The sequence below is a fragment of the Mustela nivalis genome (assembly GCF_964662115.1).
Source record: "Mustela nivalis genome assembly, chromosome: 3".
Lineage (NCBI taxonomy): Eukaryota > Metazoa > Chordata > Mammalia > Carnivora > Mustelidae > Mustela > Mustela nivalis.
Genome location: NC_139022.1, coordinates 79,901,047 through 80,142,103, shown reverse-complemented (window position 1 = coordinate 80,142,103; position 241,057 = coordinate 79,901,047). Strand labels below are relative to the sequence as shown.

The 241,057-nt window shown below is 36.5% G+C and overlaps 3 protein-coding genes across 12 annotated transcripts; 2 read left to right on the top strand and 1 right to left on the bottom strand.

Moving 5' to 3' along the window:
- The first annotated feature begins 20,053 nt into the window (after positions 1–20,053).
- Positions 20,054–47,480, top strand: HMGCR (3-hydroxy-3-methylglutaryl-CoA reductase). Its single transcript, XM_082724938.1, has 20 exons — positions 20,054–20,336; positions 27,871–28,058; positions 28,508–28,619; positions 28,903–28,990; positions 29,896–29,980; positions 30,891–30,996; positions 33,780–33,886; positions 33,995–34,111; positions 34,631–34,791; positions 34,911–35,158; positions 35,338–35,516; positions 36,559–36,753; positions 37,786–37,944; positions 38,094–38,251; positions 39,382–39,487; positions 43,805–43,975; positions 44,555–44,695; positions 44,777–44,935; positions 45,374–45,528; positions 45,675–47,480. Exons 2-20 carry the CDS (start codon positions 27,894–27,896, stop codon positions 45,727–45,729), a joined length of 2,667 nt encoding a protein of 888 aa, XP_082581064.1. The 5' UTR covers positions 20,054–20,336; positions 27,871–27,893; the 3' UTR covers positions 45,730–47,480.
- Positions 47,481–55,117: 7,637 nt separating this feature from the next.
- Positions 55,118–168,347, bottom strand: CERT1 (ceramide transporter 1). 2 transcript variants are annotated; one of them, XM_082724961.1, is made up of 18 exons: positions 167,815–168,320; positions 162,348–162,482; positions 131,963–132,079; positions 109,255–109,362; positions 108,325–108,463; positions 103,131–103,214; positions 94,778–94,935; positions 90,484–90,576; positions 81,255–81,341; positions 78,779–78,871; positions 78,202–78,279; positions 70,836–70,931; positions 68,122–68,254; positions 67,074–67,144; positions 63,987–64,115; positions 63,312–63,441; positions 61,808–61,944; positions 55,118–58,176 (listed from the first exon to the last, which is right to left on the bottom strand). In XM_082724961.1, the coding sequence occupies exons 1-17, from the start codon at positions 167,908–167,910 to the stop codon at positions 61,817–61,819; spliced, it is 1,875 nt and encodes a 624-aa protein (XP_082581087.1). In that variant the 5' UTR covers positions 167,911–168,320; the 3' UTR covers positions 55,118–58,176; positions 61,808–61,816. The 2 variants fall into 2 exon arrangements, with proteins under 2 accessions (XP_082581087.1, XP_082581088.1); XM_082724962.1 differs by lacking the exon at positions 78,202–78,279 and having other exon boundaries at positions 167,815–168,347.
- On the top strand, positions 167,777–235,505 carry POLK (DNA polymerase kappa). Of its 9 annotated transcripts, XM_082724942.1 has the most exons (18): positions 168,539–168,607; positions 174,045–174,173; positions 176,758–176,851; positions 182,699–182,881; positions 191,879–192,040; positions 199,075–199,194; positions 206,523–206,675; positions 210,185–210,316; positions 213,158–213,311; positions 216,959–217,198; positions 218,364–218,488; positions 220,065–220,231; positions 223,231–223,263; positions 228,071–228,167; positions 230,349–230,520; positions 232,198–233,154; positions 233,952–233,994; positions 234,177–235,505. In XM_082724942.1, the coding sequence occupies exons 5-18, from the start codon at positions 191,906–191,908 to the stop codon at positions 234,259–234,261; spliced, it is 2,613 nt and encodes an 870-aa protein (XP_082581068.1). In that variant the 5' UTR covers positions 168,539–168,607; positions 174,045–174,173; positions 176,758–176,851; positions 182,699–182,881; positions 191,879–191,905; the 3' UTR covers positions 234,262–235,505. The 9 variants fall into 9 exon arrangements, with proteins under 9 accessions (XP_082581070.1, XP_082581072.1, XP_082581065.1 ...); XM_082724944.1 differs by lacking the exons at positions 174,045–174,173; positions 176,758–176,851 and adding an exon at positions 168,722–168,843 and having other exon boundaries at positions 167,777–168,607; XM_082724940.1 differs by lacking the exon at positions 176,758–176,851 and having other exon boundaries at positions 168,534–168,607.
- The last annotated feature ends 5,552 nt before the right edge of the window (positions 235,506–241,057 follow it).

Below are 241,057 nucleotides of genomic sequence, written 5' to 3'. Positions count from 1 at the left end.
GAGGACCAGAGGGGGAAGCAGACTCACCATTGAGCAGGAAACCGCACATGGGGCTCCATCCCGGGACCCAAGCATCAGGACCTGAGCCAAACGCTGCTTCTTAACTGACTGACCCACCCAGATGCCCCTGGGCTCGGGATTTTCTTTGTGGGCAAGTGTTTAATGGTAGACTCAGTTTCCTTGATAGATATTAGATTACTCAGATTTTCTATTATACTTTCATTGTGTTTCTCAGAAAAATTATCATTTATATAAATTGTCAAATTTATTGGCATAAAGCTGTTTATGATACTATCTCATTTTTAAAATATTAACATGTTCTAATGATCTCCTTTTTCACCCTGAATATTGTTAATTTCTATTTGTTCTCTTTTTTTCCTTATTCAGTCTTGTTAGATTTATCAATTTTCTTCATCTTTTTTTTTTTTAAGATTTTATTTATTTATTTGACAGAGAGATTACAAGTAGGCAGAGAGGCAGGCAGAGAGAGAGAGGAGGAAGCAGGCTCCCTGCTGAGCAGAGAGCCCGATGCGGGACTCGATCCCAGGACCCTGAGATCATGACCTGAGCCAAGGCAGCAGCTTAACCCACTGAGCCACCCAGGCGCCCAATTTTCTTCATCTTTTTAAACACCCAACTTTTAGCTTAGCTTCTCTATTGTATGTTATTTATTTTATGGATTTATACTCTCATCTTTATTATTTCCTTCTTTCTACTTTCTTTAGGTTTAACTTGACCTACTTTTCCTAGCCTCTCGACAAGGAAATTTAAGTAACTGATTTTTTAGCATTTTTTTCTATTCTAAATATATGCATTTAAAAAAATATGCATTTAAGAGACAAATTCTCCTCCAAGTGCCACTTTAGCCACATTTCACAGGTTTGGATATATTGAATCTCTATTATCATTCAGCTCAAACAATTTTTTTAATGTTCTTTGTGATTATTTCTTTGACCCATGGATATTTGAAGTGTATCATTTAATTTTTAGGTTATAAGGAAATTTTTGTGATTTCTAGTTAAATTCTACTGTGGTCAAAGATACTTTGACTAATCAAACATGGATTGACTTCCGCTTGCTAGGAAATACAACAAAATTGTCAGTCTTATTGTATTGATTATGTATTCTTTTTGTTCTATATACCCATCACCTTATTTTTCTTAGTTACATTATTTTTATATTATTGGAGGTTATAGTAATGGTTAAGTGTATATTTATATAGTTATATAATTATAATTTTTGCCAATCGATTAGTCTTAATTCTGTTTAAATTGACATAAATTTACTAGTCTTATTACTGTATTTTCTCCGTGGTTGGGCTCTCTATTTTCATTTGTTTCTTGGCTCACTGAACTTCTTCAACAATAACATATCCAAGCACACTCATGAGTGCTGTACTCTGTGTGTATCTTCATCCTAATAAAGTCTGCCTTTTACCTTTGTACCTGAAGGACAACTTGCTCAGTTTCAGTAGATTTTGGTCATATATATTTTCCTTCCAGCAATGTGTAAATATTCCTCCATTTCCTTGCAGCCTTGGATTGCCTTTTGTCCTCTTAATATTGATTTCCAGATCCTCTCTTCATTAGCTGGATTTATCATCTATACATTTTTTTATGAAAGACTGAGTGTTACATTCCTTAAGTAATTCCATGTTTAGGAATTTCTGTCTGCTGCATTTTCAATTACATTCAACCTGGATGCATATAGTATTTTTGCGTCATACTTTTTTTTTTTTAAGATTTTATTTATTTATTTGACAGACAGAGATCACAAGTAGGCACAGAAGCAGGCAGAGAGAGAGGTAGAAGCAGGCTCCCCGCTGAGCAAGAGAGCCGGATGTGGGGCTCGATCCCAGGACCTTGGGATCATGACCTGAGCCGAAGGCAGAGGCTTTAACCCACTGAGCCACCCAGGCGCCCCATACTTTTTTTTTTTTTTTAAGAGCTTATAGGCATAACTGCAATGTCTTCTGGTATTAAATGTTTCTATAGAGAAATCTAAGTTAAATATTTTTTTCTTATGCTTTTTGTACCTGGAATCTAAAGACTTCTTTCTTGGGATGCCTGGGTGGCTCAGACTGTTAAGCATCTGACTTCAGCTCCGGTCATGATCCCAGGGTCCTGGAATCACAAGTCCCCCATCAGGGACTTGGCAGGGAGCCTGCTTCTCCCTCTATCTCTGCGCTTCTCCGTGCTTGTCCTCTCTCTCTCAAAATAAATAAATAAAATCTTTAAAAAAAATAAAGACTTTTTTCCTTATATATGAAGCTTAGCAACTGAACCAGACAGTGTCTTAATTGCAACATTCTTTCTTTCCATTTTTTTCTGATCCATTTAATGTCCTTTCACTTGGTATGTCAATATATTGAATTCACAAATGTTTTTCTAGTATATTTTTTGTTGCTTTAAAACACTTTTAATTATAACATACATAAATACAGAGGAAATAGTATAATGAAATCCCATGTATACATCATTCAGCATCATCATTTATCAACATCTCCCATCTTGTTTCTGAATACTTGTTTTGTCTGATTTGGAGAGTTCTTTACTTCAAGGATATCAACTTATTCTTATGTTAGCTAATCTTTTTATGCCCTACATATTTATATTTTATTTTCTCATTGCTTTAATTGATTTGTTTTTTCACTTTTCATTGTCTATGACATCCCAAACCTTTCTCTTTACCAATAACTGTATATTTTAATTCTATCTAGCAAATTCATTGATATTTAAAATTTGTTAGTTCTCTAATGGCATTATTTTGGAGCCCAATTCATTTCCTTAGTGCTGCAACTTCCTTTTTCAGTCCATTCTGTTATTTAATCGTCTAGTCTTTGAATTTCTGTTCTATTGAATTTATATTAGTATACTATTCTTATAATGAGAAAGCGTTGGGAGACTGTTCTTTTCCTTGAGTTGTATTTTCTTCTAGAGTGAATTCACTGTCTATATTTTACTTGCTAGCTTACTTAATTCATTTATTGTTTTGGTATGGTATGTTTCTCTAGCTGCCATGCCATTTTTTTCTCCTCTTGCTCATGGTTAAATTAGGCTGCCTGTCTAAACTCTGAAGCAATGGTTTTCAACTTAAGGTGATTTTGCATCCTAGAAAATATTTAGTAATATTTGGAGACATTATTGGTTGTCACAACTAGGGCAGGAGTTGGAGTGGGGTGCAGTATTTGCTATTGGCATCTAGCAGAGAGAGTTTAGGGACCTGCTGAACATTCTGTATTGGACAGGATACTCTCCATCCTCAACAACAAAGGATTATCTAGTCCCAAAATGTTAAATGCTCAGGTTGAGAACTCCTATTTAGGGCCATCTGTTCATATGTGTATGCTCTATGATATGGAGAAATAATCCTCATTACTCTTCAAAATATATGGAGAAATCCACAAACCTCTGTGCATCAGAGTTCATCCTTTCTGCCCTCAAATGTTTACTCAAGGCTGTGTACACAGTATGTTTTGATCACCAATGAGAGCTCTGTACCTTCAAAACACTTAAGCTCACTAATAATCATTTATTGAGAATCACAGGGTATAGGGCACCATTTGTCAATAGATATAGTCTTCCCATCCACAGAATGCCCCAGGGAAGAAGCTTGCAGAGACAGATGTCTCCACATGGACAGCCCAGTCAAGAGCCCAAATCCCATGTCAGGAAGGAGCTACAAAAACACTCTGCTCTTCTGTAAGTACTGCATTTGGAACTTCTCCGCAATGTCCTTATTCTAGGTAAACACAGAGCAAGCAGCCAGACATAAATATCCATTTCTCACATGCAGGAGGGGGCCAACTCTACAACTTACATCTACACCTGCCTTTGGCTTACTGTCCACAGCTATAGTTCATGAGGACATAAAGCTGGCCTAACACAGGTGGGAGACACTCCTAGAGTGTGGGCCAGAAGGGAGCAGAAGATAAAAAGGCAGAAGATAAAAATGTATCAGCACTTTTCTCCCCAGCTACTTCCCAAGCACTGATGGTCCTAGAGGCTGTAAAAAACTTTCAAGAAACTCTGTGACTATCTCCATCTGTTTAATTATATAGCTAAATAAACTCCCATTAAATGGTGGGAAAATAATTTTGTAACTATGCATTTCTTGGAGTTCCATCAGTGACTAACCCACTTGGTGTAGGTTGAGAAGTTCTAACCAAATCAGATGGTCAGATCCCCAATAGTCTTGGAGTTAGCTCTGGTTTCTGAAAGTTAGGAACCTGACACTGTTGTAGACTCATTTAAAGTGCTTGGCTGCTTTCATCAAATTGGTCAACTGGTAAATTGGCTTTTGAAGCAATTCTTCTCAGGAACATGACCTGGATCCAACTTGTCTCTAGTCCTGTACCACTTACTCCAGCCCTTAATATGTCACCCTTCCTGAGCTCTGGCACGGCCAATCTGCTCTCAGGTCTTGGACCTCAGCCCTATAGCTGGCCATAAACATCAACCATTGAGCCATTAATCAACTTGCTGCCATGCCTGAAGTCCTTCTAAACTCCTTTTTATCCATAACTCTCATTCTTGATCTCTCTGAAGCATTGTCTCTTTCTGTGTTGAAGCTCACTGTTCTTAACTCTACCATCATCTGTCTTTTGAACTCACTATTACAGGTCAAGGGAGATTCCTTCTCTTGGGTAAGCTGGTCCTCCTGTATTATGGTGGGAGGCCTCCAGAGTGGTTTAACTCATCCTCTACATTTTTTTGCTCTGTTGGTATCTCCAAGCTGTTTTTTCTCCTAATATTTCTGACACCAAATGTGTGATGTCTTTTCTGACAATGCTTCTCCAACTCTCTGACACCAACTGGGTAACCTATAATTCTATTCAATACCAATACTATTTACTGGGCACTTGAGTCAGATCTCTGCAAGTAAAGGGCACAGTCCCACAAGATTGCCCCCAATTCAGGTACCAGTCCTGTGTGCTTCTGACCAACTCACTATTAATTTGGGTATTCCTATTAACCCCACCCAGGTCTGATAATTCACTAGAATGACTCGTAGAACTTTATATCACCAGGTTTTTTTTTTTGTTGTTGTTTTAAAGATTTTATTTATTTATTTGACAGAGAGAAATCACAAGTAGACAGAGAGGCAGGCAGAGAGAGAGAGAGAGGGAAGCAGGCTCCCCGCTGAGCAGAAAGCCCGATGCGGGCCTTGATCCCAGGACCCTGAGATCATGACCTGAGCCGAAGGCAGAGGCTTAACCCACTGAGCCACCCAGGCGCCCTGTTTTGTTTTGTTTTAATAAAGGATACAGTTAAGGAATAGCCAGATGGAAGAGATACATGGGGCAAACTATGGGGGAGCCTCCATGACCTCTCAGGGCACATGACCCTCTCAGCACCTTGATGTGTTCAGCACCCCAGAAGCTCTCTGATGGTCACTGTTTAGGGATTTTTATGGAGATTTCATTACATAGATATGATCAATTATATCACCAGCCATTGGTGATTAACTCAATCTCTAGCCCCTCTTCCCACGTTGAAGGTGGGTTGTGAAGGGGGGCAGGTGCTGAAAATTCTAACTTAATCATACCTCGTTCTTTCTGGTGACCAGCCTCTATCCTGATGGTATCCAGAGGCCTCCAGCCGCTAGTCATTCATTAGCATACACAAGGCTCATTGCTCCACATATTCTGAAAATTTAAGTAGTTGTGTGCTAGGAAGCTGGACAAGAGCAAATATTTATTATTTTTTAAAAATATTTTATTGAATTATTTATCAGAGACAGAGAACACAAGTAGCAGGAGTAGCAGTCATAGGGAGAGACAGGCTCCCCACTGAGCAGGGAGCCTGATGCGGGACTCGATTCCAGGACCCTGTGATCCTGACCTGAGGTGAAGGCAGATGCTTAACTGACTGAGCCACTCATCCTTCAAATCTTTATTTATTTATTTTTTATTATACCACAGTATCCCAAACAGTACAAAACAAAACAAAAACTAAACAACTCAACTGATGAGTTGCTAAATTTCTGAAACCAGGAATCAAGATATTCCTACTCAACAGCAAAAAGATTGCCCTAAATTATTTAAAGGGGAGTTGTCTTTGCGTTTCTAGATCTGACAACACCATCAATGATCACATACAAGTATATTACATTGTTTACATGTTTATATTACTTATACTTACATACACTAAAATATGCTGTCTCTTTGCCTCAGTGTCCCCAGGAATAATCCCACAGCAATCAGGCTTGTGCTTGCAGGATGGTTCCCTGCCTGTAACCTCACTAGGAGTGAGCAGCTAACCGACACTGGCCCAGCTAGCCTCTCTCACATGAACTTGAATTGTGGGGTATAGAGCCTGCAGTTGGGAGCTGCCGGCCATCCCAATACTTCTCCATCATCTGCAGTTTTGCTTTCTGAAGTTTCAGTCTCCCCATAGTCAGCCTGGATCAGGATCCCAAAGCAGATGAGCCTCCTTCTCATGAATCATCAGATATCACAGTGCCTATTCATTCATTCACCTCATGGCATCTCACCATGTAGGCATTCTTCATTTCAGATCACCACAAGAAGATGAAGGTGGGTACAGTATAAGATATTTTGAGAGAGAGAGAAAAGCCACCTTCATATAACTTCTATTACTGTATATTGCTGTAATTGTTATCTTTTATTTTTAGTTATATTTAATCTCTTACTGTACCTAATTAATAAATTAAACTTTATCCTATATATCTATATATGTATATATGGGGAAAAACCTGGTATATCCAGGTTTGTTACTACCTGCATTTCAGGCTTCTGTTGGGGGTCTTGGAATGTATTTATTCCCTGAAGATAAGGGGGGACTACTCTCATAACAGAACTTGAACCAGAAGATCCCTGAACTCATGCTGTCGAAGTTCTTACTCTCCCTGAAACCTACTTACTTAAACTTTTTCTTAGATTTTACAAGATCTGGCCTTGCATTTTCAGATTTGTACCATACCAAGCACTGCTTTCAGAAAGCAGAAAAGAGATCTTTCATTGTGGCTGACTCCTCCACTGACTGGCTGACTTGAGTAGCCATACCTAAATCCCTCTCCCTTGTATCTTCTCCTGATAAGAGTTTGCAGAACTTATTCTTTTCCCCTGCTTCTCTTGCATCTGACAGTGGCCAACTGATAGAGTTCTGACCAAGGAAACATAAGCAGAAGGCTTCTGAAGAAGTATAGGGCAAGTTTTTTTCTTATAAAAGAGATAGCTGCAACTGGCATTCCCCTTCCCATTTGAGGTTCTTCCTTTAAGCTGTAGGAGAGGCAAAACTTCTCCATTCTTTTAGAGTCTCTGGCTGGTCTCTTCAGTTGATTAAAAGGAAAAAGGCATGCAAATTTTGTATTTACATATGCAGGGAGACTTCATAGGAAAATGAAGTCTCAAAAAGTGGTTGGAGCCCTGTGGTTTTATACTAGGTTGAAAAAAGAGTAGTGATGGTGAAAAAGTAACTAAAACATATGGGAAGGCTAAAGCAAGATGAGGGTTATTTTAACAAGGTCTGTTTTACAGATTTTCCATGGCCTCAGCTTCCCATCTCTGGTCATAAGAATGTTCTTTTCTCCAATATCACTACTGAGTATGGATGCTAAGATTCTCAACAAGATCCTAGCAAACAGGATCCAACAGCACATTAAAAAGATTATCCACCATGACCAGTGGGATTCATCCCTGGGCTACAAGGATGGTTCTACATTCGCAAATCAATCAATGTGATAGAACAAATAAGCAAGAGAAGAGAGAAGAACCACATGGTCCTCTCAATTGATGCAGAAAAAGCATTTGACAAAATCCAGCATCGGTTCCTGATTAAAACGTTTCAAAGTATAGGGATAGAGGGAACATTCCTGAACTTCATTAAATCTATCTATGAAAGACCCACAGCAAATATCATCCTCAATGGGAAAAAGCTCACAGCCTTCCCGTTGAGATCAGGAACATGACAAGGATGCCCACTCTCACCACTCTTGTTCAACATAGTATTAGAAGTCCTAGCAACAGCAATCAGACAACAAAGAGAAATAAAAAGTATCCAAATTGGCAATGAAGAAGTCAAACTCTCTCTCTTCACAGATGACATGATTCTTTATATGGAAAACCCAAAAGACTCCACCCCCAAACTACTAGAACTCATATAGCAATTCAGTAACGTGGAAGGATACAAAGTCAATGTACAGAAATCAGTGGCTTTCTTATACACTAACAATGAAAATACAGAAAGGGAAATTAGAGAATCGATTCCATTTACTATAGCACCAAGAACCATAATACCTGGGAATACACCTAACCAAAGAGGAGGATCTGTACTCGAGGAACTACAGAACACTCATGAAAGAAATTGAAGAAGACGCAAAATTCCATTCCATGCTCTTGGACCGGAAGAATAAACATTGTTAAAGTGTCTATACTGCCTAGTCTATACTTTTAATACCATTCTGATCAAAATTCCACCAGTATTTTTCAAAGAGCTGAAGCAATTAATCCTAAAATTTGTATGGAATCAGAAGAGACCCCGAATTGCTAAGGAAATGTTGAAAAACAAAAAATAAAACTGGCGGCATCACGTTATCTGATTTCAAGCTTTACTACAAAGCTGTGATCACCAAGACAGCATGGTACTGGCATAAAAACAGACACATAGACCAGTGGAACAGAGTAAAGAGCCCAGATATGGACCCTCAACTCTATGGTCAAATAATCTTCGACAAAGCAGGAAAAAATATACAGTGGAAAAAAGATGGTCTCTACAATAAATAGTGCTGGGAAAATTGGACAGCTATAGGTAGAAGAATGGAACTTGACCATTCTCTTACATCATACACAAAGATAAACTCGAAATGGATAAAAGACCTCAACGTGAGTCAGGAATCCATCAGAATCCTAGAGGAGAACATAGGCAGTAACCTCTTCGATATCAGCCACAGCAACTTCTTTCAAGATATGTCTCCAAATGCAAAGGAAACAAAAGTGAAAATGAACTTTGGGGACTTCATCAAGATCAAAACCTTCTGCACAGCAAAGGAAACGGTCAACAAAACAAAAACACAACCCACGAAATGGGAGAAGATATTTGCAATAGCAGTACAGACAAAAGGTTGATATCCAGGATCTATAAAGAACTTCTCAAACTCAACATACACAAAACAGATAAATGGGCAGAAGATATGAACAGACACTTCTCCAATGAAGACATACAAATGGCTATCAGACACATGAAAAAATGTTCATCATCACTAGCCATCAGGGAGATTCAAATTAAAACCACATTGAGAAACGACCTTACACCAGTTAAAATGGCCAAAATTAACAAGACAGGAAACAAGGTGTGTTGGAGAGGATGTGGAGAAAGGGAACCCTCTTACACTGTTGGAGGGAATGCAAGTTGGTGCAACCACTTTGGAGAACAGTGTGCGGATTCCTCAAGAAATTAAAAATAGAGATTCCCTATGACCCTGCAATTGCACTACTGGGTATTTACCCCAAAGATACAGATGTAGTGAAAAGAAGGGCCATCTGTACCCCAATGTTTATAGCAGCAATGGCTACGGTCGCCAAACTGTGGAAAGAACCAAGATGCCCCAAACATGTAAAAACCCAGGGTTCTAGAAATACAAACTCAATTCATTCAAATTCAAGCTTGTCCAGACCCTGGTCATAAACCCTTATGAGGTGCATGTGAGCACCAAGTCAGGGAGGGGGGAAAGGAGTGAGGCCAAGAGAAAGGGTGGAAAGAGGGCCCCCACAGGCCCCCTAGGGATCACCCTCACAGTGGTACCTCCACCTTCCCAGTGACAGTGAAGACCTACTAGAAGATCAAAACAATGTCAGAAGAAGACAAAACAAAATGTCAGAAGAAGATCAAAAACAAGACAGAAGATCAAAAGAATGTCCTTTTTTTTTTTTTTAATGCAAAACCAAATTTATTTCCACGTATAACAGTGAAGATTGGGATACTAGATTAAAAGGAAAGCAGTCTTCTGTCAAACAGATCAAGATTCTTAAGTAGCTGCCTTAAGAATAAGGAATACATGGATAAGGAAGACATGGTCCATATACACTATGGAGTATTATGCCTCCATCAGAAAGGATGAATACTCAACTTTTGTAGCAACATGGACGGGACTGGAAGAGATTATGCTGAGTGAAATAAGTCAAGCAGAGAGAGTCAAGTATCATATGGTTTCACTTATTTGTGGAGCATAATAAATAACATGGAGGACATAGGGAGATGGAGAGGAAAAAGGTGTTGAGAGAAATTGGAAGGGGAGGTGAACCATGAGAGACAATGAATAACAAACTATCTGAAAAGCAATCTGAGGGTTTTGAAGGGGCAGGGGGTGGGAGATTGGGGGAGCCGGGTGGTGGGTATTAAGGAAGGCATGTATTGCATGGAGCACTGGGTGTGGTGCAAAAACAAGGAATTCTGTTATGCTGAAAAGAAATTAAAAAAAAAAAAAAAAGAATGTCCTTTTCTTCCTGGTATACCTCCTGCTTTCAGGAAGAAAATGGAAAGTCACAATGTCCTTTTTGATCTGCTATATTTCAAATGTCTTGAGCTCAAAATAATGTTTATGCCAGAGGGATATATTTTGAGCTCGCATATTTTACTACTCTTTAGGACATGGATGTAATGCCTAGAGCTTCAGCAACCATCTTGGAACCATGTGCCAAAGGCCAACACAATGGTAGAGGCGCTATCCCTGACACTGAACTAGTGAACCAATGCTTGTAACCACTTACCTACAAATTTCTTGATATAAGAGGAGAAAATATGTTTAAGCCTGTGGGAGTTACCTTCTCCATTACCTGCAGCTGAAATGAACTCTTCAAAAGCAGCTCCTCCATAAACACCCATGGTCTTAGTACAGAGAAATACCTTCTGGTAGGAGGCAGTAACCAAAATGTAAATTCCACTTTCTATGTTGCTTTTGATTGTTTTCTAATCAGTCCACAAGTGCTTCCACCAGATGAACTCTTTAAAACATGGGAACCATATCATCCACCTTATTTAAAATTTCCGCAATCACTGAGCAGGGCTGGACCATCAGAAAAGTGCTTTCCAAACACAGTATTCTGTTCATGAAGCACAAGGACTCCAAATAAGGGACACCCCTAGAATCTATAAACAGTTCTAGAGAATAGTACCCTTTGAAACCAAACAAACAAAAAAAATGAATGTGACTCACTATTGGGAGAGGTGACTCAGCCTATGAGAGAACTTATGAATGCGTGACTGAAGAGAACACAGTGTTTTGTGTATAATAAAACCAGAAATATAACCACTTGACAGAAGATAAAATTGTATCTACATCTCACACTACACACAGGAATAGACTCCAAAGGAAGTAGAGATCTTGATGTAAAGAATAAACCCAAATAAGTACTAAAAGAAAATGCAGATAAATTCCTTTTCTACTGGGGTGTGAAAAAAGGATTTTTACCTAATATTCAAAATCCAGATGCAAGGAAAGAAAGACTTCATTAAAAGGTTTTTAAAGATCTTTTTGTATGGAAAATATCACCATAAGCCAACTCAAAGGACACATGACCAACTGGAAGAAAGTATTTGCAGAACACATCACCAGTAATGGGTGAATACTGACAACAACACATCTCAAATCTAATAGCACAGAGTGGAGTGACACAGCTTTGAGCCATCCTGTAGACAAGCAAGTGCATAGTAGCCTTCACCAACTACCTCTCATTCATTTTAGGATTTAATAGTTGAATCTTAAAGGCAGAAAGATTGAACATACTTAACTATTTTTAGGTAGACTCTCCCAATATTCAAGGGTTTCACACCTAGTGTGCATAAGAATTTCTGTCCAACCTGTAAAAACAAAATATGCACACTGTTTTTTTTTAATGAAATATAAAGAGATTTTAAGAATTTTTGACTCTGATATTTTCCCTCCCCACACTGTTAAAACACACACACACACACACACACACCCCTGATATTTTACTGGAATTTCATTTTTACACTGATTTTAGAACCAACCCCCCACCCCCGACCCCACTCTGCCCCTGAGATCAATATGACTCCTCTGTCTGGTAAGGTGAGATTTTAGATACCAGAAACATTGTAACTCCATCTGTGCATGAAAGTTCCATGAATTTCTATTTAACTGCCCATCTGCTCTCTTTTCCTTTTTTTGAAATACTTACTGCAAGAAATGTTTGTTGATTTTATATGACTAGACAAGTTCCTGCTTAACAGTGTTTCTAAGAGTTAGAGTTTCCCTGTTAGAATCATCAACAAGTATATATTGATCCCTTTCCATCGGTAAGCTAGAGCACTTGCAAGCTTACAAATGTTGACTGTTACCAGTTACTGGGGCCAGGTCAACTCAGAGGCCAAGGATAACCAGAGTGAGAAAATCAGACACTTTTAGAACGTGATTGATGAATGGAATACTACTGCCTAGCCATGAGGAGGCAATCATAACAATTTCAGTGGGAACAGTTTCAGGCCATCTCTTAAAGTACCTTAGGGATGTACCCAATGGGAAAGTAAAAGAACAAGAAGACTGGTATGGTAACTCATAATGCAGTCCTCATAGCAAATGAGTTACTTGTCACATCTCTTACCTATGTGCCACCTTCAGCTGCAAGTGTGGTCAAAAATTTCTGGCAGGTTGAAATCTTCTCTCTTCAAGTGCCCACCATCAGGTCTTTCAACTTTTTTGCCTCAGGGTTTTTCCATAGCCTCAGTAGCTGAGTCCTTGCACACACAAACACACAGCTGAAAGTATGCTCCAGAAGGCATTTCTCAACCAGAGAGGGACTGGGTTTGGTGAATAAATGTTCCCACCTCACCCAGCCATCCTTCAGAGGTTCATTCTACAAGGCTCCTCAGAGGGTCCCCAGCAGGATTGAGCCCCACTTGCCCACAATGGTAACTAGCTGGATATTGGCCCTTCTTTCTTCCCTTCTACACTTTGTATTCTTATTCTGACTTTCCAGGGTCATCCCCCAAAGAAGCCATTGCACTCCAGATTTTGACTCAGTCTTTACCTTTGGGGAATCCAAACCAAGACAGTCCTACTCCCTTCCTATGGTAAAGGAGGGAAAAGATTTAAAAAATATGTAAATAAAAAAATTTTTTTTAAATTTAAAAAATTAAAAAAAAAAAAAAAAAGGGAGGAAAAAGATCCACTAAAGAGGCAGGTTGAAGTTTTAGACTCTGCTGGGCCTGCTGGAGAAGAGTGGACCAGATGGTAGTGGCTTATTCGGGAGGAAAAGAGTGGAGAGGAACGCTTCACTGTACCTGAGGCCTGTCAGAATCGGGATCCCTTCCTTCTCTGTACCACACTGTACTTCTCTATTTTTCTTTTCATTGCCTTGAGAAGGCCACCTAAAGACAGAGACCAGTCAAACAACTTTACTCTCACTTTATTCCCTATTAAACATAATGTCACACAATGGTCAGGTATTGCCATCCGTGTTTTGAGTTCTTTACCGAAACTAGAATCATTTTGTAGTCCAAACAGTCTTAGATTCCAGAAGAAAGATGTTTCTCTTGGTGAGAAGTAAGGCAGAGACATGGCCTAGAGCCAAGCACCTAGAATTTCTAGAACAACTCTGTCAAAAAAGGGTCAGGGAAGGAGAGGGGTTGTCCTGCCTGCTTTCATTACCTTTCTGAGGGCAAAATTATTAGCCCATGGTGACATCAATTATAATTTTAAAAAATATTTTATTTTTTTATTTGACACAGAGAGAGAGAGAGACAAAGAGAGAGAACACAAGCAGGGGAAGTGAGAGAGGGAGAAGCAGGCTACCCACTGAGCAGGGAGCCTGATGTGGGACTCAATTCCAGAACCCTGGGATCATGAGCTGAGCAGAAGGCAGACGCTTAACTACAGAGCCACCCAGGTGCCCCCCAGTTATAATTTTCTTAACTTTTCTGGGTGAATATGGGTCAGATTTCTTCCTACATTATTTATAGTAACATATATTTCAGAAGAACACTAAAGAGGTAGATCTAAAAGAGCACTGAGCAGAATATTTGCACATGTTTTATGTTTTCCTTTGGGGAATATGAGAAACCTATCGTGCTAAAAGAAGCAGAGAGACCTTGGCAGTACCTTTCCTGAGAACAGTGGATAATTTGCTAATCCTACTCACTTTCTATGGGAAGGGAAAAATTAGCTTCAGACATGGTCGGACCCAACCAGGGAGAGTTTACTGAGAACATCACATAACATGCTGTCATTGATGTAGCACAAATTACCCAAAGCCTAGAAAGTGCAAAATGGAAGGATAAAAGTCAGATTTTAGGGATGAGCCAAGACTGATTTATCAGTGTTTACTGGACCTCCAAAGGAATGGCCTTTGGAAGTACCATTAACTGTAGCTTTAGTTTATTCCAGCTGAGACATACATGGAAAGAGCTGGAAACCTCCTCAGAGAGGTAAGATTCACAGGCAGAAGAAACTTCAGAGTGGGAACCTATTGTTGTGCAGAGTTAAAATCACATGGAGAACATGCTAGGTATTTAAAATGCACAGGAAAAAGCAGGGAGTCTGTGTAATGAGAAAATCAAGACAATAAACTGTTTAGAAAGTTGCTGTTGTTAATTCAGTCATTCAGTGTTATAGGTGCTGAAGACAGAGCAATGGATAAGATGCCCAATATTTTTTCTAAAAAGAGAGCCTGTTTTGCTAGTTTGTCAGATTACTTCTTTACACTGGACCATTTGTATCAGTGCACATTTTTGGGGATTTAGCTAAAAGTCAAGTCTAGGTGTTAATGAGAGTTCCATTGACATTTTAAGCTCATGTTTATAAAATAACATGTCTTTGATCTTAGGTTTATGTCCTTTCCTGTGCCCCCATACTTTTGATAGCAAAGTTGTTCCCTGTTTCTGAGTTAGCTAGTTAGCAACTGTATTCAGTCCTCAATGTGTGCTCACCCTGTATAGGGACAACAAGAAGACAGAGAAGTGGGAGCCTTTCTTCAGGTTTGAGCTGGGCACATTGCTGCTAAAAATAAAGATTATATTCCCAGCTGCCTTGTTGCTAGACATGGCCGCGTACTCCTGGTCATTGAGATAAAAACTCTGAAAAGGGAGTGCACTCCACTAGAAAGGGCCCCTTTTTCCCTTCTTGCTTTTATTATGCTCCTTCCAGAGAGTTGAAATGAAGGTATAAAGGCCAGAGCTCCATCTGCCATCTTGAACCTCAAGGTGACCATGAGGATGGAAGACATGCTAGGGATGGTGGAGCAGATAGATAGATAGAAGGGTCCTTGGAAGCATCGGCTGCCCTGCTATTCTTAACACTACTTGTCTCCAGTTTCCTTTACCCAAGAAAGAAAGAAAAATGCTTATTTGGTTTAAGCCACTTTTAGTTTAGGTTCTCTGCTACTTGTAACCAAATTTATTGTAACTTGTGGCAGATATAGTTAGGATCCCATACACTGCTTGGACTACTTTTACCTATGAGTGACAGTAATTTTGTATTAAAATATTACTTACTGTGTGCAGCCCTGGGCAATTGCTCTTCAACTTCTCTTTCAATGGGGTTGCTCAGAAAAGCTGAGGAGGGCCTCCCTGGGTCATTATTCTTTGTTTTGTTTCACACTTGCCTGGTGTGATCTTATCTACCTCCTTCCAAGCTCTTCCTTTCTCCCCTCCATTGTCAATAAATTATTTTCTGCTGTGTCTCAACTGGCAGCCATTCAAAGCCAGAAGGGGAAGATGGCATTGGGAAGATGAAGGTAAACAGAAGGAAGATATGGGGACACAATAAGAGAGCTGGCTACAGCCTGTGTTATAAATAGTGCACTCCCTTCTTAACAACAGAGACTACGACCATGTTTGTTACCGAGGGAGAAAAAATAGTGCTCATATTTGGTCGAAATTCACTCTTCCTTTTTTCCTTTCCCCTCCTTTCTTGGTCTTTCATCGACTCCTTTGTGAACCAGTCACCTCAGCTAAGATCCCTAAGAGTCTCAGAGATAGAGAATGCTCACTCCTGATTATAGATAGACTGCTTCTACATTGCGTGAGCATTCTTTTTTCCTAAGGTGAGTAACTTCCTTTAAAAGAAAAACTAATTATTCCAAAGCACATACCTACTTCCAACTGGTTCTACAAAGCTGGGGAGGCCTAAAGAGGGGGATGGGGAACTATGAGGAAGAAAACAAACAAAAACACAGACAGTAAAAGCAGTTTCAGTGGGCAGAAGACAACTTGAATCACATGCACCCTTTCCTGTGGAGACCTTAGCTCCTAACTTTATAAGAGAGGCTCTAGCTGCTGATTGCAGTTCTAGGAAGTTTTAGGAACAAACAAGAAGCAGTTTCCCTACTAAACTAAAGCAGCAGCAGAAGAGGAGTAGCTGAGAATTTTAGCCCCTATGGGATGTCACCTTGGGAGACAGTAGAAACTTGGGATTTTCTCCCAACGTGTTCATGACTTTCCCCACCTTTTAAATCTCTCATATTCCACAGTACTTTAAGATTTCTGCTTAATTAAACTTTGCGCTCCTTCCATTTTACCACCACTCGTATTCTCACAATCTTGGTCCTATTAGCTTGATAGCCTTTCACCTCCTTCCCTTGTTCAGAATATATGACATCCAAACTCCATACCTTATCCCTTTTCTCAGTGGACCCTCTGCAGATCTCACTCAGAGCACTGACTATGTTATCTGGAAGGGTTCTGCTTGTATCTGCTTTCTTTTCTTTTCTTCTCCTTGCCTTTTTTTTTCTTTTTCCTTTCATTTTTTTCTCTTTCCTTCTCTTAAGATTTATCCATTCATTTGAGAGAGAGAGAGAGAGAGAGAGAGAGAGAAAGAGAGAGAGAGAGAGAGAAAACCGCAGGGGGAGGGAGAAAGGCAGAGGCAGAGGGGGAGAGAGAGAATCCTAAGCAGAATTCCTGTGGAGCACAGATCCCAATGAGCCTGACCCCATAACCCCAAGAGTCAGATGCTCAACTGACTGAGCCAGCCAGGTGCTCCAGGTGCTTTCTCAGATGCCTTTTGCCTAGCATAGAGTAGGCCCTCAGTGACTATTTCCTGACCTTGGGCAGAGAGGCAATCAATCAAAGTATCTGCCAAAGTCTAAATGGCCAATTATCACTTACAACATACTAGTTAAAAAATTATCCCTTAAAAAAAAAAAAAAAAGTTCTGTAAGACAAAGAGAAAACTGCTTAAGGTTGGAAGATACAAATTTGGAACACAGCTTGGAACTGTGAATGAGAAATAAATAAATACATATACACACATACATATATAGATACAGCTCTTTGCTGATATTATGAAAGGTCTTTTGCAATGGAGTGTCAAAAGCTTAAACAAGCACATGTGTCATACAGTGCAATACATGTTACGTTAATGCAAAAGAGAGTCCATTGGAGGTGTTTAGAGCATGTACTTGGGAATCAGATTTCAAAGTTCATTTCCCAGCTTTACTACTTCCAGGCTGTGTGAACTTAGGTCAGTTAGTCTTTCTGTTTCTGTAGCTTCATCATTTGTAAAATGCAGATTCTCCATGCCCTCCTCATATAAGTGTTATGAGAATTAATATAAATAATATTAATAATAATAAAAATAAAGCACTTAAGAGAGTGGCTGAGACACAGTCACTTAAGTATTTATTATTATTCTTATTTTTTTGTTGTTATAATTCTCTGTCTTAAAGTGTGACAGCATGAGCATGACCATAAAAAAAGGGAAAAATGAAGTTTTACATATATAAATGCTTAATGTAATGTGGATTAACTTGGCAATATGGGCTATGCATTACTTTAAGGAGGCTCTTAAAATTGTACTTTTATAAACTCCTGGTTCTGCAAGTAAACCCACAACAAGACACAGATTCCCTTGGCCCCACTCCCCTTGTTCCCCTTCTATCTTGTGTCCATGCCAAATTTTGTGATTTATCATTAAGTACAAATACTAGTTAAGTGCAATAAAGATTCTTTGAAATACATTTTGGGACCCAGATAGTTATTTTAAATACATAAAACCAGAATTAAAACTTTCTTTATTGCTTGCTTTTGAACTCATATACTCACAGGAATTCTCAATTAAGCAGAATTTGGGAATGAAAATTTCCAAATCTTGGACTAGAGTCTTTTGTGGAAACACCTTCATAATCTTTATTTGGATTTATATTAGTATGCATTTGTGTAAATGATAACTTCAAATTCTGTAATAATCCGGGGACATTAAAAGTGAGACAAAGTTTCTGGGCTGTCAGTACTTACAGATTTTTCTTCCTTCGATCCTTCATTCCTTCCTTATCTCCTCTCTTCTTCTCCCCCTCCTCCTCCTACTGCTTCTTCTCTTTCTTCCTCTTCCACTTCTTCCACTTTTTCTTATTCTTCTCTCCTTCTCCTTCCTCTTCCTTTTGGTAAGATTCAGAGTATTACAGTCATTGGTTAGTTCACCACAATCTTCTTTACTAAAAGCTGTTTCCTTCTACTATAATTAATTAAACAAATATTTAATGACCGTTTATTCTGTGAAGGGATGTAAAGTTCATAAAGGCAGTTTCTACCATGTTTGTCAATGCCAACCATGGTGCATTGCATATAAGGGGTGACCCAAAAGTATTAGGTAAAAAGAGGTGAATAAAGGACCTATACTAAAGCAGTGAAATATAGAAGAATCAGCATAAGTTTTAGATGTGGGCTCAAATATCAGTTTTCCTAATTATTATCAAGTGATCTATAGCAAGTTGCTTAACTTTTTTAGGTAGGTGGAGATAGCATCTGTTTTATGAGGATTATGGAAATTTAGCAAGATGGTAGTTTCCTAAAACTCCTACTGAGTGTATAGTACGTTTCACGGACTATATTTCAAAATATAGGACTTTAAAAATTCAGTGATTAAATTCCTGTTCTTTTAAAAATTTTTATTATTTTTTTTGAGAGGGAGAGAGAGAGAACAGGCAGGGGGAGTGGCAGGAGGAGAGGGAGAAACAGGCTCACAGCTGAGCAGGGGCTCTATCCCAGGACCTCAAGATCATGACCTGCACCAAAGGTAGATGCCTAACCGAATGAATCGCCCAGGCATCTCTATAATCCCTGTTCTTAAGAAATTTACACATAATAAAAAAAGACAAGTCTCAGAATATTATGGAAATATGAGTGTTCAGAGGAGGGAGGAATGACATGTATTTGAAGGAATCAAGAAAGGAGGTGGCATATGAAAAGGTCCTGAAAGGGAAGTTAGAATTTAAACAATTAAAATGGGTAGGCATATCCAGATTAAACAAGGAGAACATTAGCAGAGAGGTAAAAAGTTACTGAGTGTGACTGAAGAAAAGGCCTGTTAGTCTTGGCTGAAATGTAGGGTTGATATAGGTAAGTAATGAGAGATACACAAGATATGTGGGGTGGGGACATATTGGTGGTGTCAGGTTCTTTAATCCAGTAGACAAGGAGCAATTCCAGGGGGCAGGTCTCTGGAACAATCAGATGCTAAGGTGGAAGTGCCTAGGAGGGGAGAGACCTGATACAAGAGGCTATTGCACTATTTCATCTAAGAGACAATAAAGGCCTGCAGCGAGGGGAGGGCAGAGAGAATGAAGACACGGGATAGGCGCATTTCAGAGTCGAGGGAAGGACAGAGAGAAGGCAGAAGACACAGGAGAGGCACATTTCAGAATCGACTGTTGAGAGACTAGTGCTCCACGCAGAAGCACTGTGCTGAGGGGCGCCAGTGACTGGACCTATCTATACGCATGGGTAAGTCTCAGGAAGGTGTCGTTTTAGATTTTGAATATGGGTCAGCTTTGAGATTTGGGTTACACCTCGCTGCCACCTTCACTTTTTTCAGCTTCACCTCCTCTCCATCTCTCTCTCTCCATTAAGTAACTGGGCTTTCTACCCCCAACCTGACCCTGCGTTTATCGTCACCGTACAATGCTGCTTCCCACTGGTGCTTCCCATAGTAGTCTCGCAGCCAGGATGGTCACAGGTCAGGTCCTGGCCTGTAGGACACTCCACCCGCCCGATCCCCTATCGCCTTCGCCCGAGCAGCTTCCATGCTGGCGCCCCCATGGCCCTCGGACCAATAGGCAGGCCCTAGTTCTGGGACTCGCCTGGCTATTGGTTGGCCGAGCCATGGTGAGAGATGGTGCGGTGCCGGTTCTCCGCAGCAGGGAGAGCTGTGGGAGGTTGTTAAGGCGACCGTTCGTGACGTAGCCCCGTGAGGCCGAGCCGCACCCAGCTGATTGGCTAGACGATCGGACGATCCTCTCTCATTGGTCGTAGGTTCAGCCGGCACCGAGTGTGCGTAGGTCGAAGGTTCCTTCCGCTTCGCGTCTCCGTTGACTGGAGACAGGCGGAGCGCTGGCGCCCGGGTTCGGTGGCCTCTAGTGAGATCCGGAGGTGAGGTGGTCGGTGGCAGCGAAGGAGACCGGGGGCAGAGGGAGCGGGGCGGTGGTGGGTGGGAGCGGGATTAGGGCCGGGTTGATGGTGGTTCTCGAGCTCCTCCTGGCCCTGGGAAGGGGCAGTTTGCCCCTCTTGCGGACCTGCCAGGAGCTGCAGTGGCGGCTTTGCGGGTGTGGCAGCCCGGTCCCGCGGAGACTCTAAGGAGAGACGTCCTGAGGCGCGGCCAGCCGAGTGGCGGCCTGCACCAATGCTGGGGAGCCCGGCGGCCAGCCCGGGCCCGAGGGGCGGGCGGCGGGCCGGCTTCTTCTTGGCTGCGGTGGTCATCGTAGGTGGGCCGGCGAGGGTAGCTGCGGTCACCCTCCAAGTCCCAAGTAGTCCGCGTAGGCTGGCAGTCGCGGTCATCGGGCGGAAAGGGTGCCAGATAGCATGACCTCAGAAGCCCCTCGACTCGAGAAATGCTGGGGGTGCGTGTGTGTGATGGGCTGGGCCCGCAGCTCGCGGAGAGGCGGTGAGAAGGTCTATCAAGTGCAGCGTTCACGCCCAGGCGCTGCTGTTCGTCAGCATCTTGCTTTAAAGTGATGGGGAAGATTTCCATAAATGCTGCTGACTAACACAGAGCCGTGAAGAAGAACCGTGGATCTGCAGAGAAGTGTCGGGTTATTTCCAGGAGAGACGAGTTGAGAGGATACTTTTAAGTCCTTGGGCAAGTCCCAAGGACTTAAAGTATTCTTCTACTACTACCACGGCCCTCCATTTTTTCTCTTTTTTTTTTTTTTCTAAGGGGCTTTAGTCTCTTTAGAGCTGATTTAATTGAGTTCAAACCTTGTAGATTTTCTGGAACTATTTGGTTTGGGTTAGGAAAGACGTACCTTGGGGGTTCAAATACAGAACAGTCGGTTTGCGTCGTAGGAGAAGGCGGATGTACTCCATCTTAAATGATCGTCTGAAAATATTTCATAGCTTGGTTGATATTTCAGGACCGCCTTAGGGTTGGTCCTGAAAAGTCATAGGAAGCATTTGTTTCTGGGCTGTACTAAATAATCATGCATGATTTCAGTATCTTAATGCAGAGAATGTTTTTTTGCCCATGAATATATTTTACTGCCCATGCAATGAAAGACATTTTCTGATTTAGAGGTAATGTAGCAAAGGCCTGGTGTGTACAGTGGGATCGACTGGTTTTTGAGGGCCTGCTTTGTTCTGTCTTTCCAGGATTTGCTTGTGATAAACTTGGTAATAAGGACAAATGGCATTTAGTAACATGAAGGTTAAAAAAGTTTACTAAGATTAATCATCAACATATGAGGCTCATGTGTGGCACAAGTCTTCAGGATGAAGTGTATAATGTGCTTGATTGTGCTCATTTTATTCTTACATGATCTACTTTCTAAACCATGGATGGATAACTACATGTTTATCAGTATGTATTTAGGTTGACCCATATGAAATTGCAGGTATTTGAAATTTGACTTTTTTTTTAACCTACAAAAGTAGCAGTTTCATATGGTTCCGCTTAATACCTGTCTTTGTCAAAGAACTTTGGAGCTCTAGCTTAGTAAGTTACCAAAGAGAGATGTGACTTAGAAGCGTGTAATAGAATGGGGGGAGGGGAATCCAGGTTTCCTGATTTCCAGTGCAAGATTTTTTTTCCCCCTAGGATACTAGGTTGAGCAACAGAATGCCAGATCCTGTTGGAACTAAGGATGATTCAATATAAGATGTGGTTCTTGTCTTCAAAGAGTCAAAATATACACAGCAATTAATTTGAGAGCTGTGTAAAGTAGTGTATAATCATATGCTAGGACGTACAGTGCAGGAGGAGTGCAGGGTGGGGAGGAAATAGTGTTGGATGCAAAAGCATCCTTTTCTGCAGATGGCTATGGTAGGTAGTTTCTGTAACATCTTGGATAGGAGTTTGAGGTGTCCATTGAGTTTAAATCATCTTTTCTTTTGAAGAAAATGTTTGTGGCATATTTCATTGTGCATAAGCAAGGCATACACTGCCTATTTAGCTTGATTTTTTTTTTTTTTTAAAGTAAAGTGTTTTTAGTGCAGCCTGGCCTAAATAGTGTCCATTGAATTTGCATGAGCTGTCCTGTAGCCTGCTAATGCCACTTGTAACTGCTGATGAGGGTGGAAGACTGGATTCTCTGGCATTTAAGTACTTTGCATAATCACAGGGAAATGGGCAGGGTGCTCATGAGAAATGAGATGGTGTACAGTTATGGTTACTTTTGACACACCTTGAACGTTTTTTTACCGACTTTGTATTTCCAAATAGGTGGGCTTCTCTGTGTTTGGGGTTGTTTCACAGAATCATGTGTAATTTTTTCCTGAATGTTGCAAAGATGAGTTTATATCTAGGAAAGAAATTTCCCAGAATTGACAATGCTACCATGAAATCTTTTAAAGGGACCACATAATGCGTCTAATAGGTAATTATGGGTTAATGATGCTAAATCAATTTGTGATCAAATTGGGGTGCCTTCTTGCTGGCAGCTCAGATTACAATTGAACTAACTTTTTAATAATGAAGAATATATCAACTTAATAGGGAATAACCTAAGTTGAGAGGTTTTGTTTGTTTGTTTGTTTTTGGTGGGGAGAATCATTTTGACCTAGTGTTGACATGTATTTTTAGTTGATTCACTTTCTGGAACATTGATGCTAGTTGATCCTTTAGACCGGTTTGTAGAGTTTTGTTTTTGTTTTTGAATATAAGAAGGATGTTATGTGATAGAAAACTGTCCTGAAAATCTAGGCTCTTATGAGGCTTTTGGTTATAATGAAGTAGGATTCAAATCTAAGATACTCTCCAAAGCTTTAAGTCCCAAGTCCTTGCTCATCTAATAGAAACTATTTTTGTTATTGTCCATTTTTGAAAACAGTGTATAGACTGTAACCTCTCTTCCCTACCCCATTCCCCTTTAATATATTTCTTGAATGCTCTACATTCAGCCTTAACCAAGGGTGGGCAGCGTGGTGTGCTAGCAGGTGAGCAGTTATATTTATATCTTTTGGGCTAAAAGTCATTTTTAGGCCATTTCAAGATGGGTCAGTAAAGTACATGCTCCTGTAGTTTATGAGATTTTTGATTAATCAGGTATTTGTTGAGTAGCTGCTGTGCGTGGGTACAAGGTTCTGGAGGATAAAATGAGGAACAAGACTCAGGGAGGAAGGTTCAAAAAGCATGAATAAACACAGGCAGATGCATGCCACATTTGTAGAACTTAGTGATTTTTAAAATTGAGACCCACAGTAAGTAATACATGTTATGTTGGAACTCTATACACACACACACACACACACACACACACACACACACACACACACACAGTTTCATGAAACATCAAGCTTTAAGAAATAATATCTACCTATACTATATTCTTACCTACAGCAATTTTTTTCTTTTCTTTTTTTTTTTTAAGATTTTATTTATTTATTTAACAGACAGAGATCACAATTAGGCAGAGAGGCAGGCAGAGAGAGAGGAAGGGAAGTAGGCTCTCTGCTCAGCAGAGGCTTTAACCCACTGAGCCACCCAGGCGCCCTACAGCGATTTTTTCTATTTTATTTTATTAAACCCTGTTTGTTCTTACTCACAAAATTGATTTCATGATTGAATTGATCCAGTGAAAGATTGTCACCTGCAGTGGGAAAGCCAGCTGTCCAGTTGGGGCCTGGTGTAGCTGAAATAGGGAGAACATCTTGTGACATGATGGGGGATGATGTTCTGGAATTGCTTTGGTTCCTAAAAGCTACTCTTATTTTCTTTCCCTTAACCTTTTAGATAGAGTAATTAACTTTCTTTTTCTTCATTTGTTGCTTTTTAATTTTCTGTCTTCAATAAATGAGTCATTTTCTTATTACTACCACAAACAAGAGATTCATTTGAATTCTTGCTAGTGTGTCAATCAGTAGTCTTACTTTTTCTTTCTTTTTAACCTATATATTAATTGTTTCAGGAGTATAGGTCTGTGAATCATCAGTCTTACACAATTCACAGCACTCATCAAAGCACATACCCTCCTCAATGTCCATCACCTAGCCACCCCATCCCTCTCCTCCCCCTCACCTCCAGCAACCCTCCTATTGTTTCTTGAGATTAAGAGTCTCTTATGGTTTGTCTCCCTCTCAGGTTTCATCTTGTTTCATTTTTCCCTTCCTTCCCCTATGATCCTCTGTCTTGTTTCTCAAATTCTTTATATCAGTGAGATCATATGATAATTGTCTTTCTCTGATTGACTTATTTCAGTAGCCTTACTTTTTTTTTTTTTTAAGATTTTATTTATTTATTTGACAGAGAGAGATCACAAGTAGGCAGAGAGGCAGGCAGAGAGAGAGAGAGGAGGAAGCAGGCTCCCCGCCGAGCAGAGAGCCCGATGCGGGACTCGATCCCAGGACCCTGAGATCATGACCTGAGCCGAAGGCAGCGGCTTAACCCACTGAGCCACCCAGGCGCCCTAGCCTTACTTTTTAAATCTTAATTTGAAATAGATTTTTTTGGGCAGTTAAATATGCTTTATTGTGAGCATTAATTTTAGTTTAAGAAGGCTTACAAGTTCCTATTCTAGAGACCAGTGACTGTATCAGATTTTTTAAAAAATGAGAATATAAAAATTATTGTAATTTAGCCAACAGACATGGGGAGGTTTAGTCATGGTAGTTGTTAGATCAAAATTACCTGTATGTTCTCCAGGGGCGCCTGGGTAGCTCATTTTGTTAAGCATCTGACGCTTGATTTCACCTCAGGTAGTGAACCTCAGGGTCATGAGATTGAGCCCTGTGTCAGACTCCATCCTGAGTGGGGAATCTGCTTCGGATTCTCTTTAAAGATTAAATTTAAAAATTACCTGTACGTTCTGTTGGGAATTTTTTTTTTTATTTTTAATTTTTAATTTTTTATAAACATATATTTTTATCCCCAGGGGTACAGGTCTGTGAATCACCAGGTTTACACACTTCACAGCTCTCACCAAGCACATGCCCTCCCCAATGTCCATAATCCCACCCCCTTCTCCCAAACCCCCTCCCCCCAGCAACCCTCAGTTTGTTTTATGAGATTAAGAGTCACTTATGGTTTGTCTCCCTCCCAATCCCATCTTGTTTCATTTATTCTTCTCCTACCCACTTAAGCCTCCATGTTGCATCACCACTTCCTCATATCAGGGAGATCATATGATAGTTGTCTTTCTCTGCTTGACTTATTTCGCTAAGCATGATACGCTCTAGTTCCATCCATGTTGTTGCAAATGGCAAGATTTCATTTCTTTTGATGGCTGCATAGTATTCCATTGTGTATATATACCACATCTTCTTGATCCATTCATCTGTTGATGGACATCTAGGTTCTTTCCATAGTTTGGCTATTGTGGACATTGCTGCTATAAACATTCGGGTGCATGTGCCCCTTTGGATCACTACATTTGTATCTTTAGGGTAAATACCCAATAGTGCAATTGCTGGGTCATAGGGCAGTTCTATTTTCAACATTTTGAGGAACCTCCATGCTGTTTTCCAGAGTGGCTGCACCAGCTTGCATTCCCACCAACAGTGGAGGAGGGTTCCCCTTTCTCTGCATCCTCGCCAGCATCTGTCATTTCCTGACTTGTTGATTTTAGCCATTCTGACTGGTGTGAGGTGATATCTCATTGTGGTTTTGATTTGTATTTCCCTGATGCCGAGTGATATGGAGCACTTTTTCATGTGTCTGTTGGCCATCTGGATGTCTTCTTTGCAGAAATGTCTGTTCATGTCCTCTGCCCATTTCTTGATTGGATTATTTGTTCTTTGGGTGTTGAGTTTGCTAAGTTCTTTATAGATTCTGGACACTAGTCCTTTATCTGATATGTCGTTTGCAAATATCTTCTCCCATTCTGTCAGTTGTCTTTTGATTTTGTTAACTGTTTCCTTTGCTGTGCAAAAGCTTTTGATCTTGATGAAATCCCAATAGTTCATTTTTTCCCTTGCTTCCCTTGCCTTTTGCGTTGTTCCTAGGAAGATGTTGCTGCGGCAGAGGTCGAAGAGGTTGCTGCCTGTGTTCTCCTCAAGGATTTTGATGGATTCCTTTCGCACATTGAGGTCCTTCATCCATTTTGAGTCTATTTTTGTGTGTGGTGTAAGGAAATGGTCCAATTTCATTTTTTTGCATGTGGCTGTCCAATTTTCCCAGCACCATTTATTGAAGAGGCTGTCTTTTTTCCATTGGACATTCTTTCCTGCTTTGTCGAAGATTAGTTGACCATAGATTTGAGGGTCTATTTCTGGGCTCTCTATTCTGTTCCATTGATCTATGTGTCTGTTTTTGTGCCAGTACCATGCTGTCTTGATGATGACAGCTTTGTAATAGAGCTTGAAGTCCGGAATTGTGATGCCACCAACGTTGGCTTTCTTTTTCAATATCCCTTTGGCTATTCGAGGTCTTTTCTGGTTCCATATAAATTTTAGCATTATTTGTTCCATTTCTTTGAAAAAGATGGATGGTACTTTGATAGGAATTGCATTAAATGTGTAGATTGCTTTAGGTAGCATAGACATTTTCACAATATTTATTCTTCCAATCCAGGAGCATGGAACATTTTTCCATTTCTTTGTGTCTTCCTCAGTTTCTTTCATGAGTACTTTATAGTTTTCTGAGTATAGATTCTGTGTCTCTTTGGTTAGGTTTATTCCTAGGTTAAGATTTTATTTATTTATTTGACGGAGATCACAAGTAGGCAGAGAGGCAGGCAGAGAAAGAGGAAGGGAAGCAGGCTCCCTGCTGAGCAGAGAACCCGATAGAGGCTCTATCCCAGCACCCTGGGATCATGACCTGAGCCTAAGGCAGAGGCTTTAACTCACTGAGCCACCCAGGCGCCACTGTTGGGAATTTTTAAATGTCATAGACATCTACTTTGGCCAGCCATCCTCTTCTTCCAGTACTGTTGTGGCATTTTATTAGCTGTAAAATTTGGGAAAGACTTTTTTCTCTGGTGACAGTAAGAGTAGGAAGTTTCATTAAACATCATTTTGCTAGTAACATGCCATATGCTGCCTTTGAGGACACTTAACAAATAGATGGTGTTTGCCTTTTGCGTAACCAGAATGTGGAGAAGGTAGAGGGTGCTTATGGGCGTTTTATGCCAGGGTAATTAGAAAGCAAATGTGAATAGTTGTTTCTCACTTATTTTTTTTTTCTGTTGTATTGCTCTCCTCCTTCGCTCAGGTAATATCATGGGCTGAGATATTTATTTGGTTCCATCATAAATGCTTGAATTCATACAACTTGTAAGAAATAGCTAGTTTTTAAGTTGGTTGCTAGTGACTAATAGAGGATTCAAGTTTTGTGAGTAAGAAAGTAGTATCAGAGTCCTCTTATTTTGATTTTATAATTATTTTACAGAACTAATAAGGAACACTGTCAAATAGTATTATTCATATGTATAAGACACTGTGCCTACAATAGCAGGGTTTACAGTGCAAAATCTTAAAATCTTTTCCTAAAAATACAGTGATATGTGTACTAAGTGTTCACACTTGATATTCCTTTTAGGATCCAAGAATTCTGTAGCTACAATGTTGTCAAGACTTTTCCGAATGCATGGCCTTTTTGTGGCCTCCCACCCCTGGGAAGTCATAGTGGGGACGGTGACACTGACCATCTGTATGATGTCCATGAACATGTTTACTGGTAACGATAAGATCTGTGGTTGGAATTATGAGTGTCCAAAATTTGAAGAGGTTTGTGAAATTTATTTGATATTGTCTAAATTTCATTTTCAGTTTCTGAAGAGCATTTCCTCTTAGTGACCATATAATAAAAAAAGTTGCAAGTAAAATCTTTAACTTAGTATTTATGAACTTAATCAGATTTCTATTTACTTATATAGTTTGGAAATAACTTTTCCTTTTCTGCATGAAATGAGTATAATTGACTTTACTAGAGAAAATAGTAGCTTTAAAAGTGACTAACAGAAAAATGATTGGCTTTAAATAGTGGATTGTTTAAAAATTGGACTTGGCTTTTGATTTGCATGTTTAATATTTTTATTTGACTTGTATTGTGCCTATATTTATATTATCATGGTAATATACAAACTGATGATGCATACAAAATAAAAACTCTTAATTTTAGTTGCTTATTTTAAAAGGTAAAGCTATTGAGATTTGTTTTCTATCTCTTCCAATAGGATGTGTTAAGCAGTGACATTATAATTCTGACAATAACACGATGCATAGCAATCCTGTATATTTACTTCCAGTTCCAGAATTTACGTCAACTTGGATCAAAATATATTTTGGGTAATCATTTTATACATTTAACTTATTTGTGCTATCAAATTTTTGATTTGTTATGGAAATACATAATTTTGTTTGTTCAAATCATGTATATGGAAATGGGTATATTGCTTAAAGTACACTGCACGCATTTAGTGGTTGCCCTATTGAGAGTAAGCATTCTGATATTTGAGATCTTAATAATCTGGAGAAAATAATATTTCTTTCAGAATATTATATGGGACTGTATGTTACTATTTTTGTAATAAAGGGTAATTTTTTTTCTGTTTGAATTTTGTCAATTTAGGTATTGCTGGCCTCTTCACAATTTTCTCAAGTTTTGTATTCAGTACAGTTGTCATTCATTTCTTAGATAAAGAATTGACAGGCTTGAAGTAAGTATTTAAAACATAAATACACTTTTTTCCAAAATATATAATTAACAACTCCTCTTCTCCAAGTTATATTCTAATATATACATTTTTAAAAGTTTATAGGAAATATGGGGAAATTTTTCATGCTGTCATTTAGCTAATGTTAATATCTCTTAACATTTTGGTATATGCTTTCCTATGGTTTTTTACAGTTAAAAATTCTGAGATCATACAACTTCTTTATGCCTTTATAATATTTTGATGTGTGATAATAGTTCATCAACATCTTTGCATGTCCTTAATGCTAAGTTAAATTACTTGTATTGGTTGTCTAGTATTCCCCTGTGTGAATATATTATAGTTCATTTACTTAATCCTCTAGGATTGGATTGTTAGGTTATTTAATTTCCTCTATTAATAGCACTGTGACGAACGTCTCTGTGGCTTACCTTGTGTTCATATTCATTCTTAGGATATATTCCTAGGAGTGAGACAGTGCCTGTGTAAGTTTTGGGGGCTTTTGAGTGCTATTATTGCCAACTGTCTCTCCAGAAAGCTTCAACTTGGATCCTTCCATAAATAGTGAATAATGTTAAAAAATTTTTATCTATTCCACTTTTTTCCCCATGTTAATTCAAGGATAAATTTTTTACTTAGGATGATATTTTGCTATAAAATCATCAAAAAGTATTTCTGTATAAATGCAATTATATTTTTAACATTATAAATATTTTGAGCAGTGCATATGTTTAGCTTTGAGAATGTCAAAAGGGAGTGAGTATAGGGTGTACCTTCGGGCTGCAAAAAGGTATACATACTAAAGAATCATACAGTGTATGAGGCGGGTCTGACCATTTTATTGTGGAAAGCATTTTTAAGCCAGACTTCCTGTTAAATTCCTGATCATCTGATTTTTTTTTTCCCAGTGAAGCTTTGCCCTTTTTCCTACTTTTGATTGACCTTTCTAGAGCAAGCGCTCTAGCAAAGTTTGCCCTCAGTTCCAACTCACAGGTAAGTATTATTTTTAAGACAGGTATGTTACTAGTATTTCTTTCAGTTTGTTTACATTAATAGGAAGCATTAATAGTTTCTTCATAGTTCAAGAATCAGGAATTGCCCACAGTTTTAAGTTTAATTGTCAAGTCTTAAGACTGGTCTTTCTAGGTGCCCCAGGAACTGTCCCATTTACCTAACAACTTAATTCCACAGGTTCTGGAATTTGGAGTTTTTCCGCATTTTCCTATTTGAAGATTTTAGAAATTTAGGTAGTGAGACTTTTGGATAAGAAAGAGTGTCTACTTACTGAAACCTATCAGAGAACAGGACAGGATATAATGGAAGATAGTCTCCCGGTAGATTTATTTCTAAAACTTTAGCATTAACCCTAGCATTATTTTCCATCTAAAGTTTTATGTTGGTGTTCAATAGTCACTTTAAGTTAATTAACATTTTTAATAGTCTTGCTTCAGAATACCTGAATATAAAATAACATGTAATTCTGCCTTGATTATGTATTTGATGAGTATTCTGACCATTTGAGCATGTTGACAAAAATAGGTTTTAGGTTTCATAGTATTAACAAGGTCTCAAAAAAATTGCAACGAAGGACTGTAAGTGATAGCCAAATATAAAATGTTATAGTATTTCATTATGTAGTATTTAAATGGCAGGATTCATGCACCACCTCAGAGGAATCTTGCCAAGTAGCAAGTAGCATCTTACTCAGTGAAAAGGGAAAGCAACTGTACATGACCTTTTTCTTAATTCTTTGCATCTGGAATGCCTGTTAGTGGTATTACATTGTTTCTTTTACTTTTGGTACAGCAAACTAGATTTTAGTAGAGGCCCTGGCATACTCTCCAATGTTTTTGAAAGTTGTTTTATACCTTACTGACCTTGATAAATTTGGTCTGTGTTTTAGGATGAAGTGCGGGAAAACATTGCTCGCGGAATGGCAATTTTAGGTCCCACGTTCACCCTTGATGCTCTTGTAGAATGTCTGGTGATTGGAGTTGGTACCATGTCAGGTTTGTAAGCAGTTTTTAATATATTTTAAAGTAAATTTGTAGATGAAGGGAAAAAAAGAACATCTCCGATTGCATTGGTTATTCTTAAATTCTGACTTTGAAAGTGTGACATTACTCTTAAAAGATTTTAATTGAATGAGTATGTGGGTTTATCTGACCTTATGTCTGTCTGCTTTAGTGAAAACTTAGTAATATGTTACCTTTTTTTTTCACTAATGCCATGCCACCTTCTCTTTCTATGTTCTACTCTTGTGAGAGTTTTTAGTGTTTATGTTTGGAAAGCCCCTTCCAGCTCCTGCTTTTGCCCAGGCTAAATTAGTGACTTGGTTCCTTATGTTTTAATTGTCATGTAGGAGACAGTGAGGAGTCAGAAATGAGCCAGATCTAAATTAGGTCCACCTAATAGGCTGGTTGAGAACATTTAATCAGACGGTGTGCAGTACATCTTAGTGAGTACCTAGTATTAGTCTCAACACATGTTTCTTAATCCTTAATTGGATAGTAGAGAGTTAGATCTTAAATATCAAACATAGGACTCCATTATATAGGACAAAAATTGTGGCCTGGCATGGAAATTTGCCAGAATGAATATATCCTGCTGTTAAGGTCTCCTAATAATTAAGACTAGATTTTATGGCTTTCTTAGGGAGTCTACTTTTTGTAACTACAGTTCTAGTCTATTCCTTGGGAGGCCTGAGTGGCTTAGTTGCTTAGGTGTCTTAGCTTAAGTGTCTTCCTTCAGCTCCGGTCATGATCTTAGCATTCTGGGATCAAGTCCAGCTTCTCCCTCTGCCTGCCACTGCCCCTGCTTGTATGCGATCTCTCTCTCTGACAAATAAATAAATAAAATATTTTTTTAAAAAAATGAACATTCCTTAAAATCTACTTTTTTTTTTTTTTTTAAAGATTTTGTTGATTTGACACAGAGATCTCAAGTAGGCACAGCAGCAGGCAGAGAGAGAGAGGGAAAGCAGGCTCCCTGGTGAGCTGAGAGCCTGATACGGAGCTCCATCCCAGGACCCTGAGATCATGACCTGAGCCGAAGGCAGAGGCTTTAACCCACTGAGCCATTCAGGCGCCCTGCTTAAAATCTACTTTTGAGATAGAGTTTTGAGTTTTGACAAAGATAAAGTTATTAAGTCACTGCCACAATCAAGAAAAATGTTTTTGATTGGGTGAAAACATATCTGTGTGATTTTATTCAAATAAGAGTATATAGGAAGGTGAAGAAGATTAGCCAGGAGCTGGAAGTGGGCCATGAAACCAAGGATTACTCATTTGAAACTGATGTGGAGAGTAGGATGATGGATTTTGGCATGCTGTCAGAGAAGTAGACAAAGGACATGATGAGATTTCTAGTTGGAAAAGCCAGTTGGGAGACATGGGTACAGCTATACAGAAATGCTATAATTAGGGATGAGGCTTAGGGTAGAAAAACGACAGATTTAACACCTGTTAAAGAAGAAGTAACCCTTTGGAAAACCACTGAAAAAGGAAAAAGCCTTAACTTCTTGGAAATACATAGATTGGTGCTGTCTCTCTGTGTAGTAGCAGAATGGCCCAGAGAGACTGTTCTAGGATGGAGAGGGAAGAATGTCTACAGAGCATATGGCAGCAATAGTAGTCCTGTTGTGCGGAGGGAAACAGCTGATAACTAGGTTGTAAAAGCATTGGTCAGGTATTGTTTCTGTGGTCTCAGGTTTGAAAAGATTACATTTGGCTACTATTTAAAGTACAAGGTTGTTCATAGTGCTTTTGTTGTTATAGCTGTATATTGAATGTCCACCTTTGAGAGTAATTGCTGTAGATTTTTTTTTGAAGTATAGTTGACAGAGTGCTATAGAATTTGAAGAAAAATACAATGTATGTTTTTATTCTATTATTTCATCAAATGACCTGTAATAATTCAAAAATAAAATATACTGTTGAGTTTCTTGTATTCTAGTTAGCAATTTTGTAAGAGGAGGGAATAACTTCTTATTTACATTTCAAAACATTTTTATATTTAATACGAGTGAATCAGAAATTTGTTTTATATTCAAGTTTATTTGTAATCTTGAAGGAATAGGATTTGGTAATCAAAGGTCTTTTTCAGTTCTAAAATTCTGTTACCTTCTATTTGAGAAGATTACCAAGTGATACCTTTAACATTTTGTAGTGGAATGTTTGTTAATTTTGGATCTTGAATTGCCTTTGCACATTATTTAATTTCTCAAACAGATCAATGAAATTAACCAAAATTATAAGAACATAAATAGATTCAGTAGAAGTTCTGTTGAGATTAGAGTCCTGTAGTACAGATAAAGTCTTTATTACAGTACTGTATCAGGAATGGCATAGCTGGTAGTAGGTTTTACTTTAATAAAAAGTCTTTGGGCCACAGGTGAATTGTTTTTCTGGTAAAGAGTGGAATTGGGTCCTAACTGTTGAGGTTTGCACATTAGTGTAGCCTGGGCTTGTTCTTATATCAAAACAGAGTAGTACCATTTCCTAAAAGGGGATTATCAGATATGTGTTTAAGTGCAGCAACTGTGCCTGGCATTGTGATAGATTTGAGACATGGGAGAAGACAAGTTCTCCTTCCTTGAGGGAAATATCCCTGTTGTGCTCTAAGGCTTGCCATCACCTCGGAGTTCCTCTTTCTTCTTCCAGTAAATAGTAAAGAGCTTAATCTACTAATATTTTCTTGTATTCATCTGCTTAAAGGAAAAGTCCCTGTGATGTATGCTCTATCAAAAATACATGTACTTTACTAATTATACATTTAATTTTTCTCTAACCAGGGGTGCGTCAACTTGAAATTATGTGCTGCTTCGGCTGCATGTCAGTTCTTGCCAACTACTTTGTGTTCATGACTTTTTTCCCAGCTTGCGTTTCCTTGGTTTTAGAGGTAAGAGTAGTTCTTACTTACGGCGTTAGAAGGAGTAATGTTTCTCATCACGTCCGTTCACATAGATAAAATCAGTACCTTCTGATGTAACACTGGTTTTCTTTGTAGCTTTCTCGGGAAAGCCGCGAGGGTCGTCCAATTTGGCAACTGAGCCATTTTGCTCGAGTTTTAGAAGAGGAAGAAAATAAACCAAATCCCGTTACTCAGAGAGTTAAGATGATTATGGTAATTACATAGTTTTCTTCTCCTTTTAGTATCTCTAGTTCCAGTGTCATATTTTGCTTTTTGACTTTTTTCTCTCCTTCCTGTTATCTTTCTACAATTATTGTATAATTACTTCTTCCACTGATTTACTATATTTACTAATTTACTATATTTAATTAATTAATAAGTAAACTATATAATTTACTATAATTACATCTTTCACTGATGTTCCTCTTCCTTTTTTTTTTCTTGTTTCTCATTTCTTTGAGGCTCTTCATCTCTCTCCCCTAAACAGATTTTTCAAGTTCCTCCACTTTACCTCTCTTTGAGAACCTGTTCTTTACTCTTTGAAAACCTGTTGTTTTGCATGTTTAGTAGTTCAGTGGGCCACTGCTTTAGTCACAGAATAAGCATGGGGCTTTCTTTTCATGTTGAGGGGAGGCTGTGGGAGATAGTATCTGGTTATCCAGATGTTAAGGATGAGAAGTTGAGGTGCCATTGATATGCAGAGGATACATGATTTATAACATTTTATTTCAGTCTCTAGGCTTGGTTCTTGTTCACGCCCATAGTCGCTGGATAGCTGATCCTTCTCCTCAAAACAGTACGGCAGAAAATTCTAAAGTTTCTTTAGGATTGGATGAAAATGTGTCCAAGAGAATTGAACCAAGTGTTTCCCTCTGGCAGTTTTATCTCTCTAAGTAAGTTACCTGAGACCTAATTTATTGTGTATTAATCATAGCATTCTGTATTACTAAAAGTCAGTTGTGCCTTTTTTGTGCCTGAGTAATAACATTTTAATTTGCTTTCTTTTATTTAGAATGATCAGCATGGATATTGAACAAGTTATTACCCTAAGTTTAGCTCTCCTTCTGGCTGTCAAGTACATCTTCTTTGAACAAGCTGAGACAGAATCTACACTCTCATTAAAAAACCCTATCACATCTCCTGTAGTGACTCCCAAAAAAGTCCCAGATGATTGTTGTAGACGTGAACCTATACTGGTCAGAAATAGCCAGAAAGTCCATACAGCTGAGGAGGAGACAAGAATAAACAGAGAAAGAAAAGGTGATTTCTTGTTCTCTTTATTTTCTATTCTTCCACTACTGATTTGTCAAGTTGAGTTCATTTTAAAACTTATGTTCACATCCTTCCCACTGTCTCCTGGAACTGGGCTTGGGGTCTGCAGGGTGTGGTGGGGGCAACTACGTTCACAGTTGTGAGATTTCTTTTGTTCTCTTGAACAGTTGAGGTCATAAAACCCTTAGTGGCAGAAACTGACACTCCAAACAGAGCTACGTTTGTGGTTGGTAACTCCTCCTTACTTGATACTTCGCTGGAACCAGAGACACAGGAACCTGAAATTGAACTCCCCTTGGAGCCTCGGCCTAACGAAGAATGTCTACAGATACTTGGGAATGCAGAGGTGAGGAAAATAAAATTAACTTAAGGTTAGTATCTTAAGAAAAGGAGCTTTTTTTTTTTTTTTTTTAATTAGAGGAAGGAAGGAAGAAAATTATGGTCCTGAGTACCTACTAAGTTTGGGGCACTTTGTTCTGTGGTTTACAGGTAGTGGCCTTATTTATTTATTCCCTGCAACCTTGTGAGATTGTTGGAATTATCTCCATTTTTCAGATAAGAAAGAGAAAGCTGGGGCTCCAGGAGGCTTAAATATTTCCCAAAGTAATACATTTAGGAAATGGAAAAGCTGGTATCCAGAATTCAAGATTTACTGACTCAAGGTCAATGCTCTTTGTACTTTATTAGTATTTGCCGGAGAGATAAGCCACTACTCTATTCTCTTGAATCTTAGGGCCTAGAAAAGGTTGAACTCAAAAATGAACTTCAAAGACTGAAGGAAGTTTTTTGTTGTTGTTGTTTTTGATTTGTTTCAAAAGTAAGCTTGATGCTCAAGAGGAAGTTTGTTTTCCTTTCTGACATGTGAATGGGTGTTCTGCCTACATGACCATATGAGTCCATTCATGCTTTAGTGTGAATATTGTATTCCATCTCTATCTGCTTAATCTGGTTCATTCTTAATTTATGTGCACATGAGTGAGAGTAACATCAGGTTTGTTTGTCTTTCACTTTCCCTCATTCCTATTAACATGTGTACTGATATTTGAACTATCTTTCTATATACAGAGTTAATGAAATTTAGAGGGTGGATATCAGAATCTTAATTATGAATATTCTTTTTCTACAAATTTCACTTGTAAAATTTGGTGTTTCGGTTTTACATTTGTTTAGTGTCATTTTTATAAAGAATTTGCTTTCATTTTGATATTCTTATTTCCACTCAAATAATCTCCTTTAGAACGCTAAAGTTCTTTGGGTTCTCTTCTTCTGAGAGCATTGTTGTTTTAAATGCCTTATTTGTTAAAAAGAATATGAAAGGAACTTCTTAAAAGATTTTTGTCATCCCTTTCCCACCAATCCCTCCTTTTTTTTTTTTTTCATTTCTTTAGAAAGGTGCAAAATTCCTTAGTGATGCTGAGATCATCCAATTAGTCAATGCTAAACATATCCCAGCTTACAAATTGGAAACTCTGATGGAAACTCATGAACGAGGTGTATCTATTCGCCGACAGTTACTTTCCCGAAAACTTCCAGAGCCTTCTTCTCTCCAGTATCTACCATACAGGGACTATAATTACTCCTTGGTATGTTGTTTTCTTGGTGTGGGAAAGTTTGCTTTGCCGTTTTATTCCTGTAGCTTTATTCTTCAGCTTTTTAGTGTTTTTCTTGACTAGTCTTTTATATGTACATAGTATTTTAAAACATTTTTTAAAAAATGCTTTTACTGTAATTTTGTATTTGCTTATGATTATAGGTCCTAAAAATTAAAGATATTTTTCCTGTTGTTTATAGTCATTACTTAGTGATTTTAGTACTTTTAAATACTTCCTTTTTTTTTTTTTTAAAAAGCATTTATTTATTTGTCAGAGAGAGCGAGAGAGTGAGAAAGCATACAAGCAGGGGGAGCAGCAGGCGGAGGGAGAAACAGGCTCCCTGCTGAGCAAAGAGCCCGATGTAGAAGTTGATCCCAGGACCCTGGGACTGTGACTTGAGTCAAAGAGACTCAACTGACTGAACCACCCAGTCGCCCCCAAAAAGATGTATTTGACAGAGAGAGAATGAGAGAGAGAGGGAATGCAAGAAAGCATGAAGGGGCAAGGGGCAGAGGGAGAGGGAGAAGCAGACTCTCCAATGAGTGAAGAGCCTGTGGGGCTCCGTCCCAGGACCCTGGGATCATGATCCAAGCCGAATGTAGATGCTTAACTGACCAAACTACCCAGGCGTCCTAATACTTCTTAAATACTTCTAGAGAGTATATGAAAGGGGCGCTTGGGTGGCTTGGTTGGGTGTCCCAACTCGTGGTTTCAGCTCAGGTGGTACTCTCAGCATCATGAGATCAAGCCCTGTGCTGGCCTCCTAGCTCAGCAGGGACTCTGCTTGAAATCTCTCACCCCCTGGCCCTCCCTGGCTCATGCGTGCCCTCCACCCAAATAAATAAAATCTTTAACTACTTGTGATCTCTGTCTATCAAATAAATAAATAAAATCTTAAAAAAAATAAGTAGAAGATTTTGTTGACAAATATACTAAAGGTTTAAGTTTGAAGAAAATTATTAATGACAAGGGCTGTGTATTTGCGATACAGATTTTCACTTGCTGCCTGACTTTACCTTGTAGGTGATGGGAGCCTGTTGTGAGAATGTTATTGGATATATGCCCATCCCTGTTGGAGTAGCAGGACCTCTGTGCTTGGATGGAAAGGAATTTCAGGTTCCAATGGCAACAACAGAAGGGTGCCTTGTGGCCAGTACTAATAGAGGCTGCAGAGCAATAGGTGTAAGTTGCCTTTTATAAATTTGCCTATTTTAAGATGGGCCCTGAGGCCAGGCGAGGAGAATAGATTTGGGGACGATCAGGGATACCTTTTGCGACAGGCAGAAGTGTTTGCAGGATTAACATATGCTTTTGTAACATCCTCTGTGTAGCTTGGTGGAGGTGCCAGCAGTCGAATCCTCGCAGATGGGATGACTCGAGGCCCCGTGGTGCGTCTTCCCCGTGCTTGTGACTCTGCGGAAGTGAAGGCCTGGCTTGAGACACCTGAAGGATTCACAGTGATAAAGGAGGCTTTTGATAGCACCAGCAGGTATGAGGAGGTTTATATAAATTTATATTATTTCAGGGCCACTGTCAACTTCTGTGATCACTAAATGTAACTGTTAACATACTGCCTGCTTCAGGTGATATAACTAAACATTAATTCGAAGTCCATTTAGTCAAAATGAGTAATATTTATGCTTAGTTTGGGGGATGTGGACGGGGACAAAATGTTGATCCACATGAATACCTCCATAAGAGTAAAGAGAAAAAATAAAGCATGCACTAGTAAGTTTGTGCGTTGATTTTACAAGACTCAATTTGATTAGACTGTTACTTTGTCCTAGAAGAGTGTTGACTTAGAATTGCCCTAGGGAGGAATGGCCTGAAAAAAAGATTTTCTAAGCAGGGTAGAAATATTTGTATAGTAGTAAGTTTACTTTGAATCCAGAAAATTAAATCTATAAAGAAGCATATCAGTACAAAAAATAGCCCCATTTTATTTTTTTAGAAAGACAGTGTATATATGAGTGGGGGGTGGGTCAGAGTGAGAAGGAGAGAGAGAATCTCAAGCAGGCTCCACAGTGCAAGGAGCCCAACGTGGGGCTCCATCCCTTGACCCTGAGATCATGACCCAAACTGAAATCAAGGGATCGACACTTCAGTGACTGAGCTACCCAAGTGCCCCATCAATAGCTCCATTTTAGTTTGTTTATTTATTTTTTTGGACTTTTAAAGTCTGTCTGTGATGATGATGTCTATAGCAGCCCTCTCTTGTGGCATGTAAGAATGAGCTGGTTGAATTAGTGTTCTAACGTAACATTTAGTTAAAGAAGAAAATACATTAAATAAGTAATTTCCATGAGCGTTCTCTTATGTGTAAAATAAATCAACTGAACTAGAATTTTTTCTTTTAAGATTATATTTATTTATTTGAGAGAGACAGTGAGAGAGAGCATGAGAGGGGAGAAGGTCAGAGGGAGAAGCAGATTTCCCATGGAGCTGGGAGCCTGATGTGCAACTTGGTCCTGGGACTCTGACCTGAGCTGGAACCTGAACTGAAGGCAGTTGCTTAACCAACTGAGCCACCCAGGCACCCTCAACTGAACTAGATTTTTAAGGGAAGTTCCGTCTTCTCAAAAAAATAACAAAATAAAAAAATCTTTGCTTTGTTTACAGGTTTGCACGTCTGCAGAAACTTCAGATGACTATGGCTGGTCGCAATCTTTATATTCGTTTCCAGTCCAGGTCAGGTGATGCCATGGGGATGAACATGATTTCAAAGGTGAGCCTGGATAGCCTGTATTAAAACGTGCGAGACCGATTATCCCAGGGGTGGGGAACTAGGTGTTAGGGAGGTAAGAGTGGGGAGCAGACTTGCTGTTTATGTCCTGTATTTTTAAATTTTGTTTCATTCATGTATATATATATATATATATATATATACACACACACACACACACACACACATATATTATTTAAAGGATTGAGTGGAAGATTTTTATTAAAAGCTAAATTCTGATACATATAACTCATCAGACTTTTTTTTTAAGGTCCTGAAGAGGGTTTATATTTTACTTTTAATTAACTAATTAGTTAGTATTTGTTCAGTTAGCCAGCATATCGTACATCATTAGTTTTTGATGTGTTCAACGATATATTAGTTGCATATAACACCCAGTGCCCTCCTTACTACCCATCACGTGGTTACCCATCCCTTTACCACCCCCACTGCTATAATCCTCAGTTTGATTCCCAGAGTCCAGAGTCTCTCTTAGTTTGTCTCCCTGACTTCTTCCCATTCAGTTTTCCCTACCTTCCTGTGGTCCTTCGCACTATTCATTATGTTCCACATACGAATGAAACCATGTAATTGTCTTTCTGCTTGACTTACTTTTATTTCACTTAGCATAAACCCCTCCAGTTCCGTCTATGTCGATGCAAGTAGTAGGTATTCATCCTTTCTGACGGCTGAGGAATATTCCGTCATATATATGAACCACATCTTTATCCAGTCATCTGTTGAAGGGCATCTCAGCTCCTTCCACATTTTGGCTATTGTGGACATTGCTGCTATGAACATTGGGGTGCAGGTGCCCCTTCTTTTCACTACATCTGTATCTTTGAGGTAAATACCTAGTAGTGTAATTGCTGGGTTGTAGGGTATCTCTATTTTTAACATTTTGAGGAACCTCCAGACTGTTTTCCAGAGTGGCTGCACCAATTTGCATTCCCACCAACAGTGTGAGAGGGTTCCCCTTTCTCTGCATCCTTGCCAACACTTGTTTTCTGTCTTGTTAATTTGTGCCATTCTAGCTGGTGTAAGGTGGCTTCTCTTCGTGGCTTTGATTTGTATTTCCCTGATGGACATTTTTTCATGTGTCTATTAGCCATTCGTATGTCTTCTTTGGAGAAGTGACTGTTCATGTTCTGCCCATTTACTGACTGGATTATTTGTTTTTCAGGTGTTAAGTTTGAGAAGTTCTTTATAAATCTTGGATACCAGCCCTTTAACGTCATTTGCAAATATCTTATCCCATTCCATGAGTTGCTGCTTAGTTTTGTTGACTGTTTCCTTTGCTGTGCAAAATTTTTTATCTTGATGAATCCCTGAAGTTCATTTTTGCTTTTGTTTCCCTTGCCTTTAGTGATGTGTCTTGAAAGAGGTTGCTGTGGCCAGTGTGGAAAGAGGTTACTGCCTATGTTTTCTTCTAGGATTTTGATGGATTCCTGTCTCACATTGAGGTCTTTCATCCATTTTGAGTTTATGTTTATGTGTTATGTATAAGAGAATGGTCCAGTTTCATTCTTCTATATATTCTTCTGTCCAGTTTTCCCAGCACCATTTATTGAAGAGGCTGTCTTTTTTCCATTAGATATTCTTTCTTGCTTTATCGAAGATTAGTTGACCATAGAGTTGAGGGTCCATTTCTGGGGTCTCTATTCTGTTCCACTGACCTATGTGTCTGTTTCTGTGCCAATTATTTCCTTATAAGAAGATGGTATGTGGCTTGCATTTTATTCTACTGATACTTATTATTACAAATATTCACAAATGTGTTAAAGTCAATTAAGTTAGCAAAATTTATTTTGTGGGGTTTACCTGTATATGAGGACTGTTCTGAAAGAGAAAGAGGATAGTGACTAAAAATGTAGGTTTTAAAAGTTGTTTATTTTTTATTATTTTTTAAGCTTTATTTATTTGACAGAGACAGTAAGAGCAGGAACACAAGCAGGGGGAGTGGTAGAGGGAGAAGCAGGCTTCTCACCAAGCAAGGAGCCCAGTGTGGGGCTCAATCCCAGGACCCTGGGATCCTGAAACAAGCCGAAGGCAGACTCTTAAAGACTGAGCCACCCATGTGCCCCTTAAAAGTTGTTTAAAAAGAAACAGTACAGTAGTTCCTAAAAAAATTAAAAAGAGAATTATGATGCAGCAATTTCATTTTGGGGTATTTACCCAAAATAACTCAAAAGAGGGTTTCAGAGACTTTTTTTTGTATATCCATGTTTGTGGCAGCATTATTCACAATAGTCTAAAGGCAGAAGCAACCCAGGTGTTCCTGGACAGATGAATCAATATAGAAAATGTGGTATGTACATATAATGGGATATTATAAAACCCTAAAAAAATAGGAAATTTGCACATATGCTAAATAAACCTTGAGGATCACTTGATAAGTTAAATAATCTGGTTAACAAAAAAGACAAATACTTTGCAAATTCACACTTAACCTAGATGAGTTAAATTCATTTGTAGAGACAGGAAGTGGAAGGGTGATTACCAGGGGCTGAGGAAAAAGGAAATAGGGAGTTGCTGTTTAATGGGTTTGGAGTTTCAGTTTTGTAAGATGAACAGAGTTCTGGAGATGGGCTGTACCACAGCATGAATTATGTACTTAACACTAACCTGTACACTTAAAAATAGTTAAGGTGGTAAGTTCTATGTCACATGTGTTTTAACCACAAGTAAAACACATTTTTTAAAATTGCAAGTAAGTATATCTTCGGTTATTGAGGTATGAGTTGTTAATTGAATTAATTTCACTTAATTGGAAGTCCTGTTTACATTTTTATAAGGGTGATCCCAATGACTTTCATTTACAATAGGATTTACTGTAATATCTGACTTCTCTTTACTGACTCGGTAACTTGGGCTTTTGGGTAACACTTGAATAACTAGAAGAGGTAATTTATTACATGTCAGTCGTGGGTCAAGTTACTCCCAGTGACATGATTATGAGTATTATACTCTGAGTATTTTTAAATTAAGTCTTATTTAAAACTTTTTAATTTAAATTCAATTTAATTAACATATACTGTATTATTATTTTCAGGGGTAAAATTTAGTGATTCATCAGTTGTATATACCACCTAGTGCTCTCATTACATCAAGTGCCCTCCTTAATGCCCATCACTCAATTATCCCCTCCTCCTCACCCACTCTTCAGTTTGGTTCCTGGAGTTGAGTATCTCTTACGGTTTGTCTCCCTCTCTGTTTTTATCTTATTTCATTTTTCCTTCTCGACCCTATGTTCATCTGTTTTGTTTCTCAAATTCCACATATGAGTGAAATCATAGGGCACTTGTCTTTTTTCTCTGATTGACTTAGCTCACTTAGCAAAACACCTCCACCCTATTCAATCCATTTTGTTGCAAATGACAAGATTTCATTCTTTTTGATGGCTGAGTAATATTCCATTATATATACACAGTCACACACACACTCTCTCTCTATATATAGTAATATTCCCTTATATGTGTGTGTGTGTGTGTGTGTATCACATCTTCTTTATCCATTCATCTGTTGATGAACATCTGGGCTCTTTCCATAGTTTGGCTAGTGTGGACATTGCTGCTCTAAAACATTCAGGTGCAGGTGCCCCTTTGGATCACTACATTTGTATCTTTAGGGTAAATACCCAGTAATGTGATTGCTGGGTCCTAGGGTAGCTCTATTATCAACTTTTTGTACTGTTTTCCAGAGTGGCTGCACCAGCTTGCATTCCTCTCAACAGTGTGGGAGGGTTCCCCTTGCATGGCATCCTTCCCAACATCTGTCATTTCCTGAGTGGTTCATTTTAGCCATTTTTACTGGTGTGAGGTGGTACCTCATTATGGTTTTGATTTGTATTTCCCTGATGCCATATGATGTTGAGCATTTTTTCATGTGTCTGTTGGCCGTTTGGATGTCTTCTTTGCAGAAATGTCTGTTCATGTCTTCTGCCCATTTCCTGATTGGCTTTTTTGTTTTTTGGGGTGTTGAGTTTGGTAAGTTGTTTATAAATTTTGAATAGTAGCCCTTTATCTGTTAAGTCATTTGCAAATATCTTCTCCCATTTAATATTCTCATTATGTTCTCATTTACATCCCTGTTCATCAGTGACTACAAAGAACTTTGTTTTCACTCCTAGAAAGAAAGAGAAAGAAACAGTAGGAGTCTATACTGACTGAGAAGTTTATCACTGCGATGGCTAATGAAGCTGTTTTTTTATTTATTGTATTTAGAAATATTATAGTTAATTGTACTTGTTATTATTATATACAAATAAAGCCTCTGATCTGTAAATAGCTGTGCATTTTAATTTTGTTGTGTTCTTGACAGGGCACAGAGAAGGCACTTTCAAAGCTTCATGAGTATTTCCCTGAAATGCAGATTCTAGCAGTTAGTGGTAACTACTGTACTGACAAGAAACCTGCTGCTATAAATTGGATAGAGGGAAGAGGAAAGTCTGTGGTTTGTGAAGCTGTCATTCCAGCCAAGGTTGTCAGAGAAGTGAGTGATAATTTTATTTTTATTATTTGTATATATAATAACAATATTATTGTTACTTTTATTACTGTACTATTATTGTTTTTATTTTATTTTATTATTTTGTTAATCTTTAATTGGGTTAAAGATTGGGGAAAGGAATATTCTTTTTTTTTTTTTTTTAAAGATTTTATTTGACAGACAGAGATCACAAGTAGGCAGAGGCAGGCAGGCAGGCAGAGAGAGGAAGCAGGCTCCCTGCTGAGCAGAGAGCCCGATGCGGGACTCGATCCCAGGACCCTGAGATCATGACCTGAGCCGAAGGCAGAGCCTTAACCCACTGAGCCACCCAGGTGCCCCAAATATTAACATTTTAAGTAAAGCTTAGTATACGGTGTATTTTATGTTAAAGATGACTGTTGCATGTATCTTGCCCATCAGCGTGTGGCATTCACATCAACAAACTTGACTGATACTCTTTATTGAGGACAAGGCTTCAGTGGGGCCATATCTAAACTCTTGCTTTACCAAAGGGTAGATCTAGGTAGCATACCCTGAATCTTCTGGGGGAACATATAAAATGTGCACAACTCTGTTTGCTAGGTATTAAAGACTACTACAGAAGCTATGATTGAAGTTAACATTAATAAGAACCTGGTGGGCTCTGCCATGGCCGGGAGCATTGGAGGCTACAATGCCCACGCGGCGAACATTGTAACTGCCATCTACATTGCCTGTGGACAGGTGAGAGCTCAACCTCCACTTTACTGTTCTCTTTTGTAAAGGAAGGGAAGTGTTATACTTCTTCTTTTTATTTTTTTCCAGGATGCAGCACAAAATGTTGGTAGTTCAAACTGTATTACTTTAATGGAAGCAAGTGGTCCCACAAATGAAGATTTGTACATCAGTTGCACTATGCCATCTATAGAGATTGGAACTGTGGGTGGTGGGACCAACCTGCTTCCTCAGCAAGCCTGTTTGCAGGTATGACACCTCAGCCCCGAAGTTGCTGACCTCAAGCCTAGTTCTGACTTGCTGGGATTCTGTTTCTGCCTGGCATAACTTGTCACTCACCTGCGTTTTAGCGGGTCTTTTCATCTTTTTGCTTCTCACCAGCCTATCCTGTTGTATCCAAGTAAGCATATTCAGGCATGTGCTTAAGTAAAATGAGAAAGTAGATTAAGAGAGCAAATGAATGTTCATTTACTCTGAGTAAGTATCCTGCAAACCAGGTTGTAGATGTTATGTACCCTGTGGTATTATTGTCAGTGCTGGCTATCAGATCTTGGAAATTGAGTACTTCCACTGGAAGTCCAATTCTATTCTGATGCCATTATAGTTGCCCTTACTTAAGTTGGTAGAGAAGGAAGTTATTGTCGTGACTTTAAAGGTGAGTCCTGCTGTCTCTCTTCCTGGCTGCAGATGCTAGGTGTCCAAGGAGCATGCAAAGACAATCCTGGGGAGAATGCCCGGCAGCTTGCCAGGATCGTGTGTGGTACAGTAATGGCTGGGGAACTGTCACTGATGGCCGCATTGGCAGCTGGACATCTTGTCAAAAGTCACATGATTCACAACAGGTAAGACTTAAAGATGTATTTAACTTCTTTCCCCTAGACTTAAGATACATAGTACAAAAATCTACTGTGCAGATACAATAGATCTAACTTAAAATTCTGTATTCTTAATGTATTTTATATCTCTACTTTGTCTTTTTCTGCCATAGGTCAAAGATAAATTTACAAGACCTCCAAGGAACTTCCACTAAGAAGGCTGCTTGAACAGCCTGACTGCTCTGAACTGAAACATGGGCATTGGGTTTGAAAGGACTAACATAAAATCTGTGAATTAAAAAGCTCAATGCGGTGGTATGTTGAGGATGAATAATATGATCTATGAGACAACGACTGCTTGGTGTTTGGCTGTTTCAGAAAGGTCTGAGATCCTTCTTTCCATGCAGATTTCTCAGATCTAAAAATAGTGTAATACTTTACATGCTGTGCTCTCTGGAAGGATCTCAACAAGAATACCATACTTTAAAGCATCACAGATGGTAATCTACAGCTCACTTCTGAAAGAGAATACAAGCTGGAAAAAAGTGTTTTCTTTTGATGAAATCCATGGAGTTCATGATGATCAGTGTGAGATTGACCCTCCTCTCCATCCTCCCTTCCCCTCTGGTTGAAAATGGATTTTTAAATTATACTGTAGCTGACAAACTGATTTCATAGTTAATTTATTAAGTCTGGGTTATAGGACTTGAAGAGATAAGAGCTAAGTTTATTTTTTTGTAAACTAATACTTCATTTGGTGCTGGTCTATTTTGATTTCTCTTTGGGGTAGCCATTGTGATTCTTCAGAAGGGGACCTCCTTTCTTCAAGGGAAGAATTACTCTTATTCCCAAACTACTGAATTATGTGCTAAGCAGTGCTAAATCATTCTATCAAGAAAACAAATCACTGCATTAATCTCTGCAGGCTATTTGTTCAGAGAGGCCTTTTGTCTAAGTATAAATGTTTGTCTAGATTGCTAGAACGCATCTTCTAGCATAAGACTTTAAGGAACAGAGTTTTGCATTCTTTGTTAGATACAAGAGCTCTTTATGTTGCTTAGACAAAGGTGACTCTCTATAGCAAGAACTTGTAAGTCTGTGACCTCTCAGAACTCAGAGGGTGGAAAACAGGTTGGAAAGAAAAACACCATTTCTCTAAGCCAACTTTAATTACTTAAAAGACAATTAAATTTATTTAGTGGAAAAATCTAAGTGTTTTGTAAAGAACTGTTATCCAATCTGTATATGTTGTAATAAAGCTTCTTCTGCTAGGAGTTCATTGAAAGTGTTAAGAAATAAATAAAAATCAACTTGTATATGGATAAAACATTCTAAACTTGGGCCAGAAAAGACAGTGTTTTTTAATGTTGTCCAAGAAACCCTGGCTTGCTCATTGAGCTGGCTGAAAGGGAAATCAGCTTTCAGAGCCAGTGAAGGTGCCACGTGAATGGCCCCAGAGGAGTGAGCTTCATTCCTGCGGCCAGGAGGTTGGTGACTGAAACATTCACATGGGGCTCCTTGATAGACCCATAAAAGTTCTTAGCTTCCTCAGCAGAGTTGTTGAATTTTAATTTTTTTCTTAATGTACAAATTTTGTATAAATAATAAAGAACTCCTTATTTTATATTACATTTAATGCTTCAAGTGTTAGTCTTGGAGAGAGAAGATGGACTCTGAAGAACATTCCAGTAATGCCGTGGCAGCATGGAGAGCCTCTGAGTGATTGTATCTGCAGTACTGTTGTGGAAGATTGATCTTTGCTGTTGGATGTAAAGTTTAAATTGCTTCTCTTGTGACTTTCAGCCAGTGACTTATTTATCCAAACTTTTCATGGAAGTGGCAGTGAAAAGTGTGAGTCTTCATTCTGGTGACTGTAATCAACATCGTCTCACTAAATTAATGTTTTGTACAAAGACTAAATTGTATACATTTTGTTATACTTTTTGCCTAGTTCCAGTAAATTATGAAAAGAAAGTTAATGCTGAGCAGTGTAAACAGTAACCTTTTCTTGTTTGGATTAACCCTTGGCCCGAGGCCCTGGAAGCTTGAAATCAAGTCTCACTAGAATGGTAACCTAATAATTCCTGCTAGGTGTCCTATGACCCTTTATCATTTTCTGTTATGTGCTCCAGTTCCTCCGACATTAATGCCAGGCCAGTTTTGTATGCGTATTAAAGTATTTTATACTTTAGATAATTTGATTAGTTCAGCTTTATCTCATCTCAACTGGACTGACTACTTTTGGGTATTTGGGCATGAGGCTTAGTTGAGAGGAAAAGGGCACAAAGACCCGGCAGCCAAAACCAAATGGCTGAAGCTGTAACAGCTTACTTGGGGAATAAATCTTAGTATAGCTGGAGTTGGCTTCTTTAAAGGCTGATTGCTGTTTACTTGCAGTTGTTGACGGCCCTCTGCTATAGGGAGAAAGTGAAAGGTGTGTTTGAACCACTTAAGAACCAAGACCCAGATACTCGAAAATCAGTTTGAATTTTTCTCCTGAAATGACAAGTGATCACTTGTATGATCAGCCCCTTCTAGAGAGGAGCAGGCCGGACAGGTCACAGTGGAGAGTTTTCATGCCCTTTTCTGCTTGGGGGATCTGATGAGCAGTGGGACATCTATGGCAGGACATGATTTTTCTCATTTTAGGGGAGGATGGAGAACTACATTTAAGGGAATGTCTCATATTGAAGGACCCGCATTCAAACGAGAGGACACAGAACAGCAAAACACATCACTACAAATCCATTGTGTACATCAGGTTAAAATAAGAGCAGTAAATTCATTTTAGAATTTTTTTTTTAAAGACTAGGGTTTTTCAAAAACTATCTGCAATGGATAAGACTTGAATTTATTAATAATTAACTTTACCCAGTTAGCAAAAATAAACAAACTCTGCACTGGAAGCTGAGAGGATCACACGTGATTTAGTTTACAATTATATTTTAGCAGATTACTTGTTCATTGTGATGTACATGGAACATGCCACCCCCTTTTTTCTTCTTTTCCCCTGAGCAAGTTTGAGAGCCACTGATGGAGGCACGGGCACTCTTATGTCAGGAGGGTGAGACATTTTCAAGCAGCTTCTCCCTAAGGCCAATAGAAAAGCCTTGTGCTAACAGCTGGATTTAGGAAGTGGAACACAGGAGTGGTCTAATCCAGTGGTTTTCCCACTTGAGTGTGCAGCGCACACACCTGGAGGACTTGTCAGAACAGGTTGCTGGGCTCCGCCCTCAGGGTTTTCATTCCTTTGGACTGGGCTGAGCTGGGCCAGGACATGAGCAGTTCTATTAAGCCCCTGCAGCTGCTCTAACAGTTTTGGATTTTAGTATGAGATGCCTGGCATTCCTGTAAATGAGGGTATTAGAAAATTGTTTATTCAGAACCATACAGTTGGGGGAAACAACAATGGAGGGACCAAGTACTGGTTAATAAGAATCAGAATTGGTCCTAGAGATTAAGAGAGTCAATATAACAACTAACCTACTAGAAAGTGTTATTTGGATTTGGTGACTCCCCAAAGTCTCCACATCTTCAGTTTTAGCAGCCTGTTCCCCTCATTCTCCTATCCCTTGGTTCCTGCTCTCTCTCCAAAAGGGCCAAGTGAGAGTGGGGGAAAATGACAACAGGTGAGCCTAATTTTAAAGAGGTTTGCAACTACTACTATCCCCTCTCTAGCCTCACCTCACTGGCCTTGTACCCCCAAAGTTTGACTTCTTTGTAGTTTTACTCTCGGGATTGCAGCCCTGGAGCAAGATTTCTCAGGCAAGAAGCTGGTTTGATAGACCATTCCAGCTGGTGAATTCTGAAGCCAGTTGACAGCAAGCATAAATGGAGAAGGGCCTTGTGCCAGCAGCCAAGACAGAGTACCTCATCTGTGTTGCTGAGGAAACTCTTAGGAAAAAAGCATAAAGCAGCAGTCAAATTAGAAGGGCTGTAATCAGTTACCTTATGTTGATTATGGAACTCCTTTGCTTTCCTGTCAGTTGAAATTTGAAATGGTCCACAGGGTTTCGTAGGTGGGGTGGGGATTGAAGACAGCTAAGGGAGCAGTTCTGTCTCAGTCTCCATTTTAAAATTATCTGGGATTGCATGTTAGAAGCACTGGACACAATAAAGCAAATCCAGAGTACTGTTAGCTCTAAATAGTGTGTGAATAAAGAGCCTCCCTTCCCAGCTCTCTCCTGCCCATGAAGCTCACAAAGGAGCTAAAACACAGGAACCTCTTCCTCCCTCCCCATTTCACTGTCTGGACTTGGGCTGTAGCCTCAAAGGGCTCTGAGACTAAAACCATCAAGTTTTAATGCACTGCCTGCCTTAGTCTTTTCTGATCTAGGGTATATATAACCCGTGAGAGTTCTACCTCATTCTTAAACCTTTATTGCTCTTACGAGCAAAATATGCTCAGATCTATATGGAGCGGCCCACTCACCTCTGGCCATCTGGATGCTCTTACCCACACTACAGTCCTTGGTAAGTAGAAAAGCTGAAAGTTGGCTTGCTGGTATGACCTGGATAATTGTAATTTCAAATGGAAAGCTCTTTGGGAAAGGCCTGTCTTTTAACTTGTTTAGGACAGTGTACCTAGGCCAGTAGATAACACAACTTGAACACCATCAAAGAAATTTTGGACACGTTATCTCTAATAAATGTGTATTTCTTGAAAAATTATACTGAATTATGTACATTGTCAAAGGACTAAAGTGATTAAAAAATATCTCTATATATACAAATAAAAACTGGAAATCTTTTATGTATTCTAGTGGTAAATCTTGCCCACATTTTCTTCCAGACTGAGTGGGGGTCTCTTGAAGACAGGGATGGGACCGTGCCTTTTCTTATTACCTTAGTACAGTACCTTACATTTAAAGGTCCTCAATGCTGTTAAATGGCTGACACTAAGTATAATCAGGACTTATTCCAAAAAGAAAATAGTCTTTCACAGGGGAAGAGGACAGTAGTGTAGAGAGAGTTGGGAATTCAGAGACCTCCGTTCTAGTCATGGCTCTGCTAACTAGCTGAGAGACCTTTAGGTTATTTGCTTCACATCTCTTCCTCTTTTCCTTATCTGTGAAATGAGACAGTTGCATTACTGGCTTCTAAGGGCTTACCTAGCTCTACACATTCTACGAAATGCCATATTTAGGCTCTTCTGTATAAATAGAATCATTCTCTTACCCAGCAATGGAAACAGGAAGTATTTTGTCAGTGGCTCCAGAATGGATCTCATGTCTGTCTAGTTTAGTGAACTTCTGCAGAACACCACAGGGGCTTAGCCAGTGGTCTCTCTTTTCATGATGTCTTAGCAGCTGCTCAGCTAGGCCCCCTCTGGTCTGCCCCACCAGCTCTGTGATTCCTGGCACACCATCCCTGGCTGGAAGAGCAGGATGGCTTCCTAAAGTTCACATCCCAGGAGAAAAGAAGATAATGGTGTCCCTTTTCCTGGGTCTCCTCTATTTATCGCTTCTGTTTTCAAATACACATCTTTTGTTGAAGTTAAAAACCCTCTGCTCCTCTCAGCTGCATTTACTGTTTTACAACTGGGCCATCTCTTCTTTTTCACTACTTATTTACTGCCTCAAACAAACATCCTATTGAAACTGCTGGTTTTAGGGTTGGGTGGCTGTGTTCCGAGGCTTAGAAGCCAGTTGGGGCCAATAAGCTGAAATCTCGCTTATTAGCACACCTGCTAGACTAATACCACAATGTCACCATAGTTCTAGAATCCAACTCTGGAGGGAGAAAAGCACAAAAGAACTGAGGAGGGAGAGTTGAGGGGCTGGTATCATTAAGGTCAGGAATTGGAACCCTGAAGTAGGTTTTGAATGTTGTCTGAAGGGAGGAGAGAGAAGTTCTCCTTAGAAGGTAACTTGCTTCAGACTGCTGACAGACATGGCATAAATCCACCTGACTGGGGTGCTGCATTTGTAGAGGGGACCAAGGCGAGTCAGGCTGGCAAGGCAGACAAGGTGCGGCCAAACTCTTAGAAGAGAACTATCAGACTGAAGTCAGGGAGTGTGGACTGTGCTCTAGAGATAATGGCAATGGTAAAATATTTAAAAGCAAGAAGCATTATGTATTACAGGATAATTTGATGGTGGCAGAGGAAAGAACTGATTCTCTAGCTTGGAACTCTTTCTTATTCAGCTGGTATTTTACAAACATGGGACTGACTGCCTGCTCCAGTCTGAAGCACACTATCATTTCCATTAATCTAGTTTTAAAAACTCATTATTTCCCTTCCCCATTTCTGACATTGCCAAGAGAACTTCTACAGGTAAAAATTACATTAGCAGGGTGTCTGGGTGGCTCATAGGTTAAGTGTCTACCTTCAGCTCCAGATAATGATCCTAGGGATCCTTGAGATCCAGCCCTGCTTTGGGCTCCCTGCTCTGTGGGGAGCCTGTTTCTCCCTCTGCCTGCTGTTCTGCCTGCTTGTATTCTCTCTGCCAAATAAATAAGTCTTAAACAAACAAACAAATGATATCAGCAATCGACTTCATTCCACATTCAAACAAAACCAGGCACCAAGCCCCATTTTTCTTAGATATGTCAAACAGTAATGCTCAAAAATGCCCTTCACTGCTGGTAGAATGAATCAACTCCAACTACTTCACACAGCCTTCAAGGTTTTCCATGAATTGTCTCTGCCTGTCTCATTTTCTCTTTTCCTGAATATAAACCTGCAGGCAAAACCACAGACAAGCCAAGTAATTTATAGTTCAGCCCTCTGCCCCCAAATATTTGCCTCTTGCCATTCAGCTTAAAAGATAATACCTAGTATGCCTGTAGTTGACTAAATAATTCCTGACAGTTGAAGACTGCTTTAGATTTGTTTTCAAAAAAGTTCTAAACACATTCTCTCACTTCTCCCCAAAAATCCCTGTGATATAGGTGATTTTGTATTCCTTTACAGAAAAAAAGAGATTCAGACATTGAAATACTTGGCAATGAGAGAGCCTGAAAAACTCAAGTCTTCTGTCTTCTAAGCTATTCCTCTTTGGTACATTAAACACATGGTACCTAGAACCTGATGACCAATTCACTTAGAAATAACAGAAACCCTACTGGATACTAGGAATGAAAATTGAAAAGTCAAAAATCACAAATTTAATAGCAGTTTTAAAGTGAATAATTAGACAACAGCTAATTTGGTGCTATCAGCATGGACAGAAGTTGGTAGAGTTCTTAAAACACAGCAACAACCCATTTCCTACCTAATTTGAGAACATTGCTGAGAAACAAGAATAAAAACAAAAACAAAAACAACACTTTTGCATATCTTAAATGTGGCTAAATATATCATTCAATATACCTTAATCAAATGCTCCTGATTACAAAGTCTGATTCCTTAGTTGAGATACATTTCTAAGAAGCTTGGTTATGACAACAACATAGGCCAGATCTTCTGTTTATTGCTGTATCTCTAATCCTGTAACACTGCACAGCATGTAGTAGGTGCTCAATAAACTTCTGTTCTGGGAATTGTTTTGAGTGCTGACGAATGAATGCAATCTATACACATGGCTCAAATGGCTTGGATGTTGACTAAATCCTAATGTAGCTGCCGCACACAGATTCCCCTCTGCTGGACACCATTCCCACTTTGGCCTCCCAATTCCAAGGAAGAATAATATGAAAGAACCACAGTAAACTGACTGGAAGGGGATCTACAACTTGCTTTTATTGCTCCTCAGTGGTTATTCTGCAGCAGCAGGTGGTTCACAAAACAATGACAGCTATGTTAGAGGTTGTCCTTGGATTGAAAAATTTAATAAAGGAAACCTCCTTGGGCTTGTTTTTTGTTTTCGTTCTTTTTTTTAATGATATTGTTCCCTGTTTTACCCCTCTGAGTTAGAGGACAGGAAGGCAGTTAAGGCATTTAATGATGGTCAAATTTATTCTTTAAGATAAAATGTATACATTAGGTAGTATTTTATGACATATATTGATTTTGTGAAGCCAATAGTGAAGTATGTTAAGACCCATATCCCAAAAATGTTAGTCTTCAAGGATGTCAGTTCCTTCTAATCTGACAAACCCTATACTCTAGACATTATATACCTAAGGCAGTAAAAATCAACCGACTCTAATGGAAAGAAAATTGACTTTGGAGTCACTCAGAGGGCCTGGAACCCTTGCCTGGCCTGATTCCTCATGGTAAAGTAGGGTTGGTACCACCAACGCAGAAGCACTCTAAGGGAAGAAGTTTGTTAAAAGGCCAGAACGGTGCATAGAGATGTCCTCAATAATCATTAAGCCTGTGTTAAAAAAAAAAAAAAATTGTGGCTGGATATCTTTTAGTATGTTTAAAGACTGTTAACATTTGTTCTTGAATTCTGTGGAAGAGAATGAAGAGGCCAAAAGTACCTTTATACTTGTGTATGGCTATCCAAAGTATATAGACATGGAAGGTTCATGGAAAAATTGTTTTAATGGGTAAACAACACAAATGCTAGCAAAATGAGTCCTGTTGTAATCTAGTTCAAACAATGGCAAAATCTAGAAGATGCCATAAAACCAACTCTATCTGAAATAGCTAATTAGAAATATACTTATTTGCACATTGTATTTCAGGTCAAGCTGGAGGCAAAAAGTGCATGTACTTAAAAATCACTCTTTAAAAACTCCTCATAAGTGTTATAAGGACCACACACTATTTGTCAATAAATATAACATATTAAAAAAAAAAGTCCAACAGTCGGATCTTCTCTCTAGCTCCCCACCAGATTAAGTAGTCCACTTGTGTTTAGAGGCCATGTCTTTTAAGATGGCCTGTATCTCTCAATACGAGGGAAGAAACAGGCTCAGATCCTTGCAGTATCATCCATGCAGGAACCCACTGAGTGAGTGAACTGCAAATCCACACTTCCCATCTTGTGGCTGTTCTAGAGCATATATTCCCTAAATGTAATGAGTGAAGTTGGCCACATTATTTAAATAAAGAAATAAGAGATAACTGATTTATGGCTAAGTACATGTAGTTGAATTGTAAGTGTGCATGACTGGCACTGTGCTTTCATTTTAGAAATACCCAACTGCATATGGCTTTACTTTCTAGCAATCTGAAAAAACCTTTGGACCAGCTTCCATATTAAGAAATTCATTTCAGGGGCGCCTGGGTTGAATGTCTGCCTTCAGGTCAGGTCATGATCCCAGGGTCCTGGGATCGAGCCCCGCCTTGGGCTCCCTGCTCAATGGGGAGCTTGCTTCTTTCTCTCCCTCTGCCTGCCTCTCCCCAGGCTTGTGCTCGATCGCTTTCTCTCTGTCAAATAAATAAATAAAACCTTAAAAAAATTCATTTCACACTGTAATCCACTACACAAGTATGTGCGTGCACATGTATATACATATATACATATATGTATATACATATATACACACACATGTATATATGTATGAAGATTAACATATTATGAAAATTTGCCCATGCTATGTACTTGATCTATTCCATTCTGTTCTATTTCATTAAAAAAAAAATTTATATTGTTTTCTTGATCCCTAACTGGGTTACAACCCACAGTTTAAAAACTACTGGAGTCGAGTTATTTTAAGCTCTTAACTACTCATAATTACACAGGCAGTATCTTGGGGTTAAGGAAAACAATCAAGCAAATACATTTGTCCATAATATTTTAATACTTTTCCACTTTTAAATACTGGTTTTAATTCTGTGATTGTAACATGGAAGATCCAACTTTATTATTTTTTTAAAAACATCATCAGGATCATAAAGCTATTATAGAATAGTTACACTCTACACACTCCCAAGGTACTTTAAAATGATTATGTTTTGAGTTTGTAGATGAACAATGACAGTAATCCAAATACATTGTCTGTACAACTCGGACTAAATACTGGTGAAAGTGTTTAACTGGACAAACAATTGATAAGCTTAAAGATAACCAGCACAATTTTACAAGAGAACCAGCTCAGCCCAACTAAAATTTTCTTAATAGCAGCTGACACTGATGTTGTACAGGTGTACAAATTAGCCGATAAAACTGAACAAGTAGAAAACCTGTTGCTCCTTTCCCTTATTTTGTATTCTGACCCTCTCTCCCAGCCATCCTCTCCTTGGTCTGGCTGTCTATGTGGCGATCCCAAACCAAGAGCTGCTGTGATCACCCCCTACCTCAAAATTAGGAGTCCTTAATTCCAAGTGAAACACTGTGCTCTCTTGTCCTGTACAGTGGGCACTCAGGGACAAACCCATCATCACCAATATTTTTCAAGTCTCTATCACAGTACAAAAGAGTGAGTAGAAAAAAGAGTAAAAGGATAATTTGTTTTGTTTTGTTTTTGTTTGGGGAAGAGAAGTAAGAAATTACTGTGTTTGGGAAAACATCATGTCCATTCAGACACTGACTAGGAATTAGTCATACAGATATAACCCCAGAGGGTCTGAATATGTTTAAAACGGCTAGTACCTCTCCAAATTCTGACCTCTGTAAAAGTCTTAGTATTCCCCAACTGATTTCTAAGTCTGATCGGATGGGATTAACTCTAGTGAAGTACCTGTACAGTTATTGAAAGGTAAACATATCTTCTTCTTTTTTAATATAAATATTTTTAGTGTAATCATTTTGTTTACAGAATTGCAAAAGTATATCATTAACATTTAGTGCAAATGCAACCAAGGGTAATTAGATTTAGACATTGATTTGTAAGTTTTCCATAACTTTGTAAAATGAAGCTATCCAATTTAGTTACGAAAGAGTTACTTGTCTGTGTTCATGATAGTTACCAGACATGGCAAACAGAGTAACATTTACAGTGGGCATAGAGAATTTTTTTGAGGATTCCCATTAGCGGCTAAGGTGAATAAACCTCCCCACCCCACCCAACCCTCCCAATATCCCATATCCCAACCCCATAGCTGATTGTAAAATAAAATAAAATACACATTTGAGGTATAAACTTTTCTTTTTTAAACATCACAATATAAAATGCTAACTGGTGATGTAGTAAACTCGTATGATAATTTGTCTTATTTGCCTTACTAGCATTACCACCGTATAGGCACTTTTCCACACAGTCAAATTATGAACAGCATTTTTCTGTAATAAGGCATATTCCATGCACATCATTTAGAGAAAGGTAAATTAAAAAATAGAAAAGATTTATGGAGCATGAAATCTGCGTGCATGTAATATAAGCATATGTTTTATACGTATTTTTCTCTCTGTACAGAATAATAAATACCACTATAACTGATGCAAGTAATTCACTTCCAGGATTGTGCATATTAAGTGATCAGACTAATCCCATCATTAAATTATCATCTTGCATTCATCATTAAGACTCCATTACCATGTATGAAATATATACAGGACATGTTCTAAGCGACATGACTTTCTGCTTTACAAAATGGGTCTGATTTCTGTGTTTCTACAGAGATGAACAAGTCAGCAAAGCATGTACAAAATGCCTCTGACATATGTAAGCACATTTGTGTAAAAACACAATGAAGATTTTGAAGTGGGCAGTCATTTCTACTTCAGTGAGTACCATTCCTTGCCTCAACTCCATGCTTCAAGGTTTTTCACAGAGGCCTAAAACTAAAAAAGGTATTTTACATTTAAGTTCTTACAGCAACTAAGGGAAGAATTTCAGTTTGAATCACATGGAATCCTTTACTGCTCTGCTGAAAATTCTGAGCAAGAGGCAAACAGGAGCGCTGCTCACGTTTTCTACGCGTATCTTCCAACACAGCCTTTAAACGGACCCAAATACCACCCAGACAGCCTGATTTACCTTTACAAGAAATACTGTGTATCTTCTTACACATTTCAAGAAAACATGAGCTTGTTTTATCCTTACCATTGTACCAGAAAGTAGTTTATACCCACAAGGTCTGTAATGTTTCTGTTTGGAGGCAGGCAGAACCAATTGAGGAATTACCAAATTGTGTTTGTAAACAAACTGAAAAAAATCTGTAGCACACAGAACAGAACTAAAAATATAATGGAAATATAAAGATACCTGGCGGAAAAAAATAAAGCTTTTCACTCTTTCTCCATCAGAACCAAGGTTCTTCATAGGAGTAAGACTATAGAAAAGGCAAAATCACAGGTTATTGACAGCCCTCAGTTATTAAGAGACACTTTACATAACAACATGAATCATTATAGAAATCAGCAGCAATGAATTCTATGATTATACAAAGCAAAAAAGTCAAAAAATTCTGAACACAGATTTAACCGTAGGCCTGAAAAAAGAGCCCCATCCAGATATTTGGTGCACAGAAAGCACATGCCCCATGTGCATTTAACTTTTGTGCTTTTCTTTTGTGCACGAAACCTGATACAAATGAGGATCTTAGGCCGGACCATAGTAAATTAAAAATTCTGAAAAAGTTTCCAAAAATTAAAGCATCAATTCCTAGTTGTGATTCAAAGTCAATTTTTTTTCTCTTCTAGGAGCAAGCAAATAAAAATATAGCCATATACATGTAATTTTACATGTATTTATAGTTATATGCTGAGCGAGGAGATCTAGCAGGAGACAGCTAGTGTTAGATGTTCACCTTTGCTATTGCAATATTTCTTCATTTTTGTATACAAGGCCAGGGTGTTGGGCCACAGACAAGGCTACAGATCCTATGTTCCAGCTTAGAGCATTCAATTTATTTTTTCCTCCAACATGGAATGTCACACAGCCTTGCTTCAGTCACTGCAGGAAAGAAAATAAGTAAAAAATTAAGCAATATATTATTACTAACAGCTGCAAGACTACCCAAATAGGTTCCTCCTACCATTTGAATCCATGGAATGCATAGAACTCTATTAGAAGTTTATGCTTTAAAGATTTTCATCTTTAAAAAAATATAAAATTATTAACCTTCTATATTTGAAACATATCTCATCAGCAAGGAAGAGAAGGCCCTAAGGAATGTTTTGAAAGCTAGGGGGGAAAAAGGAAATATGCCATAGGTAAATAGGCAAAGAGGGATGGGGTGCCTGGGTGACTCAGTCGTTGGGCGTCTGCATTTGGCTTAGGTCATGATCCCAGGGTTCTGGGATTGAGCCCCGCTTTGGGATCCCTGCTCAGTGGGAAGCCTGCTTCTCCCTCTCCCACTACCCCTGCTTGTGTTCCCTCTGTCACTCTCGATCAAATAAATAGATAAAATCTTTTAAAAAGGGGGGGGACCAATCAGAAGTCTCTGGATTTGTACTCCCCAAACCAGCATTTCCTTCTTCTTAGTCTTCAATAAAAATCATGCCATACAATACCATTTATCAAGAATTTACGAGTTTTATTTAAACTCTGGGAAAGAGGTCTGTCTTATCTTTAACAAACATACTCAGACATCATCACAGGAGTTTAAGAGTTTTGACTATGAGGGGTGCCTGGGTAGAATCCATTTCATTGGAATACATCATTCCAAACACTATGAAACAAATATTACTAGAGGCAAACAAAGATTTTTCACCATGTGTTAAGGTTTGAATTTGGTTCTCTGTCAGAAAGAAGCTCAAGTGGACTCAAGGCTAGAGCTAACTTTTGGCCAGTGAATCTTTTCAGGTCTGTCTTTATATACACTCACGTATGCCCATAAACAACGCTTCCTCCTTCCTCTGAGATGAATTTCAATCCCTTCCCCTCCAGGTCTTGTGTGCATATGCATGCGTGTGCACACACAGACAATACACACACATACTCAATAAGACAATGCCCCAAATCCAACAGTTCTGAAGCAAATACTGTTAATAATACTAGCATATTTTTTCAAATGCTGAAGAAAAATTATTCTTCTTTTCAAACACAGTTGAGAGCATGTTCTATATATAACTATTTTGATTTCTTTTGCTTAATCCCTAATTGTATTTTCTGCCCTACTTATTAGCAAGGCTCAGGATAGAGGTGAAGAAGAGAAAAAGCAGATTATAGCTGCACACTTTGTCTTGATGACAGCCAACAGCATTCTTCAGACATCCTAAGGCTGTGGGGAGAGACAATCCGGCTAATAAGTCAGGTGACAAGCCTATTGCCATCACGTGGCATCAGGTTTCTGCTTTATTTGATATAGCAGTGCAGAAACAAAATCAGCAAACTTCGTGTCCAGATCTAGCCATAACAATTCTAAAGTACAGGTTATTCTAAAAATAGCCAGAACATTTATGCAGTTCACTTATGCTTGAAGATAAGAGTCTCTCAAAGGTCGAGCTGTATCCCCAAAACCCTAACCATTCAGATAAGACCAGAATCTGTTTAACATTTTCAGGTAAGCTTTTTCCTGGGAAAAGCTAAGGATCTGCGACATCACTGAAAAAGCTCTTGTGTTAGTATCTGACAATAAATTAAGCCTTTGAGGGTTTTTTGTTTAAAGAAAGGCATACTATAAACAGCACCAGAAACCAGAATTAGTTAAAAATATCAGTCATTACGTAATTATTGAACATATTATTTTTATCTAAAGAAAGTGACTCACAATATACATTTCTCAGTCAATAATTTAATATTCAATATAGGTGAGAATGAGAGGACATTCATATATACTTGTGGCTAATGAATTATACTTTGGTAACCTCTATCAAAAATTTAAGTGTTAACACATACTGAGAGTTCATAGCAATAGAATTATATGAATTGCTCTCAAATGGACCAAGAAATGTTCAAACTATTCATAATAAGAGAAATACAATATAAACTACACCCAGAGAGTATTTTTTAACCGATCGAGGTGGGAACAAGCCAAATTCTATTTCATACATTGTCTGAGAGGGGGGAAAGAGGCACTCCAATATGCAACTGCTGGTGAGATGGTGAGTTAATACGACCTCTATAGGAGCAATACCTAAATTAAAAATGCACAAGCCCCCTAGAAGTGTTGGCAGTGTCATATCTAGTAATTTATCCCAATATCAACTTGCAAGTGGATGTAATTATAACATCATTCCACCAAAAACTAGAAAAAATTTCAGTGTCTAGCAGTGGAGGACTGGTTAGATAACTTATGTGCATCTGTACGATGAGATACTGTACAGCTGCAAAAAATAAGGAGGGAGGTCCATACTGTTATACAAAGTCCTTTAAAGTAAAGCAAGTGCAAAAACAAGTTACAAAACAGTGTGTTTTCCTGAACAACAATAAAAAAAGTGTGTGAGGGAGGAATACATGTGTATTTGTTTGTTCAGGCACAAAAAAAATTCTCTGGAAAGATACATAAGAAACTAGTAACAGCAGTTACACTCCTTCTTTGGGGCTGGAGGGAGGGCAAAACTGGATGAGTAGGGAACATTTCAATGTTTATCTTTTCAGACTCTGAGCCATGTTAACATATCATTTCTTTAAAAAAAGAATTAAAGATTCTGGGGCACCTGGGTGGCTCAGTGGGTTAAGCCTCTGCCTTCGGCTTAGGTCATGATCCCAAGGTCCTGGGATCGAGCTCCACATCAGGCTCTCTGCTCAACAGGGAGCCTGCTTCTCCTTCTCTCTATGCCTGCCTCTCTGCCTACTTGTGATCTCTGTCAAATAAATAGGTAAAATCTTAAAAAAAAAAAAAAAATTAAAGATTCTGGGTGCCTGGGTGGCTCAGTTGGTTAAGAGTCTGCCTTTGGCTCAGGTCATGATCTCAGGGTCCTGGAATGGAGCCCCACATCGGGCTCCCTTCCTGCTCAGTGGGGAATCTGCTTTATTCCCCTCCCTCTTCCCCTTGCTTGTGTGCATGCTCTCTCTCTCTCTCTCCCCCAAATAAATGAATAAGTAAAATCTTTATTTAAAAAATTTAAACATTCCAGCTCTTTGTCCAAAGACATTCAGTGCAGCACTATCTGGCAATCAAAATATGGAACCAATCAATCCAGACATTAAGGTGGGACTAGCTAGCAACATTCATATAAGAGATTTTAAAGGAATGAGATCGTTTTGTATATCTTATATCTTTATATGGCAACAACAGTCAAGATATATTGTTAGGTAGAAAAAGCATGCTGCAAAAACACTAAGTATAGAATAAAGCCATGTTTAAAAAATAATAATATATGTCACTCACAACATACATACAAAAATATGGGAGAATAAACAACAAATCCAAAGTAATTTCTGGAAAGGGAAAAATATGGGGAATTTGTCTTTCTGGAATTCTATGGCTCCATAATGTTACAATCTCTCTGCATAAGCAGATAGTATCTAACATAAGCAGAAAAAAACACAGTTTAATGGCTAAAAACTACAACTACAACTCCGTCTGGGAACATCATAAAAAGTAGAAACTACTTCCAACAATTAACTAAATTATAGTATCTGCAAGGTCAGAGTAGTTAAAGTTTTTAAAAAGGGATAATATGTTGTCTTCCAGTACCTGTTAATACTAGAACAAAATGGGTTTTCCTGCAGTTTTTTCTTGGACGTAAGAAGTAAAACGTTTTAGAAACTTTGGATACTCTCGTTTTGCCACTGCCCTTAACACTGAGGCTGGTGCCCATCCTCCAGGGTTCACTGCAAGATAAAGGAAAATTAAAACCTGTTAAGATACAATTCTTCAAATGTACGCGAAGCACTCATTTTATTCCTTTGCTTTTAAAAAATTTCTGACGTTGGAATAGTTAATATCTCTTAAAGTCCTGACCTGACCATTAATTCCTTCATGCTAACCACCACACAAGAACACACAGCAAATAAGAAAGTGTTTATTACCTGTCTAAAATGTTCCTGCCTCCCTAAATTATATGTAAATATTAATACAGCAACATTTTAGGTTATGTCAGATTTGTCAAACTCTACTATAATCAAATAATACCTCACTCAGGCATAACTATATCTTTAAATGTAATAGCAGTTATGTCCCTAAATAAAGAAGATCTGAGGATTTGATTAGAGGGATTCCAATGACTCCTCAGGTGGGAAATAGATGAAGTAAGAAACTTAAAGCAGGCGATGATTCAGAAAACAAAAAAGCCTAACAATGAGAAAAAGAACTGTTACTTTTCTTTATCATTATTGCTTATGCTCCTAATTATATTTTATTAGACGAAGATAATAGTAAGATGGCTCAAAGCCAAGCATATGGGAAAGTGATCTAGAGATGAAGTATTAAAATTTTCCTATCAAGCCCCAGCCTCAGAAATTCTGATAGAGTAGTTCTGGAGTGAAATTCGGACATGGGTATTTTTAGAGTTTCCTGATAATTTTGATACACATCTCTCCACATTAAAAATCACTAATGTAGGGGCGCCTGGGTGGCTCAGTGGGTTAAGGCCTCTGCCTTCTGCTCGGGTCATGATCCCGGAGTCCTGGGATCGAGCCCCGCATCGGGCTCTCTGCTCAGCGGGGAGCCTGCTTCCTCCTCTCTCTCTGCCTGCCTCTCTGCCTACTTGTGATCTCTGTCTGTCAAATGAATAAATAAACAAAATCTTTAAAAAAAAAAAAAAATCACTAATGTAGGGGTGCCTGGGAGGCTCAGTGGGTGAAAGCCTCTGCCGTTGGCTCAGGTCATGATCCCAGGGTCCTGGGATTGAGCCCCGCATTGGGCTCTCTGCTTGACCAGGAGCCCACTTCCCTTCCTCTTTCTCTGCTTGTCTCTCTGCTTACTTGTGATCTCTGTCTGTCAAATAAATAAATAAAATCTTAAAAAAAAAAATCACTAATGTAAATGATTAAAAAAACCTAAAAAGGCATTTAGATCATAGTAAGAAAATCTAGGGGTACCTGGCTGGCTCTGTTAGAAAAGCATGTGACTCATGATCTTGGGGTTGTGAGTTTGAGCCCCATGTTGGGTACAGAGATTACTAAAAATAATAGTTTAAAAAAGAAAAGAAAGAAAGAATCTGTATGACCAAGTACCAAAAGAAACCCCAAATACATACCATTAGCTACATATGTAATCTTGCATAGAATGTTGTCCCTGCTGATCTCCTGGTTTCCCTCTGGTGGGCTTACCAAAGTTTGACAAATCATAGCAATATTTATTTTGGCACGGACACATCGATTGTTTAGCTGCCAAAACAAATAACAGAAATGAAATATCAGTGTAGTAGATGCCCATTTCATAATCCCTATTGGTCTAATAGTACATTAGGTTATCCAAAACCACAGCTCATCAACATTTCCAACAAATCTTATAAGGACTAAAAAATAATACATGCCAAGCTGCTAGGACATCAAGAATGATTTTCCCTCCTCTTAAAAAGCAGATGGACCTAAACCAAGATAGAAACCACAGAGGATTTGGTAGCAGTTGATCACAGCTTGAGAAGGAACAGTGGAAAGCAGCCTTCCATTATCTACCCATTCTGTTCTGTTTCCTCTAACCATTCTGCTCGGTCTCTAACCTCAAGAGGAAAGGAACACAGCCCTGGTATTCACAGCCATGACTGCTGCCCTTCGGTAACACATAGGCTATACTGTTCCACCATAAAAGAAAATCTAAGAAATGTTAGCAAGTATCTGTGTGTGTGTCATATGTGTTTATCACTCTTGTTCTACGCTGTACGTTTAGCTTCATACTGTACAACTATACACATATACATAAGTGTACTTACAGGAGCACTGTCGTGGTCCACAGAAAAATTACACACTATCCAGGTTTCAGGGTCATTTTCAGTCAAGGCTGGTATCTTTCGAATGGCAGAAAGATATAATACATCTCGCTGAGAAGCAGGCCAAACTCTCTGTGGAAGAAGTAAAAATCTTTTGAAAATATAAACTACTTTTAAATTCATATGTAATATGGAACTACCGGAGAAGCAAACATAAAACCAATGAATATCTTAGGCAAAGGTAAAAATCTGTCAAATTTTAAATGGAAAGCATCTGAGAGTACCCAGCAAAGGATTAACTATGAACAATGAATTAATGGCTTTGCAGAATAACAACATCAAAGGAATAATCCATTTTTTAAAAAACTGGTTTTACCTAACAAAAACTTTTGCCATTAAAGTGTACAATTTAGTGACATTATATTCATAATACTATGTAAACATCGCCACCATTTCCAACATTTTTTATCACCTTGAACAGAAACTCTGTACTCAGCAATTAATTCCCCATTAACCCCTTCCCCAAGTTCCTGGTAATGTTCTGCTTCTAAGTACAGTATGAAACCTCCATTTAAAGTGCCATGACACTTAAAAGCTAAGGTTTCAGTGTAAGAAGACTGCTTCTTTGATACTATAATGACATCCGAAGAACACCAAATCAATTAGATTGAATCTTTCAGCTTTATGATATGCAAGGAAATTTACCATGCTGGAATGATATGGAAGTGAGGTCTCTGAAAACTGAGACTATGTACTTTTAAACAAGAGAAAATATGTGTAATGCCTGTCCTAATTGTAGTATAATAAATAGCCAATAACAGTGTCAATACAACACAAATCACTTGGAAAGTGAAATGGTTCATGTTTTAAAGATGCTAAATTTCAAAAATAGGTGAAAGCAGTGCTGAGCAAATCTATGTGAAGCCAATAATAAAGGCAATTTTATTTTGGCTGTGTTAGAACTAATGACTGCAAATCTGCAAGGATGACAACAAGATGAAAATTTAAAGAATGAGAATGACTTAAATATTAGAGAGAAGCAGATTACAAAAGAAGATCAGATTACAAAAGAAGCTAAATTTAAAGGGAAAGTTATAAGCATTACTGAATTTTGTTGAAAAAAATTATGAGAGAACAATTTGTTTATTCAAACACAACTCTCGCTTAAATTTTATTACATTTAAGGGACATTATTTTAATAGTTTTTGGCTTTATTTTTCAAAAGTGATTGTAATACAACCTATATAAATCCTTCCCTCCATCTCCAATTTATGAAGTGAAATGCTTTCAAGCAGACTGTTTTCCAAGATCAATTATCTTCAGATTGTAAGGTTCTTCTTACTCTTTCTATGCATTCCAAATTATAAGGTAATTAATCGGTATTTTTAACATTTACTAAATTTTAAGTTTCCCTTAGACTCCCCAAATGTGTATGCTAAAGGAGAATCTTATTACACACTTCTTTTTTAACTGAAGGAAAGTTGACCTATAATGTATTTTTTACACATTTCTTGATCAGCTACCATGTAAAATCAAGCCAAGCTCAAAATCAATACATACAAGATGCCTCATATGACAAAACTGAGTTCAAGAAATACATAACTCATAATATTGTCATATATTCAGGTCAATTAAAAAGTCATTTAAAGGAGAGAAAAATGAAGAACCTACTGAAGTACTGTATTTCTTATGTAACATATTATATTATGTTGGATGGATCCTTCCAAAATTACAGTTCCTTTTTATTATTTTCCCTTTTAAAACTTATATTATATTAGTTTCAGGTGTACAACGTATTATTGGACAATTTTATACACTACTCAATGCTCACTACAGTAAGTGTAGTCACCATTTGTTACTGTAACCTTACTACAATATTACTGACTACATTCCCTATACTGTACTTTTCATTTCTGTGACTTATTTATTTTATAACTGGAAGTTTGTACCTCTTAATTCCCTTCATTTATTCTGCCCACCCTCCCACATATCACCCCGTTTACTGTTCTTTACACAACATATTTGGCAATTTTCAGGGAACAGAGCAGAATAAGGTAAGAGAAATATTAATTCTTCTATTTTAAATATCTAGAATAGCAGAGGAAGGGATGAAGTAAAAGTAAAATGAAAGTGAATCAATTTAAATGACAATGTTTTTGTATGCTCTTGGTATATGACCAACTCTTTAATAATAGTTACATTTAGCAATTTTCACTTGCTTTCAGATAATCCACTTAGATGACTTTCATATCTATCAGTCTTAACAGATATCAATAATATACTTTTCATTCCCGTCATTACTATGGTCACAGGAAACTATGATTCACTTTTGTATTTGGTAACAATCACTCATCTCCTATAAAGACTAGATGCTACAAAAACATTTAACAGGATTTCAGTATTCTCTAAACTTTAAGTGCACGTAACTTATTGGAGATCTTTATCAAACACACTGTTCCTGGACATTTTCCAGTTTTTTGAACCAGGTTCTGCTTTTTTTTTTAAATTTTATTTATTTACTTATTTGTCAGAGAGAGAGAGGAGCGAGAGTGAGCACAGGCAGACAGAGTGGCAGGCAGAGGCAGAGGGAGAAACAGGCTCCCCGCCAAGCAAGGAGCCCGATGCGGGACTCGATCCCAGGACGCTGGGATCATGACCTGAGCTGAAGGCAGCTGCTCAACCAACTGGCCAGCCAGGCGTCCCGAACCAGGTTCTGCTTTAAAGGAGCTGATATCCTATCAAATATGTGGCATTCATGCATCATTAATAAAATCTTGGGATCTTTTATGGCATTTAATTTCCTGCCAAGGGGCACCTGGGTGGCTCAGTGGGTTAAGCCGCTGCCTTCGGCTCAGGTCATGATCTCGGGGTCCTGGGATCGAGCCCCGCATTGGGCTCTCTCCTCAGCGGGGAGTCTGCTTCCCTTCCTCTCTCTGCCTGCCTTTCTGACTACTTGTGATCTCTGTCTGTCAAATAAATAAATAAAAATTCTTTAAAAAAAAAAAATTTCCTGCCAAATTTTACTTTACAGAATTTCTACATCTCAGTTTAAACTACAGTGAAATCCTTTTGGGACGAAGAAATCTTTACCTTATGCGTTTGATAAATGATGATTGCATTATCAGCTAATGTCTCCACCACATGGAAGTTTTCTATAGTTGCTGAAATGAAGAGAAAATATTAGTAGCCTCTTCCTAAAACGTGATTAACTTCAGTTATACTAATGGACACTGTGATAACACAGGCAGGACTCTGCCCTATCTTGGCTAAGTCCAAAGGGAAAGTAGCTAATACTTCATATTAGGGCTATAGACAGTGGCCATGAGACGTGATCACCAGGAAATCTCATTCCTTTTGGCCCTGTATCTAGCTTCCACAACAAGAAAACAATTCTAATCACACTGCATTACTCAGACATAAGTTCCTATCTAATACTATGACCATTTCTTGTAATCTCTAATTTATTGAAGCTGAATAAACTGTTCTATAAAGGCTTAGGTGACTACATTTGTGAAAAAAGAACATCAAACTATCACTGATAAACATCTTATGATGTTCACAACTATCTGTATCTATGAAATTTTGTTCCTAAGAGGATCACACACACATGCACGTGTGCGCGCGCGCGCACACACACACACACACACACACACACACACACACACACACCACACAAGAATAACTCTAAACGGATCACAGCAGGACTTGTCTAGGGTTTACCAAGGAAACAAAACAGACTGGGAAAGTAGATGATAAAGCAGAAATCTTTAATTTTAGTCCTGGCCTTTCCACTAATTAGCGTCTGTGGCTTCTGTCAAGTCACTTAACCTATCTCCTATCTGAATTTTACTTTTTCATCTATCTAACATGCAGGTTTATTGAAGTACTGAATCAAATGCTGTAATATAGTCAGAAGCATTTTGTAACACTGTATGAGCTCTATTTCACTGTAAAGCTCTATTTAAATTAAGTTAAAAAAAAAAAAAGTAAGTGCAAGCTATTACCAGATTTTCCAGGTATTTTCTACACTGACTTTGTAAACTGTAGGTGAGATGCAAAACACTGGATTGGATTTAACATTATATTCAAAATAAATTCAAAATAAAAATATTAAGGTATATTAATAATGGCAGCTTACTTTCCCAATCATTGCGAACATCAACATTCCAGAAGTAATTGCAGACCTCATGTCCTGTAACACCTTTCACTGCATGGGTAGCTTTCAAAGGATCCAGAACAATCCCATTTTCTTCTACTTCCCTTCGATATACCTAAAGAGGATATATTTAAAAACCTGTTTAAAAAGTAAAAATCAAACTCCTAAAACACAAACTTGGAAGCAAGATTTAAATTTTGCTGCTTTTTAGGAATTTCATTTATGAAAATCTATTTAGGAACATAAACATTCTGCTAAAAGAAAATATAAAATCTCAAATTATTGACAACACATAAAAAATACTTAAAGCTATAGATCTGGGGTAAACTTCAACTATGAAAAACATACATATTCAATGAACACCTAATTACAAGAGTTGTTAAATTAAACCTGCTTAAACATCATCTCCTTAAGGATACTGATTTAAGGCAGTTTTATTCAATGCTACATATCCTGCATCTAGAGTAGTATCTGAAACACAACAGCAGGCTCTCAATTATTTGTTGAATCAATGACTCACAGCTAAAATGGCATGAAGATCTATGCTATCTTGCTTTTTATTTTTTATTTTTTTAGAGACAGAGAGAAAGAGAGAGAGAGCGAGCATGTGAGTAGAGAGAAGGGCAGAGGGCGAGGGAGAGGAGAATTTTAAGCAGGCTCCACTTCCAGAGTAGAGCCCAACACAGGGCTTGATCTCATGGTCCTGAGAACATGACCTGAGCTGAAATCAAGAGTTGGAGGCTTAACCAACTGAGCCTCCTGGCATCCCTATGCTATTTTCCTTTAAATACCAAAGTTGTATACCTAAAGTGCTAAGTAAAATTAATTATCTCAAAATTACAGGTTTCTACTTTAGGAAGTTTTGCATTAAGTTCTTTTCAGAAATGAATAATAATCATGTTACTGTAGGAAGAACCAGCTCTCAGTTTATGGAGTGCTTTATGGTTCCAGAAATTGTTAGCACATTTCACATACAGCTCTTAAAAATCTCTCAAAATCTTTCTCACTAAACTACTTTTCCCTACATGCTTATATTCATGTTATGTGGACGGCTATCCTCCCAGTCACCCAAGTTGGAAACTTTAGACTTTTAACTCCTCCTCACACTTCACATAGCTCTTAAGCTCATCCGTCATTAATCTTCTATAAGACATCTAACAGCCTGACTTTTATATTACTGGCTACTTTTTTTAGGTAGGCCTTCATCCCCATGTACTTGATTCTCTTAGTTTCTTCCTTATCAGCCCAATCCTAAAATGTTACTTTGCATGCAGTGGCTAACTTACTGCTACAGACAACAGACTATTCTCCTTGGTGGACTATTTTATACTATCCATAACCCAAGCCCTCTCTCTGTTAGGTTGTGGGCTGTAGGAACACTTACTCTCTATTTCTCATTCCACACAGAGGGACTTCATCTAGACTGTCACTCCTGGTTTCTCTTTATCCCCTCACTTTCCCTTCCCAGGGGGGCAACAATGACTTATCCGAATGTTGAGTATAAAATAAGGACTTAGAGGCCTGGCTCACCCCTTTTTCTACAGAGAGCTTGTGTCCTGGTTTTCTTCTGGGGCCTACTCTTGTGGGAAGGGCCTGTGATTGATTATCTAGCTATGACAGAAACATTGTTTTAATTCTCAGGTAACACATTAGCAAGACCTAGTGGCTGCTGATCTAAAGCTATATTCTCCAATTGACTTATTAGATTTATAGCTAACATTCTGATATTTCATCTGCTGTTTCTTCATATTTTTTAATTAGTCCCCTATTCAGGAGGAAAAGACATTCCAACATCTGATATTGTATCTGGCCTGGTAGAATAATTCTGGTCAACACTGTCTATGCAAAACTCCTGAATAAGAAGTTTGCTTTCAAGCTTTCCCTTGTTTGTATGTGTGTGTGTATATATATATATACACACACACATATGTGTATATATATATATATATATATTTTTTTTTTTTTTAAATCTAAAATATGCTTGCATCACCTTTGTCACAATCTTGCTTCCATTTCCAGACATAGTTCAAATGCTTCTCCTCAGTATAAAACAATCTGTTTCAAATCACAGAGATCTTTCTTTTCCAATTTTCTTCACTACTCATCTTCATTCGATACATTATCAGATAGAAACAAAGAATGTCAATATCCTCCTTCCCCAACAAAAGTTTCATCTTGGAAAAAGTCTTGTTAAATATCTCTTTATCTTTAGCATAGTGCCTTGGGCATAAGTATTCCAAAACTCAATGCAGCTGTTGTTTTGAATCCATCTATAAAACTTATTCTTTGCTCTTTGTCTCTTCTGTTTAAGGATGTGAATAAGATTAGCAGACCCATCTCCAAATATTCAAAGAGGATGCAATGAGAGAAAGGACAAGTGAGGGACAGAAAAAAAGAGAAATATCTAAATACCCAGCAACTAATTATGACTTATTCATATGTAAACACCCAAATTTTATTTTCTCCATGGCCCAGGTAAAACAGGACGGTTTGTACATAGATTTTTACTGTGATCTTAAAGTGACTGTGTAAAAGCCAAAGTACATTTTGCGGCCTAGTATCTGGTGTTTCTTTGAACATATGTAGTAATCCATTTAAAAGGAATTTTAAAATTCATTCACATCAATGGTTAGTAATGATAATATGACCTTAACAGAGCTGCAGTTAGCAACCTATAACATTTTACTGGGAATTACCTTCATTTCTCCTTCTTCTACAACCAACTGCCAATTAGCATCTCCACCTACATCCTGTAATGAGTAAGTCATGTGGTTTTGCACCATCTCTTCAACCTTGGAAAGAAAAAGTAAGCCATTAAGAATCCATATCCAATGAATAGCGATGGCATAATCTCTTAGACAGAATGATATTCAGTTTGTTTCAGTTCAGAAATGTTCTTAGAAAGCTGAGCAACCAAATGCACAAAGGTTAGTAGATTTTATACAGTGCTGAAGGGTTTAGTCCACATTCCAGGTATCATATCCAGGTTAATGACAGGGGGCAGAAACCGAGAGAAAGAAGATGCTTCACTCAAATAACATATATTGGTCTAATGTGCTTAAATAAAGTGAGCAAAATAAGCATTTTTCTGGGGGGAAAAAAATTCTTCCTTAACCATAAAATGCTTCTTTACGGAGATAATGTCTTAAAACATAAAATCATGTGACAATAAGGGTAAAAGGGACACAAGTTGTTCTAGTCCAATGCTTCTATGTTTAAGACTACAAAGATAATAGAATGTTATATGGCAAGATTTCCCTATTAAAAGGATAACAAAACTTTCATTGCTTCACTGATAAATTTTGCTTCTACTAACAATATAAACCACATTAAAAAAATTAACCTAGCCCCCATTTATTTGACTCCAATTTCACTGTTTTACATTCTTTTAGGGAAAATGCAAATATGCACATCTGCAAACATTTACAAATAATCACCTTTTAATGTCTTTAAATTACTAGCTAGTCTTTTTAGTGAAATTTAAATAAAACCTATGCTTTTAACTATCACAAATTACTCCTACACATTTTATATAAGCAAATAAAACTGAGTATTTCGGGTGCCTGGGTGGCTCAGTGGGTTAAAACCTCTGCCTTCGGCTCAGGTTATGATCTCAGGGTCCTGGGATGGAGTCCCACATTGGGTTCCCTGCTCAGTGGAGTACCTGCTTCCTCCTCTCTCTCTCTGCCGGCCTCTCTGCCTACTTGTGATCTCTGTCAAATAAACAAATAAAAAAAAAAAAAAAAAAAAAAAACCCAAAACCAAAACCAAAAAACACTGAGTATTTCACACTCCCAAGAATCCACAGATTCACTGGTAAGATTTCATGTGAGAGCTATTCGTAAACACTACTAGTTTCAAACATCTTTTTAAATAGAAGTGAAGTGATAAAAAAGATGGTTTATGGAGTATGCAGAGACACTTTTTTTATATTCCATTTACTAACCTTTAACTCATAATTTTGTTTTATATAATAAGTACATCAGAAAAGGCAGGAAAGCGTTGGAAATATATATATTATACTTCCACTTAATTTATTCCTAAATTCGACAACTTATTTTACATAAAATCTACTGCATTCATTAGGGATATAGAATTAGAACCAGGTTTACACATATTTTCAAGTAAAATACAGTAATGGTTTATGGCAAAAATTGCTAAAATTATGAACTCTGGGGGTAAATTTTTCTACACAGAAGGATGTTATCAATATGTAACAGTGACATGTACTTCTCCTACATTAAGTTTTCTAGATTTCAAAATCCATTTCTGCTTGTAGGTATGACTTTAAGTATCTCCCTAATTGGTAATAATCTTAAAAAAGTTATTGAAAAAATTTTATACTGAGGTTCTACAATTATTTTAGTACTAAATAAAGCACTAACATAACATTTTATAACTTTATTCATAATCTTCAAAACAATGTGAATGGTATTGAGCTAAAGGTTTGAAAGAAAATTAAAAATGTGACAAACAGTACATTCTATGATATAAAAACTTAAAAAAATTTTTTTTACAACATTTATTTTTTTAAATAATCTCTACACCCAACACAGGACTTGAACTCATGACCCTTAGATCGAGTCACATGCCAGCTAGGCACTCCATATTCTATGGTTATATAAAGGCTTCAGTAGAAAATATAACTCCAGGGGCTGCCTAGAAAAATTTGTGTGCCTCTCTAATTTTGAAATCTGCTCTGAGAGAGTAAGGAGAATACAGGATTTCCAAGTTATGAAGACATACAAAACATACTTGAGTTCCCAAAGAGGAAGGAAGAAAGAGAGTTCCAGTTAGTATACATAAATAAAACAACTGCTGTAGAACTGGCTTGATTCATTGGTCTGTGTCACAGTGTGACTGGGAAAAACTTTTGCCCTTTTTAGATCCTAAGATCTTAAAAAATTTTTAGATATGAATATGTACTTTGTAAGTGGGACACTAGGACTTCAGAACACCAAAATTTATTACCAGATTAGAAGCAGAAAGAAATGCTCCCCAGAAATAAGACCTACTTTAAGTAGACCACTTGTTATGTAAAAGATTTTACTGTGCTAAAAAACAAAGAGTTCTGTTTCAAAAAAACATTTAGTACTGTGTTAAACTCTTTTGTTGTAAAGTATGCAGGTAATTGTATTTTCGTTTGGGAGATTATTCCTGCTAAGTTATTTCAAATGTTTCAATAATAAGAAGATAGTTTTGTGTTTTGGTCCCAAAGAAACTAGATTCCACAAATATAAAGTGAAAGCTGTTTACATAGGTTAAAACAATGTACGGTAAGTGCATTTAACATTGTTTTTTTAGAAAGATGAAAAAATGGTATTACTACCACAGTTACCACTGCATCTATGGAAAACTGTTTAGTCTTTTGCTCTGATGTACTTCCCTGACTTAAGGGGCTTCAATAAGTTCAACAAAGAAATAAAAAAGATGAATTTGCGCTGTGCTTCTAGGAAATTAAAGAAACTGAAGTACCCAATTACTATAGTAACCATCTCTGCAAAGCTTTCATCATGGTATCTTTACCCATTATGGCATCTTCCTTGAAGTAATAACACTGAGATTAAGAATCTGAGAGGTGATGCAGGTAAAATCTCACTCTAATGATTTTCATGTTCACCGCAATAAAATGTGAGGAAGTAAGTGTTACTACTGGGGTAGTGACTTGGGCATTTGTGACCACACTGGCTTTTCGAATCTACCATAATGACCTGCTGTTTATTGTTTTCAGTTATGACTGCATTTCACAAATAATTGGGAAACAAGGGGCCATTGCGTTGGATGACAAGAATAAAACACAAGCCAAATTTACTTTTTTGTAGGCTCAAAATCTGATACACTAGGAAACAATATTACTAGTAACATCTGGTGTCACTTTAAGAAATAAAAGACTGGATCAGAATAACTAAGGCAGGTTTCATCTGGTTTAATAGTTTTAAATAGACTACACATAATTTCAGGAATCATGCCCTGATTTTTCTGGACCTAGAGTTGAAAATGATAAGCTGACATACACAGCATTTTAACAAATGAACTATGAAAAATGGAGATAAAGCACATTTAAAATAAGAGATGATAGCATACCAATTCTAGCCTTTTCTTCTACCACCCATTTGAGTCACTCAGTATGCCATTTTAGAAGGCTAACTGGATTTTTCTAACATTACCAATACAGAAATTTTTATTGATGATAAAACAAATATATAAGGGACAAAATTCTAATGAACAAAAGTCTAGATGGGTTCAAAGACTGCTGAGATCTCTCTTCTCTTTTTTGTCATCAATTTTTATTGATGATAAAACAAATATATAAGGAACAAAATTCTAATGAACAAAAGTCTAGACGGGTTCAAAGACTGCTGAGATCTCTCTTCTCTCTTCTCTCCTTTCACTCATGTGAAAGGAGTACAACTAGGCTTATTGTTACAGAGTCAGAGGGATTTGTTGGATGGAATAATTTACTAATAACAAATTAAGGGGCGCCTGGGTGGCTCAGTGGGTTAAGCCTCTGCCTCTGGCTCAGGTCATGATCTCAGGGTCCTGGGATCGAGCCCCACATCGGGAATCTCTGCTCAGCAGGGAGCCTGCTTCCTTCTCTTGGCCTGCCTCTCTGCTACTTGTGATCTCTCTGTCAAATAAATAAAATCTTAAAAAAAAAAAAAAACCAAATTAAGAATGTACTGTTAACCCAAAAGAAAAATGTACAGGACATGAATAGTCAATTCACTAAAGAAATGCAAAAAGACAGGGCGCCTGGGTGGCTCAGTGGGTTGTGCCTTCAGCTCAGGTCATGATCTCAGGTTCCTGGGATCCAGCCCCACATCAGGCTCTCTGCTTAGCAGAGAGCCTGCTTCCTCCTTTCTCTCTCTCTGTCTGCCTCTCTGCCTACTTGTGATCTCTCTCTCTCTCTCTGTCAAATAAATAAATAAATAAATAAAATCTTAAAAAAATATAAAAAAATAAAAAACAACAACAACAAAAAAAAAGAAATGCAAAAAGCCAAGAAGGAAAAAATACCACTTTTTAGGGGCACCTGGGTGGGTCAGTGGGTTAAAGCCCCTGCCCTCAGCTCAGGTCATGATCCCAGTGTCCTGGGATTGGGGCCCACATCGGGCTCTCTGCTTAGCTCAACTTTTTTAATGAACAGTTTGGCATTAAGAATAAAAAAGACCTCAGAAGTGTGTGACCTCAGAAGCTTCTGTCTTAATAATTCCACATCTAGGAATGTATTCTAAGGAAATAACTGGATAAGTGTACAAAGATACATACATATATTACACACACACACACACACCACACATATGGATGGTATATATATCAGTATGCTCTTGCAGCACTATTTATAATATTTATTTATAATGGAGACAAACTGAAAATAAACTAAATATTCCATATTAGGTAAGTAGGTAAGTCCTATATGTATATCCATATTAACAGACAAGGAGATGAAGACCCATGTTTACTGATGGGAAAATGGGTTTCACTATAAAAAAAAAAGAAAGAAAGAAAAAGCTGGTACAAAATAGTATATATGAAACTGCCTACTTTGGTAGAAAAAAACAGTTACTAAAGTGTGTGTATTTATCCGTATGTGGCTGATTTTATTTACTCCACTTTCTAGTTCTGCTAAATTAGAATGTATTATTGTACAATAAACACAGGAAGGGTTAAATACATAATTACCACAATAATAAAGTATCACTATGGACATAAAGGGGGAAAAGAGATTAACTGCTAGAGCCCAAGTCTGCTAATGACAACAAATGTTTTAGCAAGAACAATAAATATTTAAAGAACTCAATGCCATTCTTCTGCAACTCTGCCTCTTTTGGCATATAAAACAGTACAGTAATTAATAGCTAAAAACAGAATCTGAATTATCATGAGCATCACATATTAGAAAAAATCGCACCAGAATTATCTTTCTCAACTTATATACCTGAGTTACACAAAATATTAAAAAGTATGCTACAATTTGGCAAAATCTTGTAAAAATCTGGGCACCTGTGTAGATATTCATCTATATTTGAAGAATTTCAGCACTTTTAAAGCTCTATAGGTTGGGTCCAAAGTCTGCATTCTGAACCCTTATTTCTTAGGCATCTATTATGGCTTATACTCTTTTACTGCTCTCATTACATTTTCATTTATAGCCTGTGTATTCCTATAATTTGAGGGAAAATGGTCACCAGTACTCATGGGCTTTAGTCTGTTATTTTATTATTTTAATGCAAGGTGGAGTGTAGCAGAATTTTGTCACTGATTTATTGCAAATATGAGATGCTTTTAAAAAGCTTGCATAGGGGCGCCTGGGTGGCTCAAGGGGTTAAGCCTCTGCCTTCAGCTCAGGTCATGATCCCAGGGTCCTGGGATCGAGCCCCACATCGGGATCTTTGCTCAGCAGGGATCCTGTTTCCCTTCCTCTCTCCGCCTGCCTCTCTGCCTACCTGTGATCTCTGTCAAATAAATAAAATCTTATAAAAAGCTGGCATAAATGAACAAAATTAAGAAATACTGGAATAAGTTTGGTTCTGAGTGATTTCTGATGCAGAACTGATACATCTCTTTCTCAAAAAAAGTTCAAAAAGAAAAAAAGCAGCAAAAGTAAAAAAATACATTTTGGGCCTTAACCTTAACTTTCACCTTTATTGCATACTTAAAAAACAAATGTAAATTTTATTCATATGTAAACTAAGAAATCTGTTCTAAATTATGACTTTAAAAAACATTTACTGGAATACAGTTGACCCTTGAACAACATAAGAGCTTGAACTGTGCAGGTCCACCTACACATGGATTAGTTCCAATAAATATAGAGCAGTATTGTAAATGTATTTTCTCTTCTTTACAATACTCTTCTTTTCTTTTCTCAAAGTTACCTTACTGTAAGAATATAGTATATGATACATATAACATATAAAATGTATTTTAATCAACTGTTTATATTATTATAAGCTATTATTAAGTATTAGTGGTTAAATCTGGGGGGAGTCAAAGTTTTATGTGGATTTTTGACTGGAAGGGTCGGTGCCCCAACCCCTGCATTGTTCAACTGTACTCTGATAGAGAAAAAATAATGTAGAAAAGTGATTATTCAAAGAAATTGTTATTATTATAAAAATAGCTAATAAACAGCTATATAATAGTTAATAAAAGCTCACTTATCTAGCATTTACAACATGCCAGGCTCTAGTCAGATCACAGTCCTAGCTAAATCACAGAAGTGAAGCACAGAAGTAGTAGAAACGTTGTCCAAGATCATGCAACTAAGCAGGATTTAAACTCAGTCATTCTGACTAAACAGCTCAGCTTCCTATCGTAAGGTAACATAATGTAATGCAATAAAATACAATCACCATAAAGATACAAAGCTGAATGGCAAAGATAAAAGGATTGAAGAATTTTAAAAACTAATGCTGATACTAAAAATCATTCTTTCGATAATAATTTGACTTATATATTATGAGGACAGAGACTGTTAGCATCTAGCTTCCTATCTTAAATTCCTAAATATGTAATGGTGCATCTGAACAGGAATATTAATTTATAATATCCAAGGGTAATTTGCATAACAAAAATCAGTTAAATGGAGCTTAGTATGACAAGAGTAATGAGACAAATATTTAAAAAGATACTTCCTTGTTCAATTATGAGATACTGTAAATTACAACTGGGGCTGTTAAAACCTGCTTTTATGCTGTAATCTAACATATCATGTAAACCATGTTCATCAAAGTTGCTGAATCCTGTCTGAAGAAAGAGATACTACATGATATTTAAAAACCAGATATCTTCTACTTGTTGCAATTCAGTTTGAAATCGTTCAGGAGTACCTCCTATATGGCAAAATTCCTAGCTATTCACAGCAGACGATACAAAGGGCACATGCAAGCCTGACAGAGGAACTATTTAGTAGATACGGCCTTTTTAATGCTTATTGTTACTATTTAAAAATTCAAAGCCAAAACCAGTGGCCTAACCAAAAGATACCTAGGAATTGGGAAAGCAGGCTGAAATATAGCAGAGACAGACTCAAGTCCACTCTATACAGTCATACAGTACCTGGGAGCTGAATCTGTGAACATCGTCAGAGGCACTGACTAGATCAATGGAAGACATGGAGGAAGAGCGACTATAGGGCTACCAGAGACAGACAAAGAAAAAACCAAGTAATCAGAACAAAGGCACAACAGAGCATTCAGTACCAACTTCCAAACACAAGATAAAGAAAGAAAGAACAAAGCACTATATGAAACAAGCTCAGCAGCAAGTGCTGACTTAATGCACCTATTATGGTTTATGCTCCAAAATCTTTCTAAAAGGAATGTAGTACTTCCAATAATACAAAATAATATCACTTAACCCCAAAGAAAAAAGTGATTTAACATAACTGGCTCCACTTCTGGTTAACTGTTTTGGACTAGCAATTCCCTATCCTCCCATCCCCCATCTCCCATTAAACAAAAAAGAAAGAACATTATATTCAAAAGATTTCTAACTGTTTTGGAGGATGTATATGGAAGAAAGTATACAATACCAAAAAAATCTCATTCATAAATTCAAGAAAAGGGAAAACTTTTACAACAAGATAGCTCCATCAACAATGAAGATATTTTCAGTATCTATGACATTAGCTTACCTTTTGGACAAACCTATGAGTCCCCACAGAAGAAAAGGCATCTCCAGATGGCATGGATGTAGGCCAGTGTAATCTGACCTTTTCGCTCTGTGACTAAGAAAACATACAATGTTAGGTGGGAAGGTTTTAAAGTGTACTATGCAGTTTAAGAATGGATAATATAATCTGAAACTATCAACATTTAATTACTGAACACTTTAGTACTTATAAATATTTGAATTACAAAAATACTCTGAAGGTAAAAGCTTTGCCATGACCTGACCTTTACTTCATGTACACTAATTCAGTCTCTTTTAGACTCCATAGATACCACTTTTGATTAGGGACTGGCTCTCTGATTTTGACAGACTCTCTGATACCAGTATGGCATTATTTACCACAAATCTTCATTAACACTACTGTTGAAGTAATTTCTTATACCCAAACTCTTTCCAAATTATTCTAATCATTCCACTTCAGCAGGGTTGTGCAGGGTCATACCATTTGAACCACTGTCACTATTTGCTTCAGTTGTGTTACAAAGAACACAGCACCGATATCTTTAGCTCCTTTCCATGAAGATATTTGGCCTTCAACCCACTGTGTCGTTCCTCTTCAGTGGCCACTTAACCTTCTGTTTTCCTCCTGAACTTGCCCAGTTTCTTCTCACTTATTCAATACCTACTAAATAGAAAGTACCAGAAGCTGCACTGTTTGTTTGCTCATCTTGTAACTATGCAGAAGACAAGCAGTCATTTCTATTCAACACTATCTGAACAGAACTGTTAAGATCGCATTCTCACTTACCACTTCACTGAAAATTTCTTTCCTTTTTGTTGGTAAAAAATGTAGACCAATGTAAACTCAAAATGTGTCTCTGAAGAATACCTAAGTAATGGCTGTGCTGTTGGGAGTCCTGTGCAAAATCTACTGCATACGAGGGAAATTATCTAAATCTGTGGAACTAAATTCATGGATCACTGACACTATTCTAGAGTATTACCACACTGTAATTACCCTTGTAATATCAACATGCCCATCAGGCAAGGAAAGTCATGGTCTGTTTAACGATCCATTTTGCAGAATATCTACCACAGCGTCAGGAACAGACTGAAATCAAAGAGCCCCATGAATATTATTCTCCAAAGTTTACAAAAGTTTTCATCAATCCTCTTAAACTCCAACTCAACCACCATTATTTGGTAGAGTAGCACTGTACAGCCAGAAAGGATGATCTGAACCATCTTGTGTAACTCCTTGTTTTACATTTTAGAAAACCAAGGCCCAAAGAATTTAAGTAGTTAAGTTTACAGCTACATCATTAGTCACCGGCAAGACTAAGATTAAAGTTGTATTGACCTATTCTCCCCAAAATACCACAACTTAGATTAAAACAAAAACAAAACCAAAAAAGCACCGATGTGAAGCAGAAGAAAAACAAAACAAAACAAAACAACATTTAAAAAGCCAAACACAAAGATACTCCTTCAGGTAATACTTTAGTGATCAGGTAATACTTTAGTGATCTAGAAATGGAGCTCGTTTAGGAACTAAGAGCTTCCATTCTTATTGAATGCGCATACCATCTTTGGGGGGCATTAAAAAAGGACTAATAAACTTTATAAATTAATGTAACAAAAACTTTTTATCACTGATTTAGAAAAAAAATAATGAAAGAAAAACACAAAAAGCAAAAGTCACTATTGCAGGTGATTTACCCTCAGGGAGACAGACCAGTGAATGGTCATAATGGCCATTTATGCCTTAGCAATGACAGGAATGAAAAAGCTAACTTTTTTATGCAAGTTCACTTGTAGTATAACTGATACACTTACAAATTTATTTGCAAGATGCTTAAAGACCTGGTAAGAGTAACTAAAATTCTTCACCCTTAAGTACCATCTAGTGGTAATATATGATAACCGCATTGCTGCAGAATTAAAAGGAGGCAAAGGATCAAGTTAATCCTGAAACTAGAGTTGAAGGATTTTCCTTCAATGTTACAGAAATAGCTGGGTATAACTGTTGTGAATTTGATAATGATAAAATATTGAGCAAAGTTAAAAGTGATGAAGATATCGAAGGTGAAGGTAGTAAAAGCAATAAAGGAGACAAATTCTTGGTCATCTTCCTTGTGAATTCATATGGTTGGGACCTGTGAGAAATCCATAAATTGTTTCACTCAGATTAAACATATGCTTGTTCTTAATAAAGCTGGATACTTCAAGGGGAATAGGCAGAATATTTCCAGTTAGTTTCATGCTAATTATGCATGACTCCTTTAAGCAGTCAGTGGTCTCCTTTCTATTGCTTAAGAATTTCATCAATGAAGGAACTGACTTGTAAAGATTCTTCTACATTTGTGACTCAGTGGAGACACAATTCATTTTCTACGTTTACAGTTCATTTCTATTACGTTCACAGTTTTCAAATTCCATATACAAAATAACATACATCAAGGAATACCTAGTTTTAGAATTTTTAATAAAAGATATACCTGTTCCTCTATTTTATCTTGTCTGTCAAGAGCAGCTTCGACAGCATCAAAGAACTCTTCTTCATTAATCAGACTGTTTGGACCTTCCTATTCAAACACATGGAAGAAAAAAAAATCACTTAATCAAAGAAAACAAAAAAAAATTTCCCTTGTTAAAAAGCAACTTAAAAAAAAAATCGAACAACCCTTTATCTCCTCCTGCTTACCAAGCAAAAGAGCTATTGGGGCTAAATCAACTGGTCTTTATCCTACTTGTCACATTAGCAGCATTTCTTATGTAAATGACTCTCTTTGAAGAGCTCTCTCCCCTCCCTTGGATTCCTAATTCCCCAGTTCCTCTCTATCCAAGCCTCTTCTTTGGACTCCCTTAAATTAAATGTAGGTGTTCCTCAGGGTTCCACACTTGCTCTCCCACAGCACTTAATCATTTCTAAGGCTGTGGTCATGAGATGATTTCCAAATTCACAGCCTATCCATCTCTCTCCTATGTGTTAGACCTTTGCATCCAATAATACTTAAAACCTCTTCAGGTTAATGCTGCAGTTCACATGCAACAAACATGTCTAAAAACCTATTCTTCCCCTATCTCTACACCAATCTAAGGCAGAATGCAAGGCCTGTCCTGGATTTCTCCCACTTCCCTTGTTCAATCACCTAGGTTTACCCACATCTATTCCTACTGCTCTATCTTAATTTTAATTCTCACATGCAAGACTGAAAAAGTCTGGGAAGCCCCCAGTTCACAACTGTCAACTTCAATCCACTCTCCTCACTGCAGGGAGCAAGAATGATTTTTCCAAACCGTAAATCTGAGAACTTCACTTGCTTAAAATCCATTCCCTGAGTGTCTGCAAGGATTCTTATGTACCTTGCTAGCCAGTCTCACCACTCCCTATTCTCAATCAGCTCTACCCTCCTAAGAAAAGATCTTTCAGTTCCCCTGAGGCAAAATGTGTGTTTTGTTTGTTTGTTTGTTTGCTTCTGGCTTCCCAATGTTTTCCTTCTTCTCAGCCCCTATAAGCACTCTATCTACTCACCTGGTTAATAGCTACTCAGCCTACTCATTCTTATAGCTTTACCTAAAATGTCCTTTTCTCTAGGAGGCCACCATCCCTGATTCAAAAACTTCTCAGTGCTAACAGTGCTTCATAACTGCCTGTAACTCTCCCGTTTTCCCATTACATAGGTAGTGCCCTCAGGCAGGATCCTGTATATCCCCATGCCCTAGTACAGTGTCTTACATGTACAGTAAATCTTAAGTAATGAATTTAAGATTAAAAATTGCCAAAGCTACAGATGACAGAGACAGTTAACTTTTATTCAATAATTAGAACATCATAAATGTTTGATAAGACCCAAAATAAGTCATAATCTGAATGAGTGTCTAAAAACCATGCAAACATAGCACTCACACAAGAAAATACAGATGGCTCAAAATATCAAAAGGAAGGGGGGGGGGGTAAGGAGGAAGCATAAAAACAGAAGCCCTAAAGGCCCTAAAGGACATTTAACTTGATACCACAGGGGTCAGTGAGAAAAAAACTGAAGTACCCTTAACCATTTTCTTCATTAAAGGAGAAAGAGGGAAGTACATCTCAGATGGATGGAAAACAATCATTTATTCAACAAATGCCACTAAAATAAAATACAGATTTTTACATTATACTGTAATCTTAAAAAACCTATGTGCACTGTTACAATATATTTAGAAGAGACCATTAAAAAATTAAAAACCCAGTAAATACAATTATTTAAAGTAGGGAATGCTTTTTTAAGCATGATACCAAATGTAGAAATCAGTACATCAAAAGACTGAGGGATTAATTACATTAAAGTATAAAACCTTTAGCGGTGCCTGGGTGGCTCAGTGGGTTAAAGCCTCTGCCTTCAGCTCAAGTCATGATCCCAGGGTCCTGGGATCAAGCCCCACATTGGGCTCTCTGCTCAGCAGGGACACTGCTTCCCATATAAACTTTTTTAAAAAAATGATTTATTTGTTTATTTGAAAGACAGAGATCACAAGTAGGTAGAGAGGCAGGTGTGGGGGGTGGGGAAGCAGGGTCCCTGCTGAGCAGAGAGCCCGATGCGGGGCTCGATCCCAGGGTCCTGAGATCATGACCTAAGCCGAAGGCAGAGGCTTTAACCCACTGAGCCACCCAGGTGCCCCAAAAGCATAAAACTTTTATATGACAAAACCAACAATCAAAAGTTTAAAAAACTAAAAAAGGAAAAAAAATTGAAAAATTAAAAGCTAATCTTCCACATCTTCTAAGTAGGAGAAACAAAAATCCACAACAGAATAAAAATAAAATATTAAGGGACATGGATATGTGAGTCATTCAAGAAGAAATAAAATGACCAGTAGACTTTTTTTTTTTTTTTTTTTAAAGAGAGTCTATCTAAATCGTATCAACAAATAAGCAATTAAAAAAATCTGAAACTAGGGACACCTGGGTGGCTTAGTCATTAAGCATCTGCCTTTGACTCAGGTTGTGATCCCAGGATCCAGCCCCGCATTAGGCTCCCTGCTCCGAGGGAAGCCTGTTCTCCCCTCCACCCGCTCTCCCTGCTTGTGTAACCTCTGTTGCCATGTCTCTGTCAAAAAAATTAAATCTTTAAAAAAATATATCTGAAACTAGTTAACAAATGTAATTATTAGCACAACGTACCTCTGATGATGGAACAAAAGGCAAGCTGAAGACAAAGCATAAACTGAGGCCCTCTTACTACCTCCCCCCCAACTCCTGGGTGGGATTCTTCCAGGAATTTTCCAACTATCTTAATGTTAATGCTTTGCTAGAGGGAAAAATAATCTTAACTTGACAATGGCAAGGCCTCCAGTATCCCTTGAATCTTCCTCGACATATGAAAATCCTTTTGAAACCACCGTTTTTCCTAACCTACCCCAACACCTTAGTATATAATCAGCCACCCCTCACAACCCTGGGAGAGCAGCTCTTTCTGCCCAAGGGTCCAGTAATAAATAATAAAACCACATTTTTGCACCAGAGATGTCTCAAGAATTCTTTCTTGGTCGTCAGCTCCAGACCTCACCCCCCTGAACTTCGCCTATATTCCAAAACCACATTATATGGTGCCCAATGTGGGGCTTTGAGTCTTTATATCTGGACTCCAAGCTTCAGTGCAAACTTGGTGAGAACTTTCTCTTTTCCTTTACTCTCATTTCTGTGGCTCTTCAAGGAGTACAGCCCTATTGGAACATTTTCATGTCAATTGCTCAAGCTGTAAACCTCTAGCCCACGGCTTCTCTATGGGGAAGAGAAAGCTTGCCTTTTACCCTGGCCACGATGGCAATAAGACCCAGAAACCTGATGCTCCCTCTTTATTTCTATCCTTACACAAAGCTGTCTTGTCTTGGGGACACCTAAGTCACCAATGACTGCCAATCTTAAGACTCCCAAGTGAAGATTCCTCCTGATTGATCTAATATGATCCCCTCCACATTCCTGGTCTAGCCACTTCTGGCTGTGGGACTTCCACTGGGAGCCAGCTGAAACCAGTACCCAATGGAATTAAAACCCAACTGGGGACCGTTCACTAGGAAAGCTGACTATAAAGACCACATGTGTTGGAATATTGCTTAGATCATGATGGGTTTCCCTGTCTTCCCTTGCCTAACATGGACTGCCTCCCTCCTTGTTGGCGGGAAAACACTGTGTCTGCTGATGAGCCCTAGAACCGGGAACCCTTTCTCTGCTTTCTGGCAGCACTTTGCCTCTTCTGTCTCCCCTTCCCCCTTCTCCTGTTTCTGCACCACCTTGGGTGCAGCCTGCATAACTGGCTTCCAAACCTTCCTCAGTGCCTCAGGCACTATGGCTCCTTCTCCCTTCACTGTCAAGGAGCAAGAAGAGCACCGCCTGGACCCAACACCACTTACTCCTGATTTCCCCACCAGTGTCTCAGGTAAAAACTGACAATAGGGAGGATCCAGGTGGAACACAATTCAATATTTAAATTAATTTAATTTTGTTGGCTTAATTAAGATAAGCATTTCATTAAAATGTAAAACTTTTATTCTATTGAGGCTTGCTAAAGATCAAATAAGCTCATGTTATCTCTTTGCAAATTGTTAGCAAAAACATGACTAAAATGATGGTTAATTGTCAGTCTCATAGTTTTCATGGGTTAAGAAAGCTTTCATAGTCTCTGGTAACCCGAAACTTATAAAAGTTTTGCTTGGATGATAAATGGGATTAATTGTTGGACATCTAGGTCTTTTCTAAATAAGATAAAGGGCTAAATCACTGATTACTAGACATAGGTTTGTGCTTTTGACTTCTTATTGCAGAGAAACCAAGGATATTTAAATCTGTTGGTAACATGTTCTGTGCTTAACTAATTCATAAATTTGTTATCTAAAGAATTCTGGTGTAACAGTTCACAGATGGTTACTACTTAGTCTTCATTGGAGATAAGGTTTCTATGAGTGAAAAATTCTGCTAAATGTAATTATATGAATGTAAATTATGTAAATGTAATTATGACTGATGGAAAAAAGGGAAACAACTCTGTGGAAAAAGAGAAGATATATAAGGAAGATATCAAGAATCGAATGTAAGGAAGATATCAAGAATGGAAATACATTTTTGTTGAAGGTAAAAGAAGGTAATTTTGTCCTAAATAATATGGTTGTTTAGAGAGATGGCTTGGGACAAAATCTGAATGCAAAAGAAAGTTGTAGAAGGTTTGTGATGGAAAAACTTTGGAACGGAATTTTAGGTGTGGTCAGAATGGACCTTAAAATTGAAATGAATGGATTTTAAAGTACACTGGTATAATGTTGAAAGTCTGCTATCTCTCTGTTCAAACAGATAAGTTTTCTTGAATTGTCTGCTCTTGATAAGAAAATGTAAACAAAGTTTTTTTCTCTTTTGTCTGTTCAGAAAACCAGTTTATTTATCAGGTCTTTAACATCCTTAATCCTATTTAGGTATGTGCCTTAAAACTTCCTAAGGTTTTAACAAACTTCTGCAAGATTTAAATCATGAACAAAGTTTCACTGCTTATTTGGTAAGTTACCTTCTGGTAAAAGGTCATCATTACTCTATTTTAATTATTTAAGTGTTATGTGTCAGAGAAATAACCGGATTTCATTGCCAGCTATATTGTAACCTCTCATCAGATGTTTAACCATGTCCATTTTTTATTCTTGTCATTTACAGCTATTCTTATTCTCTTGGAAAATGTTTCATCTTCAATAGAACTAAGGCTACATTCAAACTAAACAAGAATTAATAACATGGGATGAATAAACTAAAACATTATTGTGTTGTGACTCTCATTTGAAACACTGCTGGTTCTCTAATGTTTGCTCTTCCAGACTAAGGAAACGCTCTTAAGACATCAGTGATATATACAAATAATGATAAAGCAAATTAAAGTATTTAATTTTTCTCTCTACCTGAACCCTCTCATTCAAAAGGTCTAAGTATCCGTTCTTCCATGGCAATCATAATCATTTGTATAAGTACAATATGAATCTTCTCCTAGTAATAACTGTTCAGAGGTTATTGATCTTGTTTAGTCTAGTCTACCAGACCTAAGATGCCCCTATTAAAAATGCAGATGACAGCTGGTTTACCAATGGCAACAGCTTCATGGAAAAGAGGGGTAAGAAAAGCTGGGTTTGCTATTGTCAGTCTTAACTCGGACTGCTGATGCAAAAGCCCTGTCAGCAAATACATCTTCCCAATGTGCTTTGCAGTTGGCAGAAGTCTTAAAACTTAATATTTATAGTGACTCCAGAAATAGTGACTTCCTAGTCCTATATGCCATAAGGAGCAACTTAAAGAAAAGGAGATTATGGTCAAACTGTAACTCTCCAATCAAATATGGGACTGAAACTACTACACAAATTCAAAGGATGGCCCTCCAAAACCATCTGAAATCCCGTCTGCACTTTAAAGAGGCCAAGTATATGACTGGCTCCTGTCTGGGACCCAATGGCTATGTGACTCTAACTTGTCCATAGGCTCCCCCAGGCTCGATAGGGCATTGTACTCTGGCTTTTGCCTGGGGGCACAAACACATTATTAAAACAATTATCAACCCAACTAACCTGCCAAATTTAAAACAATGGTGGCACCTGGGTGGCTCAGTGGGTTGAAGCCTCTGCCTTTGGCTCAGGTCATGATCTCGGGGTCCTGGGATCCAGCCCTGCATCAGGCTCTCTACTCAGTGGGGAGCCTACATCCCCCCCTCTCTATCTGCCTCTCTGCCTACTCTGTCTGTCTCTGTCAAATAAATAATCTCTGTCTGTCACATAAATAAATAAAATCTTAAAAAAAAAATACATATATATTGGGGCGCCTGGGTGGCTCAGTTGTTGGGCCACTGCCTTCGGCTCAGGTCATGATCTCGGGGTCCTGGGATTGAGTCCCACATCGGGCTCTCTGCTCAGCAGGGAGCCTGCTTCCTCTTCTCTCTCTGCCTGCCTCTCTGCCTACTTGTGATCTCTCTCTGTCAAATAAATAAATAAAATCTTTAAAAAAAAAATATATATATATATATACACACACATATATATATATATAAAACAGTGGTGGACATGTTTTGTATAACATTGGTATTACCATCTAGCATCCACCTTTGTTCCCTCTTTGAGACTGGGGGTTATATGGCACATGGCAACTCTTAAGCACATGGTCAAAGACTTAAATGACACTCAAAATAGCAAAGACTTAAATGATACTCAAAATAGCATTTCTCTATTAAATACTAAAGTAATACAAATGCATAAAGCAGTTCTACAAAAGTTGTGCTATCATAAAAACAGAGCTGTGTATACAATCTAGATTAAAACGAAAATATTTCTGGGTTTGTAACTGACATGAATACTCAAATAGGCATTTTAAATGATCTCCTTCCTTTAGTGATTGCTTAAAACTCCTAAACTGGAGGAAAATTATCAAAGGTCAACTATCAAAGGTCTTTTATTCAGACCAATATTAACCTTATTTTGACACTTTTATCAGGGTGTCTTCCTTCCAAGTGTCAAGACTCCTTCACTGCCATAACTTCCAGTTAACAAACCCTTTCTACTCAAGGAGGGTTGTCTATGTTGAGTTCATTGGATTCAGCTGCCTCCCCATGCAGCTCCCCTGTATGTTCTCCAACTGACAGATATTAACTCATATTTAGACACATCTCTCTACCCTGGTCAGGAGGAAGACCTAACAGAAGATGAGACCTTCCATCTTCAACAACCTTAAAGATTTAAGGGTCAAAGCTTAGGGGGAAATGACGAGGGAACAGAAGGCAAAATGCAAACTAAAACCCTGAAACCTCCTAAACACACAGGCTTTTTGTAATTTCTGTAGTCTTCCTACATGAACATCTGGTTTTACTTGTATTATGAAAAAAATTAGGTAATTTTAAGAAGCTGACAGTTCACCCCCAAAATAAACCAAAAATAGCAAAAAAACAATGTGCTTAGCTTCAGAATTAAAATTGTAATAGCTTATATCCAGGAACCTTGTTTTTAAAAACCCCAAGGGTATCTAATTACATGATTTTTCACATTCTAAAAGGAGTAATTGACAGCTTAATAATTTTGAAGTATTACAGCTCAAACCTCATCATTATGAATATCCACACCTGGAAATCAATTCCAACATAAAACATAGTCAATAGCAACTCTGTTCCCCCCCCCCCCCTTTCTAAAATAAAAACAGGGGCGCCTGGGTGGCTCAGTCAGTTAAGCATCTGCCTTTGGCTCAGGTCATGATCCCAGGGTCCTGGGACAGAGTCCCACATCAGACTCCCTGCTCAGTGGGAAGCCTGCTTTTCCCTCTCCCACTCCCACTGCTCGTGTTTCCCCTCTCACTGTGTCTCTCTGTCAAATAAATAAAATCTTTAAAAATAAAAACACCGAGGAATTTTTTTTTAATTTAATCATTTATTTGAGAGTGAGTGCAAAAGAGTAGGGGAGTGATAGAGGGAGAGAATCTTCAAGCAGAATTCCTGTTGAGCACTGACTCCAACCTGGGGCTTTGATCTTGGGATCCATGAGATCCATGAGATCTTGACCTGATCTGAAACCAAGAGTTTCAGCTAACCAACTGAGCCACCTCTCTTTCCTATTTTTTAAAAAATATAAACCAGAATTGTGTTTTTTTTTAAGATTTTACTTATTTTGAGAGAGAGAGAACACATGAGTGGGAGGAGGGGTAGAGGGAGAAGGAGACTCCCTGCTGAGCAGGGACCTAGAAGAGGGGCTGGACCCCAGGACCCTGGGATCATGATTCAAGCCAAAGGCAGATGCCCAACTAACTGAGCCACTGAGGCACTGCTAACCATAACTGTTTTAACATTCTACTTCTATCTCCATGACACCCTTTATCACTCCATTTTTAAAATGTACATTTCAGGAATATCAACAATGTAGAAGACTATTAACAAATATATTTCTTTTTCTTTCTTTCTTTCTTTTTTTTTTTTTAAGATTTTATTTATTTATTTGACAGACATAGATCACAAGTAGGCAAAGAGGCAGGCAGAGAGAAGGAAGCAGGCTCCCTGCGGAGCAGCGAACCCAATGTAGGGCTCGATCCCAGGACCCTGGGATCATGACCTGAGCCGAAAGCAGAGGCTTTAACCCACTGAGCCACCCAGGCGCCCCTTAACAAATATATTTCTTTTACCTCTTTCCCTCTAAAGAAATATTGTGGTAAACAGCTTATAAAATAATATGTGTATGTGCATGGAGAGGGAAAATGTATTAATCATTTAACAAAGAAACAAAAGAGGGGAAAAGGTTGGTTTCAGATCTTTTCAACTGAGAAGGACAAGGTAACGAGGACAGTTCCAGCTCTGCTGTGGATAGGACCTCACAGTATATTATAAAGCGCACACTAAAACCCTTTTGTCTATATAGTGCTCAGGGTTTTCCTCTAGAAGTTGCTTTGCTTTTATTAAAAAAAAAAAAAAAAAGAAGATAACATTAAAAATTATTGTCTTCCACAGTTAAGATAAAAACTTGTCCTATAATGCAGACAGGCCTAATAAATGAGTCTTTGAAAAGCCTACACTAATTTCAGTTAGTAAGCCTAACACATATTATGAAATACACATTTAATTAAATACTGAAGAACATACTACATGTCTAGAATACTTGAAGGTTGTAAAAGTATTATTTAAAAATTAATCACTTTTGTGACGGATATGGCCTGTATTTTCCTCCTTCTAAAATCAAAATATAACTTCATACCTCATAATCTGGCCCTCCAAAGTGGGATTTTTTCTTCAGTTCTGTCATGGCATTTTTGTATGCTTCCTCTATTCTTCTTCTTTTCTCAGTTTCCTGTTTCGTTTTTTTTTAAAGAAGCAAGTAAAAAATTATCATTTAGGGAGATTTTCTCTGCATTTCACCGAAATTTATAATTTGGCCAAACCATAATGACAAAACTCCCCACTTTCTTTCTGTGAAAAATTAGCTTGATTCAGTCCAAGAAAACACTTTTTCTCTGAGCTATACATTACACACAAGCTACCATTTAAATCAGCAAGAGCCACCTCATAGGTCGGTTATGGATTTAGATGAATTAAGTAACTGGAAAGTATACATGGCTACACTTAAAAAAAGTTAAACAAAAAAAAGAAAAAAGATAACACCGCAGATTCGCTTACAAGATAATCATGTGTTTGTATCCCCTGCCCCCCTCAGTAAAAGGTATATCTAATTTGTTTTAAAGAAAAGCAATGGATACCAGGAAGAAAATAACTCAATTAACAAGTGAAATCAATGAATGTTAAACTATATTCTAAGAAAGATAAATTTCTGATACTTTCCCATTGCTGGTTAAAACTATTTCAGGGCTGAAAAAAGAGCTTAGATTTCTACTTGAACCCTCTCCTTTAAATCTATACTTCTATAGTTAGAAGACCCAAGGCCAATACTTAAAAGAAAAAGGTTGCCTCTGGCACCAATCTCAAACTTACTTCTACAACCATAGACTGCACTGGTCAAATCTGATAACTTAAGTCTAAAAAGCTTGTAAGGAACCTAATGCTTTTATTCCCTTAACTCAAATACTTAGGGGCTCAATTTAAGTTCACATGAACTCACACAAAGCTAACTACTTCCAAATAACTATCAGAACTATCATGCAAATTAGTGTATTAGTTCATTAGAACCAAAGGGTAATTTTTTCATACTCAAGAGAAAGCGGGTCTATAGACCCACCAGAATGGCTAAAATTCAAAAAACAAAACAAAGAAATACCCACAAAACCCTGACAATACAAAGTGTTGCCAAGAGTGAAGAGCAAATGAATTCTCATCTATTGCTGGTGGAAGTATAAACTGATATAACCACTTTGGAAAGCTGTTTGCCAATATCCACTGCATATAGTATACACCCTATGAACCAACAATTCTACTGCTAGGTATGTACCTATATCCACCAAACGCTAGGTACAGGAATGCTCACAAGCAGCTTTATTCACAATAGCCAAAATATAAAAACTTAAGTGTCTATCAGCAGGAAAAAATGATAAACAAACTGAAGGCACACAATGAAATATAATAAAAAAGAATAAACTACCAGTAAATGTAACGACACAAATGAATCTCACAGTTATGTTAAATAACAGCACAATGACCCTGGAAAGTATACATGGCTACAAATGCAGTAAGTTAAGTTTAATGATGAGGGGGAAAAAAGCCAAACACAAGAGTGTATATGGTCACATTTTGAGATGGTATAAGGTATGGACTAGGGAGGCATGCAGGAACCTTCAGATGCTATAAAAATTCTTTATCTAAGTGGTGGGTATAGGGGTGTATACATATGCACAAAAATCAAGTGGTACACTTACAGATGGGGCACCTGACCATATTTATGCTATATCTTAACTTTCAAAACTGAACACAACAAAAAAGTACAGCACAGCAATAATATTTGAAGGATTTAAGGGAAAATGAATAAGCATGTGAATGAAATTACAAACACACAAGCCTATTGAAGTAAGCAAATATCTTCAACAAATAGGTTTTCTCTTGTTAACATTATTGACAACTAAAATTGTGCAATCTCATAATTTTTGGTCTTCTGGGACATGACTTAAGTATACTTCTATAATAGAAGGGATCATTATTATAGGTAACCAAGAAAAATCATCATCACTCTAGTAATGATTAATATCTATATTAATTTTATATTAATATCTATATTAATTTTCTATTATTCAGCTGAAAGAATAATGGAACTGACCTTAGGAGTTAATATAAACAATTTTGCTATCAAATAGCTGTTATTATATCACCTATTACCCACTTAATTGTTCTCATTAGATTCAGCTCCTTGAAGGACAATTTCCTGTTTATTGCCGTTTCCCCATTTCTAGCTTAGAGCTTAGCACATTACAAACATATAAATGCTTTCTGAATGAAACAGAAACTTCAATTAAACCGTATTAAATTATCATTGTACTTTCCTTCCCAATTATATGTTACTTAAAAGACATTTGTTGATAAACACTCTCTATTCAAGAACCTTCTATTCCTTATACTCTATTCCGTATATTACACACATTATATATATGTCTATATCACACACACACACACATATATATATATAAGTATACACACACATATACAAACTCACACTGCATATCAAACATACCCACACTCACATTTCATATAAAATGTAACTGGAATCCTATTTCAACTTAGAGAAAAAATTAGAGTGAATAAGATTTGACATTAGACCCGTATAAAACCATAAAATGCAGTAGTTTCTCAATTTCAATTAATATTGCCATCACTTGTGGCTGTTCTTTGCTTGCATGCTGCACAGAAAAGCAACAAAATTATTTTTTCCCAGATCCTTTTGTGTTCCTCAATGAAGAAAAAGAATAGAATACAGTGAAAATAAGCAAAAGTCCACCTCCCTTTCCAGCACTGCATATAAGAAACTTGATTGCTGAAAGGATGGGAAAGCCATGTTTCATTTTTAATGAATATTTTTTAGGTTGTGTGATAAGAATTTATGAATGAAGACTATGATTGCTTAGTGAAGGATAAAAAGATGAGAGACTGAAACCTTAAGAAAAAGGTACCAGAAAGTTCAAAATAAGCTAGTCTGGGCATGTTGAACACTTACTTCTCTTGAACTACTGGTCTAAGGGAGTTAAGGGGTTGTCCTGTTTTCTCAACACATAATTTTTTGTGTGTACATGAAATTTTCTAAAAATTCAATTTGATCCACATTGGTAGAGAGTTGAAATCTCTGAAGATATAATAGTTTGACTCCAGAATAATGGAATGTCTGTACCTTAAATACACATTTTCAGCTTGTTTTTAAAGAATACATATTACCTGTCAATATGGTTTACTGTCACCTACACTTGAGAATTCTTTTCTTCTACACAGAGGGACTTCCTTATATACACAGTACTAATCAAATCCTGTAGCATCCTGCCATTATATCAGTGGTAATACTGCTTTACCTAGTTTCCTGCTTAAACGGATAAGACCTTCAAATACTACAAGCAATCTGACTCATTCATACCTGACAAGATTCTGACTAATGTCTGGCCTAGTATTCAGAGCTGAAATAAAAAATAGAATAAAATCCTTCCAATGGCTACTTAGTATCTCTGGACCAGTGTCTGGGCCTTTTCCTTCCTCCTATAAAATGATGGCATCACACCAGAACTACATCTTCTAAGATAAGTTTTCGTTTTAACATTTTATTATTTTCCTGATGTTGAATTCTAAAAAGAAGTTTTCCTACTAAACAAATTTACTAAGTCATAGCTGACACTAGGAACTAAAGATTCGTATTGTAATGTTACTATCAGTGCTGAAAATTTTTTTTTAAGATTTTATTTATTTATTTGACAGAGAGAAATCACAAGTAGATGGAGAGGCAGGCAGAGAGAGAGGAAGGGAAGCAGGCTCCCTGCTGAGCAGAGAGCCCGATGCGGGACTCGATCCCAGGACCCCGAGATCATGACCCAAGCCGAAGGCAGCAGCTTAACCCACTGAGCCACCCAGGCGCCCCTATCAGTGCTGAAATTTAAACAAAGGTGGAAGCAGGTGAACGTGAGGCAAATGTTCCATGAATAAACATGTGTTAAATAACAGCACAATGACCCTGGAAAGTACATATGGCTACAAATGCAGTAAGTTAATGTTTAACTTTATAAATTGGTGTTTCAGTTCATACAACTTAAATGTAGCTTCATTTATTTCACAATAAAGCTAGGTAATGTTAAGTGACTCATCATTTCTATTCCAAGGCATTACTATTACTAATACATAGACTTCTGCATTAAAATCTTACCACAAATTTGTATTGTATAGTAACTGAATACATAACTTGTAAATCTCACTAGGAAAATAAGTTTAAGATGCCTACAAAGTTTCAGAGGATTAGTACCTCCTGCTACTTCTATCAATCCCAATAGATTTTTCCCTAAGAAGTTAGTTTAAATGTTCAATCTGTTGACTGAAATAAAATCAGACTATTTTTTAAGAGGAAGAAAAACAAGATTTACCTTATCTAGTCTCTTTTGCCAGCTGTCCTCACGTTTTACCATTAGTTCAATACAATGAGAAAGTGTAGCAAGGATTCCTGCAGTAGTTGCTTTAAAAGTTATCGCCTCCCCTTTAAAGTCTATGCCATTAATTCCTCGTGGTGTTACATGTGGAAATACTGGGGGGAAAAAAAAAGTTACTCACTGAAAGTCTTTCTAATGACGATTAACTCTTCATCAAAATTTAACACTAGAAGATGTTTAAAACCCAGCAAGTAAGAGCAGACTTTTGGATTATAATTTCCCTCTTGGTGGCCAACAACAAAAATTTCCATTCCACACTCCATAAGCAAAGAAGCTTGTGGCAACATATGTACTTTCATATCTTTTTTTCTGGATTCTGTTTCCTGAAATCTATTTGCCATACTGCACCCAGTGAACAAAGTGGTAGGAGGAATAATACTTTAACAATAACACCCTGACAGCTTAAAGCGGGACCAAATTACAGCAAGAATGACTTTATATTTTGAAAGACCTAAAATTTAAAAAAAAAACAAAAACCCAACAATAAACTACAGAATTGAAAAAGGTAATGTAAAACTTTTAAATAAACATCCACATTTTGGTCACACGTTGGTCTGAGACCAGTGCACACTTTAAACGGCTCTTATATGTTTATGTTTTATAATTGTAACTCAGAGTTCACCTTTGAATTAATGAAAAGTCTTAGAAATCACAAGATGCAAGCAAGAGAGCATAGTATCTTATACTCTTAACTAATAAGAAACCATTCCAATTGAACACTTCTAAGTGAAATGATACTCTCAACTTTAAAAATTCAAATGTAGATATGACAGCAAAGGTATAACTCACAAAAGAACAAATTGATAAAGTAAACTTCATCAAAATTTAAAATTTCTGCTCCTAAGAGTATTAAAAGAATAAAAGTTATAAAGAATGAGTAAATCTTCAGGTCTAATGTAGGGCACGATGACTACGATGATTACACTCAATAATACTGTGCTGATCCTCTACCCCTGAAGCAAATGATACATTACATGCTAATTTAAAAAACAAACAAACAAACCCAGCACCAGGTTGGTGGGGGGTGGGGAAACAGTGTGCAGAATACTAGAAATTTACTGAGACAGATTTCAGGTGTTCTCATTACAAAAATGGTAACTATGCAAGGAGATGTTATGTTAAATAGCTTGACTGCTATTTAATCATTTCACTGTGAATATCAAAGGGCTCGATCCCAGGACCCTGAACACCATCATGTGAGTGGAAACCAAGAGTTGGTCACTTAACTGAGACACCCAGACGCCCCAAGATGAAAACTTTAAAAAGACTGACCATGCCAAGTGTTGTGGGGATTTGAAGGAACCAGAACTATTCTATATGGCTAGTAAAATGAACCTAGGTGGTGGTTGTTTTTTGTTTTTAAGATTTTATTTATTTATGAGTAAAAGAGAACATGAGGAGAGAGGGTCAGAGGGAGAAGCAGACTCCCTGCTGACCTGGGAGCCTGATGTGGGACCCCATCCTGGGACTCTGGGATCATGACCAGAGCCAAAGGCAGGGCTTAATCAATTGAGCCACCCAGGCGCCCCCCCTTGGTGGTTTTTCAAAAAACCACCACTACTGACTAATGACCTCAAATAAAATATATGTCCATAAAAACACTGCACACAAATGCTCATAGCATTATTTGTAAAAGCCAAAAACTATAAACAGCCCAAATGTCCATCAAAAGAGGAAAGGATAAGCAAATTGTGGGTTTTTTTGTTTTTAAGATTTTATTTATTTGACAGAGAGAGATCACAAGTGGGCAGAGAGGCAAGCAGAGAGAGAGAGAGAGAGGAGGACGCAGGCTCCCTGCGGAGCAGAGAGCCTGATGTGGGACTCGATCCTGGGACCCTGAGATCATGACCTGAGCTGAAGGCAGAGGCTTAACCCACTGAGTCACCCAGGCGCCCCAGCAAATTGTGTTGTATCAAAATAAGGAAATACTACTTAGCAATGAAATCAAATACTAATATAAACAATAACATAATGAAAGTCTAAGAAAGAAAGCAGGCCAACCCACTCCCCCCACATACTGCGTGAGTCCTTTATATTAAACTTGAGAACATACAAACTAACCTATAATGACAGAAAAGATCGGAGTGGTAGTTTGGGAACAGAGAGAGGAGGGATGATAGAAGGGATGGAGCAAACTTCTGGGAGTGAGAGAGATGGATAATGATATTGATTATAATGGTACCTTCCAGATAATATCAAAACTGACCAAATCATGTACTTTTATTAAGTGCAGTTTACTGTAGGTTAATTATATCTCAATAAAACTGTTAAAAACCATATTTTTTATTATATTTTCTGAAAACCCTTTCTATCATTGTAACTTCTATATTTTCTATCACTGTTACTAAGATGGCAGTTTCATTATGAACTATTTTTATTAATGCAAAGAAATCAAAGGTCATCTGTGTTCTGCATAAAAGAATGTGTACAACTAAAATAATGTATCATCTTCTGCTGAAAGCTTATTTATATGCTTTATATATAAACTTTATATAGAAGATGAGAGAGTGACATGAAATGCTACTGAAAAACTCTAGAAATACAGAAATGTACCTCTTCAGCTTTACTTACAACTTTCAGAATGATACAGGGATTATGTAGGAAGTGAATATCTTATTTTTCTTTTTTCTTTTTTAGAGAAGGAGGGAGAGAGAAAAAGAAAGGGTAGGGGAAGTGGAGAGGGAGACAGAAAATTTTAAGTAGACTTTGTGCCCAGAGCAGAGCCTGATGCAGGGCTCGATCTCATACCTTAGGATGATAACCGGAGCTAAAATCAGGAGTTACACACTTAACTGAGCCATCCAGATGCCTACCCCGACAACCCCCCACCTCCCACCCCGCCACCAACTTTATTTTCTTTTTTGTATTTCTTTTCTCCTCTCCTTCCCCACCCCCCCTACTTTTTTTTTTTTTTTTTAAAGAGGGAAAGGATGGGGAAGACTCTTAAAGAGGTGACATTCCACAGTTTCCTCTGAGAAAATGATACACTGTAATACAAGGAAATAAAAAATATGTGACTGTAATCATGTCAATGAAAGGCAGAAATGGAAGAAATTAGAAAATGACCTGTAAATCTAGATTTGTGAGTATTACACTCCAAAGATTACCATTCAGATTTATAGTTCTTTCAGTTGAACTCTTTTAACTTTATACACTTTAAAACTCTTTTAAAGGTATGAGAACTCAGAAAATTAAGGAACTCTCATCACTGCATTTGTGTGCAGTGTTTTTATGGACATAAACTCTCATCAACATGTCAAAAATAAAATGCTGAGAGAAGCTGAGCAATTTGAAATCCTTTCATTTCATTAAGACAACACACTATTTTTGAATAGTAGGCAACCTAAGGGGGAATCCCCACAGTTTCTGTAGTGAGTTTTTTTTTCATTTCCTTACATCAAAAAGACTGTGTATCTGTCTGTCTGTGTGTGTGTGTGGTACACAGACACGTGGGAACAGAAAAATACTGGCAGGTAAGTCCTTCTGAACATAACGATGGCAATTTGTTTAAATCTCTCACCTGTCTATTATGATAGAGAAGAAACATGGTTGAAGACCATCACACTGATATCCATCACACTAGGGTTAACAATCAGTTAGTATGGACTACTGGCATACTGACAATGCACTTCTCTAAGATACAGTTGGCTAAAAAATTTTCACATGAAAAAGTCTCTGAGCTAAAAGGGGATGAAAAGTGACTGGTGGTACAAATTTTCTGTTTGGATAGTTAATGCACAGGCACACAGATTAGGTGGAAAGAAAGAACAGGGTATTGCTCGTGTTTCTTAGAGTAATGCATGTTTCATTAACACTAAATTTCCTCTTTGTGAGTTTTATCAAGAGTATGCCTTGATTTGATCAGTTAATATCTATAGTCATTCATTTATATAGTTGACATGATAAAATGCTCTTGTGTATTGTTTATAAAATAAGAAGAGATATAAATTAGAAAACTGGCCAGAAAATATAGCTAAGTGGGAACAAGTGGAAAATATAAAAGACATAAAAATCCACGTAAGTGGCCATCTCTAACATTTAATACAATTTAATCATAAGAAATGAGGGTTTATGTAGGGACTTTTTTAAAGATTTATTTATTGTGGCCCCTTGGTGGCTCAGTCAATTAAGCGTCTACCTTTGGCTCAGGTCATAATCCCAAGGCATACTCCTGATGCCATAATCCCAGGGTCCTGGGATGGAGCCCCACATCAGGCTCCCTGCTTCTTCCTCTCCTCCCCACTTGAGTGCTCTATCTCTGTACTGCTCTCTCAAATAAATAAAATCTTTTTAAGATTTTATTAAAGATTTATTTTAAAAGATTTTATTTATTTATTTGACAGAGAGAGACACAGCGAGAGAGGGAATACAAGCAGGGGAAATGGAGGAGGGAGAAGCAGGCTTCCTGTTGAGCAGGAAGCCCGACCTGGGGCTGGATCCCAGACCCTGGGATCATGACCTGAGCCGAAGGCAGACACTTAAGAGCTGAGCCACCCAGGTGCCCCATATATAAAATCTTTAAAAAAATTTTTGGTATCTTTTCAAAGAACCAAGTTACAGTTTGTGGTTTTTTTTTTTATTAATTCATCATAATTTAATTGTGATATCTTTAATTTTATTAATTTTGATATCTTTTCAAAGAACCAATTTATAGTTTGTGTTGTTTTTTTTTTTAGTCTCTTTTTAACATTTTATTTATTCATGTGAGAAAGAGAGAGACAGAGAGAGAGTTAATAACTGACTGGGGGAGAGGTAGACGGAGAGAGAGAAGCAAACTCCCCACTGAGTAGGGAGCCTGCGGAAGGCTTGATCCCAGGACTCTGGAATTACAACCTGAACCCAAGGCAGATGCTTAACCATGTGAGCCACCCAAGTAACCCTCTTTCTTCTTTTATAATAAAGGTGTTTCAGCTATAATTTTCCTTCTAAGTACAGCTTTAGCTGCAGCTCATCTGTTTTGGTATCTTATATTTTTGTTTACATTCATCTTATAGTGTTTTCTCCTTTCCTTTTTGATTTTTGTCTTTAATTCATTGGTTATGTATGAGTGTGTTAATTTCTATGCATTTGTGAATTTCCTAACCCTGGGATCAGGGCCTGAGCCAAAGGCAGCCACCCAACCAAATGAGCCATCCAGGTGTCCCAACAGAAGAAAATTTACATTTGAGGTAAATAAGAAATTTATTCACAAAAGATTGAGGCAACAGTCCTTCTACTATGATCTAAAATTCCTAAGGTCTTTAACTGAGGAAAGTGTTTTTGTAACCAAAAATTCCTCCTCTGGTCTAAAATCCAAACTTCTTTAATTGCCTTTCTTCTTATCTTAGAACCTAGGGAAGTTTTACTCTACTATTCCAATTCTTGGAATACATACAGCTTACTATCAGGTTGATATAATAGTTTTAAATTTAAAAAAAACTCAACATATTCACTACCACAATATGTGATCTAGACCACATCTTTAATGATGGCCATAATGGTATCATTATAATGACTACTCCCAAGAATGAAGTATCATTTCTCCCTTTTCTGATGCTTGTCTGATCCAGCAGAAAAGACCCTGTCTTTGAGTGATGAGTGACACTCTAATTCCAGGCTAAGATCAAGTAGTACCAGGTTTAAAGACTTCATGTTTTGTTCATTTTACCAGGTTATTAAGCTTCCGACCTATTTCTAGAGGTTAACCACAGAAGGATATTTTCCATCTATGGTGATTAACAAGAATTAATTTCCATCAACACTAAGAAAGGAATTATTTTAAACAGTGAATTCCACAAGTGTACTTAAAACATGACTCATGACTTAAAAAATTATGCAAACATCTTGTAGGGGTATTTCTCAAAATGACTTTAATAACCCTGTACTCTGCTGCTTGGTTTAAAGGCTCTTTTCAAAAAAAGAGAGATTGAGGGACGCCTGAGTGGCTCAGTGGGTTAAGCTACTGCCTTTGGCTCAGGTCATGATCTTAGGGTCCTGGGATTGAGTCCCGCATCTGGCTCCTTGCTCAGTGGGGAGGCTGTTTCTCTCTCTGCTCTGCCTACTACTCTGCCTGCTACTGCATGATCTCTCTCTCTGACAAATAAATAAAATCTTAAAAAAAAAAAAAAAGAGAGAGAGAGAGAGACTGGAGGCTTTCCTCAAATATCTGGAAATCGGGCTATCTGTTCACATTTAAGAGTAAGCTACTGGAAGCTCTGTAAGTGTAAACTACTGGAAGCTCTGTAAGCATTAGCAGGGTTATTTATATTAGTGGACTTAATCAAAGGGTGATCTGGTAGTGAGACAGCTTTTTCACAGTATATGTAGAAAATCTCTATTTATAGGTCCTTTCTTTGTGGTTACTCAGGATGCACAGAGTTCCGTTCTAATTCTGTATCAGAAAACGTATGTTAGGTTGATGGGTATTCTAGAAACACAAGAGAGCTGGAGTACACAGGCTTTCATTCAATTCAGTGCCTGGCTCAGAGTTCTCAGAGATAAACAGAAGAAGGAGGCTGTTAAGTTTCAAGAATCAGTATGTAAATTTCCACATAATCACTTTAACGATAGAGCAATATACCTATCCTTTGCTATGCCAGGTATTCCTGAATCTAGAACACTCTGGTTCAGTATCTCCAGAAAATAAAGTTTCCATTCATTTCTAAAAATGTAGGTGGGGGAACTGACCAGGATCGAAGATTGGACCTGCAAGTTTTATAATTTTTTCAGTAATTTTTCCAATATCCCAATAAAACCTTTTTTCTTTTAAAGCAGATTGTACATTGTGAAATTAAAACGTAACTTGAAACAATCTTTCCAAAGTAATCCTCTAATTTCATAAAGGTTAATCCAGATGACTCAGTAAGGATCAATATTTCAGTTCCAAGTTGTAAGGACCACTTTGTAGTAAGAAGCTATCATTTTGCAAGAATGGGAGGGGCGCAGGTCATAAGGAGAAAGAGAGCCAACGTGAAAATAAGAAACAGGAAGAGGGAAAGAAGGATAAAGTTGGGGGAGAGAAGCATCAGATTTTAGTATCAATAATGGAATATTCCACTGTGATCTCTGAAATAGAAAATTAATGCCATTAATACAATAATTTGAAAAATTATTTGAATAGATATAAATTATACTTCACATTCTTTCATAACTTTAGCAAAAATAAGCACAATTAGATTAACTTATTTTTTTCACAAAGTCTGATTTTTGTTATTAAAAAATTGTTTTAGGGGTGCCTGGATGGCTCAGGGGGTTAAGCCACTGCCTTCAGCTCACGTCATGATCTTAGGGTCCTGGGATAGAGCCCCACATTGGGCTCTCTGCTTGGTGGGGAGCCTGCCTCTCCCCGCCTTTGCCTGCCTCTCCGCTTACTTGTGATCTCTCTGTAAAATAAATGAATAAAATCTTTTTAAAAAATTGTTTTACAAATCTACTCCAGTTTTTTCTTAGGCTATATCAAAAGAAGAGTACTAACTATGAATCACAGGTTTCTGGTTTTGTTTCGTTTGTTTAAGATTCCTCATGTAAGTGATATCATGTAGTATTTGTCCATAGTTTATTTCTTTTACTATATGGCCCTCAAGGTTCATGCATATTGTTGCAAATCACAGGTTTCTTTTTTTATTTTCAAAGATTCCATTTACTTGTCAGAGAGAGAGGGAGAGACAAAGAGAGCACAAGCAGAGGGAGGGGCAGACAGAGAGAGAAGCAGGCTCCCCTCCCCAGCAGGGAGCCCATGCAGGACCGGCAAATCACAGGTTTCTAATAAACAATTCAGAATTCCATCTAATAAGTTAGCCATTATAAACAGAACAACAATAAGTGAATATATGAAATAAACTACCTTGCTCCTGGGTCTATACACAACTGCGCTGTGAAATCAGAGCTATTTTTAATAATTTTCCTTTAATAACACTGATTATGTACTTTGTAACACCAGTGGAGATGGAAAAGAACGTTAAACAGAGAGAAATATACTCTAAGTAAACATTCAAAATCCATTACATCGCTTCCCCCAAGAAATAAACTTGCAGTACTAGAAATTGATTTTACCAAATACTGCTGAAAAAAGTGGGCCAATGTATGGAATTCAGAATGAGTCTTGTCAGATAATGAGTGGCCATTATTATTTAATGTTAGAATATGTATTTTACTTACATGTCTTTTCCTAGAAAGAACTTTCATTTTCCAGTAGTTATACTGCTTTTAAAAAACTAGTCAATTAGATAATTATTCTTGTTATATACATAGTTATTATATAAGTTTAGAAAGAACACTTTATGTAGCTGAGAGGAAAACATGTACTACTTACACTTTTCCTTATTGCCATTAGCGTTATGCAAGAAGTCTCCATCAGAACGTGTTGTAGGAAAGTCGTCTTCATCATCTTCTACCACTAAATAAAATATATTAAGGTTATTAGGGTAAAAGGAAATAGGAATTAACCAGTTTATTCTTATGTTCGAATGAGTCAATATATTCTGGATTCTGTGAGTACAAGACCTTATTTACCTTTGTATTTTCAGTAGTTGTTAAGATATGCCCAATAAACATGCTGTGCAATGTCTTTAAATACAATACATTATTATAAAAACCATACCCATTCTCATTTACGTAAGAGATCGTACTGAGTTATGAATTATTTTATCTTTTAGTCTTCCTATTCCTTCCTACCTAGCGGGGGCAATTTCATAATTCTATCAGAGGCCTGCAAGGGCTGAAGAAGACTGTAAAAGAGTAACCTGCATGCAGAAGATGCCGTAACTTGCCTCTAGGAGTTCTTAAATTTACTATTTCTGGATATATAGGGAAAACAGAATGACTTACAGGTATGATACCAGTTTTCATTCATCCTAATATGTCTGTGCCTAGACATTCCTTTTAACTTACCCAATTCCAGAAAAAACAGAATCCCCCCATGTTTTCCTTCTGCATACCTTTTTTTCTATGTACTATCCCTTTTTCTACTGCCTAACATACTTTAATCCTCTATATTATGAATCCCACTCTTAATGCAAATTTATAAACCTTAGCCCCCAACCTTATTCTCTGCTATCACACTTTTTAATGGCCCCTCCATCTCTTCCTTTTTGAGGTACTCCCTTTCCACATAAGAAATTAATGTTTTAGTTCTTGCCTGTATCTCTACATCAAGAGTAATTTCGTGCTACAACAAATATTTCATCTACTTTAGCTCATGCGCTCTCTCTCCAATAGATGCAGAGTTCACTCCTCTTCCTTAATCCTCCCCTAAATGGTAGCAATCATCAAGGAAAATACTTTTGTTCTGTGTTGCCATTTTCTAGTTATTAGGCTATTTCATTTCTTCATCACTTAAAAATTTTGCTACTCATCTACAACAACTTCTCAAATCATAAACTGCTATTATGTACTAACACCTACTGTTCACTTCTATGAATGCAGAAACCATTCATATGATCAATTCTAAGAAATTCATTAACACAGCATACTGCTCTGCTTTTAAATCAGTACTTATCATCAGATAAGTACTGATTTGACTTTGACTAAATACTATTTGGATGAACTGTTCTTAAATACTACTGAAAGGTTTGTGACTCACTTACCTCATTAGTATCTACTTTGGGTTTCTTATCTTTAACCATCTAACAGCCTAGTACCACAAACAGGGATTTTCAACTTTCTTTTTCTACACCAACACTTATTATATACAATTGATGAAAACAAGAGCTGTTCTGGCTATAAGAGTGGCCTTCCCCTTTCCTTTTCAACCAAGCACTCCTTGCCCATCCTTTAAGGGATATCTGACAGGTCTGAAACTACTGTCCTAATACCAATCCCCCAACCCAATCATTCCTCCTTTCCTTATCCTTGCAATTAATCCAAATGAAACACATTAAAAATAGCAGCTGTTATTTACTGAAGTTCTGCTAATCTATATATTCTCACTTAATTCTCATAGTCATATGTGCTGAATATAATATCCACTTTACAGCTGAGAAAGGAGATGTGGAAAACTGTTAAGAAATCTACTTCAAGTCATCAAACTAATAATGAAGAAGATTAATAGAAACTATCCTGTAAAGTGATACATCTTCCTTTAAATCTAAACAGTCAGTTTAGGTTAGAGATAATGTCTTCTACTTCTGTAAACCCAATGTATCTAAGATTTTAAGGGTTAATTAAATCCTACTGAACCATGTGTGGGAATGGTAGGGGGAAGGTTGGGCTGAAAGTGCCTTACTAACAGTTCTGATAAAACATTTCATATAAAAACAGTGAACACCTAAAATAAAAAGAGAATTTGCTATACTATTTCCATGACACACTTAATAAAAAAAAAAGAATTTTTTAAAATTCTTTAAGCCATAAAAGAAGACTTCAAACCAAAAACATTCAACCCAGGAAAGTTATCATTTAGAACTGAAGGAGAGAGAGTGTTTTCCACACAAGCAAAAGTTAAAGTTGAGTTCATCACCACTAAATCGGCCTTATAGGAAATATTAAAGGGATTTCTGTAGGCTGAAAATAAAGCACTCTCATTATCAACAACAACAATAAAAAAAAAAAAAAAAAGAAAGAAAGACTAAAGTTCACTGGAAAGGTAAATATAGAGTAAAGGTAGTGGATTAATCACTTATCAAGTTAGCATGAAGGCTAAACAGAAGTAGATGAATTCACTACCTATAATCCATTGCTGTCACAGACTTAGTATTGATAATTGCATGAAAGATCCTTGGACTCAGTTCATCAACTCTGATCTTCAAAGTAGGAAATTATAGTCCATGTCCTTATCTCATCTTTATCCAATATGGAATTTCAAAAGCACCAGTATTTTTCTAAAGACAGCATTTATAGGGAAATCAATTGTTATGGGATGAACCGTGTGGCTACAACATTTGTATGTTGCAGTCCTAACCTTCCATACCTCTGAATCTGACTCCCATCTGGATACAGGGTCTTTACAGAGGTAATCAAGTTAAAATGATTAACTTTCAGAGTGGGTCCTAATCCAACATGATCAGTGTCCTTGTAAGAGAAGGAAACTTAAACACAGGCACTTACAGAAGGAAGATGATATGAAGACAAAGGGAAAAAGACAGCCGAGGAGAGAGACCTAAATGAGATCCTTCCCTCATGGCCCTCAGAAGAAACTAACTTTGGTAACAGCTTATCTCAGACTTCTAGCCTCCAGAACTATGAAAAAATAAAATTCTGTTGTTTAAGCCACCTAGTCTGTAGTACTTTGTGATAGGAGCCCTAGCAAACTAATACATTAGTCTACCAGTGATGCTATTTATTCAAACATAAATAGTTTAAAATTATTTTTTAAAACTTCTATACAACCTGGTTATCACTGCATCCCAACTTCTGTTCCTTCCACTATCACTTTTGCCCTTGACATGTTATAGACTATTGGTGTGATCATTTAAAAATAAATCAATTCTGTATATATATCCTGTTTTGGTGTAAAAGGCTATCTACGAGCAAATGCATGATGTTGTATATAGTGTTTACTTTGATTAAAAAGGAATACACATCTGTCTTAATGAAGGAGAAAGAGAAGTTCAACTGTTTTTATTTTTAGAGAAATAAATATCAAATGTTAAAGAGCCTAAAACTTAAAGTATATCAAATATAAAGAACTTCATGGCTATTTAATTTAGATAAAATTAAGTATTTAAAGAGGAATATGGGCTTCTGTTTCTTTTGTTCTTTCTTTCTTTTTAAGATTTTATTCATTTATTTAACAGAAAGAGACCACAAGTAGGCAGAGAGATAGGCAGAGAGAGAGAGGGAAGCAGGCTCCCCACGGAGAAGAAAGTCCTGATCCCAGGACCCCGAGACCATGACCTGAGCCGAAGGCAGAGGCTTAACCCACCGAGCCACCCAGGCACCCCTGGGCTTCTGTTTCTGATCAAGGTAGAACAAATATGCTTACCCTCTACCATGAAACTAAAAAACAGGAAAAACCACATGAAACAAAGGTTTTCAAGACATTGGATGTTAAGTAACAAAGGACAGGGATTCCTGACAGTCAGAAAACAAATAACATGAGCCCTGTGATTGCTCTAGGTTACTGTCTCAGGAGAGTTTCCAAGTGGTACAATGAAGAGGAGTCTTGGAGACTCTCTAAGGTGAGGAGTAGATGACAGTACAGAAAGACAAACGCAACTAGAGTTGACAGAGTGCTACAGAGGAGAGACCAATACAGAAAAAGAATTCCAGACAGCAGCAGATGATCCCCTTGAGAATTCAGTACAGTACTGTTAGCACATACAAGTGAAGGAACTACAGAGGTCAGGGAAAGAACCATATGAAAAAATTCAGGGACTGTATCCAAAACCTACATGGTACGGGGAAAAGTTCCTGTTCCCACAACACAAACTGGAAAACCACATAATTCATAGGGCACTGGTTAGAGAACACTGAATACTCTTGCCTCAGTAGTGGGGAAACATTAAAACACATAATTTTAAGGTTCTTATACTATGTTGGAAAATGTATGCTACCTGAAGGTAGACTATGATAAGTTAAATGTATATACTATAAATCCTAAAGGAGCCACTAAAATAAAAAGGGGTATAACCAAAAGCCAACAAAGGACATAACAAATTATTATAAAATACTCAATCCAAAAGAAGGAAAAAGAAGAGAGAAGACAAAAAGAATCTGAACTCAGATCAAACACATTCAATAAAACCAAGAAATGAAACCATGTCAAGTAAGCTAGCTTTACTGGGAATGAACTTAGTGCTATTTTATAATACTGCTATGAGTAGTTCATTTCTGCCTGCACAACAAATAACTATTTTACTGCTAAAAAAGAAAAAAATAACTTTAAAACTCACATTATGAGTAAGTTAAACAAAGATCATCTCTCTCAAATAAGAAAGTTCACTAAATATTCTTTTTTAAATCTCTATGTAGCTCCCTTATTGGTTTCTTCTATGAGAAAAGGTCAGAGGTAGGGATGGGGAGAGAGAAAGAAGTGAAGAGAAAAATAAAGGGAGAAGAAAAGAAGGAAAAGAGAGGAATAAAAAGATGAAATGATTTTAGATTTGGAGGATTTAACATAAACATGTTTCTCTCTAAGACTCACAATTTTATATATATATATATATATATATAAATATATATATATATATATTTTAAATAAGCTCTAGGCCCAATGCGGGGCTTGAACTCATGACCCTGAGATCAAATTTACCCATTGGGTAAATTTATCAGACATGATCATGTGAAATGCCCCACGTTACCAAGATGATAGATATATTTTTTAATGGATAAAGAGTTTAAAAATCACTTAAAAATCTTCAATCATATTTGGTATGTGGGGATCAGATTACTTAGGATGCATTATTAAAGTATCCAAGTTATATGGACACGGAAATCTGCTACATTGGGAGTTTTCAGCAAAAGTGACTATAATTACCTTTATCACTTAAAGACATTACCCTTTAAGATCAAGAGGCTTTAAATCCATTCATTCTCCAAGTAAAAATAGTGGTAATAGCCTAATTAACCTTTATCCCTTTGAAGTTCATCCTTGGAGACAGCATCAGCACAGGCATCAAAGTACTTCTGTAAAGTATCAACTTGTCTACATAGGATATCTCTAAAGGTTTCCATTTCAGCCAATTTTTCACGTAAACTGTGGCCTTTCTGCAAAACACATAAAGGGGGGCATGTAATCCGAGTTAACAAAACTGGAACTGATTTACTCCTATGAAATTTCATCACATTTTAAGGTATACATTTTATTACTGGGAGAATGGGTTAAGGACAGCTATCAGGTCAGTATAATAGCGAAGAGGCCTGAACATGACTAATTAGTAGCTTGACAGTGATAAGCTTGAAGGAAGTAAGACAGCAGTAAGTCTGGCAATTTGCTAATATAACATTTAATATTTTCGAATTAAACACTGTGAAAAAAACTGCAAAAGACTTTGGGCAAACATGTTACTGGGTAACCTTTCAAAGGAATGGTGAATGTCACCTACAGAACTTTTCAAAGAAGGTCTTGTTCCATCATATAGAATCTCTGATTTCATTGCACTGGAGCTATTTTACAACTCTTTAAGTAGTAGAAAACAGAGAGTAATATAAATGATTCATGTCCATAGAGGTGCAAATGAACCTTGCCCAGTGGATATATTTAGCTACTAATCTCTGAATACTGACCAGCTTTGCATATATTAGCAAAATCATTTCAATATATTCTCCCTTGAACCAATTTTTTTCTTTATATCTTAACTCATTAATGAATGAAGTAAAATCTGGTATGTTCATTCTGTATTTGTAAGAATCATGAATTTGCCCCATAAAAATGATTCTATAACATCAAATAAATTACATTATAGAAAATTCTTTCAAAAAACTATCAAATAAGTTCTTTTCAAACATTCAATCCTAAACTCAATTTATGCTGCCTTAAAGCAAAAATGACCACAAACCTTGAATGAAGAGGTGGATGTTGCAGAATAGCCACTTGCTCCAGACACCAGTGACACCATAGAGCCATGCCGACGTAAGCTGGATTCAGACCCATACCCAGATTCAGTCTAAAAATGAAAGTAAACTAGGTGAAAAAAAACTAAGCAAAAAGTACTTAATCATCACAAGAAGAAAAGTTGCAACTATGTGAGGTGACGGATGTTAACTAAAATTATCATAGTAATCACTTCACAAAGTGTACATATATCAAATCATTATGTTGTATACCTTAATACAATGTTATATGTCAATTATATATCAATAAAACTGGAAAAAACACTTAGGAGAAAACAAAAGTTTTCCTACAAATCAACACGGTTATTCATTAATGACAATAATTAGCAGTTTGGGTCCATGCAAGAAATATAAGCATGCCACTGGCATAAATAATGCCTTTCCATTCCTAACTGCCATTTAATTTAGAAATATACTGAATAACAACTACATGTTGGGCTAGTGGGCTGAAAGTGATAACAGGAAAACTACCTACAGTAGGCAAATTCATAAGGATGAAGTAGGAGTGGTTACCAGGGACTAGAGGAAGGGGAAATGAGATGGAATTTAACAGGCATAGGGTTTCTGTTGCAGAAAATGAAAAAATTCTGGAGATGAATGGTGATGTTCAACATGAGTGTACTCCATGTCACAGAACTGTACACTAACACATGGCTAAAATGACATTGCTATGTATATTTTACCACAATAAAAAAATTGGACAAAATAAAGCTAAAAAGATAACAAAAAACCTTTCAGTAGTATTTTTTAATAGGTTAGTCACTTACTCTGACACAGCTCAAATATAAAAATGTCTCAGTGAAGCCTTTCTTTTCTACCAGGTAAATTGTCTCCGTATTCTCAACCATTTTATGTCATGATTATGACATTTACCACTCAACGATTACAGCTTACATTTTGTAACTACAACCGGAGCTGGATCTTTTTTTTTTTTAAATATTTTATTTATTTATTTGACAGACAGAGATCACAAGTAGGCAGAGAGGCAGACAGAGAGAGAGGAGGAAGCAGACTCCCTGCTGAGCAGAGAGCCCAATGCGGGACTCGATCCCAGGACCCTGGGATCATAACCTGAGCCGAAGGCAGAGGCTTTAACCCACTGAGCCACCCAGGCGCCCCTGGAGCTGGATCTTCTAGAAGACTGTACCTTTTTAAAATTTTTGTAGTCACTTCCACAGTTCATGGCAGAAATAAAGTTTCCAATTAAGTGTCTGATTTTTGACTCAGGTCATGATCTCAATTTGAGGTCATGGGATGGAGCCCTGGATGGGGTGTGTCCCATTTGTGCACACACATACTCACAGGAATATTACTTAGCCATTAAAAAGAATGAGATCATGCCATTTGCAGTGATAGGGATAGAGCTAGATTGTATATGCTAAGGGAAATAAGTCAGAGACATATTGTATGGTTTCACTCATCTGCGAAATTTAAGAAATAAAAGAGGTGAACATATGGGAGGCAGGAACAAAGAAAAGGAAATAAACCATAAGAGACTCTTAACAATAGAGAACAAAATGAGCGCTGATGGAGGGAGGTGGATGGGGGATGGGTTAGATGGTAGATGGGTGATGGGTGTTAAGGAGGGCACTTGTGATGAGCAATGGGTGTTATATGCAAGTGATGAATCACTACATTCTATTCCTGAAACAAATATTGCACCATATGTTAACTAACTAGAATTTAAATTAAAAATTTGAAAAGGGAAAAAAAAAGAACAATGTCTTGCATAAACCAATAGTTGTATAGGAAATGTAATGGATTTTCAGGAACTAGAACACAGAGGATGTAAAATGTGAGTGGAAATAGTTTCTATAATATATTGTACTTAATTTTAATGATTCCTAATCTTAACCCTGATAATCAAGTAAGTTAAGAAAAACTCCTAATTGTTGCTACAAGGTATGATACCAAAAATGATTAGCTCTTATTTTATCTCTTAAGTTTAGTGACTGAAATAAAGTTATTCATAGTTGTTTTTTGTTTTTTTTTAAAGATTTTTTAAAATTTATTTATTTGACAGACAGAGATCACAAGTAGGCAGAGAGGCAGGCAGAGAGAGAGGGAGGAAGCAGGCTCCCTGCTGAGCAGAGAGCCCAATGCGGGACTCGATTCCAGGACCCTGAGATCATGACCTGAACGGAAGGCAGAGGCCTAACCCACTGAGCTACCCAGGAGCCCCCTCCTATTCATAATTGTTTTTAAAACTAACAGTAGAAAGCAAGCAGAGATCCAGAATATTTGAGCAGGTTTTTTAGGCACTTGGAAGAATTTTTTTCAAATGTTCAATTCTTTTATGTATATCAATAGTACTGCTTTTGTCTTAACAAAGGTGGACAATAAAATTGGGGCTCTGAAGAATGCAAATCCCAAATATTATTACAGTGTGGAGTCTAACTGTACCCCAATATCCAGGAGTTCAATTAATTATCCTCCATGGTGTGATTACTTAATAAACTGGCAAAATTGAAAACTTTTTTTTTTTAAGATTTTATTTATTTATTTGAAAGAGAGCAGGCATGCAAGTTGGCGGGGGGAAGGGAGAGGGAGAGGGCTAAGTATCCCCATGCGGAGATCAACAAGGGGACATGGGATCAATTCCAGGACCCTGAGATCATGATCTGAGCCTAAATCAGCCCAATGCAGAGCTCAATGCAGGACCCTGGGATCATGACCTGAGCCAAAGGCAGACACTTAATGACTGAGCCACCCAGGCACCCCTGAAAAAATGTTCTTTTAGGTATAAGAATATTAAATTTTCATACTGATTAAAGTAATAAATAAAATGTTCATGCTATCATTTTTACATAAATGATATTAATATTAGTTCAGAACATTTCTACAGTTCCGTATTACTTAAGTTTATTATTCTAGGAAGAAGAAGGAAAAAAAAGGAGGAAGAGAGAAAGGAGGAAGAGGAATCCACAACCCAAAGAGTACACAACCGCTCATGGAGGAGAAATCCTTAGACAAAGAGACTAGAAATTTACCCATGTGAAAACCAGTAGTCTCTCTTTTTTTAAGATTTTTATTTATTTATTTGACAGAGAAAGATACAGTTGAGAAAGGAAACACAGGTAGGGGCAGTGGGAGAAGGAGAAGCCAGGAGCCCGATGGGGCTCCATCCCAGAACCCTGGGATCATGACCCGAGCCAAAGGCAGATGCTTAATGACTGAGACACCCAGGCGCCCCAAAACCAGTAGTCTCTTAAAATTCAAACTTCCAGTATATACTGGCTGCCTAACATTCAAAGTGAAATTGTCATAGTTCAGTAGTGCTTATTTATATAAAACAGTCCATTAAAGTCCATGCAATACATTTTTAACTATCAATTTAAACTAACAAATTACATATAAACTTATGATTGCCTGCAATCAAAGCTTTTCTCCAAGACTTACCACTCCTCATCTCAAAGCAAAACAATGTTTTAGGGATGAAGCAAAATAAGTATTTTTGGGACAGGAAAAAAATTAATGAATGGGCAAATAAAGCATGCACGTCATGTAAATTGTACCTCCAGAAAATCTACTTTTTTTAGAAGATAAAACTAATCTATAAGAAATGAAGTAGGCCAGGGAGCAATGGGGGCAATGGTTACAAAGAGGCACAAGAAAATTTGGGGGTACAAAAAAACCCTGGGGGGTACAGATTATAATTGTCCAAACTCAACTGTCCAACTAAAATGGATACATTTTAAGAAAGTAAATTGTATTTCAACAAAATAAAGAAAAAAGGTAAGCTTGTTTCCATATAATAGAATCCCACCAAAAGAGAATTCTGATTACACCAATCATATAGCTCACAAAAAATAAGACCTTTGATATACTGTCCTAAAGCTGCTAGGTTCTTTACCTAGAATGGTTCTAGTTTCTTCTCTCTTTTGACAATAATACTAACTTTCTAAGTGTAGTATTTCTACACTTTAGTCATATTGGTTTGGTCAAGTTTCTCATTAAATACTGAAGACTGGAATTAAAAATAAGAATCTATCTGTAACAGACTAAAAACACAAGGTACTTCTTCAGTCACTTATCTTAGACACCTACGTGTCATTCATTTCTAAACAGAAATTAATCTGAACTGCCTATTTAAATACAGAACCATCCTCTAATTTACAATAAAAATTTTACAGTATTAAAGTAGATTCTAAGTATTTGCAAGATTCAAAATCAATTCGAAATTTAAATCTAAATAAATCTATGATCTTCAACTAGTTGCTTTTTGTCAATAAGTCTTAGAGGAAGTAAAAACTACTTTTTAAAAAAGATCTTTTAAGATCTTGAAACAAAACAGAAATACCAAGTTTTTCTAAAGGTCTTTTCACCATAAAACATACTTATTTCCTCGTCTATTTTTTCAGGTTCCACTATTTCAAAACAAGCAGTATTTCCTCGAGATGATAGAATAAAGACTTTACTACAGTAATAATTGATAGTGTCATACATTTAAAGTAATGGCTCTTAACTGAATGTGGAGACAGAGAGTTTAGTGTAATTATATATCTACCTCTAATAAAGTTTCACTTAAATAAATTCCATTATGAAGCATAAAAAATCATTCCAAGGAAAAAGAAATAAACTATAAGCACTTGTGCTATTATTCAATTTAAATAATGGAAATTCAGTTGTCACTATTTCAGTCAACAAGTGCATAAGGTAAGTTAAATACAAATAAATGTTTAACAAATATATGTATATTTGTTATATGTATATGTATATTTGATAAATGTATATCACATATGTATCTTCACTGCTTAAAATCTAGTCATTCTGGGGGTGCCTGGGTGGCTCAGTGGGTTAAGCCTCTGCCTTCAGCTCAGGTCATGATCTCGGGGTCCTGGGATAGATCCCCCGCATCAGGCTCTCTGCTGAGCAGGGAGCCTGCTTCCCCCGACACCCGCCTGCCTCTCTGCCTACTTGTAATCTCTTGTCTGTCAAATAAATAAATAAAATCTTAAAAAAATAAAATCTAGTCATTCTGAAAATGTCTGTAACTGTGCCAATGATACTGACATTGCATAGAACATTCCTGATGGTATTACCACATATTTAGAGTAATTTTATGACACAGCCACAAGATGGACCTAATAATTTTTGGGAGTCACAGAATAAAAATTAAAGAATACTCTCATCACTTTAAAGAAGTATCTTCAAACTACATAATTAAGCTTGACTGCTTTTCTTATTCACATAATGTGGCTTGATTGTTTTAGGTTTCTGTAAAAAAAAATCCAATCTATCAACCAAGATATCAACATTTTTAAAACATTTGGTCATAGGTATTAAAGATATATATATATATATTTTTCAATATTTTATTTATTTATGTGACAGAAAGAGACACAGCGAGAGAGAGAGAGAGAGGCAGGGGAGCGGGAGAGGGAGAAGGGAGGCTTCCTGCTGAGCAGGGATCCCCATGGGATGCAGGGCTCGATCCCAGCATGCTGAGATCATGAACTGAGCCGAAGGCAGCCACTAAATGACTGAGCCACCCAGCTGCCTCATCTAAAAGAAAAGTTATAAAATCTATTCTGAAAAGGGGCAATGTTCCTTCCTGACATCTCTTTTGGCTTCCCAAGATGTTCACTTTGAAGGCAACAATACTCATCCTGAATTAATAAGGTATGCTTTTTGAAAGCAAAGTGGGGTGAGGTCAGCAAAAATGGAAATGGGAAAAATTTACTTTACTGCCATAACTGATATTCTGTTCAGTGTTCTTAAAAATTGTAACATGCTTTCAAAACCTCATTAGTATGATTTTGGGACTAATACTTCAAAGGTATGCTGGCTTTTTCTTAATCCCACTCACTGTTCCACAAGAAAAAAGAAGTTGAGCTTACTTAAAACCTGTGATTACCAACATATAATATTTTGAAAACACAAAATTCTATCTAAAATAATGCAGAACTCAAGGGTGCCTGGGTGGCTCAGTGGGTTAAAGCCTCTGCCTTCAACTCAGGTCATGATCCCAGGATCCTGGGATCGAGCCCTGCATTGGGCTCTCTGCTTGGCAGGGAGCCTGCTTCCACCTCTCTCTCTCTGCCTGCCTCTCTGCCTACTTGTGATCTCTGTCTGTCAAATAAATAAATAAAATCTTAAAAAAAAAAAAAAAAGTAATGCAGAACTCAAATACAGCTATGATGGAATATTCTTCCCTTTCAATATATCTGCTTAAAGTTCCTCATAGAATGCTTTGCAAAAATATCCTTCTTTCCCAATGTGCGTGTTTCTAAACCAGATTCCTGAAGATGTTATGCATAAACACAGAATCCTATTTTTGTTCAGTGAAATATTTACTTGTACACATCCTACATAGAACAAGGTTTACTGCTTTTAAATACTACAATACCACACCTTTATTATAGTATTCCTTTTTATTAAAACAATCCCACAACAACAAAAAAACCCCATAATCCTTTGGCCACTAGAGGGGATCAGAAGCATTTTCCGAGTATCAGTAAACTGATGAGAAGGTTACTACTGGTCAAAATACAATAGTAACCTCCAGACTAATTCCTTCATGTGTACCTTTACACATACAACTTTTTGAGAAAAAAATAAAAATAAATTAAATCATAGAAGTTCAAAGTTACAAGTTTAATAAGACACAGAAATACCTAAGAACTGCTTTGAAAAGAAAACTTCCTCAAAGTCACAATTAAATTCTGAATTTTGGCTTAATCATATGAGAGAAAAACTTATATGTTATCATTTTATACAATCTGTTCATCATTCCATCTAGACTCTAAAGGCAGTGGTTAAAAAAACATAGCAAAAAGGCTGACTTATTTTAACAGCATCCACCTTTTGAAAAGCTTATTCTTTTTCCTAACAATACTCTCCAGTAAGAAACACAGCAAAGAAATTAAGACAGAAATGAAGTAACTTCCTCATGGTGTCAAGAATCCTCTAGTTCCCCCTGCCCCTCCTGCCCCCAACTACATTGTCTCTTTCTATTTTAACTATGAAAAGAGAGAATATACAAGATTAAATGCTAACATAAAAACAATGGAGCATTTTTCAGAAATTAAAATTCTGAAACCCATAATAAAACCAAATAAGCTTGCTAAGTTGTGAACATTCATAGATCTTATTGTTTTATGAGACTGACGCGCTACCTACTGTGCTAACAAGGCACCTCATAGATCTTATTGTTTTAAAGCAAACCACACGAGAAGTGAGACACTATTTAACCAATATAACTGTGATTTAAAATATCATTAAAAGTTGCAGTGGCAACAATTTTTTTTTGTCTAAGTAAATGTAAACATATTATTTGAGATAAGAAAATCTGGCATAGCAATTTCATGCTCATAAACATTAAAAACTCATCTATTTAGCCTTTCAAATACTTATGGACAACCCCCCCACCCAACCCAGCAGCAGCCTCTAAAACTGCAAGAACCCAAGAATAAAAGAGAAGGTTCTAGTACCTACTAAAAATTTTACAAGTCAGTCACTACCTTCCTGGGTTTAATTTTCTTATCTTTAAAATGATATGGGTAGTATATGGCTGTCATTCTCTGCACTAAACCTAAATACCTAAACATAGGGTAAAAATGTACATATGCAGTGGAAGCCAAATGTAAGGCAGTCCTTTGTTGAACCAGATGGAAAGATAAAACACAACTCATTGATAATAACATACTATGAAGAGAAGGTCAACTCAGAGCAATTTCCAGAAATTATATTACCTCATGAATCAAAGAAAACTTAAAATATATTTAAGAAAATGGTCTTAGAGAGGATTTTTACCATATTCTAATTGCCTAAATCTCAACAGCACTCCACTGAGTAGAATATTTTTTTCAAATAATACTGGAAAATAGAACATTTGCTCAGATTAGTCCCAGAAATATTCTTTTCTTTTCAGATCCTAGTCATTCTTATATCATAATTTAAAACCTAGTATCAATAAGGTAATTTAAAGGTCATTTATGGAACTTGGTTATTTATTTTGCATTTTCTTCTCCTGGAACACGAGATGAGGTTTCCTTTACAGAAATATCTAAATAGGCCAAGTGCTGTAGTGAGATGTGAAGCTGGAGGAGTTAAACAGGACCTTCTCACATACCCTAGTTAAATGTTAAAAGAATGTTAAAATAGGAAATGAGACACTGCCTACCTATTACAATGAAAAGTACTACAAAAATGCCCAAATACAACATAGTACAGAAGTAGTAGAAAGTAACAACAGCTACCCCCACTCTTTTCTTGACTTCAGAGCTCCCTTTCTTGCACTTAAAATTTAGGGCTTTGGATTCCCTAATACATCCTTGTAGCTAAAGGGGAAATTAGTAAGCTACCAAGTACTTCCTCTGTACTAAAAGCTTTTTGACACAATCAGTAACACAAAAGAGGATTCTAAAGAACTTTGACACTCCGAAATTCAGACTTATCTTTTAAAAAAATTCCTCCCTCCTTTAAGGGATTCTGGAGGTCCAGCTATCTTTTTTCTGTGACATTAAAATAGAGGTGAGATATAACTAGATAACTATCAAATGAAGTGGTATAAAGACAGTCTATTCAACATTTTTTCCACCTTAGTTTTAGAAAACAAATACCAAGGGTTAGAGAGATCTTTCCTATTTTGTTCTGAGAGGAAAGTTGATGAGGGCTGAGTAATTTTCTAAAAAAAAAAAAGTTTTAGATATTAATTCCAGAAAGCCACCTTGAATACACTGTAACAACAACAGTAAAAGCTAAACTTGGGATATTTACCTTGTACCAGGCATGATGCCAACACTTTAAGTGCATTATCTCATTTAATTCTTGTAACAGCCTATGTGAAATAGGTACTATTATTATACCCATTTTACAGGTGATTTGATTTAATGTCTTTAGCATCACAGAACAGGTAAGTAAGGGAGCCAGGATTTAATTCCAGATTCAAGTGCCCATGATGTTAATCATTATGCTATACTGTTCCAACATCCAGAGATTTTGCTTCTACATCTTTCAAATCTCTTTTTAAAACCAATCCCGAAAATAGTTCTCCTGATTAGATTTTATTGTCCCACTCCCATTCTAGTTTTTCAAAGTAGTATCTGCTTGTGTAAGGAAAAAAGTACAAAACTACCTCCAATCTTTTTAACTGAGAGTTATTCTTCACTCTGGTATATTTCCTTATCCTCTGTACATTTTCCTCTCAAAAGCTTAAGATAAAGTTTATTTCTTTTTTAAAGATTTTAGTTATTTATTTGACAGAGAGCGAGCACAAGCAGAGGGAGCAGCAGAGGAGAGGGAGAAGCAAACTCCCCGCCAAGCAGGGCCCCCCAAAATGCCAGGACCCCGGGATCACAACCTAACCCGAAGGCAGATGCTTAATCGAATGAACAACCCAGATGCCCCTGAGATAAAGTTTATATCCTGTTTTCCTTTCCATGTAATATAATTTTCTCCTTACAATATAGCTTTGTTAGTGTTCTATTATACTATGATTCTGGTATTTATTAGGCATATCATTAGGCCTGTACATTTTTCTGGTCTTTGTATTTAGTATTTACTGTCTTCCTACATAAAGCATTTTTCTGCAGTTTCAGTTGTATTTTTATGATAGTTTCCAGAAGCAGATTGCTAGGTTTAAGCGTATGAGCACTTCTGATATCTCTTGTCAAGTACTTTCCAGAAAGTCTGCACTGATACACATTTCATGTGCAGAATATGCAGGTCTTTGTTTCACTGTAACTTTACAGTATTATTAGGGTTTTTTTTTTGACCCTTTTTAAGTGAGGTAGATTAAAAATGTATTCTGTGACTTTTTGTTTTCATTTTTGTAGAAGTGATATATGTCTACTGTAAACATTTCAAGCAATATAAATAATACTGAAAACTACAAAAAAGAAAATGAAAATTTGGGCCATTTAGAAATCACCAATGTTCCCTCTACCATATACTTCTTTGCATGTACAGCCTTACATTTGTACATAAATGACATTATACTGTTTTGTAGCTTTTCTTCCTCACAGTACTAAGCTATGGTTATTTTTTCATGTTTGATATAGATCTCAATTTCCTCCCCACCCCCTAAGAAAGGAATACATACCTATTTTAGTAATTTTAGGTTTGGGGCCAAAGTCCCAGAATAATAAAGAATGTTCATCTGCTGACCACGATTTTTTTTTTTAAGATTTTATTTATTTATTTGACAGACAGAGATCACACAAGTAGACAGAGAGACAGAGGAGGAAGCAGGCTCCCTGCTGAGCAGAGAGCCCAATGTGGGGCTCAATGCAGGGCTCGATGTGGGGCTCGATCCCAGGACCCTGGGATCATGATCTGAGCCTAAGTCAAAGGCTTTAACCCACTGGGCCACATAGGCGCCCCTGCTGACCACTGTTTTATGTGCCTATATTTCTTTTAGGATCTTTGTGGAGAAGAATTTATGGTTCTGTTTCCTTGGCTAATTATAATCTTACATTTCATCAAACCTGCAAATACTTCTTAAACATTGTAAAACCTGTTTTTTCAATTTCTGGAACATTTGAGGGTATTCAAAAAGCGACAGTAACTAAAATAGTAAATTTTAACAATAACAAATAAATAGTAAGTTTTGCCACTGTCCCTTCTTTGCAATTAGATAAAAAGAACAGAATTATGACTTTTTAATCCCATGCCTACAGAGCTTTCTTCTGAAAGAAAATAGGCATTGGCTTGTTTTTTGGGGGGCAAACCATAAAGTAAGTTAAAAGAGTAGTAGTGATACTTTGTTAGATTTGCTATTAGATTTTTTAAATTTTATTTTCCCCTACAAAGTGTTTCTAGAGTAGTAATATAAAGAAATATCCTGCCTATATTAGGGTTGAAGGGGAATACAGTATTTAACATTTATCAAGCACTTATAATATAAATATTACAAAGTATTAAAGATTTCTTCACTATGAGGCACACTTCTTTTTTTTTTTTTTTTTAAAGATTTTATTTATTTATCAGAGAGAGAGGGGGAGAGAGCGAGCACAGGCAGACAGAATGGCAGGCAGAGGCAGAGGGAGAAGCAGGCTCCCCGCTGAGCAAGGAACCCGATGTGGGACTCGATCCCAGGACGCTGGGATCATGACCTGAGCTGAAGGCAGCTGTTTAACCAACTGAGCCACCCAGGCGTCCCATGAGGCACACTTCTTATTTCCTACAAGGAAATAAGTTCCACTATTTCAAAATACGTAACATCTCCTTACAACAGACATATGTTAGAACAAAAGACTCCCATTAGAGCAATCCTGATGTAACACATTTTAAATAATGGATTGTAAATGAGTATGACAGGAGTTTAGTGTAATACTATTTCTCCCTCTAAAGTACCTTATAAGCAAAATATGGACTTGATCCTATGGGAAATAGGAAGCCAAACGAGATTTAAAACCAGAAATAAAGAATCAGATATCTATTTTTAAAGGATTACTCTGGCTATACGAGAAAGGATTTTAGTTAGAAAGCTGGAGAATTTATCCAAACAAGTCACTCAGTGACCAGAACTAAAGAAAAGCAATGGGAAAATAAAGAAAGAGAATTAAATGATGACAATACCTAATTACACCTCTATCCCTCTACAGATCAAAGGAATGTTTCTGAAAAGAAAAAGTGTCTAGAAAATGAACAGTGACAGAACTCGTATAGACAATCTTAGCTCATCTGTCAAGGTCATAGGCTTTCTGTGAATGAAAAATGGCAAGAATTGTTTTCAACTAGGGTAACATTTTAACCTGTAGGATATTCACTTATTTTGCTACCTATTCTTACTGTTTCTAACCCAAAGTTTTCTTTCATCCTTCAATTCCAAATCAACCCAGAATATTTACCAGACAATAAGACCATGTGAGCAAAATCTTTTTTAAAGCTACGAGTTAAAAAGATTTGATGAAAAGAGCAGTTTTGTGTTCTTTGATTTTTTTTAAAAACATTTTCTCCCAGATAATGTCCAATAAACTCAGTAAGTAAAATTAGAGAATAGTTTTCACTGATGTCAAATGTGTAAGCTATGCCACCCACCACTACTTTTGTACATCAAACAGAAAAAAACAGAATCCCATCTGTCTTGGTAACTGTCAGAAATATTTCCTCCTGATTAAATAAAAATTCAAATACAAACACAGTAAAAAAAAAAAATGACTTTTGTAGCATAAAGCCTCATTTTAATATTTTCTACAGTAATGATATGACAGCTATTGAACTCTAGATTAACTACCTTTTAAAAATCTTTCCTATCTAAAGAAATATTTTGTAAGCTAACTATAGACTAATAAAGGATAGAAAAATAAGCTGAAAATCTAGTAATATTCATCTAAATTGTTAGTGGCAAGTGACGTAGAAAATGGAGTTTAGGGGACGCCTGGGTGGCTCAGTTGGTTAAGCGGCTGCCTTCGGCTCAGGTCATGATCCTAGCGTCCTGGGATCGAGTCCCACATCAGGCTCCTTGCTCAGCAGGGAGCCTGCTTCTCCCTCTGCCTCTGCCTGCCATTCTGTCTGCCTGTGCTTGCTCTCTCCCCGCCCCTCTCTCTGATAAATAAATAAAATCTTTAAAAAAAAAAAAAGGAAAAGAAAATGGAGTTTGGACCTGAAGGCCAAGAGAGAATTCTTGAGATGTCTGTGGTGCAGAAAGGCAGTTTTATTAAAGCACAGAGACAGAACCTGGTAGGCAGCAAGAGCTGAACTGAGGTTGTCATGTGTGACTGACTATGTACCTTCAAGCTGGGAGGGGGTTACAGAAGACAAAAGCCTCCAAGGGATTCTGGAAACAAAGTTTCCAGAACGCTGGGGGGGGGGGGGTGGCTATTGTCAGGAAAAGGTCATTTATCACTGCCTAGTAAAACCTTAGTCATGAGGCCCTTCAGAAGTATAACAGTGGAGCATATGCTTGGAGGAGGACTGCCAACATGTATCTTGGGGGGTAAGAGATAAAGGTAGTTTCCATTGTAATTTCTGTACATTAAAGGAGATTTATAGGATCCTGGGGGATTAGGATAATGTTAAGATAAGATTATCTTTTTGCCCTTAGCAAAGTACTAACATTGAGGCAGCTGAGTTCCTAGAGAAATGTCACTCTGCCTTTTCAAGGACTTGTCAATGGGCTGTAGGCAGTAAGGACATTTAATTTTTTTCTTTTGCCTTTGTTTCCCATGTCAGCAAATATATGGTATTATAAATACTTGCAAATTTGGTAAATGCTATACAAAATTATACATTTTCAGAACATTATTATTTGTATAACTGCCGATCCCACCTTACCTTTTAAGCACAAGTAAATACGTAATTTATTATAAATGGACCAAGAGTGGCCAATTCATAGTAACCTGGAGTGAGCAGGCAATCAAATTTTCTTAAGACATTCACTTTGAGAAATGCCAAGAGATTCGAGCAGTTAGCAGTAGGAGCTAAAGCTGAAAAGAAGCCAAACAGGAAAAAGTCATGATAAACCAAGAAAAAAGAAACCAAGAGTAGGATGGGAGAGCAAAAGTTACTGATAAATGGAACTATGAAAGAGAGAAAAGAACAAAATGAAACTAAGCTACACTAATTGTAGGTGGGGGAGGCAGGTGATAGGAGAGTAACTGAATTTTGTTAATAAGACCACTCGGAGTTAAGTATACAGATCCAGTTTTCTTTGCAAGTAGTGCATTATAATTTTTCCTGGTTCATGGCAATATTCCCATTTCTCAAGATCAACATGGGTTGGCTTGTATTCCCTGTAACCTAAAAACCTTAATTAAAATAAATGGACCTATGACAACAATCAATACTTGTGTAATATTTTGGAATTTTCAATATTCATCTGATCTGGACAATTATGTTCAGTGTTAGTAGATACTGCAAAAGTGTTTCCCGAAGTGTTTGTACCACTTTACACCTGTTGCTCCACATCCTCATCAACACATCATATTAAGTCTTTTTTTTCCTTTTTATTTCTTAAAGTTATACTGCCTGGTAGAAGGTGGTACCTCCTGTGGTTTAAATTTGTGTTTTCCTGATGACTAACAGCACAGAGTACCTTTTTATATGTTTATTATCCATTTGAATATCCTGTTTTATGAAGTGCCAGTTCAAGTCTTTCGCTATTTTTGTTTTAATTTGAGCTGTGTAAACTTTTCTTACTGATTTGTAGAAAGGTCCCTGTCTTTCTTTCTTTCTTTTTTTTTTTTTTTTTTTAAGATTTTATTTGACAGAGAGAGAGATCATAAGTAGGCAGAGAGGCAGGCAGAGAGAGAGGGGGGAAGTAAGCTCCTCGCTGAGCAGAGCGCCCAGTGTGGGGCTTCATCCCAGGACCCTGAGGATCATGACCAGGGCCAAAGGCAGAGGCTAAATCCACTGAGCCACACAGGCGCCACAGTCCCTATCTTTCTGACATAAAATGTTGTTAAGCTATATCCCAACTGGCTACAAAGTTAATATGATCAGCTACCTAAATATCTTTTTCTCCCTGAGGTAAAATCCTTGGATTCCTCTTTTACTATCTTGGTAAAAGATAAAGACCTTTCACAGATTTAAAAAAAAAAAAAAACATGGCTGATATAAATTAATGACATTCCCTCTTTTCTATATGATATGCTTTATCATATGGAAAAGTATAAAGTATATGATATACTTTATTGAGTATTTAGGCATCATATGGAAGTACAAAATGCAGATGTCAGCTCAGGCAAAGTCAGCTTTCAAAAATCCAGGTAACAAAAACTTACAAAGTTAAATTATTTTTATTCCAGAACCCTATGAATATTAAAGAAAGTTGGTATTTTATTTTCCTTGGTATCACCTCAAACCTCGAAAGTGCTGGCTGACAGTGTGTACGATCTATATTTAGGTGTTAAAAGAAAATTTACTAACCACGTACAGATTACCAGTATAAGCAATTTAGCAACTAACTCGTACTGGTAGGAAGTGACCAAATTCTTAACCTTAATGGGAGAAACATCCAGAAACATAAGGAAGTTTTTTGCTAGTTAATGTAGTCCAGTTGTGTTCCCAACTACTTGGTTTTTCTACAACTTACATGAGAAAAATGACAGATCCTTGACTGCTCCGGCAGCTGCTAGACTTGTACTTCTCTCAAAAATGAAAACTCATTAATGTAAAGGAAAAGTAAAATTTGATTCCATCTTCTTCCCTCTGTCACCATGATATGGTGCAAATAGGTAAATGGAAAACTGATGTAATCCACAAATCACATGAAATTAGTTATACAAAGAATAATACACTAGGGTGTCTGGCTGCCTCAGTCAGAGGAGTGTGTGACTCTTGATCTCGGGCTCTTGAGTTCAAGCCCCATTTTGGAGGTAGAGATCACTTACATAAATAAAAACAAAAGTAAAAATGTGGTTAAAAAGTTATATTTGCATTCTTAAGTCTTTGCCAAGTAAACCAGACTCAAAATACAAAGTCAAGTTTTATGATAATCATTTATAAAGCAGACAAATACAGAAAGAATCTCTAGTATCTGTTAAGGACATTTTCCAGTTATTACAGTTGATTAAATATGACAGAGATATGACTTTATATGACCTAGATATTTAAGAAGTGCTAAGAACTAACAAGTATATTCTGCCATATAGCTATTTTAAAATAGTTTCCTAATAAGCTTATGTCAAATTTAAGACAAAGAAATTAAAGTGTCAAATAAGCAGAAACTGCTCTTAAAAATAGAGAAAAAGCACCAAGATCAGGTTGTCTCAGAGATAGCATGAGAAAAATTATTTCATTATGTCAAAGAACAACACAGTTTTTAAGAGGTCTTTGAAGTGAGTCTTGGGCATCATTTAGGTGGCTCAACCGTGAGAATATTTTGGTAAGAAAGTTTTTTCATACTCCATCTCATTTCAGGCAAATATGTAACTTCATCTCAAAAGCTGTTTTGCATCTCATTTCCTCAGAAATCCCTATACTTCTCAGGCTGAGAATAAACCTTTCTTCTGAAAGTATTCAACAGAGCTTCAGATATGAATTAGTGGGCCTTCACAAAGGGATACTGATAAATCTATAAACATTAAATGATAAAACACCTGCCTGCAGATTCCCATTACAGAAAATAAACACTTACAATAATTATCATTTGGATTCTTCCTCCCTTACTGTGTATCTTCCTATGATTCCTCATGTCTTGGATAATGTCCAAAATGTAGGGAAAGTCTGCATGACCCATGATCACCAAAATTTCAGATCTACTAAGGTTCTCCCTTATAGAAATAAAGGAATGTCATGATTACCACAAACAAACTGTCAGAGCCAAAGAGCATGTAACTTTTTCAACATGATTCTTACATCTGCCAGTACTACAACAGTCCTCCTGCTAGGTTTTTTGAGAGGTGGGGGAGTATATTTCTTTCATGGTAAAAAGAAACTATGCTTAGTCAAAATCACATGGCAGGAATAATCCTATGATTCTTTTAAATAATCACACTTCTTTGAAAAGCTAATCATGCAAAAAATGTTCACAGAGGTCTTTTGATAACACACAGACACATCTAGAAGAAAAATATGTTTAACCCAAATAAAAACATCTTAATCTTTACATTCATATAGCTTTTAGTTTTCAAGTAATTTTCACAAACACCATCTCATTTGATCTCAAGACAACATGAGAGATGGTCAGAGATTTAAAAAAACAGCAACAAAAACCTTGTCTTTAAATATCACTTATTTAGGGGTGCCTAGGTGGTTCAGTTGGTTAAGGGCCCAACTCTTGATTTCGCCTCAGGTCATGATCTCAGGTTCATGGGATAGAGTCCACTGGGTGGGGAGTCTCCTGAGATTTTCTGTTGCTCTCTCCCTCTGTCCCTCCCCCTGCTAGCTCTCTTGCTTGCTCTCACTCTCTCTCTCTAAAAAATAAAATAAAATAAAATAAAATAAAATAAAATAAAATAAAATAAAATAAAATAAAATAAAAATCATTTACTGGGGCGCCTGGGTGGCTCAGTGGGTTAAGCCGCTGCCTTCGGCTCAGGTCATGATCCCAGGGTCCTGGGATCGAGCCCCGCATCGGGCTCTCTGCTCAGCAGGGAGCCTGCTTCCTCCTCTCTCTCTGCCTGCCTCTGCCTCTCTGCCTGCTTGTGATCTCTCTCTGTCAAATAAATAAATAAATAAAAATCTTTAAAAAAAAAAAAATCATTTACTTAGTAGTGTCTCAAATCTTAAGGAGATATGCAGAATACGAATGCACTCCACACAATAAAACAACCACACTATTTCAAAATAAAATTACTGATCTGGTATACATATGCCCCTCAGTATCGAAATAGAATCTTTGGATTTAAGAATGACCTCAGGAATATCTTTCTTTCACAAGGGTCACTGTCTACTGTCACAACTAATTATGCAACTTCGAATATAATGACAACATTTAAATCAAAGAATCATCTTTTTAAAATTTTTCTTCTAGTGAGCAAGTTATTCTTGGAATGAATACCAAGGAGAAAAAACAGCACCAGACAGAGAATACAGAACCTACTGTATTTCTGTCAAAAATCATTTTTACACCAAACATGAAGATTAAAAGAAAAACAAAAACTTCATAAATCATAAATTTCCCCCATAAAATCTGCTTTACAAAATACTATAAATTATTTCAACTAGAAAATCAATGAGTCTAATGCTTTGCTGATTCCTACAAAGTTGTGTATCTAAATCTTTAGCTTATGGTCTAAAATAAACACTAGAGATACGAACACATACAAAAACCATGGGAATATTGTGATTCAAGAAGTCTGACAGTTTAAGTCAACAAAATATATTTCACATAAATACATACTTATAGGATGGCAGAAGGACTTGTTGGCCAAAAGCTCGGGTTCTCAGGTCAGAAAGACCTGGGTCTAAATGCTGGCTCCTTTACTAATTAATTAGCAAATTGACCTTGGACAAATTACTTAACCTGTGTCTCAATTTCTTCATCTATAAAAATAGGATAATGTTAACCTTATAAGACTATGAGAGTAAGAAGAGATAAAGTATGTTTATCCCCATTATCTGACATACATTAATTCTCAAAAATCTTAGCTATTACCACTACAATATTACTATCATTAAAGAAGTCCTATAATATAGAACTTTTGGTGTAGAACTTTTGGTGTATGTGAGTGTGTGGGGGTGTTAAACAGATTAATATACACAGTTATTAGAATGAGTAAAAGGGCCACATGGGAAGGAAAGAACAGAAACCTCCAACTTCTTCCAGATAATTAAAAAAACCAAAACCTGTCAGGGAAGCCCTAACAAAGGCTTAAGAGCAAGAAAAGGAATGCAGTCCCATCTGATGACATCAGAAGAGAAAAAGGCCCTCTGTTCCAAGTGTCTTGTGTCATAGTAATGGCAGCGGGTATAATGAGGAAGTAACTGTAAATAGAACTCTATGAGTTGGAAGAAAGGGAACTCATCAACTTTGTAGTACAACAATTTTGGTTTATCATGACAGAGTTATTTTGCTTGTTTTGTTTTTGTTCTGTTTTTGTGAGGGTGGTGAGGGTGGTATGAGGAGGAAGGTACACAAACAGCATACTGTCATCTTTCCTCCAAGGAACTTAACAAGGTCACACAGCTATTAAGTAGCATAAGCAGTAGTGCCAAGATTCATTCCCATAATTATTAGACCTCAGAATCCACCAAATGCTAGTCAAAATAATATAATGCTCTTTTTGACAGCCCAAGGGCAGAAAGATGAGTTCCTAGTTGTCTTGCACACATAATGGGAGAACTCAAATGATACAATCTAATCTATAGGAGGTAAGCTTATGGGAATTTTTTCCAAATTTTCACTTGTCTTTTTTATTTTTTTCTTCCTTAGTAGGCTCCACATCCAGCACAGAGCCCAAAGCAGGGCCTGAACTTTTGACCCTAAGACCAAGACCTGAGCTGAAATAAAAAGTTGGATGCTGGGGCAGCTGGGTGGCTTAGTGGGTTAAGCCTCTGCCCTTGGCTCAGGTCATGATCTCAGGGTCCTGGGATTGAGCCCCGCATCAGGCTCTCTGCTCAGCAGGGAGCCTGCTTCCCCCTCTCTCTCTGCCTCTCTGCCTACTTGTGGTCTCTGTCTGTCAAATAAATAAATAAAATCTTAAAAAAAAAAAAAAAAGAAATCTTAAAAAAAAAAAGAAAAAAGTTGGATGCTTAACTGAATGAACCACCAAGTCGCCCCTCCAAATACTCAGTTTACCAGTGGAACTGATAGAAAGCAGAATTAACATAAAATTGAATCCAAAGAAACCATGAACTAAAAGGTAGTAAGTAGAGTCTCAGGCAAGTTACTTAATCTAAACCTCATTTCCTGTATATAAAATAGCACTTCCCTCACTTCTTAGGAGAGTAGGGAGAAAATAAACACATGAAATATATAATGCAGTAAGCAGTATTTGGATGATCCTCAGTAAGCAGGAGCTCTTACTGTTGTTGCTATCATCATCATCACGCTTTAACTATATGCTATTTATTATGAATTATCAATATAACAATGCATGCATAAATAGTAAAAAATTACTCAATTTAGGTTCTACATTCAATATTCTTTAGTGATACTGAAGAATGAATTAGGAAAAATTTCCTCACTACCTCCCTGTTCCTGGTCTATGGGGGAAAAAATTTGTTCAATACATGTGGTGATCACATTTGAATTTTCTTCCTCCTAAAAATTAGTTCAGCAAATCAAACAATTTATTTTTGGAATTCATATTCAATTTAAATTTTCACTGATATGTTGCTTAGTTGGCACATATCACTTAACTTATAGTACAATTAAATAACTGTTAATAATAACAATTAACATGATATCTCCTTCACTGTCTATGAATCAACTATTCTTAGAAATCAGAAATGAAAAGTCCATACAATGAATCTGAAATCCTGCTGCTGAATCTTTTTATTTTTTAATCTTTTTCTAAGAACTTAAATTCACCCAAACTCTTCTCTCAGGTTAAGTCACACTGCTCTGGACCCAAAGATTATTACTATTATTATTTTTTTTTAAAGATTTTATTTATTTGATAGAGATCACAAGTAGGCAGAGAGGCGGGCAGAGAGAGAAGGGGGGGAAGGAGGCTCCCTGCTGAGCAATGCGGAGCTCCATCCCAGGACCCTGAGATCATGACCTGAGCTGAAGGCAGAAGCTTTTTAACCCACTGAGCCACCCAGGCGCCCTATTATTATTTTTTAAAGATTTATTTATTAATCTGAGAGAGATGGAGGGAGTGCGCATGTGCAAGGGGGAAGAGAGGAGAGTAAGAGAGAAAGAGAAAATTCTCAAGCACACTCCCCACCAAGTGAGGCTTGATCCCAGGACTCTGAGATCATGACCTGAACCAAAACCAAAAGTGAGCTGCCTAAATGACTAAACCATCCAGATGCCTGAGACCCCAAAATTGTATCTATCTGTTGTTCAAAGATGCAAAGAAATCAATGATATGGAAGAAATATAGCTTTATGCATTATTCTCCACTCAAGGAAAAAATACAAAATGGGAACTTGCAGAGAATACTTGTTTGGCTTTACTAAGAAAAATAAGCAAAATAAAATATGCTTGATTAAAACAGAAAAATACCAGCCCTGTAATCTATATCAGCTGATTAAGCCTTTAAGCCCTAAGTTAAAAATACAAAAATTAGTTCTATTTAATAAGACCTTTAATTATTAGTAAGAGGACTGGGCTTCATTAAGTACACAATACCATCTCCTTATGTGCACATTTTGTAACTCTCACTGAATGCAGAATTCTTCATCCAAAAACAACAGGTATAATTCAGTAAATTCAGCTGTCACTCCAAAGCCCTTTCTTTTTCTACTATCATAAATGAGAAAATGTATCAGCCACTCTGGTAAGTAACCTTATATCTATTACTTCCTGTATACCTTATATACACCAAGAAGAGGTAAATTATCACAAAACCCAAAGTTGTATATGGTGCATAGCAGAGGATGTAGTGTCTGAATCCAGGGCAGCCTAGATCCAGAGCATTCAGATTCTGGAATTCTAGCTCATCTCTTTTAAATAAAACTGTTTCTCATTTTTTCCACTTTTAGACCCTTTTCTGAAGTAATAAAATCAAAATAGCGTTCACAAAATTTTAAAATTTTATTTTTAAGTAATCTCTACACCCAACATGGGGCTTGAACTCACAACCTTGCAATCAAGAGTCACACGTTCTTGTGACCAAGCCAGCCAGGTGCCCTAACATCAAAAAAAAAAAAAAAAATTAAATCAGTATAATACTTAAGCTAAAACAGAGGGGGAAAAAATGGGCATCATGGCAAGTATTCTTGATGCCAGGAAAAATTCATTATCAATAATCAAGAAATAAAAGCTAATGCATGATCACTATCAAAAAGAACTTGTCTATAATACCTCAAACCAGACAGGTTTTTCTTGTTTTAGTGTGTGCGTGTTGTGTGGGTACATGTTTTTGCACCTGTTAAATGACCAAAACAGGTATTTCAACTACAACTTTGTGAAACCCAAACAAACAAGTACAGACAAACACATGAATGAGTAAGTACAAAGTTCTTTTTTTTTTTTTTAAGATTTTATTTATTTGACAGAGAGAGATCACAAGTAGGCAGAGAGGTAGAGAGAGAGAGAGAGAAAGGAGGAAGCAGGCTCCCTCCCTAGCAGAGAGCCCGATGTGGGACTTGATCCCAAAACCCTGAGATCATGACCTGAGTTGAAGGCAGAGGCTTAACCCACTAAGCCACCCAGGCAGCCCAGTACAAAGTTCTTTTAAGTCACACTCAGGAATGGCATCGTGAATTTACATCCCTTCTTGTTTTTTCATAATAAATTAAAATAGCTAATAAGCAGATTTGATATCAAACGTTTCTTTAGTCTACATAGCACTTACTTTTTTTGTTAAACATTTTATTCATTTGAGAGAGAGGTGGGGAGAGGGAGAAAGAGAGAGAGAGAGAGCGAGCATGGGGGTGGAGCAGAGGGAAAGGGAGAAGCGGACTCTGGGCTGAGCAGGGAGGGACCCCACATAGAGCTCTATCCCATAACCTCAAATTGAGATCATAACATGAGCAGAAGACAGATGCTTAACTGACTGAGCCACTCTGATGCCCCTTATTCATGCTTTAAATAACAAGAATGTGGCTTACACATTTGATGTAAGAAATACTTTCTAAAGGTTTACTACTAAACAGCTTCCTATTTGAAACAAATTAAATGATTTACAAACGTGTATACTATGAAATTATCCAAATGGCTATAGATCACTATAAAAATTAACACTGAAGCTTCTAAATATTACAGTTATACATTTAGTATTATCTCAAGGACCTTTTATCCAGATAATACAAAAGGCATTCACTATGAAGCATATCCTAAGTATAAAAATCAAGATATATTTTTATTTTAAAAAGGTATATTTGTTTTAATTAACAATGAAGGACATTTGTTGGTATACCTCTCAACTTGCTAGATGGAGTGCTGCCCAACTCATGAATTGTTTAATAAAGCCAATTAGATCTTTAAAAAAAAACAATTAAAAATATTTGTCATAACAAATTTCTTTAGAACAACTCAAATATTAGGAAATAATCATTTCAAAAACTTGTGTCTATACTGCTTTAATCTTTACCACTCAAATAATATTCAACTTTTTAATAACACGTTACATCTCAAAACTTTTTACAGGAGTTACTATCAGTCTCTGGCCTAATCCTCCATGAACAGGTAAACACTGGAGCCCATACCTTGTGCTGTTCGATGGCATCTATCCACTGTTGTCTGTGATCCGGATCCTGAGCACGAAGATACCAAACGCTATCATTTACACTAATATCAAATCGACATTCATCAAAATCATGGGGCTGTGGAGAAAAAAGTAGAAAATCAAAAGCAAAGCTAGTTATATTCTTGGAAGTGTTATCCCCAAGAGCAAAAAGATGAACATATCCATTCTGGCTGGTGGGAGACTCCTGTTATTTTTATTTTTCTACTCAAATAACTTTTTTGAAGATGTCTCAGATAAAGAGCACAACAAGAGCATAGTTACCAAATACTAAGTTTCATTCAACTATTCCTACAAACGAGCTGATACATAAATATATTTCAAAAATAGCTCTAATATTTTTATCAAATGCTTAGAGTTAGCTTAACTAGTAGGAAAGTGCCCATAAGCACAAAAACCCCCACCAAAATAAGTTTTAGGGAAGGCATTTACTACTTTTTTCCCTGCCTCCATTATTCAAAAGTATATTCTCATCATGAATAGTTGTAGTTAATTAAATGTGATAAAATATTTTTATATTGTATCATAAAATAATGTTGACATTTCCTTCAAAGTATCTCAAATTAACTTCTTTCAATGCCTTTGATAATAACAGCCAGCAGGGCTTCTTATGAAAAGCAAAAATTTACCTCAGATCTATGTTAGCTAGAAGAAACTGCCTACATCAAAAAGTAAACATCTAGTGAAAATATCAATTATTTGGTTCAGTCTTTTACATTCTTCGTAAGAATATATAAAAATAATATTTTCTATCCTTGATTTTTGTTCAGTAAATGAATTCAAGTATGACAGGATCACATCACATATACCACCTCTTCTACCTGACAGAGTACAGAAAGTCATTCAATTTCTTCTCCTATAAATAATCTTATTTTTAGAGAGGAGAAAGTCCTCTCTGGCCAATGTAGTAATAAACTTATTTGATGAATTGAATCTACATATTGCATTTCCAAGATTTATTCTGTATTCTTTCCTCCTTTTAAAAGCATCAATCTTTTATCTCCTTATCTGTTTAGCAAAAACATTGTAACTCCACAATGTTTTTTCCATTACAAAATAGTTTCTCTTTTAAGATTATAACAACAAACCATGGCTCTGACTGGCTAAAAGATGTAAGTTAGGCATTTTCTGAATCACAGTGCACTCAACATCATAGTTCAGACTATGGTGGAGGTAGAATATAACAGAAAGAAGAAAAAGGAGAAAACAAGAACACATACTCTGCTTCAGTAATTATGAACACAGAAACACGTAACAGATAACATTTAAACACTCATGAATACAATAATGACTACAAATTTAATGAAATGCCAAATAGTCAAGTCTTAAGAATGGGATTCAGTTACTTGAAAGTTCCTTGAAGGAAGCATAGAACATACAATATCTGAAGAACCAAGTAAATAATTTAACTGACCAGTCTACTGTTCTAAGTAGCCCAGAAGTTTTTAAACTTTCACTTCATAATCATTCTCATTATATTTCTAGCTACCATTTCTAAAAATATTTTATAGTTTGTGTTATTGTTCAGTAACCTCATTAAAGCTTTAGAAAATAAAATATATGTTAGTTCAAAATTTACTAGTTTTTCCAGCAAATACTTCATCCTGTTTGACATCTTCAAAACCTCCTCACAATGTTCCAGTGATTACAGTGCTACATTTAAAATATTCCTGAAGGGCACCTGGGTGGCTCAGTTGGTTAAGCCACCTTCTTTGGCTCAGGTCATGATCCTGGAGTCCTGGGATCAAGACCCATATCAGGCTTCCCCTGCTCTGCAGGAAGCCTGTTTCTCCTGCTGCTTGTGCTCTCTGTCAAATAAATAAATAAAATCTTTAAATAAAATAAAATAAAATATTCCTGAAAGCAGAAATGCACCACTAGGCTTCCTCTGGCTATGTGTGAATGAATAAAATCTAAAATCAGTATGTACAATTTGCCAAATTTCTGTATCTACCAAGTATACCAATTATGATCTCTTCTCCCTATTTCAAAGTTTAGAAATGTGGAAAATGTCAAGCTTTTGGTAGAGTTGCACAGAAATAGAATAAAATGATAGTATAGGAAGCTGGAATTAACGGATCTGAAAACTTCAATTGAATGTCACCCATTACTATTATACACAGTTATCTCGATACCTATACACAGAGATGGTGGTTGACAGAAAAAATGTACAAAAGAAGGTAGCCAGTTCTACCATCAACAATCTGACAGGTTGGTGGCATAAGGAGGAACGCACCGTCAGGTGAGAGAGAGTCTGTAAACACAGAAGCCTTGAGTTCCCAAAATGTGTAAAAGCGAGGCAAGCTAAGTCTACAGGGCAAAGAAAATGACAGACTTAAGAGGATGTGTTTCAGAAAATACTGAAGTCTAGACAACCAAGCTCACAACATGTGTGAACTGTTCTCACAGTTCTAGAGACTACAAGTCCAGATCACTGTGTCAGCATGGTGGGGTGTTCGTAAGGGCCCTCTTCCTGGTTTGCAGATGGCTGCCTTCCAGCTGTGTCCTCCTATAAAAGAGAGAGAGCTCTCTGATCTCTTCATCCCTTCAGAATGGTGCCAATTTCATCATGTGGGCTTCACTCTCATGATCTTATCTAAATACAATTACCTCCCAAAGGCTATCACAATGAGAAATTAAAGCTTCAACATATGAATTTTGGGAGGACACAAACATTCAGTCCAAAGTCTCCAGTATGTATCAAAATAACTTTATAGGAAAAAAAGGGATAAATCCACAAAGAAAAATAAAGATTTATGACATTATTTATTTATTTATGATTGTATTTACTTATTTGAGAGAGAGAATGCATACACACAAGTGGGAGGAAGGGCAGAGAGAGGGGGAGAGAGAGAAGCAAACTCTCACTGAGCTGGGAACCAACGCTGGGCTCCATCCTAGAACCATGAGATCGTAACCTGAGTTGAGGTCAGACGCTTAACCAACAGCTACCCAGGCACCTCTTGATAAGATTTAAAAAGTGGAATGTGGTAACTGAGTTAGCAGGCTGGAGAAAGCTGAAAAGTAAACATCTACAAGAAGAAAGAAATTAAGCCAATCTGTATGCAATAATGGAAAAAGAAAAGCAAGGGAACTAGAGGCATCAGGTGGCCATAAATGTAAAGGCAACGGTATAGCTGAATAGAGAATCGATCAAGAGTCATTAAAAGATGCAGTTAAACCTCAGTAATCCCAAGCACTGGTGACTACTCACCTACCACTATACCACTGTGCAATATTAGAGGCCTTACCCTTACCTCTCAGAGAGATGGTATCAGGCAGGTTTAATAAGTAGGGACAATCCTACACCACAGTGGGTGTGGGGAAAGAAAAAAAAACCAAACTGGATATGGAAGTATTCATATAAGGAAGTATTGATATTCATTTCTTTCCCCTACTTGACTCCCAGAAAGCCAGCACCCACACTTGTTCCTTCCCTCCCCTTCCACCTGGATGAAGAAACTTCTATGAGAAAATAAAGTCGTCCAAGAAAAAAGGCTTATAGTAATGGTATTTCAGGACTTTACACCCAGGGCACTTAATCAGTATGATAGCTCTAAACCATGAAGATAAATAAAAATACCTTTCAAATCTGGTAGATAACTATCACCAAAATAAGAGAGTAACCAAGAGCATTAAGAAGCATTTGAAATCCAGGAAAAGCAGCAGCAAAGGGATTCCCAGGAAGACAGAAGCAGAGTTACGGAGAAGATGCAAAAACTCTACATTAGAAAAGTATGACAGCGTGCTTAGAAGAGATTTCTCTGATGGAGGCAAAAGCAGAATGAAAAGACTATCTAAAAGGTTAAACTCAGGGCGCCTGGGTGGCTCAGTGGGTTAAGCCGCTGCCTTCGGCTCAGGTCATGATCTCAGAGTCCTGGGATCGAGTCCCGCATCAGGCTCTCCGCTGAGCAGACAGCCTGCTTCCCTCTCTCTCTCTCTGCCTGCCTCTCCATCTACTTGTGATTTCTCTCTGTCAAATAAATAAATAAAATCTTAAAAAAAAAAAAAAAAAAAGGTTAAACTCAGTGGACAGAATGAATATAAGAAGACTTAGAAATTCAGATTCAACCAAATTTTTAATGAACTTTTATCATTAATGTACAGTAAACTTTATCCATTTTAATCACTGCCACAATCAAGGTTTTCATTTACATGACTCCTTCTAAAGATTCTTCATCCTCTCTATGTAACATCCCTCCAACATCATCTTCCAGAAACCACAGATCTGCTTTCATTTGCTACTTATTAGTTTGCATTTTCAAATAAATTTATGTATATGAAATCAGTATGTACTATTTTGTGCCTCAGTAGTTTTACTCAGCCTAACTATATATATATATATAACTACATATACATATGTATATATGTGTATATATATATTCATTTTGTTGTGTCTTACCAGTAATTCTTTTCATTGCTGAGTAGAATTCAATAAAAATAACATATTTTGCTTATTCACCTGTCAGTGAAATTTTTTTGCAAATTTTTATCTTAGAAATATTTGTTGTAAAAATTTGTGTCTTTATATGAATATATGTTTTCACTTCTGACCTTGGAGTGGAATGCCTAACTCATAAAGTAGGTATACATTTCAGGAATTGCCAAAAATAGTTGTATAGCAGTCTACTGAAATTCAATTACTCCACATCCTTGTTTAGGCTTACTTTTGGACTCTATTCTGTTCAACCGATCTAAATGTCTATTCTTGGGGCACTTGGCTGGCTCGGTCAGTAGAGCATCCAACTCTTGATCTGCAGGGTTGTAAATTCAAGTCCCACGATGGGTATAGAGATTACATAAAATAAAAGCTTTAAAAAAGAATGTCTATTCTTACTCCAAAAATGCTAAGTTATTGCTGCCTAATAGTCTTGAAATCATGAACTGTTATATCCTCAAACTTTACTACCCTTTAAAAAATTGCCTTGGCTAATCTAGGTAGCTTTGCATTTACATATATATTTCCAGACACATTTAGTACCAGGTTGTATTAACTCTGTAGGTTTTCTCTTCTTTCTATATTAACCTATAGAAAATATCTTTTATTTCACTTAATTTTTTTGAAGAATATCTTCACTGATCACATACATAAGGTGTGATCCCTTAATGATATTGACCCTTTCAATCCATGAACATTTCTTCAGTTATTCATGTCTTCTTTACCTCTGCAATCTCATTTAGTTTCTATTGTACAGCTACAATGCACAATGACAGATTCCTAAGTACTGTGTTTTTTATGTTACTGACCATGGAATTTTTTAAAATTTCACAGCTTATAGGATATAATACATCTCATAATTGTATATTAACCTTATATTCCATGATTGTGCAAAATTCACTTAGTAGTTTTACCAGCTGTTTAAATAATCCACCTAAGGAATCTATAAAACATTGATGCCATCTGCAAATAGTTCTCCCTCTGCCTTTCTGATCTTTATGCCTTTTTATATCTTTTTTTCTTGCCATACTGAAATGACTAGGATGTTCAAAACAAGGTTAATGCTGAAGTGGTAAGGACAGACATCCTTGTCCTGACATTAATCTTAGGAGATAAGCATAGAATATTTCATCATTAAGTATAAGGTTAAAATATGTGTTTTTATAGATGCCCTCCATTAGACTGATTTTCCTTTCTACTTCTAGCTCCCTACAATTTTTTTTCAATTTAAATAAATGCTCGATTTTGTCAAAAGCTTTTTTTTTTTTTTTTTTGCTCTGCATCTACTGAAATTTGTTATATATTTTTGTCTTTAGTTTGTGAAAGTGGCAAATTACAATGACTGATTTAAAAGATTAAATTAACCTTGAATTCCTGAGATACAGTCCATTTGGTCATGACATATTAATCCTTTTTCTTTCTTTTTTTTTTGTCCTGAGGACCTGTGCACCATTCCTGGAGATAGTACAATACAAGGTTGATGCATGAAATGGATATGGAGAAAGCTCCTTTTCCATCTCTCTGTTCCAAAAATCCATTTACTATATTGTACTTGAATATAGAATGTATCAGGTATTAAAATGATAAGAACAGATACTAACATTATCTTAGCCAAAAAGCTGAGAAGTGATACATAAACCTTTTTATAAACTATTGATTTGCTAGTATTTTGTAAAGGAATATGGTATTTATGTCCACCATAGAGCTGTAATTTTCTTCTGATATCTTTTATTAGGTTTAGGATTCAGTTATGCTAGCAACATAATAAGAGTCGGAAAGATTTTGCATGATATTGGGACTATTTCTTTGAATGTATTAACACACCAATGAAGTCATGTGGGCATGCTTTCTTGGTGGAGGAGGTTATTAGCAACTTCAGTTTTTTAGACCTTGGCTTATACAAATATTCTGTACCTTAAAAGTATTAAAAGAGAAAAAATAAACCTATAATTACCAATATATACTAACTTTTTTTGATACTCTTCATTAGTTCCTAAAGATCTCAGTTTGCCTCTCGGGATACTACTCTTCAGCCTGAAAAAGTTCCATTAGTATTTCTTGTAGTACAGGTCTGCCCACAGGTTCTTAGTTGTCCTTTATCTAAAAATATCTTTTATTTCACTTAATTTTTTTGAAGAATATCTTCACTGAATACAGAACTTTGGAATGGTAATTTTTTTCTTCATTCCATGACCTGAGAAGTGTACGGAAGTTTCAATCTCCCCATTTGTGTGTCCTTTTCTCTAGCTGTGTTCAAGATTTTTTTTTTATCTTAAGTTTTCAGCAGTTTGACAATGTGTTAAGTTTCTATTTGTCCTGTTTTTTGTTGAGCTTCTTGAATCTATAAAATTATATTCCTCACCAAATTTTGAAAGTTTACTATAATTCCCTCAAAAAATTTTTTCTTTTCTTTCCTCTCAAGACTCCTAAAAACTCATTTAATTCTGCTCACTTAAAACAAAAACAAGGGTGCCTGGGTGGCTCAGTGGGTTAAAGCCTCCGCCTTTGGCTCAGGTCGTAATCCCAGGGTCCTGGGATCGAGCCCAGCATCGGGCTCTCTGCTTGGCAGAAAGCCTGCTTCCACTTCTCTCTCTGCCTGCCTCTCTGCCTACTTGTGATCTCTGTCTGCCAAATAAATAAACAAAAATTTAAAAGTAAATAAATAACAAAACAAAACAAAACTGGTTTAAGAATGACTTCTTTAGGGGCACCTGGGTGGCTCAGTGGGTTGAGGCCTCTGCCTTTGGCTCGGGTCGTGATCCCAGGGTCCTGGGATCAAGCCCTGCATAGGGCTCTCTGCTCAGCAGCAAGCCTGCTTCCCTTCCTCTCTCTCTGCCTGCCTCTCCGCCTCCTTGTGGTCTCCGTCTGCCAAATAAATAATAAATAAAATCTTAAAAAAAAAAAAGAAAGAATGACTTCTTTTGATCTATATTCAAGATCCTGATTATTTTCTGTCATCTTTATCTACTATAAATTCCAGAGAATGAAGTTTTATTTCAGGTATCATTCTTTGCAGCTCTCAAATTCCCACTGGTTCTTTTTATATATTTTATTTTTCTCTGCTGAAATGGCGTACCTTTTCATTCATTACAAGACTATTTTCTTTTACTTCACATAATTATAAAAGCTTCTTTAAAATCATTGTCAGATAATTCTAACATCTTGTTCATCCTGAATTTCGCATTTTATTGTATGTCTTTTCTCCTGAGAATGGGTTGTTATTTCCTGGCTCTTTGTATATTGAGTAATTCTGAGGTGACCCTGAATATTGTGAATGTTAGGCTGTGAACTCTGGATTCTGTTATATTGTTCTGAAAAATACTGTTTTTATTTCAGCAGGCAATTAACATGTTCAGACCCAAACTGCTACTTCTGTCATGTGTTTAACACGCAGCAGCTAGGACCTCAGTTCAGACTACTTCCACTCTGGCCTGCAACACACACAAACGAGGGGGGGTCAGGTACAAACTTGGGCAGAGTTTTATATTCAGAATCTGGGGTTCCCTTTCTCTAGCTCCTTTTTTCTGGATTATCTCCTCACTATTTGCATTCCTTCTTCTGGTACTTACAGCTTTAAAAAAAAAAAAAAAAAGGCAGGTGTTCTTTAAAGGAGTTTTCACTCCCCCATATCTCTGCCACAGCATCAGTTATTTCGGATCAAACTTCAGACTACTTTCCATCTGCCTCACTCATAGATGGTTCAGAAGTCAACCAGAGATTTGGGTAGAGTTTTTACAAAATTTTAAGTTCCCCTTCTTTGGCTTTTCCTTTGTGGATTCCCTCCTCATTTTCTATCAGCTTTTATCAGAACCCTTCTCATGTTCTATCGGTCAGAAAGATGCCTGTTTGGTTTTTCTGTTAAAGTTTTAGCCACCCAGTACCACCACAATGGAAATTTCATCCTTATTCTACTCATTATTAAATATCCTGTCCAGAGATCAAGGAAGTCAAAGATTTAAAATGACTGAAGCCAAACATCTTTTTTAGAAAAATAAACACAAAATATTAAAATTTCTTTTTCAACCAATTCAATTAGTTAATCAAGTAGTTAAATAAACTATCAGATCTGAATAAAATACATCAAACAGCACTCAAATTACAAGAGAAACTGATTCTTGCTTACTGGGGTTTATGTTGAAGGTATCAGCAGCACATATTGCTAAGAAATATAAATAAATGAGATAAAAAATGGAAAGGAGCCAGGGGAGACTAAGTAAGAGAACTCTGAGACTACCCAAGTGTCATTTTAAGGACAGAGCCTCTTCCTCTTCTGAACCTTGGAAGCCACACTACTGGACCTGCTGTTACTAGAAACTAGACACTGCAGTTGCCAATATTATCTTGAGAAAAATTCCCTATCTGCTTTTATGATCCTGTTTCACAATCAAGGTAAGGCTGGGGGTGACAAGGGGCACTAGATGTAGGGGAGAGTAGCATAACAGCAGTCTGATTATCTAGGCCTAATTCACATGCCCATAGACTGATTAAATGGAGTTAATGGGCTGGAGGGATGTTGGGGTGAGAGGAGAAAATGAGAACTTGGCTTTTGCAGATTCATTTGGAAGACCTTCTACTCAGACCCATAATAAGGAATTCTTCAAAAGTTCATTTGATAATGAGCATGCCACTTATCACATTGTCTCTCTTAAATCCAAGCTTTTATACTATTTTATGCTATTGTGACTGTGAGTGGGATGCTACAAACTGCATTTTCCTATATTAGCCTCCTCTGTTAGTTCTGTCAATAGGGACAACATGCTAGAAGGGGACTGGAAGTCAGGAGGAAGGTACAAAAAAAAATTTGTGTTTTTGATCCCTTACTGTTTCCATCAACATCTCTCCAGCAAACGTCCTTCATCCTGGCAGGGGCAATCAGTTCCAGTCCCTAGCCTCTTTCAGAACTCCTTGAACCAGACTCACCTCGCCACCTCTGATGTACAGCATCAACTGTGGAAGGGCCACTTATTAGATAGGTGAAGTGGAGCTCTACAACATTCCCTTCAAACTACTGAGATATTAGTACCAACTATACTAAGTATAATTTTCTTTTTAGATATCTGAGACTCAGTTGCATAGGGCATTTCCTCTAAGCTTCTGAGATAGCTGAATCTTAAGAGAGAGAGCCCCTCTCCAACTGTCTGAGCCTCAGCTTTGTGAAGTGCTCACTAATGAGGCAATCCTTTCAACTCAGAGGTTTAAACCTCAATCCCAAAAGGCTCCTGTGATACTGCTACCAGCATCGGTGGGCAACCCATTCTCTTCAGAGATCCAACTCCCAACTCTGAAGGGCTCTCTCCAACTTCTAGGTTCTCATAACCCCAACTTTATCCCTTCGTTCCTCCAGCCCTAGAATTTTTGTTTTCTTTTTTTTTTTTTTTAAAGATTTTATTTATTTATTTGACAGAGATCACAAGTAGTCAGAGAGGCAGGCAGAGAGAGAGGAAGGGAAGCAGGCTCCCCACTGAGCAGAGAGCCCGAAGCGGGGCTCGATCCCAGGACCCTGGAATCATGACCTGAGCTGAATGCAGACACTTTAACCCACTGAGCCACCCAGGCGCCCCTCCAGCCCTAGGATTTGTAAAAGCTTGTCTCTGCAGTTAAAAACTATACACTACCCACAATGTTTTTCTTTTGTTCTTTGAGTTCTGAACACTTTCTGCTAAAATACGTGCAGTGGTTTCTGGTTCCATGAGTGGTCCTCCGGATGATGGAATAAGCAGTCCCAAAACAGCAAATGTTCATTTCATAACAGAGTATTAGATATCCATTCAAAAACAGTATTTCCAAAGGTTGGAAATTTGACATCTTAATATGTGGAAGAAAATAAAGAGGTTACAAAAGCACATGTACAGTGTGATACTAATCATGCCTACTGCCTTAAGAGCACTTTAGTATGTATCTATACAACCACATGCGATCAAAGACTGAACAATAGAGGCCCTGTTTGGCACACCAGTATAATTCAGGCCCTAGGACAGTGACCTGCACTGAAAAAACATTTACTGAATGTGGAGAGTGAAATTCAGAAAACTACCGTCCACACAAAAACACGCACACCAGTGTTCGTAACAGCTTTATTTGTAACAGACCCCAATGGAGGCAACCCAAATGTTCTTCAACTGGTGAATGGTACACAAACTGTGATACATATACTACTGACCAATAAAAAGGAACACATTATCAATATACTCAATAGCTTAGGGGATCTTAAGGAAATCATGCTGAGGAAAAAAGCCAATCTCAAAAGATAACACTCAATGATTCCATTTACATAAAATTTTCAAAATGAAAAAATTATAGAAATGATAAAAAGATTAGTGGTTGCAGGGGTTAGGGATGAGATAGTAGGCTGGAGGGAAAGAAGAGAGCTAGCAGTGGCTATAAAGGGGTAGAATGAGAGTTCTTTGTGCTGATGAATGAGTTTTGTATTTTATTGTAATGGTGGTTACAAGTTATAAAATTGCATAAAACTACACATACATGCATGCACACGTACACACACACAAATTAATATATATAAAACTGGTAAAATGTGAGTAAGGTCTGTGGGTTGTCCCAATATCACCTTCCAGGTTTTGAATTGTACTACAGCTATGTAAGATTTTACCATGCACAGAAAACTGGATGAAGGATGAACAAAACCACTGCACTCCATTTTTGCAAATTTTGTGAAAGTACAGTTATTTCAAAATTAAAAGTTTTATTTTAAATAAAAAGATATTCGACAAAATGTTCAAAGTGGACTATATGTGATAATTATCACTTGTGCAGGCTGATGACAGAGGCATTAAAGGAAGCTAACTGGCTATATTCAGAATCTAACATAGATGGTGTGACCTTGGGAAAAGTCCGCACAGTCTAGGAAAACAGTGCTATACAAATGTAGAAACCAGATCCTGTCAGCAACCCCAAGACATTGAAGCATGTACCAGTGAACATATCTTGTAATTTACAGGGAGGAATAAATGCTCTGGTAAGCAGACATTTCAATTTTCTGGTAAATGCATTCCTTTAAAGAAATCCACCCAGAAATATCATACGATAATCTGAAAGTTTCAGCATAGAATCAAAATAAGGAGAATTAGTTGGAAGATTTTTAGTGGCAAGTAGCACACCAAACTCAATGCAATGTTTTCTTCCAACCTTCCTTTTAAGTTGTAGAACCCTTGTTCTCCTCCCTACCCTCCAAATCTTAACTATAACATTTACATTACAAACAAAACAAAACAAAACCCTGATAGCTAGGGGTTGGAAGGAAAGACGTGCGGAGACAGCTGTGTCTCTGATGTGATATCCTGAGAAGGACATCACATCATTTTAGTGTATTCTGCCAAGGATGCACAACCTGAATCAAATCAAAAAGAAACATCAAACTACAAATGAAGACATTATAGAAAATGCTTGCCTGTAGTTTTCAAAAATAGCAATGTTACACTAGACAAAGAAAGCTTAAATGACTAATTGTTCTAGATTAAAAGAAACTAAAGAGACATGACAACTAAACACAATACATGCTCTAGATGAAATTTTGTACTGAAGGGGAAAAATATACTATACAGGACACCGTTGGAACATTGGGTGAAACAGGAATATAGACTCTAAATTAGAAAAAGGTATTACTATATGAAATTTCCTGAATTTGCCAGCTATATTATGGTTATACCTACTGAGTCTCTTTGCCCTTGGAATTTATATACTGAAGTATTAAGAGTAAAACAAGTATGATATATGGAACTTACTCTCATATGACATGGGAAAATGTAAGGCACGTGTGCATGTGTGTCTAGAGAGAATGATAAAAGAAATGTTAAAATATTGTTGAATCTAGGTGTTCACAGAAGTTATCACATTACGCTTAAAAACTTTTTGTTAAAAATTATTCCAAAATAAAAAGTTAAAAATAATTTATAAAAAGACAAGAGCAAAAGTCCCCTGAAAGCCAGCTGCTTAATCTCTCTTTATATCCCACTGTTAAAGGGAGAAAATGCAATCAAACAGGTGACAAAATCACTAATATTAAAATAAAAGATTAAGCACACAGGAGAAGAAAAGGAATTCTGAAGAAAGAGTCAATGACTCGAGGATCAAAAATAAAGTTACACAGACACATACCATGTGACATAAGAACATTCATGGGCGCACAAATATACACAATTTATAATTTCAACCAGGCCTCTTCCTCCAACCTCCAAACTTTTACCTAATTGCCTCTTCTCTATCTTCTCCTGAATGATTAAGAGGAATCTCAACACATCCAAATGTGGTCATCTGATTTGCTTCACCAAACTTCTCTTGTAGGTTTTGACATTTCTGTAAATGGTTAACTACCAACTGCTTAGACCTGAAATCATCTGACCCTTCATTTTTCTCACATCATATGAGGCATCCATCAGCAAATCCGCAAACTTTGTCAGCTACACATTCCAAATGAATCTAGAATCTAATCATTTCTCATAATCTCTACCAACACCACTCCGATACAAACTACTGCTCTCTCTCCTCTGGATTATTTGCACTGCCACCAAGGGGCTACCTAATTTGGCTCCCTGCTTCTATCCTTACCTCCTACAATCTAATCTTAAAGCAGTCAAAAGTGATTCTGTTACTAGGATTAAATCACTCCACTGGTCAAGCTTCCAATAATTTCCCTTATCACTCAGCATAAAACTTCAAAGTCCTTAAAATGATCCACAAGGGTCTGTTCAACCAGGAGCACCACCTCTGTGCCTACTTTTCCTACTACTTTCCCCTTGTTCTATAAACCATACAAGCCTCCAGCCAGATAGGCCCCCTTAGAGTTATTTCAACTAGTCCAGGAGGAACTTAACAACTGCTGCTCTTTCTTACCAGGTCACCTCTTACCACGTTAATTTTCCTTTTTTCTTTCCTCCTTTCTTTTTTTTTTTTTTTTAAGATTTTATTTATTTATTTGACAGAGATAGAGAGCACAAGCAGGTGGAGCTGTAGGCAGAGGGAGAGAGAGAAGCAGGCTCCCCGCTGAGCAGGGAGTCTGATGCGGGGCTTGATCCCAGGACCCTAGAACCATGACCCAAGCCGAAGGCAGACACTTAATCAAATGAGCCACCCAGGCGCACCCTCTTTGAGATTTCTACCACACACCTCATTTCACCCATTATAAAACACCCCACTATGCACACAAATTTTACATCTCTGAATAAGGATGTGTCTTACAAATGGTATAAACTAGAACAAGCAATGTGATATATAAATAAAGTTGGTGCTCAGATTCATTAAAATACAGTAATACTTTCCTAGAGAAACCTTCCCAGACTCACCCAACAATAAAGTACGCTGAAATAACAAGAGCCACTTAATAAAAATGTTACCTACTTTAAGAGAGCAGAACCTAAGAAAAGATTCCCAGACAAGGTTAGTTTGCATAATCTCACTGTCCCCAATTGCGTAACATTTTTCTCAAGAACTTGTTTTCCTTTTCTGTTTATAAACCTAACATGCAAATATTAAGGGAAATATATAGGAAGGCAAATTATAAATATTCAGTATTCTGTTTCAATTTTTTTCATTTAACATATTAACTTGATGTACCCTCTTGGGTATTTTGTCTCTTATTTTTACCTCAATTTTGGGAATTACTGAATAAACAAAGCCCTGCTTTTAATATTTACCCTGAGGTAAAGGCTGGAACATGATGCAGGCAGCTCTGAATTTCTTTATTTTCAAAATGCTTTGATATCTAAACCTGTGCTGTCCAATGTAGTAGTCATTTGTCATGTGTGGCTAGTTTGAACTAAGATGACCGATAAGTGTAGAATACACACTGGATTTTGAAGACTTCGTAGAAAACAAAGAATGTAAAATATCTTTTTTTTTTTTTTAAGGATTTTATTTATTTATTTGACAGACAGAGATCACAAATAGGCCGAGAGGCAGGCAGAGAGAGAGGGAAGCAGGCTCCCTGCCGAGCAGAGAGCCCAATGCGGGACTCGATCCCAGGACCCTGAGACCATGACCTGAGCAGAAGGCAAAGGCTTAACCCACTGAGCCACCCAGAGGCCCCTGTAAAATACCTTAATAGTAATTTCTTTTTTCTTTTTTTTAAGTAGGCTCCATGCCCAGCACAGAGCCCAAGGTAAGGCTTGAAATCACAACCCTGAAATCAAGATCTGAGCTGAGATCAAGAGTCAGACACCTGAGTGAGCTACCCAGGTGCCCCAGTAATAATTTCTTACAACTGTGTATTAGGATGACAATATTTTGGATATATTAAGTTAAATAAAATATAATAAATAATCTCATTTTTCTTTTTTATGTGGCTACTGGAAAATTTTCAATTACATATGTGACTTATATTTGTGACTCACATATTTCTATTGGACAACCATGATTTAAATCTTTCATTCATTCATTTATTTATCCATGTAACCAGCCAACCAATGAAATATTTATGAGCACCTATGATTTACCAAGCATGATCTGAGGCACTGAGGATACAATGCTAAGAATGAACAGGTCCTTAACTTTGTGGAGCTCCCATCAACCAAATCAGCACACAAGAAATGTAAACTTCAAATGTAACAAGCCATAAACAAGAAAGGTGCAGCATGTTATGAAAGCCTATAATAAACGTAGGAATCTAATCAGATATGCCAGGGAAGGTTTCCAAGGAAGTAGTTAGTATCTGAACCAAGAGAAGGATGAAATGGAATGAACAACGGAAGAAAGAAAGAACATTCTGAACAGCAAGAAAAGCACATATAAAGATGTGTGGCAGGAAAAAGCAAGCCTAGATAAGACCCTGAAAGTATAGCATGACTGGAGATGACACCATGAGAGGAGGGAGTCTGGCAAGAAATGAAGTTTAAGAAGGTGGCAGATCATGCAAAACCTTAAAACCCAAGAGAGCCTGAAGCAGAGAAAGGATAATATAATGCATTTTCCTTTTTTCACTGGGCCTGAAATACTTCACACTTCACTTCAGAAATTTAGATATTAATTCTTTCATCTTAAATTACTTGAAGACATCAATAAATAGACTCAAGACAAAATTCTAATGCCACAAAAATGTTCTGTGCAGCCCTGGGTAATGCAAGGGTTCAAGCACTCTTGGGCAAATCTGACGCAATTTTCAGAATCCTCTGAACAATGTTTTCAAAAGTATATAGCAAAATACATATGATTCTAAAAGAAACCAAATACATAGAATTTAAAATTTTAAAAATTTAAGATATACTAATATATATGTGTGTTAGTTTATACCAACAAATTAGTATCTAGTAGCAATTAGTGTTATTTTGAGATATCTACAACGTGCCAATAATGTTATGGGACAGTACCTGTAATTTCTGTCTGTAAAAAGGTCACAGATACTGACAGAATTACTATAATTTTTCTCTACATTAATAAAATGTGAAATGTCAGTTAAAAGTTAGTGAAAATACAGTTATAATATTCTCCCGTGATCTCTTGTGGAATTTTTATAATGGAATTTTAGTGGTAATGGTTTGCCATTACAAAAATGTCAACTACCTGTCCCAAAAATCATAAAAAGCAAACTTCTGCCTCTAAGCACATTTTCTATTATAATAAAACTACTATTTCAGACTAAAAGAAAGAACTTTTAGTAAACAAATTAATATAAATAAATATCTTCTATATGCTATACTTGACCTAAAATATATTTTGGCCCAAAAAACTTTATTAAACTTCGATTATCTGGTTCAGTGATCCTGAGTAATTTCTGGTGACTTCTGAAAATCAAACCCACATCAGAAATACAAAGATTTTGCTATATTGGGGCACCTGGGTAGTGCAGTCAGTTAAATGTCCTACTCTTGGTTTCAGCTCAGGTTGTGATCTCAGGGTTGTGGGATCCAGCTCTGTGCCAGGCTCTGTGCTCAGCGTTTACTTTGCTTGATTCTTTCCCTCACTCTCCCTCCCTTTCTCTATAAGATAAATAAAACTTAAAAAAAATAAAATAAAAAAGGTTTGCGATAGTTCAACTGACAGGCTTTTATGAAGGCACTGTGCTAGGCACTCAGAATCACAACCCAATAAGGGACTTTCATTCAAATTATGTGATGGCAGAGCCATGAATATGCATTTGTGTAATGTAACATTATTGAAATATTACAAAACTTTGCTAAAACTTAAATAATTATAATTACTTCATGATCAAGGCATATTTTAATGTCCTTAATTTAGCTTTTAAAACTGATTATTTCCAAGTCTTCTAAATAGCAAAAACAATTTAATGACCTGAAAATATTTATGTCTTTCAAAAAAGTTTCGCTTTTACATAAACCTTGCAAATGTAACAGTAAGCCTTCTAGATGCACACTGAAATCTGGGAACCACTAGGGGTAAAGGAAGTACTTTAAACAAGAAATAGAAGTAGGTAATAACCATTCCTCTTGAAATAAAAATCAAAGGCACAAAACCAAGAGAAAAGCACATACATGAAAATGTTAATATTGAGTTAGGTTATTAAGAGATTATTAGGATGACTAAAGGAGGTAACATGGAAAATACCTAGCACAAGGCTTATTTAGCACGTAACAGTAGCTTAGTCCATGTTTCTTTTTTAAGAACCTTATAATTAAGAAAAAAAGATGCGGAATGGTTTGTTGAAAAGTTGTGGCTTGGTTTAGACCCAGAGAAAAGACAGGGTTTTGATAGTGGAGGAGGGAAAAGACATTCTAGATAGTGGAAAATTCAACGAACATTGTTAGCAGAGAATGTCAAGGTGCCAATTAGACGAGCAGTAAGGTTGATATAGCAGATGTTCATCTGTTCAACTCCGCTTCTGAAGACAATCACTTGACTTAACAGTTTACCAAAATCTGAACCTTTAATATCCACCGTCCATTCAGACTGCTAGCACCAACAGCACAACTAATTCCTCTGCCTTTACGCGTAAGGACTCCATTCATTTAAATGTGAGATCAAATATCAAAGTTCAGAGAATAAGCAGTTAAGAGAATGAGAAATCCATTCCTGAGCATAGCTATTTTTCTTGCTTTAGAAGAGCAAGAAACTTCAGCATGCATCAGAATCACCTGAAGACAGAATGCTGAAGCTCATAGTGGTAGTTTTTGATTCATTAGGTCTGAAACTGGGCCCGAGAATTTGCATTTGTCAAGTTCACAGCTGATTTTAATGCTAATGACCTGGAGATCACACTTTGAGAACAATGTTCTCTCCCATATCTCCCTCTTTCTCATTTAATACTTCCTTTTTTATTTTTTTTAAGATTTTATTTATTTGACAGAGAGAGAGATCACAAGTAGGCAGAGAGGCAGGCAAAGAGAGGGGGGGAAGCAGGCTCCCCGCTGAGCAGAGAGCCCCTATGTGGATGAGGGGCTAGATCCCAGGACTCTGGATCATGACCAAAGGCAGAGGTTTAACCCCTGAGCCACCCAGGTGCCCCAACTTTTTTTTTTTTTTTAAAGATTTTATTTATTTGATGGAGAGAGACACCTCGAGAGAGGGAACACAAAGGAGCCCTTGCAGGGATTGGGGCTTGATCCCAGGATCCTCGGATCATGACCTGAGCTGAAGACCGACATTTAACAACTGAGCCACCCAAGTGCCCCCACTTCCTTGTTTTGATGGGGCACATTTCCTAAAAGAAAGCTTTGTAGAATGTGTATTTGTGTGTTTTCTTACTTTTTATTACAGGAATTTTCAAACATATGCAAAATAAAGAACAGGATCATAAACCCTCCCATATAGTACCCACCAATTCAAGCCCTTCCAGATGGATTATTTTAAAGCAAATCCTAAACATATCATTTCATCTGTAGATATGTGAGTATGTATGTCTAAAATAAGACATTTTAAAAGTCAAAAGAAGTAAATTTTTTGAGACATTTTAAAATGCTTTTATCTGCTCTTACAGTGCTTTAATGGTTTGGCTAGATACAGAATTAAGTGTCAAAAATAGGGGCACCTAGGTGGCTCAGTGGGTTAACCCACTGCCTTTGGGTCAGGTCATGATCTCAGGGTCCTGGGATTGAGTCCCACATCAGGGTCTCTGCTCAGTGGGGAGTCTGCTTTCCTCTCTCTCTCTCTCTCTCTCTCTCTCTGCCTGCCTCTCTGCCTACTTGTGATCTTTCTGTCAAATAAATAAATAAATAAATAAAATTTTAAAAAATAGTTCTTCAAACGAATGAAGGTATGCTTCATTGCATTTTAGCATCCAGTGTTTTGAGAAGTCCATAGTCATTTTGAAACCTTATCCTTTGTTGTGATTTGTTTTTCCCCTCTGGAAGATCAGGATCTTCATTCTTCCCCGTGGTCTGACTCGGTACAAGGACATGTCTTTAATAATGGGTCTTTTTTCATCTAACATGCTATGCTGAACCTTCCGTGACCTTTCAAAGTGAAATATCTTTTTTTTTCTTTTTTTTTTAAAGATTTATGTATTTTATTTTATTTATTTATTTTTAAAGATTTTATTTATTTATTTGACAGAGAGAGATTACAAGTAGGCAGAGAGGCAGGCAGAGAGAGAGGAGGAAGCAGGCTCCCTGCTGAGCAGAGAGCCCGATGTGGGAACTCGATCCCAGGACCCCAAGATCATGACCTGAGCCGAAGGCAGCGGCTTAACCCACTGAGCCACTCAGGCGCCCCTAAAGATTTATGTATTTTAGAAAAAGAGATTGCAGTGGGGTGGGATGGGGTGGGGGGGGAGAGCAACCCAAGCAGATCCTGTGCTGAGTGCAAAGCCCCACTTGGGGCTCAATCTAAGGACCCTGAGATTACGACCTGAGCAAAAACCAATAGTTGGATGCTCAACCAAAACTCATGTCCTTTTCTATTAATTTTTCTTGTATTCTTTTATGTTTTCTATAAAATTTATTTTCTTACATTCATCTCAGTAAACTAATTCTGTTTTTGAAATCAAGATTTTTATACTCTTGTATTCTTTTATTGATGCTTCCTTTCTTTGTTCTCTCTTCCTCAAGTTTCTACTGCTCAAAATTCTGGGATCATTCCTTTAATTTTATCTTTTCTCTCATTCACTATCTTTTTTATTTTCCTGATTTTCTAGGAAATGTTTAGAATTCTATCTTCTAACCCTTCTGATTTTCTCATCACTGCTACCATATTTATAATTTCCAACAGCTCTTTTTAATCATTTCTTTTTTATAGTATACATTTTTGTTTCATGATTCCAAATTCTCTGAGAATACAGAGAAAACAAATTTTCTTCTTTATGTTTATGGATTTGAAAATTTGTTACCTCATCTTGCATTTATTCTCTTCATCTTTTTCATATTGGAAACCTCATAGGACTGGTGGTCCTTGACTGTTCATTTCTAAGAGCTGGGGGATCCACAAAGCTGACTGGAACCTGAAAAGTTATGTATGGGCAGTTTATCAAAGACGAGCATTACTGCTGGCTAATCCAGTTGGGCTACTGTGTTGAAGAAGCTCTGATGTTATTTTTAGGTCTTTCCTCTTGGCCTGGTCAGATTCTCTAGACAAATCTCCAGCAATCTCCTGCCCTCAGTATGGAAATTTGTCACCTAAAGGTTGCTGAACCAGGTACGGGAAAAGGGTGAAGTTAAGGTCTCAGTATTCACTTTGGACCCTTCCCCTAACCGTCCCTATTTTAGTATCATTCCTTGTTTTCAATTGTTTCTAATGTGCATTTCCACATTCTCCTGCCCAGAGACTATTTTATTCTCCCTGTAGAAAAATCTATCTTTGTCAGGTTAGTGCAGGGATAGGTCAACCACCCAACTGGACAAAGTTGGAAAAGAAAAATCTGGGGATCTGACTGCTTCTTAAACTGATACTCTGTGTCCTCCCTAGTTTTTACAATTTTCACATCCAAATTCTTATTAAAGTATTATATTATTGCAATGTAAATCTAGTTCATAGTTTTCCCAGCTGATAATTTAGGATTTGGGTTTTCAGGATCTATTAACTCACTCTGCACTTGTCCATCTGTTTTCCAGCTTCTAAAATGCTCTCTTCTATTGTCTCCTCTCTGGTTCTCCCTTTTTGGTTTAACCCATTGGGAAAGGAGATTAAATACATGCATCTTTATGGAGATGAATTTCCTAGTTTTTTAAAAGTCAATGAAACTATTTGACAACTTTAACAACAGAAGAAAACTTCACTGCATGAAACTGGATTTAGATGTTAAGTTTCAAGAATCATTACCCAACCCTGTCTCCTGCCCTCATTACATTATCATTTTGGAGACCATCTTAATTTCTAGATGAGCCTCAACTAATCACAGCTTCTTGGTCTCTTGATTCCTTACAATAAACTTATAAGATCTTTTCCTTTTTTAAGTGATAAATCCTCACTAGTGGGTACATATACTTTTTAAATAAATAACTGTTGGATGATATATATTCTCTAACTTGGGGACCAAAAGAATATATCGTTCTTTATCAGCCATGGTTTTCTTGTGTCAGTGAAGAAACAACAAAAGTCAAGCATACGGTAGCACTTACTCTAAAGCAGCAGCTCAACAGCAATACCAGTGAACTGACTACACAACGAGTTGTAAGCAGGTAATTTTAAATCTAAAGCGTTGTCACTTTAATTAAGTGACACTGTGCCACTGTATGCCCAAATTAAAAAATAAAAATGTAAAGAATGTGAGAAATGTTACTTCTCTACAAATAACCTATTTAAAAAAAACTAATAATAGTGCTACACTAGGAAATAAATAACCTTCAAGGGCTCCTAAGAACTCAGAGCACAAAATCTACAAAATATACATTTTTTTTTAAACCTTTTATTTATTTGACAGAGAGAGATCACAAGTAGGCAGAGAGGCAGGCAGAGAGAGAGGAGGAAGCTGACTTCCCGCTGAGCAGAGAGCCCGATGAGGGGCTCGATCCCAGGACCCTGAGATCATGACCTGAGCCTCAGGCAGAGGCTTAACCCACTGAGCCACCCAGGCACCCCCAAAATATACATTTAAATATGTTTTAAATGTAATTGATTTTTTGATGATAGTGCAAAAATCAGCCTTTTAGGTTAGGAGAAAATATTTGCCAAATATGTGTCTGATTAAAAAAAAAACACCAAAACCCATTGGGGCGCCTGCATGGCTCAGTCTTTAAGCATCTGCCTTTGGCTCAGGTCATGATCTCAGGGTCCTGGGACTGAGCCCTGTATCAGGCTCTCTGCTTGTCGGGTAGCCTGCTTCTCCCTCTTCTCCCTCTCTCTCTGCCTGTTTTTCTTCTTTTGCTCTGTCTCCCTCTGTCAAATAAATAAAATCTTAAAAAAAAAAAAAACCCATGTCTGATAAAAGTTACAGTATCAGAATATAGAAAGAACTTTCATACAAAGACAAACACAGAAAAAAAAAAAGATTTGAACTGAGGTATCATGGAAAGGTATAAACAATGAACAGATGAAAAGATATAAAACACTATTAGTCATTATGAAAATGTGAGTTGAAACAACGAGATATCACTATACAGCTACTAGAATGGTTAAAATAAAAACAAAAAACAAAAAACAAGCAATGACAAAAACACTGAGCAACTGGAAATCTCATACATTGTTGGTAGGAAAATAAAATGGTATTGCCACTTTGGAAAACAGTTTGGGAGTTTCTAATAGAGTTAAACATACACTTACCATATGATCCAGCAATACCATTCCTAGTCATTTACCCCCCCCCCCAAAAAAAAATAAAAGCAAAAGTTTACACAAACAGCTGCATGTGAGTATTTACAGCAGCCTTACTTACAGTGGCCTAAATCCAGGTGCAAACATGTATCCCTCAATAGTGAAGGATAAACAACTGTGTACATCTATATAGTGGAAAGTACTCAGTAACAAAAAGGAACAAGTTAGGAATAAATGCAACAATATGGATGACTCTCAATAGCATTATGGTAAATGAAAAGCAAAACACAAAAAGCTTCATTGCTGTAGGATTCCATTTATATAACATTTTGGGAAAGGCAAAACTACAAGAACAGTGGTTTTCAGAAATTTGGGATAGGGAGGTAATTGACTACAAAGAGTCAGGAGAGAACCTTTTGGGGGTGATGGAAATTGTGGCAGTGATTATATGATTGTATACATTTATGAAAGCTCTAACTGTTAACTTAAAAAGGGTGAATTTTACTGGATGTAAATTATACCTCAATAAATCTGAGTTTTAAAAAGGTATTACATGACTTTAAAAAAACAATAAATAGTAGAACAAGGAAAAAGTTTGTCAGAACATGCAGAAAGCATATAAAAACTTAACTATTTTTATACATATGTATATATATACATACAAATAAAGGGTATAGATAGATAAATATATAGATATATACAGAATGAGAGAAAAGTTACCCCTTGGTGCAGAAGAGTGGGTCGAAGGGGCACTTGGGTGGCTCAGTGGGTTAAAGCCTCTGCCTTTGGCTCAGGCCATGGTCTCAGGGCTCTGGGATAGAGTCCTGCATCTGGCTCTCTGCTCAGCAGGGAGCCTGCTCCCCCCCCCCCTCTGCCTTCCTCTCTGCCTACTTGTGATCTGTGTGTGTGTGTGTCAAATAAATAAAATCTTAAAAAAAAAAAAAGTGGTTGAAGAAATGAATGAGAACCTGTTCAAAAAGGAAATGGAACATATGCTGGCTCTAGTAAGTTATCTGCAGCTTTTTTTTTTTTTTTTTAAGATTTATTTATTTATTTATTTATTTGACAGAGAGAAATCACAAGTAGATGGAGAGGCAGGCAGAGAGAGAGAGAGAGGGAAGCAGGCTCCCTGCCGAGCAGAGAGCCCGATGTGGGACTCGATCCCAGGACCCTGAGATCATGACCTGAGCCGAAGGCAGCGGCTTAACCCACTGAGCCACCCAGGCGCCCCTATCTGCAGCTTTAATAAAAGGCTTTCCCACCTTCCCCTTTTCTTTATTTTTAAACTCCAGGCTTTAAACAAACGTTAATTCAAATGTTAAACAAAATAAACCTAAAGAAATCTGAGTGCTTATTATATACCAAGAACTGTACAAGTGCTTCTATGTTATTCTAATACACATAAGCATCCCATACTTAGATCTTATATCCTTCCCCCTTTAACCAGTTAAGGAAGATGAAACTCAGAGAATTTAGTAATCTACCCAAAGGTACCTGTGGCCGTAAGAAGAGACAAGATGTAAACCCATGTCTGACTTCAGAGCCCATGAATGAAATATTAAGTACTCTGGAAATTAAGATATAATGCTAAATAAAAATGCTGAAGAAAAACTGGTATATGGTAACTGGTAACTGGTAAAGAAAAACTGGTAAACTGGGTGGCTCAGTAGGTTAAAGCCTCTGCCTTTGGCTTGAGTCGTGATCCTGGGGTCCTGAAATCAAGACCCGTGTGGGGCTCTCTGCTCAGTGGAGAGCCTGCTTCCTCCTCTCTGCCTGCCTTTCTGCTTACTTGTGATCTCAGCCTGCCAAATAAATAAATCTTTAAAAAAAAATTATTTTTTAATTCAAAACTTGTATATGTGAAGCTTAAAAGACCTTCAAGAAAACTAAGAAAATAGCCTCTTTTTAACTATTTTCAGGAGGCAAATCTAGAAAATTATGTATATTCCTTGCTTTATGGAAACTTCAATGCTAAAATGCACACTATATTTATTATAGAGATTTAACAGAAGGCATTAATAGTAAATCACAAATTTTAAAGAGCTGCTTTATAAATATTTAACCGGAATGTTCCTGCAAGTCTTACGCCAAATAAGTGCATCATATATATAATTTTTTTTTCCTATGCTCAGTGACATGTGATAACATAACACCAGATGGGAATCAGGAGACTTGGATTATAGTCTTAACTCAGATATTTAGTGTTATGGGTTGAATTCTGTGCTCAAAATGTATATGCTGAAGCCCAAACCCTGCATAACTCAAAGTGTGGTTTTATTTGGAAACAGGGTAATAGAGATGTAATTAGCTAGCATAAGGTTACACTGGAGTAGGCCCCTAATTCAATATGACTGGTATCCTTACAAAAAGAGGAAATGTGGACATGAGTATATCTACAGAGAGAACACTATGTGAACATGAACGCAAACACAGGAGTAATGCATCCATAAGCACCAGAATGCCAGATGGCCAGGAACCCAGCAAAAGCAACAAAGGAACCAAATCTGACTACACCTTGATCTGAATACTAATCTCCATATCTGTGAGACATTAAATTTGCTGGTTAAGCCACCCAGTTTGTGGTACTTTGTTAGGGCAAACCTAGCAAACTAATTACCTTCTGTAATTAAATAATTTTGGGCAAATTATTTCAACATTCTGGGTCCTACATTTGAAGAAGTATACTTTTTTATATTTTTCCACTTATAAAACTTTTTACCAGGAGTGCCTGGTGGCTCAGTTAGTTAAGCTTTTTGCTTTCAGCTCAGGTCATGATTCCACAGTCTCGGATCAAGCCCTGCTGGATCTGTTCAGCAGGGAGCCTGCTTCTCCCTCCTCCTCTGCCTGCTGCTCCCTCTGCCTGCCTACCTGAGATCTCTCTCTACCAAATAAATAAATACAATCTTAAAACAAAACAAAACCTTTTACCAACTATTTTAAACATTTCTTATTATATTTGAATTATTTGAGTTATATTATTCCAGTTACACTCAAGTTATCTAAACACAGAAGATATTTCCAAAGAACTGAACAGATATTACTAGTTTTTCAAGGCATAAGTCTTAGCAGTTTAAGATTCTAATTCCTTTAGAAATTCATAGGCAAATGCTCCTCAAATAAGAATTACCAACTAATACCTTATCTAGTACTTTTACTTGTTGTGTATACTTTCCTCTTTCTACCAATTCAATACAGCAAAGTTATGTACTTCATAAAAAGCTAACTTCTTAAATTTCTCAATAATCTAGAGTTCCTTGTATAATGATTATTTATGGCACACTACTCATCTTTGGTGATATCCAATTTGCTGAACATTATTCTGTATCTTAATTTCTTACTTTACAATTCCACCTTCAAATACTCTTTGGATCTCATTAGTCTTTATTTGGCACTTAAAACTTTTGTGTTTAGTTTTATAGTTTTCTTCAATTTGAATACTTCCTTCCCTTGCTTTAACATCTCTATTAGCTTCTTTAATTTTGCCAGGATCTTTCGAATTCTCCTTCAACCCCTACTTACCAAAGAGCTCTTTGGTTTTAATTTTCTAAAATCTAACAATAAACATTTTCACTAACTTTCAGTTTTCCCTCTGAATATATTAAACCATGAAATTGGTGGATATATTTCCCTATAGCCAACTTACAAGAGTAATAGGAATTCCATTCATTTGGTAATCAAAGACGTTCTACAAAATTTCAGACATACAAAGTCAGATACCTAGGGTGAGATGGGACTACAGACCCTAGACAAACCAATTCTAAAGACATTACAATTTTCATTATACCAAATATCTCTACCTACCTAAATCCCAAAACATCTTATCTTAGTAAATGCAAAGAAACCACTTCATCGGGACGCCTGGGTGGCTCAGTTGGTTAAGCAGCTGCCTTCGGCTCAGGTCATGATCCCAGCGTCCTGGGATCGAGTCCCGCATCGGGCTCCTTGCTCGGCAGGGAGCCTGCTTCTCCCTCTGCCTCTGCCTGCCATTCTGTGTGCCTGTGCTTACTTGCTTTCCCTCACCCTCTCTCTGACAAATAAATAAAAAATATTAAAAAAAAAAAAAAAAAAAAAAAAAGAAACCACTTCATCTATCTTCATGAAAGGATCATGAAATGTTGGTTGATGAAATATCTGTAACATAATTTTAAACATGCTGCAAACAGAAGGAATACACAAACCAAGTAAAGAGAAGAAAGGGCAGAAACAACCTCAAGTACACACACAGGAATGTAATATATAATGAAGGTGATATTTCAAGCCAGTAGAGAAAAGCTGAATGATTCAACTAATGGCATTAGAATACACAGTCACTTAAAAAACAATAAAAAGCTAAATTCCCACATCACTCCTTAGACTAAAGGAACTCTCACAGGAATAAAATTCAAATGTAAATTTCAGATGAAAATATAGCTATGTATTATATTATAGTCTTTGAATTGGTAAAAACTATCTAAACATAACTAAATGCAGAAGTCATAAAGGAAAAGGTCAATAAGAGTATGTAAAAAAGTTTAATTTCTGTAAGGCTATAAAAGACTATAAAAGAACGAAAGAATATACAAATGACAAACTGGGGAAAATATCTGCAATAAATATGACAAATGGCCAATTACCATGCTATCAGGAGCTTCTATAAATCAGTAAGGAAAGAAAAGAAAAAACAAGAATAAATGGAAGAGCAAAAAATATATAAATGGCCTATAAGCACATTAAGTTAGTCTCTTAAATAGAAAATGCAATTTAAAATATTAAGATACTATTTTTATCTAGCAGTTTGACAAATATTTTAACATTTGCCAAAACCAAATTTCCTCAATACTTCAGTGTACGGGAAAAAAGACACTCATACATTATTGGTAAGAGTGAAAAGTGGTAATCTTTTGAATAAGTCATTTGCCAGTAACTATTAACAAATTTTAAAATAAGTGTTCCCACAATGTTTGCAATAAAAAGATTAGATATGGGGACGCCTGGGTGGCACAGTTGGTTAAGCCACTGCCTTCAGATCAGGTCATGATCCCAGAGTCCTGGGATCAATTCCCGTATCAGGCTTTCTCTGCTTTGTGGGGAACCTACTTCTCTGCTTTGTGGGGAACCTGCTTCTCCCTTTTCCTCTGCCTCTTTCCCTGCTTTTGCTCTCTCTCTGTCAAATAAATAAATAAAATCTTTAAAAAAATTAGATATGATCTAAATGTCAAAAAAGGGGGGGCAAATAAACAAGATAGGGCACATCTAAACAACTCAATAGAATAAATACAGTAGTTAACTCTCAAGTCACGCTAGAAGAAAACAAGTCAGAGAACAGTAGATTTAGCATGACGCTATTTGTGCAAATAAAAATGAAGGATATAAGCAAATAAATGCTTGTAAAAGCATACAAATTACTTGGAGGAAAAAAACCAGAAATTTTACTTTGTCTATTTCTTGAATGCAGGACTAAGAGCAAAGAGAAGCATTTACTTTTTAAACCTTTTCATGCCATGGATCACATTTTTTTTCCTACCAAAAATATTTTAAAAACAGAATTTTAAAAATAAAGAACAGTTTAAAAACTCCATAGACACTACTTTTGATTGAAGAAATACTAACATATTAAACATCTACTGTATGGCAAGTTTTATTGCATGGGCTAGGTCTTAAGCAAGTAACAAACTATAGTAATTCAGAAATCAACTTTCTTTCTATATTTATTCTACATACAGATAACTTATTTTTCATAAAATAAAAAATGCTTTAATTTTTTTTCCTCACTCATTCACTTATAAGCCCTTCTCATTAAGAATTACTTCCAAATAACAAATTCTCCCAGGAAATACTTTATTTCTTGAAAGTATTTCACCCAATTTATCATTGCATAGCGAAAGAACATGATTAAAAGAAATTAAGAATAACTTAATTGTTAAAATAAGCATGAATTTAACAATGAATTTGGTTCTATCAGAAAAGGTGGGCTCAGACACTAGGTTCACCAACAAGTAATATGTTAATGGTTACAATTCTTCAAGTCCAGAATTCTTTTCATATGAACAGTCAATTTTATAAGGGTGCCATGTGAGCAAATTCAACATTGACATTTATTTTTTGTCTTCGGAGATGAAGTGATACATATAATAGCCCATACTTAATTAAGAAAAGCAAAGGATACTATTTGTATTAGTTGAAGATTAGTATTATTATTGAAGATTAGTATTACATTTTTGTAATTTAACTCAAGTACATGTTCTATTTGTAAACTTCATTGTGAGAAGTTCACTGAATTCAGTTATATTTTGTAATTTCCTTGATGTATGTAACAGCGAACTTTTGAACCTACAGAGCAAGGAAGAAACTGAAAGCTGAAGGGGTTCAGGAATATAAATGTTTGTCCTTCTCCCTATAACCTGTTTCACCATATCTAGGGCTACCACTCAGAATCTGTTGCCTTTTTCATCTTTTTACCTTCTCTATCACTACTTAGCTTAGTGAATACCACTTGGTCCCCCCCTCATCTCCTTTTAAATTGTGACACCAAGTACCCACAATGAAAGTTTTGCATGCAAATACAGGTATAACAACAACAACAAAAACCTACAAAGAAATAACAGGTTTTGTTTGTTTTTTTTTCTGAGCAGATGCAATGTAATTGTTTATTAAAATTTTTTCTTTTCCTTAAATAGGTCATGCACTATTATCAGAATTTGTAACTCAAAACAGGATAACTATATTTAACTCTATAGAAACTAACAGTACTCTAGGAATACTATTATTCAGTAAACAATAAAGATAAAATTTAATTCCTTCCACTTTCACATCAACCAACAATCTATTTTCAAAGTATTAAGCGTAATAACTAATAAGCGTGTGACAATATGCAAAAGGAAGGAGAGGAAGAATCAAGGAAAGACACCTCAAGATCAAAAACATGTTTGAATCCATTATTCTGTCCTCTAGCATAATGATCCATCTCAAGGGAAATAAAACCCCAAAATACAAAACTATACACAACTTTAAAATACGCCATATAATATACAACATATATGTCAAAATAAATACTGAGCTTTTATGTTCAAAGTTTCTTTAAAATTTCTTTAAATTTAAATTTCTTTAAAATTGTTCTCAAGAATGGAGAGTAGTAGTTTCATCCTTAACACTTACAAACAATTCCTCTGTAAGTTTTTCCAACTCAATATTCAACTAAATTTGTTTTCAACTCCAAATATACATGAAGGCCAGAATATACGAAAAATAAGAACAAAATACTGTAGGATTTTCCTCAGTGTAACATAAACATATATAAGTCAGATTTAGAAATCAACACAGATTCAAAGAGTACTTTTTACTTTTATAAGCAATATAATTTCTATCACGTGAATTCTCTTTGAATGTATCAGTAAAATCTATGATTAGTTTTTAATATACCCATTTCTAGATTGGCAAACAACAGCGCCCTTAACTGACCTCCATTCAACTGACCCACTTTAGCCAAAACGTTTTTTTTGTCCTTTGATTAAATACGTCATGGCACACTAACTACTCTCAACTTATATGCTATTTTTAGCATACTTAACCACTTCTGATTCCACAGGTTCAGTTATGTTTAACAAATCATTTGGTTGTTCCCAAACCTGTTTATGCCAGTTTACCTGTGTGGTCCTTACATAATTAGTATTACATAAGTCTGGAATACAAGTGCAAAAAGAGGGTTGTTTCTATATGAACTAAGTTGAATGCAAACTAAGTAGAATGACTCAATAAAGGTATTGAATTAGACAAAGGTGAGACATCTGTAAAATACTAAGGAAACAATAAGTGAGAAGAACCTATACTTTAGTTTTTTCAAAACTATCTTAAAGTTTTTATTCCACTTTAGAGAAATCAAAACTGGAAATTGCAAACCATGCATTATGGATATAGTTTACAAGAACAACTTCTCTCAATTCCACATTTGAAGAGATGGTGTTAACATTACATCGAAAAGCTGGCAAATAAATATAGACTTAAGTATTTTAAGTTAAAATTTTTAAATGTTAAGATACCTTTTTTTTTTTTTTAGTTTTCTGCTTTAATTTCTTCAATAACCTGCCATGTAACTGTCCTAATCTCATCAGATATGAAGTCTTCAAATGTGTTTTTTTCTGAATCTCTTAAGGGCTTGCTCTAACAGCTAGAAAAATAGTATCTGTCTTTATATAATAACTTCATGGAAATAGGTATTAGACTCTATACTCCACAAAGGCAAAGATCTTCCTCTTTTATTCACAGATAGATCCTAATCACCTATCACAGTTCCCAGTACACCGCTAATGCTCAATAAATACTTGTTGAATGAAGAAGAGGAACTTACTGTGATGACAGCCTTGCTAAGACAGATGGATCCTCTGCAGCCATACTCTGTCTCATCTTCAGATTTGTAGTAACTCAGAGTATTATTTTTTAAAACTACCCAACGATCTTGCCACCCATGAATGTAGTTTGTCCACTGGAGGTAAAGGTGGGGGGAGGGAGGGAAGGAAAACAAAATATACAAGTCAGTATTTTAGAGATCCAAACTTCTGAATCAGCTATCAATCTAAATTGATATGTGAAAAGTTTTAGCCTAACTGTAAACAGTAAAAATTACAAAAAGTGAGTTGAGATTTTCTAGATTGTATGATTTTCAATAATTTTTACAAAATTATAAATATTGTATTTTCTTCTTTAACATCTGAGGAATAAAACATGCAGATTTCAGTTAAAAATTCTGTTTTTTTGTGTGTTTTCATCCTCCCCTCTTCACCAACTTCATGACACCTAAGATTGTTTTGGTCTCTACCATAATTACCATATTCAACAGAAAAGTTAAGTTTGGTTATATAGCCTCTCATTCTCCTACACCAAGTACTGCAGGAAGACTTCAAATTAACAGAAGTATGAAGCTAATCATGTCCAAATATTACTTTTGTTTAAGTTGTTCCTATATGAACAGGTATAATATTTATAACTATACCCAAGCAAAAATACTAGATCATTAATCTTTAAGTCTGTATCAACCTTATTTTTCATCCACAGAACTCATTATACATATTAAAAATAATTAATTCATTTTCCAAGTTTCTCCAAAGATTTTTTAAGTCTAAGAGTAATAATACAACTATTTAAAAAAAAAAAAAAAAACCCTGGTTTTCAACAACATACTTGAATTGCCAGTTTTTAGTGCCTATAAACGGTTTCCATGTTGTTAACGTCTTGCTGCACACTGCAGATCACAATCAATAAACTTGCAAAGGCAGAAACGCAACCTCTATGGGAATTCTTGATTTTGCATATTTTTATGCTCTGGGGGTTTTATGTACAGACAATTCCAAAAACTATCTAATTCCAACACTATCTGCCAAAAACTAATTCAAAATGGATTGTCAAAAATATACCACATTGGCTCAGGCTCTATATCCATTGAGAAATCTTTACTTTTCTATTCCCTACTCAGTATGTTTGAGACAGTTCAGCTCTTAAATCTTCTAAGGCCCATCATTACGACCCCTCCCTGAGAGCTCATCCATGCCGGCAATTTAACACATTCTTTCCTATGAGCTCCCCAATCAACATTTCTTTATTTCTAACTCCATGTGACTTACCACCACTCAAACTGACTTGAAACAATGATGGTTACATACAAAACTGAATTATCTCCTCCTGTAAGGTGCACTTTCCTCCCTATGTTTCTATTTCCTTTGCTATAGTGGTATTTCTGCAGTCATTCAGATTCAAACCCGGCTGAGTGCTCCTGTATTGTATGGAGAGAGTAGTGCATATAATATCGGATAGACCCTACTGGTTATGTAACCAGTTTTGACAAGTTATTTAACTTCTCCGAGCTTTACTTTATTTGCTTGTTATTTGAATGGCTGAAAAAAATCATGAATACCCCTACTATATTCATAAGAGATACTGTTTTTGTCAATCTTTATAGCCTGTCATCAACTCCTAGTCATCCTTCCTTCATATTAAACCCTAAATTTGGCTCTTCTCTATTTTCAATTAGTCCAATCAAATTATCAGGTTACCAGATCCTGAGAAGGCTTAACAACCTTACCTCTAGTATCTTCTCCATTTTCTTTCAAAACTTACATAATCTTATTTAATTATTAAGCACACTGACTTACTTATCTTACATATTAATCTCACTGAACCTCTAGCTCCAGAACTTACATGAACAACTCCCATTAACTGTAATACAAATTGTTTAGAGTGGCATACCTTAATCTTACCTCATTTCTAATTACTGCCCCTCAGAGGGCTGGTAACTATGTGACTGTGGTCAAGTTACTTATCCTCTGTTTCTTTGTCAAACTCTACCTCTTAAAGTTGTCAAGATGAAACAAGAATAGACTTACAACACTGCCAGGCACACAGTATTTTCTTAGGTGGAGCCAGAGTTATGCAGAACTAATGAAGCTTAAACTTCAGTGCAGTTCACTAGAACAGACCTCTTGCACAGTGACAGGTCCCAGCAATTGTATCTCCATTTTTAAAGTGTTTTTCTTATAGAAGACCCAATAAATTACAAGAGCTTCAAGATCCTTTACTTAGTAAATGTTAGCTTCTCCGAGAAGGCAGATTTTTGCTTCTCATAACATTCCCTCACTCTTCCCGATCTAACAGAGATAAGGCAACAGGCTACACACAGAAGAAGAATCAAAGGTTTCTGTTCCCAATAATCCAGCATGCAAATTTCAAGAGGAAAACAATACATTTATAATAAGAGTCAGACAAGTTACAAATAAAATACTATGGGAACTCAATGGAAGGAGATCTGAAATGGCTGGCAAAAGAAGAAAAGGCTTCATGGTAAGAATAGAGTTTGAGATAAACTCTAACCATGGGGGCTCCTGGGTGCTGAAGTTGGTTAAGCAGCTGTCTAGGGCTCAGGTCACAATCCCAGCGTCCTGGGATAGAGCCCCAACTCTGCGCTCCTGGCTCAGCAGGGGATCTGCTTCTCCTTCTCCCCCTGCCCCTCCCCCTGATTGTGGTCTAGTGCTCTCTCTCAAACATAACCTTTAAAAAAAAAAACAAAAACCCTCTAAAGAAGGACAGAATTTCAAACAGTTAGGTATGTGGAGAAATAGAAGATAAGGTAAACCTTGAAGGATGGAGAGAATTCACAAGAAACTTGACCGCATTTATTTTATCCAGGCTGTTTCTCTCAAGTCCCAGTAAGGAAGACATGAATCTTTTCCCATCAACATCCATCCTGATACTTGTTAAAACCACCTAGAATTACTGTCTATCCAGTATTTGTGGAGCCTAAAGTAGCTCAGTTGGTTAGGTGCCTTCAGCTCAGGTCATGATTCCCCAGCCCTGGGACTGAGCCCTGCATCAGACTCCTTGCTCAGGGGAAGAGTCTGCTTCTCTCTCTCTAACCTCATCCCGTGTTCATTCTCTCACTCCCGCTCTCTCTCAAATAAACAAAATCTTAAAAAAAAAAAAAAAAAAAGTGATTCCATAGAAAATATGCATCATTGGTATTTCCATGTATTTTAAATTACTACAAAGAAAAATAAAAAATTTGGACTGGTGTATTTCCAATATAAGTTTATGCCCTCCACCCATTCCAAATTCATTCCATTTGGGAGGGGAAGAAACAAAACACATTAGTATTGAGACTTATCTACATTACTCAATTAAAGGGAAAAAAAAAACAGTTGCTGAGTTCTAACTCTTGCATAAATTACTAGGTGAATACAAACAGATCAAAATATAAATGTACTTTAAATTTTAAAACATGTTCTCGATATAAAATATGCTTTTAAAAAATATTTTATTTATTCATTTAACAGAGAGAGAGAGAGAGAACACTCACACAAGCAAAGGGAGCAGGGACAAGACACCCCACTGAACAGGGGACCACACTTGGGGCCTGACTCAGGACTGGACTCCCCCAGAACACTGGGATCACAACCTGGACCAAATGCAGATGCTTAACCGACTGAGCCACCCAGGCATCCTCAATATAAAATATTCTTGATTAAAAAGCTTCCAGAAATCATTATATATAATCATACATTGTTAAATTTCAGGGAAATTACCATGATCGCTGTTAACAAAAATGCCAAAAACTATATTCCTTTTGATTCTACATATGCAGCAATATCAAAGTTATTTACCTACCATAGAAGTGATCAAAAGTATGTTTCTCAACATTTAAATATCAAGGAGATAGTTTTTCATTTTTTGTCATACTATAGCTACTATATTGCTATGCAAACAGTGAATACTCAGAGCATTGGGGACTCTTTCCACTAGTCAACCCCTCAACCCCCCCAAAATAGTAATACCAAATAGATTAAAAGTTCAGCCTGTTCTGTAAAACACTTACCACCACCATAATACTAGTTTGGAAGTCAGCTTTCATTTAATGAGATAAGTGATGAATCTACCAGAATTCAGAAGCAAAGAACAAACCTGAAATTCAACCTTACAATGTATACCTACTATACAATGTGTTAAGTACAGATAACTAAATTACAACCTACATTCAATCTAAAGAAACCCGAGGGTGCTTCACTTTACTGAAAGCCTTTCACTGCAATTCCAATGATGACAATATCAAGACACATCATGATTTTTCTGCCACGGAAATAAAAGTTAACACTTCCAAGTCTTAATTCCAACATTCATGTCTTACCTAACGCCTTTTTCACCACTTTCTAAAGATAACAGAAAAACCTAGTATGAAACAATTCCACAATAAATGTCCAAATGCTTAGCGTAAGTATGTCTAATGGACGCAGGGTAGTTTCTTAATAGTCAGTGGCTGCACATGATCTTGTATCTTATGACCAGCTTTGCTGAGGGACTGGCATTTCTAAAACTTTAACAGGAAGAGAGAAGGAAGTAAAAAAGGCAACGTGGGTCTTCTCATAGCAAAAACTTTAAACGAAGAAACAAACCCTAAACCATGTACTATCAAAAGAAAAGAATCCATCTTCTCTCCTAAAAAGGGCCTCATCGACTTAGTTACCTACAACTATGTGCTTTGCTAAAATTTTGAAAAAGGGTTTTAAAAATTTCAGGAAAGATAAGATGTGTTTTCCTTATTCTGGCCCTTTGCAAGATTATTTATTTATTTATTTTTTTATTAATAGTTCTCTTCTTCCTGGACTAAAGGTCGGCTTCTATTCTGACATGTCCCAAGTTACTATGAGTATTTCTGGTACCTATCACGTGCCGATTCAATAGCTCTTTTCTGAACTGAGGAAAAGGATGAGGGAAAAAGTACAAAAGTCCTCCTCGCTGAGACCTCTCACTACATCTAATTTGGCACAGTTTACCACCTCAGATTTCCGCACCATGCCCGCTTGGCTACTGTCTACACCACCGCATCCACAGAATCTTCCAAACCTGCTCTGCATCTCCGGACTAACCTCGTTTGAGAGTTCCGATCTGCACTGCTCCCATACCCAGTGGTTCGCACACTGTTGTTGCCCAACCCGGATTCCTACACCCGGGACAGATGTCGCTGAGTCCCAAGTCACGGTGCGCATCCCACTCCCAAACTGAATCCGGGGCTGGGACACGTTTTCTCCAGTCTTCGGCCGCCACCGCCGCCGAGCCCCAGGACAAGCGAACAGGACAGTCCCCTTCTCCCCCGCCCCCCCACCCCCACCCTGGCACTCCTGCGGCAGTACTCAGCCCCGCACCCCGGCACATTCCGCAGCCCCCGCCCCGGGACAGTCCGTGACTCCCGTCCAACCCCACCCCATCCCCTCAGCGGCTCTCCTCGCGGCAGGTGGAGTCTGAGCAGGGGGCCTTCGGACCCGCGGGTTGCTCACCTTGCTGAGGACTCCGCAGCGCTCCACAGGCGGCCCGGACTCCGTCTCCGGATCCTCCTCGGAGCCCGACGAGTTCCAGCTCTGGTTATCCGACATGGAGGCGCGACAGTCGATCAGGAGACCGGCCCCCGCTCCCTGAGCTGCGCCGGAGGAAGCGCCCAGTACCCGGGGTGAAGGGCCGGGGGATGGCGAAGGGAAGAATGCCCGCTCCGGCTTGGGGGGGAGCTGGAGGAGGGACGAAGTCTGGCCGCTGCGCCGCCGCCGCCGCGCCTGACACCGAGCGGACCGGGGAAGGAGGACAAGCGGCGAAGGAAGCCTGCCCTTCCAGCCGTCAGCCGTCGCCGTTGTCGTGACCCCTGCGCTGCGCCCGGCGCCACCACCCGAACTCAGCCCCTTCGATGCCAACCTCAAACAGAAAAGGGAAAGGAAAGAAGAAGGGAAGAGAAAATCCAGCTGCAGAAACCCGGGTCCACTCACACCTCCGCTACCGCCGCCATCTTCCTGCCTGGCCCACTATTTACCCTCCCCTCCCCTTTTCCCTCCCCTTCGTCCTCCCATTCTCCCTCTGCTCCCCGCCCCGTCCCCCTCCCAACGTCTGACGAAGCACGCCGAGGGCTGGAGGTCCCCTCCCGCACCCTACCTCCGGTTCTCCCGGATGACGCAGAGTGGAATGGTGGGAGGAGCAGAGAAAGGAGGAGGGATGGAGTTCCCGTTCTGTTGCATTCTGGGAAGGTCGCTGCTCCGTCAATCGCGCGGCCTCCTGGGAGTTGTAGTCGGGATCCTGAGGCAACCGGTGAGTGATCCGTGCGGGGCAGGCTGTCGCCTTAGGGACGAGTCAGGTAGTGGGTGGGCTTCGTTTGACAGTTGTGCGATCCGTCCCCTCGGCCACCCTTCTATCTCTGCCTAGCGTGTTTATGACGAACCTGCGGAGCTTGCGGGCCCGGACGTGAGATAACTCTGCTGAGGATGCCGGGCCTGCCTTCCACGGCTGTTTCCTGAAAGCCCGGGAGCATCTTGCTGCTTTCCAGGGTGGGAATGTACTGGCGTTTCTGCCTCAACCGCGGGCCAGTGGTTTGCACCCTCTCTAGCGAAAACGGGGTTTCTGTCCGCCAAATCCCCTCTGCAAATGTTGAAGGTCTTTTTATCTCGCTCTTTAGAAGTTAAACTTCAAACTTGAGGTTTCCCGCGTTTGGAGGAAGAATTCTTAGCCCCTTCTCACCAGAGCAATCACTTCCTATTGTTGGATTTAGTGTTCATTTTGTTGATAGTACTTTTGAAGATGTCAGAGAATAAATAACGTTTGAAGAATTTTTAAAGTAAAATGAGAATGTGAAATGGTAGACTGGAGTTTATTCTAAGTTGTCAATGAGTACCTTCCCGAAAGCCGGGTTAACCATCTCTACGGACCTGTGTCTCTGAGAAATAGGAAAGGTTGTGGAGTAGAAACTTCATTGCGTAAGAAAACCCAAAATGCAATAGTCTTACTGAATAGTAAGAGATTAGGCAATTCTAGTCTTTAAGACTAGAATTGAATTAGTAGAAAGAACGACAATAGAAGAGCTAATGGATCTTTGTCTATTTTTGCATAAATTATTGGGATAATTTTTATTGTGAGATCTTTAATTTGTAACTTCCGTTCTTTCTCCTCTTGTTTGCTACTTTTACATCTTGTCAATTTCCTAATAATTGCCAACAACAAAATTCATTATTAAAGGTTAGAAAGGGTACCTGTGTACTGTAGTACATGGAGAATAGGAGTGAAATTTTGAGTATGAGGGAAAAGGCACAGTGGCCAGAAATAACTCTGGTAGCCATGGAGGTCAATTTAACTGGGATTTTCAGGAAAAAAACCAGAATGATGGGGCATGTCTCTGAGAAGTACCTACGATATCTTTTTGTTTCCTTAAATTGATGCTTATGCATGCTGAATTTGTTGTAAATAGGTTACAGATCATTTTTCCAGTGTGAAATCAAGTAGTAATTCATAATAGAAAGCCATTCAGATGAATAAAACTTGAGATAATGCTTTTGAAAATACTTTGACAACATGTTAACACATAATCCCAGGGTTGTCGTTCAAAAGAGAAAACGGAAGAAACCCACTTATGCATATTTTCCTCTTTATTGAATTACTAAATTATATCTTTAGAATTTTGAATAGTGTAACAATTTTTACTTTCCCTTTGGTTATCTAATATGATTAGATGTAATATTTGATTCTTGGTTTTAAAAGGACATTAGTCTTAAGGAAATGATTGTGAATTGTTGAGAAATCAACTTCATAATGTGATTTAGAATCATGGGAGCATAGTATATGTTTATATTAAAATTGAACTTTCCATTGTCTTTTACACATTTCTAAGTTGTGTGTGGTTGCAACCACCAGCACTTACATCTCTGAGGTTCCCACCTAGTAGGAAATTGCTTCACTGTAGCAGTCTGTTTCTAGCTATAGGGTTGAGGGAGAGGGCATTCTGAGAAAAAAATCATTTAACATACATGAAGATCCCATGATAAATGTTGAAATGAATATTTTAGACTGTATATATTATTTTGCTTCCTAGAATGTAAGTCCCATGCAGGCAAGAATTTAAATTTTTTTCATCCATTTTTTCCATAACTTTTTTCTATCCTTAGTCCCTAGAATAGTGCTCAGCATATAGAAGGCATTCAATATAATTGGTATTATATTTATATCTTTCAATTAATTTAATGAACATATAATTTGCAAGATACTTTGCTGATGACTGGGTGATTTTAAGATACTAAAAAGTTAAAAGGGGGCCATAGGGAGCTCTGCCTTGCAGGAGGTTATAACAGAAAACAAGGTAAGCAAAGTACAAATGTTACTTTAATAGCTGAGCTAGTGTTTGAAAGAAGGTAACCTTTTTTCCTACCACTTGACAGTGACAAACCCTGTTCTCTAACCCTCTTACCTAATCCTCCTCCTGGATCTTTGTAGGCCACTTACCCCAGGTCTTTTCAGTTAAAAACAATGGCTACTTAGAATTCTAAAGAAGAAAGGATTGTCCTTGTTTGCTTATCTTTCCACCAAGTTATAAAAATTATTCAAAATAATATAACTTAGTAGATTTTTATGACTTGCTACTGTGTTTATAACATTCATCGTGTTCCCTAAATGAAGTTCAGAAATTTAAAAAATGTGAAAGCTTCTCTTAAAGCCTCTCTGCCTTTTCCAATTTAACCAGAACTACCTGTCCCTTTAAATGCTTTGTTTCCCCTGTTTTGAATACTAACTGATGATACTAGCTTCTCTTCAATGTTCCTGTGAGACCTGTTCAAGAACTGCCACTATGATGATTCATGTGAGTTCAGAGTGAGCAAGCAGATAGTCCCTGGGTGTGAATCTTACCTGGCTTCATCCTTAATAATCACATGAATTTGGATGTGTATTTAATAAATACTAACTTTAATAAATAACATTATTAGTTAACCAGTTGCTTTTTATTATCTATATCCCCAAAGTCATGCTGTTAAATGCATGTGTAAATGAATATTTGTATATCAAAATGGATATTCATTTGTATGGTGGTGAATGCATCTATGTTCATGTCTGAACATGTAAACACTAGTTTCAGAAATGTAAAGGACTACAAGAAACTTGTATGTTTTCATCTTTTGTGATGTTATAAGGAATTATTGAAAATACCCTTACAAGTGTATTCACAAAACTGGATATAGTGTGTAAAGTGGATACAGGAATATCAAGTATTCTTCGATACTTCGATTGCTCCCCTTAGTATCTTGATCTTTTGTGTTGGTGCAGAAAAAAAAAAAAAAAGATTGTATTTTACCTATCCATGATCAGCATTTGGCATGCTTATCTTCCAAATAAATGGTTTTCAGTTAAACTGAGATCTTAACAGGTATATTCTTATTTAGTGTAAGCAAGCCAAGTGTACTAGTCTATGAATGAACTTTAAAGGATTGTCAACTTTCTAAAATAAAAAGGTAAGTGATTCAGCCAGCAAAATCAAGTGTACTCAATAAATTTTATTTTTTTTATTTTTTTTTAAAGATTTTATTAATTTATTTGTCATAGAGAGAGAAGCGAGAACAAGCACAGGCAGACAGAGTGGCAGGCAGAGGCAGAGGGAGAAGCAGGCTCCCCGCCAAGCAAGGAGCCCAATGCGGGACTCGATCCCAGGACGCCGGGATCACGACCTGAGCCGAAGGCAGCCGCCCAACAAACTGAGCCACCCAGGCGTCCCTACTCAATAAATTTAAAAAAAATAATTACAAAAAAAAAAATCAAGTGTATTCAAGAATAGCAGAGGAATTGCAATTTGGGACAAGCAAACCTTGGTGAACCAAGGGCAAATCCAGAGAACAGAGGAGAGCTTCAATTTATAGAGTAAAGGTGGAAGTCTGGAGGGGTTATTTTGAACAAAAGTTCATTGGAAGAAAATGAGTGGTTGGAAGTGGTGGTAGCCTCTCATTGGCTGCAGGAAAGGGCAGCTTGCTATTAGCACCAAAAGGTCATCTTCCTTCTTCCTTCCGGACTGTTCAAGTTATGATGAGTGGTCAGTTTTTGAGAGCCCGCTCTTCAGGGTTTTCCAACTCCAGTTTTACTTGAGGTTTCCTTAACGTATTTTCACATTTCCACCCTTTGATAAAGATCTTTCTTTAAAAGCAGTGCTGAGGGGCGCCTGGGTGGCTCAGTGGGTTAAGCCGCTGCCTTCGGCTCAGGTCATGATCTCAGGGTCCTGGGATCGAGTCCCGCATCGGGCTCTCTGCTCAGCAGGGAGCCTGCTTCCCTCTCTCTCTCTCTCTCTCTCTGCCTGCCTCTCCATCTACTTGTGATTTCTGTCAAATAAATAAATAAAATCTTTAAAAAAAAAAAAAAAAAAAGCAGTGCTGATCAGGAGTTGGGTCATCTGTTCCTTATTAGAATAATTTTTGTCCCTCTGTGCCAGGAAGGGCCTTTCTAGGTGTCATGTCCCACATTGGAGGGAAGTACACAGATTGGAAACTGTTAAGGCAGCATTTGAATAAGAAGAAGGTAGGATGGAGAACTCTTCAGGCATTTCCATCGAAAGTCTGTATCTTATTGAAATTTTAAATATTGGAGATCCCCTGTAGAGTACACCAAAGTTTCTACAAAGGTTTGAAAGGCAACAGGTATAAAACCTAAAAATAATACTAAGTAAGTTGGGAAGAATAATGACCCTGTTTGTGTATTCTAAATCAGCCCAAACCTGAAGACAACCAGCTAACAAGATCAAGGACCAAAGACAGGTAGAATTTTTTGTAGTCAATATGCTTCTCTCGGTTTTTCTACTTCTCCAGAGGAATTTATCTATATGCAACAGGTGGTGTTTGCTATTGCATAAAAATCTTGTTCAACAAGTAGGTAATCAAGGGCTATGTGATTATCCAAAACAACTTTAATGAGATATGTGATCATTGTTGACCTACTATTGCCTTAGTGCTGGAATCAGCAAGTTTTCCCAGTCCCAGAGAGAGATTCCTAATCATTCATTTCCTGGCATGAACACCCACCAATGGGATAAGCGCCCTTATGATGGAGGCAAATCTGAGTAATGTATAACTCCTGGGAGTTCCCATTTAAGGCAGCAATGAAGGTTTGTTGCAGAAGACCAATGGGAGGAAGAGTAAAAGGCTTCAGATTTATTGTGGATGTCCATGGGCTAAGTATTGGCCTCCAGTCTGACAGCTGTGTAAACATTGGGCAATGAATGGCCCACTTGCCACAGGCAGATAAAACCAGGTTGTGCACGCAAGACTCCTGCGAGAGTTTGATTAATAGTGCTGTTAGTTAGGATTATTCAATTGGCCCTTTGAACCAAGTGTCAGTGGTGTTTGGGGAATAATTAGGGAGAAACTATCCTGTTCTATGGACTTTATTCTTGAAGGGTATACAGAGGGGGCTTGTTTTATTACAAGGGAGCTGACCTAAAGTAGTAAACAGGAAACCGTATAGGCAGAATAAATGTGGTTAGTTGCTCTGAGAGTTATGATAGGGGAGAGCTCAAAGCAAAGTACAGGAAAACCTGGTTGTAGAAGTTTAACTCTGTAAGAAATATCTGGAGGGATATGGGTACAGTTAGTGGTTATGGAGATGAAGGAAGATTTTGCTATGGGGAAGACTAAAGGGTTGCAACTCCTGTAGACAGATCCAACAATCAGAAAGTTTTCCCCTTTCTTCAAGAGATTGGGAAATTCTAATGAGGGCATTGTCTCTCCAGGATAGACAAGGAGAAAATGAGGTGAGAAAATGCTGAAAGAAGAGAATAAACAGGCCTGATCCTGTCATCTTGGAGAGGCTGTCTGCTTCAATGTCCTATGCTTCATTTCCTGGAAATCTTCAATTTAAGGTCAGCTGTTGATGTGCAGGTCCAGCCAGGGTTTGGAGCTTTCTTTAGATGAGACACATGAATCTGGAATTCAACTCTTGGAGTTTAGTGGCCCAAGGATGGCCCGTAACTCGTGATAAGGGCCTTTCCATTGAGCTTGAAGAGAACCTTTTTGGAGTTTTTGGAGATGCCTTTTCCAAGAAATGAAATCCGCAGGTTGCAGCGCATGGTGTTGCAGGACTTCATCTCCCAGGAGTGTGCTGTGGGAAGATTGCCATACTAGAGCATGATTATTTTTGAGGGATGTGATTCAGCCTTTGCAATACTGAAATATATCTTCTTTTATTACGTGTGTCTGAAGGAAGCTAGAGATACAGAGCACTCAGTAATTGTTTCAAAGTGTGAGAGTTTACGAGTTCTGAAGGAGTGGATCTGAGATTTAGTACCATCAGCGATACTTTTGGCTGAGGGAGTTGGACGATTTCCACAAATTTTGCCAGTTGAATTTTGATGATGCTTTTGGTTGGTTTGCTTGTTCTAAACACTGAGGATGGTAACAATGAAAATGCTGTAGAAGTGGCCAAACAGCTCAGACTTGCTGTAATATTTGACCAGCAAAATGGGTTCCCCAGTCACTGTGGAGCTCAGGAGGGGTTCCTCCCATAGGGATGAATTTTTCCAATAGGATTTTAGCTATTGAAGAAGGAGTAGCTTATCTATGTGGAAAGGATCCAAACTAGAGGGAAAACATACAAATTATTAAGGAAACATATTTGTATTCATGAGATAGATGTATCTGAAGAGAGACCATTTAGAAGACCTCAGATAGTCCTTTGGGCAATTTAAAGTGCCCAGGAGCAGTGTGAACAGGTTTCTTGAATTGTTCTTCGGTGAGGCCTGCTTGCTATTACTGGACAAAGGGGAAACCTTCTTCCAGCTGGACTATGCAACCTTTCACAAGTGGTACATGCATGATAGTCCTCCCTTCATGGCTTCCTTAGCACATTTTCAGAGGATCAATCAGATTTTTTGAGTAACAGAACAAACTTTTGCACTTGGTAAAAAAACAAAACAAAACAAAAAAACAAAACAAAACAAAAAAAACAAAAACTGGTCATAAAATCTGGTTGAATAAAAACCTTGTAGTTAATCTCACCAGATTATGTGCATTCTTTACATACGATTGGTCCCCATAGCCAGATAGCTATGAAATTTCTCCTTCCTACATATGCTTTACTGGTTTCTTTCTCCTCATCTCTCCCTTTCCCCTGCATTACTATTGTTTACATGTATTATATGTAACTATCGCCTGTTAATATTTTCCCTCTTGTATTCCTTGCCTACCATAGCAGTCATTGGCAGCAGTGATGGGACAAACAGAAGAAGGAGTAGGTGAGAAATAGTGAGAAGCTGGGAGAAAAATAATCTGTAATGGAACCTCCCATTCTGTTTTAATTGACTCATAGGAATAGAGAAGGAAAGCTAATGTTATTGTTATTCTTAATTCTTACTTCAATCCTGTTTCCTGCCTCAGTATCCCAAGAGCCCCCTAATCCTTTCACATTTTTTCAGGCCCTGTGATTGCTCTTATCTTCCTGGTCTCAGATCTAGGCTTGATGTCTTCTTCCTACATCTTAATCTCATATTTTTGTTATTCTCCAAGGGGAATAATTATGATTCTAAATGATGAGTACCATTAAGTTAGGTTATTCCTGTTATGGAGATGGATATTTAAGTAGGCACTGCCAATAATTGCTTTCCTTGCTTTCTTTTTTCTTTCTTCTGTTTTCTAACCACCCACACTCCATTTGGATCAAAACACTTTTATTAACATCAATTATTATTTTATTATGTTCATACTGCTAGGTCTTATTCTGTCACTCTGATTCCTAAGGTGACTTTGCATGTATCTCTTGGATTCTCTTGTTTATTGATCTTTAACATTTTTAACTCAAGGACAACTGTATGGGGTGTGGGGGTAACTCCCTGATACCTTTTTGTACTGCATGTTGCTACTTAGGAAAATGTCACATCACATAGAATGTTCTAACATTTGGCAGTAAAACAGTGATTTTAGAGACAGAATTTATAGAGCTACTTTTTTTTTTTTTTTTTTAATCTTGTTTCCTGTTGTATAGAGGAGGGCCAAGCCAGGCATGTTCCAAGCAGAAATATTCTTTCTTACTATTGAATAAAATTGAAATTGTATTCCATTATCTTTGATTTATATCTGTTTGTTGTTGTGGGATAAAAACTTGTCAGGAGTGGTTAGTATTTCATAGATTTCACTATAACAGTAAAAAATCCTTTAGTCTAAAAAGTACACAGTACACATTCATAATAGATGAACAGTGCTATTAATACCCACTCTCTGCATGTACACTTTCTTTCTGTTTTTAACCCTCAAGCTTTTGAGTTTCTAAATTTTAACCTCTTTAACTTACATTGAGAAATTCGCTTTTCAATATGTTGAAATCCTACTGTATAAGCAGTGTGGTATTTTTAAATATTGGTAGGATCCTCATAATGGTTATTTTGTAAATGTGTTTTGCTTCCTGTTTTTCTCCCCAGCCCCTTCATTGTTTCACTTTTACTGTAATTTCAGATCCTCTTCTCCTTAGTCAAGTAAGCTGAGAAATACTGTCATAGAACTATACATGTTGTTATGGTGATACAGTTTATGTTCATCCTCATTTAAGGTATTTATTAAGATTTCCTATGTGATTGTCCTGTAGGGTGCTATAAAAATAGGAGATCTATACCACATGCTTCATAGATTCATTGCTATCTAGCATTGTACTGTCTAGGAATACAGGTAATAATTAAGTGTGTAACACTATTGATATGTTTTTAACAGTGCCAGTATTATTAAAGAACAAGTAAAGATTTAAATTGCCTGTCACATAGTAAGTGTTCAGTAAATATCTAAGGAGGAATGGAGTAAGTTTATGTGGTTGGTGATTGAAGAGAAGCTGTAGGCGCTCCCGGGTGGCTCAGTGGGTTAACGCCTCTTTCTTTGGCTCTGATCATGATCCCAGGGTCCTGGGATGGAGCCCCACATCAGGCTTTCTGCTTCCTCCTCTCTCTCTCTTTGCCTGCCTCTCTGCCTACTCCTGATCTCTATCTGTCAAATAAATAAATAAAATATTTTAAAATAAGTAAATAAATAAAGAGAAGCTATAGGAACTGCAATTAACAAGGCTCAGGAGAAAAAATTACTAACAGGCTAAAACTAATGAGAGACTAAAGAACCAAATTCCAGCATGGCTTTTTGTAAGGAGTAAGTATCATTTGTTAAGAACCTACTCAATATTAGACATTGCTTTAGGTTTATTATGTTTGGTGTTCACGCGTCACAAAAATCCTGCAAAATAGACATCCTTATTTACATATAAAGAAATTAATGCTCAGAGAAGTTAACTGAATTGCCCAAAGTCGTAGCTAATTAATAGTCTAGCTAGGACTTTGAAACTCAGAGACTTATAATATGTACTTTCAATATATATAAAGTTGATTTTAGACTCAAAAAACAAAAGCAAAGACAACTATTATCCTGAAATGATTAAACTTTTGAGAATCTGTTAGAGCCTGATTACATTCTGGGTATGTTGCATAGTTTCTCTTTAGTTTGAAGTTTTTCTTTTGAAGAAAATTTATCCACATACATTTTTAAGCTGCAGTAGTATATTATAGAGACAGTTTCAGGACTTACTGTGATAACTAAAGGGGTATGCTAGCAAGTCTATGTTTTAATTATCTATAGATAATTTAAGTGATTTCTTTTGTAATTATTCTTTTATCTAATGTTGATAAAGGAATTATGTATTGATTTAACTTAGTATAAGAGTATTTCTCAGAAAAAAATAGTCATTTGTATCTATCATTTTATTTTTTATATTTTTGAGTAATTTTATGAATAATCTTGAGAAATAACAAGAGATGATGAACAACAACTTCATTAGGGATTGCAATAAAAATTGAATCTTAGCAAATTTTTATTCTATATTTTTCTAAAGTGAGTAATGAATGTCCTTTGAAAGCAAGTAGCTACTCTTCAATTTTTATGCATGATCCTGGATCTTTCCATCTTATAAATAAAGCTTCCAGGTATAATATGCATCTTTAATAGATTCTAGCTTATCATTATATCTGGTTCTTTATCTTTGCTTATAACATCAAAATGCAGTAATATTGAAAACTTTGATATCTCATAATCTTGTTAAAGAGAAGACATCTATTTTCTTTCCTCCATAATTATAAAATATTTTCATTCTTATATTTTAAACACCCTTAGAAATACAAGTCCAATAAGGTTTTCATTTCTACATCATCTATTTCCTTCCTTTTCCCTTTATATACACATCTGCCTTAGACATTTGCTGACTTACAAGCCATATTAAGTAACTTTTAGTGCATAAATATCATAAGCTGTCATATGTCCTGTTAACAAAATGGGATGTTCCAAGTTCTTGTTGCAAAATACTCTGTGATGAATTCCTTCCTGTTGAATGACTAACTGGATGGGAATGCCATATTTGCTTTTCTTACAAATTCATTCTTTACTCATTGATTCTTAAATTTGAGAAGATATGTATTTGAGTCATCTGAAAATTCATACTCTTAGATTTTGTTTTCAAGATCAACTTCATCATTATGGTCAAGAGTGCAATTAGTTTCTTTACACTCATCTTCTTATTTGTTTAATAATTATGAAACTCTTCTGTCAGTTTTCTTATCTTTGCCAGTATGGGCAGAAAGTGAAAAATTCAGAATTTTCAACTATGTTTAGCTTTCATTAAAAACTTTCATCATTAAAAGCTACCAAAACCCAACCCCTTGCAAAAATAGTGTATAATAGTATATATTATCTATATTTTTCTTATACTTTTCCTTCAAAGATGTGATACTGTGGGCAACACAATTAGAAAACTGAAGGATGATATAATAGTGATAATTTATTTCACTGCCAGGTCATCTTTCTGATGATTCCATTATTCTACTTTCTTATTATTTTATCTTTTAGCATAAATGTTTAATAATTCCAGGGATAATGAAATAGCAAAATATTCAAGATATAAGAAAGTAAGTTCCCTAAGATACCATAATGTATCTTTCATTCATTTATAAAGGGATCACTATACTGTATCTTCAATCTGTAAGAATCGAATCCATATAGAAATTGTAAGATAGAGTGAATTTTATTCTGTTAAAAATTTAATATTTTGTTCATTGGAAGGTTTCTAAGAAAAAATAAGGTATGAAATATCTGTGCTTACAATAAAGTTGCTCGAAGAAGAAACTAAAACTAAAACTGAGTCTAATAGATTCTTTTAAGCCAAAGGTTAACTAACTGTGTTCCTTAATCTTTCTTTTATAACCAGCCACAAACTAGTTTGTATTTCCTTCTCCTATCTCAAGTTATGGGTTAGCCATTTTAATTCCAAAATAATAATTTGATCAAATAAAGCATTCATCCTAAAGATTCCAAAGTACTTGATTAAAGATCAAAGTATGTATACTACTAATTTATCTTTATACAATCCAGTGAAATTTTTGCATTAAAATAGGTGTATAAAAAATCATTTATAAAGTATTTAATATTTGCCCATTGAGAATAGTTAATGATAAAATGTTGACAGAAGTTTTAGTTTTTTGCATAGGAAAAGCATGGCAATCATGGGATCCCATCGTAACAAGCATTTCATAGTAGAACCACACTGTATAAATCATGATCTGGGAGAATTATCAAAAACCAAAGTGAAGTCAAAGTGATTGGTGCCCTACATGTAGAAATATTTTCTTTTGCCCTCAAGCAGACCTGTGAAAAATTTATGAAAAAATGCTAATAAATTCCAGAGATGAAGGTCTTTTCTAAAAAAAAACTTTACTTCTTTCTAGTGATTATTGTTACTTTTTTATGGGGTGAAACCGAAACTATTTTGTGATTAAGATTAATATATGATACTGCAGACAGAAGTTTAACAGGTGCATAATTTAAACAGATTTTATTATTCACATTCTTGACAAGAGGGTCAGGATATTTTTAAGGCTCAGGAAGTGTTTTTTCCCTTCCTCCCTGAGGGTAATTTTGGGGGAAAATGTAAATGTATGCAATATGAGATAGGAGAGGTTGAGAAGAGCACTGCTGCTGTATGTCAAGGACAGGGAAAACTTTCATATCTTTAAAAGGACAGATGAAGAGGAAGTAGAAGTAAGGGAAGGTGTTCATGGAAAATACAGGAACCTAGAGTAGCTCTTTCTTTTGGGGAGGGGGGATTGTGCCTGGGTACATCATAGCCAAACTGAGGAAAACCAAAAATGAAGAGAAAAACTTGAAAACAGTCAGAAAGAAATGACACATCACATACAGGGAACAACAGTATGAACTATCATAATCTTAACAATTATGGAAGCTAGAAAAGAGTGGAGCAACATCTTTAAACTACTGAAAGAAAAAAAAAAGCCTGTCAAATTTATATCTGATTAAAGTATCTTTCAATAATTAAAAAAATAAGATAAGCCTGCTGGCATCTTCATTATATATTTAGCATACTGATTAAGGAATGTGGGCTCTGGAGCCAGAATCTTCTATTTTAATTTCAGCTTGGACACCTCTGGGTGATCCTCGGTGAATTACATAAATTCTCTAAGATTCAATTTCTTTATGTATTTTACCAATATATACTTTAGTGAGATAATATCTAAATTAGTGAGTAATCATGAGAGAATGCTTTTTAAACACTTAGTACCTGCTTAACATAAAAAAGTTGTTTGAAAATGTTATCATTTATTCATATGTATTTTTAACAATGTGGCCAACCTTTATGGAATTTCATACTTTTTATTTGCATCTTCCTCACCCCCCCTCCCACATTTAGAGAGGTTGGATATATTTTGAAAAAGGAAGAAACCACTGACAGTATTGTAAAGAAATCACTTCGGCTGCTACTTTGACTTGAACAGAGACCAGATTTAGGAAGTTTTCATTTTCAGAGAAGATTCTTTCTTTCTTTCTTTCTTTCTTTCTATATTTTGTTTATTCAAAAGATTTTATTTATTTGACAGAGAGAGGGAAAGCACAATCAAGGGGAGTGACAGGGAGAGGGAGAAGCAGGCTCCTTGCTGAGCAGGAAGCCCATTGTGGAGCTCGATCCCAGGACCCCAGGATCATGACCTGAGCTGAAGGCAGCCACTTAACCGACAGAGCCACTTAGGCTCCTCAGAAAATTCTTTTTTTTTTTTTTTTTTTTTAATAATGTTTTCCCTTTGTTTTATGTTGGCTTTAGGCAGAAATTAATTTTTATTGGTATTATTACATAAGACAGTCCCTGGTAGAAGTGAACTCTTTGTTTTAGATGCCATGATTATTTAATATATTACCCTTTGGTTCACTAGAAAGGTCTGCAGATCGTTCCCAAATACATTTTAGTACAGTCTGAATGGACATCATATTTTAATAATTTTATTTTCATTTCCTCGTCATTATCTCATATTCTTCATTCAGAGACTTCTTAGGCTTTTAGAGAGTTTTCAAAATCATGATATCATCTAAAAATAAGGTTAGGCCATAAATTTTGTTTTATATTACAGCAATAAATGATTTTATCTATTATTTATACCATCTTCACATTCCATGAAATCTACAAAAGAAAAAAACTACTGTTCCTTCTTTTTTGGTAAGATTTCAGTAATTTTTTATTTTACCTTCTTTGTATTTATCATGTAATGGCTAAGCATGAGGGTTTTGAAGCTAGGCCTAAAATACAGTCTCAAATTCACCAATTATTATTTTATCTAAGGTACATCTAAGTCTTCACACCATCGTTTCCTCATTTCTTAGGAAAATTAAATAGAATTATACACGTAAAACACTGTAAGATCCAAATGTTACTTTTTATAGTTACTGCATTTAAAAAGACTTCACTGAGTTATTACCATTAATTTTATTATTTTCTTTTTTTTTTTTTTTTTAAAGATTTTATTTATTTACTTGACAGAGAGAAATCACAAGTAGATGGAGAGGCAGGCAGAGAGAGAGAGAGGGAAGCAGGCTCCCTGCTGAGCAGAGAGGCCCATGCGGGACTCGATCCCAGGACCCTGAGATCATGACCTGAGCCGAAGGCAGCGGCTTAACCCACTGAGCCACCCAGGCGCCCAATTTTATTATTTTCTGTATATTAATTTACCCATCATTCATTCATTCAACATTTATTTTTTAAGTAACAAGCTCAGTGGCCTAGCACTATACCAGGTATTGCCCTCTTGAAATTTGTATTTTAGCTTTATTAAGTACTACAAAAAAAACTTGCCTTTTTTTTCTTGTACACACTCTAGCAGAAAAATATATTTGGCATAAAAGTTATTCAGTTGATTAGTTTACTAGTATATGTAAAATTTTCACCTTTGTTCAAACAACAGTATTACTAATCTTTAGGATACAACTGTTTTCTAGCAGTGTTACTCAAACTTTGGTCTCTGTACAGTGCTGATCCATAAAGAGATAATTACAGAATTTAAAAGTAAGCTATTAATTTATTATCTAACAGTTTTAGTAGATCAAGGATCCCAGCATGGCTTAACTAGATGTCTCTAGATCATGAGGTTGCAGTCAAGCTGTTATCTAGGGCTGCAGTTTCATCTGAAGACTGGACTGGAAGAGGATCTGCTTCCAAACGCACTCACATGGACCTTCTGTCAGGCTGCCTCACATAGCAGCTGGTTTCCCCAGAGTGAGTAATCGAAGTTGAGAATGAGAACATCTAAGATGGAAGTCACCACCTTCTTTCATAACCCATTTTCTTGTGTGACATCCCATCATCCTGCTTCTGCTTCTTCTATTTGTAAGAAGTGTTTCACTTGATTATATATTATGGTATTCATTTGTTGTAACTTTTTCTTCATTTTCTTACCATCTATGAAGTATTTTTAAAGGTAATTATTTTAGTAGTATTAAGAAATGCATATTTCATTTGTATGGGACACGTCGGCGGTTCAATTCGTTAAGCATCTGCCTTACGTTCAGGTCATGATCTCGGGGTCCTGGGATTGAGCCCTGCGTTGAGCTCCAGCTCTGAGTTAGGCTCCCTATTTAGTGGGGAGCCTGCTTCTCCCTCTTCCTCTGCCGCTCCTCCGGCTTGTGTTGTCTTGCTCACTCAGTCTCTCTTTCAAATAAATAAATTGTTGTTTTTTTTTTTAAAGAAATGCATGGGGCGCCTGGGTGGCTCAGCGGGTTAAGCCTCTGACTTTGGCTCAGGTCATGATCTCAGAGTCCTGGGATCAAGCCAGGCATCGGGCTTTCTGCTCAGTGGGGAGCCTGCTTCCCCCTCTCTCTGCCTGCCTCTCTGCCTACTTGTGATCTCTCTCTGTCAAATAAATAAAACCTTTTAAAAAAATAAAAATAAATGCATATTTCATTTGTGGGTTAAATTATGTTTCTTAGTATATTTGGCAGTATAGAAATGAGTAATTCTTTTCTTTAAGATCTTATTTATTTGAGTGAGAAAGACAGAGATAGTGACAGAGAGTACAAATGGGGAGGAGAGGAAGAAGCAGACTCCCCGCTGAGCAGGGAGCCCCAAACGCATTAGGTAAGTGGTTTTGGCAAAAATATTAACTTAAGAGGTCTTACAAATATGCTAGAGCCATTATGGTTTAAAATTCTGAAATCTGAGAAATTCAAGCTCTTACAAAGCTTTGATAATGATGAATATTTTAATCTTTTAAAAATTGTAATCATATAGTGAGAAGCCAAATTTTAAAGCCCAAAACTAGGTTGCTATTATTCTTAGCTTCAGGTCTTTGAGTAAAGGAGGTAACAAGCTATATGGTTGTAATCTCTGCTGAAATAAATGGATTTCAGCATCTACTTTGACTCCTCACCCTTTGAGTTCTGGTTGGGATGAGAAAAATATTTCCAACAATTACTAGATTAGAAATTTTTTAAAAAAATTTCCAGGACACTGCGGCATGGAATTCATTTTCCTTTTTTATTTTATTATTTTTTAAAAGATTTTATTTATTTATTTGACAGAGACACAGCAAGAGAGGGAACATAAGCAGGAGGAGTGGAGAGGGAGAAGCAGGCTTCCTGCTAAGCAGGGAGCCTGATGTGGGGCTTGATCCCAGGATCGCAGGACCACGACCTGAGCCAAAGGCAGATGTTTAATGACTGAGCCACCCAGGCACCCCCATTTTCCTTTTTATAAATAAAATTATGGTGTCCTCCAGAGGTAGAGATTTATCTTGCTTACCTGTGAGATTATATACATAACACAAGTACATTTTTAGATTAAGGGATTATATTAAGGGATTAAAATTATCTGTTAATATAAACATTTAGCATGTATTTACATTTTTAAAATGTACATGTTCTAAAGTAGAGCTCTAGAGATTATTTGGGGGAATATTCTGGATATAATTTAAACTCTTACTCTGATGGGTACCTGGGTGGCTTAGTTGGTTTAGCATCTGACTCTTGGTTTGAGCTCAGACCATGATCTCAGGGTTCTGGGTTGGAGTTCTGCCTTGGCCTCCACACTCTGCTTGAGAATTCTCTCCCTCTACCCCTCTTCTTGCCTATGTGTGCACTCTCTCTCTCTCTCAAATGAATAAATAAATCTTCAAAAATAAATAAATTTAAAAAAATAAACTCCTATGGTAGACTAATTAGAACTATAGGAAACCTAAGAAATCAGCAGTACTGGATCATGAAATAATATCATAAACAATATCAAGAAAACACTAGAACAGTGTAGCAGAGGGATAATTGAAAGCATCATTTCCAGGATAAGAAAATAAAATAATATGTACAACTTTATTATTAAATATTATTCTTCTAATAATGTAGGATGTAGTATAGTGATAAATACTGTAATAGCTCAATTTCCTATTAGTAGTATAACCCCACCTATTATCCTGGCTTCATATGTAATTTTATATTAAAAGTAACACTAGAGATTGTAGAACTTAAAAAAAAAATCAGTACCAAAAAGGTAACTACAGGAGGATCCTTTTCTCTTTTTCTAAAAACAACAGTTTTTAGACAGTTTTCAACTGTCCCTTTAAATTTATGTATTTTACTGTATACCTCAACTAAAACAACATTAGTCTGTACAGTATCAGTCTATGTAAGTGAATATTTTTGCTGACTTGATCTAATAATACCCAAAGAAAGAACATAATACCCAAAGAAAGAACCTCTCAGTATACTTCCTTCGTGTTAATGAATCAACATTCTCGGAAATAGTCAACTTCTATAAGACATAAAGTTAATTTTTCACAATTGTTAAATATCCTGAGTGCCCTTATTTCAGAGTGTAAACAAAGTCATCATTGTTAAAGGTTCTAGAAGACTTTACCAAATATGTGACTCATCATCAAAATAGAAACTTAACACACTGAGCTTTGGAGAATTTACATTGAATTGACATATTAATTAATGTGTTTTGCATCAGGATATTTTTCATTCTGTACTAAAGAAGCAGATAGTTTCAATTATTTATTATATAAAAGTGAATTTTATATGTCTCTAGGTTTAGATAGAGTGTAGGCTTTTTTTTTTAATATAATTTTTTATTTTTTATAAACATATATTTTTATCCCCAGGGGTACAGGTCTGTGAATCACCAGGTTTACACACTTCACAGCACTCACCAAAGCACATACCCTCCCCAATGTCCATAATCCCACCCCCTTCTCCCAAACCCCCTCCCCCCAGCAACCCTAAATTTGTTTTGTGAGATTAAGAGTTACTTATGGTTTGTCTCCCTCCCAATCCCATTTTCTTTCATTTATTCTTCTCGTACAGGCTTTTTAAGAGCCTTCTATCTCATTCTTCTTCATTGGAATAAATTAAATGAATAGAAAGCTCAGGAAGGAAAAAGGCAATCAAAGAGAAGATATACATAGTTCTCTCAAAAACTTTATATCCTTGGTGAAAACTTGTGTTTGCTTTTAGCATACATCCCTGTGGTTTGGGATCTGTAGAGTTACATTATTTCTATTATTTCTCTCAGTGATACATATACATTTAAAATCTTTCAAATAATTCATTCTGAAATAATTTTGAATTTTTTGTACATCTTATTTTGCAAAGATATTAAAAACTAAAGCCAGAAATACAAAGTTGCATCCATGCCCTCATTCCTATCATATAAAAATTTTGTGCATGTAGTTTGAGTACATGTGGTCACACAGGTGTGTGTAAAATAATAGGGGGGGGAACGTAGAAAATCTTAAAACTTTGGGGTTGTGGTTTTTGTTTTCTTAAAAATTTAAAAATATTTTATAATAATAAATGAAAAATTTTTAGTCAGGCATTAACTGGGAAATTAAAACTAGGATAATATTAATTCATAGCATTTAAATGTAGATAGTAAAAACATTTAATCACAGCCTGAAGTTTTATTTAATCTGTTTAATCTATTCAAACAAACATGTTAAATATTTGAACATTTAGAGGATAAAAAATAATATTTGTCCTTAAGAAATATACAGGTTTTTCTGGAAGGATTTTTGGGTTTGGTTATTTATAGTGTGTTAGAAATAGGAAGCAAGCCTCCACCTAGGACCTTACTGTAATTTAGTTTTTTTAGTTTAGTTTTCCTTGTCCTCTTTCCCCCCACCTTTCTTCTCCACTTTCTCTCCTTTATCTCTCTTACTATCCTTAGTGTGTTTTACATATTTTCTGATAGATTAATTCCGGGTTATTTTGGTCAATGTGCCAATCACTTGTGATATTGTTTACATAGTTTTGTGAGCTTTTTATAGGTAGGAGAAATCCTAGCACTCTAAAACGTCTTCCTCAGAACTCCTGCTGAAAAAAATCTAATTTTCCATCCTTACTACCATCAAAAACAAAGGTTGGCCTTATATTTTTTTAAGTGGTAACCTGAATAGTTACTGTTAGAATGAGACTGGGTAGAATTTGAATATTTTCAGAGAAAATGTGCTTTTAAACCAATATACTAAACCACAAGAACGCAAGTTCTTTCCTTTGCGTTGTGTAACCATTTGTGCTTTTGAGTTGAAGTGAAACAGACTGTCTTTGTAGTATCAAGCTATAAAAATGTTTTATTTTCATTTTCATAATCATAGGACACATACCTTATTGGGAGCAAAACAAAACTCATCCATGTGATCCATGAACTTTGGCTTTTTCTTGAGGATGCTTATAGCGATTTTTTTTTCCTTCCAAGTTTCTGTATCTTGAAGAGAGAGAAGTAAGGAAAGTCAGACTAGTGATTTTCACAGCTCTGGAAATTTGGCTTAACTTTAATAATTAACTATTGATTGAGAGTTTATTATACCCCAGATGCCACTAGGCACTTACATTATTACTTCCCTCACAAAGCCATTTAAAGTTATATTAAATTTCACTTCCCTGAAAAATACTTTGTGATAACCTTTTGTGCAACTTTTGTGAATATTATGTGATCATCTCTGCTGGGAGCTAGCTCTCCATTTCAGTTTATGGATTTCTAAAGAAATTTAGTCAGAACTAATGGGGAGAACAGAGATAACCAGGCTAATGAAAGATTCTAGAAATTTGTAAATAACCGAAACACTAACCAATAAAAACAAAAGCAGGCTCAACCATGGGGACATAAATGATAGTACTAAAACGAACTCATAGGAATTCAAGTATATTAAAACTTAGTATGTTTTATTAACTTTGTCCAATAATTTTTAGTAGATTTAGATATAATTGAAAAATATTAAATCAAAAAAATTAAACAAGGCAATTTAATTTCCCAAAGAATAAATATGAGCTAGAATCTTTTGAGTATTGATGGGACTTAGCAAGCATTCTAACATGTAAAATCAAAATTCTCTTATATTTTAATATAACTCCCAAAAGCTTTAATCATTTTAACTATCAAATATCTTAGGAAAATAAAGTTTATAAAATCAACTCATATACCTGTTATTACATATTTAATGTTGAAATGAGGAAAAACTACAAGTATTTTTAAATTAGTTTATTATTTATTATATTAAATTTATATATAAATTTATTTATTATATTAAAATTATTTTAAAATTATTAACTTTAGAAAAGTAGTTTTAGTCACAATCTTTTAATATAGCTGTGTAATCTTGCTATGTGAATAAGAGAACAAAAAAATGATATAAACTGAGTTCAGTCATTCAGCAGATTATTTATTGAGCACCTACTCTCTGCCAAGTACTGTTTGAGGCTTTTGGGATATATCAGTTAAAACAAATAAAAAGCAATGTTCCCTGCCCTGTTGGAACTTCCATATTCACAGGAGAGATAGATGATAAGCATAACAAGTAAACCTATGTTTATTACTATGTTAGGAAATGATAAGGGCTATAAAAACATGGGGCATTGGGAAGAGGGGGGTGGGAGGTATTACTCAAGCTGCAATTTAAATAAGGAGGTCAGGGTAAATCCGCATTGAGAAGGTAACATTTAAGCAAACACTTGAAGGGAGTTTAGTCAAAAGAATAACTAGCTGAAGAACCCTAAAGGAGAGAGTTCAAGGTTAGAACGTGCCTACCAGATTTGAGGAACAGCGAAGAGACCAGTGTGCCTGGAGAGTAGTGAGCAAGGGGAAGAGTATTAGGTAAGAGGTAGACAGGTAACAGGTAATTAGAATCCAGATTCCGTTGGGATTTTGGCTTTTATTCCAGAGTAAGTTTAGTGTGCCATTGTACAGTTTTCAACGAAGAGTGGTGTGACTCCGCTTGTGATTTAGAAGAATCAGTTGGGCCATTGTGTTGATAACTGAAGACATGGAGGGCAGAAACAGACTATATGAGTCTGTTGCATTAATCCAGACAAGAGATTATGGTGATTCAGACTAGAGTGAAAACAATGACAGTACACAAGTGGTTAAATTCAGAGTACATTTTGAAATCAGAGTTCATAGGATTTGCTGACAATTTGGATGTGGGGTGTGTGAGAAAGAGGGAGCTCAAGAATGATGACAAGGTTATTTGCATGAGCAATTGGAAGGGAATGGTGTTGCCATCAACTGAGATGAGGCTCAGAGCTGCATCCAAGTGGAACTGGTTTCAGGGATGGAGGCAGATGACAAGACTGGTTTTGGACATGGTAAATTTAGGATGCCAGATGGGCATTTGGACTGCAGCTATAAAGTTGGAAATCATTAACATGTAGAGGATAGTTAGCTTATCCTCATGAAACTAGACATAAATGATGTGGTAACTGGGCGTCAACAAGACAGGAAGGTAGCTGAAAACTAACTTTACCTATCACAACTTTGACTGGTACCAGCATTGCTGGTAATAACCCAGTTCTTCTGATCTAATTTGGGAACAAAAGCAATACTTCTCAGAGTTTTGGGGCCAATATATTCTTTATGAAATAATAGACATTCAATAAATATTGCTTTCCCTTTCATACATTTCATCATTTAAAGGACAAGGCAGCTTGGGGAGCCTGGGTGGCACAGTCAGTTGAGTGTCGGACCCTTGGTTTCAATTTAAGTCATGATCATCATGTCATGAGATCGAGCCCCAAGATGGGCTCTGTGCTGAGCACAGAGTCTGCCTAAGATTATCTTGGGAGAGATTATCTCTCCTCTCCTTCTGCCCCTCCCACTCATGCTCTCTTTCTCTCAAATAAATAAATCTTTAAAAATAAATAAAAGACAAGGCAACTTAAATGTAATATGTCTGCATTCAGCCTCTTAACTCTTCAGTAGTGTTGGTTTGGGGGAAATATGAATGAATTACATTCACCAGTCTTATTAGAAAATGTTAAGTAATTGGGCTACTAAAGCATAACACAAAATATAGGGTGCTGTTTGGCTGAATGTGATAGTTGGGGAGAAAAGTCAAATGATAAAAACAGAAAACTAGTCTATATTCTCTTGGACACTGGGAAATAATAGCACCAATGATACAGAATCTGTCAAACAAGTAAAATATTTAAGAACTTTAAGATTTTTATTTATTTATTTGACAGAGAAAGATCACAAGTAGGCAGAGAGGCAGGCAGAGAAAGAGGAGGAAGCAGGCTCCCTGCTGAGCAGAGAGCCTGATGCGGGGCTTGATCCGAGGACCCTGGGACCATGACCTGAGATCAAGGCAGAGGCTTTAACCCACTGAGCCACGCAGGTGCCACAAGAACTTTAGATAGTAATGGGCACATTGGACTAACCTGAGCATGCCTTAAAAAATTCTGATATCTGGATCCTACCCCCGACCTTCTGATTCTGTGGAATCAACTAACAACAACAACAACCTGAACTCATAGATGCAGAGAACAGTTGGTAATTACTAGAGGTGGGGTGGGGTAGGTGGCATGGGTAAAGGTGGTCAAAAGGTACAAACTTCCAGCTATCAAATAAATAAATTATGGGGGTTTAATGTATTGGATGGTGACTATAGTTAATACTGTATCATATATTTGTAAGTTGTGAAGAGATCTTAAAACTTCTCATCACAAGAGAAGACATTGTGTAAATATGTGTGGTGATGGATGTCAACCTAAAAAAAAAAAAAAGGAAAAGAAAAGATCCTTAAGACAGCAGAGAATAAACAGAATAAATGAGCCCTCTCTAAATCATGCAAATAAATCCCTGGCATAATTTATTCTTAGATGCATGGCAGCTGTTCACCTGGTCATTTCTTCGTAGCATAAGTGGGCTCAAATTGGAGACAGCTGTGATGTTATGGCAACTGTATTAGCTTGGAGTAAGAAGACTTGGATTCACACCAGTTCTTTTGCTCATTAGCAGACTTAGGATGGCCAATTCCCTTAACCTTCTTGAAACTCCAATTTCTATCTCCATAGAATGAGAATAACCAAATCTGTCTTGCATGGTTACTATAAATATTTTAAAAAGCTAAATATGGGAAAGTAAATGATAAAGAACTATTTAAAGATATTAAAGAATTATTATACAAAAGGATTTTTCTTAACTTCAGAAGTCACATAACAGTATAAAATGCAATAATGTCCTAGAAGTCAACAGATTTCTTTTTCTGTATTTTTTCCTACTGCTTTAAAACATGGAACTCTGTATACAGTGGGTAATGAATGCTATTGAACTTATCATGATTTGGAGAGGAAGTGTTATTTTGTATTTATTTCCTATACAGTGTGTTAATATGTGAAAAGCACAAACTTTGGACTCAGGCCTGGATTTCAACACAGATATTGTCTCTTATTAGAAAATTTGCATCAGTAAACATGTTCTAAGACTCAGGTTTCTTTTCTCTCTATATTGGGGATAATGAAATTTAGTTTTCAGGGCAGGGTTACTGTGTGAGGTTCAAGTGTGAAGTGCCAAGCATAGTAGCGGGCAAAAAGTTGCAGGAAATGTTAATTCCATCATTCCCTCTGAAAGTACAATAGTCTAGGGATAGTAATTTAAAAATCTGAGTAGTAATAATTCCTCAATTGCTAAAAATTCTTAAATATTTTACTTGTTTGGCAGATTCTATATCTATTCTATTCTATTCTATAACTTTATTTTTAAAAAAGATTTTATTTATTTATTTGACAGACAGAGATCACAAGTAGGCAGAGAGGAAGACAGAGAGAGGGAGGGAAGCAGGATCCCTGCTGTGCAGAGACTCGATCCCCAGACCCTGTGATCATGACCTAAGCAAAGACAGAGGCTTTAACCCACTGAGCCACCCAGGCGCCCCTCATTTTAACTTTTAAGTGCCCATTTCCTCACCATGAATGCTTTAAAAAGCACTGCTTATTTTTTATGTTTTTTCAGATAATAGAAAAGTTTTAAGTTTACACCATGGATAACACCAAAGAAAAGAGTGGAAATTACAAAGATGATCTTCTGCTTAGAGTGGGACTTAATGATAATAAAGCCGGAATGGAAGGATTAGATAAAGAGAAGATTAACAAAATTATAATGGAAGCCACAAAAGTAAGTTTCTTGTTTATTTTGCTATCACTAACTTGGTAGCTTTTTGCTTTCTGTTTAAAATAAAATCAGTAAGTTTTAAATATCTTTTTTTATTATACTTTTTAACATTTTAATATATCTTATTAAAACAAATGGGTATGGAATAATCCCCCTTCTGTTCTGTTACTCGTGCTTTTGCCATCCAGTTTTCTGCATCACCTACACATAATATTGCATGTAAAAGCACAATAACATACATGTTCTTTTTTCATCCTTTTTCTTAATAGGAAAATATTATAATTGTGTTTTTTGTTTTTGTTTCAATTAATGTAACTTGGAGGTCTTTCTATATAAGTAAAAATGTTCATTCTTTTTTATGCCTGCGTGTGTGAATATAACAAAATTTATTGAATCAGTCAGAATGTTTAATTATGAACAGTTAAGTCATTTCTAGTCTTTTGTTTTTACCAACAATACTACAGTGAATAAATTTGCATTTTATAACATTATATGTGTGCAGGTAAAACAATAGGAGAGGTTCTAGAAGCGGAATTACCCTACCAAATATAGATAGCAAAAAAGGATATATATATGTGCAATTTTTATGATTTGGCCAGTTGCCTTCCATAATGGATGTATCAATTCAAAGTTTCACTGCCAGTACATGTCAGTATATTACCATGGTGCAACTGTGCCAGGATAGTGTGTAACTAAGCTTTTGGATTTGCCAATCTTCAGTAATGTAGTGTAGCATTAATTTGCATTTCTTTTATGAAGAGTGAAATAGTACATCTTTTCATATATATATATTTTTTAAAAGATTTTATTTATTTATTTGGCAGAGAGAGACCACAAGTAGGCAGAGAGGCAGGCAGAGAGAGAGAGAGAGGAGGAAGCAGGCTCCCTGCAGAGCAGAAAGCCCAATGGGGGGGGGGGGGGTTGATCCCAGGACCTTGGGATCATGACCTGAGCCGAAGGCAGAGGCTTTAACCCATTGAGCCACCCAGGTGCCCCACATCTTTTCATATATTTAAAAAGCCACTTGTATTTTCCTTTTTTGAAAACTGTCTCTTCTTGTCCTTTGCACAGTTTTCCATTAGATTATTGTATATCTTTTGACTTCGCTTATGGGACTTTATCCTGTGCAGAAATTATTTTGTTTGCTTTTTTTATACATACTTGAATTAGTCAACTACATAAGCTTTTCTCCAAGGTCCTAAATGTTTCTTCTAACATTTTTTTTGTTTCATTTGTATATTATGAACTATCCATGTAGAAAGGTGTAAAATTTAAGAGAATATCCTTATTCTTAAGAAACGCATGCTGATATTCATAGCAACTCACTTTTAAATGATTTAGCCAAAAAGAGGAAGAGGAGCATGTATGTGTGTGTGTTTGTGTGTGTATGTGTGTGTGCATGTTGTGCAAGTGCACATACAGGAGTGTGTGTATGTGTTTATATCTAGGAGTAGTGGGAGAAACTAAACGTAGCAGGAATCTAGGAGAGGACATATGGATGTTTAGTCTACTGTTCTTTCAGCTGTTGGAAAATTTGGAAATTCCAAAGTAAAAAGTTGAGGGGAAAATAATATTTTAAGTGTTTAACATAGAGATATATTTTAAAAGTAAAGAATTGAGATGAAGTAAGCAAACAAAATATATGGACTCTGGATCTTAGTTTGAACAAATATTTTTGGAACATTTAAGGGAATTTGGATATGAGAGGTACACTATATAGTTTTAAGGAATTACTGTCAATTTTATTAGCTGTGTAAATGCTATGATGATTACAAAATGGCCTTATTTTTATTTTTTTAAATTTAAAAAATTGGGCAGGGGAGAGAAAGAGCACAGGCGAACAGTGGGGAGGGGCAGAAAGAAGGGAAAGAGAGAGAATCTCTAAGCTGGCTCCACGCCTGGCTTGGAGCCCAACATGGGGATCGATCTCAGGACCCTGAGATCATGACCTGAGCTGAAATCAGTTTAACCAACAGCCACCCAGATGCCCAACAATGACCTTACTTTTAAAGATACATAATAAAATAGGGGCTCCTGGGTGACTCAGTGGGTTAAGCCTCTGCCTTAGGCTCAGGTCATGATCCCAGGGTCCTGGGATCAAGCCCCACATCAGGATCTCTGCTCAGCAGGGAGTCTGCTTCCCCTTCCCATGCCTGCCTCTCTGCCTACTTGTGATCTCTGTCAAATAAATAAATAAATATTTTTTAAAAAGATACATAATAAAATACTGTATAGAATAGTTAAATGTCATTATATCTGTAATTTACTTTAAAACAGTTCAGTTAAAAAATCAATGAAGAAAATTGGGCAAAATATTAGTTGTGAAATCTCAGTGATAGTTTTATGTATTTGTTTACTACTCTGTTTCTGTTTGAGGCTTTTGTGGAATTTTGACCATAAAACTTAAAAATAGAAATAAAACCTATGCTGTTAGTTTTCATGTTAAGAAATAGAATATTTAAGTGACCCTAGATTTCCCTATCTTTCCTCTCTTCTCTGTGTTCCAGTAACACTTATTAAATAGTTCATCCTTTTCTTACTGATCTGTAGTGCTTTCTTCTATTCTACTGGGTTATTTGTTTTTATATCTTTATGAAATGATCTTAATTACAGTACTTTATAATAAGTCTTGATAACAGCTAGGTCAAGTTCTTTTTTGCTCTTTGTTCTTTTTCAAGAATATCTTAGATATTTTCAAAACTTTGCTCTACCACATAAACCGTGTGGGGGTTGGGATCACTTACCCTTCCCCTCTCCCACACACAGTTGAAAACCCATGTACAACTTTTGACTCAAAATTAATTGTTAATAGCCTACTGTTGACTGGAAGCTTTACCAGTAACATAAACAGTTGGTTAACACAAAATGTGTATATTATATGTATTACATATTATAATAAAGTAAGCTAGAGAAAAGAAAATATTATTAAGAAATCTTAGAAGAGAAAATACATTTATAGTACTACACTATATTTATTGAAAAAAATCCATGTATAAGTGGTTTAAACCCATGATGTTCAAGGTTCAATTGTATATACATATGAATCATAGAACAGTATACACATATCATCTGATTGACATGATATGCCTTACATATATTTATGTATTAATATATTGAATTATTTATATTATTAAAATATAGAATGTAATATTAAATTAATATAAATAAATTATATATTAATATATTAAAGTATATATTTTATGTAATATATTATTTCTCTAATGTGGTGGAATAGGAAGTTCATCATAAATATCTTCTTTAATGGGTATTTTCTAATTGTTACTGCTTCACAACAATACAGTTTACTTCTTTAAAACTTTTATTAGAAAATTTTAAACATATACAAAATTAGAATATTAATGTGAATCCCTGGGTAATAATCACCCACCACCAATAGTTAATCAACATTTTTGTAAATATTGCTTTATCTATGTTACCCTCCCTACTGAATTTTAGAGGTAGAGATTGGAATATTTTATTTATTTCTTTTTTTAAGATTTTATTTATTTATTTGTCAGAGAGAGAGTGCACAAGCAGGCAGAGCAGCAGGCAGAAGTGGAGAGAGAAGCAGACTCCCTACCAAGCAAGGAACCTCACGCAGGACTCAATCCCAGGACCCTGGGATCATGACCTGAGCCGAAGGCAGCCGCTTAACCGACTGAGCCACTCAGTCCTCTCGAGATTGGAGTATTTTAAAACAAATCCCAATAAATTAGACAAATTTCAAGAAATTTATAATTTTTCTAAAACTGACTTAAGAAAATATGGAAAATTTAATAGACCTTTAATAAGGAAATAAATTTAGTAATTAAAAATCTTCTCTGTACTCCCCTAGCAAAAAACTGAGTCATAATGGCTTCAGTGATGAATTTTATCTGACATTTAAAGAAGAAATAAGGGGCACCTGGGTGGCTCAGTGGGTTGAAGCCTCTGCCTTCAGCTCAGGTCGTGATCCCAGGGTCCTGGGATGGAGCCCCACATAGGACTCTCTGCTCAGCAGGGAGCCTGCTTCCTCCTCTCTCTCTGCCAGCCTCTCTGCCCACTTGTGATCTCTGCCTGTCAAATAAATAAATAAAATCTTTAAAAATAAAGAAAGAAAGAAAGAAAGAAGAGATAATACCAGTATTCCACAAGCCCTTCCAGAAAATACAGAAGGATGTAATGCTTACATACTCATTCTATGAGACCGGTATCACCTTGACACCATACCCAGACAAGCAGAAGATTATAGATCATTGTAAATATAAAATTCCTCAAAAAAATGTTAGCAAACTGAATTCAACAATATAAAAGAAAGATTATATACCATGGGTAAATGGGATATATTCCAGGAATGCACTTTTCTCCTAGAATCAGGGACAAGGCATGGGTACCCACGCTCATGTCTTCTATGCAACATAGTCCTGAAAGTTCTAGCCAGTGTAGGTAGGCAATGAAAAGAAATAAAAGGCATTTAGATTGGAAGAAAGAACTAAAGCTATCTCTTCACAAATAACATGATGTTATATATAAAAACTCTTAAGGAATTTCAAAAGGAATGCAACAGCTTTACCATGAAAATTACAAAAATTCATTGAGGGCAGATAAGGATTTAAAAAATGGAGGGGCACCTGGGTGGCTCAGTGGGTTAAGCCGCTGCCTTTGGCTCAGGTCAAGGATTTAAAAAATGGAGAGGCAATGGGGCGCTTGGGTGGCTGGCTCAGTTGTTAAGTGTCTGCTTTGGCTCAGGTCATGATCCTAGGGTCCTGGGATCTAGCCCCACATCAGACTCCTTGCTCAGCGGGAAACCTGTTTCTTCCTCTCCCACCCCCCTGCTTGTGTTACCTCCCTCTCTCGCTGTGTCTCTCTCTGTCAAATAAATAAATAAAATCTTAAAAAAAAAAAGGAGAGACATTACATATTCAAGAATGAGAAGATTTAATACTGTTAAGAGGATAGTTCTCCCCAACTGATCTGCAGATTCAATGTAATTCCCCATCCAATTTCCAGGGGCTTTTTTTTCCCCTGCAGAAATTGATTAACAGACCCTAAAATGTATGTGAAAATGGAAAAACATGTAAAATAGTCCAAACTGGAGCACCCAAACTGGGTGGCTCAGTTGGTTAGGCCTCTGCCTTTCGTTGGGGTCATGGTTCTAGAATCCTGGGATCAAGCATTGGGCTCCCTGCTAAATGGGGAGCTTGCCTCTCCCTCTTTATCTGCTGCTCTCCCTGCTTGTGATTTCTCTCTCTCTCTCTTCCTCTCTCTAGTAAATAAATAAAATCTTTAAAAATAAAATAAAATAGTTTTGAAAAGGAAAAGCATGGTGGTCTTTGACTTTCCTGTTTTAGAATTTACTATAAAGCTATAGTTACCAAGACAATGTGGTACTGCCATAAGCTTAGACATATTGAAAAATGGAGCAGAATTAAGAGTCCAGAAGTAAATCTTTGTATTGATACTTTATTGATTTTTGACAAAAGAACCAAGGCAGAAGAATAGTCTGTTCAGCAAATAAACCTGGGACAACTGGATATCCACATGCAAAAAAGATTAACTGAGACCCTCGGTTCCTATTATACACAAATTGAACTCAAAATTGAGTGAAATGTAAGAGCTCACATGGTAAAAACTTCTAGAAGATAGGAGAAAATCTTTGAGACATTTGGTTAGACAAATGTTTTTTGTCTAGACAAGCATTTCTTAGGAACAACACCAGAAGTGCCGTCAATAAAAGAAAAAGTTGACAAGTTAGACCTCATCATATTTCAAAACTTTTGCACTTCAAAGACACAATTAAAAAAGAAAATGATAAGCAACATACTAGTGTAAAATATTTGCAAAATATTTATCTCATAAAGTATTTACATCCAGAATATACAGAGAATTCTTACAAATTATTTATAAGACAATCTAATAAACAATGGGCAAAAGATATAAATAGACAAATGGCTCTTAAGCACATGAAAAGATGTTCAGCATCATTAGTCATCAGGGAAATGCAAATTAAAACCACATTGAGGTGCCATTCACACTATTGTAGTCCAGAATGGCTATGAGACAGACAGTAACAAATGTTGACAAGGATATGGAAAAACTGGAACCTTCATACATTGCTAATGGGATTGTAAAACGGTTCAGCCACTTTGGAAAAGAGTTCTGGCAGTTCCTCAAAAGGTTTAGCATGCATAGATTCCACTCCTGGGTACCTATGGAAAGTGAAAACATGTCCATGTAAAAATGTGTGTATGATGTTCATTACGGCATTTTTCATTAAAGCCATAATGTAAAAATAATCTGAATTTCCATCAACCTGAAAAGTGGATAGAATTAGATGTTATGTTTAGTGATGGGATGATAGGTAATTTTCTAAGAATGATTGTCTACATTTTCTTTAATGGATAATGTTAAAATTTTTAAAATCCTTTATTTTTAAAATTTTTTATTATTATTATTTTTAGAAAAGGTGGGAGTAGGGGGAGAGAATCTTAGCAGGCTCCACGCCGAGCTCAGAACCCAACACAGGGCTCTATTTCACAACCCTGAAAGCATGACCTGAGCCGAAATCAAGCATCAGATGCTTAACCGACTAAGCCATGCAGGCGCCCCTTAAGTACTTTCTAAGTAAAAGTGAAGAGATAGCTGATGACCCAAATGACTAAGGCCTTGGATATGCCCCATGGATCCTGTCTGTCTAGGACACATTGTTATTTTTGGAGTAACATATCCATACTCATCTTGAAGAGTTTGTCCTTATAAATACAGCTTCAATAATTCTAGGTAACTATAAAACCATTTTGCAGGCAAGGAAATTGAGACATGGAAAGATTAAGTAGTTTTAGGATTCCCTAGTTCCTAGTTAGTAGTTCCTAGTTAGTAGTTCCTAGTAAGTAGTGGTACTAAGTTCCACTTAGTGGAAGTTCCTAGTTAGTAGTTCCTAGTAAGTAGTGGTACTAAGTTTTGAATTCAGTTATTCTAATTCTAGTCTGTACGGCAGTGATGCTTTCCATCTGACTCTATTCTTATGCTTTGTTGTTTTTTTTTTTTTTCTTATATAGGGGTCCAAATTTTATGGAAATGAGCTCAAGAAAGAAAAGCAAGTCAACCAACGAATTGAAAATATGATGCAACAAAAAGCTCAAATTACCAGCCAACAGCTAAGGAAAGCACAATTACAGGTATTAATTTAGTTGTTAAATAAAGTGAAAGCTGGTAAAACAGTAATTGATAGTTAAAATGCATCATGGTCAAGTCATAACTGACAACAAGGTAATATGTAAATGTTCATTGTATTGTAAGGGATAAAATTTAACAGAGGCTTATACTTTGTTAAATATTACTCTACTCTTTTATATCAAGACCCCATACCAAGGCATTGTTACCTCCATTATACAGAAGAGTAAATGGAGCCTTAGGGTAAATAACTTGCCTAGCTTCAGAGCTAGTATTTAATCCAAAACTTATGGTTCTTTTTTATTATATACATATTTTGTAGCTAGAAAAAGGCCACAGGTTAAATGTGGCATGTTTTCTTCAATTTTACAAAAATGATCTGGAAGAACATGTCAACTAATTAAATTAGAAATTTAAAACATAATTGTGTTGTACTGAAACTAGAGTGGATTGCCAAATGAACATGAATTTTTAAGATAAAACACCAGGCTTCTAAAAATTTGGAGGCTTTTGGCTTTTCCACCATCCCTGGGAAATAAATACTCAAGAGTTTCCTCTGGTATTTAAAACTATTTTGGGAGGAAGGTTTGTGTAGGGCAAAGCTGCAGGACATTGTATAGTAGATGGACAACTCAAAGTAGTCAAGCTTCTGCTAGTAAAACTAAAGTTTACTTTTAATTTTTATTTTTTTTAATAAAGTTTACTTTTATTTTATTATTTTCCATTATGTGTTGTGTATTTCCAATCATAAATAACAATAAACCGGGGCGCCTGGGTGGCTCAGTGGGTTAAGCCGCTGCCTTCGGCTCAGGTCATGATCTCAGGGTCCTGGGATCGAGTCCCGCATCGGGCTCTCTGCTCAGCAGGGAGGCTGCTTCCTTCTCTCTCTCTCTCTCTGCCTGCCTCTCAGTGCACTTGTAATTTCTCTCTGTCAAATAAATAAATAAAATCTAAAAAAAAAAAACAAAAAAAAAAACAATAAACCTAGTTATACATATATTACTCTTTCAATACGCTTTCTTTCTAATTGTATCTGTCATGTAATATTACATGGTATAAAGCTTACTTTTAAAGACAGTTTTTAGGGGTGCCTGGGTGGCTCAGTGGGTTAAAGCCTCTGCCTTTCGCTCAGGCCATGATCCCAGGGCCCTGGGATCAAGCCCCACATTGAGCCCCACATCGGGTCCTGGGATTGAGCCCCGCATTGGGTTCTCTGCTCAGCAGGCACCCTGCTTCCCGCCCCCGCCCCCCCCCCTTCCCCCGCCGCCTGCCTCTCTGCCTGCTTGTGATCTCTGTCAAATAGATAGATAAATACAATATTTTTTAAAAAAGACAGTTTTTGCCCTCTATCAAAATTTGATTCAATTTAACAAAGCACTTTAGACCATTAATAATGATAAAATTATGTTAATATTCTATCCTATGTTAATATTTTGCAGCAATTCTTCTCATGATAGAGTTCAGAAATCATAAATTTTATGTCTTTTTTATCAAACTATGTGTCTTTTTTTAATATATACTCTCCTAGAGTGTAAACTAATTTTTTTAACTTATGTGTTAAGTGGTCTGCTATCATGACAAAAGATCACTTGCCTCAGTCTTTCGAATTATCGTTTAGTGCATCATTTTAAAGCTCTCTTTGTGCTTTATTCATTTAGATCTACTATATCGAGGTACTAGAATTTATTTACCTTATCCCACCAGGGTTTCAGTTTTTTTTTATATATAACCTTGTGATAATTATTCTTATCTATGTATGTTTGCACTCTTGTCCTGTTATTTTCACCAAAGATGATTACAGTTTTACATTTTTGACATACTTGTTTTTAAAACTAGATTTTATTGATTTTATCAGTCTCTTAGTTTTTTCTTGTAGTGTCCAAATATTATTCCATGGTTATTTTAATGTGTCCTTCTTAGATAATAAAAGAGAAAGCATGTGTCTCTCATATTAGCCATTAATATTTCATTCTTATTGGAATTGCCTTTTTTATTCTATTAATATATAGGCTAAGTTACTGTCACAAGATACTCCAAAATACAACGGTTCAAATCAGATAAGAGTTTATTTCTTTCTCATGTAATAGTAAGTAGTCTCAGCTGATAGGGTGGTTCTGCTCACCATAGTAATTTTGGGACCCCGGTTCTACTTCGGGTTGTTCTAACCCTAAGTGTTATTTATTCTTAACCTGGATTGACAGAATGGGATTATCTCTAGTCTATATTTCAGCCCCCAGTAAGGAAGAAAGAGCGAGGGGGAAAAAAAAATGAAAGGCGAGTAATTTGTTATTCAACAAGTGAAAGAGAAGTTGCACATATTACATCAGCTCACATTCTTTTGACAAGAATTTAAGTTTCATGGCCACACCTAACTGCAGGAGAAGCTGTACAGAATATTTTCCAGCTGGGTGGCCATATGCCCAGATATAAATCTATGAAAGCATGAGAGAATGGATTTGGGGGTTCAATGAGCAGTCCAAAATAGTATCCTCTGCCTGCATTTCTAGAGGAGTTTATATATCCTTCTCTTGATTAATACATCTTATAAATTAAAGATTTTTTTCCTCTGCCATTTGCTGTAAATATTTCCCCAATATGTTGTTTGCCTTTTAATCATGCAGGGGTTTTTTTTCCTATACAGTTTTAAATGTTTATGTAATCAAAACAGCAGTATTGAAAAACTTTTTTTTTCTTGGCTTTTGTATTGAAAGCATAGAAAATTATTCCTTACAAGCAACCTATAGGTTCTTTTAGTATTTTTCTAAATTTTGCTTGTTTTTAGTCCATTTTGAGTTTGTTTTTGGTTTTGTTTTAGAGGTAAAGAGAGGGAGAGGGGAGGGGTGAAGGATAGAGGGAGAGAGAGAGAGAATATTAAGCAGGCTCTCTGCCTAGCATAAAGACTGAGACATGGGGCTCAATCTCATGCCTCTGAGATCATGACCTGAGCCGAAATCAAGAGTCAGAGGCTTAACTGACGGAGCCACCCAAACCCACCTAGAATTTGTTTTAATGTAAGGTGTTAAGTACTTTTTTTCTTAAATGGTGAATATTACATTTTCCCTAATAGTATCATTTTTTTCTAAATGGTGATTCATTTGTCCCAACAGAATTTATTGACTCTTGAGTCCTTTCTCCACTGAATTGAAGTGAGGTACTCCCATATACGAAATTCTCATTGTATTTGGATTCGTTTCTGGATTCTCTCTCTTATTCAATTGAATCTTTTCCTATATCAGTACCATGCAATTTTAGTTATTCAATGATAATAATATACTTTAATATTCTCCTTCACTATCATTCTTTAAAAATTTTGTTTCTCATATGTTGTTTCTTTCAAATAAATTTGAGCATCATTTCAACAAGATAATATCCCATCTGTCTATAATATTGTTTTTAAATTGATATTAATTCTTGGCAATTTATTTTTAGAACTTCTTTTTTGGTAAGTTTTATTGATCTACACAAATATCTGTAATAAAGTTTTAAAGATAAAATACATATGAATCATGCAATAAAATAACTTTTTGCTATTGACTCTTTTTAAAGTTCATATCCTTAAATATACTAATAATTTGAAGGATTAGAAAATACCTTATACGGGCGCCTGGGTGGCTCAGTGGGTTAAGCCGCTGCCTTCGGCTCAGGTCATGATCTCAGGGTCCTGGGATGGAGTCCCGCATCGGGCTCTCTGCTCGGCAGGGAGCCTGCATCCCTCCCTCTCTCTCTCTGCCTGCCTCTCCATCTACTTGTGATTTCTCTCTGTCAAATAAATAAATAAAATCTTTAAAAAAAAAAAAAAAGAAAATACCTTATACTGTATAACAGATCTTCACATTTTGTTACAATTTTAGTTTACTATTTCTGGGGAGACTCTCTGACATCTTTTGCAAAGGGAGTGGCAGGAAATATGTTCTATGTTGATTGTTAAATTGTTTCATTTGTTGAACTTCCTTTAAAAGAAATTGTATAAATGGGAGAGGATTAAGGAAATTCCAAGGAATCAAAAAGATCTGAGAAAAAGAGAGGTTTTCATAGGAAATGCATTCTATTCTAGAGTCATACAATTTCCAAATAATAGATTTTATTATGTGTACTGTGATGGTAGGAACTATTATTGCTAGTCAAGATGTGGTAACTAACCTCTGTCGGCATGAACTCCCACAGTTTATTCAGAACCTATTCTCCTCTCCGCCCTATCCTCATTAGACTTGCTAAAGATGCAATCATTTTTATAGCTGCCAAAACATCTTGTTATAACATGGGGTCATAAATTGAATAGACAGCCATCCATGTTGTATTAAATGCCAACTACGCAGCAAATCAGTGCATCTTGACCACTTTAACAATTGTTTTTATGAACTCAGTTTTCCTGAATAATTTTTAGGGTAATTATAAGTTAAGAAACTAAAAAACAGTATTTCTGAAATAATCTCCTGAATGTAATAAAAAAGGGGATTTTTAAAAGGTAAATAAAACATAATGTTGATATAAAACACACTATTGGAACTTGAGTGTTAAAGACTTTTTAAGATCCATTTTAGGGAAGCATCATAAAATAATGGAAAGAGCACAGCCTTTGGAGCAACTTGCTTTACAGGTCTACTGCTAAGATTTTCCAGCTGTGTGGCTTAAGACAGATTACTGCATCTTATTGAGGTTTAGTTTTCTCCTCTCTAAAATGAGAATAATAATTAGTAACTCAGAATTACTTTGACCCCTAAACGAGTTAACATAAGAAGTACTTAACATGTTGTATAACACATATGATATACTCAATAAATGTCACTTCTATTTCTAAAATTATAGGTTATATAATTAAGCCCTTTCCATATCCCTGGGTAACTACATTACATGAGTACCCCTTTTAATTCTTTAACCTTTGGGGGTTGGTTTCATCCAAATTTAGAAACAAGTAAGAATGAGGGTTAACTTGCCCATTATCATGCAGCTAATAAGTGTCAGAGCTGAAACCCACAAGAAGCTCTTATTCTTAACCATGGTTCTGAACCATGGCAAAAGGGATAAAATATATGTTAGAGGCTCAGATCAGAACTTGAAAGTCATCTGGAAGGGAAAGTGGAAGAAAGGAAAACATTAGTGAAGATTTCAGTAGAAGGAATTTGAAAAAAGCAGGGTGATGTGCATTTGGTAGATGCAGAGAAAAAAGTGTTTAGACAAGAATGACTAATGAGAGTAGAGGAAAATGGAATGTGTGAGTCACTCAGTGGGGAGGTTTCCTTTTGGCAACTGTACTTGCACTTCAAGCACAGAAAAGATAATAGATTGCTGAAGAAACTGTCACAGAATTATTATATGGGCTAAGGAGAACTTTTTTCCATTTGGTTTGCTTTCTATTTATTATCTTTTTCCTTTCCAGTATTTATGGGTTAAGATACTTCAAATGCTACTCCCTTATTCTCAATTGACTCATATTTTAGGTATATTTTCTGGATTAACATATAATAGTTTTTAATCCACCCTTGTTTTCATTAGCCTCCATGATTTGTTTACATCTTTTGTTTTTTTTTAATGTCAGGGTGCTATTCTCTAATTTACAATTGAGGTACTGGAAGAAGTAGTTGTTTTGAATCTGGATAATAGTTTGGAGTAGTGTTGAAAAGTTCCATTTATTAAGAGTGGTGTCTCACTGCATGAGACCAACCTTCTCCAATATTTTTCTACACATACTACCTTCTCTTTCTGAAGCAGAAATATATATATATATATATTCTACGAGTCTCACCTCTTTCTGTCTGATAAGGAAAGAATTTGAAGGCAAATGAGGTCCTTTTCCTGGTGGAACTCATAACTTAGTATCTAATACAGTAAGTGCATAGTAAGAGCAGGAAAACAAGTAAAGAACATTGAATTCTGTGGCATGGAGGACAGAGATGTAATTCAGCTATAGAGAGATATCTAGCTGACCCTTTAAGACTTTATGAAAGAACTCAGACGGACATTGTGGACAGAGGAACAGCCTGAAGAAAGTACCAAGCACCCCAGGCTATTCATGAGTTACAGCCTAAACAGGAGCAGACCTTCTAGAAGCTCACTGTGGCTACTGGAGACAAATAGGATTCAGGGTGATTATTTCTAAAAGAGAAGCTGCAGGCTTAACCTGCAGGTAGTGGGAAGCTAGTTCCACTATAATGCTAAGAAGGAAGGCCATGAAAAAAAATTTGCAGAATGGAAGCAAGGTTGAAGTCCAACAAAGAGAAAAGGCCAAATTATACCCCTGTAACTCTCCATTTTTGAGAAAAACTGCTACAGAGATCGCCACATAATGGAAATTGCTTTCATTCCAGAGCTCACCCCACTTGCTTATGTATCTGGCTCTCTTCCCCTCTGTTTTTTATTGTTTTGTTCTACACTGTCCATTGATCCTTTAGTCATAGATTACATTCATTAAACTTGTACCATGTGCCAGCCACTTTGCCGTGCTCTTTCTGTATTCCAACTTATTCAAAGTGATCATAGATCAAAATGGTCACACAGCCAGCCACCCTTGGCTGCAGGGAAAGCTGCGAAACATATTTAGCTTCCTCAGCCTCTAGAGTAGAGGCCACAAAAAAGGAACACTTGAAAATGTGTATGTCTGTTACATAAACCCTTTTCTTACTGCCCTACTTTGGTTATTTTTACTTCCTTTCATTTCCCTTTATTCTTATCAATCCAGTGCTTTCTCACTAGAGAGATAAAAAAGTGCTTTAAAGATTAAGGTTCTACACTGTTATATTTGACATATAAATTGAAGTGTTTCATGAAAGAATAAATTATAGCTTGAATTTTCAATTTTGATTTGTATTGACTAATGGATACAAAATTTTAACCCCATAAAGGCAGTTCTACAGAGGGAATGTTTACATTGTGGTTGGTATATTCACTTTTATGATACTATTCAGCATAAACATAATATGCCAAAGAAGTATATAATCTTTCATTGTACATCCTTTGTTTCTATTTTGACGTTAATGTTATGAGTCAAATGAGAGTTGTTTATTTTACCTAAACAGAAGCTTTTATTTACAATAAGTTGGTCTTCAGATTTATAAAGCAGAATCATTTGATACAAGCAGTTGGAGCAGTTAATTTATTCATATTGGTAGTGCATGATATTTGAGACTTAACTGCATGTCTTAATGAAAATAGAAGAAATTATCAGACTTCATAAAAAATAGTCAAGTATATATAGATAGTGGGTGGTAGGGTAGATGGATGGATGGGTGGATAGACAGGCAGAGACAGATACTTACTAAAAGGGAGATTAATGTTATGACTGGTGCTATTTCAATAGCATGTTGATTCAAAATGTGTTAATTTTTTAAAAATTAAGGTTGACAGATTTGCAATGGAGTTGGAACAGAGCCGGGATCTGAACAATACTATAGTACACATTGACATGGATGCTTTCTATGCAGCTGTAGAAATGAGAGACAATCCAGAATTGAAGGATAAACCCATTGCTGTAGGATCAATGAGTATGTTGGTAAGTAGGTAAAGATCAAAGGCAAAAAGGAAATTTCATAACATATTTGAGTAAGCCTTAACATATTTGAGTAAGCCTTAGTGGTTCACGAAAGGAGAAGCCTTTAGTAAGCTCTACAAGTTTGCTGGGCATTTTCCTTTGTGCTTTATATGTGCTCAATTACCGAATCCTTTCAACATCTCTTGAGGTACACATTTTTATTTCCATTTGACGACAAAAAACTAACTCAGAGAGGTGCTTAAAAACTTCCCCAAAGTTACAAGCCTGGTGAGTAGTAGAGTGGCATTATATCTTTCTATTGCAAGCTGTATTTTTTCTTAAGTAACTGTTTCAGTAAAAAGGGAATTGGAGATGAAAGAAAAGGAAGTGTTACCCTAAAGCAGGTTTGCAAACAATGGCTTGCAGGCCAAATCTAGTCTTTTTTTGTAAATAAAATTTTATTGGAACACAGTCACACCCATTTATTTGTTTGTTGTATTAAAAGAGCAGAGTTGAGTAGCTGCAACAGAGACTATATGATCTGCAAAGCTCAAAGTAATTACTATCACTATCTGGACATTTACAGAAAAGTTTTGCCAACTTTAGTTCTAGGGTAGTATATTTTATTAGAATACTGCTGTAATTAATTCTTCCTTATGATTTGGAACCTTTGCTTTTCTGATTACCATGTTGCTCTTCCTTATCACCACCGAAAGGTAAAAAGATGGCCAGGATTGCTACATGTGGCTAAAAATGTGTGGGGAACTAATAATGGCCCCTGGAATAGATGGATTTTGATATTAAAAAACATATAAGAGAAACAAGGAGAGTTCTTCCCTCTTTCTAACTCCTTCCAATGCTTTAGACAGCTATAAACCTAATTCCTACTGAGTTACTATTTTATTATAAAACTATTATCTATTTGTTCATCATCTCTGCTCCCATAGGTATGCTGGCAACTAACAATCCAGGTTCTAAAAAATCTTTACTGAAAGACTACTCCCCTTTCCTACAAATCATCAGCCGATATTTGAAAAAATGTATTTAATCTTCTTAAGAATATGTATCACCAGGCGCCTGGGTGGCTGAGTCATTAAGCATCTGCCTTCGGCTCAGGTCATGATCCCAGGGTCCTGAGATGGAGTACCACATTAGGCTCCCTGCTCTGCAGGAAGCCCACTTCTCCCTCTCCCACTTCCTGTGCTTGTGTTCCCTCTCTCACTGTTTCTCTGTCAAATAAAACAATAAGATCTTTAAAAACAAACAAAAAGAATATATACCACCATATATTTATGTGAAATTATCTTTGTGTACATATGTATATATTTTAAAGCTAAACCCGCTGCTAGATTTGCAAAATATTTTTCTTCCTATGAATTATATCCCCCTAAAAATTATTTCTTCCAAATTCAGAATGATTATTTGCCATATTTAAACAAAGATTACCCCTTTTGTATACTCAACTAACAGACTTCATTTCTAATGAGATTTGGAATAAATTTGCTTTTGTTCTATTAAATTCATAAAAGTGTATTTACAAATTAATGGTAGTGATGGTATATGTTTGATTATTTCAGTCTATTACAGTCAGAGTTTTGTTGTTTTTTTTTTTTTTTTTAGGAGATTTTATTTATTGATTTATTTGACAGAGACAGAGACAGGGAGAGAGGGAATACAAGCAGGGGGAGTGGGAAAGGGAGAAGCAGACTCCCCGCCAAGCAGGGGGCCTGATGTGGGGCTCGATCCTAGGACCCCAGGATCATGACCCAAGCTGAAAGCTTGGCTGAAGACTCAGCCACCCAGGCGCCCCCAGAATTCTTTTTTGAATAATTTGATGGATCTTCAAAGTATTCTAAGTTAGTACTCATAGTCAAAACATAGATCCTTAGCAGTTATTTATTGCTGCATAACAAACCCCTTTAAGTACTTAGTGGTTTGCTCATGATTCTGTAATTTGAGCAGAGCACACTGGGGATGTTTACTCTACCGAGGGTTGGCTACAGTTATTTAGCTGGGGTTGAAGGATCCAAAATGGCTTTATTAACACACTTGGCCTTTCAGCCAAGGTGGCTGGAATGGCTTCCAGCCGATGAGCTTTTCCCTCTCCGCATAGTACATCATCATTTAGCAATTTAACCCAAGACCTTTATATAGTTGTTGGATCCCCAAGGAAGCAAAGGCTGAAGTTACAGACTTCATAATGCCTAGGCTTCACGACTCACAATGTCACTCCCTCATATCCTTCTGGTCAAAACAAGTCACAGTACAAGTCACTTGGTATGAGGGACTGGAACCCACCCTTGAATAGGAGGAACTATAAAGTATCGTGGCTGTGATTTACAATCTACCACAAACCTACTAGCTTTCATATCCATTCCATTAGAGTTATTTATATTTAAAACATTGATTTGTCTTTCTAGTCCCATCTGCATCTTCTCTCCCAGAATACTGTCAAAGATTGGCATAGTTTTGAGTACTATCAAGATTTTTAAAATGCCATCTGAAAGCTACTAATGGCAAATTGATACTAGTCTGAAGTAATCCTTTCATGTGATAGATTATTTTACATTTTTTTGAATTTTCACTTGAGATTTCAAAGATTTTGTTTGTGATTAAAAAAAAAATTTTATAAGTGGTATTGTGGTATCAACAGGATTTTAAAGAAATGTTCTCAGGGCACCTGGGTTGCTCAGTGGGTTAAATCCTCTGCCTTCGGCTCAGATCATGATCCCAGGGTCCTGGGATCAAGCCCGGCACCTGGCTCTCTGCTCAGTGGGGAGCCTGCTTCCTCCTCTTTCTCTGCCTGCCTCTCTGCCTACTTGTGATCTCTGTCTGTCAAATAAATAAATAAAATCTTAAAAAAAAAAAAAAAGTAATGTTCTCCTTCTTACTTTCATAATTTTTTAGTTCCATCTCCTACTGAAAATGTTTTCACCAAAATGTATATTCAAGCCTTAAGAAATAAAATTTAATTTTAAAAGCTCTTTTAAGCTTTCATCACTTCATTTTTTTGACATTTAATTTAGCTGACAATTAATAGAACCTTTGACTTTGGTTCCAAATGAAAAATTTCAAATGCAAATTCCAAATCTATACTATTATACCATGCTATTACTTTCTAGACTGTTACATTTAATATCCATACTACTTGTACTATATATAACATTACTTTATAGTTATTACTTTCATGTAACATCACCTACTATCATCCAAACTTTGATATATACTATATTACAGGTATGCCTTAGAGCTAATGAAGTTTAGTTAATTGGAAATGTAAGAGAACCTTCTTTTTAGTCTTGTTTATTACCTGGCATCATAAATATGGAGACATATTGTAAGAGAGAGGGTCATGGTATCGTAATACCATTTGATAGAATAAAGTCAAAGCTTGATTCGAGACTGCGGCCTATAAGACAGATGTCCTTGAGTTGAAAATGCACATCAGTAATGTGTTTCTTATGAACTCATTGATTGGTATGCCCATTTACGTTTGTATATTTTTTCCCATGTGGTCCGTTTTCTTTCAGTCTACTTCGAATTACCATGCAAGGAGGTTTGGTGTTCGTGCAGCCATGCCAGGATTTATTGCTAAAAGACTCTGCCCACAGCTTATTATTGTGCCCCCAAACTTTGACAAATACAAAGCTGTGAGTACAGAGGTAAGTCTGATGAAGCACTCTTACTTACAGCCTTTCACTGATTCCCTGTCACCTACAGAGTCAAGCCCAAATGACTTAGTGCGTCAGAATTTGGCCTTAGTTTATCCCTTTAAGTCTTACCTCCTACCACTTCTTCAGTTCATATATTGAAAACTGAGCTAAGTATACAGAACACACCCTCCTATTTCCCAGATCTTTGCTCTTGCACATATTTTTTCATCTGTTTAGAAAACTATCTACCTGGAAAACTTTAAATTGCCTTAATTATAATCTGTATTAACTGTAGGTGTTTTTTTTTCTTAATATGCAATATACTGTTTTTCTAGAATTACCTATTTATAATTTACATAATCTACTCGTCATTAATTTCAACCTCTTTTGTGAATAAATTTTTCTATTCACAATAATAATAAATGTTTTTAGACAGTAATGAAATTCCATTATCTTAGCTGTTTTTCTTGCCTCACAGTCTAGTGAAGATGCTTATGAGCCTTTAATGTTTGAGAGACCAATAATCAAGGAAAAAAGGGAATCATCTTACTTTGAAAAGGATCTGAAATATAAAGATTTGATTACTCAGTAAAATTGCCTAAATTGTCATATATGAAAATTGTGATTTTCTCTGTTATTGATAACTGGACTATCATTTAGCTAGTGCTAAAACATATCATCAGTTAAAATTTTAGAATAGTGCATCAAACAGTTTCAGACTTCTGTAAAAAAATGCACTGTGTTAAAGACTGCTGTCTGAATTGAAACCCTTAAAAATCTATGGCCTAACCCTTACTATCATTTAGATTCACTCCTCTTATTTGTATTATACCTCATGTACTCTAGAAATGAAACCTCCCCAAACTGGAATGGTATGCACCCCAAATTTTTAAAAAATTCTGGTTTTTTTCATTCTTTCAAAAACGGTCTGTGGCAGCAAGTACTTTTTGCCTATCTCTGAAAATGTGGTAAAGAAGGGGGAACCAGTCTACGGCCATACCACCCTGAATGCGCCCCATCTCTTCTGATCTTGGAAGCTAAGCAGGGTTAGGCCTGGTTAGTACTTGGATGGTAGAAGGGGGAACCACATTCCAGTGTGGTTTCTGCTTATCTGTTTTACCATATTCCTAATGAGAAAGAGATAAAATGCTAACCACAAATATTACGGGCTTTCAATAAGTTTGAAAATCCTTCAGAGACCTTGTAAGAAGGAATTTTTTTCCTGCTTTAATTCAGTAAAACTTCTGACAATATGATAATGAGAGCTAAATTGTTTTTAGTTCTCTTCTGTCTTGTTACAGAAATTGAAGAAACCTTTCTCTAATTCGAGCAGGATCTAACTAGTTTATTTGCAGATAGCAAATGGGTTGTTACGTGTGAACGAACTACAGCACAAATTCACTGACTCTAAGTATATTAATATGTATGACTTGGTTTAAAAAGTTTAAGGAGACCCATTTTTATTTTTTCCAAAAGAATGGAACAGCTTTGACTGTTGGAACCTAAGTACTTGAGTTTTACTGGAACATGTCTATTTTTGTTCTTCAAGCAGTATCCTCTGAAAAGGAAGTTAGTGAGTACTCCATGTCTCTAGGGAGTACTTCTCATTCAGAATAATCTTCGTTGTCTGCCAACTACAGACTTTCCAGAGTTTCATTTTCACTAGAAAGATTCCATTTGAGTACATTATAAAATTGGTTTCTTCCAGAAGAACAAAGCTAATTAAGGTACTTTCTGAGTAAAGCTTGGCCAAGTTTTATATCACCATTTTCTAAAATTACCTTTGACTCAGCTGTTCATAATCAAATTAAGCTAAAAAGCTTTATTTTATAAAACTTCAAAAAAGGTTTTTCTCATGATACAGCAGACAGGTTTTAAATACTAGATGGAAGGATAACATAATTCAACAAATACGTTTTTCAAATATGTATATATTATTTTGGCAACTATTTCCTATTTCAGTTAATACTTCAGTGGTTAGAAACATTTATAGTTTTGTATAATGAAACTATCTTACATAAATGGTGTTTCTGGAATCATATGGAAATTCTGATGTTTTTATTTATCTCAAGATGCAGCTCCAGACTTTCCCTGTCATTTAATGTAGTCACAGACTTCCACTGTAGATTTTGTCATCTTTTCCATTCCAAATTTCAATAATTGAGCTTTGTTTTCTGAATGGATACATGCATTAATGTATGTCTTGAGTAGAGTTTTATGTGCATATTTATAATTAATTAAAATAGAACTACTTTCTAAAGCAACGCAGTATTTTATGTAAGATTATTCCTTTTTAGGGGCACCTAGATGGCTCAGGTCAATTAAGCATCAAACTCTTGATTTTGGCTCAGGTCTTAATCTCAGGGTTATTGAGTTCAATAACTCACCACTTTGCGCTGCATGCTGGGTGTGGAGACTACTTTGAAAAAAAGAATTAGTTCTTTTAAAAATAAACAAAAAGGTGAGGGGGAGCAGGATCCTATTGTTCCCATTTCTATTTTTAACCAGTTACTTTAAATTATGTTACTTAACCCTTTTTTCTGTGCCTACCAGAATGATGTCTGAGACTTATTTGAGTCATTTATTATATCTAGATAAAGGTGGCTGAGTAGAGATTGTATCAGATGAAGCTGTTTCATGGTCTTCTGCCTTCATGATCTATTTTAATTCTAACGAGCCTTTGGACAAACTTGTGCTAGCAATAAATTATTTATTCCCTAAATCCATGAGCTATTGATTGCAGGATTTTTACTGTAGTTGCAAAGTACGAATATTAATGTTTCTTATCAGCTGTTATATTATGGGTTTTGCTTTGGCAGCAAAATTTAAATCATTTTGTTCCTTTTGAAGGTTAAGGAAATACTTGCTGATTATGATCCCAATTTTATGGCTATGAGTCTTGATGAAGCCTACTTGAATATAACAAAGCACTTACAGGAAAGACAAAATTGGCCCGAGGACAAAAGGAAGTATTTCATCAAAACAGGGAACTCTCTAGAAAATGGTAAGCAATTTATTAGAATGATCAAACTAAAAAACAAACAAAAAGCCCTTTGAATTAACCCAATTAACTTATTAGCATGCATAGGTGATAGAACTAGGTATACCTTTATAATGAAAAAGTATTCAAAATGAAAAATCAGGAACTTAAAGTATACCAGTGGAATTTCTAAGTTAAATTTGTAACTTTTAATCCAAAGAGATTGGTTTAAATCACTTTTAAACCAAATGAGATTGTTAAATCTCTAGAGTTTAAGAATCTGCAGAACCATTGAGTAAAGTAATTTCATAGCAGTTCTTTTCTGAAGATCTAAGGAAAGGTTGGATTGTGTTGAATCTGAGGAGGTTATCTATTTAAGGTGGACTTTTGTTGCGATTGTTAAAAGGAATTAGATTTTTTAAAAAGTCTCAAATATATCGAAACATTGTGTGGTTTTTTCCCCCCTCATTTTCAAAATGATCTATGATCTGATTACACAGTGATTATGACTATTTTCAACCTTGCCAAAATTAATGACCCCAACTCTTCCTTAGACCTTATTGTGATTCTTTTATACACACTGATAAAGAAGTTTCATGACCCCAAGGTTTTTTTTCTGAATGATCCCTTTTGTTACTTATCCAAAATAATGTCAGAGAACCATGTAGTTATTTACACATAATGCTTTCAACACTCTGTCAGAGGTATGATTACTTCAAATATCTTAGCTGTCATGGACCTCTGAAAAAAGTTCATCTGGGTGAAAATGTAGAAACAGAGGGTTTGCTCACAGCCCACAGCTGTATTTCATGTGCACAACTCATTGCCTTCTTCAGGTGGGGACAGCCAGTGGTGAGAAAATCTATCTGTAACTTTCCCTGAAGCAAAAATGGTGGATCTTCAATGGCATAACATTCTGACACTCATTGTTTGGGGCTCACATCTTCGGAGCAAGTTTAGTGCGGACATCAAATCACAACTCCACTACCTTATTTAGAACTCTAAGGCACAGGTCTCTCTCTTTAATAGAAACATTAATCAATAAACAGGCATAATTCCTGGACACAGAGGCTTAGAGCAAATGATCTTTTGTATTATATTTTTATTGTTTGGGGGAAGAGGCACACAAAGCCTAATGTCAGTTTGCTTTCATCTCAATTTATTTCCTTACTTTTCACAAGAGAGGGTGGGGGAATTGTTATATTGTTATATCAGAGCATCTCTCTGAGACCTCCTATAACAATTATGCTCACAAGATGTTAAAGAAAAAATTACACTGGGACTAAGGTAAATATTTTTATTCTCTACTAATGTTCTTTTCATTTATTATACTATGCACAAACTCACTTAAAGGATGTGAACTCTTAATTACTTATGTACTTTACTCTTCCTGTATTTTGTATTTTTAAGGTAGTTTTAACTTTTTTCCCCCCTCATGTGTAAATCCCTGTGGGTGGGACTTTTCAGCATATCTGATTTCACAAATGCCATAGGAAGCTGCCCACAGTGAGTTGGTGCCACAGAAGGGAATTGATGTAACTTCTTCTGAAGTCCCATTTTTCTGCTGTTTTCCCCTTTTCTGAAAGGTGCCATCTTTGGAAGAATAGTGCTAATTATTTTGTCTATAAGCAAATAAAATAATTGTTATTATGTTTATTTTGCCATATAAATCTGGATGGTGAGCAGGAGGCAGTGTAAGACACTGAAATACCCTATTCTTGTAGCACTCACCATCCATATATCCCATATAAAGATGGGATGCTTTAATCCCAGTGTTTCAGATGATAAGAAACCTCAGTTTTGTACTCTGATCACCTCAGTTATGGGGATTATAAAGATATTTTTTTTCAGAAAGCAGATAAGAAATTACTTTAGCGTTAGTTGTATAGCCAGGCCAAATAGAAAAGTAGACAGATTGATTAATAGGTAACTGGGCCATTTAGCAACTGCTCTAATAAGGGCAGAACCTGGACTGCATGCTTTGCTTCCTACTCCAGCATTCCATCAGTGACCCACCTAAGGGTACTGTGGTAGACTCATGAGGTACAAAACACAGGATAACTCTGTAGAAGGGGCTTATGAATGTGACAGGTGCCTTACTAGGTGTTTGGTTTTTGTACAGCTCTCTTTACCTTGACTTTTACCCATCCTGATGGGGGAAAGGGGGCCAGGCAAATACCATTTCAGCTGTGCCACCGCCATAATGCTTTCTGAAATGCTCTGCATTTTATTTTTTCTTTAAACATTTTACTTGTTTGACAGAGAGAGAGAGCACAAGCAGGGGGAGCAGCAGGCAGAAGGAGAGGGAGAAGCAGGTCCCCGTGCCACAGAGAGCCCAAAGTGGGGCTCGATGCCAGGACCCTGGGATCATGGCCTGAGGTGAAGGCAGATGCTTAACCTACTGAGCCACCCAGGAGCCCCAGTGCTCTGCATTTTAAAACCAGAATATGAAAAATGAAAGTAACTGAAGTACCTAAGTATTAGCTAATATTAAGTTTGAAAATAAGGCTTATTTTGTATATGGCCTGGGAATTCAGATTTGGAAAACATTTGTCTATAACTGAATTCATATTATGTGCTTTATAATTTGAAACTAATCTGGTGTTAGTCATATTATTTATATTATCTTTAGAAAACCCTCCTTAGAAGGAGGGTTTATTTCTAAAATAATATGCATTTATATGTATCTTGAAACTAGAAATTTAATTTTTGGCTCTGCATTTACCTCAATTTGGAAAACATTTATATGTAATAAAATTATGAAATGAGATCAGAAAGCTCTGTTGTTAATCTTAATTTTTATAAATACATTTAAATTGTATTTCTCTTCCATTAAGCCCAGAAAGTAATCATTAATGGATTTGTTCATGAGAACATTTTTAGTATTGGTATAGATTTAAATATATTTTACAGTCCAGCTGTGAAAAGTGCAAATAAAATGAGGTAAAAACCAGATTAGTATTTTTACTTTATTTTTTAATAGTAATATTAGGTTGTAGCCTACTCATATTATTATAGTTAGTCTGATTAGACCTTAAGAGTTTGTATATTTAAAGAAGTGTAACTTACAGAAATAATTACTATTTATTTAAATGTGCCTTCAGTAAAAGTGATACTTTATATATAAGCAAGTGAAAATCAAAATAAGCATTTTTAAAAGAAGATATTGAGAGTATTTTAACATCTGAAAAGTTTCTTTCATGAATGAAGAAAATTTAAAGTTCTTTTCCCTCTAAAAACAAAGCTTAATTCTCAGGCTTAATTATTCTTTATGGCTTAATGCCTTTTTCCTCATTCCTAAATTCCAATTTAATGGGTAAAGGAAAAAAAAAGCTTGCTTTCTTTCTTTTTAAATAAAAAAGTAATATGACCCTGGGCCCAATTCTAGGTTTCAGTTAATTTAGGTAAGATACACAAATTCACAATTTTTACATAGGATATTTCCTCTTCAAATGTATACTATGGAAACAGATAATATTCCTTTAAGAAAAACTCAGAATCAGTATTTTCTTTGTTAAACAAATAAATATAAATAACACTTCTGATCTTGGTCCTTAGAAACAAAACTAAACTAGATTTCTTTTGTCTTTAGAAAGAATGTAGGGAAACCTCATTGGTGAAATATATACTTATTTAAATGATGATAATTACTGTTTCTGTTTATAATTTAGAGAAACCAGGAAAAGAAACTAATAAACTGAGTGAGCATGAACGTTCCATCTCTCCACTACTTTTTGATGATAGTCCTCCTGATCTGCAGCCCCAAGGAAATCCTTTACAAGTGAACTCTGAAGAACAGAATAATCCTCAACTACTCCAAAATTCGATTGTTTTTGGAACATCAGCTGAGGAAGTGGTAAAGGAAATTCGTTTCAGAATTGAGCAAAAAACAACACTGACAGCCAGTGCAGGTACTTGAAAACTGATTTGGTGGCTACCATAGTTAAAATTTTCAGACTGGCTAATTCAAGTGTAATATTAGTTCTTCCTTGCTATTAAGCTTATAGGAATGTTTTCTTATCCTTTTTGATTCAACTTCTAATGACTTTACCTATTCAGAATTCTATGAAGCAACAGGTAAATTGGAATTAAGCAGAAAAGCCTGTGAACTCAAAGAAAACAACTATCATAAATCTCATGTAGCTATCCTTTTTAAAGCATACAATACATTTTAATTGGCTTAGTACGTAATAGTTTGTTAGTTTTCCCTTTGAAGTTTTTCAACCCTGTCCAGGATTACAAGAGAGACCCTACAGAAGCCCTGACTAGCAACATAGCAATCTAGGACCAGCTGGTGAAGGGAAAAAGAGCTTTACAAATGTTAGTAACCCATAAAGGTATCACTCTGTCTTAGCATAGAAACTGATATTCATCATGAGGACCGTAAATTAGCATTAAGATTAGGTTAATCTTTTTTTTTTTCTTTGCCAAAGTGTGAGAATAAGTAACAAATTTTAGTAGGATGTGTATAAAAATTGAAATGAATCATTTAATCATCATATTTGAATATACCTATTTCAAGTATCTTAATTGATCATTGAGTCTCAGAAATGTTCAAAACAGCTTTCTAAAAGGTATTAATTTGCTTTAATAAAAACATAATAAACATAATAAAAACAGTGCATATATTTTACTATCATTGTTTTAAATATAATGTAACCTGGAATCTTTGATTTTTTTTTTCTTTACTTGGGTAATCTATACAAAAGACCTTTCAAAGAGTGAACATCCGCCCTAAATTATATTCTGGATCTTTTCTATAAATCAACCCTGTATTACAACTAAAGATGGTCTGTAAACTAATAATATTACTTAAACACTGACATTACTCTTAGACTTTAAAATTCCATGGAGATTTAAATATTCTTCATTTCTGCTGCCACAGTGACTAATACAATTCCTTTTCCTAAAATCATATCGAGCCCTGGGGAGATAGGTAGTTATCGGTTGTTATTTTTAAAGTATCATTTGTCATCATTTTGGACTTCCTACATTCACTATTTCTGTATTGTCATCTCATATTTTAAAATGATACATGTCACCTTCTTTGAGTCATCAGAGTGTTCTTCTTTTAAGGAATTGCCCCAAATACAATGTTAGCAAAAGTATGCAGTGATAAGAATAAACCAAATGGACAATACCAAATTCTCCCCAGCAGACAAGCTGTGATGGACTTCATCAAGGACTTACCTATTAGAAAGGTGAGATTTTGTATAAAATTTCTATTTTATTTATATAAAATATAATTTTATTTATATTTAAATATAAACTATATTTATAAACATAAATATATATATTCTGAAGAGAAACTACTTAGGATGGTATTAATCATTCTTTGCTGAAAAGTTTTAGAGCAGTTGGTAACAAGCAGGAAGTATAATGGATGATTGAATTTGGATTTGAAGAAATCTTTCTATGAAACCCTTAAATTGAGGTTTAGGAAGTTTGTTTGCCAAAAAGTTTTAAGAAAGTAGTAGATGAAAGACTTTTAAGTGTACCTCTGTCAAGAAGAACAGAAACAAGAAGAATACTTGTAAGGGTCCTTCAGCTGTAACCTCTAATACTCTCTTGATTCTAAAGTCTAAATTGCCATCAGATTAATAGGTATGAGACTTAAAAGAGATCTGGAAATTTAATTTTTTTTTAACCCCCTCCCCCCAAACCCCCCAAAATACATTACTGTCTTTAAAATGGTAAAGCGATCCCATAGGGGTTTTTTATAAAAATGGTGTGTTTTATTATTTTTTATAGCTTGTAGATTTTTCTGCATATAGGTTTTTTAAAAAAAGAATAATTGATGTTCTGGGGCCTGATTTTCTCACATCACATACAGGAGTGAATTTAAAGATACATTTTTCAATGCCCAGAAGAAAGGCCATATCAGAGGATATAATGTATGATCACTGAATGGTTTAGAGTATGTAAGATGTAGCTATAAAGCAGTGTTTTCCATTGTGTTTTTCAAGATATGAATAACGATGCCATTGAAAAAGGTTCTGGGGTCAAAGAACTTTGGAACATACCAGGCTTAGTAGATAACAACAGATAATGTTATATTAAAGATTCATAAGTTTGTTTTTTTTTTAAGATTTTATTTATTTATTTGACAGAGAGAAATCACAAGTAGGCAGAGAGGCAGGCAGAGAGAGAGAGAGAGGAGGAAGCAGGCTCCCTGCTGAGCAGAGAGCCCGATGCGGGACTCGATCCCAGGACCCTGAGATCATGACCTGAGCCGAAGGCAGCGGCTTAACCACTGAGCCACCCAGGCGCCCAAAGATTCATAAGTTTTGCAGTAAAAAGTTTATTTTAGATTTGCTTATTCTACCATTTTTCAAGTTTCTATGACTGTAGAACTCTTTTTTTAATGCTTTAAAAAAATATATTTTATTTATTTATTTGAGAGAGAAAGAGAGCATGAGTTGGGGAGGGCAAAAGGCGAGGGGGAAGCAGGCTCCCTGCTGGCTGGGAGCTTGATGGGGGACTCGAGCCCAGGACTTTGAGATCATGACCTGAGCTGAAGGCAGATGCTTAACCGACCAAGCCACCTAGGTGCCTCTTTAATGATTTTTAAAATTTTGTGTAATTTAAAATTTTAAATTTCCATGCAACACTAGTTTAGGAGATGTACCGAGAAGTAAAGTAGTTTTATTGCATGACTTGTGAGGATGGTCACATTATTCATACCTTTTATTGGTTATAAAAGGTATAATGAGATTAAATATCTTTACTTGCCTTAATGTAAAACTGTATTAATAATAAATAATAACTCTTTTCTAGGTTTCTGGAATAGGAAAAGTTACAGAGAAAATGTTAAAGGCTCTTGGAATTATTACTTGTACAGAACTCTACCAACAGAGGGCATTGCTTTCTCTTCTTTTCTCTGAAACATCTTGGCATCATTTCCTTCATATTTCCCTGGGTCTAGGTTCAACACACCTGACAAGGTACCTATATGTGTAGTCATTCTGTTTTTTTCTTATCATTTCCTGAAATAACAATTTTAACCATTGATAAGGAGGCTATAGGATAACATTTTTTTTTTATTTCTTTTTAAAGATTTACTTACTTATTCCAGAAAGAGAGAGAGAGAGAGCAGGAGGGGCAGAAGGAGAGGGAGAGAGAGAATCTCAAGCAGACTCTACAGAGTACAGAGCCTAATGCAGGGCTTGCTCCCAGGACCCTGAGATCATGACCTGAGCTGAAACCATGATCAGATGCTCAACTTGACAGGGCCACCTAGACATGTTTATAGGATAACATGCTTTAAAATTTTTTGAGTCTTATTCATTCTGGAATATAATTTTTGAATTAGAGCCAAAAGATTGCAGGTGGCAGGAAAGGAAAAGAACAAAGAATCACTCTTTGGCTATTGGCTACAGCAATTGGTTAGATAGATAAGAAGAATGATGAGTACTTTCTTTTCTGTACCTGCCTTGTTTTTGTTCAGAACGTAAGACTAATGGCCTGATTGTTGAGGAAAGAAAGGTGACTCATATTCGAGAATTTACCCCGTAAGTGGGGAAATTTAATGATTCTTTGAGAACCTTCATGACCTAACAAGTTCATTTCTTTTCTTTTATAAATAAAACAAGTTTTATTTCTTTTCTTTTTCCAGACTTATAAATGATTGACTGATTCATTCAGTAGTGAGTACTTACTTCATTAGTTACTGTTCTAGGCACTGGGAAGAACAGTAGAAAATAAGACAAAATCTTGTCTTCATGGACTTTGCAGAATAGTGTGGTAAATACGAAGTAACCAAATAAACAAATGAAGAAAGTAAGGCAGAGTTAGGGACTAGAACATGCCTTGGGGAGTAAGAGTGGGTGTTGGCAACCATAATCCAAATGCAGGGACCTGAAGGAGCCAGCCATGTAAAGATGTAGAAGAGGAAACAGCAAGAGAGGTCCGTGATTCTTCCTTGCCACTCTTCCATTTCAGTCTTAAAAAGAAATGTCCAAGAGCTAGAAGAGTACACTGTGGGAGTGGGTGAAAAGAAAGGAATTTTTTTTTTTTAAGATTTTTACTGATTCATTTAACAGAGAGAGAGAGAGCGAGCACAAGTAGGCAGAGAGGGAGAAGCAGGCTCCCCGCTGAGCTCAATCCCAGGACCCTGAGATCATGATTTGAGCCCAAAGCAGGGGGCCCAACCCACTGAGCCACCCAGGTGCCCCAAGAAAGGAATTTTTAAGAAGAATGGGAATTAACATGGGACACTATTTTTATAATTTTATCATCATCCTGTCAGTCTGCCCCCAGAACAATTCCTTTATTTACTTAAACTAAAGGAAAGCAGGAAGACTATAGAGGAGGCAAATGAAATAAGTTAAAATAATTAAAGGTGCTAAATCTTACAGAGATTGCAGCTACTGCCTTTCTCATCTGTCCATGCTCCTCATCCCTTTTGTTTTTTTGTTTTTTAAAGATTTTATTTATTTGACAAAAGAGCACAAGCAGAGGAGTAACAGAGGGAGAGGGAGAAGGAGGCTTCCCACTGAGCAGGCAGTCCCATGTGGGAGGCTCTCCCAGGATCCCAGGAACAGGACCTGAGCTGAAGGCAGATGCTTAACAAACTGAGCCACCCAGGTGCCCTCATTGTTCTCATTTTTTTTTTTTTAAAGATTTATTTATTTATTTGACAGAGAGAGATTACAAGTAGGCAGAGAGGCAGGCAGAGAGAGAGAGGAGGAAGCAGGCTCCCCGCTGAGCAGAGAGCCGGATGCGGGACTCGATCCCAGGACCCTGAGATCATGACCTGAGCTGAAGGCAGCAGCTTAACCCACTGAGCCACCCAGGCGCCCCATTGTTCTCATTTTTAAGCCCATAGTTAGCGGACTTTGATCTTGAGCGAATGTAATGCTAAGATCAGAGAAGGAAATCGCACTACTAGAAATAATCTAGTATTTGGAAGTCATGGGAAATAAAACTTTTTCTTTAATCCAAGGATTATCCTCCTTTTTATTTACATAGTGGTTGAAAACAATGTAGTTCTTGATATAACATAACATATATGAATCTGTGGTATTTAAAGATGCCAGTAATCCTTTGAAGTGAAATTCATAGGTAATTTATAATAATGTAAAATAGCAAACCTCCTTTCCCTTCTTTTTTTTTCCCCTCCTTTCCCTTCTATGTACATTCTCTATTTCTTTCTTCTGCTTTATTTTTTAATCCTTAATTCTTCTTACCTTCTGACATACTCCAGATTTACTTCTATATGTCTTTATTTGTCTCCTTTCAGTAAGATACAAGTTTCTTAAGGATAAAAACTTGGTCTGTTTTGGTCATAACTGTATACCCAGTGTCTAGAACAGTACTTTACTCCTTATAGGTTCATTGAATATGTGGGAAATGAATAATCTACATGTCATTTCAGCTTTTTTAGTTTCAACTACTTCTCTCAGAACAGCTAAAATTCAACCAAACTAGATGGCTCAGATTCCAAATCACCATCCTATTTCTGTGTCCAAATTCTAACTGAGGTTCAATAGAGTGGTATTAATGAATAATAAGTAGCTATAGGAGAGCACAGTTAATATACCACACAAAAAACTAGGTAATTGGTATTTAATCAGATCATATAACAGCAAGACATTACACTACTAACTCTTACTGGTTTTTATAAGCCAGGGTTTTTATATTCACACTTTTAGTAGAACCAGTTTATAATATCAACCTATTGTAAAATTTTTCTCTTTGATAGATATAGACTTGATCCACTTTACATATAATGATATTAGCATCCGTATTTTTTGTTGATAGTTTTATTTTGAGATTTTAAAAACTCACTGATCTTTATGATGTATGAATTTTAACAAAATACATTTAAAAAATTCTTTAAAGGGTAATTGATATGTTAAATCCTTTTGGTTGACTAAAAAGAACTGAGTCTTCTTTGAAAAAGTAAAGAAAATCTTTTTTTTTTTTTCTTTTTCATTTCAAGGGATGGAGAAAGGAAAAGCATGAGCGTTGAGAGGTAATGTTTTGTTCATAACTCATAATTCATGTTATTTTTAACTTTTGGTTTTTTTTTGCAAAATATCACTGAAATAGAAAAATCTGTCTGCAAACCAAATGACATTTTTCAGTAGTTGATGTGACTAAGTTAAATATCCCAGTATAATGTTATATCTTTGCTTGCTATGCTCTCCATGGGAAAAAATTTAACTATAGTTATTTATTTCTAATGTTGGTTTCCTCCTATTAAATGAAAACCAATCATCTTAAGATTCTGAATCTTAATTTCTAGCCCTGTTTGTGGGAAAATTTACTGAGTAGTTATTTGAGAAATTTAAGAAGGGACCTTGGAAATTCTTCTTGAAACTTTTCAAATGTTAGTGAATGCACATAGTGGTCAAATAGTAAGCTATTGAGCTTAGAGAGGGCATAGTCCAGTGGTTTACAATCTTGTATGGAAGACAAATGAAATCTTGATGAGATTTTATTATTTTCAGAAATGTATACCAGTAGATTTAATTAGTTAACAAAGAAGGAGGTGTACAAATGCCTCTTGAAACATTGCAAATATTCCCAGTCTTTTTTATAATTAAAAAAATACAGATGAAGTTTCTCAAGATAGCCTTTTTCACTGATGGGTTGGCAGAGATGCTCTATTGGACAGACTATGGGAGTGAAATAGCTATTAACCTGAAGGAATTATACTAGTTTTTTATTGGTCCTGTAACATATTACCACAGATTTAGTGGCTTAAGACAACACAAATTTATTGTCTTACAGTTCTGAATCAGGAGTCCAAAATTAAGGTCTTGGCAGAGATGTAAGTCTTCTAAAGTCTCCAAGGACACATCCATTTTCTTACCAAAAGCTTTTAGAGGCTGCTTATATTCTTTGACCGATGGCCCCACGCTCCATTTCAAGCCTAGCATCTTGTCTGTCTCTGATTCTCACCCTCCTATCTTCTTAGAAGGACCCTTGGGATTATATTGGACCCACCTGGACAGTTCAGGCTAATCTCTCCATCTTAACTTAATCATATCTGCAAAGTCACTTATATCATGTAATGTACTGCGTTCCAGGATATTAGGATTTGGACATCTTTGGGGGCCATTATTTTGCCCACCACAAGGGGCAAGCATTTTGGCAATGTCTGTTAAACTCACAGACACACCTGCACTTTGATCCCACAGCTCTTTTTCTAGGAATTCATTTCACACATGTAATCACATGTCATTTTACAAGTATATAAGGTTACTTGTTATTTTTTCCATGATAACAAAAGATAGTATTTAAGTAAATATCCAAAAACAGAGGATTGGTTAAGTGACCTTACATTTTAAATTAGAATGTTAGGCTGCTGTATAAAAATGAGGGAATTACATATTCATAAGGAACTCTCACCAGGATGAATTGAGAAAAGGTTCTAAACAATGTGTCTAATATTCTTCAGTTTATGTAAAAAAGTACAGGGGAAGTATTTGCTTATTTGCTTGTACAAATTTGCTTATACAAAGAATACTCCAGAGAAATTTAAATGAATAGGAAGCTGGAAACATTGGTTGGAGGAGAACTGGGTAGCTAGGGTTAGAGTTAGAAGGGAGACTCTTCACTGAATAGTCCTATGCTCAGGATTTTTTATGCCAAAGAGAGATCATCTTCCTCTTTTATGTTAATATGACCTCTTGCCTTTTTTCAACACTCTTGTGCAGATGAATTAAAATTTCTATGTTTAATCTTACCAGCCCTCCATTTCCACTTGTCTACTAGACAACTCTATGTAGGTGCCAGGAACCATCATCCCCTTATATCTACTTGAAGATACTTCTATTCCAAAAAATATATATACAATAATTAGAATAATATTCTCATATATACTTTCTTAAGCTAACCCTCTGTAGCTGTCTATATACACAAATACCATAATGTATTTTAAGTTCTGAGGGCATTATCATTACCCATTGGTGATTTTAATCAGCTTTTTAAAAATTTCCAGTGTACTTAAGGTACAATGTTATATCAGTTTTGGGTGTACAGTATAGCGATTCTGCAGTTCCATATATTAGTCAGTGCTCTTCAAGATAAGTGTACTCTCAATCTCCACCACCTATTCACCTGTTCTCCTACCTGCCTCCCCTCTGGTAACCATCTGTTTGTTCTCTGTAGTTAAGAGTCTGTTTTTGTTGTTTTCTCTTTTCTTTTCCTTTGTTTTGTTTCTTAAATTCCATGTATGAGTGAAATCATGGTATTTAGCTTTTTCTGACTGACTTATTTTGCTTAGCATTATACCCTCTAGATCCCTCCATGTCTTTGCAAATGGCAAGATTTCTTTCTTTTTTTAATGGCCAAGTAATATTATATATATATATATATATATATATATATATATATATATATATATATATATATACCACATCTTCTTTATCCATTCCTCAGTTGATAGACACTTGGGCTGCTTCCATAATTTGGCTATTGCAGATAATGCTGCAATAAACATTAGGGAGCATATATCCCTTAAAATTGGTGTTTTCAAATTCTTTGAGTAAATATCCAGTAGTGTGATTACTGGATCATAGGATAGTTCTGTTTTTAATTTTTTCAGGAACCTCCCTACTGTTTTCCAGAGTGGCCACACCAGTTTGCATCCCCACAAACAGCACAGGAGGCAGGAGGGTTCCTTTTTCTCCACATCCTTGCCAACACTTGTTTCTTGAGTCTTTGATTTTAGCCATTCTGACAGGCATGAGGTGATATTTTTAGCCATTCTGACAGGCATGAGGTTATATTTCGTTATGGTTTTGATTTGCATATCCCTGATGAGTGATGTTAAGCATCTTTTCATTTGTCTTTGGACATCTATAAGTCTTTTTTGGAGAAATGTCTGTCCATGTCTTCTGCCTATTTTTTAATTGGATTATTGTATGTGTGTGTGTGTGTGTGTGTGTGTGTGTGTGTTGAGTTGTCTCATTCTTTATATATTTTGGTCACTAACCCTTTACCAGACATATTATTTGCAAATATCTTCTCTTATTCCATAGGTTGTCTTTTGGTTTTGTTGGTTGTTTCCTTTGCTGAGCAAAGGCTTTTTATTTTGATGTAGTCCCAATAGTTTATTTTTTGCTTTTGTTTCCATTGTCTTGGGAGACATATTTAGAAAGATGTTGTTATGAGTGATGTCAGAGAAATTATTGTCTGTGCTCTCTTCTAGGATTTTTATGTTTTCAGGTCTCACATTAAGTCCTTAATCCATTTGGAATTTCTTTTTGTGTATGGTGTAACAATATGTTCTTTTGCATGTAGCTGTCCAATTTTCCCAAAACCGTTTGTTGAAGAGACTATCTTCTTCCCATTGCATCTTCTTGCTTCCTTTGTTGAAGATTAATTGACCATATAATTGTGGGTGTATTTCTGGCTTTCTATTCTGGTGCATTGATCTGTGTGCTTATTTTTGTGCTGCTACCATACTGTTTTGATTTCTATAGCTTTGTAGTATAACTTGAAGTCTGGAATTGTGGTACCTCCAGCTTTGCTTTGCTTTTTGAAGATTACCATGGCTATTTTTAGCCTTTTGTGGTTTCATACAAATTTTGGGTTTGTTTCTTCTAGTTTTGCAAAAAATGCTCTTGCTATTTTTTTTTTTAGATTTTTATTTAAATTCAAATTAGTTAACATATAGCATATTAGTTTCAGGGATAGTATTTAATGATTCACCAGTAGCATATAACACCCAGTGTACATCATTACATCAGTTTCCCCCTTAATGTCTATCACCCAATTACCCTCCCCAACCCCAGCAAACCTCAATTTGTTCCTTATAGTTAAGAGTGCTGTTGGTATTTTGATAGAGATTGCATTTAATCTGTAGATTGCTTTGGGTAGTGTAGGGATTTTAACAATATTTGTTCTTCCAAACATGAACATGGAATGTCTTTCCATTTGTGTCATCTTAATTCTTTTATCAATATTGTATAGTTTTCAGAGTACCGGTCTTTCACTTCTTTCGTTACGTTTATTCCTAGGTATTTTATCGTTTTTGGTGCAATTGCAAACGGGATTATTTTCTTAATTTCTCTTTCTGATGTTTCATAATTAGTGTATGGAAGTGCAGTGGATTTCTGTACATTGATTTTTTACCCTGTGACCTTCCTGAACTCATTTATCAGTTCTAGTAGTTTTTTGGTGGAATCTTCAGTTTTCTATAGATGGTATCATGTCTAATAGTGAAAATTTTACTTCTTCCTTACCACTTTGGAGGCCTTTAATTTCTTTACATTGTCTAATTGCTGTGGCTAGGACTTCTAGTACTGTATTGAATAAAAGTGGTGAGAGTGGACATCCTTATCTTGTTCCTGACCTTAGAGGAAAGGCTGTCAGTTTTTCCCCATTGAGAATGATGTTAGCTGTGGGTTCTTCATGTAAGGCCTTTATTATGCTGAGATATGTTTCCTCTAAACCTACTTTGTTGGGATTTTTATCATGAGTGGTTGTTATACTTTGTGAAATGCTTTTCCTGCATCTATTGAAATGATCATATGATTTTTATATTTTCTTTTATTGATATAATATGTCAGTCTTTAATCAACTTTTTAAAAAATATTATAGATAAAGCAAATGTACCTTTGGTAATCAGTTTAACTACAAATGATCTTCCATTATTTACATAGATTTTAGATGTTTTTCCTTAATTATATCTTAGTTCATCTGAAAATTTTATTTTGTGCTGCAGAAAATATAACTTGATGCTAAGCTATTTAAACGTACTTTGTCACTCCTTAATTATCCTGGATTATAGGTTACTCTGTGCACCAAAATCATTTTTGTCTTTCTAGGACATTCAATGAAATAAGTAAAGCAGAGGAACAATATAGTTTGTGCCGGGAACTTTGCAGTGAACTTGCTCAAGATCTGCAGAAAGAAGGACTAAAGGTACTTTATTTTGGTGTGGTCTTCTTAGTTTACAAAAAAAGCAAAACTTCTTTAAAGATTTTATTTATTCATTTGAGACAGAGAGAAAGCGAGAGAGAGCGAGCAAGCATGAGGGGGATGAGGCAGAGGGAGAAACAGACTCCTTGCTGAGCCAGGAACGGAATGTGGGGCTGGATCCCAGGACCAGAAGATCATGACCTGAGCCAAAGGCAGGCACATAATTACCCATCTGAACCACCCAGGTGCCCCTGGTTTTTAAAAAAATTTTAATAGTAAAATGATACTTTAAAGGAAGAGTTGGGTTTTACATTCGAGTACAAATTGAGACGCATTAGAAAGGATTATTCCCATCCCCAATAGAGACAAATTTGATTCTGACCCATAATTGAGGCCTATGATAAGATGATTAGATGAAGAAGCAACTTACAACAGTGGGCTGGCTCCAGTATAATTCCAGAATTTGGAGTACATTTGAGTAAGTTCAAAATCAGAGTTATATTGACATTAGAGAATAAAGCAAAGGTAAGGATTTCTCTGGAACTATATTTACTTTGTATAAATATCTTTCCAACCCTCCTTTACTGTTTTTCTCAGGTAGACAGTGATTTTCTAGAATAACATTTTGTTTCAAGGCCTTTGTTCTAGGTTGTTTAACACATTGCAAACAAAACCTGGAAGGTTTTAAATTTCTATTTTATAATCTTTACTCACAACAATCCATATTTAGTAATCTTCCAAACTCTGAAACCAGAGGTGGAGTTATTACAAAGTATAATACAAAGGTATTCAAAGGTTATCCCCAAAAAATAAAAACCAGAAAACAACAAAGTTATTAGAATGGGATATCTATATATTTCTTTTTTTTCTATTGCCCTCCTCTATATATTTCTTATAATCCTTCTCTATCATACCTTAAGTAGAAATAGAATTGATTTAAAAATTTTTAATAAACCTGTAATTTTAGAGTCATTTCATATATACAGAAAAGTAGTATAGATCATATAGAGAGTTCTGATATACCCAGTTTCCCACACTATTAATATCTTATGTTATTTTAGCCATATTGTCATAGTACTTTTGTCAAGCTAAGAAACTAAAATTAGCTCATAACTATTAACAAAACTCCTGACATTTTTTGGATTTTACCTGTTTTTCCATTAATGTCCTTTCTGTTCCAGGATTCAGTCCAGGGAACCACACGGCATTTAGTCATCTTGTCTCCTAGTCTCCTCTAATCTGTAACAGTTTCTCAGTATTTCCTTGTTTTTCTTGACCTTCATGTCTTAAGGAATATTGGCCAGGTATCCTTCAGGGTGTCTTTCCATCTAGGCTTGGCTGATGTTTTTCTTATGATTAGACCAGGGTTGTGGATTTTTAGAAAGAATACTAGAGGTGAAATCTCTTCATTACATCCTTTCAAGGTATAGGATGGCCACAAGCTATCACCAGGGGTAGTAACCTTTGTCACCTGATTAAGTGAGTGTTTGCTAGGCTTCTCCTCTGTGAAGTTACTACTTTTCCCTTTCCATACTTTATTCTTTGGAAGTGAGTCCATCAGCCCACTCTCAGAACTTCTGGGAGGTAGTAAAATATATGTAACATAGAATTTACCATTTTAACTATTTTTAAGTTACATTTCTATGGCATTAAGTTCATTCATATGGTGCAACCATCACCACTATCAATCTCCAGAACTTTTTCATTATCTCAAACTGAAATTCTGTACCCATTAAAAAATAACAGTAGAGTTCTTACATGTAAATGGCTTAGCATAGTGTCTGGCATATAGTAGGTACACAATAACTGTGAGCTGTCTGTAAGACCCTTTCAATGGAGACCCCTTTAAGAAACTTTTTTCCTCTCTTTTTAGGTACTGAAATCTAAAAGAGATTAGTAAAAAGAAAAATGATCAGTTAATGTTGCTTTTTATATAAAAAGTCTTTTTATAAAAATTCATTTGGGAAAGAAGCAATAATTATTGGCTAAAATGGGATTTTTAGGTTGCTTATATATTTCATTTATTCTTTTTGACAGATTTCATTACCATGTTTCATAAATAATTGATTATACTTCTATATTATGTGTATATAAGAGATGTTTTTGAATTTTTTCTAACATACAATATAGCTTGTTTCTAGAAGTTAGAAAACTATATATAACAATGTTTTCTGTTGGTTGTAGGGTAGAACTGTTACCATTAAACTGAAGAATGTAAATTTTGAAGTAAAAACTCGTGCATCTACAGTTTCATCTCTTGTTTCTACTGCAGAAGAAATATTTGCTATTGCTAAAGAATTGCTAAGAACAGAAATTGATGCTGATTTTCCACATCCTTTGAGATTAAGACTTATGGGTATGCCTTTTCTTGTTTTTCCTTAAATCTGCTAGATTTTCCTAAAGAAATCAACTTAGGAAATAGTCTCTCTCTCTCTCCTTCATTTTTTTCTTAAACCTGTTTAGGAGTTTGTACCTGTGCTGCCATTTTTCTTAGTTCTTAGAACCTGATGTAAGTGAAACCATGCTCATTAGTTTAATTCCTGTAAGAACCAATTACAGTTGATTTTTCCTTCCTACTTACTGAAATCCTTGGGGATAGGTATGTTTCAAAATTTAAAACCTTTCAGATTTTAGGAAACAAATACAGTACATATTGAGTACATTATGTAGTACTCCTTTGGTATCTGAGGCACCACCTCATGATAAACACATTAATATTTTTGTAGCAAAACAAGAAAATATTCACAATAGGTTAGAAAGACTCTAAATATAGTCTCACATCAATTCGGTCATTAATTACCATTTGTTGGTTACAATTTTTAGAGCTCTTTAGATTTCAGAATTGCAGATAAGGAATTGTGACAATATAAAACTGTATCTGCAGCCACTGCGTGGTGAACAAACAAATTAACAAGACAAGTTTCTAAAGTGAATTGCGTGAGAGGATGCTCATGGATAAGCACTCCAGATGCCACCTTTACTGCTAAGAGTGGATCATTAGCTGTACTTTCATATATGAAACATAGTATACACTTGAAATTGATGGAATAAAGTATGTTGATTGAAAGCTAAAGAGCCTATGTTTATAACAACATAATTCGTAATTGCCAAAATTGGAAACAACCAAAATGCCCTTCAGTAGTAGATGATTGGAAACTGGGACAGACAATAGAATATCATTTAGTGCATAAAAGAAATGAGCTATCCAGCCATGAAAAGACATGGACGAACCTTAAATGCATTTTATTAAGTGAAAGAAGCCAATGTGAAAAGGTTAAATACTGTGTGATTTGAACTATATGACATCCTGGAAAAGACCAAACTGTGGAGACAGTGAAAAGATCAGTGGATGTCAAGGGTAGGTGGTAGGGAAGGGATGAATAGAATTAGCACAAAGGATTTTTAGAACAGTAAAAACTATTCTGTATGATTCTATAATAATGGATACATATCATTAAACATGTCAAAATCCATAGGATGTACAACACCAAGAATAAACCCTAATGTAATCTATGGACTTTGAGTGTTAATGTTATATCAAGATAGGTTCATCACTTGTAACAACCATATCACTCTGCTGCAGGATATTGATTGGAGGAGGCTGTGCATGGTGTGGGCAGAGGATATGTAGGAACTCTGACCTTTCTGCTCACTTTCGATGTGAATCTAAAAAGTGCTCTAAAACACAAGGCTATTGGGAAAAAAGAGCTAGAGTCTGTGAAGTTGACTCCAATCCGTTAGTTGGTATTTAGTGGTATCTTCTGTCAAATATTAGTTATATAATTATTATCTAACCATGCCAACTCCAACAGATACTATTTATGATATCCAGTTTTATAAAGGAAGGTAAACTTCATGCGAAGTACCCATTTTGAAAAAGTATACTTTAATTCAGAAAATATGCCATATTGCTTATTATTTTTCTTTAAACATCATTTTGTATATATGTCACAACAATATTATGCAAAATACTGTTATGCATTATGAGTGAATTGGCTTTATTAAGAAAGTAATTGTCATTGGTTTAATTTAGGTGTACGGTTGTCCAGTTTTCCCAGTGAAGAAGATAAGAAGCACCAACAAAGGACCATTATTAGCTTCTTACAGGCTGGAAACCCAACTCTGTCAGCCACTGGGTATATGGTAGAGAAAACTGACAAAGATCAGTTTCTGAAACCTCTAGAAATGTCTCATAAGAAGAGTTTTTTTGATAAAAAGCGATTAGAAAGGAAATTGTGCCATCAAGATACATTTAAATGTGAAGCTGTGGGTAAACCAAGTTTACAGACATCACATTCAGTTCAAGTTTTAAAGAAGAAGATGAATGAGAATTTAGAAACGTCGGAGAATTCAAATAACTCTCAGATATTTACCTGCCCAATTTGCTTTAGGGAGCAAAGAAGCACCAGTCTGGAAGCCTTTAATAAACATATAGATGAATGTCTTGATGGACATTTGATCAGTGAAAACTCCAATGTGTTCTCATGTTCACATGCTTCCTCTACAGAAGTTAACAAGAAAGAAAATGTACATCCTTCATTCTCACTCCATGGGAAGCAGGATTATGAAACCCCTCAGAAGGATTCAGAAATCAATTCAGTAAATTGTGTAGAGCTAGTAGAGACTGAAGATAACCCACGTAAAGCAAAAAGTATAGATGGCTTAAGTGATAAGCACAGCAAAGAGGAATGTGCTAGTCTTTCAAACAAATTATTTAATATTGATGCACGGTGTCACAATTCTTCCTCTACTGTTTCATTGGAAGAGATTGGGTCATTAAGTGAGCAAGAATCCTCCCAGTCTTATTTACATGAAGCGATAACAGACCAACCTCTAGTTTGTCCTATTTGTAATCTAGAGCAAAAGACTTCAGATCTTACCCTGTTCAATGTGCATGTGGATGTATGTTTAAATAAAGGCATTATCCAGGAACTGAGAAAGGAAAAAGTTAATGTAGCTAACCAACCCAGAGAAAGCACCCAAAGTACTGGTGAGTTTGCAGTCATTTTAAAGAACTCGATTTTCTAGGAACATTTTATTAAAATTAAGATTGTTATTAAATCTAAAATGCATACAATTAAAGGGATAGACTGTGTATGCTGCCATTTAAGGATATGTCAGTTACCTTAGCATGGGTTAGAATTAACTGAAGCCATTAGATTTTAAATTTTGGCAAAACTGTTCTGGGCTTGATTTAGCAGGGAACGAACTCAGGCGTTTAGGGGAGCCGAGTAATCTAATCAAAGGCAAAATTCCCTTGGAATGAATAACTCAGAGGGATAAAAGGTACAGCTTAGGAAATATAGTCAATGGTATGGAAATAGTGCTCTGTGGTGACAGACGGTAGCTCCATTTGTGGCGAGCACAGCATAACATATAAACTTGTTCAATTAACTATGTTGTGCACCTGAAACTAATATAACATTGTGTGTCAACTATACTTCAATTTAAAAAAAAAGAAAGAAATTCCTTCAGAGAAATTTTGCTGAAGCACAGGGGTAAATTAACTATAATCACCCAGCCAGAAAGCCTCTATAAGTTGTTTTTTGGTAGTCTGACTCTAGCCCAACTGCAAAAATAAAATTAAGTATAATGCTATAAAATAAGTAAATTATAAAGAAATTATGCAATAAAGTTAGTTTTTGGTGTGTCTAAATATGAACTATGTAGTACTAACAAAGTTTTTTATTATCTCTAATCAATCAGCTTTAACTTTTTAGATTTTTAGACAGCTTTTTAATTTCATGTTATTCATTATAGCATTTCTTGACTTTTCTTTCACTAAAGATAACTCAGGCAGAGTGCAGAAGACTGCAACAAAACCAAAAAGGTATGGCTAATTTGAGTTTTAACAGAGCTTGCTATAAAATTGTTATATTTTGAGGTTTAATTTTTAGGAGATGTAAAATTTGCTCTTATAGATCAAGTAAAATTTTTTAAAAAATCAAAGATTCGCAAAACATTTTTCAAATATCTTCCTGCATTTTGACTGTGTATTCTTTTCTCTTCCAGGCCAGGATTGATGACAAAATACTCAGCATCAAAGAAAACAAAACCAAACAATCCCAGACACACTCTTGATGTATTTTTTAAATGAACATTGAACATTTTGTCATTGAATATTTTATTCTTAATAAGAAACTTTTTATTTTATAATCAATGGATCTATTCTTCTTTATTAAGTTTACAGATTCATGTAGTGAAAGGCAAGTGCAATAAATCCTCCCAAATGACATTTCTTTTATATGAATTTGGAATATGTGCTAATTAACTTTTGTAAACATCTTTTGGATAACCATGAGAATTTCACTTCTATTATACATCAGAAATCAGCCCTGTTAGAGCTAATTTTAAAATGAGAAATTAGGATGGAATCAAAAAATGATTTTTTCCTTATCATGTTTTATAGTGAATATAAAAGCATATTTATAAGGGCTTTCAGAAGTCCACACAAACCTAGTTTAGCATAAGAATTTTTCAGCACTGGGGCACCTGGGTGGCTTAGTCAGTTAAGGTTAAGCACCTGACTCATGATTTTGGCTCAGGTTATGATCTCAGGGTTCTGAGATTGAGCCTTGTGTGGGGCTCCACATTCAGTCTGCTTGAGAATTTTCTCACTCTCCCTCCACCCCTCCTCCTGCCCATGCTCTCTCTCTCTAAAATAAGTAGAATAAATCTTTAAAAAAAAAAAAAAGAACTTTTCAGCAGTTAACCACTTTGTTGGTACTGGACTACTCTATTTGTTTTAGTAACGGCTACAATTTTGTATCTTCATATTTTAAATTGTAGTGTCTTCAGATACCTCATGAGCATTCCTATTATAATTTATTGGGGAGAGTGGTAGGGGAGGTTTCAGATGTTTTCATGGAGGATGCTGCAAAGCAGAGGCAGATGGAGGAGGTTCCCAACACCAGAGTTCAGCTGGCGACAGATCAGGGAGGAGACTTGGTGGAGTGCACCTCAACCCCCGATGGCCTGGCCCTGGTAAGCTCCTACCACACCCACTGAGCCAGGGACCCCTTAGACCATATGGTACTCGCAGAGCAGGAGCAGAAGGCTGATGAATTCATCTAAGCAAATACCACTTACAAACTGATGGTCATAGCTGAGCAAATCCAACACTTAAAAGAACCAGCCAGGGGCGCCTGGGTGGCTCAGTGGGTTAAGCCTCTGCCTTCAGCTTAGGTCATGATCCCAGGGTCCTGGAATCGAGCCCCACATCAGGCTCTCTGCTTGGTGGGGGTCTGCTTCCCCCTCTCTCTCTGCCTTCTCTGCCTACTTGTGATCTCTCTTTCTCTCTGTCAAATAAATAAATAAAATATTTTTAAAAATAAAATAAAATAACCAGCCAGAAAGGTATGGAAGATACTCACAAAGACGCTGACTTGCATCATGTAGCTTGTAATATAGTAAAAAAAAAAAACAAAAAAAAAAAACCACTAAAACCTGGCAACATTTACTACCTTTATAAATGGGAAAGTGGTCAGCAGTATTTTTCTATTATTTCTCCAAAGGAATGGGGGACAGGCTGGCTGTCCACATGACTTCCTTGGTGCCTACAAGCTACAGCATGACTTGTCCTAAGGATAGAGAGAAGCATGATGCTAAAATCAACATAATGTACAAGTTGCTAAGCCAGCCAGCGGCCCTGCTTCCAAGCACTGAACCCGCCTTCCAGGGACTAATTCACTGAAAGTGGACTCTGATAAATAGCTCTCCTGGCAAAGACCTGTCTCCTCCTTGTTGCCTTCATTCTCTGAAGGGAGATGTCATAAGAATTGAGGTATTGTGGGTGAATCATGAACTTCTTGAAAAGAAGCCCTGTGTGGGGTGCCTGGGTAGCTCAGTCAGTTAAGCAGTTAAGGGTCTGCCTTTGGCCCAGGTTATGATCCTGGGGTCCTGGGATCAAGCTGCAAGTGGTAGTCAGTCTTTTTGCTCAGCTGGGAGTCTTCTCCTTCTGCCCCTCCTCCTAGTCATGCACTCTCGAGAGCTCTCTCTCTCACCTCTCTTTCTCTCTCTCAAATAAATAAAATCTTTTAAAAAATTATAAGAAGTTCTATGAAGAATATTAGCTTGGCAGAGCAAGGATGAAGGTTTCGTTACCTTCAGAAAAATATCGCAGTATTATTTTGTGTTAAAATAATTGTTTAAAATAGGATTATCCATTTGATTTTTTTTTTTTTTTTGCTTAGAATTCCTTTATCTTATGCATAAGCACATGGTTCACTTTAAAAAATTATTTAGTCTAAGATTCAAGGTAATTAAGTTTTTTTGTAGGACTTTAAAATGGTGGTATTTCATTCTTTGAGAGTTATGTTTATGCTTTACAAAGATCTATTAAAAAGGATAAATTGCATACTCACTTTATTTTTATTATAACCCTTTAGAGAAAAGTGTTCAGTACAAAAGATTAATGTGTATTAAAACATCTCATTTATCTTAACTATATTTCTATCACATTTTTATTAATATTTGTGAGAGAAGACAGCTTAACACTTATTAGCTTAAGTAGTTAGTCCAAATACTTTTGTGCTATTCATATAATTTTTTTCAAAAAACAATTATTTAATGGAAACATGAAAATGGAATCATTTTCCATTACTTCTTTAAGGAACTAAATTTTTTGTTTCTTATATTTTTGTTTTCTCTTTTCCTACTTTTCATATTTTATAACTCTGTCAAATTTATGAAGACATAATATTTTAGAAATAGGTTAAATTGGGATCTCACATAGCCTTTGACTAAAGTGGTAACTTGACTTGAAATAACTAGATTGTTTAAAATTAGGTTTAATATTTATTAGCATGCCAATCTCAGGCCTTATTATCATATACTATGACGAATTCAGAGTTGTAGAGCTGTGGGTCTTGATTGTGTGATTTATGTAACAAAATTCTGTATAAAGTTCAGTAAAGTGCTGATATAATGTATTGTAAAGTTAATTGTATTATATTTAGTTGTTCCTATCTTGCCTTGGATTTATTTTTATTGTGTTTTCAAATTTAGAGTAAATATGAAATTATTTTCATGTAGATGATTCATTTAATTTAATGTTATCATTTAGTAATATTTAATAATAATTTAAAATAAAATTGCAAGTGTTTAATTGCTCTTTTAGCCAATAAAAATGGTTTTCTTATTTTTCTACTCTTTTCCCACCTCTGATTCTTTCTCTTTTATTCTCTTTGCCCAGAATTCTCTCCACATTCTTTTCTATCTATTTTAGCTAATATACCTAACTCATCTACTTTTTGTTATAATTTTGCTTTGCAGTATTTTTAGGAAATAAAGCAAAACTTCGAAGAACAAACACCTTTGATCTTATCTACTTAGAGGGTCAAAATACAGGGAACCACCTGGGAGAATATATTTGTGACACATGTAACTGGCCAAAAACTCAATCCAGAATATGTAATCCTGAAGATATAAATGACTCCTATGTATTAAAAAAGAAAAAGACAAATAGCTAGTAGAAATCGCACAAATGACTTTAAATGTCACTTTACATAAGAAGAAATCCAAATGGCCAGGAAACATGAACACAATCTCAACCCTTGTAGTAATAGGGAAATGAAAAATAAAACCACAAAGAGGTTTCATTACATCCCTACCAGATTCACAAAAATAAAAAGATCCCATGTTATTAAATTTTGGTAATTATGTGGAGCAGGGTAAACTCTACTTTGAAGACAATCACTTTGGAAAACAATTTGCTTTTCTTCAATAAATTTGAAGATGTGTACATTTAACAACCCAGCAATTGCACTCCTAAATAAACTCCATTTGCTCTCCAGATTTACTCTTGACCCTTCACCCTGCTTTCTGTCCATGCAGTAAGTGGCTGTGGCAATGAGGGAACCACTACAGATTTCAGGGAGAAAAGAAAATGAAGTTGGATATTTATTCCTACATGTACCAAATTATATGATCATGTAGAGTTGGTTAGGTCCCTTGACCCAAGGTCACAAGTTTTTTTATACTGTGTTCTCTCCTCTCTCTTCAGGTTTTTTTTTTTTTTTAAGCTTTTTTTTTTTTTTTTTTTTTACGTTATATCTGCACCCAGTGTTGGGCTCCAACGCATGACCCTGAGATCAAGAGTCGCATACTCTTACAACTGAGCCAGCCAGGTGCCCCCTCTCTTCAGGTTCTGATAATCTTTTCCTTCCCTCACCCTTTCAGCCTAGAGGTGTCAACAAAGCCTTGCTTTTATTAGTTTTGGGGTGCTGCACCATATTTTGTGTTTCCCCACACCTTTGTAAATGGTCCTTTTCAAAAACTCATCTCAAAATATAGTTTTTTTTCCTTCTACAGCCCTGATACAATGTCTTGGGAAAACTACTGAACACATTCCTTAGGAAGTAGGTATAAGAATGTTCCTAGCAGCACTGTAATAGCAAAAATGGAAAATAAATATTAATTTAATTCTACCACTGTATATTCATGTATATTCAAGCAATGGAATTCTACACAGTGGTAAAAATGGAGGAAATAGCTAATCAGAAAGTAGAGGAATATCTATTAGGTGGCTCTGTAGGTTAAGCATTTGACTTGGGCTCAGGTCATGATCTGAGGGTCCTGGGATTAAGCCCTACATGGGGCTTCCTGCTCAGCAGGGAGTCTGGTTGTCCTGCTTCCTCTGCCCCTCCCCCCATTCATGCACGCTCTTACACTCTCTCTCTCAAATCAATAAAATCTTAGAAGAAAGTAGATATATTTCACAAATAATCTGGAGTAAAGTAAGTCACAGATGGCAAGTCATAGCATGCCACCAGCACGAATACATTTATATAAAGTTCAAAACAGTTAAAACTATTGTTCTAAGGATTTATCCATATGAAATAAGATTATTAAGAAAAGCAAGTATGTTTTTGTCCTGAAAGAATAATGATTTCCTCTGTGGGGAGGTAGAGAAATGTGATTTGGGAATGGTACATAGAGCTGCTGGGATGCTGAAAGTGCTCTATTTCTTGGGTGGTTCACTGCATAAAGGTTTACCATAAAACTATTCTTTAAACTGCACATATGTGACTGAAATCCTAATAAAAAGCCAGTTCACAAAATTCCTGAAAATTTAACAATCTACTCTTGCAAGCCAATACAAGCTAGCACCCATATATCATGTTACATGAAAAACACAGGCTTGGCATTCAAGGCCAATCAAGTCACACTGCATAGCTTAGAGTTTCCTGAATAGACCAAGCTATTGCTTCCTTCTGGTATGGTGCTTGGTTGCTCCCTCTGTCCAGAATGTACTTCCTGGTCATACACTCTCTCTCCCACCATGCACAACTTTGCTCTCGCTCCCTCCATACTGAACTTAACCCCAGGGGCCACATTCAGGAGAGGGTCCCTGCCCTCTGGAGAAACTGGTCAGTCACTCCTTTGTGCTCCTATTTTTTCTCTATGAGGACAATGAGACATTCTTTGCTATGGCTTCACTGCAATCTTGTCCCACTAGATCTCTGAATTCTAGGTGTGAAGTATATGGTCTGGCACTTAGTGTCACAATTATTTAATGACCTATGAATGAATAAATCATATGTAACCAAAGAGTGGTATCTATCACTATCTTACTTTCTCTGGGAAGAAAAAGCAGTGGCGGATGTAGGGTGGCTGCACTCAAACTGCGCCCTAAGGGATGGGCCTTTCAGAAGGAAGGAATTGCATTTTTTTTTCCTTTTATTGGATAATGGCTTGCGTTATAAATATTTTATTACTATGGCCTTTTGGGGTGGCTTGGGAGTATTTGGAAGATGGCTCCAAAATGTACTATTGAACCTAAGGTTTAAAACATGTTTTTTGAGGAAATATTCCATTTTGAATACTGTCCTTGGTTCCTAGTGCTGATTTTTTTAAAAGTAATATTCCATTTTGAAAAGTAGTGCTAAATTTGAACATACCTGGTGCTGATAAGATTTTAATGAACCTTCACAGAGCAATGGTGTTTATTTCCCAGAGCAAAAACTGTCCTTTTGTTGTATAATTAAAGGATAATCACTTTTCCTTTGTAATACAAACCAAAACAGTTGGATTAACAGTTGTTCAAGGAAAACTCGAATGTTATTATAGTGAGTATTGGAAATGTAATTTCATTTATTAAGCAAACCATAATGACCTGTTCTTACAAATGTGAAGTAATTTATGAGTCTTTTCTTCTTTTTTGTTAATGAGTCTTATTTCTTCATTATTGCTCAGAGGCAGAAGAAAATTCAGAGGCAAATAGTGTTAACCCTTTACTTCTAACGCCAGTCTCTTAAGATTATTATGATTTCAAACTCAGAATACATTCATATACATAAAAATACATACGTGTGTGTATACATAGATATACATATATTTGTGTTTTCACACACAACCTATGCCAAACCCTTGTCTATAACTGAATTCTGTCTACACTTGTAGGACCTCTTGAAAATGTCCACTTCTTTTCTTTCCTTTTGTCAAGTCCTCAGCAGTTGCCTAATCTCATTCAACATATTTCTCAGCTTTCATTAGTTTATTTCTCTTCAAATTGTCTTGTACGTTTTTACAGGCAATGCTCTCCTAATATTCTTAGGCGTGGGCGTGCGCGTGTGTGTGTGTGTGTGTGTGTGTATGTGTGTGTATAAAGGGTGGGTCAGTTCTGGGGTCAAATCTAGCTCTGTTTTATAAGGACTTCATTTTTTTTTTCACTCCTAGAACGCGCTAAACTTCCTATTTGACCTCTGAAACCATCCACAGGTGTGAGATGTGCCATGGTTTTACTTTGTTTTGTAACGCATCAAATCCACTGTGGGTTGGGGAGGGTATGTGCTTTGGTGAGTGCTGTGAAGTGTGTAAACCTGGTGATTCACAGACCTGTACCCCTGGGGATAAAAATATATGTTTATAAAAAATAAAAAGTTAAAAAAAAA

Coding starts and splice junctions, on each gene's coding strand:
- HMGCR (XM_082724938.1), top strand. CDS start 27,894: ATGTTGTCAAGACTTTTCCGAATGCATGGCCTTTTTGTGGCCTCCCAC. Junction 35,159..35,337: donor AATAAACAGAGAAAGAAAAG/GTGATTTCTTGT, acceptor TCTCTTGAACAG/TTGAGGTCATAAAACCCTTA. Junction 44,696..44,776: donor TCTACATTGCCTGTGGACAG/GTGAGAGCTCAA, acceptor ATTTTTTTCCAG/GATGCAGCACAAAATGTTGG.
- CERT1 (XM_082724961.1), bottom strand. CDS start 167,910: ATGTCGGATAACCAGAGCTGGAACTCGTCGGGCTCCGAGGAGGATCCG. Junction 94,936..103,130: donor TAATGGCAATAAGGAAAAGT/GTAAGTAGTACA, acceptor TTTTCCCCCCAG/TATTTCCACATGTAACACCA. Junction 68,255..70,835: donor TAGAAGAAGGAGAAATGAAG/GTAATTCCCAGT, acceptor TATCCTCTTTAG/GTATATCGAAGGGAAGTAGA.
- POLK (XM_082724944.1), top strand. CDS start 191,906: ATGGATAACACCAAAGAAAAGAGTGGAAATTACAAAGATGATCTTCTG. Junction 206,676..210,184: donor TAGGATCAATGAGTATGTTG/GTAAGTAGGTAA, acceptor GTTTTCTTTCAG/TCTACTTCGAATTACCATGC. Junction 210,317..213,157: donor ACAAAGCTGTGAGTACAGAG/GTAAGTCTGATG, acceptor TTCCTTTTGAAG/GTTAAGGAAATACTTGCTGA.